The sequence below is a fragment of the Myxocyprinus asiaticus genome, chromosome 18 (assembly GCF_019703515.2).
Source record: "Myxocyprinus asiaticus isolate MX2 ecotype Aquarium Trade chromosome 18, UBuf_Myxa_2, whole genome shotgun sequence".
Taxonomy (NCBI): Eukaryota; Metazoa; Chordata; class Actinopteri; order Cypriniformes; family Catostomidae; genus Myxocyprinus; species Myxocyprinus asiaticus.
Genome location: NC_059361.1, coordinates 32,981,860 through 33,270,217, shown reverse-complemented (window position 1 = coordinate 33,270,217; position 288,358 = coordinate 32,981,860). Strand labels below are relative to the sequence as shown.

At 40.1% G+C, this 288,358-nt stretch overlaps 5 protein-coding genes across 9 annotated transcripts in view; 2 read left to right on the top strand and 3 right to left on the bottom strand.

The window, feature by feature from the left end:
- The window catches only part of myef2 (myelin expression factor 2), a 15,037-nt gene extending 9,865 nt beyond the window's left edge, over nt 1-5,172 (bottom strand). Inside the window, exons 1-4 of the mRNA XM_051723938.1 lie at nt 5,031-5,172; nt 2,204-2,406; nt 1,623-1,675; nt 956-963 (exon numbers count right to left, since the gene is read on the bottom strand). Coding sequence (XP_051579898.1) covers nt 956-963; nt 1,623-1,675; nt 2,204-2,406; nt 5,031-5,149 — 383 coding nt within the window. The 5' untranslated portion in view covers nt 5,150-5,172. The remainder of the gene's footprint in view (nt 1-955; nt 964-1,622; nt 1,676-2,203; nt 2,407-5,030) is intronic.
- Nucleotides 5,173-23,865: 18,693 nt separating this feature from the next.
- On the top strand, nt 23,866-46,126 carry LOC127455795 (solute carrier family 12 member 1-like). The gene is made up of 26 exons (XM_051723930.1): nt 23,866-24,114; nt 25,514-25,651; nt 25,784-25,859; nt 28,885-28,980; nt 29,071-29,210; nt 30,399-30,509; nt 30,603-30,714; nt 31,880-32,007; nt 32,092-32,176; nt 32,388-32,539; nt 32,625-32,732; nt 33,569-33,692; nt 33,798-33,899; nt 35,292-35,447; nt 35,622-35,721; nt 35,839-35,950; nt 36,266-36,406; nt 36,761-36,867; nt 36,950-37,032; nt 39,054-39,182; nt 42,001-42,129; nt 42,582-42,693; nt 43,970-44,056; nt 44,157-44,292; nt 44,544-44,611; nt 45,318-46,126. The coding sequence occupies exons 1-26, from the start codon at nt 23,866-23,868 to the stop codon at nt 45,451-45,453; spliced, it is 3,117 nt and encodes a 1,038-aa protein (XP_051579890.1). The 3' UTR covers nt 45,454-46,126.
- Nucleotides 46,127-50,116: 3,990 nt separating this feature from the next.
- Nucleotides 50,117-55,952, top strand: dut (deoxyuridine triphosphatase). The gene is made up of 6 exons (XM_051723937.1): nt 50,117-50,434; nt 53,129-53,220; nt 54,747-54,791; nt 54,880-54,954; nt 55,575-55,645; nt 55,785-55,952. The coding sequence occupies exons 1-6, from the start codon at nt 50,268-50,270 to the stop codon at nt 55,839-55,841; spliced, it is 507 nt and encodes a 168-aa protein (XP_051579897.1). The 5' UTR covers nt 50,117-50,267; the 3' UTR covers nt 55,842-55,952.
- A 6,410-nt stretch (nt 55,953-62,362) lies between these two features.
- LOC127455817 (fibrillin-1-like) lies at nt 62,363-197,706 on the bottom strand. 2 transcript variants are annotated; one of them, XM_051723968.1, is made up of 66 exons: nt 197,514-197,698; nt 197,119-197,322; nt 195,447-195,529; nt 188,356-188,454; nt 185,179-185,274; nt 184,972-185,067; nt 173,322-173,519; nt 167,399-167,524; nt 165,161-165,286; nt 163,705-163,857; nt 162,707-162,958; nt 155,669-155,815; nt 155,458-155,577; nt 154,844-154,969; nt 154,438-154,560; nt 153,623-153,745; nt 147,005-147,157; nt 139,552-139,605; nt 138,654-138,779; nt 138,445-138,570; nt 137,893-138,012; nt 137,550-137,687; nt 137,063-137,113; nt 136,800-136,925; nt 136,436-136,663; nt 132,940-133,065; nt 132,564-132,692; nt 132,351-132,476; nt 131,973-132,098; nt 131,358-131,480; nt 129,128-129,253; nt 128,652-128,777; nt 118,878-119,000; nt 118,589-118,711; nt 118,189-118,314; nt 116,301-116,423; nt 116,083-116,205; nt 109,907-110,074; nt 108,834-108,902; nt 108,602-108,727; nt 101,841-101,963; nt 101,545-101,703; nt 98,790-98,861; nt 98,541-98,666; nt 92,564-92,686; nt 92,358-92,477; nt 92,153-92,269; nt 91,890-92,015; nt 91,512-91,631; nt 90,944-91,069; nt 88,845-88,997; nt 88,677-88,739; nt 88,466-88,591; nt 88,108-88,227; nt 86,863-86,985; nt 86,613-86,744; nt 86,401-86,526; nt 85,478-85,684; nt 85,219-85,344; nt 84,425-84,547; nt 84,011-84,127; nt 68,597-68,725; nt 68,008-68,127; nt 67,303-67,534; nt 66,875-67,055; nt 62,363-64,116 (listed from the first exon to the last, which is right to left on the bottom strand). In XM_051723968.1, the coding sequence occupies exons 2-66, from the start codon at nt 197,304-197,306 to the stop codon at nt 63,736-63,738; spliced, it is 8,712 nt and encodes a 2,903-aa protein (XP_051579928.1). In that variant the 5' UTR covers nt 197,307-197,322; nt 197,514-197,698; the 3' UTR covers nt 62,363-63,735. The 2 variants fall into 2 exon arrangements, with proteins under 2 accessions (XP_051579928.1, XP_051579929.1); XM_051723969.1 differs by lacking the exons at nt 62,363-64,116; nt 66,875-67,055; nt 67,303-67,534; ... (31 more) ...; nt 128,652-128,777; nt 129,128-129,253 and adding an exon at nt 130,393-131,143 and having other exon boundaries at nt 197,514-197,706.
- Nucleotides 197,707-228,791: 31,085 nt separating this feature from the next.
- secisbp2l (SECIS binding protein 2-like) lies at nt 228,792-273,062 on the bottom strand. Of its 4 annotated transcripts, none has more exons than XM_051723974.1 (19): nt 272,934-273,037; nt 271,914-271,981; nt 254,865-255,028; nt 250,991-251,306; nt 250,456-250,588; nt 249,486-249,706; nt 249,349-249,373; nt 248,817-248,926; nt 248,604-248,702; nt 248,436-248,528; nt 248,169-248,336; nt 242,366-242,507; nt 241,472-241,626; nt 241,245-241,365; nt 240,978-241,140; nt 237,455-237,675; nt 234,018-234,172; nt 233,711-233,930; nt 228,792-231,558 (listed from the first exon to the last, which is right to left on the bottom strand). In XM_051723974.1, exons 2-19 carry the CDS (start codon nt 271,926-271,928, stop codon nt 230,984-230,986), a joined length of 3,096 nt encoding a protein of 1,031 aa, XP_051579934.1. In that variant the 5' UTR covers nt 271,929-271,981; nt 272,934-273,037; the 3' UTR covers nt 228,792-230,983. The 4 variants fall into 4 exon arrangements, with proteins under 4 accessions (XP_051579934.1, XP_051579931.1, XP_051579930.1 ...); XM_051723971.1 differs by lacking the exons at nt 271,914-271,981; nt 272,934-273,037 and adding exons at nt 260,067-260,108; nt 260,803-260,829; XM_051723970.1 differs by lacking the exon at nt 271,914-271,981 and having other exon boundaries at nt 272,934-273,062.
- Nucleotides 273,063-288,358: the final 15,296 nt, after the last annotated feature.

Sequence of the window (288,358 nt, the reverse complement as noted above, 5' to 3'; positions counted from 1 at the left end):
AGGGTGCTGCTGGAGCAAACAGTTTAATATATTCAGATGAAATGTGTTGGATGTGGGTTATATGTTAATCCTGAAGTTTTATAAATGTTGTGGTCTTACGGAGTTTATTCATTTTCTTCGGATTGCATTTCAAATATGGCTCTATTGGCTGCATGATGTTAGCCAATCACAACAGTTGCTGTTTAAACTGAAGTCTTAAAGGGCCAGACATCTTAAAATCAGCTCTGTCAGAGACAGGGTGGAAAATTATTATATATGAATAAATCATGACTGTTTTTGTGCAAAAAAAAATCTACACTAACATAAGTGGACCTCATGGTAGATAAAAAAAAAAATTAAAAAAAAGAATAATAAAAAAAAAAAAGAATGTCATGACCCCTTTAAACACTTTTTTTGTGTGGATTTTCTCCCCTTTTTTCCCCAATTTGGCATGCCCAATTCCCAATGCACTGTAGGTCCTCATGGTGGCGTAGTGACTCGCCTCAATCCAGGTGGCGGAGGACGAATTTCAGTTGTCTCCATGTCTGAGACTGTCAATCCGCGCATCTTATCACGTGGCTTGTTGAGCGCGTTACCGCGGAGACCTAGTGCATGTGGAGGCTCACGCTATTCTCTGCGGCATCCACGCACAACTCGCCACGTGCCCCACCGAGAGCGAGAACCACATTATAGTGACCACGAGGAGGTTAACCTAATGTGACTCTACCCACCCTAGCAACCGGGCCAATTGGTTGCTTAGGAAGCCTGACTGGAGTCACTCAGCACGTCCTGGATTCAAACTTGCAACTCCAGGTGTGGTTGTCAACATCTTTACCTGCTGAGCTACCCAGGCCCCCCTTTAAATACTTCTTAAATAAAGGAGTGTTCAACATCATATTAGTTTTTGCTGTGAAATCAAAATCTCACTGGTACTGGTTTCGTGACAACCATAGTGTGAATAGTTAATGGTTCTTACCCACAACCCTGCAGGAGCACGGCCCAGACAGATGCAGAGGATGACAAGATAGAACAAAATAATCAGAACAACACACAATCATGCAAACAGGTGAAACATGAGAAAAACAAGTGAATGAGATTCATATCATTAGTGCTTCAAAAAGATCAAAACACATGCTTCTGAATATATATTTTGTTTTGAATTAGAAACCAGCTTGTGCTTAACATTTCATTTGGACGTTACTATGGTGAGATGGACAAATGAAAGAAAATTAACCCAGGGCAAATGAAACAGTTTAAAACTGAATCTTATTGGACAGTTGTTACGGGAAAGAACCAATCAAACAGACGGATGCATGAAGGGGGTTTGGGAAAAGACAGCTGACAGATGGCGTCTCATAGGTCAGTTTGCATGATCTTAATTTCAAATCAAAATACACCTGAGCAGTCATCAAATGTGTCGATGGAGATAAATTGACTCAGCCAAACGTGTCACCACCAATTTAAAGTACATCCAAATAATGGTCTTTACTGAGGTAAACATCAACACACCATCCAAAGGTCAAAGGTCAACAGTATCGGGTCTACCAGCAGAAACCCGGGTCACATGTATCACCCTGAACACATGAGAGTGATGCTGCGGAAGGGATTTCAACCTCGCACAGCGCAGATTCACCAACACTTACCCTTGACTTTCCTTCTCCATCCTTAAAGAGCTCCACGTATGTAACCTCACCAACTACATGAGACATACAAAAGGGAAAATACCAGAGAACAAGGCATTTAAATCACCAGTGGTCTCATCACAAGGTTGACACCTGGTTGCAACACTACACACCTGAAACCTCAAGGCAACTCCTCCAACACCACAATTCCATTTATTTACTGACACCAGGCAGCTATACAACTACATTCAACTAGAGAAGTGCAAAGAATTCTACACATTTACACAGGTTTAAAAATCACTGAACCACCCACCTGTGCCATCCTTCAAAATCAGTGAAATAAACCACATTCCAGAAGTTCAGATTTACTACAGTAAATACAGCAAATGATCTGAGAGACATTTTAACAAATACCAGAGTAAACCTGAAATAACCTAGAGTCAAAATATTCAAACCAGAACAGCATTAAACTCCCCTGAGAGGAACAGACTCTGTCCAACATACATCCATCCTTCTTTAAACTCACTAAATGAGAGATACGAGCTAGAAACTGAGAGAGGGAGCTGACGTATTGGTGATGCTGCGGTCTCTGTGTGGGTTACCTTTCTCGCGCATTAGATCTTTAATTGATTGCCACTTCATATCATACGGGATATTGCTAATGAACACTCGGTTTCTGTGGCCGCTCTTCTTGTCCCCTGAACTGCCATGTCTGTCTTTATAGGGATGGTAGCGGTTTGATTTCCGGGACCCAGAACTTTTCTCTTTGGGCTCTGGCTTCTCTTTTGGGGCCTCTTCTGCATCCCTGCAAACAGACAGAGAAAATAAAGTGAGTGTAACCACAGACTATTTAGCAGAGACGGGCCACTTCTATAAAAAAGGGAGAAATTGGAACGCCCAACGGATGTAGAAAAGTCACGCCTTACAGGTAAAAGAGCCAATCACCTTTTAGACACAGACATCGCCTGTCAATCAACTCGAGAACGCGCGTGAGCATTAGCTATACAAGCTATTTTTTATTTTTGTTGCGTAATCTGAGGTAAAGAAGCACCATTTATGATACCATCTGTTGTCAGATTTTACTGATGATTTGAAATATGTTCTTTGATCGTAATCTTGACCAACCGTTTTGGAGATTTCAGTCTTTCTCCATTCAAGTAGATAGGAGCTGCACTTGTATGCCGCTTGTATACATAGAGAAATAGCTGCCTGAGAGACTTTCAAAAGATGGCCGCCGAGTGGACTGACTTGCTAGAAAGACTTTTGCGTTAACACTTTCACAAAAAAAAAAAAAAACTTTTTTCACCAGATATTAAGCACTAATAACCCACAGATTGTTCAAAGTAATTAAACAATGCCAGCTTCTGCCTAAAATGAATTTTCAAGGCAGTTTACACTCTGAAATGAATCATAGCCACAATTTGATTCTGAAAATATTTGAATCTCCTAAAAACACAAAAGTATTTGACATATTTTTTTCTCGATTCCTAACATGTTTAATAATCAGGGATGCAAGCTCATGAGCGGTGAAAAAGGTGAGAAAGCTATAAAGCAGGTGTTCCAGATGTACAATTTCTGTTGATTTGTCTGTTGCATAAAAAATAAAAAAAATAAAAATTATAAGCTTAAATTAACCCTTTCAAGTGGTTTTAATAAGAACACAAAAAAAATTCACTAAACATTTTGGGCAATTTAGCTTCAGAAAAGGTGACTTTAGCTGAAAGGTGAGTTTGCATCCCTAAATAAAAAAGAAAACTGACATTTCCCAAAATATGATCATACTAAAATTAGAAAATTGTTGCTGAATGTTGCAAAATCATTGGCCTCAGTGGTCGACACTTTTTTATATTATTCACAATCCATTCGGTAGGCTTTATATTAGAAAAACTATTCCAAATTATTTATTATTTATACTAGTTCATATCCCAATTACAGTTTAATGTTTTCCTGAAAATACTTTGTAGGATAAGGCTGGGAATCGATTCCAAAAAGAATCGATTCCTTGATTCTGAGGCGTTGGGAATCGAGAATCGATTCGAAACGTTGGAATCGACTCCAAAGCTGGAGTCGATTCCTTCCGGGGAAACCGGTTGATATTTTCGGACTGTGTTTATTTCCTATACCACTGAACTACTACACATTTTAGAATCCTAACAGCACTAATACAATTTATCTTAACGATCATCAATCTGACTCCATGTCAAATCCTCTGTTTGTTCATCTGTATGAAGTAATCCCACAAGCCCTTCAACACATCTGCTTTCCAGACCTGGATAGTCTGCAGGTATTTTACTTTGGATTAAACTAATACTCAAGTAACATGCCAAATCTGTGACAGTAAATTGGCATACAGTAATAACTTCCCCGATGTTACAACACAAGTCTGCAACAAGAGGATGGCAGAGTTGAGTTCACATCAATAAATCTGTATGTTAAAGTTTAAATGATCATTGTGCTGCACTTCTCTACTCGTTCTCGATATTTTACAGTGTTTAAAACCTTTTGCATATATAAATTTTTTTTATTAGCCTACATTTTACAGAATTTTACATTAAAATTATATAAAAAAGAATAATTCAAAAACAAAAATTTTAAATACTCGTTCAAATGTATCAATATTATTTTTATATTGTATAAACCAGTACAACAATGGATTTTTTTTAATAAAACTGAAATGTATTGTTTGAACATTTTATTCAGTGTACAAAAGGTAGTGGACAATTACTGTACATTATCATATAAACCTCTTTCTAAACAAGAACTCATGAGTGCTAACAGACAATTTCAATGGTGCTTTTAAGATTATTTGCGGTAGTTCTTGGAAATACAGGCGCATCTACACAAACTTCCCTCAAATTTCTCTCATGGGATTGAAGCATCGCGCTTTGGGATGTACATACATGACCCGATTTAATTAGATATTATCAACAGTGCAAAGAATGCTTAGTAGTGAGACGTTTATTATGAGATTTAACTTTGCCTCCCGTTTTTTTCGAAATCAAAAAAGAAACGATTAAATGGGTCTGGAATCGATTCTAACGATTCCAAAACCAGGAATCAGTGTCGATTCCCAAATTTCTGGGACAGCCCTACAGTACGATAATCTCGGAGCGGTTGCTATGGGTTACCACTATGATTGGCACGCACCGCTAATGACCACAGCGCCACAAACGACTAGAAACACTCGAAAGAAAGGAAATAAATATGAGGATATATACAGGTTGAAATATAAGTTAACGAGGTGTATCTTAAAATTCACGCCGACAATGATAGAAACAAAAAAATGCTTAAATGAAATTAACACGTTTGTTGTTGTTGTTGTTGTTGTTGTTAATGAACGCGCTCCGCTCGCGCACAGGCCGCGCCAACGCCACAGACGTCATAAAAACAATATATGCGAGATTTGTGTTCTACAATAGCTTTAATTACGTTTTATCGCCATTGGTGTTTTCTTGTTGCTCCGTTTCTCCTTCTCCGGTCGGAGAATCTTCTGAATCCTCCTGTTTGATGTCTTTAATAAGATCCACCGTCAGCTCCGCGTCCGCCATCTCTGCTGCTCCCGGGCCGTGTCTAAAAGGGATCCCTCTCTCGTCAATCTCGCGAGATTCTTACACGGCGTTCATTTGAAGTCGCACAGCAACGAGGAGCGCTCATTAAAGATTATTTTAAATTGTCTGTTTTGATGAACAGTAAGTTTTGATGATCAATTCAAGCTCTAAAATAAATATTTCACATAGTAAATTTGATAACTTTAGCTCTACGTGTGCTACTTTCGGTCATGAGATGTTATTGGTCAGTGGAGAAATACATCAACCAGCTCAATTCACGACCAGCTGTCTAGGTGGTCTAGTGGTCAAAAAAAACAAAAAAAACAATTACCTCTTTTATAAGAAGAACCGCGTACTAAACCACTCAGATGCAACATTATATTTTCATAAACAAAGATTGCGTCCGCACTTCAGTGGGCGTATATCTTGAGTGGGGACACATTTGTTTGCATTTTTCTTTGTGATTCGACTGGAAAGGAGCTGCGGAACACAAACAAAATCTCCACAACATTTGTTTTACATTTTTCACTTCTAAAAGAGATAAACGTATTTTAGCAGCAGCTAGTTTTTTTTTTTTTTTTTTTTTTATTATTTATTTTTTTTTTAAACACAAACACTTTTGAATTCAAGAATTATTATTAATGTCAGTTAAGTAACTAAAACAGAATCTAAGATTTAAAGTAATATGTGCCTTAGCATGAACTTTTGTCAAAATATTACTGTATCCAAGAAACGTTGGATGCTATATGAAATTTAAAGAAGACAACAGGATTTCTTAATAATAATAAAGCAGAGGCTATTTGCACTAAGTATAAATAGCAACATCTTTGCACTAAGTGCAAATAGTGTTAGACTGATAATATTTGCACCCCTAATTAAATACTAAGAGGGTATCACTGCAGTGTGTTTATTTAGAGTCCCACAGACACCCTACACCAACCTATCACTGCGAGGAAATCAACCTTTATATTCATTTTATTTATTATTATAGCCTAAGTAGTATTAAAGAAAAATATTAAGAGTGGAGACGGAAAACTGGGTCAAAAGGAGTATTAGAGCCCAGATCATCCGCATAGAAAAGCAAATTTACACCTTATCACACTAAGCCATTGCAGCAGTTTGTCTTTAATTTTTTTTGTTTCCACCAGACTACTTCAGGGCAAATAACCGCACTATGGTATTTACACTTAGTGGAAACAGTCACTCTATGATAATGATAATAATAATAAATTATCATAATAAAATATTAAATATATTATTGATATTACTGAAGTTTCTAATTTTCCTACGCTGAGATGCGAGCAAAAAAAAAAGCACAGGCGAAAGCATCATAACAGAATGCGCATGCGCGAGAAGTTGACGTGAGAGGGATCCCTTCTAGACACGATCCTGCTCCCGCTCACGCAAATACCGCGAGAACTAAGAGACGAAAGTTGAGCGACTGTGAGATTCAACGACAGACAGACAGATAGATAGATAGCATGCAACAATTTACAAGCACAATCTATACAGTACAATGACATCAATTATGGATTAATTGCTCATCCCCTTTACACATTTTAAATTACACACTAGTTGGAAACAGCAGTTATAAACTGAACAGCCATAAACACATGTAAACAGAAACACTAGCTGTGAAAAACTGAATAGAGGTTTTAGTCCCAAAGAACATCAGTGCCACACATATATTACAGGATAGTAGATTATAATACAGCTGATAATAAAAATAGATAGATGCATTTTATTGATCCCTAAAAAGACATTCTAAGCTTTTCCTGGAAATTCCTGTGACATTAAATATAAAATGCATATAAAACATCAAAGTCTTTTAACAAGAGTTCAGAGGTCATGCTATGGCTTTATACCGTCTGATTTATTCACCTTATTTTTGCAACAAATGAGCTCTCTCGAATCATTTAGATTGAAACCCATGAATAAATGAGTTACTGGTGTAAGTCATAAGTTGTTAGTGAAGAGCAAAACCTTTAATTTTGTAATATTATCATTTAAATGACACCAGACTAGATATTGTCAATATTCAGTTAGTTCTGTTGGCTGTCCACACTGCTGTAAGTGAACACAATGCAGATTATTATTTTTTTGTTTGGCAGCAATTTAGGCCACATACTGTACAGCTGAGTGAACGAGTTTGAATCTCCCCTTTGTTTCATAAGTTTACACAACCCTTTCAGTGTTTAGACAAATATAAGAGGTAAAAGATTATTTTTATGTATTTATTTATTTTAATTAAATTTTTTGAAGATAATAATTTGTGTAAATTCTGTTATTATTGTTGTGGAAGATATGTAAATATCTGATATGTCAAATAGCTTCATCAGGGCAGTACTAAATAAGAAACTAAATGCAATTTATATGATCCCTCTTATTTTTTTAAAAATAAATATCTTTCAGATTCTGCAAGAGAGATGCAAACTTATGCACTCAACTGTATAAACTCTTTGTGATATCACAGTGGTCGTTGACATCTTATCAGGCTCCACAAAAACTCTGGCCTTCACCTTTGCAACAAGAAAAAATGTGTCATTGACTGGTGATTAGGGATGGGCGATACCACTTATTTTCTTTTCAATCCGATACCAGAAATTTCAAGTCCAGTATCGTCGATATCGATACCAATACCGATACTTCTATTAAAGTGATTTTTTTTTTTTTTTGTTCGATTTCTTGGGATATAATGGGTAATTTAAAATATTAGTTTTAGTCATAATTGAAGTCATTATTATTATTTTATTATAATAATAATAATAATAATAATTATTATTATTATATATATATATATATTTTTTACATTTGTGAGCCTAAACAGAAAATTATTAGACTTCTGTTTTGTTTACCCCTACAAAAATTAACCAAGGTTCACTACAGTAAGTATAGTTTAACTATGGGATTTAGTTAAACCATAGTTACTACTACAATATTACTGTAGTAAAACCATGGTTTCAGCTCAAAAAAAAAAAAAAAAACATGGTTGCTACAATATTAATTTAGTAAAACCATGGTTAACTATTTTAATTATTTATTAACAACAATTACCCACAAACACATTATAAGAAATGTCACCTTTAGTTATGTTGTTTTTTTAGTGTGAATTTACTCCAGTAGCTGTTTGTCTATCATTATGTCTACAAAGCACTGATCCCTTTTGTTTGAACGAGCCTTGTGACAGCGCAAGTGCTTGTCTGCTTGTGTCTAAAAGCATTTATGCATGTTAAGATGAGCGGGAGAAAAAATGAGTTCCCATCCTACACAAATATTTGCTAATATAGCCTAATCCTTTTTATTTCACTTTGAAGCACTTTGAAGATTATTGTTCTTGTTCAGGGTAACCAAATAATATAAAAATAAAAAAACAAAAAAACATTTTTAGAATCGCTATTTTTGTGTGAGGATCGATATTTTTGATACAACATCAGTATCGGAAGTATCGATACTTTAGGATCGATTCACCCATCCCTACTGGTGATTGATTGTGTGTAATGAGGCAAGAGGCCCATAAGAGTATAAAGATTCTGCCTGCTCTTTGATAACTTTTTGATTAATCTTGCTTGATCGATCGATCAGGGAGACATTTAAATACAGATGATAGGGGCCAGCAGACACACTAATCAAGATTACACTCTGTCTAGATCCATTATACCCCTACAAAACATTCCTCTAATGCTTTCCTGGGACAAACTCCAGCACGACGTTCATAGATTTATTAGCAAACACACCAGGTCACAAAATAAGGTAATTTAGCCTTGTTTTAAGTCACAGTGTAGTCCCTTGTTGAGCGCAATTCTATTTGGTAGGGTCGGGACATACCTGTTTAAAAAAAAAATAGCCATTAGGCTTTAGTTTACAGCCACACACATACACACACACACACACACATACACACATAACCCTTTCCACCATGTTGCTCATGTCAGCGCTTGTGTTGTGCCGAAATCTGACTCCCCACCAGATTCTTACTCCCCACTACCTGATTGGTCCCTCTACCTGCACCCAACCCTAACCCTAACAATAGTAATGAACTTAAAAGTTATTGACTTAATTGAAAGTCAGTAACTGTAATGTGAAAAAAATGATTGTTTTGGGAGGATGGTTGGCCATTTCTGTGGTTACTATGGTGTTCCGTGTGCCCATCCCATAAAATTCTGCACTCAAGTCATGGCTCAGGTCACTCTTTTAATATAAGTCTATGGGATTTTTTTATCAAAATTTGATAAATTGCTCTTTACTGACTGACTCTTCTTTGCTGACATGTGCAAGGCTGTGTGGCAGTTAAGCCATTAGTCAAAAGTTTTTAGTCAGTTTTAAGAGCCTGTCATGACATGAACACAAACCTGCCACAGAGATGCTAAACAGGTGTTTTTTGGCTGTTTCCCTCACAAAACCCTGTTTCATTCCCCAAACCTCTTCAGTTATGGGCATGCTGGACTGAATTTTTACATTTTGAAGAAGGAGGAATAACAGCAAATTCGCTGTTGTGTTCGAAGCATTGCACGCCATAATACTTACAGTAGATCATATGCATCAGTCGGATTCAGAGAAAGTGTCTGGATTTGATTCATATTTTTTAATGCAGGTATTTTGGAGGTATCTTGGGATGTATAATATGAGTAAGTGCTCTTTATTCTTTATATTTAGTGTATTATGATTAAAAACATTGAAATATTGTGATCTTTTACTTGCTTGTTTCTCATTCTTCTGCATTCAGTGGCTCCATCCTCGTCGTAAGCAAAGACTATGATGTGGTGTGTGCATTTATAGGCTGGTTATGTTATTATTGTTATTATTATCATCGTTCGGTTCTTAAGTCAGTGGAAAAGTAGGCCGGTATTGAGATTGGTTCCCATTGTCCCTGGTAACCGATGTCATGCGGATTTCTGACACCAAAGTATGGCTTTGTTTAGGCCTAGGTGTATGGGTGGCCTTTAAGGATAGAGACCAATGACTCACTACTTGGGTTACACATAAAATAATAATGCACAGAATACATTTAAAACATGATTTATGTTCATATATGTACGTCTGTTTGTGTTTCTGTGACATGCTAAACGTGATGCTTTGTATGACTTGTGTGCAACAATGAACAAAGAAGAAATATAGACATTAGTTTAAATTCACTCATAGGAAAAACGAAAACTTCACTATGTCAATTGTTTCGAAAGTAACTTAAAAGTAAAGTGTTAGTATCATGATTACTTTTGATTAAATAATGATTAGTGTAATCTGATAAATTTTTTTTAGAGAAGTAATTTGTAATGGATTATTTTTTTGAATAACTTACCCAACACTGAAAACAACCACTCATAACACCTTAGCAAACGCATAGCAACACCCTGGCAACCACCAACCTAGCAACCACAGAGCAATACCGTAGCAACCACCCAATCCACTCTAGCAACTGCATACAGTAGCAACACTCAGAACTAGAGGTTGACAGATAGTGTTTTTTTCAATACCGATAACTAAAGTGGTGGGAAAGGCTGATAATCGATTAAGCGGCCGATAGTTTTTAAACTGATTTATAGAATGTCAATTTTTTTCCTTATTTTTTTCCTTTATTATGGTGGGCAAAGACAAAGAGTCCAAAATTAATAAAATCCCAGTTGCAGTTTTTTGTTCAACCAAAATCCCAATAATAACCAGAATTTGTTTTGATTTGGTGAAAGATTTTGCATAACGCAGGACCTTTAAATATAAACAAGCCTGAAACACACCGGTGACTATTATTTTGAAATGACTAAATGATTAAAAAACTATCGGCAACTATCGACAGATTTTTTTGCAGATAACCGATAGCAACTATCGGCAACGATTAATTGGTTAAACCTATATATCAGCCTACCTCTACTCAGAACATTGTATAGTAACGACCTGGCAATCACCTACAACACCATAGGACAGTGGCCTGTGTTTTGCACGGGCAAAGACCACTCATATTTTCCTCAGAAAATGTAAAAATCAAGTATAATAATTTTGTGGTTTTTGGGTTAAAGGGTGTGAAAAAAGTGGTTTTGTTGGGTTAAAGGGTGTGACTGTGCATTTAAAAGCACACTGAGATGCATCAGTTATGCTGGAGCATCTAATGATGCTTTAAGCACACAGGCTAATTGAGTTACATGCTGAGCTACTGGAGTTGATGACACACAGACACACTGAAGCAGCCAATGCAGCAGTCTATCGCTGCACTGTAATGTCTCCAGGGAAAGCCATAGTATGCCAAATACCGTAAACAAGAGCTGGTGAGAACAGGGCACAAGAAGATGTGCAGCGAGGAGATTCAAGAAAGAGCGTTTCAAATGAATTAAAAGACAAACCAGCAGAGACTAACAAGTGGGTGCCAAGCTAAGGTGCAAAGAGAGAAAGGCAGAGAGAGGAAGAGAGACAGAGAGGTAGACAGTGTGTCAGCGTGGTTGAATACTCAGGCTGCGCAGGCGATAGCAGACAGGAGGACTGTGCGAGCATTCTAGTCGCAGACTGACTGAGCGTGTCTGCTCATCACTGCCTGTCTCCCCCCGCTCTGCCTGTGTTCTTCAGGAGCAGCGAAGCCGAGCATGTGGAACTCCCACTGGCCATGCGCAGGGCTCAGATACACTCTCCTGCAGCAATGAGGGGGTGGCAGCGATTGCAGGAATCACAGACTCACCAGCTGCAACAGGTCTGACAGAATGAGGCCAAAATGAAGGTTAGATGCATGTTTGTCTCACTGCTGCATCTGTCGCTCTGCAGCCACCTGCTGCTCATCCACACCCACCTCTCCTCTCTTTCTCTCTCTCTTAAAAACTGTTCATGCTGTATGAAACATGCAATCATTTCTCATTGCCATCACACTATTCTGGCCATGTGACTGCGAGCTGTTCTCGCTTGTTGAAAATTATTTATCAGTCGGGTCATGGCTGGAATGCAACAGGTTCTAATGTCGATAGTCTACGTGTGCTTACTTAAGTGTCCACTCCGATTAAAAATGTCGCCCATGTGCTGAAATCTCTGACACTGCAAATGCGATCTGCCATGAGATTCCTGAACAACAGATGTTTGCTGCTCCGCAGTCTGCATGTTTTCTGAGGGAATGCGTTTTTCTACATTGCTGCTGATGTTGTTGACATCTGTTGCATGCTGTAGGTTATTAATCGGCAGCTATCACAATTGATAACACGTAACTATTGCTTAAAAATTTGTCCTTATGTGATGTCTGATCACAAAAGAATTCTTAGGATCTGTTTTCTCTGCAGGCAACGATTTATCCATGCTGATCCACAATCTGTCTACGTATGCAGGATAATGGGGCTCATCTGGGAACATGTGTAGTGTTCACTATAACCACAGCCTTACGGCCATGAGCAGCAGTGACATCATGGCCTATTCTCTGAGCCTAGAACAGAAAACAGCGTTTGCATTTGTGGGGATGTTGCTGGTATTTCTCGGGTTATTGATCGTAAGGTGTTTCAGGATCCTGTTGGACCCTTACAGCAGAATGCCCTCATCCAGTTGGGGTGACAGGCTGGAGGGGCTTGAGAAAGGGACATTTGAATATGCCCTGACCTGAGACCACGCCCCTTCCTGGAGATCATGCCCCAATGGAAGCCACACCCTACAGAGACCACACCCCCAGTCCATGGCTTAACTCTAGAATCCCCAAACCATATAAACCTTAAATACGGACCCCTTTGCACCATAAGAGGTTGTGCACACAGGATGCATTCTTGCAATTAAAAACGGCTCCATGGAAAGGAACAGAATGCAGGGGTCACGAGATGTAAAAAGTTGGACTGTTTTTAGCTTGATATGTTGTTATAAAACATGACGTCATGCTGTTTAAAAACATTATGTTGCAACGCAATGGCCAAATATGTCTGTCTGATTTACTGTATGTGTGCATTGACCAACAAAGTACAAGAAAGCATCCTGTGTCAACGACCCCTAGAGGTGTGAGAATTCATCAAAACAACACACTGTGAACATGGCCTGCTGTTATGACATCATATGTTGCTGTGGTGCAAGATTGCCTGTTTTGGAGTATGATGTCACGCAATTAGACAATGGGAATCTCAGGGAAGAAGACAACGACTTGAACTAACAGAAAACAAGATGGCACCCATTTGTGGAATGACATCAGGATGTAAACAGGGTAATTTCACCTGTTCATTTGTGTATTCTGTATGTGTTTGCTTTACTATATTTACAGGTTTAGAGCAGGCCTAAAACATACTCTACACCAGTATGTGAATTATGAAATGTGTCAGACTGCAATTCGTAGCCCAATGAAAATGTGCGTTGGTTTCTTAACGTTTCCACAAGGGGACGTTATAGCGGGTACTAGTGAAAAGGGTCCTCTTCTACTGTCACTTTTCTCTTTAAGGTCAACTACTGTCATGGTGGAGCTAAAGTTTGTAAAGAATGTTGTTGAGCAAGTTAAAGTGAGCTATCTGAAGAATAATGAAACAGACATTTGAAAGTGTGTAGGTTTGTTACCTCCAGAGCAATGCAAGGATGCACATTTGAGGAATGTCCTGGGTTTAATGCTAGTTAAAGGATAGTTAACCCAAAAATGAAAATTCTCTCATCATTTACTCACCCTTATGCCATCCCGTATGTGTATGGGTATTTTTTTCTTCAGCAGACAACAATTTAACATTTTTAGAAGAATTTCTCAGCTCTTTTGGTCCATACAATACAAGTGAATTGGTGGCAAAATTTTGAAGCTCCAAAAATCACATAGGTCAGCATAAAAGTAATCCATAAGACTCTTCAGAAGTGATATGATAGGTGCGGGTGAGAAACAGATCAATATTTTAGTCAGTTTGTACTATAAATTCTCCTCTATATGCAGTCAATCTCCACTTTGCTAATAAAGTTTTAATTAGTGATTCGTTTTTCACACAAATGTATCGATTCACTTCAGAAGACATTACTTGATTGGCGGGAGTCGTGTGGATTACTTTGATGCTGACTAAGTGTGCTTTTATGGACCATCAAAAATTGGTGTCCATTCACTTGCATTGGATGAAGCTAAAAACCTGGGATACTTTCCTAAAAATCTTAAATACTGTTCTGATGAAGAAAGAAGATCATATACATCTTGGATGGCCTGAGGGTGAGTAAATTATCACCAACATTTTTGGGTGAACTATTCCTTTAAGACTTGCCAGTAAACGCCCACTGTTCTGATTGGCTCTCTGCTCTTGACTGACCTGCTCTCTCTACTTGCCATCTCACTGCTCACCGCAACCGGGCAGGCTAAGGAAGTGATTAAAGGTAGAGGAAGCGTTGATGTGTTGCTGTGGAGGCAGTCAGATGGAAATGTCTACCACAGTGTGACATCACAATGAGGAGGAAGTAGAAAACGTGTCGTTTTGGCAGCGTGGTTTCAACAAATGCTCTTTTTGCAGTCATGAGGAAGTTTTGAGTTCTGAAACTTACAGTATGTTTTTATAGTACAATAACACTCTTATATGTCAAAGATTAAGAAAAATGTGATTCTTCATGTCATGACCCCTTTAAATAAAAACAAGGTACAAGTCGAAATATAATGTCATATAAAAAAATATAGTGTTAATTAACATTATGCCACAAATGCTTTTGATTAAGCTTAACTTGTTATGAATCCGGAGCATTCCTCGAAGTATGTACAATGAGACTGCTCACTTTTATGCATATGTCTGCATACTTGGGTAAAGTATGTTTCTGGACTATCTATCCAGTTTACTGTGATGTGAGGCACTCAAAACTAAAATACTGTGCTGGCAGGGGTGTAGATTCTGGGGGGGGGGGTGTAACCCCCATTACTCAAAACAAGCAAGTACAGCCCCCCCCAATATATATACCATGATCAATGGAAACATGTAAATGCTTCACGTTGCAAATCTATGCCCTTGTGTGCTGGTATACTTTTCTGAGAAATATGGAGCTGTGAAGTCTTAAAGCAGTGAAAACATCTCCATAGACACATGTCTGTTTTTCTGTACACATGCTGGATTATGTTTCCTGCAAATACTTCAATCAGTTTATCTTCACTAACTGCCTATTACAATATCTGCACACAGTTAGAAAAACTACAGAGACTTTGCAGGACAATGAAGATTCCTGGGTCCGTGTGCTTTTGCGTCCATTCGTTTTTCTTTTTTTAACCCAAAAATGAAAAACTAACAATGTGTTTTTTTCTTTATTGGTTTTAACACTGATTAATAAAATAAGCTAGCAGATACAAACTCATTTCCTGTTGACCATTTCATTTTCTATTTAAAAAAGGAATAAAGAGATTGGGGGGGGGGGAGGGCTCAATTGTTTTCCTTCAGTGTTTAAAAAATTTGTTTACGGGGGGCCTGGGTAGCTCAGCGAGTAAAGACGCTGACTACCATCCCTGGAGTCGCAAGTTCGAATCCAGGGTGTGCTGAGTGACTCCAGCCAGGTCTCTTAAGCAACCAAATTGGCCTGGTTGCTTGTGAGGGTAGAGTCACATGGGGTAACCTCCTCATGGTCGCTATAATGTGGCTCTCGCTTTCAGTGGGGCACATGGTGAGTTGTGCATGGATGCCACGGAGAATAGCATGAAGCCTCCACACGTGCTACATCTCCGCTGTAACGCGCTCAACAAGCCACGTTATAAGATGCACGGATTGACGGTCTCAGACGCGGAGGCAAATGAGATTTGTCCTCTGCCACCCGGATTGAGGCGAGTCACTATGCCACCATGAGGACTTAGAGCGCATTGGGCATTCCGAAAAGGGGAGAAAAAAAAAACTAGTTTACGCCTTGAATATTTGATACACACATGTGAGTGGCACTGAAACACCCCTTTCATCTCATTGGTCAACTTACCCCATCATCATTGTGTGATTTTGTAGTGACTGTAGTGCCGTATCCCATTGATAAATGTAATTTAAAAAAAAGTTGTGACACTTTGTATAAAAGCCCCATGAGTCAATATGAGTTAACACAAGTTTATTTATGACATTTAATAATATATTTACTAAATGTTCATCCAGGCTGAGGCAACTGTGTCGGCAGCACACTCTATCAACAATCTACGGCTTGCAGAAATTAACATTGCACTTATGGAGATAGGGTGACAAGACGTCCCAATAACAGACATACTTACAGTCGGGACAGCTTGTGTCTGAATCTTAGTTATTAGAATTTTTTGTCCACTCCAATCCATGTTCATGATGCTTAAACATTAATTTAGCATTCGCTTTTATCCAAAGCAACAGAACTCTTTTTCATTGCATTTATCAATGGGACACAAATACACAGGTACTACAAAATCATACAATGTTATTAAAAATAAAAATAATATATAACAGACCAACTCCCAGTCAGCATATGGCCAAGTGATGTGGCTTGCGATCTCTCACGCGTCGTCCATTAAAGACAACACCTTGCAACAACACCATGATGTGCCAAGCAGCAAGATTCTAATACGTATGGCATGCATAGTTAACAGTTAGTGGTGGTTCGGCAAAATATTTAATGAAAATTGAGACAAATTTGCAGAGCAATCCCAACTCTAATTCTGGTTGATAGGATTAAGGCAGTACAGAAGACAGGGCGAGTTCATCAATCAGATAAAAGGGGCATTTCAGTGCCGCTCACTTGTGCATATCAAATATTCAAGCCGTAAATCAATTTTTTAAACAATTAAAAAACAAACAAAAAAACACAAATTGAGCCATTTCCCCCAATCTCATTATTCCTTTTTAAATAGAAAATGTAGTCAACCAAAAGTGAATTTGTATCTGCATCAGTGTTAAAACCAATAGGCCTAAAGAAGAAACTGTATTTTTCGTTTTTAATTTTTGGGTTTAAAAAGTAAAAAAGAATGTATGCAAAAGTACACGGACCTTCCTAAATGCCATGTTTGAAATTGTGAGACATTCTATCACCTTCTTGTAGTTTCAACTCTTTGTTTGTTTGTGTGACTGAGGAAGGGTGTGTCACCATGACAACAGCAGGAAAATGTAAGCTGGATACAAGTGAAACACCAATGAAAGTGTAGCTCATCTCTAGTGTTTTTGCCTTACTGTAACTCGACTGGATTCTGTGCCTTCATATAGTGACGGTAGCGAATCTCCTACTGACTATCTGTATTTGTGTGTGTATGTGTGGTGGATTCATGTGAGGATGATGACAATGAAAAAGACTGAAGCTGTCTGATGCTAAAAAGAGCAGAACGATCCTCACAGTGATGGTCTGTGTTCACCTGCTGGAATAAAACAATTCTTGACCTCGTCTGTCCACTGTCCATTTCTCTTTTCTTAAAGGGATAGCTCACCCAAAAATGAAAATTCTCGCATCATTTACTCACCCATGCCATCCCAGATGTGTATGACTTTCTTTCTTCTGCTGAGCACAAAGATTTTTAGAAGAATATTTCCGCTCTGAACAAAATAATACAAGTACATTTTTTTATGTCAAATTCACAACAGCGCAGCATACTGTAGCACTTACTGTCATGAATTAAAGGGATAGTTCAACCAAAAATGACACCCTCATGCCATCCCAGATGTGTATGACTTTATTTCTTCTGCTGACCACAAACAAAGATTTTTAGATGAATATTTCAGCTCCATACAATGCAAGTGAATGGTGACCAAAACTTTGAAGCTCCAAAAATCACATAAAGGTAGCATAAAAGTAATACATATGACTCCAGTGGTTTAATATGTCTTTTTAAACAATATAATAGGTGTGGTTGAGAAACAGATACATATTTAAGTCCTCTTTTAATATAAATCTCCCTTATCTGATCACTTACTATAAATTTCCACTTTCACTTAGTAAAAAAAAAAAGGATTTAAATATTGATCTTTTTGCCACCCACACCTATCATATCTCTTCTGAACATATGGATCTTTGGAGCTTCAATGTTCTGGTCACCATTCATTTGCATTGTATGGACCTACAGAGCTGAAATATTCTTCTAAAAATCTTTGTTTATGTTCTGCAGAAGAAAGAAAGTCATACATATCTGAGATGGCATGAGGGTGAGTAAATTTTAGGGTAAACAATTTTTGGGATAGTTCACCGCTATGTCAGAATACAATTTCAGGTTTCATTCACTCTGAATGAAAACATCAGGACTGACTTCATGTCACATCACAGGGTGAAACTATTAGAGTAAACAGAAGAACACCAGCTGCTGGACTTAATTCTGGCTTTACTCATTTTCAGGATAGGATACATCCACAGCACTCGGCCTGAGTGTGGCCGGTAACCATAGTGACTACTTTATGCTTGTGCCTGCTGCCATACTAATGGTCCATTGGATGTGTCTGTAACTATGGCTATGACTATTTACAATCATATTGATTGCAAACTTCCAGTGTGCAGGCTAATAACAACTATTCCTTTAGCTACAAACACAAACACACACACACACACACACACACACACACACACACACACACACACACACACACATGAATATGAGAGTCAGCCCTGCTTTTCATTGCATAATTGCCCTGAAATGGCATCCAAAGCAAATAGGGTGGCAATGCCCATCAAATGGAGCCCTGCTGGGGCAGAGGTCAAATGACCACACCCAAATCACTTTAGACCAATCAGAGGAAAGACAGAGAACAACATCACCTACCACTCACTCAGTGACCTTTCCTATTAACGGCACTTAAGGGAAACTTCTCCAAGGTCAGCCAGACTCCTGCAATTTTCACGCCGATGTGACAACATTACACATCAATGAGTTCACCGAGTGTTCCAGGTAATAAGGAAGTATTTTTGTAATGTGTCAGAACTGCCGTGAGCGAGTTCCCATTTCAGCTGGCTTTTCATTAACTCCATCGTCAGAGAAATAACTCACATGACTGTTCAATTTAGCCGGCAATCACACCTCCATGTGCACATGTTTATAATTTAAAAAGAAACAGATCGCATTTGCACTACACAAAAAGTTTCTTCAAAATGTAATTCCATCTTTTTCAATTCTGTTGTCATCTATGGACATAACTGAAACAAACAAACAAACAAAAAACTAGCAAAACATTACTTATAACAATGTTGGGAAGAAATATGCAAGTGCTTGTTATGGCTTCTTAAGTAGTCATCATAAATAGGCAGGGTTGGGAGGGTTACTTTTGAAATGTATTCCACTACAGATTACAGAATACATGCTGTAAAATGTAATTTGTAATGTATTCCATTAGATTACTCAAGGTCAGTAACGTAATCTAAATACTTTGGATTACTTCTTCAGCACTGGAAGATTTTTTCACTTATTTTGACTATAAAAACTCTGCCAGTACAGTAAGACAAAATACACATGTTAAAAATACATTCTCTGAAAAACCTAAATATCTTATGCAGTGTTGTTTCTAAAACAAGATAAATCTAATTGATCTTGTTTTAATGATTTTTAGATATTTTTACAGGAAAACAATACAAAAATTATTATCAAGAATATGATTTTTGCCCTAATATCAAAGGTCTTACTAGAAAAAAACTATTTCTTTTATTTATTCATTTTGAAAAAACAGCACAAAAGCATTCATTTCTGGTGATTTTAGGAGAATAATTTGAACATTTACTTTAGTAGCCTATATATAGTGTAGCATTAATGAATGGACTAACACATACTGACACCTTTTCACATTACACAGCACAAGATGAAGTTTATCAAAGTTACTTTTCTCAAAAGCCTGCTGTGGCAGTATCATGGTACAGTTATGGTACAATATGGTAAAACCTTGGTATTTTTATTATATAAAGTAGGCCTATATCATGGTATTTGGTGGCTCAGCGTTTAAGGCTCTGGGTTACTGATCAGAAGGTCGGGGGTTCAAGCCCCAGCACTGCCAAGATGCCACTGTTGGGCCCTTGAGCAAGGCCCTTGAACCTATCTGCTCCAGGGGCGCCGTATCATGGCTGACCCTGCACTCTGACCCCAGCCTAGCTGGGATATGTGAAAAAGAAGAATTTCACTGTATATGTGCAAATGTATAATGTGTGATAAATAAAGAAAATTATTATTAATTATTATTTACACCAATCAGCCACAACATTAAAACCACCTGCCTAATATTGTATAGGTACCCCTCGTGCCGCCAAATTCTGCATCTCAGAATAGCATTCTGAGATGATATTCTTCTCACTACAATTGTACAGAGCAGTTATCTGAGTTACTGTAGCCTTTCTGTCAGCTCGAACCAGTCTGGCCATTCTCCATTGACCTCTCTCATCAACAAGGCATTTCCATCCGCAGAACTGCCGCTCACTGGATGTTTTTTGTTTTTGGCACCATTCTGAGTAAATTCTAGAGACTGTTGTGTGCTATTCTGAGATGTGGGCTGGCGCTGTTTTGGCAGCACGAGGGGGACCTAAACATAGGGTTGCCACTTTGAAATTTTAAAATAAGGGACACTTAAATAAGATATTTTATATCTTTTAAAAGAAAATCATTAAAATATATTTATTTTAATTTTTTCGATTATTTGTCTACTTTATCTTATGTATTCATTTTGGATGGTTTATAGATATTTTTTCTTTTTTTAATAATTTTTATTTATTTTATTTGTTTTATTTTATTTGTTATTTTATTTTTCCTTCACCTGTACTTGTCTTTATGATTGTATTCATACATTGTTTGATCTTACTGAACATTTATATAGAAAATAACTCCACAGTTTTACCACCATTTGTGGACTTTTCAGACAGTCCCTTCCACTCCCTCCACAGTATTAGCACGTTTTAGCACAATGTGTGGACTTTTCAGACGGTCCCTTACCCACCGTAGGCAAATTTTCCAACTTATATCAATGTTAAATTGGCGATCTGGAACGATTTCACCGTGACGCCATCTGACCAGCTTAAATACGGGACAATCAATACGGGACGCATCATTTTATCTTTAAATACGGGACGATCCCGTATATTTTACGGGACGGGTGGCAACCCTACCTACACAATATTAGGCAGGTGATTTTAATGTTGTGGCTGATCGATTTATATGGAAGGCTCCAAAAAACATGGTATTGGTTTGGTTTTGCTACTTTTAAGCGCTTTCATGTAAGTGGTTTGATACACTTTTATTTAGAAAGTATCCTTACCTGCAGTAGACAATTGTTCACAGGCTGCACTTGCCACTCACTCACTGCGGTAAAGTTGTTTTTATATTGGACATTCGTTAGACATTCGGCAGGCAAAGTTAGGGACTGTCTCTAACGTGTGAAATGGACAAAGGCTGGTGAAAAACAGATTACTCTGTGGCTATAAAAACATGTGTAGCTTTATCCAGTTGTAACTTAATATTGTCAAACATGTTAAGTAGAAATATATGGTTAAAAAAACAAATATTTAAAGCCATAAATGGCTTATTCCCTAGGATATGTAATGATGTTATTAAACAATGTTAAGTAAATTAAATTGCATTTAACTTATAGCTAACAGAAATTAGACCACCTGCTATATATTTACAAACACCTATAACACACCATACTCGACTTGGATTTTGGAAATATGATTTTGTGTATTTTTTTATTAATTTTTTTAATTTTCAAATCCATATAACTTCCTGGTCATGTGACCTAGTGATGTCAGACCACTTGTAATGTATTCACACACGCCTGACACATATCTTAGATGACTTGGATTTTGGAAATATGATTTTGTGTATTTATTTATTAATTTTTGAAATTTTCAAATCCATATAACTTGCTGGTCGTGTGACCTGATGATGTCACACCACCTGTAATATATTTAAAAACACCTATAACACATCATACACGACTTGGATTTTGGAAATATGATTTTGTGTGTTTTTAATGAATTTTTGAAATTTTCAAATCCATATAACTTCCTGGTCATGTGACCTAGTGATGTCAGACCATCCGCTGGTGGAGTGTTTCTTGACGGTGAAGCAGAGATGAGAGGGCTTGTCAAGACGAGAGATGAACTCGCTGTCTTGAAGGAGAAGAATTATGAGGAAATGGTGGTTTTGCACCCGATTATATAGGCCAACTGCACACCTAAAGGGGCGGGGCTCAAACAATATTGCCCATTTTAGAATTGGCGTTATTGTACAAAGGGCTACAACTAGGTTGTTGAGAAAGGAATTTCCCATAGCGTCAGCGACGCAATGTTGAGAGACCATAATTGAAAGGGAACAATTGATACTCATGTGAATGAGACCATTTTAAACATAGGGAAACTTTTTTTCATTGGGTTTTCAATTAATTACAACCTAAATTTGGATCAGTTCCTCACTCAACTGTATATACTGTATGTATTATAAAGGCTTTAGTGACTTTAGTGACTTTAGCACAAGTTATAAGGACAATTGAATATTACTCTTTTGCTTCCTGTTTGGTGCATGACATCCACCAGCATCTGCTTTCATTGTATGGAAAACATCTGCTTGGATATTCAGCTGAATAACTTGATTGCAAGTAACTTTTGTGTAACATGGAACAAGAACAATATTAAGGGTTTCTCGTGAGTATACAATGGTATTAATGACAGACGTTTTAATTGTGGGTAAACTGTCCTTTGAGTTAGTTATCCAAATGTCATATAAGCTTTCCAAGTTATTTGGAGTAAGTCTTGTAGCTCAATTGATAGAGCAGGGTCTTGGTGACCCCAAGAGCATGGGTTCAAATTCCATGTCAGGCATTATCCAATCTAAAAGTTATGGGCACTTATTAAAATTATTAATTGTTGCAGGCTGAGATGTGGCCTAGTGTTTAGTGCAAGCGCTTTGCCATGATTCATTAAGGTAGGCATGCTGGTAACATAAGTTGAAGTCTGGCATGTGTCAAAGGAGGTTGATTGTTTTTTTAAAAATATTTCAGAAATTAAAATTCATTAAAAATACCCATTTTAAACCAAAATCCAAGTCATGTATGATGTGAATATATTACAGGTGGTGTGACATCATCAGGTCACATGATCAGGAAGTTATATGGATTTGAAAATTTCAGAAATTCATAAAAATACACAATAAATATTTCTAAAATCCAAGTCATGTAAGATGTGTCAGATGTGTGTGAATGCATTACAGGTGGTCTGACATCACTAGGTCACATGACCAAGAAGTTATATAGATTTTAAAATGTCAAAAATTCATTTGTCAATAAGAAAAATAATTTGTCAATATAAATGCAAAAAACAAATGATTAGTATCCTGCTGAACAAACTTCAATGTGGTTTCAGAATGAAGTATATGTATCTTGTTTGAGAATGTTAAGATATGTTTTACTGAAAAACAAGACAAAAATACTGATTAAGACATTTATGTTCAGTTCGTCATGAAATAATAAACATCATAAATCATAACACCAGCCAAATCTGAACAACATATGCTGTTCCTGTTAATGCAACTGAAATATTAATAATCATAACCTTTCAGGAGTCATCAGGGTCTTTATCTGCTATTGGTGTTTATTACCTGTTAATTTTTAAACACTTTGGCGTCACCTTTGATGGAGCAAGGACATATTTACCCCCACAACAACAACACCACAGGTGTATTTAGGTGCATCCACAGCCAATGGGCTTCTACCTGTGAACTCCACACAGGTGCAGCAGAGTATATAAAGAGTCACATAAACACATAAACTAAACGCAGTGTGCATACGGGGTCTGATTCTACAGTACCAGGTCTATCTGAGAACTAAAGAAAGACAGAATCAATCTGGAAGTGGCTCAAACGCTTTCAGTGTTTGACTAAATCCACTCAGAGTGAGTTAAAGTTCCTAATGGAGAACCCAGGGTTTGAGGAATCTAAAGATGATCCTCCACAGTACGAGGAGACGTCTTTCTCCAGCAACGGTTTCAAAAACGGCGAGCATCGGGCCGTCCGGCCGTCTGTGCTCAGCGCTTTTGGCCACAACACTCTGGACCGTGTGCCAAATATCAACTTCTATCGTAACCCTGCGAGCATCAGTGGACACCGATTGGTGAGACCCTCGCTACAGCAGCTGCACGATGTTTTTCAGAGGGTGAGTGTCAGACTTATACAAAAGTGTGAAATATCTGTTACTAAAACTACAGTGAGATACAAACTTAAGACATGGAACTTCAAAATTCTCACTTGCATTCAGGCATTTTACTGCAGTGAGGCCTTTATGTTAAACTTTTCCCACACAGTATGAATCATTGTACAGTACTATGATGTGTCAAGAAAAATAACACATAATCAATTTATCTTAACAAAATACACTGTTAGACAAAAGCTGAGAGACACTAGACTGAAGTTATGTTTGTCATGATGTTGTTAACACTGAACAATACTTTTATAGCATTTATTTACTTGGTTAATATTAACTTCAACCTATACTAATACATTTGTAAAATCAAAAGTTGTATATGTTAACATTAGTTAATGCACTATGTACTAACATGAACTTACAATGAACAATTACATTTTTATTCACTAACTTTAACAAAGATTATAAATGCTGTAAAAATATATTGTTCATTGTTAGTTCATGTTACCTAATGCATTAACTAATGTTAACAAATGGAACCTTATTGTAAAAGGTTACCACAAAATCAAATGCATGAGTCATGCCTCAGGCTTTTGGGGATAGTGGTTTTGTTATAAGGCAATTTCCACTAATTACAGTGGCGGGTGTCGTAATGGTAGCCCAGCTGTGACCCAGCACAAGCAAAGATCAATATGCAACCTAATGAGAAAGCCAGAGAGAGAAGCACTTGGTTTATGAGTAACGATGTTCTGCGGCTAATGCATTGATCTGCTGGCCATAAACGGGGTAATTCATGCAAACAAGGGCTAAAAAGTTTGCGCTGATCCAGAAAGAATGCATTCACAGATCAGTGACGTGGGAGAAGCTCGTTTGCAGAATGTGTCCAATCTATTAGTTCACATTTTCTACTGCAAGAAATAATATGACTAAAGGAAAACGGCAAACTCATCATCAAAAGACAGCATCAAAAACAGGTTGTTTGAGTCACGGTTTGAGCGCCTGCATGCAAAATGCTTCTATAAGACACAACAGCACAGAATGCACATTTCAAATGTATATTACCTTCAGAACTAATAAAAACATTCTATCTTTTCCTATATGAGATGATTCATGTTTAGATGCATAGTTAACGTGTCCATGGACATTTATCAAGATTAAGATTTTAGGTAAAATATATACAGTATATGAATGTAGAAGGGAAAGTGTATATTTTGGGTCACCAGTTTTTCAGTTGTTAATCACTTTTTGCCTTCACTACTTTTGTTTTTTTATACTTCTAAAAATACAAATATTGCATGTAGTCTTTCATACAAGCTGCATGCATAATAATAAAAATGAGCAAAATGCCCTTTAAAATAGTTTTAGATGGAGTACAGCATGTAAAACTATTTAATGTCAACTGCCCATTTATCATCAGAACGAAGATCTTCAGAGCACTTCTGAGGACAGAGAAGCGGGTGACACCTCAACACTGGGCGATGTGGAGTCTATTATACCACTGGAGGGCAAGGATGAAGGAGGGGTGGTTAAATTCGGTTGGATCAAAGGAGTTCTAGTGAGTTAGAGAAAAGATACAACCGCCCATCAGAAAGTTTATAGTAGCATGTCTACTGTGAAGATTTCAACATGCTTTTATAACATGCTGTACACATGCACTGGGTGTGGTTTGACTGCTATGTGTTTGCAGGTCAGATGCATGCTGAATATCTGGGGTGTAATGCTCTTCATACGGCTCTCATGGGTGTTTGGACAAGCAGGAATAGGTGAGAAGTTCACCCCTGTGACCTTCATAAACTTCGAGTTTACACACACAAACCCATCTACATTCAACTTAGTAAACTGAATTCCCTCATATGTGCACAAAGACACAATCTGATCTCAGAACACTCTAACAACCATTTTGCAACCACTCAGAACACCTTAGCATAGTGTGGTGGTGAGTTTACATGGGCAAACACCATTTGCAGTATCTTCAGAGAATGTAAACATCTAGTTTGGTCTTGGAAGAAGTTGATGAGAAATGTAGGATCTCTGACTTTTGAAATTCAAATCTAAGCAGTTTGAGACATCGTTGAGATGTGAGATTACAGGGCTCTTCTTCTCAGGAGGTTTAGTTCAGTAACTCCCTGCTGCTCTCGGTCTCTGGTGGTGTGAAACGCTCCGAAGGTTATAGGTGATGTTTATGGTGTGTAACTAATAGCGCATCAGACGTTTAAGTTTCTGTGAAAGTTTCTGAGGTTCCGGGAAGTTCAGTGCCATTCAGACACCTTGAGCTGGAGGCAGAACACATTACAGACTATCAGACTCACACTGCATTATGCTAGGTTTTATGAGGTGTGAGTGACTGCAGGTGATAAGAGCTTTAATTCCTCAACAATCTCATCATAAAACTGAACAAACACAGCAGCTACAGCACACACACACACTGATAACACACAATATAACTACACTAGCACACTCACTCAATTACTGAAGTATTTTGGATTTATCTCTAGTGTGCTGAGATTTGAGTGTGTTTTATTGTACTGAGAATTATATTTATGAGCGTGTGTGGGTCGGTTTATGTACTGTAAAAAGTGAAAATGTAAGTTACCTTAAAGGGATAGTTCACACACACACACACACACACACACAAAAATTTCTGTCATCATTTACTCACCCTTCTGTTGTTCGAAACTCATATGACTTTCTTTTTTCCATGGAGATGTTAGAATGTCAGGCAGAATGACAGCCTCGGTCACCATTCACTTTCATTTTATAAAAGGAAAGATGCAATGATTGTGATTGGTGACTGAGGCTAACAGTCTGCTTAACATCTTTTGAGATTTACAGAAGAAAGTATACAGGTTTGTAACAACATGAGAGTAAGTAAATTACAGAAATTAAATTTTTGGGTGAACTATCCCTTTAAGGTATTTATTAAGTCTAAATTTGTAAGTTTATTCGAGTTAACTCCTGTCAAGTAGGGATGCAAAGATATGCAAATCTTTGACCGATAACGATTTTAACAAAATCGTTGTTAACAATACCAATACCGATATTTTGCAACTTACCTTATTTTGTCATCAGATCACTGTTTTACTTAGGAATGTTTAAAAAATTTACAAAGAGGTACAAAAGCTTTTTCAAAATTCTAACAATAAATAATTTCCATTGAACATGGATTGGATCTGCTGAACACATGACAGGCCAAATTTTATAGTGAAAGATACATTCAAGATAAAAAGTTACAAAAATGACTTAATATTATAAAATGATGATTGATATGAAAAAAGGTTATTTTGTACTTCTAAAACATATTTGCAGTTTAAAACGCAGCCTTTTAAGGATTAGTAATCGCACAAAGCCATATTGCAATTTCAGTCAGTCGTGCAGCATTAATGGATATCATACCGATATCACAGAAGTAAAAATCTGTTGGATTCAAAGTGTTTTGGATAGTTGCCCTCATCATGTAGCTTATAGGTTATTACCGCTTTCACAATCGTCATGTCCATTTATGGCGATTTTTCTGCATTAATGTGAGAACGAAACCAAATAAACATTAAATATTACATTCTTACGAGTGCCAACCCTTCTACATATTGTGGCTATTATTATTTCTGGATTGTGCATTTAAAAAGTTTTTTAAAATGTGTTACTAATTAATTATAAATAGACGATCAGTTTTTCATATCTGCGTTGTCATGCTTATTACCGATATGCCGATGGTGCATCCCTACTGTCAACCTAATTGAGAGCCTTATTGTTTTTTGTGCCAGATAAATACTGCTCTAATTGTAAAAATATATTATGTAATTTGCTAAAAGGATTGTTTTATATATATATATACACACACACACACACACGTACAGTATATACTGTATTTAAAAAGATATTTCCCTCTTTATTACATTCAATGTAAGCTATATTTGTCAGTGCCTTGTAGTGTAGCTAACTACTTAAAAAGAGTGGCTTGACTGTAGTGTAGCTACATTAAATTATGCAAAGCTTCACAATATAGGGGAGACCGGGGCAAGTTGTCTCACAGGAAAGTTGTCACAAACACGTATCTCAGTAATGATAAGATTAGGAGCCAAAAGTCTAGAAGATTTGTATTTTGGGTTCAGTCGCTTAGTTCAAAACCTTCTTAAATGAGAATAATTTTTGTTTCTAATTAGAAAGTAAATTTTCATTATCATCATTTTTTTCTTATAGCTCTTGGGTAAACAAGCAAACATTATCAAACCACACTGGCATACATTATGGCATGGGTCAACAACTATATTATGAAGGCAGTTGTTTGCCAAAATGTTTAATTGTGTACATAGGACATTTTTCATGAAAGTCAAGTTGGGGCAAGTTGTCACATTTTTAATGGGGGGGAAATATACAATTTATTCAATGTATTAATTACAATATATTAATATATCAATATGTTTTATATTGTATTTTATATATGTTTTTTTTTTATTTTTTTAAGCCTATTATAGGCTGTTTAATACAGGCATAGATTTAAAAAGGCACATAGATTTTGTTTTGGTGGTGGCGATGATGGGGTGATTGGGAAATGTATCCCCGCTATTGAGGCATGTTATCACAAAAGGTCAACGTGTGGTACTTCAAGGTATGTGGCTATTCAGAAAATCACTTTCAAAATTTAACCTGTCCTGAGAAATATTCACTGGAGTGAAAAGTATGACAACTAGCCCTGGTCTCCCATAAATTGTTTCAAAGCATGTTGTCTCTGGTATTGTATGTGTGCAATTCTTTTCCTGAAGGTTGTCTTTGTGTGTGTCTATGCTTCAGGTTTGGGGATAGTGGTTGTCTTATTGAGTATGGTGGTCACCAGTGTCACCTGTCTGTCAATGTCTGCTATATGTACCAATGGTGTAGTACGAGGAGGTAAAAATATACAAGTTTAATAGATATCAACAGTAGCCACACACACAGGTCCTGATACTGTACTCATGTGAGTGTTTGTGTATTCTTTAGGTGGAGCGTATTACCTCATATCCCGCAGTCTGGGCCCGGAATTTGGTGGCTCCATCGGTCTGATCTTTGCGTTCGCTAACGCTGTGGCTGTGGCCATGTATGTGGTGGGATTTGCCGAAACAGTGGTGGATCTGCTCAAGGTACGACAAGCCATGTGATGTTGCCAACTCAGATTAATGTTTGATGCTCTACTGAACTCCAAAACCACAAACATGATTATTGTTTATAGAGGTAGTTAGTTTGCCTACAGGGTAATAAAAGTCTTATTAACTTAATACAAGATTCTCTGAAAGCAAGTGTAAATGTTTTACACAATTTTGTTTCTCAAGTACATTTATTTAGTTTTAAGGATGTTTAGATATTTTTAGAGGAAATTAAGAAAATTATTTTCACATTTGGTTATGCTGGATGCATGATTGAAGTCTCACAAGCCATGGCCTAAAACATTACAGCTCATAAGAGTCACACATTCGGGAATCGGACTACACTGATAGCACTGAATGTTACGTGCTGTAGAATTAGCGATGAACGGATCAAGCTGATTCTTTTTTAATGATTCGAGTGAACTGATTCGCAAAGCTTTGGTAGATCACCCAACTGTAAGGAATGACTTTGTTTAAGAGTAAAACTGGCAGCAGCGTTATTGTTAGTGATGTTCTGAATGTTGTAAACCATAATGTAGGAATAATAAACATTTGACGGAATATAACCTAATAGTAAAAATACTGTAAATACTGTTTTACTACAAAAATGAAACATAAAATGGTGTGCGTGCACTTCGAGCCGTCTGAATGAACTAATTAGGTGAAATTAATTTGACTTTCTAACTCCTGCTTTTGATTCAAAAGAACCGACTCATTAGAGTCATTTGCTCGGGAATCAGACTACACTGGTATGTTTCTGGCTATAGATTCAGTAGAGGGGCAGCGCTGCCACAGAATAGCATTACAGAAAACACTGTCAGAGTATTTTAGTAAGGTGTTCCGTCCACATTGGTGGAAAATTGCACATTCGGGAACTGTTAACAGAACCTAAAGTAATGAAAATCATACGGTTAATGTATTTAAAAATAAAAATAAAAAAAAAACACTTTTCTGAACAAGAACTGATTCCAGGTTCACAACCCTACTGGTGACCCACCATGATACTTTACTAGTCAGCCAACTTCACCAGAAAGACCATGCTGGTTGATAGCATGGCTATGCTGGTATACCAGTCCTACCAACATCAAAGCAGCACAAACAAGCCTGGACCAACATGCAAATTTCGTAAAGTCGGGTGTAACATTCATTATTTTGTATATGTTATATTCTGTCTGGACTTTGCAGGAAAATAACGCCATCATAGTGGATCCAACGAATGACATCAGAATTGTCGGCTGTATTACTGTAGTTCTGCTGCTGGGCATCACTGCTGCAGGAATGGAATGGGAGGCAAAGGTGGGATCAGGCATTGAGGCATGCTGGGGTTGGTCTGATAGCAGTGTTAGCAGTTTCTCGTGGTGACCTTTCACCTGCTCTCTCTCTCTGTAGGCTCAGATCGTTTTGTTGGTAATCTTGCTGGTGGCAATCGTCAATGTGTTTGTGGGAACCGTGATTCCATCGACGCAAGACAAACGTTCCAAAGGCTTCTTCAACTATCGAGGTGAGAAAAGCTGTAAATGGAATCAAACATAATGAAAATCATTTGGTTCCAGTCTAAAAATGTTTTTACATGGAACATGTTCAGAACAAGAATTGGTTTTGATTTCCAACCCTATTGCTCAACTTTCAAGAAATTCTATTTTCCCACCAATGTGTGGGAAAATAAAGACTGTGATCACCATAGACACTTAGAGACCAGGGTCCCAACAACAACAAAAATATCTTAAACCATTCTTAGCTTGGGCTTAGCTGGCTTAAATTGGTCACCAAGCATGACTAGCTAAAAAAGTGGCCAAAAAATCCAGCCGACTGACCTGGGCTGTGTTTCCCAAAAGTATCGCAAGCTTAAGATGATCGCAGACACCATTGGCGCCAATGATTTCTACGATCTACTTAGGCTTACGATGCTTTTGGGAAAAGCTGCCAGCCCGATTAGGCTAAGAGACTAGCTAAGACTAGATAACCACCTTAGGCTGATTTTTTTCTGGGTTTTTCCAGCAGGGATAGGAGGATCCTAAATATGTGGTTACTAATAATGGTTACTAATTTTTACGAGATGGCGAAATCACACATTAAAACAAATTACTTTAACACCAACCGATCTTATATGCTTCCCCTTGTCTTCTCTAAACCCTCATATTTCGTTTTATTCGTGGTATACAAAACATTTTCCTATTTCAAACATGGTAAGAGGTTCCACTTTATGGTTAGGTTTAGGTATGGGGTTTGGGTAAGTGCTTAAAATAAGTAAAAAGCTTGTGTGTTCGAAATGCTGATGTTTCTTACTTTCATGCTGCAAAACATGGCTTTTTGGATATTTGGGTTGTGGGTAATGTGTTACAATTTATTCTTAGGTTTGCTTCAATACGTTTTCTGTAACACTGAACAAAGGAAATATCTGTATTTACAGCGACACAAGGAAAGTGCTTCTCATTAGTTGGTCTAAAAGTCGTACGTTTTTGTGTGAGAACTTTTGCCAAATCATATGAATTAGTACAGCTTTTAATGAGGTCGTGTTGAAATTATTTCATCCCATTAAATTGGCACACACATAGACACAAGGCACAATTTCCTGCCATACTGACTCAAAAACTGAATGGAAAATAAATCAAGCAAAAATTCTGTTGTAGACTGCACCAAACATTTCTCATCTCTTTTTGCGACAGAATCCATCGCAAAGGAAAACTTTGTTCCGGAGTTCCGTGGTGGAGAAAATTTCTTCTCTGTTTTTGCCATATTTTTCCCAGCAGCCACTGGAATTCTGGCCGGAGCAAACATTTCTGGAGATCTGGAGGTAAGAGCAACTGCCTGGTTTATTTCTAAATTGACTGTTCTTATAAATAAAATGCTGTTTTAAGTTGTGGCCCTGATTGTGTAGGACCCTCAAGATGCCATTCCCAAAGGCACACTGCTCGCCATCTTCATAACAGGAATTACGTATCTGGGCATCGCACTGTGTGTTTGTGAGTCCTCAAAGCACCAGCATAAGTTTATTCTAGTCTAGTCAAAAGTAAGAAATGCACTCTAAGAAACTTTCCAAGAGCTGTTCAGAGTTTTACTCACAGATCAAAAAATATAAACATTCACTCCTGTCATAATCATGACGTGAGCCACAGAAAAAGACAGGAAATGAAACAGACGTTATTCGAATGTTTATGTTGATTCTCTGTGCAGCTGTCACAGTCGTTCGAGATGCGACTGGTCACCGTAACCACACGATTGCACCAGGAGCGAGTTGTAACTTCTCCTCAGCCTGTGACTTTGGTTACGACTTCTCTATCTGTCAAACCACCGAATGCAACTACGGCCTGATGAACAACTTTCAGGTGGGAGCCTCAAACATACATGAACCTACAAGACTACAGGACTAAATCAGCAATAAAGTGAAAGTGTGTGTGTGCGTTTGTATAGGTCATGACCCTGGTGTCTGGATTCGGTCCTCTCATTACAGCAGGAACATTTTCAGCCACTCTCTCCTCGGCTCTTGCGTCTCTCGTGAGTGCGCCCAAAGTCTTCCAGGTAAAACATCTGAGGGATAATGTTTAATACTACCTCCCTCAGTTATTAAAATACAAGCAAAAATCATGTTTACAATCATGCACCTATAATAGAAATCTATGGGGCAAGACATTGCAGAGGATTTAAAGGTAGAAATTTGAAGCCTACTGTATATTTTTGTTAAAGCTCCCTGTAAAAATGTACTATCTGAGCATTAAAGTGTCTAAATCATCCTTTAAAACTTCAGTTTATATGTTATTGATTTAATTCCTCCAGGCGGAGTTTGCTCCATGTCAACAGCATATTCATTGTAGGTGGAATATATAATCCATATTCAACTTTACATGGTAATGACAGAAGTGGAAATATTGCATATAAATTTGTATAGACAAGATTTGTAAGCGATCACACTAGACTTGTTAACATGTATAGTGTTTAGGTCTTGTGGCTACACTTATTGTGTATTTACCATTCAGTGCCAGGCTTCCCCATAGACTTCCACTGTAATTCTGAGTTGAATTTATTTTGTTGAATTGAAATTATTTTGTGGTATTCAAAAAACACTGTCGAGAGAGAGTAGGTTGTATTAAACCCAGAACATTCCTTTTACCATACTTTACTGCTTGCAAAGACAGTCAATCTTAAAAACCCAATAAATACCTGATCAGCTTCAGACGTTTGCAAGATCATGTTAAAATACAATATGATCTAAAATACAATGTACAATAAAAGATTAAACGTTAAGTCATGCGAGTTGTATGATGAGGACATTGTAAAGAAGCTCTTAAAAGTCTTTTTTACTGGATTTTAGGTGCATGATCTGAATTTTACTTGCAAATCTTTAATTGACTCCATAGGCTCTGTGTAAAGACAACATCTACAAAGGTCTGCATTTCTTTGCCAAAGGTCACGGGAAAAACAACGAGCCAATCAGAGGCTACTTCCTGACCTTCATCATCGCAGTGGCGTTCATCCTCATTGGTTAATATAACAGTGATTATATGATTTAATATAACGTTTTTCAATAAAGAACGGATTATGTCTCTTTAAACATTAACTGATGGAGCTGTTTTTACTCCTTCTCAGCTGAGCTCAACACTATCGCTCCAATCATTTCCAACTTCTTCCTGGCCTCATATGCACTCATCAACTTCTCCTGCTTCCATGCGTCATACGCTAAATCACCAGGTACACACACACAAACAATCTCTGTTCCAAAATCTAGTGTACTGTTTTGCTATCTACTGTCTACATAGGCAGCTACCTTCTAAAACAGCATCCTAACTAAAATGGAACCTCTTAAGTGACTAAGCTCTACATACAGTAGGCAGCAATTTTGTGTGCTACACACATTAAGCACACGAGAGACTCGACTCACAATTGATTTATATAGAGTTTGACATTAGCATGTTGTCAGTCTATTGACACAATACTCTAATAAGCATGAAAATAGACACAGTTATTGGGTGAAATAGTCCAATTTAATTAGATTTAACTAATTTCTATCAATATGTTTCAATATCTGATTAAATATAATCCTAGTCAACATTTCAGTTGACTTGATGAATTTTTTCACTAAGTTCATTGGAATGCAGTTTGATATTGCCTTATCTGCATGATGCTTAAAATGCTGTCTAGGAAGGCAGCTCACAACATTTTGGAACAGAGCTCCATTACAGGCCCAGTGTACTCCCATTGCCGAGCAAATGTCTCTAATAAGATGTTGTTGTTGTTGTTGTTTTTTATCTACAGCAGGGTTAGGAAGTCAGATTCATTTCAGCAAATCAGTTCATTCAGGCGGTTCTTTTCATTAAAACAGTTCAAAAATGAAATTCTCTCATCATTTGCTCACTCTCATGCCATCCCAGATGTGTATGACTTTCTTTCTTCTTTTGAACACAGATTAAGATTTTTGAAGAATATCTCAGCTCTTTAGGTTCATAAAATGCAAGTGAATGGTGACCAAAACCTTGAAGCTCCAGAAAGCACATAAAGGCAGCATAAAAATAATCCACATGACTCCAGTGGTTAATTCTATATCTTCAGAAGCCATATGATAGGTGTGGGTGAGAAACAGATCAAATGTAAGTCCTGTTTTACTATAAATTCCCCTCCCTGCCCAGTAGGGTGCGGTATGCACAAAGAATGTGAATCGGCAAAAACAAAATAAAAAGAAAGTGAAAGTGGAGATTTATAGTAAAATGGACTTAAGTATTGATCTGTTTCTCACCCACACCTATCATATTGCTTCTGGAGATATGAATTTAACCAATGGAGTCATATGGATTATTTTTATGCAGCCTTTATGTACTTTTGGAGCTTCAAAATTATCGTACCCATTCACTTGCATTGTATGGATCTACACAGCTGAGATATTCTTCTAAAAATCTTTGTTTGTGTTCAGCAGATGAAAGAAAGTCATACACAGTTGGGATGTCATGAGGGTGAGTAAATAATGAGAGAATTTTAATTTTGGGGTGAACTATCCCTTTAAGCAAAGCTTGCAACAAAAATGTCCACTATGGGTATGTATGGGTATGAGTCATGTGATGATATTATAATGTGTGTTTCTGTGCTTAGGTTGGAGGCCAGCATATAAATACTATAACATGTGGCTATCTCTGTTCGGTGCTGTGCTTTGCTGTGGTGTGATGTTTGTGATAAACTGGTGGGCGGCTCTGCTCACTTACGGCATTGAGTTCTTCCTCTATATCTACGTTACCGTAAAGAAACCAGGTAAGAAAGCAAAGATACTTTAACACAAACCATCCTTCAGACTTCAAACAGGGTCAAAACGGCATATTATAGAAGAAACAAAAATGAAACGCATACATGAACAAAATAAAAATGCAGTTTTTAAAAGGTAAATGAGTTGGACAGACATTTGAAGCGTCCTTCTGTGTGTCTCAGATGTCAACTGGGGTTCGTCCACTCAAGCGGTGACATTCATAAACGCTGTGAACAACGCCTTGACTTTATCAGGCGTAGATGATCACATCAAGAACTTCAGGTGAGCACAAGACAAATCAAACAACGATCTTGTCATTCGAAAAATTGCATTTCATAACAATGAGTGTTTATGAAATGTAAATAATATTCTTGTTTTGCTCTTTCTGTCCTGATGTAGACCACAGTGTCTGGTGCTGACAGGATCTCCAAGAACCAGACCAGCACTGCTGGACATCGCACATTCATTCACGAAGAATTATGGGCTGTGTCTAACCTGTGAGGTGTTTGTGGTGAGTGGATGTTATCATGAACATTTTGAAGACTCATCACTGTCAAACTAACAGCAGAATTTCTTTTAATTTTGGGGTGAAAAGGTGAATCAAAAATATAGGTGACAGGTTTCATTAGATTCTTCCCTTTTCATTTTCTCATGTATTCGACACATACACACATATCTAACAACCAGACATATTTAGCATGTTCTTCTAACACATCCATCTAATGCCACTGTAGGGTGATATTAATATTTTTCAGATTATGATATCATCAAGAGCCTGTAAACCTGCTGCCTGCTGATACGACTTAACTGTGTATTTGTGTTTTAGGGTCAGCGCGATAAGCATCTGCAGGAAATCAGTGATGCTGTTGAACAGAATCAGCTGTGGCTAAATAAACACAAGCGGAAAGCTTTCTATACGGCTGTCGCCAGCGACAACCTGCGAGACGGAGCAGAAACGCTGCTGCAGGTCAATCCAAACACAAACACAGAGCCACATAAACACCAATAACACACGACACAATCGCTGCACATCGAATCAAACTAAATAATTTATAATTATTATATAATTCAAAAAATACAACAAGTGATCTTTTTAGGGGTGGGGTTTGGGTTAGGATTAGTCTATAGTCATTAGTAGTCTATAGGATTCGTCTATAGTAATTATAAAACTGAATGTCAAATGACTGTCAAGAACATGTCCGAACTATTTTTTCACCCATAATTAGCTTTATATAAAAACAATAGAAGTCTAAGGTACAGAATGTCCTCATTTAGATAGATTTAAGTAAATGTGTGTGTGCATGTGTGTGTGTGAGTGTAGGCGTCAGGTCTTGGCAGAATGAAGCCTAACACAGTAATGGTGGGATTTAAGCGTGACTGGAGAACAGCCAATCCACAGGACATTCAGAGCTACGTGGGAATTCTACAGTGAGTCCTCAAACTGTCTGTTTCTCTCCACACACACCACTGTCTGTCTGTCCTCTAACACAATGTTTGTCATCCCCTGCAGTGATGCATTTGATTTTGAGCAGGGGACAGTAATATTGAGGATCAGTCAAGGGATGGACATCTCACACATACTCAAAGCAGAAGGTAAATGGACGCAACAAAACCAACATGCCAGTTGCCAGTCTAAGGCCATACTTTACTCAAGAACACAAACATGTATGTTGTGTGCTCAAGTATAACACAATCACAATCAATTTGTCAGACATGTTTAATAGCCAGTGGATTAAAGGAATATTCCGGGTTCAGTCAAGAGCATTTGTGGCATAATGTTGAGTACCACAAAATACTCACTGTTTCAAAAGTATAGCCACAAGACACAAACAAAATGTGTGTTAACATGATTTTAGTGTAATAAAATGGCTTGCTTACCTTTTCTGTGTAAAGTTATACCAAATTTTACAATTTGCCATTATGTTGCCATGACAACGTAACACCATAAACCCAAAAATGACTGTAAATAAATTTAACCTCTTCAACTCTGGGGCATTTTTAGGCTTCCATCTACAATTTTTCACAAGCTCACCATTTACACATACTGTGGACTAATTGCCAAAAATTGGTCACATTTTTTTCAGAAATCCCCCAAATAAAAAAAAAAGACTCCATTTATTCATAAATAATATTGTATAAGTTTACAATCTTATGATGAGTAGATTTTTTTTTTTATCTTTTTTTTTTTTTTTTTCTAAATTTGTAAGCATGTAATTCTGGTTCTGTTCACTCCGTCTCTGCAAATAATCTTATTTTATTCAACTAGATGGCAGCAAGTACTAGAAAAAAATAATTTTTCCTCTATCACTTTCCGTCACAAAATGCCGATCTGAAATGTAGGTGGCGCTCTAACGCATTTTAGCCCTCACAGATGTGCTCAACCATAGACATTCAGTCTAATTTTCAGTTCACGCACCATCCCCAATGTTTCATCAAAAATCTCGGCCTCTGAGTGGACTAGAAACTCAATCTAGGTGTCATTAGAAAGCTGAGATCCTCCCATTTTATAATGAATAGTGGAAAACATACTGTATATTTCCAATGATTTGTTTAGCATGTTTTTTTCCTGCTGGGCCGCATAATTTGTTCTGGACATCTAAGATATAACATTGGATTATCCACACAAGCAAGCTCACAGACAAGTAAAAAATGGCAAATTTTTTGAAAAGCAGAAGGTAAAAGCAGAAAAACAGTTTTTAGCTATTTGGGGCTTACAACAGTGATCGGCGCATAAAAGAGATGAATTTTAATTTGATGTCTTACAAATATCATATTTCACTTTGTGATTCTTTTGAAAATCTTTCCGATTGTGGTGTTTGTGCAACATAATAAAATGCACAGTTGCATTCCTGAGAAAGAGAGCTTTAATTTGATATATGGTTTGTCTATTTAAGTGCTATTTTAAAGACTTTTATATTCATACTACATGACCTCTAGGTGGCGCTGATTTGAGACGTGAATATTTTCAGGCCTTATTTTGTCATTTTATGTAACATAGATGCAGAAGTGATGTATAAAAAGTTCAGATTCTAAGCTTTACCACATATATGTTCGGTGACTTGAGCATTTTAAGCATAAACTTTTTTTTGTGACATAGCACCCCTTTTTGGACCTGCCGGCGGGTCCGCAGAGTTAAAGAGGTTAAACAACTTTACAGCTCAAATAATTCACAAGTTTTAATAGAAGAATGCTTTTATAAAATTATAAGCTTTACATTTCTGCCTTTAAGCCCTCCAAACATTGGCCCCATTTACTTCCATTGTAAGTGCCTCACTGTAACCTCCATTTGAGCTTTTGTTTTTAAAGAAAAGAGGTACGAGTCAAAATAATTTTTTGTGGTAATAAACATTATGCAATAAATGCTGTTGATTGAGCTCTACTTGTATTGAAACCGGAATATTCCTTTTATTCTTCATTCTATTAATAAATCACAGCTGATAACGAGTCAACTCTGGACCTCTGTTAGGCTTCTTTGATAACAGCATTATATTAGGCTTCAGGAAACTGATTATTTGCACATGATTCTGAAATCATGTTCATGATAACATTTTCAACACACTGAAAGATTCCAACATTTACATCATACAGATGAATGTGATTTTTGTGATTGTCAGAGGAAATGGAGCATCTGATCATGGAGCAGCAAGTACTGGAGATGGAGGAGAATGAATTTCAGGCACAGGGAGTAAAAGGGTTCTTCAAGAGGCCAAAAAAAACCTCCGAAAAAGAGCTGACTAGCAGAGGTACTGCTCTCCTCTTGGTCTGACCAATGATATTTTGATTCAGAATGTTGCTATGGTGTCAAGACCAGAAGTTTCCAAGAACCAGAGTCATATCAACTCTAGAACCTAAAACCCATGGACACTGTGATTTTGCCAAGTACAACATGTTCTTGGATCTAAATCTTTTGTTGATCTACATCTGACTGGTTGATAGCAATGTTGTTCCAGCACCAAAAAGGATGTTTATCCAGGAACACATCCTACTTGGCAAAACCACATTCACCAAGACCAAGACCTTTAATGAACTCAGATATAGAAACTAGTACCAGTTCAGAGCCATGCAATTCATGCAGATTCCTTGTAAAGGTGAAGATACCTTGGCGACCTGTATAATACTTTGGTATAGATTGTGGTCTTCTCTGAGACCATGAGCCAAGACTTAAGCTGAGACCCAGATCCAGACCAAGACTTTAAGTTTTGAGACCAAGACCATTTTTATGTGGTCTTGAGAGGTCTCAAGAAAAATCCCCCAAATCTGTTGTCTGAAAGTTCAGAGTTGGAGTCAAGACCAGATCGAGACTAGTTCCAAGACATGTCAATCCATGAAACAGGTTCACTCTGACTCTGGAACAGTCTTTTCAGTGTTTTTGGCCTTAATATAAACCCTTCTGGTGGATTCATTGAATCTTGTGATCTTGAAGAGGTTTTTAAGCGTATCCCTCACGAAGGAGATCGACCGCTGCAGTAAAACCTGATTAAATGCTTCTCTGTAAAACTGTCTGAGCAGCAATAATCTAATAGTCTCTACGATCTCACTGAGCACAGTGTCCTAAAATCTAAAATAATCTGTCTCGCCTGCATTTCATTTCACAATACACACTCATATGTGAATGTTTAATAGGACAGAGCAATCTTAACCCTTATGCCTTGTTCATTATGGAATCACATTACCGGAAACATTAAGAATGTCATTTTTTTAATTGCTATGAAGTGTAACAACTCTAACTTCAGTCATGCAAAAGGACTAGAGTTGTGCATTTTGAGTGAGTTTTGGGGTATTTAGACCTTATTATCTAATCCTCATAAATCATATACCGTTTGAAAACTTAAAGTCAAACTGTGGTGTCCATTTAAAAAAATATAAAAATAGATGAAAACCAGATGAAATTCCAAGTATAAACACTAGGTGGCTGCAGAGAGCTACTTATTCATCCCTGGTTGAAGAGATGGTTTCTAGATTTTGTCAAGTTCTGCATTTAGATATAAATTTAAACATTATCAGAGACTACTTTTGTCAAAGTTTATCATTTTGTTTGGTTTGTTTGAGGTTATTTTTGTCAGTTTTTGCAATAATGGCACATTATTATTACAGTCAACCCTGAGCATGGTGTTACAAAGAGTGTAAACTTTCCCTTTGATCTGTATATCTTTGATCGGTATATGTCTTAGATCTCTGTGTGTGTTTGTGTGTGCGCGCGCACATGTGTGTGTTGGTGAGTGTGTATGCGTGTGCAGACTGCTTCCAAAAATTACCAGATATAAACAAGTAATAACCTTATTTATCCCTGGTTGTAGCAAGATGAATGTGTGTGTGTGTGTGTGTGTGTGTGTGTGCGCACACGCGCACATGTGTTCAGCATTGTAGATGTGTTTTGGTCTCACCAGTTCATTTTGGTGTGTGTGTGTTCTGCATTGTGGCTGATTGTTTTTTTTTTTGACAAATTTCAAAATAATTGTTTTGTTTTATAGTCTGACCAGTTAGGCTTTGTATGTGTGTATGTGTGTGTGTGTGTGTGTGTGTTTTGCACTCTTGATGTTTGGTAGTCTCAAACCTTCATGTCTGTGTGTTTTTCTGCATTGTGGCTGTTTTTTTTTTTAGATTTTATATAATTAATTATGCAAAAAAAAAAAAAAATCTGATTTTTTGTGTTTCCCATTCATTTCCTATTGCAGGCACTTTTGACTGGAACAGTACAAGTGTGACTTTTTTTTCCTACCACTTAGAATGATCAAATCAACTCTTTTTTGTGTGTGTTCAGATATGAAATGGAAAAAAGTCACCAAGTCTCGTGCCCGTCAGATAAAGGAAACCAGTTTTATTGAAGAAAAAATATCGATTTCGGTCAAAAATGACCGAATAGTGCATGTTTTAAACACTGCAGACTCAGGTCTCTTTGCATTTACTAATATCACCACTTATGATGAGTTTTATCTTTATTACCTCTCTTGAAAGATAAATTCAATAATTCAGCTGGTTGCATGTCATTAAGCAGGCGCTCTAATTCCAAACGACTCATTGAACACTAATTGCATGTCTACTGGAATAATCTGCCTTGATTTTGAGAGTCTTCTTTTGTGCTGATTTCTGTAATCACTGAACTACCAACACGGCAGTCTTATAAACCACATATGAGTATATGAATACAGTGCATACATTGAGCAAATTAACATCTCTTGCAAGCCTGTAGAGTGACATTCACATAATGCCATATTTTGATTCATATCAATATTACTGTAATTAAAGCTGCAGTGTGTAACTTCTGTGCCACTAGCGTCACCAGTTGGAATTATAACACTTTTCAAGTAGGCTTCCTAACCCATTCCCCCATCTTCCACTGGTCGAACAAACAGGAAGTCCCGCCCCAAACTCGTACTATTGGTTGAGCCAGTTTTTTGCTATTGAACAAACAGAGTGTCACAGTTTTTACACTGTTCGGGGGAATACAATGCAAGATACTCATCGGTCCTTAGTACTTAATCCATCTCACAACTATTATTCTTATCACTGTACATTTAATATTCTCCCTTTGTTTTTCACTCCCTCTCATTCACTCATCAGTTTCTCTGGATATTCCACAAGCATCAGATCTGGCTAAGATGAACCAGCGTTTGGTGGAGGCCAGCAGCCAGTTTAAAAAGAAACAGGACAAAGGGACGATTGACGTTTGGTGGCTATTTGATGACGGAGGTGAAACTAAACAAATTTATGCTGATGCCACAGTCACACTGTGTTTTCTTGTTAAAAAATATAACTTAAAACAAGAGAAATTTACAAAATTGTATAAGATAATAAGACTTGTTTTCAGAGAATATATCTAGAATTAAGTTTAGTTACCCCATTGACAAATATTTTTTTCTTGATTTAAGCATAAATCTAACAGGAGGTTTACATGTATAATTAAAACAATAACAAATGCAAACAATTTGTCAATGAGGCTGTAAGAAAAATCAACTTAATTCAGTGTATTCCCTGAAACAAGTCTTTTTATATCTTACGCAGTTCTACTTGACAAGTAGATATATGTTGTTTTAAGGATGTTTAGAAAATTTTACTGGAAAACAAGATAAAAAATGAATATTTTTTTTTTTGTTATATTTTGTGCTGTATAAAGTTTAAAACATCATGTTGTCATTGTTCAGGTTTAACGCTGTTGCTGCCTCACATTCTGACCACACGCAAGAAATGGAAGGATTGCAAACTGCGAATCTTCTTCCCTGGGCAGTCTGAACGAATTGAGCAGGACAAAGAGGAGTACATTAAAATAACACACACAAACACAGGCCACGGACACACTGCAAAGTTTTGGAAGTGACAACCACATTTAAATATAAATTGTTCTACGTGTGTATGGAATACTCCTACTCCGAAAAAAATGGTTTGACATAGTGATGTTTTTGGCATCTGTTTGTTTTGGCATTCTCTCTTTAGGGTGTAATGTATCCATTAAATAGGAGAAACTAAGCTGAAGAGAGATAATGTGAATGAGTCAATACACAAACCTCTGTTTGTGTGATTTACTAGCACCTCAAATGAGCTGTCAGTGTCCAAAAGAAAGTGACGTCAATGCATTAACTACTAGTTGTTCAGTTCGGCTCCATACACACCTGTGGATTTAATGTAAATTCGGTTATCACTATGTGAGTGTTTTAGGAATGAATTGTTTGAGACTCCAGTAAATAACTGTGTGAACAGAACTAGATAAGAACATTAAAGGGATAGTTCACCCAAAAAGGAAAATTCTCTCATCATTTACTCACCCTCATGCCATCCCAGATGTGTATGACTTACTTTCTTCTGCTGAACACAAACAAATATTTTTAGATGAATATTTCAGCTCTGTAGGTCCATACAATGAAAGATAATGATTCAAAGTAAAGCTTTGAAACTCCAAAAAGCACATAAAGGAACCATAAAAGTAAAACACACAACACCAGTGTTTTAATCAATGTCTTCTGAAGAAATCCAATCAGTTTTGGGTGAGAACAGACCAAAATATAATCCTATGTTGTGCTAGATGGTGCTAGGAAGTGTAATCGAATGAAATGAATGATCATGATCGCCAAGGAAAAAGGAGTTACATTTTGGTTTGTTCTTACCCAAAACTGATTGGATCACTTCAGAAGACATTGATTAAACCACTGGAGTCTTATGGATTACTTTTAAGCTGCCTTAATGTGCTTTTTTGCAGCTTCAAAGTTTTTGTCACCATTCACTTGCATTGTATGAAGCTACAGAGCTGAAATATTCTTCTAAAAGTCTTAATTCGTGTTCAGCAGAAGAAAGAAAGTCATACACTGGGATGGCATGAGGGTGAGTAAATAATGAGAGAATAAAACATTTTGGGTGAATGATTCCTTAAAGAAGAGTAATGACTGGTGTATGTATCTGCATTGTAAACATACCCGTGTAGACACTAAAGCAACAGACCTACAGCAAAACTCGTGTCTCTCAGAGCTGCTTCTAATAAAACAGCTACAGAAAGATGCTGACAACTAACCAATATATATGAACTGTTACTGTCTATCAGAATGCAGTCCCTTCTGAAGAAATTCAGGATCAAATGTGACGACATCAAAGTTTTTGCAGACATCAATGTCAGGCCCAGTGCCGAGAGGTATTTATGAAAAACACACCAATTAATCCTCATTTAATTCACTGACACACTCTGCGTGCTGTGAATGCATTTCCTTACTGTGTGTGTGTGTGTGTGTCAGCTGGAAAGCATTTAAGGACATGATCGAGCCATTCCGTATGCACGAGGGATCAAAGGAGACGACTCAAGCCGAAGCTCTGAAAAAAGAATATCCCTGGAAAATCACTGATGCTGAACTTGATGCCTTTGAAGATAAGGTAGAGTCCAAGAGAAGATTATGCTTCATCCCAATTTGCATACTATTTAAGATTAGGATTAGTGTGTCCTAAAATATAGTACGTTGAAAGTAGTTTGCCACAGGTGCCTTCAAAGAGTGCATCCCTGCATGCTTTATTGCCTAATATTGCCCACAACATACTTGTAGCATTAAGTATAAGTATGCAAATTAGGATTACTCACGTGTGAATAAATCTGTCTGATAACTTTTCCTGCTTCTGTGTCTCTTCAGACAAACCTGCAGGTGCGTTTGAACGAGCTTCTTCAGGAGAGCTCTCGAGCAGCTAAACTCATCGTGGTGTAAGTTACACCCACTTTACTGCAGCCTGTTGTTTACATGTGTGTTCAGTGCTGGGTAGTAACGGATTACATGTGATCTGGAATATGTAATCAGATTACAAAATCAAGTACTTGTAATTAAATTAAATTACATTTTAAAATAATCATAATCAGATTACAGTTACTTTGTTATGGATTACATGATTACATATTATTTAGGAAAAAACAGAACATTTTTATTAATTTATTGATTCCTTTTGGGGTTTGTGACATTGATTCACAAATATAACTGGTCTAATCTGTTACGACACATGGATAACGTTTGTAATGGCAAAATGTCTGGAGTAAGAACATTTTAAGTGCCTTTTTATTTCACTCAGAATCAGAAAATAGCGGGTAAAACATATTTTGATCTATTAAATACATTTTCTTTAATGCATTTAAGCAACATTACGTCAGAATGGTACAATCATATCCTACTCAAATGCATGAGACATCAAATAAACAAGAATTAGGTCAGAAGTAATCCCAAAGTAATCCAAAAGCAATCAGATTAGATTACCTTAAAAAATGATCCAATAGATGACATTACTGACTAGAATTTTATGTAGTCATGTCATTTGTAATCAGTACCAGATTACAATTCAGAAGTAATCTACTCAGCACTGTGTGTGTCAGTACACTGATCGTGAATGTAACAATGTATGTACGTGTGTGTGTGTTGCAGGAGTATGCCCATCGCCCGTAAAGGCTCCGTGTCTGATCATCTGTATATGGCCTGGCTGGACGCACTCACGAAGAATCTACCGCCGACTGTCCTGATACGGGGAAACCACAAGAGTGTGCTGACCTTCTATTCATGAACAGCACACAAACCCAACACTCTATAATAAACACCAACTCTCAGTGCACAGACACTGTCAACACACACGCACACAGAACACATTGGCTATGTTAAGAACAGCATACCACAAAACTGTTTCTGCAGTATGCATATTGTGTGCAATTGTGTGACAAATGAATTGGCTGAATATAAACTGAATGAATTTCAGCTGCAAATTTTCTTGACTTATTATTTGAAATACATTTTTAAACAAATTTAAAGATGAAAAAAAAAAACAATTCTGAGATCACTGGTTGTCACACACTGAACTAAGTATACAACATAATTAGGTCATGTGACAAATGCAGCATACTACTGTTTATTATCGAAAAAAAATAGTACACAATATACAATGGATACTATACGGTAGTATTGCATTCTGAGCATAGCCATTTTAAACACTCAAGCATCCATAATAGAACGGATGTACTGCCCTCTATTGGAAAAATGTAGCTATAGCAACCATTGAAATAGATGTGAGTTCACAGTATCAACGCACTATATTGTCAAATTATTCAAAACAATCAATGAACATGTCATATTTTTGTCACATATAGCCATTCTTTTGTACATATGTTCACTAATGGTCCATTATGATATTATATTGTCAATCCTATTTATATTTATGCAATAAAGACTGTGAAATTATTGAATGTTGTATTCATATTCATTCATTTAAAACATGTTCTCAATAATTAATAAATCCATTTTGAAAACACATCTGAGAGTCTAAAAAAGGTAAATTTCCTTTCAAAGTAAAAGGTGCACTACCCAAATGAGGAGACCTTCACCCTTACAAATAGTTCCTAACCATCATTTCTTAATAGAATCCATAATTAGTTCAGCTATTGTACTTATAAAACTGATATCTGAAGATTCTGAAAACTTCTCTGTTAGAAAGGGATCCAATAATAATTAACTATGATTTTAGAGTACAAACAATGACTGAATTTTTTTCTGAAACTATGGTTACCTTTTTATCATTTTTGTAAAGGCCTACAGTATTTAAATTAAGAGCAAACATGCACCGTGAAAAATAAATTCTCCTCCCTGCCATTAGGTGGCGATATACACAAAGAATGTGAATTACCAAAAAACAAAAGAAGAATGTAAAAGTGAAGTGGAGATTTATAGTAAAAAGGACTTAAATATTGATCTGTTTCTCACACACACCTAACATATTGATTCAGAAGACAGAAAGTCATACACATTTGGGATGGCATGAGGGTGAGTAAATGATGAGACCATTTTCATTTTTGGGTGAACTATTCCTTTAAGAACGTATGGTGAATCCGGTCCCTGGTTCCGATTCCGATTACAAAGGCATGGAAGCGCGTACATGCACACACACGCACACAAACGGTTTGCATGTCAAACCGTTTCGGGTTCACAACTCGCTGACTCACTGAACAGAATCGTTTTTGGACATGACTGACTTGAGAAAATGTGCCGAGTTAAAGGCATGTTCCGGGTTCATTATAAGTTAAGCTCAATCGACAGTATTTGTGGCACAATGTTGATTACCACAAAAAATTTTTATTTCGAATCATTTAAAAAAAAAAAAAAGCACAAATCTGAGTTACAGTGAGGCACTTACAATGGAAGTGAATGGGGACCATTTGTAAACGTAAAAATACTCACTGTTACAAAAGTATAATCGTTAACAAGATGTGAACAATATGCATGTTAACATGATTTTACTGTGATAAAATCACTTACTAACCTTTTCTGTGTAAAGTTATAGCCAATTTTACAACTTTGTTGCCATGACGATGTAATATCAACAAACCCTATAACAACTGTAAAAATGACAATTTAAACAAATTACAGCTCAAATAATGCACAAGTTTTAACAGAAGAACTAGTGTAAATGCTTTTATAAAATTATAAACTTCACATTTCTCTCTTTATATCCTCCAAAAATTGGCCCCATTCACTTACATTGTAAGTGCCTCACTGTACCATTTTCTCTTTCTTTGGGGGAGGGGGGGTTAAAGAAAAGTAGGGACAAGTCGAAATAATTTTTGGTGCTAATCAACATTATGCAATAAAAGCTTAACTTGTATTGAACCCAGAATATCCCTTTAACTCAGACCAAAAACTGTTGCTATGTTCGAAATGGCGACTAATCTTTATTATTTCTGCTTTATATTCCGAACATAGCTTGCATCTTAAGGACTCGTCCGACTCGTAATGAGCTAGTGAGTGAGCTGGCTGATTCGAACATGAAACTCTGTTCGAAAGAACCGATTCCCGGAAATCAGACGGACCTCTCCGCACTAAAAGATACAGCTCAAGATGCTCGGTGTTCAATAGGGGAAAAACTACACATCCCAGAATGCAACTAAAATACCAAAAATGTCTGGTGTTGTGTAAATGCTAAAGATGTTGAGTCGCAGTTGTGTGTCTCTAGCACGTGTTTGCGGTGTAAACGGGATTGTGAGCGGACGCTGCGCTCGAGCAGGTCAGATCTATATAAACCTAAAACCTGTGGCCCATCTACGACCTCTGAACTTAAAGATATCCGTAAAGAATATCTACAAGTGAATAACAACTTATTTAATGAATGATGGGCTTTAATAAAGGCACACTGTTATTATTTATGTATTTTAATTTATTTAAAATCCAACGTGGCCATTCGTAGAAATCGATTAACATGATAGAATGCAACTGGCTTCAAACAGAGGTTCCTGAAAATGGGTGGCAGACACAGAATACGGCATTGTTTGACTGTTTTACATAAGAATGCGAACAGCGTATATTAAAATATTCAATGAAATATACAATAAAATGATTAAGATAAAATATCTAAAAAATAACATCTGGAAATAAGAATGATAAAAATCATAGAGCATAAAGGGTAAATTGTAAGAACTGCACAATTTCTTTTTATCGGCCAAGTTTGTCAGTTTCATTATTAGGTATAAATTAATTTGCAGAAAAGTGCTAAAGCGGCACAAAACGCCGTCACGTGGTATCTGATACTTTTCTGAGCGCTGGTGAGGATGAACCAATCACACTCGATAGTGATGGCTGAATGTAGCTGTTTAAAAAAGAGAATTTTGTATAGAGAGTGTAGGGACACATTTAAGTTCGTATGTCAAGATTAGTAGATGAAAATGATTATACTTGTTAGTGTAGATATGTCTCCAATAAGACGTGAGAGGAAGAAACAGTTAGCGTCTCATTAAAGAGCAGCAAGTAAAATCAGGGCGGGAATACAGTACCGGATGCGCGGGATTTCTTCAAGGGTTGCCAAGTCCGCGGAACTTTTAAACTGTTAACTGTTTTTTCCACCTGCAGTTTGAATGTTTGACATTGAATTTGAAATAAAATATTTTGCATTTATTACATGTTTTATTTTACCAATAAAGTCTTTCTAGCAAGTGAGTCCACTGTCGGCCATCTTTGGAACGCTCTCCGGAGGCTATTTCCAGTCATGCCAGTGCAGCTTCTATCTACTTGAATGGAGAAAGACCAAAATCTCAAAAACGGTTGGTCAAGATTACGATCCAAGAACATATTTCAAATCAGCAATAAAATGTGATAATATTGGAATCATAAATTGTGATTCTTTACCTCATATTACCCTAAAAAACACAATTTCCCCGGCTTGTACAGCAATTGCGCATGCGTGTTTGATCGTTGATTGACAGGTGATGTCTGTATCTAAAAGGTGATTGGCTCTTTTACCTGTAAGGAGGGACTTACTTTCTACATCCATTGATCACTCAGAGCTCCTTGGTTGAGTGTTCTAGTGATGGGAAGATCGGATCATTTTACTGATTTGAATCTTTGAGTCTTGTTTAGCAAAATGAACGAATCTTTATTCAAGTCATTTCGTTCATTTGAGCAGAATTAAATTAAAATGTTACATTTTCAATAGCCAACCCCCCCCCCCGACAACAGGTCTATTTATGCAAACTTTGATTATAGTCCCAATAAGGAAAAATTGATAATACAGCCAAGGACAAATTATGAGAAACAGAAATGATTAGTTCACCTCTGAAATCTTCTCGTCTGAATCGTTCGTTCTTTTGTCACGTGACAGCCGTATGTGCATAGCGTATACGCGTGACAAAAGAACGAATGACTCGGATCAGAAGACTCGAGAGGTGAACTAATCATTTCTGTTTCCTGTGTGAGCAATGCATAGCTGAATACGGCTGTCACGTGACAAAAGAACGAACGACTCGGACTATTGAAATGGTAATAGTTCAGTTTATAGAAATGATCATGCATAATGGGGAATGTAAAAATTTTACTTTAGGTATGGAAGTGGTACAGTTTAGGTATTGGGGTATATTTGGGCTGGTTTTATTGGTCATTAGGGTGATTTTGGGATTATTTTGATTGCTTTTTGGGCTGCCTTTGTTCATGGATGCAAACCAGTCTCCTTTAATCTAAAGTCTCCTATTCTGAAGCTAATTCTGCTAAATTGTTTGTTATAAGTTTATACATTTTCCTTAAATTACTTGAAAGTGTTACTTTAAGCCTACACACATAAAAAATGCTTTTAATACAACAAAAGATTTAAATACAACCAATGAATCTACTGAAAACATACATTTTGAACACCTACTATGACTTATTCACAACGAGTTTGCATCCTGGTTTGTTACGCAGACCTGGCAACCCTGACATGTTCTAAAGCGCCAATTTCAGTGCGCGCGAGACAAGTTATAGTCACAAAAGGGTTTGCATCCTAGAGAGACACGCTTGCACATTTGTTCTCCTTTAGAAACTTTCTTTACCTGCAGATATTATTACAGCAGTAGTTTTTGGTTAGTGAAAATGCCCTGCTCTGAAGTTGCAGAAGCGGTTTCTCCACAGAAGAGATGCAAGAGTGATGCAGTGAATGGACATGAAGCGCACATGGTGCTGAAATTCGCCAAACTCAGCGAGCACGCGACAACACCGAGCCGAGGATCGAACCGAGCCGCGGGCTTCGACCTGTACAGGTGAGAAACTATGAAGGTGAAATAGTGCCTAAACGATTTGCATGTGCAATGCAAGATTTGTAAAAGCGTAAATCAAGTTACAAGCGTAAGAAAAAAATATTAGCAATACTTTAATGCTTAAGTGTAATTCATGTGTTGTGAATCTGTAACTTAATATTAACACAAAATAAATGCGATTTGTATTCTTATGACTGACACTTTTGGCACAAATTTCTCACCGAAAAGAGTTCTGCTACCGTGAGGGTGGAGGCGGGTCTACCTGCTTCTATTAACCAATCAAATGAGGTTTTCCTTGACCAGTGTACTCTGACCTGATTGGTTTAATAACATGACATAAGCTCAGCATCGTTCCTCTGGGCATCTCTCCTCTCTTAAATATTAATACATACACATTTTTTATTTGTGAGAGTAAAGTTGAGCCAACACCTTTTATTGATATAAATATGATTCTCAATCTGGTGTTAAAATGTTTCTTGTTGTTGCTGTTCTTTAGGCTATTTTTATTATATTTACTTTTAATTATCATTGGCAATTGCGCTTACCGCAACAACCGCTCCACTGATGATGCCATTGCATCTACAATACACACTGCTCTCTCCCACCTGGAAAAAAGAACACTTATGTGAGAATGTTGTTTGTAGACTACAGCTCAGCATTCAACCCCATAGTGCCCTCCAAGCTTTATGTGAAACTCTGGGCTCTGGGCTTAAACAGCTCGCTGTGCAGCTGGATCCTGGACTTCCTGTCAAGCAGATGCCAGGTGGTTAGAATAGGCAGCAACATCTCCTCATCACTGACCCTCAACACTGGAGCCCCGCAGGGCTGTGTTCTCAGCCCACTCCTGTATTCCCTGCACACACATGACTGTGTGGCAACACATAGCTCCAATGCCATCATTAAGTTTGCTGATGACACGACGGTGGTAGGTCTGATCACTGACAATGATGAAACAGCCTACAGAGAGGAGGTGCACACTCTGACACACTGGTGTCAGGAGCACAACCTCTCCCTCAACGTCAGTAAGACAAAGGAGCTTGTGGTGGACTTCAGAAGAAAAGACAGAGAACACAGTCCCATCACCATCAATGGAGCACCAGTGGAGAGAGTCAGCAGCTTCAAGTTCCTGGGTGTCCACATCACTGAGGAACTCACATGGTCCATCCACACTGAAGTCGTTGTGAAGAAGGCTCATCAGCGGCTCTTCTTCCTGAGACGGCTGAGGAAGTTTGGAATGAACCGCCACATCCTCACACGGTTCTACACCTGCACTGTGGAGAGCATCCTGACTGGCTGTATCTCCGCCTGGTACGGCAATAGCACCGCCCACAACCGCAAAGCCCTGCAAAGGGTGGTGCGAACTGCCAGACACGTCATCGGAGGTGAGCTTCCCTCCCTCCAGGAAATATATACAAGGCGGTGTGTGAAAAAAGCTCGGAGGATCATCAGAGACTCCAGCCACCCAAGCCATGGGCTGTTCTCACTGCTACTATCAGGTAGGCGGTATCGCAGCATCAGGACCCGCACCAGCCGTCTCCATGATAGCTTCTTCCCCCAAGCAATCAGACTTCTGAACTCTTGATCTCCCACAATCAAAATACATCAGCACTGCACTTTATTACCCTTACTCTATCTCACACCGGACTGTCATAAATTATATTATTATTATATTATATTCTCTCTTAACAACTGACTATCAACCGACAGCCTGAATGTCAATACAGTACAATACAACCTACTGTACATTCTATATATATACTACTATATATACTTTTTTATTTTTTATTTTTATTGAATAATGTGTATCTATATTGTGCGTATTGTATACTGTACAGTGTATGTTATTATTTGTATATTGTGTTGTGTGTAATTATGTGTATATTAGACTTTAAATTGTGTTGTGTTAATTTGATGTTATTGTAAATTGGTATATGTCTCATCACTGTCACGACTGCTATGTTGATCGGAACTGCACCCAAGAATTTCACACACCAGTGCACTTGTGTATAGTTGCTGTGTGACAATAAATGTGATTTGATTTGATTTGCTCCTTCACGGCACAGCCATACCCTCCTCCTCGTCACAGCCACAAACACAAATCATTTACACGTTTACAGTAGTTTATTTTACACATACAGACTGATTCTACGCAGTCCATCCGTTTTGCTGTTCATGACACCCTTTCTTTGCTTGCATATCGCTGATTGCAGGTTTGCAATGTTTTCGGCCATGTTTAGGTGGAAAAACAGTGCCAAAAGTGTAAGTGCGAAAAAAAGGAAGTCGGACCACATTTTACTTTGTGTTAATATGAAATTACAGATTCACAACACATGAATTACACTTAAACATTAAATTATTGCTAATATTTTTTCTTACACTTGCAATTTGATTTACACCTTTACAAAATGTTCTGTGCACATGCAAAACAAATTTGCTTGCAATTTGATTTACGCTTTCCTGTGCATGCAAATCATTTAGGCACTATTTTACCTTCATAAGACACAGAAACAGGTTCTGACATGCAAACTTTTTGTTCCTTCCCCTGTAAGTGTTTAAATAACTCCGGGGAAACTGGAGCTGCAGAGGTCAAATTTCATTGGTTGCAGTTACTGCTGTGTTGTGGATTTGAGATGAAACTCATAGCTTCATGCAATGAAGGTTAATGTCAGCACTGTTTTGAACTGGTGTGTGTTGCAGTGCATATGATTACAGCATCGGACCGATGGACAAATCTCTGGTCAAGACTGACATCCAGATCGCGGTTCCACATGGATACTACGGAAGAGTAGGTGAGCAAGAACTACAGAACCCAGAAAACCAGAATCTTGATATCATGACCATCTCAAAGATCTCTGAATTATTCATTTTTGAAGTCCCCATAAAATCAAACTTTGTTTATTTTAATACACTTTACTGGTCTTATTGTGCACAGTTCATCAGTGCATGTAACAGAATAGCATCAATGCTGAAGAAAAATAGTTTTTTCTTTGTATTCTTTTATCAAAGTGTGATGACTTGCTCTGCCTCTGAAACCCTTTGCTGTCACTTGTAGACGTCACCAAGCCCTCCCCTCCAACCGTCATATAGACCCCCCCCCCAATTGAATATCATGATTCACTCAGAAATGTGTCACATTATAGAACTTAAATGGGTTGCAAACTAGGGCTGGGCGGTATTCTAGAAATATTTTCACAGTATTTTTATTTAAAACAAATCGCTATATCTGATTACATCGTCAACCCCTCGTCCGAGGGATCAGTGAATATTCTTGCTTTATTGGTTTTGCTTTAAGTTTATTGAAATACAAACTCAAACCAAAGATATTTCTAAATTCAAATCGAACTTTAAAAGAAATGAAAAAAATGTAAATAACGAAGTGGTCAAAAAAAATCTTATATAACCACCCTTTTATTTGCAGTCACACAAGTATCTATCTGCAACAGGTGGAAAATTACTAATACAAATTAAGATCTAAAGACAATTAAATGTAAACCTAATAATAATGATGATGATAATTGAAATATAAATACATTTTAGGTTCAGTGTGAACTTTAGTTTGTATACAAACGTATAGGCTATAAAGGGAACCTGCAGAGTTGCGTTCACAATGCGTGTTAAGCACGAACTGCTGCGTGGAAATAAAGCAAACTAAATTTTGAGCACCTCCTGAGATGGTCTGAGATTATTTTCAGCATTCTCATACATGACACTATTCTTACAAATCATTTTCATTCGACTGGAAAAAAAAAGTGAGAACTCTTTACAGGCACATGTTCCACGAGACACACGCCTCTGAACAAACAGTGCATCAACAACAGCTTTTCTTTCATCTGATCTTCTATATATAATAAAGTGTGTTTCTTCAAGTGCGTGTCTTTGTGTCTAATGGCATTAATTGTCATGTCATGAGACGTCTTGCAGTTAGTCTACCACAGTGGTGGGTAAATGAGCAAAATTACCCGCATTTGGCGGGTGCTAATTTCAAACCCTGTGCTGCTATTTAATATATTTGGTTTTCAAAACAGCTTTCCGAATACGCCCCTCATCTGCGGTTGTTCAGGTAGTCCCGTCCCCTAACTCACACCATTGGTTTAGTAATGTTATTGGGGTGGGTCTAAGTGTATTGTTCAAAAAACAAACACATGAAATTTTAACAGACACAGTTTACTGTTTTTGAGAAAATTAACCCATGAATGGCTTACTTAGAGTTGTCTCTGCATATTAAGCTGGGATAGGAGAAGGTATTTTAACACTGAAAAAGTTACATACTTCAGCTTTAATGTTTCAATCTGTTTTTTTGTTGTTGTTTTTTCAGCTCCTCGCTCTGGTCTTGCTGTGAAAAATTTCATCGATGTGGGTGGTACGTAACTAGTGAATAACTTAACTCACATTCTCATTTCAGTTTAAGTGTTTTATTCTAATATCAAGTGTTTCATATGTTTTTATAGCTGGTGTGGTTGATGAGGACTACAGGGGGAATTTGGGAGTCGTGTTGTTTAACTTTAGCAAAGAGCCTTTTGAAGGTGAGCCTTCAGAACCACTGTGCTTATGTTTCAGGTTCTATTCCAAGTTAAGCTCCATTGATGCCATTTGTGTCAATGTCTATAACCACAGAAAATAATTTCGACTTGTCCCTCTGTTACATACTTTCAGTGGAAGTATACAAGGGCGTGCAATGAACATTTCAAAGTTTAAATATTAAATGTGCTGGAATGAGTCTAGTGTGAGCTAGACAAGTGAGAGTCACTTACTAACCTTGTCTCTGTAAAGTTACATCCGATCCTTTGACTTAAAATTAAATGTCCATGTAATGCATGATGTATGCAAGAATACCAGATAGAGACTATATAGGTGGTGCAAACTGAATAATCTTGGCCCCACAGACTTACATTTTTAGCACTTTACTGTAACTGCTTCTTTTTTTTTTCTCTCGAATTAGAGTCAAATTATTTTCTGTGGGGAAGAGGTATCACAGCTGTGTGTTTGCCATTTTTCATACCATGATGTGACAAGCTATGCATGTGATTTACAAAAACTGCATTTGTACATAATGGGATATTGCAAGTACAAATTACACAAACGCTGTAAACACAACACATGAGAGAAGATGACAAAGATGAAACTAGTGACTGTCTCTTTACAGTGAAAAAAGGTGATCGCATTGCTCAACTCATCTGTGAGAGAATCTGTTACCCTGATCTTTTGGAGTTACAGGTAATGTGCACCTTATGCTTTAAACATCTATGTAATTCATCCTTTTACTTGTCACTTTGTACGAGCATCTGCCAATGATTTTAAGTGTAAGATCATTGTAGAGTTCAGCAGAATTTGCATTTCGTTTTTCTCCTTTCAGACGTTGGATGAGACTGAGCGAGGTGCAGGTGGATTCGGCTCTACTGGCACTAACTGAAACTGTCTTGTGTGTTTGAATTATTTGTATTAAGTAATGATAAAATAATGTGTTGCTTTTGTAGAGTTGTTTTGCTAACTAGCATTTATTAAAAGTGTTTTGTTTAATGGGCCATTGCTCCGCTTGGTTAATTACTGAATGAGTCAAACTGGTCACCTTTCAGAGTCCAGAATGTGTGACTTGTATATGATTTATGTGTAGACCTCCTCCAAAGAGATTTATATTAAATGAGTTATATATTCTACATGTAAATGTCAAATTGTATATAATTGTTTTGCAAATTATGTTGAAAACATTCAATTATACAGTTTAGCATCATTATACAAAAATGTTTGACTGCAGAATACTAAATGCCGATTGCCATTGACCAATCACAATCCAATAATAATTATCCATAAAATGCAGAAATACTTTACACACAAAATTGTTTTATATTTCAATATAGGAGCAAATGCAAAGAGGTACAAAAAGTGAGTAGATCTGAAAAGGTGTACAAAGTTATGAAAATTTTAGGACCCCACTGCCTTATGGGTTTCTTTGCTTTCCTCTTCCATGACATCATTAAAGTTGAGTTCTCTCACCATTTTGCAGTTTTTAGCCATTGAAGGGGACAGGACAAACAGTGACATCAGCTAAATATGTCCAGAAAAACAGCACCATACATGTTCAACTGTTAACCTCTCAATCAATGATACATTACTCCATAAGTAATAGGAAAAGCACTTAATGTATTGATATCAATGCACCATTCAATGATTTGATACAATAAATAATGCTACTTTCTGCATGGTAGCAACACATAGAAGTCTTATCTTACATTTAAAATATATACAAATAAAACTGCATTCTTGCACTCAAGAGTGATGCTGTATAAATGTGTTAAAGTGTACTCAAATGGTGAAGGTAAAAAATAAATAAAAAATTGTCAAGTACAAATGCAAAGGATTGTGCACCAATGCATTAAATTAAAGATATAAAACTATTTTTGTATTGTGCCCCACATGCCCTCAGTGTATGTGCATGTTTTGTGCAATAGTGTGTGTTTGTGTGTGTGTGTGTGTGTGTGTGTGCGTGCATGTTTGTATGTGCAATTGTATACCAGGTAGACTAATATAATGCACTTATATGTTAAAGCTGTATTTACGTAAAATAAATTTGTTTGTCTAGAGAAATTAGGTAACTAAGAAGAGGAAGGAGAGCTCAGTCACAGATGAAGAAGAGTATCCATACAGTTTGGTCATCTTGAATGAGTTGATACAAATCAAGGAAGCCTCCATGTCAACACTGTTCAGCACTTGATTCAGACTTGATTCAGACAGTTTGTTGGAGTGATGATAAATAAATTATCAAATAAAATAAGACTTACCTGACGCTTTTCCATTTTGTTTGTATTGTGCACACAAAAGACTATCTATTTGTTGTTTAATGCATTTATATATTTAATATTTTAATATACTGTATATAATGTTATTGTTAGGATTAATCGAACTCTATATTTTATTGTTTATGCCCTCTTGTTGAATAATTTTTTTTTTTTTTAATGTCTACAATTAATGTTAACTGTTCTTGTTACGCCATTTATAATAATAAGTAAAGACTTTTGTTTTTACTTATTATTGCATTATATTTGTAAAGCACATGGCGCTTAGGGGCCACCGGGTGGCGCTACAAGACAGGAGTTGAAGCCATGATGTTTGGACACGATTGAATTTATGTTTTTCGTGTCTAAAGTCTTATGCTTATATGCTTGAATACACGTACATTGGAGTGTCCAATATTTCTATTGTATAGTTTAGATGACAACTATTATTCTGAAATGTGGATAATAGCAACAATGAAGATGAGTTGGCGTGTCCAAACGTTTGTCACTTTAAGGCTACAAAACAATGAAAGCAGTCAAATTTAAGTAAACAGCAGATTCTTCATCATTTTTATCATCAGTATGAAGCTGTACTGTACTTGAATTTAGCCTTAACACTACAAATGCAACACGACTTTGGTTCACTGGATTTAAAGACAAAAGGGCAAAGCAAAGTTACATCAACTGAAGATATTTTGCTCATTGCTCAGTTTTATACTAAAAGTACTATGATGGTACAATGGCATCAGATGCTAACCACAGTATTTGATATACACCATGGTACTGAATGATTACCATTACTATTATATAATATTACTCATTTACCATGATATTTACATGGTACCCCAAGGTACATTAAAGAACCCCATGGTACTGCCAACAGATGTCTAAAAAACATGGTATAACCATGGCACCATGGTGGCTTTCATGTGTCTGGATAGTCAATCTTTATAATCTCTCCTCTAAATACAGCTGCTCAGTTCTAAAGGGGTCATGACATGAGGAATAAAATGTTCCATAATCTTTTGACATGTAAGAGCATTTATTTAATCCAAGCTGCAAAAACAGCTCATTTGGATTTTTTATACTTTGTGATGTCACACAGACGAATACATCAGCATATGACTGCCTCTACAGCAACACGTCAAGGCCTACTTCTACTCCTCCTTCTACTTCTGACACAGCAGATCTACTGAGGAACACTTGACAAGATGGCGCCAGTGTGTCTGTCAGCAAGCCGTCGTGCAGTGTTTGTGTTGCATTTTTTACCCATCATTGTCCTGCTTTTATGTTTGCTTGCACCCCGATGCACTTCATTTCGTATTTATGAGCGCAATTTCCTACTCAGCCTTCGAAATACTGCTGTGAATATTTCCAGTTGGAATTCGGGCAGGAAGAAATCATCCGATCCTCCTTTCATCGCATTCTTACCGGTGGACATCCGTGGCTTTCCGGACTGCTCTTTTCCCTGAAGGAAACGCAACAGGAGACGGGGCAAGCGAGGCGGGGTGAACCTTGGGGGGTGTCGTTAAAATACCCATTAACACAATGGTACTCTAGAAAGAGAGGAGTTAATCCCAGTAATCTCCGACCGCTGGATCATGTTCTGCTTTTAAAGACATGAACTGATACCACAGTTTTTACCACCTTGAAGATGGCCTTATTAAATATAAGACCCATCACTTATAAGACATTCTTGATAAATGATTTTATTTCTTCACGTGATCTGGACTTCCTTTTTCTGACTGAGACCTGGCTTAATGCAGGTGAATTGGATGCTCTCTCTGAAGCATCTCCAGGTGATCGTAATTTTCTGAACTCTTCAAGGACAGTGTGCCAGGGTGGGGGGTTTGCCACAATTTTCAAGAACTGTTTTAAATGCCGATCATTATTGGTAAAAAATTTAGCTAGTTTTGAGGTGCAGTTATTTAAGATAGATATGTAGGCCTACAGTTCTGTCCTTTGTGCACTTACATACAGACCTCCTAATTATTTTAAGTATGCCGTGGTGCAACCCCTTCTTAAAAAGTCTAGTCTGAACACTTCTGTTTTAGATAATTACAGGCCGATTTTTCGAAATTACCTTTTTATCGAAAATTCTGGAGAAAGTTGTGTATAATCAGTTTTCTTTTCTTTTTCCCCCATTTTCACCCAATTTGGAATGCCCAATTTCCAGTGCGCTTTTTTAAGTCCTCGTGGTCGCGTAGTGATTCGCCTCAATCCGGGTGGCGGAGGATGAATCCCAGTTGCCTCCGCGTCTGAGACCGTCAACCCACGCATCTTATCACGTGGCTTGTTGAGCGCGTTGCCATGGAGACATGTGGAGGCTTCAGGCCATCCACCGCTGCAACCACGCTCAACTCACCACGAGCCCCACTGAGAGCGAACCACATTATAGCAACCAGAGGAGTTTACCCCATGTGACTCTACCCTCCCTAGCAACCGGGCCAATTTGGTTGCTTAGGAGACCTGGCTGGAGTCACTCAGCATGCCCTGGGATTCGAACTAGCGAACTCCAGGGGTGGTAGCCAGTGTCTTTTACCACTGAACTACCCAGGCCCTGTAAAAAGTATAATTAGATTTCTACATTTTTAAATGACAATAAGATCTTTGATCAATTTCAGTCAGGTTTTAGACCAAAACATAGTACTGAATCTGCACTTCTTAAAGTATCAAATTACTTGTAATGGCTGAACATTCAGGAAACTGTACTGTTTTAGTGCTCCTTGATCTTAATAGGAGAGAACATTTGCTGTTGAAATAGGAAATTACACCTCCCTGTCTGTCTGCTCTCATCTCCTCTGGTGTCAAAAACACAATACTGCATATCACTGCTACGCTGATGACACAGCTGTATCTCCCTCTAAAGCCTTATGATAATTCTTCTCTAACTTCTCTGTTTGACTGTCTGAGTGATATCAAAAGATGGATGGCTGTTAACTTTTACAGAAGCTCTGAAACGCAAGGTGAAATAAAAAAAAATAAAAAATAAAAAAATAACGGTGAAATTAAAAAAAAAAAAAAAAAAAGTGTCTCAGTTCCTTCCTGAGCCTAAGTCTTATTTTTTTCCCTCTCTTCCTACATTTTTTTCGTTTCTTAAAAAAACCAAAAAAAAAACCATTTCTTTCAAAAAAAAACATTTTTTCTAAAAAAAAATTTTAGGAAGAGAGAAAAAAAAATTAGGAAGAGAGAAAAAAACTATTTTAGGACGATAGAACATTTTTTAACAAAGGCTCAGGAAGGAACCGAGACACTATTTTTTTTTTCCACCTTGCGGTTCAGAGCTTCCATAAACAATTTGATAAGCAAATTAATTCAGTGGTAAAAGGTAGCTTTTTTCAACTCAGGGCCATTGCTAAAATGAAACATCTTCTTACATTCAGAGATCTGGAGATTGTTATTCATGCATTTATTGCATCTAGACTGGACTATTGTAATTCTTTATATTTGGGAATATCAAATACTTCACTATCACGTTTACAGTTAGTGCAAAATGCAGCGGCTAGACTCCTGACTGGCACCAGGAAATATACTAGTATCTCTCCAGTTTTAGCCTCTTTGCATTGGCTTCCAGTCAAATACAGAGTTCAATTCAAGGTACTTTTAACGGTTTTTAAGGGTTTAAATAGAACTGCACCAGATTATATTTCAGACCTCTTACATCAACATCAAACTGCTAGACCTTTAAGATCTTCACAGAGCCTGCTTTTAAGTGTCCCTAAATCCCGTTTGAAAACCAAAGGGGATCGTGCCTTCTCTGTTGCAACCCCTCGCCTTTGGAATAGTCTGCCAATTCATATTAGATCATGTGATAGCACTGAGTTTTTTAAGTCTCAGTTTAAGACTCATCTTTACTCTATTGCTTATTTCTGTTCTTAGATTTACTTTTATTGTTTTGGCTTATATTGTGCACGTTTTAAATTGTGACTGTATTTAATTTTTTTTTAGTGTAAAGCACTTTGGTCAACGTGTTGTTTTTAAATGTGCTATACAAATAAATATGATTGACTGATTGATTGTACATGATCACACCCTTGGCCCGCCCACTGATGCTCAGTCAGAAAGGTGAAGAGGAGAGAACAAGACAGATGGGCCTAATATTCCTGCACACAAAACGGGACTTTCACAGTACAACTTGTGCCCATCTGGACTATTTTTAAACTATTTCTACATAAACATGCAATAGACAAACTGCTTTGACAGTTATCATGCATCTTGCGTCACTTTTAAAAGATGCAATGTCAAGTTATAATGTTGCGTCTTTCTGTTTGAAAATAAACGCGTCCTGAACACGTTTAACTCCCATCTGCGCTATTTTTAATTTTTGGACTATGTAAATATGCACTAGATGGACGTCTTTGACCCTTTAGATGCGTTTCCGGTGATGTGAGTCGCGTTTTAAGAGAGCTACAAACTCAACTTTTAAAAACACGTTTGTTCTACTCCATTTCATAGCTGCCACTGACTGGGAGAACTGCAGAATGTCCTGTATATAAACAGACACAGGAGATTGGAGATGTCATGCCTGTGAAGACCAGTGTCTCTGCTTTTGCCACTGTTGAAGCATTTCAACACCAGGAAATACTGACTGAAGTTTAACAGAGTTCCTGATCACATCAGTGCAGAATGATATGTGTGTGCATCATGTTTCACCGTGGATTGTATTATGTGTGTTCAGCGTATTTCAGCGTGGATTGCTTGTGAACCAGTCACAATATGAAAAGGAACTGTTATTGAAGAATGAGGCAGTTAAAAACACTATTGGACCTGACCGCAAAACCATAAGTAACCAATTCAATTAATGAATGTTTCATGTCATGACTGTTTGATATTTTATTTTATGGTGCTGTTGTGCTTGAGTGAAAGAGCACAGCACATTCTAAATCAATGTGTTAAGTGTGTGTTATGTATAAACCGTGAAATTTAGTTATTTATTGTTGTGGAGCTTGTTCATTCTCTTCCGATTGAGTATCAAATATGGCTGTATTTGAGGGGCTGCACGACCTTAGCCAATCAGAACAGTCGGCCTTAATATTGAAGTTTAAAGGAGCCGCTGAGGCCAAAACCGAGCGTTTCAGTCAGAAGGCAAGAGACAGGGTAGAAAATTATCATATATTACTAAATTGACACTAATGTATTTTGTTTTGGTACAAAAAACTTAAATAACATTATAAGTGGACCTAGGAGAAAAAAGACAGAAAAAAAAAGAATATGTCATGACCCCTTTAAGAATATGTCATGACCCCAACACTCTTGGATTAAGAGTTATTCAACATATGGATTCCCACCTAAAGACCATTCTCTCTCTCTTTTACAGTAAATGTGTTTATATTCAGCAAGAAACTGATCAACCAACATTGGAGAGACTGTGGGAATATCATTCCTGATCTCGATTTGAGAAGAAGGAAAACCGTCAAGTCCCTGTAAAACCCCAAAAAAATGTTTTATTGTGAATTTACATCTAAACCCCTCAAAGAATGTTGTACTGGTGTTTTCAAAGGCCACACGACTGATGACGCAGGTAAGTGTGTGTGTGTGTGTGTGTGTTTGTGGCCATAAGACCTCAGTGCAGATTTCAAATCACAGAACGATGTACAAACACAGTTTAAAGTAGTTGGTCATTATAATAAGCACCATTCCAAACCTGTCCGTTCCAGGGTTCCTCTAGTTTACAAATGCTTTTGGAGAGTAACAAAGTGACACGGTTACAGTATAGACACTTAAATTACATGTAGTATAGCTGCAGGAGAGAACAGAAAGGCTAGCGCGCTGACGTCGGTCAGGTGGGCCGCGGTACGAGAGCAGTATTGCAGCTCCTGCATTTGATGATTATTACAGTGCATTAATCTAAGCTGTCACATAACTAGCACCAGTAAAATATGATAAACTGAGCTGGAGAAGAGCTGACCATCTGGAAACTGTTTCCATCAAAACTGAAACTAAAACAGGGTTCCCACAGGCACAGAAAACCTGGAAGAATCAGGGAACAATTGTGCTTTCCAGGCCTGAAAATGTCTTGGAAATGTATCAAATCTGAAATGTATCAAATCTTTAAAGTCAAGGACATTTCTATAGTGAATCATAATTTTTCTAGTTATTCTCAGCACTAAATTATTTCAGTTTGAAATAGCTGTTTGTAAGTGCAATCAGTATAAAATATTTTAAAAAAAAATCCTTATCCAGTAATCACAAATGACAGGAATGACATGGAAATTCATTGGTCAAAGGTGTGTGAGGGAACCCTGCTAAAAGCTCATCCTTCGCTAAAGCGATTCAGAGTCCTTGCTGTGGTGTTTCCTCATGCAAGAGAGTGCAACGACCCATCAATGTATCACAGACATGAACCCACTTTAAAACACAAGCAGTTTTCTGTCCATTCTTCCACAGTGGTTGCTTTCAGTAGGAATTTTTCAGTTATATTTTCGGAGCTTGAAAGCGTTGAGTTTATGTTGAACTCTAAGCGTGTAAGGGTGATATGTGCTTGTCTTTGGGCTTAGCTGTTGGAGTCTGTGTGTTTGCTGTCAGCGAGTGCAGTCAGTGTAGGAGAATCTGTACATTCATGTGTAGAGCGTCTCCTCGCTGCTCGCTGAGGTAGTCTCTATCTTGCTCGTCCAGCGCGCTCACTTCTTTCCAACCGTACACGGGCACACTGCGGATTTGTAAATAATATGCTCCGGGCTGCAGAGCTTTCTTCCTGGATATGTGCAGGTAGCTTATGCCATCTTTCTGGTTGATTTTAAACAGGCTGTCGTCGTTGCCGTATTCGATGGTGTAACGGACGTTGTTAGTGAGTGTGGACAGCGCTGGGATGAAGTCGATGATGTGATCTTTACTCTTTAGTGTGCTGATGTTAAAGTTAAACTGAAGAGTGTCGTCAATATCGACACTGTCCAGACTGATCGAGTCTAGATCATTCTGTCAAAACACACAGCAAAATATTCTGTTAAACAACAAGCACAGTTGGTGTCTTTAGCAAACATGGAACATCTCAGGGCTTCAAGAGGAATACTGTAGTGATTAATTCTTTATTATAAAATGGATAGTTCTGATGGATAGAATTGTTCATAACTGTTGTAAAATAGTTGCTATAAACAGACCTGTGTGAGTTTAATTCTTTATTAAAGGTGCGCTCAGTAAAATTTGTGTTTAGGTTGCGCTGACACCTAGCAGCGTAGATGCAGCATAATGCAAAAACAGAAGCTTTAAGTTACCAAATCCATTATATAAATGCACTATTCACAGTCAGCCATGATTAATTTACAATGTGAATGAAAGGGTCAGATTACAGGGGATTATTCAGATAAAGCTAGAAATATTCAGCTGGTCATATGATCTCAATGTGGCAGCGCTCATAAATGTGTGCCCAGCACCATATACTGTATATAGTAAAGCATCTGTTTCTCTTAGACATGACTGATATAATTGGAGTTTTCAGCATCATTTTAGATATTTTTTAAAATGCTATTCTACTGTTACTATTTCCTTTTGTTTAAAATATTAACAATTTGCTAAAAAAAAAAAAAAAAAAAATTATATATATATCAGGGTTATTATAGTTTTGAAAATGTTACTAGTTTTTATTTAGTTTTGTGTTTTGGTTTTAAATTTCAGTTTAGATTTAGTTAGTTTTAATGGCACATAACTATTTTAGTTTCATTTGTATTTTTTTGTAAATGGGTATTGTTTTAAATTTATTTATTTTATTTCGTTTAGTATAGTTTTAGTTTTTTATCCGTTAACAGTAAACAACGCTTAAACCACTTATTAATCTTGGTTAATGTTAATTCTATACTAGTAGATTTTAAACATTAAAAGTTATATATGTTTCAATGTTAACATTAGCTAATGTTTTAATAACTAACGTGAACTAGAATGACCAATTGTAGATTTATAAATGAATATTGACCAAGATTAATAAATGCTTTAAAATAAACTGTTCCTTGTTAAATCATGATGCATTGTTAATTGGTACAACATTATTGTAAAGTGTTAGCCTATCATGTTATCTGCCTGTGATGACACTTGATCCAACAACACAGCATAATGTAGCACTTACTGACATGAATTAAAAGGAATAGTTCACCCTAAAATTACACCCTCATGCCATCCCAGATGTGTATGACTTTTTTCTTCTGCTTAACACTTTTTTAGAAGAATATTTCAGCTCTGTAGGTCCATACAATGCAAGTGAATAGTGACCAGATCTTTGAAGCTCCAAAATGCACATAAATGCAGCATAAAAGTAATCCATATGACTCCAGTGTTTTAATCCATGTCTTCAAGCAATATGATAGGTGTGGGTGAGAAACAGATCAATATTTAAGTCCTTTTTTCACTATAAATTCTTCTCTCTGCCCAGAAGGTGGCGATATGCACGAAGAATGCTAATCGCCAAAAACAAAAGAAAAATGTGAAAGTGAAAGTCAAGATCAATAGAAAAAGAACTTAAATATTGATCTGTTTCTCATCCACACCTATCACCACACCTACGCTTCTGAAGATATGGATTAAACCACTGGAGTATTATGGATTACTTTTATTCTACCTTTATGTGCATTTTTAGCTTCAAAGCTCTGGTCACCATTCACTTGCATTGTATGGACCTACAAAGCTGAAAATTTTTTCTATTATTCTTCGTTTGGATTTTGCAGAAGAAAGAAAGTCACACATCTGGGATGGCATGAGGGTAAGTAAATGATGAGAGAAATTTTATTTTGGGGTGAACTATCCATTTACATGTATAATGTGCCAGTACTGTAGTGCACATTTAGTTTCAGTTTAGTTTTTTTTTTTTCAAAACTCCCATATTTATTTTTATTTTAGTAAACAAAAATATTTTTTCACTGCTAGTTTTCGTCTTAGTAATCGATTTAGTTCACGATATTAACCTTGATATACAAACATATGCATCTTTTTAAAAAAAAAAAATTCTCCCCAATTTGGCATGCCCAATTCCCACTACTCACTAGGTCCTTGTGGTGGCGCGGTTACTCACCTCAATCCGGGTGGCGGAGGACAAGTCTCAGTTGCCTCCACTTCTGAGACAGTCAATCCACGCATCTTATCATGTGGCTCATTGTGCATGCCACTGCAGAGACTCACAGCATGTGGAGACATGATCCTCCGTGATCCATGCACAACTTACCACGCGCCCCATTGAGAGCGAGAACCACTAATCGCGACCACGAGGAGGTTACCCCATGTGACTCTACCCTCCCTAGCAACTGGGCCAATTTGGTTGCTTAGGAGACCTGGCTGGAGTCACTCAGCACACCCTGGATTCGAACTCGTGACTCCAGGGGTGGTAGTCAGCATCAATACTCGCTGAGCTACTCAGGCCCCAACATATGCATCTTTAATTTGCAGTTGGACTAATTAATTATTTTACTTGGAAATATTGTTTACTCTGATTATAAGGCCTAATATTAATATTTTTTTATACTTTTTATTTTGGAGATGCAATCTGGAAAACCATGGTAATCACTGTAATACACGGACTCACAAGGCTTATTGCTTTATTTTGGCAATTTTTTGGACTGTTTTATGGGTTGAATGGTCAACATAATGATACACACAACAATACAACCCATTAAAACAGACTGTACATTCCATTCACGTCAAATTAAATATTGTGTCTACCCTGACCAAGGTCTGTGAATAAAGTTGTTTTTACCTGAGAATGCTGCAGGTGCTCCTCTGTTCCATTCATACTCCTTCGTTTCCTTCCCTTCTTTGGGAATCCATTTATCTTGCACTCATAACATGCTTCAGGAGAGAGTGCATTCTCATCTGCATCAGTGTCTGGAGTCAGAGGAGAACTACCACCACCCAAACCAACACCAGATACACAGTGCCTGCAGCACACACACACACACACACACACACACACACACACACACACACACACACACACACACACAATACACACTAATTTAACTCATTTTAACTTAACTTGCTCTGCAGGATTCTCTTCAAACTGCTACTCTCCCATGACAGTAGTTGGTCTAAATGAGAAAGCTGATTGTAGTTTACACCAGTTCCTGCTATAGTGGCCCTGGTGTCAACACTGAGCTGCTTTATAAATTGTGGTGTGTGTCTCACCCCTGTCCTGCTCTGAGGTATCCCGGTGGGCAGCCACACAGGTAACCTCCATCAGTGTTGGAGCAGCCATATGAGCAGGGGTTCTGCGAAGAACTGCATTCATTCACATCCTGACAGCCACCCATGAGCTGCTCGAAGCTGAAGCCCGTCGGACACAGACACCGGTAACTGCCCAGAGTATTGTGACACGACGCACCACCACAGATCTGACTGTTCTGACACTCATTCTCATCTGGACATACATACACACACACAGTCAAAAGTCAGGTTGGTTCCCACAGTGCTGGGTCACTGACCCACTTTAGAGGCTAGAATTGCTGCCAAGGTTTGCAATCTCTCCGCAGGCAGACCTTGCGTCTGACCACATGAGGACGAGCAGGAATTAATTTAAAAGGTCACAATATTTTTACCAGCACAGGAAGGGCTGAGCTTCCACAAATAGGAAGTTAAGACTGTTAAGACTGTCTTCTGTAGAACACAAAAGAAGATGTTAGGCAGTGGTCTCAGTCACCATTCACTTTCATTGCATCCTTTTTCCATACAATGAAAGTGAATGGTGACTGAGACTAACATTCTGCCTAATAACATCTTCTTTTGTGTTGTTCAGAAGAAAAACAGTCATTTGGGTTTGGAACAACATAAAGGAGAATAAATTATGACAGAATTTTCATTTTTGGGTGAACTATCCCTGTAAATGTGTCTTACCTACGCACTGGTTCCACTGGTAATGCTGCAGGTATCCCTGGGGGCAGCTGCATCTGTACCCGCCCACTAGATTCTGACAGCCATGTTGACAGCGATGGTTCCCCACACACTCGTCCATATCTGACACACACACACACACACACACACACACACACACACACACACACACACTCACGCACATTGGTGTGGCTATCCTTATGAGGACTCTCCATAGATATAATAATTTTTTTACTGTACAACTATAGAGTCTATCCCCTAACCCTAAACCTAACCCTCACAAAAAACTTTCTGCATTTTTACATTTTCAAAAAAACATAGATTAGTATGTTTTTTTAAGTGATCTGAATTATGGGGACACTAGAAATGTCCTCATAAACCACATTTATAGCATTATACCCTTGTATTTACCAGTTTGTAACCTAAAAAAATGTCTTCTTAAACCACCCAAACCAGCCCCCCCCCCCCTCCAAATTGGAACTGACCATTTTCAGCCAGCTCTAGTCTTGTGTGTATAGTCATCAGGACAGTAAATAAACTGTGGGTGGTCCCAGACTTTATCTTTTTTGTGTATGTGTGTGCGTGTATTGACCTTCACACTGTTGTCCGTTGGGGTCAAGGCTGAAGCCCCGCTGACATTCACAGTTGAAGCTTCCAGCACTGTTCTGACACACTCCATTTGGTCCACACAGACCCGGTTCAGTCGCGCACTCATTGTTATCTGTCATAGAGAGAGTGAATCATCATGTTTGATTATTTATTGTCAGTGACAGGAAATACAGTTGAGGTAAGAACAGTTTTATTTTTTTATTTTTAGTGGGTTTGTGTTTAAGAGTTTACTTGATGTTGAAACACCCACCACATCTAAACACTGACTTCTGTATCCATGGCTAAAGAGCTGTTAAATAGGCAAGGCAAGGCAAGGCAAGTTTATTTATACAGCACATTTAACACACAATGATAATTCACATACCATTTCAACTGATAGCGGGGTCCCCATGACAAAACATAGGTCAGAGGCTTTGTTCTGAATATACTACTAGTGTACAGCTTACTAATATCTATACAACAGTTAGTTCTGGTCCTCGAATTTGATTGGATTGCAGCCGTTCCAAGAGTGCTGATGTCTCACAACAGCTTACACTGTTTGCATCACTCCGCTTGTGTTCGTGGTGTTCTAAACTAAAGTGTAATAGCAGTGCATATTTGTAAAAGAGCAGCCAAATGTGGGGATTTTCATTCATACCTGTGACATTAAAGATTTTGCCAGCAGGTGGCGGCAAAAGAAAATTTTTATGTGTTATGAGTCATTTCAGTTAACGCTTGTAGGTTGAGTCAGCGCTGTCAGTCAGCGGACGGTTTCTTTGAAGTAATCGGAATTGTCTCTCACTCCATGATCGCTCGAATAACTACTACACTACAGCTGGGAAATAGAGTTAAATTAACAGCTTCAGCATTAAGGCTTATCACAGCTGAGAGAAACAACAGACGAAGTCACACATACTCAAGGTGCTTACCTACTGGAGTTTCTGCGTTGGGCGGGGATGTAATCATTCAACATGGCGGAGGAGAAAACGAACCAGTGTAGAGATTAATTTTGACTCCCTAGTATCCTTATGTTTAGGTGTAGGGATGGGCTTTATGGTTAGGGACCAATAAGGTTGGGTTAGAGGTGGGTATAGGGTTGGGCTTTAGGGATAAGGGCCAATCAGGTAGCGGGAAGTCAGGATCTGGCTGGCAGTCAGATTTCGGCACAACACTGACTACCAAAAGTACTCAGGATGGACCCCACTCATACGGCTATATTTACAGAGAAAATAGAATGTATTTGATCAAAAATTCCATAATCTTCAGTAAGCTGACAAACACTACACTACAGCTGAGAAATAGAGTTAAACAGCTATAGCTTTACTGTTCATCTCTGCTTGGGAGTTGCGACAGATGTAGTGTGCAATTCACACACACTCAATTGCGCTCTCTCTCTCTCTCTCTCTCAAAAACACACACACACAGATTCTTGTTTCTCCAATAACTTGTAAGAAACAGCCGAAGCATCGTTACTAGTTCTAAAGTTACATTTTTTAATTAGTAACGGAGGCTTGTGCTCATCTTTTGAACTAGCAATGGCAGATCCTGATCTGTGGTGTAAGTACTTCCATAAACAAATGGTTACAGTGGCGCGTTTGTAAAATTCAAAACAATTAATTATTTTCTACAAAGGTACATATGCCAACGCTCAGCGTCAAAATTCTGAAGTGCCATGGAGCTCATCTTGCATAGTTTTCCATTTAATTCGACCCAAATCATTTTTAAAGGACAAAGATTATTTACTCTAGCCATCACTGGATGATCTATTGAGAACATGTATCTTTCATATAGCTTACACAATGTATTTTCAGTTACAAGTAAGTTGTTTTGTGGTTTGACAGCTTTAATGAAAAACCTACAACTTCATACAGAGAAATTCCATAATAAACATCACCATTTCTAATCGTTTCACTAACCCCATCATGCAAACTCATCAATGTCACTTTGTTCATTCTTGAAGAAGTACCAAAACATAAGGTTATATATGTAACCCCGGTTCTCTGATAACAGGAGTGAGGTATCTCTCTATGGGAAAAACGCCTCATGCATGAAAACCGTGGAAGACAAGTCACAGCAGTGACCAGGAAGCCCCACCTTCCTGATATAATCTGCTGTCACCTGCCTTTACATCATTCTCAGCATATCTCTTCCCTGTGCTGCTGCAAGGAGGGAAGTGTGGTGAGATACCTCACTCCTGTTATCAGAGAACCGGGGTTACATACGTAACCCTACGTTCTCTTTCAAACATTCGTTCAGTATCTCACTATGGGATATGGACAACTCCTGAATTGCAGATATGCTGTCTGAAACAGACTGACTCAAATATTATATTAAACATCTCCAAACTATTCTGCCATAAAGGAATTGTTATTAAATGAGATCATTTAACGTATTAAAACTGAGCCTGTATGAGTGTGCTTATACATCAGTATCAGACCTATTCACGCTAAGGACCGTGTGAGCCAGTGTAGGCTGTAAGATGTAACGTTCAGCCTGGAAGATCTCACAAATGTGTGAGGCGATGGCCAGCTCGCCACAGCACAAATGTCCTGGACTGAAATGCCCTTAAACAGCGCCCACGAGGTGGCCATGCCTCTTGTGGAATGAGCTCTCAGGCCCTCCGGAAGCTGCATACCGGCACTATTATAACTTAATATAATAGCCTCCACCACCCAATGAGACAAACGCTGTTGAGATATACGCTTGCCCTTATTAGAGTCTGCCCAGGATATAAAGAGCTGATTACTCTTTCTCAGCGTCCGCATCCTTTCCACATACACAGGCAGGGAGCAAACTGGGCACAAACAATGAAGTTTTCATCCTCTGACGAGGAAAACGATGATGGGTGAAAAGTCAACAAGTCCACTGATTGACCATTAAATGGTGATTTGCTCACCTTTGGTAAAAATGCGGGGTTTGTCTTAAGAATTACTCTCGAAAACCCCGGAGCAAAGCGCATACAAGATTTATGAACTGAAAAAGCTTGAAGTTCACTTACATACTTTGCAGTAGCAAGAGCTAACAATAAAGTAGTCTTTAGCGAAAGATGCTTGATGCTAATACTCTCTATGGGTTCAAATGGGGGCTGAGAGAGTGCGCTCAGGACCAGCGACAGATCTCACAGTGGAATCAGCAGTTTTGAGACTGGATGTAATCTCCGTGCACCCTTTATAAACGTACACACCAGTGGGTGTTGACCCATTGTTCTGGAGTCCACTCCAAAATGGTATGCCGATATCGCTTAACAGTAGAGAATGCTCTACCCTTATCCAAAAGGCCTTGCAGAAAGCTCAGTACATCCGCTACAGAACATAAAAAGGGAATATGTCTGTGTGCGCACCGATGTTCAAACACACCCCACTTCAAATCATAAAGCGATCGAGTCGAGGCCCCTCTCACACTCTGAATTGTTTCAATTACCCTTGGAGGCAACTCAGTGGCATTTTGATTCAACCTCTCACGGACCAGGCCCAAAGAGCTACTTGGTCCGTGTGTGGGTGAAACATTTCCTCGTGCGCTTGAGATAGGAGATCCCTGTGCAGCGGAAGAGGCCAAGGCTGGTTGCAAAGGAGCTGACCAACCAAAGTTTTCCCGTCCAGGGCGGGGCAATCAGTATTATTGAGTGACCGTGCTCCCTTACTCTTTTCAAAGTTGGGCCGATCAGACTCAGAGGGGGGAACGCATATAACAGATAGTTTGGCCATGGGTGCGCCAGCGCATCCAAACCGATAGGTGCATCTTCACTCACTAGAGAGAAGAACAGAGCACTATTATTGTTTTTTTGCAATGCGAAGAGATCTACGGTAGCCTGCCCGAATCTCTCCCACAGCTGACTCACCACCTGTGGGATGATTGCCATGAAGTAACTGTACAAAGAGCTTCAATACTAGAAACACTGTCAGTAACTCCAGAAAGTTTATGTGTGAGTTTCGTAGTGACACAGGACAAACCCCATTCACTATTCTGCCTTCGCACACCTGTGAGTGACACGTCTGATGTCACCACTTTCCTCAAAGAGAGTGCCCCCAAAGGGATTCCCCCATGCAGGAAAGTGGGAATTCTCCAGTGATGGAGAGCGTGTATCCCGTGATGTCACTCTCACTCTTCGGTTTAGGTGACATTGGGGACACAAGTGCTGCGCTGCTATCCAGTGCTGAAACTCTCTCATTCGCAATAGTCTCAAAGGAATAACCGAAACTGTTGAGGCCATTAACACCAACAGACGCAGACACATCCTGAAAGGGGCCATTCTCCCCCTCTGAAAAAGGGATAAGCAACTGCGAAACAGATCTGAGTTCAATCTGAGACCCAGGTAATTTATTTCCCAAGATGGCACCAGACAGCTCTTTTTGAGGTTTATCTCGAAACACAAATTCTCCATATGAGACACTAACATGTTCATGTCTGTCTCTGCCTGTTGCCGTGACGACGCACAGAGCAGACTGTCCAAATATGCGGACACTCTGAGACCCGCTCTCCTCAAGGGAGTCAGAGCCGCCTCCACACATTTGCTGATGCTAATGAAAGCTAATGAAAGTCCAAACGGGATTTTCAAAAATTCATAGGCTATGCCCTGATAGGCAAACCTCAGGAATTTCCTGTGAGCTGGGTAAATATCTATATGGAAATATGCAACATTTTTATTGATTCCATTCATAAAAAACCAATAGACACAACATAAAATACGGAATCAGATATATAAATTAAACCTTTCCCCCTGAACATCCCCCCCACCTGATACAAACACGCATTACAGTGGTCTCTTACAATTCTAGCAAAAAATTAGAAACAAACTAAAAAAAAAATACTTTCAAAAAGCAAGAGTGCACATACACATCAAACTAAAAATTAAAAATTAAAAATCCCTCTCCACTGCCCCTCCCCGAGAACCCTCCAAAAAATCCAAATATCCACCCCACTTCCTATTACACAAATCCCACTTCCCTAACCTTCTGAAGATTGCCTCCTCAAATGCCGCAACCTCGCTCATCTTCACGCACCACTCCCGAAACGAGGGTGCATCAGCCGTCTTCCACCCCCTGAGTATTATTCGCCTGGCCACCATGACTCCGGCCAGGACCCAACCTCTCAAGTGGCTATCCCCAAAATGTATGACTTCCCCATCACCCAAAATGCAGAGTCTGGGGCAAAATGAAAACCTTGTGTCCAATACATCACACATAAATTCCTGTATTTTAACACATCCCCAAAAAACATGGGTTGTGTCCCCGTCTTCTGATTGGCATCGCCAGCAGGTGGGTGTGTCTTTAAGACCAAGTCTATACAATCTAGAGGGGGTCCAATATAATCGATTCAAAATCTTAAATTGCATCAGACGCACCCTCGAATTTCTAGATGTAGACTTGATGTTTTTTTAGAATCTTAGCCCACACTCCCTCCTCCAATACCAAATTTAAATCTCTCTCACATAATCTCTTGAGAGAAGTTGAAGCTCCATCCCCCAGACCCTGAATTAACAGGAGTAATACACTGATGCCTCATGACCTTTTCCAAAAGCAGTAATCACCACTTCGAGAGTATCTGCCCTTTTAGGGGGGTGATTGCTACTCCCAAAAATAGTACAAAGCAGGTGGTGCAGCTGTAAGTACCTGAAGAACTGAGATCTAGGAATCCTAAAATGTTGGACCAAATTTTCAAACGATCTCAACCCACCACTCTCATATAGGTTGAGTGTATTAACACCCCTCTCAATCCACTCCAACCAACAGAAAGGGGACTCACCAATATGCAACTTTGGGTTTAGCCATATGCTTGAGGCAACATTTAAATAAATGTCTGAATTAAACACTCTGGACACTTTTGTCCATAGCGCGTGCAGATGCGAGATAATGGGGTGTGACTTAACTTCTCCAATTAGTTTAATAGAAAGGCTTTGTAATAGTAAAATATGGGCAATAACTTTCTGTTCAATTCCAAACCAGGGAGGGGCTCTCTCAGGTGGAAGTGACCAATAAGCTAAATGTCTGAGACCGAACGCATAATAATAAAACAAAATCTTGGGTAGGCCTATCCCACCTTTGTCAATCAGCCTATGTAACTTGTTGCAATGTAACCTGGGACGCTTTCCATTCCAAATGAAGGAATTCGCTATACTATCAAATTGCTTAAAATAAGAGAGGTGGACATCTACAGGGAGAGATTGTAGTAGGTAGTTGAATTTTGGAATACAATTCATTTAAATAACTTTAACCTTCCCAATCATCGATATATGTAATATATGTAATATGTAACATAAATGTAATGAAGCCCACCTGTCCACATCATTTGAAAACCTTTTTATTAAGGGGTCAAAATTAACTCTAAATCAGACAAATTTGCTGGGAATAAAATTCCCAAATACTTAATTCCCTGTTTGGGCCACTGGAAGGCGCCCTGCTGAAAAGCCGTTATTGGGCAGTACACTGTCAAAGCCAAAGCTTCGGATTTAGACCAGTTGACTTTGTATCCTGAGAACTTGGAAAAGGAATTAATAATTCTGTGGAGGCAAGGCATAGATCTAGTAGGGTCAGAGACGAATAATAAAATATCATCTGTGTAAAGCAAAAGCTTATGCGCCATACCTCCCGCAATCACCCCTGGAAAATCATCCTCCTTTCTTATCGTGGCTGCTAATGGTTCCAGGGCAAGACAGAACAATAATGGGGAAAGAGGGCAACCCTGCCGGGTGCCCCTATCCAGAGTAAAATAATCTGAAATAAGTCCATTTGTTTGTACCGCCGCTACAGGGTGTCTATAAAGTAGCTTAATCCAACCAATAAAAGTACTCCCGAACCCATACATTTCCAAAATCTTAAAAAGATAATCCCATTCTACCATATCAAATGCCTTTTCGGCATCAAGTGAGATGGCAGCGACCAGAGATTGTTCATTCGCTACTGACCACATGATATTGATGAGACGCCTAATGTTATCAGAAGAGCTACGGCCTCGAATAAACCCCACCTGATCTATATGTATAAGAGATGTTATAACTTTACTTAATCGATTAGCCAGAATTTTTGACAAAATATTTACATCTAACTGGATCAGGGAAATTGGATGGTAACTTTTACATTCACTTGGATCTTTGTCCTTTTTAAGAATCAGACTGATCCGGGCTTGTGTCATGGTTGGTGGGAGCTTTCCATTCTTTAATGATTCAGTATAAACTTCTAGCAAAAGTGGAGCCAGTTCTGTAGCATAAGATTTGAAAAACTCAGTGGCAAAGCCGTCAGGCCCCGTAGCCTTGCCTGTAGGTAAGGCCTTAATAACCTCGCCAAGCTCCTCCAAGGTTATCTCAGAATCAAGAGAAGTTTTTTGCTCAGTCGTCAGTTTAGGGAGATCTAATGGTTCCACAAAGTTTCTAATATCTTCATCAGTAGACGAAGACGTGGAACTATAGAGATCAGAGTAGAATTCTTTAAAAGCATTATTAATATCAATGGCCGGTTTCACTGAGGGAATGATAGAAAAAGACTCTCTCTGCTTTATATATCTAGCCAAAAGTTTTCCTGCTTTGTCCCCCGACTCAAAGTATGACTGTCTTACCCTGAATAGCCAAAACTCCACTTTCCGCGACAAAATAGCATTATATCTGTGTTTCAATCGGGTCAATTCTCTGAGGCCATCAGATGACAAACGGCGCTTCAGCTCTGTCTCTGCATTTTTAATATTTCCTTCCAAATCCACAAGATCTCGTGCTTTGGATTTTCTGGTGAATGAGGCATACTGTATGATCCGATCCCTAAGAACCGCCTTAAGTGCCTCCCAAGCCATGCCCACAGAGGATACTGAGGACCAGTTGGTCTCCATATAAACATTGATTTCAGTCTTTAACATTTGTTGGAAATCAGGATTTTGCAAAAGGGACACATTAAGGCGCCAACTATATGATTTTTTTATCTCTGTATATGGCAACACCTCTAAACTCACCAGGGCATGATCTGAGACTAAGATATTTCCAATTGAGCAATCAACAACAGATGAAATGAGGGATTTGGATATATATAAAAAAAATCTATTCTAGAATAAATTTTATGGACTGATGAAAAACAAATGTATAGTCCCTACCAGATGGGTTCAAAAGTCTCCAAATATCCGTAAGACCAAGATTTTTACACATCCTGTGAAGCGTCAATGTTGCTCTAGGGGGTTTACACACTTTTGCTTCACTGTGATCAAGGACTGAGTGCATCAAAAGATTAAAGTCTCCTCCCAATATTATATCATGAGGGGTGCCAGCGGTTTGCAACATCCCTTCAAGATCTATAAAAAAGCCCTGATCATCAGCGTAAGGTGCGTAAATATTAGCCAAAATCAACCTTTTCCCTTGAATTTCAGCTAAAACAATAATGACTCTCCCTAATTTATCTTTAGTCTGTTTGAGACATTTGAATTGTAGATGTTTATTAATCAATATCATGACTCCCTTGCTCTTATTTGAGCAGGCACTAAAAAAAACATGTCCACCCCATATCTTCCCACATTTTTCAGCTTTTTGCGGGGAGAGATGTGTTTCTTGAAGAAACACTATATCATATTTCTTACATTTAAGAAAAGTAATAACCTTCCTTCTTTTTATGGGGTGCCCAACCCATTTGCATTCCATGTGGAGAGAGATAGTACACTCATATTAACATTTGACATTTTGATATAGTAGAAAAAATAAATTGTGTGTCAAAAACAAAATTATACAGACCACATTCCACATTAGTGAAACAATCAAACCCCGAACTTCCCCCCGAACAAAACAGAAAAAAGAAAAACGTGCGCATTAACCCCGCGCACGAAAGCGCCGACCGGCAACAATCCCTCTAAACTCAAAAAGGTCCATGAATGCCCATGAGACCCCACGACAACTTTGCCATTGGATTGCTCAATTTTGCCTCACAAATTTGTGAGTAATCCAGCACTCAGGATTAGCCAAAGCTACCTGTGCATGTTTTACCCCCAGGCAAGTGATACACAGGGGGTGCGAGTCCTTGGCCGAAATCATGGCCCCGCAAGCACACATGCGAGAAGGTTTCACTTCTGCTCCACTTGATGCTGCAGTGTCCATGATCCAGTGATTATCCTCCCGACTCACTGCAACTCTTTCTCTCTATTATTTACCGGAACTAAATTCGATAAATAACACCTTGACGGTGTCGTAATATCACCAATTATGACCGTCGGTAACGTGCAGAGAGACGATAGGGAGATTACCCACCGTAACGTGCTGTTAAATCTCTGACAATTACAGTTTTGAAAATTATAGCCGTGTTTGGTGACGTACCTCGACAGCTCGTCCTTGAAAACAGTTAAACGGCAATAATCCCAAAACTCTGCTGAAGGATAGCTCACAACTCGATCATCATGGGGAAGAGAACGAGAATGACCATACAAACAGAACACCTGGATGTTTGCCCAGTACACCCACTGCAGAAATAGTATGATTAGTATGCAAGGTTTTTCCGGCATTGAGAATTATGAGGCGGCCACCTCCGTCAAGTTTTGTGCCGCCTCCGACTGTCGACGAAACTCAGGCAGGCAGTCACGTGCACAGATAGACCCCAAGTGGTGCTCAAGCACCCGTTCTCTTTCACTAGATAAGTGCCCTTTTTGCAAGTCATTTCTTATTTTTTAATTTATATTTTAGTTTTTATTTAAATTTGGCCCTTGGCATCAATTCTCAATTAAACGTGTGCCCGACATCTGCATTTGACCACACGAGCCCCTGCCCCTCCCCCTCTTTGACATTCTTTGTCACAGCCTCCACACAACATCGAAGTCTACCTGACCAGCCTTCATTTGTGACAGCCAGGTAAGGATAATGTTTGCCCTAAACTTCGACATTGTTTGCCAATACTGTGAAATTAAACCACTATAAAAAAATCTCCATAGAACCAGCAGAATTTAGGCAATAGCCCTCCATTAAGCTTAACAACAAGCAAGCTAATCAGGCGTCAAAATAGCGTCATGCAGGGTTGGAAATGCCCCCAAAATTTAATATTTGAATTCTCCTGTTTGAGTTGTTTTTTTATATTGATAACATAACATAGTCAATCCTCTGTAGTCACCAGAGGCGCCGGCACGATCACCGGACTTTTTCCCTGTTAACAGCAGAAAGAATTACTCCGTCATTTTTGGTCATACAGATAAGAGTAAGACATTTTTCGAAACTATAAAGGGTTTACTTTTATTTGTGCACATTCACAATAACAGCAAAACCTTGTGGTTTTGTAAAATAAAGAAATCATACAGGATGCGCTTTCTGCTGTCTCGGTCTCCGTGAACTTCTGTCTGGAGCGCGTCACGAAAATAAACCGAAACTCAGCATATACTTGCCTCGAAGACATGAGAAATATGTCTATATAAAGCTTGAATTGTCTACTTGAACCAATTTAAATTGAAAACAAATATTCTCTGATTGTGTAATCTATATGAAACCAACGAGAGGTACAGTCTTTCCCGTTTGAGCTCATTATCGTTTTTTGGAAGAAGACACCCTGTGAATTTACCTCAGAAGAAGAGCATGATCCGATACGGGCTTTCTAACACAAAAAGTGTCCCACAAAAGTTAATTTTGTGAGTGAAAACTGGAGTCTACAAAATCTATTATGTGTTTCATGGCCTTATTTCAGTGACTTAAAAATTACTAACCACGCATAATCTTGATTTTCTCAAAAATGCAAACATGTTCATCTCATGTTTGGAGGCTCTTATGTTACAACCCTGTTGAGAAAGTGATGCAGTTTATTTATTCATTTTGTTAATTATTCATGCTTGACATGATGACTACAATCATGTCAACTGTACCTGGGCAAAATTTTGTATTATCTCAAAGCAAGTTATGGCATTTGGAACCAAGGTAGCCTTTTTGATCAAAAGTCCAAAAAACTCTCCAAACGTGATCTGAGGGTTTTACTAAACCTAAGAACTACTTGCATTTGTAAATGCCACAATAAACCAGAAACATAATTACATAGAATAAGTAACAAGTAATAAGGTCCAGCATTGTTTAAATTGTGCGCATGGTAAATCAAGACCTGTCAATCTAAGCGATCAGTCCAATCCAAGCTGTAAAACAGTGGCCGATTGGTCTTTACACATTGTCCCTTACCACCATACCCACCCACATACCTGAGATCAGAGATGATCTTATTATTGGTATAAGAGGTTAATCAAGTTTGCTGTTTGTTAACTATCAATGAACACATTAGCTGTTATGTTGTATTTAATTAATTTAATGTTGAACAGGTTAGCTTTTTTAATTATGTTGGCATGACAAAGCCAACATACTGATCTACTACATAAGCTTATTATTATTATTATGTTGGGTTGAGAAAGCCAACATATTGAATCCTATTTAACTTATTTATTATTATTAGTGGTGCTTGCGGAGCAAAGCATCACTATTGTAATCTCACATACTTATTATTATTATTCTTATTCCGTACAAAACTTCGGCACCTAACTCGTCCTGCACCGTTTGTAGTAGACCCATGAATTAGGTGTCAAATCGTCCGGCCTATTGACGACACCTGTGCTATGACTTTTCTAAGGGATTGGGGGTACGGTGCAACCCTGGGGGGCAAAAAACGTCCCAAAAATTTCACATAGGCATACTATGGTGAGGGTCTCACCCATGAAAACTTATTTTTTCCCTACTATGGCAGTCAATGCAAGAAAGTTGTCAAATCATATCTCCCAATCAGAATGACAAAGAGACATGGGGGTGGGCTCATTTCAATCGGGCTACCAATCAGTCTTTAAGGATCATCTTGGAAATGGTGGAGCCACGCCCTAGCAACCATTTACGGCACCCTAGCAACCGCCCCCATAGACTTCCATTCAAAATGGCTCAGAAGGATATCTTCAGAACAGAATGTCGTAGACACTTGGGGATTGGCTCTTTTCAGTCAGATTAGTAATCAGCCAATAAGAATCTCTCTGGTCACTGGCTAGCCACACCCTAGCAACAATTTAGAGCACCCTAGCAACCAGTCCTATTGACTTCCATTAAAAATGGCTGAGAGGGATATCTTTGGATCAGAACATACTACAGACATGGCAGTTGTCTTATTTCACGTAGGTGAGCAATCAGTCTTCATGTATCCATTTGAAAAACTACTTAGCCACACCCTAACAACCATTTAGAGCACCCTAGCAACCATCCCCACTGACTTCCATTCAAAATGGCTGAGTGTGATATCTTCTGATCAAAATGTCCTAGCAAGCCGTGTTCGAACATACCCTGTGTTTGGGGGTAAAATGTACCCCAGGGGGTAAAAAGGGGGGCAAAAAACCGTACCAAAAAGTCCCATAGGGTACTATGGGAAGAGAATTTTGTTCCTACTATGGCAGTCAATGCAAGAAAGTTGCCAGATCATATCTCTCAATCACAATGACATAGATACATGGGGGTGGGCTCATTTCAATCGGGATACCAATCACTCTTTAAGTATCACCTTGGAAATGGCATAGCCACGCCCTAACATCAATTTATGGGACCCTAGCAATCACCCCCCATTAACTTCCATTCAAACTGTCTCAGAAGGATATCTTCAGAACAGAATGTTGTAAACATTTGGGGATTGGCTCTTATGAGTCAGGTTAGTAAGCAGCCAATAAGAATCTCTCTGTTCACTGGCTAGCCATGCCCTGGCAACCATTTAGAGCACCCTAGCAACCAACACTATTGCTTTAACTTAGAGTGTGATATCTTCGGATCAGAATGTCCTAGAGACATGACATTTGGCTTGTTTTAATTGGGTGAGCAATAAGTCTACAACTATCATCATAGGAACTACTTAGCCACGCCCTAGCAACCATTTAGAGCACCCTAGCAACCAAACACAATTGACTTCCATTCAAAATCACTAAGAAGGGTATCTCAGTATCAGAATGCCGTAGAGACTTCCGGATTGACTTATTTCACTCAGGATAGCAAGGAGCCATGTTAAGTATCACCTAGGTAACTGCCTAGCAACCACATGGGCTTACCCTAGCAACCAAGTAACGAAACACATATCTCTGCACTAGAATATCGTAGACACTTCCGGGTTGACTTATTTCACTCAGGATGGCAAGGAGCCTTGATAAGTATCACCCTGGTAACTGCCTAGCAACCAGATGGGGTTACCCTAGCAACCAAGAAACAAATTACATATCTCTGCACCAGAAAATCGTAGAGGCTTCCGGGTTGACTTATTTCACTCATGATGGCAAGTAGCCATGTTAAGTATCACCTTGGTAACTACCAAGCAACCAGATGGGGTTACCCTAGCAACCATTGAACAACACCAATATCTTTGCATCAGAATATCCTACTGTCATGGGGGTGGCCCCTTTCAACTTGGGGCAGTTGGTGGGACGTTGTGGTGACGTATTTTGCCACGGCAAGCACTGCTTACATTTTCTTCAGGAAATGTACCTATCTAGTTATAGTTATTCTTCCGAGACTAACAATTCTGACTCTAACTCCTCCTAGAGCTTTTAAACTACATGCACCAAACTCGGCACAGACCTTCAGACTAATCCTGAATAGTGTGCTATATCTTTTCTATCTGATTGGAATTACAGTATTCAGTATCAGACTTCCGAAAAGGCCTCATGTCACTTTGACAATTTTTTCCTCTAATAACTCCTTTAGAGGATTCAAGCTACATCCTATAACTCCACCACTCATACTTTCTATCTATCACTCCATCACTTTCTTTTTCTATCTTTACATCACTCTTTTTATTGTTTCTTTCACTCTATCACTTTAACACCCTAGCAACTGCATACAACCTAGCAACTATTTAGTGCACCCTAGCAACCAAAACCCATTGAATGCCATTCAAATGGCTTAGATGGATATCTCCTGATCAGAATGTCCTATAGACATGAGAGTTGGCTTGTTTGAATTGGATGAGCAATCAGTCTTCAAGTATCATCATGGAAACTACTTAGCCACGCCCTAGCAACCATTTAGAGCACCCTAGCAACCAAACCCCTTTGACTTCCATTCAAAAAGGCTGAGTGTGATATCTTCAGATCATAATGTCCTACAGAAATGAGAGTTGGCTTGTTTGAATTGGGTGAGCAATCAGTCTTCAAGTATCATCATGGAAACTACTTAGCCACGCACTAGCAACCATTTAGAGCACCCTAGCAACCAAACCCCATTGACTTCCATATAAAATCGCTTAGATGGGTATCTCAGGATCAGAATGTCGTAGAGACTTCAATGTTGGCTTGTATGACTCAGAACAGCAAGCAGCCTTCTTGGTATCACACTGGCAACTGCCTAGCAACCACATGGGGTTACCCTAGCAACCAAGTAACAAATCACATATCTCTGCACCAGAAAATCGTAGAGACTTCCGGGTTGACATATTTCACTCAGGATGGAAAGGAGGCTTGATAAGTATCACCTTGGTAACTGCCTAGCAACCAGATGGGGTTACCCTAGCAACCAAGTAACAAATCACATATCTCTGCACCAGAACATCGTAGAGACTTCCAGGTTGACTTATTTCACTCAGGATAGCAAGGAGCCTTGATAAATATCACCCTGGTAACTGCTTAGCAACCAGATGGGGTTAACCTAGCAACAAAGTAACAAATCACATATCTCTGCACCAGAATATCGTAGAGACTTCCGGGTTGACTTATTTCACTCAGGATGGAAAGAAGGCTTGATAAGTATCACCCTTGTAACTGCATAGCAACCAGATGGGGTTACCCTAGCAACCAAGTAACAAATCACATATCTCAGCACAAGAACATCGTAGAGTCTTCCAGTTGACTTATTTCACTCAGGATGCAAGGAGCCATGTTAAGTATCACCTTGGTAACTGCCTAGCAACCAGATGAGGTTACCCTAGCAACCATGTAACAAATCACATATCTCTGCACCAGAACATCATGGAGACTTCTGGTTTCATTCATTTGACTCAGGGAAGCAAGGAGCCTTTTCAGTATCACCTTGGTAACTGCCTAGCAACCAAACAAGCAAGGGGAAGGGTTGCATAGGACTTCTTGCAGCTGGCTGTCTATCTGTATGGTGTTCCTTCTGTCTGACTGTAAGACCTTCAAACTTCCAACTCTTCAAACTATTTTAAACTTTCAGACAAGGCTTTGTCAAGCCAACATAAAGTTTGTCCTCAAACTTTACTAACTAGTTAAATATGCTATACATTAATAATTGTCATTTTCTTCAATCATCTAATTATTAGAACACCTAAAATACGTAGCTTGTAAGTGTTTGCTTCAGCCAGTGGAAGGCATGGTACAAGTGTATGTGTGCACATGATCAGGATGGTACCACCTCTGCCTCATTTTGAGCCAGGAAAAACCCTGGTATGGTATTGTGCTCTTCTGAACACAGCCAGAGTCCAGGGAATAAAAGGGATGCAAGTGTGTGAGCGAGTGTGCGTATGTGTGTACTCACCGATACAGGCTGTGTGGTGTTGTGTGAATCCAGGAGGGCATTTGCAGGTGAATCCTCCGATTGTGTTCACACACAGGAACTGACAGTTGTGCTGTTTAGTGGAGCATTCATCCAGATCTGAGACAGTGACACAGTATCAGACTGAACAACACTGTAATCTGAACTACAGTACACATACACTCACACACTCTGTCCCGCCAGTGAACCTGACTTCTGAAACTTGAGCGTAACATTACATTGGTGTAAATAATGAGCTGTGTGTTTGGAGTTTAATGTCTTTAATGCAATGTGTGCATTTAATCAGGCTTGCATTTGTGTATGTTAATCTCTTATTTGAGATCTCTAATCTGGGGCAAAAGGAAGTTTAGACTAGACTCACTAACTGCTGTGTGTATGTGTTTGTGTGTATTTTACCCCTGCAGCTCTTGGCATCGTCCTGCAGCACGTATCCTCGCGGGCACGAGCACAGGTACCCCCCTTCTGTATTCTTACAGATGAAGTTACAGGGTTTGGGAGACTGAACACACTCGTCCACATCTACAGACCACACAAGTATTCAGTTCACACTGATGTTCAAGGAATATTCTGGATACAAGCTAAGCTCTTTGTACAGCATATTTGACATGCAGTCAATTACCACAGAAAATAATGTAGATTGTGTGTGTGTGTGTGTGTGTGTGTGTGGGGGGAGGGGGGGGGCTGCTGTCTAAATGTAGTCCCTCAGTATGAATAAAATAGTGAAAAAAAGAAAAAAAATGTTTTTACAGTAATACACTTATAAATGTAAGTCTATGGGGCAAGTGTACCACAGGGTTTCAAAGCAGAAATTAGAATTGTATTTTTGTTAAAGCACTTTTTTTTTTAGCTCTAAAGTTGTCTAAATTGTTCTTTTGAGGTGGGACTACTTTTCTAGGTGGATGAACTTGTTGATGTGTTACTGATGTAGTTTGCTCCATGTAAACAGTGCTTTACTGATAGTTACATGATGGCACATCCCTATCTGGTGTTCTTGTGCAGATATCGAGTGAAAATAAACATATTTTAAATGGCTTTTTGCTGTGCTGTGGACTTGCCCATTATATGTGCATTACTGTAAACACAAGTTTTATTAATTTTTTATAGAGTTAAAATTATTGGGTGTGATATCGTGCATAACCTATATTGAACACAGAATATTTCTTTGAACTATCACTGTGTTTGTGACTCACCAATGCATACAGTCCCTGAGATGTCAGTCGTGTATCCTGGTTTGCAGATGCAGCTGAATGAGCCCAACGTGTTCAAACACTGACCATTCTTGCACAGATTTCCCATCACCTTACACTCATCGATATCTTCACGTATACACAAACACATTCATTAACACAGATTCCTTCATAGATATCTACACAACACACAATTGTTAAAATGTACACAAACACACACTCATGAGTTTGCACATATTTTGGGGTGTGTGTGTGTGTGTACCCTGGCCATCAGTGCTGTATCCTGGTCCGAGCGGGCACATCTTCTTATATTGAGTGGTCCCAGGCAGCGGGCACAACTCACAGTTGGGCCCCCAGCCGCGGCCCCTGTCGCAACAGCATTCTGACTTTCTGACGCTCACACGACTGCTTGAACTCATCTGACACATCGTCTGAAGAACCTCCAGGAAACAGAAGCCCTGACGATTATCTGGCAAACACACACAGGTAGTTATGACTTTGTTAGTCAAACAACATTGACATTCTTGTCGGTCTGTTCAGCACAGAGATCACTTGGCAATCTAAAAAAAACAGATGCATACACACGTAGGAAAAACAATCACAAATTAGATCTTTTTAATAGCTCGACTGTTTCTCTTAGACAGCAATGAGACTAAATGGAGAGCAAATGAAGACCTTTGCTTCTAATTTTTTTTCCCCTGAGAAAAGTAGTCTCACATGTGTCTCCTTTAGAGTTTCAGAAGAGATCTCAACAATGTCTCAAACATTTGCATTAAATCAAAAGTTTAACATTTCTCAAATTCTTTCAAGGGCAATTGATCTGAGGTACGCTATCCACATTCATTTTATAGCTCTACACTCTTACTGTATGTCAACAATTGACTCATTTGTGTCTATTTTAATTTCTTCAAAGGAATTTTAGGACAAACATATGAGGAAGATACTTCAGTGAAACATAACCAATTTCTCCATTAAGTATCCTGAGCTATGAAAGAGAAACCTTGGAGCCAAAAAAGTTTCCTGTGGGTTCATTGGAGAGAATGTGTTGGTTGTATGTGAGGTTAGAGATTAACCTACTATGATTAACCATTAGCTACTGCTTGGAAAATCTGACGAGACGCTGTGATTCCATTTCTGTTTGAAAAGAACATATTCATTTGTGATAACACACACCAAAACTCTTACCAATACACTCTGTTCTGCTGGGGCTGGAGCTGAACCCTTGATCACAGATACAGCGGTAACTGCCAACAGTGTTCTCACAGCGGCCGTTCTCACAGATGCCTGGTTTCACCGTGCATTCATTCAGATCTGTGCGCAAACATACACACGTGTTATGACTCAGTTACTGGGTCTGGATCTGAAGTATCTTTATTAAACATAAGAATGTTTCTGACCCACGCAGCTCTCTCCGTTGGGCTGTCTTGTGTATCCCGGTGAGCAGATGCACATGTAAGTGCCAATCAGATTCTTACAGGTCATTCCTCTGGACGCACAGTCATCCAAACCCTCCTCACACTCATTTTGATCTGAGAAACACAAGCATTATGTGCGTATGCAGTCACTCTTTAATTAAAACATGATGGTGTTTATGACTGTGATGTAAACAGTAACAGATGTCTTGCTCTCTTTCTCGTGTGTTTATACCTTTGCACATCCTGCGGTCTTCTCTCAGCACATATCCTGCTGGACATTTGCATTCATACGATCCCACCGTGTTGATGCAACGGAACGCACAGAGCAAAGGATTCTGGGAGCACTCATTCACATCTGCATAAACATCGTCACGTGTATAATAAAACTCAAATGCACTTAGTTCAAACCAATAAAATCAGTTTCACACTAGAGCTTTTGGTGTGCACCTAATTCTATTTGATGTCAGAGTTCAGAGTTTGGTTAATCCTTTAAGCTTGGACTGGCCCACCAACAATTTTTTTTTTTTTTTAATAACTACAGTAATTAATACAGCACACAGCACATAATGTGCTATCTGGCTAAAAACACCAGCTTTCCTGGATCAGATGAGTTCATCTGAAATGATGTAGTATGTGGTCCAGTGTCATTGAACACTAAACCAATCATATTAGGATTCAGATCTCTGCAACCAGAGGTGGAAGTCATCCAAATATGGGCAGAGAGAATCGTTTACTCTAATTACATATGGCCACCAGGAGATGGCACCAAGTACATGACAGAGACTCACTGATGGCTAAAATGAGACAGAATGGAACTGCATGCTTTGGAGAGAGAACTTTAGTCATTGTTGTATTTGCATGTGTAATCAGTTCTGCACAATTATTGTTTTTTGTTTGTTTGGAGGCTTTTGGTCAATTAGATAAATAATATTTTTAATGCTATAACTTTTGATTGCTTTGTCGTATCAACACAAAATTGTACTCAGATACAGCTGACATGATAGGGAACAAAACAAAAGCTTTTTTTGTTTTTCGGAGTTACCTTATTTACACCCTGAGATATATAATGTTAAATCAGAAAAATTAGAAAAAAAGCCTGAGAGTCATATCATTTATCATAATCTATATCATTAAAAAATTTGAAAAGTTTAAAATGATACTAAACAATTGAACCTCTTTGTTTTTTGTAGAGTTAGAAGCCTTTAATGTTGGGCATGCCACTGAAACAGGAAATCTTTAAAAACACATTCAGAGCTTAATCTGAAAGCTGTTTCTTTTTTTTTTTTTAAACTAAGCGCAATAGCAATAGCATTCGCGTTTGCTTTACAACGGTGATGTGTGGTGTGCTTCATGTGGATGATTTACAGTAGGTGTAGAATTGATCTGTTCTGTGCATGTAATGTTTTGGTAGTACAATGTAAATAAAAAAGCAGCACAATATTGACTCAAACAATAACATCACTGTCTGCTTCTGCACCTTCACAGGTCATCATGGGTCCGGGCTCGAATCCCTCATCACAACTGCATTCAAATGCTCCCTCCACATTTGTGCAGGTGCCGTTACCACACGGGTTACCCAGCTCACACTCGTTTGTGTCTGAAGAGAGAGTCCAGTAAAGACAGATTCATTACACACACAAACTGTGTTTAAAAACTTCAAGTCAGTATTTACACTCCTTATGTTGACTCCAAATAATCCCAGTGACATCACCGCTGATCATCTAATAAACTAATAGGATTGTAAAAATGATTCATAGACACTTCACACTGAAGTAGTTTGATTAAATTTGCTCATGTTTGGCAGATCAGTTTAAATGTTAAAAATCAACCCTGACCTTCACAGTTTATCCCTGTGAAATCGAGTCTGTAGCCGAATGGACACTCGCAGCGGAACGTTCCGTCTGTGTTGATGCAGTGTCCGTTTTTACAGATGCCAGGATTTTCTGTGCACTCGTCGACATCTGAAACCCACAATTCATTAGTCTGTGTGAACGAATGCACTAACACACACAGACTCTTTGATTTCATCAGGTTAGCGTCACTCACCCAATGCAGTGTCGTCTATAGTGAAACTTTTTCCAGGAGCAAAACATAATGCTGTGTACGCCTCTGAAACACACACAAACACACTCATAATGACTGGAGTGTAAAAAACAAAACAAAACAAACAAAAAAAAAACACTGAGTGTGTGTGTTTTTGTGTCAAACATTTACCTTCATCTTTGCCAGGGCAGATTTCACAGGGGTCGCCCCAGCCCTGACCCGGCATGGCGCTGCAGCAACAAACTCCTTTAGTCGTGTTCAGAGGCTTCGGCACCAGACAGCGTCCATTCTCAAACTTTGTGTAACAATAATTTACACGAATATCTGAGGGTAAGAAAGAATCCTGTATAAATTCAAACAGCTTCTTTTAGGGAGTGGGTGATACACTGGTTAAAATGAGAAATAAGTCAGCCAGTGTTCATAATCAAGTATTGTTTTTACTGTGTTTGCGCAAAACACCACCGCATGGTTAGGAATGTGTGTTCTTTGCATTCAGTGAGAAAATGAGGAAGATGCTTTTTTCATGACGTGAAACTGACATCCACTAGGCCCCGCCCCCTTAGTTACTGTTGCTAATGCTGACATTCTTTACTGCTAGTGCTTTAATTATTTTACTATAAAAAAAATGTAAAATGATGTATATTTTGATATCAAACAAACATTTTAAGAATAGAGTGATAAATGAATAAACACCACTTCCACACCTTTTTTACAATGGGAAAAATAGCAAAAGTACAGTTTCTGCAGGTTTTATGAAGCTAAATTTAAGACTTTTTAAGACCAACTAAAGAAAATTTAAAGAATCAATTGAAGGGAACACAATACGTCAATATGTTCTCTAAAAGTAAATGTCTAGGGATCACATGAAGAGTCATCATTATAGTAACACTTCAAAGTTTAAAATACAACTTTCAGTAGATCTCCATTACTTTTTAACTCATTTTACAAAAAGTATATTAAGGCTTTAAAACCTCTGCTCCACCAGAATGTGCAAATAACATTTACCTTCTGATCAGACCTTCAGCAGATTTGCAGAAAGACTAGAATTAAAGTATCACCAAATCAACGTGCGACACATCGAAATTGCTTCTCTTCACTGCAAACGATTCCGAAGACAACAGCGAGAAGGACAATGATTATATTAAATGTAATAAGAAAAAATCAGTGAGCCTACCAGCTGAAACCGGGACATAATTCAGGCTATCTGCAGGTTCATAAGAACGAAATTTAAGATTTTTAAGGCCAAATAAAATAAATGTTTTACCAATTTCACAATGAAAAAAAAAATTTGGCTACTTGGGTGTCTCTGGACATGTTTATTATATTATTTTGTGCATTTATGTGTTTTCTTTTTTAAACAATATAATAATAATATAAACTCTAAATGAATTCAAGTGAAGTTTAGTATAGCGCTTTTCACAACATCGACTGTTTCAAAGCAGCTTTCCAGAAAATTATGCTTTAACAGAAAATAAAGCTTTAATATCTTGAATGTCTTAAGAGTCATCATTGTGCGGTTTGATTAAAACATGATTGTAAATTGTGCCTTAAAATGAATAAAACGGTACGTCTGGTGACCCTACTTAAACGCAACAAGAAAACAATCCCTCATAACATTTAATGTCATGACCTTATGAATTTAAGACTTTTTGCTCTGATTTAATACCTTTTTAAGGCCTTAATTTGTGGAAGGACGAATTAAGACTTTTTAATACTTTTTTAAGACCCGCGGAAACCCTGTACATACTGTCATAAAACTTACAGATTTTTATTAAATAACATAATATAAAGGGCACAGACCTTTGTCAAACATTTATTCTATTTCAATAATATAACGATAAAAATGTTTGCATATACGACCCACACCTAGTTTTAATGATGTCTGCGTGTATGTGTGAGCTCTTGAGAAAGAGTTGGGCGGCTCTGTTGCTCTTATTCCCTGAAGCCTGTTTTTCATTCACAGAAGCCTTTCCACCCTTTTGCACACATACACACACACACACACACACACACACACACAGCTAGGAAACACTCTGTTCTGTTCTCCAGGTCAGACAGACAGAGTGACTGATGGAAAGTGTGAGACAGTTAACGAATAAGTGAAAAAATATGACGAGCTTCACTCATTAAATACGACGAGCTTCATAACTGACATTCTACACGATGCTTTTAATATTTAATTAAGCCATGTAAACTGGTGTGTATGGGATTCTGTAATAAAGACTCTATTGTACATGAACAGTGACAGGAAGCTGTCTGGAAAAACTCACCCACACATCTCTTTCCGGATGAGGAGAGCTGGAATCCCTCCGGACAGTCGCACCTGAAGCTGCCCGGTGTGTTTACACACTTACCGAAGATACATATCTCTGGAGTGTGACTGCATTCATCAATATCTGACCAAAAACAGAGAGAGATTGCAGTGTTTTATTTGGCCTGGTCAGATTTGCTCATGTTTCATGTAATCAGACTTTTAACTAGCATAAAGTCTGGTCCACTTTGCAGATTATTCTGGCCAAGAATACCCCACTTAGGAAAAGATGTGTAGAGTGATTAACCACAGTTTGCTTTTCTTTATGTGCCATTTAGGGGCAGATTTATCTCCACCATGGAAAAAAATAAATCGAATAATGGTGCAACTGTTTCAATGAACAGTTTCAGAAGTGCTTTCCAGTGTTGTGCATAATATCAGACAGTGAACTGATTGTCGTGTGGTGTCTGACGCTGAGACTCATCTCTGAATCTATTTCCTGTTCAAGCTTCATGCAATTATATGGTTACTTTATATATTCAGACACCAATAAAACTTACTGATGATAATTTTAAAGTGTCACTGACCTTCACACCTCTCGTTCTGGAGGTAATATCCTAGAGGACAGATGCACCTGTAAGAACCGTCTAGATTCTGACATGTTCCAGGACCGCATGTGCCAGGATTGATCAAACACTCATTGATGTCTGTACGGAAGGAGTCAAGTTTCAAGTCAAGTTGGATAATTTGTCATTTGCACAGCTTACACTGAGTTTGTTGGGCATTGAAATGCTTAGACAGAACAAATAATTGTGCAAACACAACAAAGAAACAGTCGATGTAAACATAAAGGAAATTATCTACATTTAGCAATATAAAAATAATCTAAAAGTAAACTGTAAATAGATAGTAAATGAAAACACAGAAAATGGAGTTAGATGCTGTAAATAAGGTTCGTGTCTCACCTACACAAGTCCTGCCATCGGGAGAGAGTTTATATCCATCCAGACACACACACACAAATGAACCCACAGTGTTGAAGCAGTTGCCGTTTCTACACAAGCCCCTGAGAGACGCACACTCGTCTGTGTCTGAACAACACACACAAATACACTTAAAGGAGGAAATCATGCAGCCATAAACACAACTGTCTACATTAGAAACCACAGCTGAGAACTGTATCAGTCGTAAAACAACAATATGAGTTGATCTTAGTGGTGTGTTGTACCAATGCAGTCATTGTTGTGTGACAGCTGGAATCCTGGGTAACACAGGCAGTTGTAGGAGCCAACAGTGTTCTTACAAGTTCCATTACCGCACGGCTGCCGCTCACACTCATCAACATCTGAACACAGAGAGAATATTCTGTACAGTTAACATCATGTCTAACTTAACTAATAAAACAGAGAGACAGCTGTGTGTTGATCTCTCACCGATACACAGATCTGGAGTGGATTTGAAGCCGTTGGGACAGATACAGCGATAACTGCCAACCATGTCAATACACTGACCCGGACTGCAGATGTTTGGATTCTCAGCACACTCATTACGATCTGAGAGTACAAGAAACACCATCATTATCATCATCAACATCATCATCATTATCCACACACTGATGTCATGTGATACACACACTCACCTACACACTGCTGTGTGGGTGTCTGCCGGTATCCAGGTTTACACTCACAGCGGTAACTTCCAGGAACATTCAAACAGACAGCGTGCTGCTGACACACCGGTCCATTTTGACACTCATCAATATCTACACGCAAACACATTACATGGTCAATAGAGGGCATGTACACACTAGAAGGTTTTGAGAGTGTGAACTGAATATATAGTATTTGCAGGAGTGAAGCCCATAAATTATGTTAAATGTGTGTACAAAATACATGGTGTGACATAGTCAGGGTTAATCTAAAATGGTCTTTGGTGGTGACTGACATACACTGATCAGCCACAACATTAAATCCACAGGTGAAATTGCTGAAAAACATAATGCTGGCCATGATAGAAAGGTGTCAGAACACACAGTGCACTGCAGCTTGCTGCGTATGGGGCTGCGTAGCCACAGACCGGTCAGAGTGCCTATGCTGAACCCTGTCCACTGCCAAAAGCGCCTACAATGGGCACATGAGCATCAGAACTGGACCATAGAGCAATGGAAGAAGGTGGCCTGGTCTGATGAATCACGTTTTCTTTTAGATCATGTGGGCTAGATGGCAGTAGGATGCACCATGGGAAGAAGGCAGGCCGGCAGAGGCAGTGTGATGATCTGGGCTATGTTCTGCTGGGAAACCTTGGGTCCTGGCATTCATGTGGATGTTACTCTGACACGTACCACCTACCTAAAGATTGTTACAGACCACATGCACCCCTTCATGGCAACGGTATTCACTGATGGCAGTGGCCTCTTTCAGCAGGATAATGTCCCCTGCCACTGCAAAAATAGTTCAGGAATGGTTTGAGGAACATGACAAAGAGTTCAAGGTGTTGATATGGCCTCCAAATTCCCCAGATCTCAGTCCGATTGAGCATCTGTGGGATGTGCTTGACCAAGTCTTATCTATGGAGGCCCCACCTCGCAACTTACAGGACTTAAAGGATCTGCTGCTAACGTCTTTAGACGTGAGGTCTTGTAGAATCCATGCCTCGATGGGTCAAAGCTGTTTTGGCTGCACGATGGGGACCTACACGATATTAGGCAGGTGGTTTTAATGTTGTGGCTGATCGGTGTATACCGTCATCCACATGCTCAAAGTTTGTTTATTAAATAATTGCATTTAATTTTATATATAAGCAATATCACACGAGCAAGAGTGCGATAGGGCCCTACATCAGCACTGCTATGATTCGGCCACAGGTAGAGTGCCGTAGCTAATCACAGCAGTGCTGATTTAGGGCCATATAGCATGATTGTGAGTGTGATGTTGCTTATATACAACAGTTCAATGAACAAGTAAATGTAAAAAAATTAGGAAACACTGAGAACGGTCATAAAAAACGCATTTGTGCTTGGAACTACTTTCTTACGCGACGGATCAGAATCTGCCATTGCTGTTCAAACCAAATGATGCATCCAAGCCTTCGTTAGTAATTCAAAAAAGTCACTTCAGAAATAGTATCACGGCTTGTGCTGTTTCTAACAAGTTATTCGATAAACAATAAACAATCAGATTCGAGGACCAAAACTAACTGTTGTATATATATATATATATATATATATATATATATATATATATATATATATATATATATATATATATATATATACACACTAAATTGCCAAAAGTATTCGCTCACCCATCCAAATAATTGAATTCAGGTGTTCCAATCACTTCCATGGCCACAGGTGTGTAAAATGAAGCACCTAGGCATGCAGACTGCTTCTACAAATATTTGTGAAAGAATGGACCGCTCTCAGGAGCTCAGTGAATTCCAGCGTGGTATTGTGATAGGATGCCACCTGTGCAACAAGTCCAGTCGTGAAATTTCCTCGCTACTAAATATTCCACAGTCAACTGTCAGTAGTATTATAACAAAGTGGAAGCGATTGGGAATGACAGCAACTCAGCCACGAAGTGGTAGGCCACGTAAAATGACAGAGCGGGGTCAGCGGATGCTGAGGCGCATAGTGTGCTGAGGTCGCCAACTTTCTGCAGAGTCAATCACTACAGACCTCCAAAGTTCATGTGGCCTTCAGATTAGCTCAAGAACAGTGCGTAGAGAGCTTCATGGAATGGGTTTCCATGGCCGAGCAGCTGCATCCAAGCCATACATCGCCAAGTGCAATGCAAAGCGTCGGATGCAGTGGTGTAAAGCACGCCGCCACTGGACTCTAGAGCAGTGGAGACGCGTTCTCTGGAGTGACGAATCATGCTTCTCCATCTGGCAATCTGATGGACGAGTCTGGGTTTGGCGGTTGCCAGGAGAACGGTACTTGTCTGACTGCATTGTGCCAACTGTGAAGCTTGGTGGAGGGGGGATTATGGTGTGGGGTTGTTTTTCAGGAGCTGGGCTTGGCCCCTTAGTTCCAGTGAAAGGAACTCTGAATGCTTCAGCATACCAAGAGATTTTGGACAATTCCAAGCTCCCAACTTTGTGGGAACAGTTTGGGGATGGCCCCTTCCTGTTCTAACATGACTGCGCACCAGTGCACAAAGCAAGGTCCATAAAGACATGGATGAGCGAGTTTGGTGTGGAAGAACTTGACTGGCCTGCACAGAGTCCTGACCTCAACCCGATAGAGCACCTTTGGGATGAATTAGAGCGAAGACTGCGAGCCAGGCCTTCTCGTCCAACATCAGTGTCTGACCTCACAAATGCGCTTCTGGAAGAATGGTAAAAAATTCCCATAAACACACTCCTAAACCTTGTGGAAAGCCTTCCCAGAAGAGTTGAAGCTGTTATAGCTGCAAAGGGTGGGCCGACGTCATATTAAACCCTATGGATTAAGAATGGGATGTCACTTGAGTTCATATGCGTCTAAAGGCAGATGAGCGAATACTTTTGGCAATATAGTGTATATATATATATATATATATTTTCACACTGGCAGCCAAAAGTTTGGAATAATGTACAGATTTTGCTCTTATGGAAAGAAATTGGTACTTTTATTCACCAAAATGACATTCAACTGATCACAATGTGTAGTCAGGACATTAATAACGTGAAAAATTACTAATACAATTTGAAAACAATGTTCAGAACTTCTTAAACTACTTCAAAGAGTTCTCATCAAAAAATCTCCACATGCAGCAATGATAGCTATGCAGATCCTTGCCATTCTATCTGTCAGTTTGTCCAGATACTCAGGTGACATTTCACCCCACACTTTCTGTAGCACTTGTCGGGCACTTCTCACGCACCCTACAGTCTAGCTGATCCCACAAAAGCTCAATGGGGTTAAGATCCATAACACTCTTTTCCAATTATCTGTTGTCCAATGTCTGTGTTTCTTTGCCCACTCTAACCTTTTCTTTTTGTTTTTCTGTTTCATAAGTGGCTTTTTCTTTGCAATTCTTCCCATAAGGCCTGCACCCCTGAGTCTTCTCTTTACTGTTGTACATGAAACTGGTGTTGAGCAGGTAGAATTCAATGAAGCTGTCAGCTGAGGACATGTGAGGCGTCTATTTCTCAAAATAGAGACTCTGATGTGCTTATCCTCTTGTTTAGTTGTACATCTGGCCTTCCACATCTCTTTCTGTCCTTGTTAGAGCCAGTTGTCCTTTGTCTTTGAAGACTGTAGTGTACACTTTTGTATGAAATCTTCAGTTTTTTGGCAATTTCAAGCATTGTATAGCCTTCATTCTTCAAAACAATGATTGACTGACGAGTTTCTAGAGAAAGCTGTTTATTTTTTGCCATTTTTGACCTAATATTGACCTTAAGACATGCCAGTCTATTGCATACTGTGACAACTCAAAAACAAACACAAAGACAATGTTAAGCTTCATTTAATGAACCAAATAGCTTGCAGCTGTGCTTGATATAATGGCAAGTGATTTTCTAGTACCAAATTAGCAGTTTAGCATGATTACTCAAGGATAAGGTGTTGGAGTGATGGCTGCTGGAAATGGGGCCTGTGTAGATTTGATCAAAAATGACTTTTTTCAAATAGTGATGGTGCTGTTTTTTACATCAGTAATGTCCTGACTATACTTTGTGATCATTTGAATTGGTGAATGAAAGTACCAATTTCCTTTCGAAACAGCAAAATCTGTACATTATTCCAAACTTTTGGCTGCCAGTATATATATATATATATATATATATATATATATATATATATATATATATATATATATATATATATATATATATATATATATAAAACATAATTACTTATGTATAATTGCATAACTGGAGTTATTTATCACCATCTAAGTATATGAAACCTTTTGAATTCAATGCAGAATTTTTTATCTTTAATCGGATAGTTCATCCAAAAATTAAAATTCTCTCATCAATTACTCACCCTCATGCCATTCCAGATGTGTAGAACTTTCTTTCATTTGTTTTTACTATAAATTCTCCTCCCTGCCCAGTATGAGGCGATATGCACAAAGAATGAAAATTGCCAAAAACAAAAGAAGAATGTGAAAGTGAATATTTATAGTAAAAAATGCTACAGAGCTGAAATATTCTTCTAAAAATCTTTGTGTTCGGGGGCCTGGGTAAAGACAAGTAAAGACGCTGATTACCACACCTGGAATCGCAAGTTCGAATCCAGGGCGTGCTGAGTGACTCCAGTCAGGCTTCCTAAACAACCAACTGGCCTGGTTGCTAAGGTGGGTAGATTCACGTTGGGTTAACCTCCTTGTGTCGCTATAATGTGGTTTGCTCTCGGTGGGGCGCATGGTGAGTTGAGCATGGATGCCGTGGAGAATAGTGTGAAGCCTCCACACGCACTAGGTCTCCGCAGTAACGTGCTCAACAAGCCATGTGATAAGATGCGTAGATTGACGGTCTCAGACGCTGAGGCAACTGAGATTCGTCCTCCGCCACCCAGACTGAGGCGAGTCACTACACCACCACAAGGACTTAGAGCACATTGGGAATTGGGCATTCCAAATTGGGGAGAAAAAAAAAATATATATATTTGTGTTCTGAAGAAGAATGAAAGTCATACACTTCTGGGATGGCATGAGGGTGAGTAAATGATGAGAGAATTTTCATTTTTGGGTAAACTAACCCTTTAAACTGCTATGTGAAATCAACTAAATGAACTATGAACTAAATGAACTAAACTCAATCAAAATTAATTAACACCTTATTTCTATAATCCTTTTTGTTTTTATTTACCTAACCACAGAAATAAGGAGCCATCCATGGCCTTACCTGTGCTTAAAGGGCTTTAAAGTCTGGAACTCCAAGACTATTGACAAATTAAGGACAAAGTTTTCCTCTTGTCTAAAAAATGTTCTGTTCAAATGATGTTTGATATTAGGAAATAAACTGGCCTTGTTTGCCTTCAGATATTCCTAAAGATTACTTCAATTAGTAGGAGCATGATGAAAATATCTGTTATGGATAGGAGACAATTTTCACTAGCACAGTCCTAAGTAAAGTGTTCAACATATTGGAACAGTCAGCATATTATAACTGGTCTTGCTGAGTTTATTTATAAAACATAAATTTATGAAAATATTAATTTTGCTGAAAATTAAGTTTGAAAAGTTTGCCGTATAGCAGCAGCAAACTAGAAACATAGATGCCAACAGTTTAACAACCAAAAATAATATTTTACATTTATAGCTACTTTTTAGTAAGCTGCCATCGACAAATGCACCGTGTTTTGTTTATGTTCTTTGAACTGTGGCTTTTAAAAAGCCTGCACTCTTTGGACTGTATTGCATGTATTATCCTGAAACCACAGGGCTGACAAAGAGAGACTCTCTCAAGTCTGATGTTTCTAATTACGCCACTCCTTTAACAAGTTCTTCAGTTCGGTTCTGTACACACTACACAGATTTAAAGTAAATGTGGTACCTGAATTTTACAGGAGTGAATTGTATAGTAGAATGCAGAGTCACTCCTGTAAATAACTAAGTTGTGTACATTTTCACACTTTAACACACACACACACACACACACACACACACACAAGCTCTTACCCTCACAGATGATCAGCTTGTCGTTATAGACGAAACCCATCGGACATTCACAGCGGAAACTGCCGATCATGTTGATACACACTCCGTTCTCACACACACCTGGAATCTCCCGGCACTCGTCGATGTCTGTGGATCACAAACACACACGCAACTGAAGCCAGAGAGGAATCTACAGACAGAATTGTGTGTGTGTTTCTGTGTTTATACTTGTATATCTTTGTGTGTGTGTGTTTGGGGGGTGGCATTTACCAACAACTTGTCCGGTGTAGATATCAATGAAATATCCAGGTCTCTCACTTCCACACAGCACAGCAAACTCATCTACAACAGAGAACAACTGTTACTTACTGTCACGTTCATGTGTTTTGTTCATGTTTTGATTCATGTTCTTATGTTCATGTCTTTTATTTTGAAGTTTAGCTTTCAATTTCTTGCTCCTTGCTCCTGTTCATGTCATGTGACTTCATGTTCCCCTCATGTGATCCTGTTTTATCTAGTCATGTGACCCTCATGTTTCATGTGTTTTGTTCTCATTGGTTTATTGTCTATTGTTGGGTTTCAATCCAAAATGTTTAGCATTTTTTAAGCACATTTCTAAAAATTTGACTTGTGAAAATACGCGTTGTTGTGTGTTTCCACCCACTATGTAATGCATATTATTATGAGGGAGTCGCCTCGTCATGATGGAGCAGCTGAATGACTTCTCCCTGCTTTGGGGACACTTTTATTTGCAAGATTGGAGCATGTATCTCATTTTATTAAATACATCCACGAGACACTGCAGAATAAGTGTAATATCTGATATAATGTGGGCTGAAATAGTCTCCGCATACCTGGGAGCACCGCTCTTAAAACTGTTCTGGCGGATTGTGAGGACCCACTTTATCGACCAGCTGTGGGTTAAACGCTTCTGAATGACAAGCGCTATGTTCAAAGAATTGTGTGCCACGGTCAGACCTTTCGGTAGGCTAGTTACATCAAGCTATCGCACACTCATAACACATGCACGAATGGTCAAAACACGTCACTGTTTTGTGAATAAACCGTTTCCATCACCTTAATGCGCATTTTAAATAATGCGAAACTATAGAAAATCCACCTCCTCCTAGTGCATTAAATTGTAAGCGAATTTAGAAAGTGTATTCGCATATCAAGCATTACCATTCAGGATTTCTTATGCGCAATTTCAAAATGCACATAAAAATAGTTGGATGGACACCCAATAATTGTCTCGTTATTATGTTCATTAGTCATGTCTTGTCATTGGTTCTCGTTTGATTCGTCTTGTTATCTTGTTAACCCCTGTCTCTGTATTTTAGCCCTCATGTTTGCCAGTGTCCTTGGGCGAGTATTGTAAATGTAATGTTGTAGCTAGTCTAAGTCTTAGTCTAGTCATAGTTTATTCAAGTAATAGTTTATTCCAGTCAAGTCTGTATGGCTCAAGTTTCTGTTCATGTTTGTGTGCCACCTTGTTTTGATACTTTCACGTTAGGATTTCACGTTTGGGTTCTTTCCTCTTCATCATCGTCTTTGTTTGTTCCTGTGCCTGTTCTGCCTTGCCTGCCCTTCGATGTTACACTTACATGACTGTGTGCAGTAGCGGTTTTAACCACCATGCAAACCATGCAATTGCGTGAGGCCCTGGACGTCGGGGTGCCCCCCGCCCCGGTAGGAAATCTCAGCAAAAACCGCTTGAGGGGTGACATGTTGCACACGCAGATACGTTGTTGTCTGCGATCTCAGAGCAGTTCACGAAGCTGCTGGGTTCAGGTCAGTAGGACTTTGGGTTCAGGTTTTTAATTTATGAAAAAATATATAGGCCTTCCGAACTTGTTTCGCCCATGCGCTTTCACTCACACAGATATGAGCGAACGGATGAGTTAGAGGCCGTTTACACCGAAAGTGTTTTTGCGTGCATCTGTTCTGTTTTCCATTGTTTTTCTATGTAAACGCCCTGGCCGAACATCCTTGATGTTTCTTCAGTGTCTCAGGCAGGACCGGAACAGTTTTAGACACTGTGTCAAGTTAAAAAGAACTTCAGATTTCAAAAATGCACGTTGAGACACCTGCGTTCTGTTTCATTCGTTGAGCTGCGTCTAGATTGTTTTTAGCGAAGGTGTCACAAATATTTCTGAACAAGTTCAAGTTGCAAAGAGGTGAGTGTTACAATGTTTAACATTATTCCAGATTGTTCTGCACCAAACACAGTTTAAGCGCTTGATAAACGGCATTGTTTTTTACTTTCTGCTATAGTGAGCTGAGGGGCTGCCGTGTCTTGTATGTTTACTTTTACGAATGTTGCCTACGATGCTTACATAAAATACAGCCTTTTGCAATATGGTGAACAATACACTGCAGCGCCAGAATATTAGCTCCAGGTGAAAGTAAAGTAAATAAGACAGAAATATATTACTATTGTATACAACAAGTCAAATTAATAATAATATTACTGTATTATATTATAATGTCAAACTGGACAACAATAAATAATTGTTGGGTTATAATATTAATATATACTGTAACAACGGAATTTCAAAATATTACTGGGTAAAGTAGTTTTGCACACCCTGTTCACAAAAAAAATAAATAAATAAATAAAGGAAAAAAAGTGTTTTGTAAAATATATGTAGGTAAATATTGCTTGTTATCACTGTATTGTGAAAAAACAGAAAAAAAATACATTCATTATCTTTAACTAGATTTTTATTTCATTAAACATTTTGAATGTACTTGGCTACAGTGGCTGATAGGATTAATTTAAAATTATGATTTAAAATCAATTTTATGTCATTTTTTCAAGCACAATTTTTCAAAATGGGGCCCCGGGTTGGTCAGTTGCTTGGGGCCTCAGAAATCGTAACCCACCCCAGACTGTGTGTGAGTAGGTGTTTCTGTGTAAATGGGTTTACATAGCCATTCTATGGGTACCAGACTGAGCAAAATAAGCCAAAAGCCAAAATAAATCCATGATAGGTTCTCATTTAAATCTCTGTGTGTGTCTTACTGGTGCTGGGTATGGGACACTGTTCACAGGGTTTGTTCCAGGCACGACCGATGTTGTAGGAGCAGCAGCAGAATTTCTTGGTCACGTTGAAGGTGAGTTCTCCATCACATGTGGCATTATCAGAGTAGTAGTTCCTGTAACACAAACTCTTCCGCATGTCTGAACACACACAAAACACACAACTCACATTACAATCTGAATTAAATGACATTACCAAAAGTGTAACTGTGTGTTGTATATGTAGTATGTGAATGCATGTGTGTGTGTGATGTGTGTTTGTGTAGACTCATGCAGACCCATGCAGTTGTTTCCTCCGTTAATCTGCATGTACTCAGGTGGGCAGATGCAGGTGTAGTTTCCAATGGTGTTATAACACTGGCCTGGACCGCAGATACCTGGCCTCTCACACTCGTTTACATCTAAACACACATACCAATATTAGTCATATTCTGATGTAAAGGCATTTACATTTTTGTCACATTTAAACTTTGGTCAACTTGACTTAATCAGTTAATAATAGGGAACATTTCATCTCAGCAACATCATGTCCTAACTAGGGGTGCACCGATCGATCGGCCACCGATCTAAATCAGCCAATCTTCATCTTAAGTCTGTGATCAGCGATCGGCAGATTGTGCCAACAATCACGGCCGATCTTTTTTGCAGCACGCAGGGAATCACACATACACTGCTACTCTAATGAATGAGCGCTTTCTCAGCCCTTGATGCATGACAGTGTGGCCTCTGGAGGTATTCACGAATTTAAACTTTCAGACATGCTGTTATTCAGATGAATATGCAGGTTTGTTTTGAAAAATGAATTGAATTACATGTGTATGAATATTAAGTTGCCCATTTTCTTGAGTCATTATGGTAGTAATTCTGACTCACTGCACTGTGAGCACAGAGAGTTTAAAGAGACTGCAAATGGGTATAAAAACAAATTAAACAACAAATAAACATGCGTATACAAATCTGAGCATACGTGATGTAACGTGAGTTGTGACAATCAGACGTTGTGTTGAGCGATAGAGACTGTTTGGGTAATTTCAAATTCACTCCCTTCAATATGCCAATCAAACATGCATGCTCTCCAGGTTCTCTTAACATCTCATCAGTCCATCAGCTCAGCGCTATTCTGTGAGGATCCCAATTTAAATCAGATTAATGTTGGTCACATTACCACTAATCGCAGCAATTATATTTGAACCATAACGGCACCGCGTCTTCACGCATTTGCTTAATAATTAGTGATTTGTGTTACAGCAAAACGCCAAAGACAGTAAACAAATCATAGATATGAATGATTTCTCACTGGAACAGTTTTAGAGCTTGTAATGGATATATTTTTCTTATTTTTGAATGTATCTCTGCAGTGTGTGATGCTCACATGGTTTTTACTGCTTACCAGTATGTCATAATGACCTTTTGATATTGACAACAGAATTATTCATAACTGTTTCAAAACAAATAAATGTTAGCAATTCACAATCGTATGACTTCAGAAGACTTGAAGAAACGGTGTGTGTGGCATGCCGTCTACCGGGAGCTGTTTGTCCTTGTACTTTTTGTTCCTTTTAACTCACAGCTTTTTGACATTCAATAAACCTTCGAAAGACTATCTAACAACACTCTAAGAGGAACATGCTCCTGTCCTCCCCCCTTTCTAGCAAACATACCTGCGCCACCTCCCCTATGATATTCCCTGGAGGAAACGTCGCAGTCAAAGAAGACGCAGAAAGCGAGGAGGTATTGCTCTCAAGCTGAAGTAATATCTGGCATCTCGGTCGGCGACTCAATCTTGCCTGTTTTCTGTTGCCTTACCCTTGGGCTATGATCGATTCATTTCCTGGTGCTCTTGGAGGAGCCATACCATTGGATTCTACCTGTTGCCTCAGATTCTACCATCAAATCCTCTTTGGGTGTATGGCCCCGGATTTGACATGGAGGAGTAAATCCCTGCAATCTTCGCCCACTATGTCATGAAACACAGCCGGCTTACGACGTGGTGTTGACCAGGATGGCACTGATAAAACACTCGATCGCTGGTAAATAAGACATTCATACTGAATGATTTTATTACATCAAGCACATTAGATTTTCTATTTGTGACTGAAACTTGGCTAAAAGTAGGAGACCAAACCCCTTCGGAACTCACACCTCAGGACTATACGTTTATTAACTCCCCTCGGACCACGAGACGGGGTGGAGGACTAGCATCTGTTTTATAAAACAAATTTCAGTGTCGGTCCCTACCAACAGATGCTTTCCATAGTTTCGAATTACAATTGTATCAAATTAACTCTGTAAAGCCGGTTGTGGTCGCACTGGTTTACCAACCTCCAAAACCTAACAAGGATTTTCTCTATGAATTTGCGGACATTCTAGGTGGAATTATCACAAATCACGATAGACATTTAATTCTTGGGGACATCAACATTCATGTTTGCTGTGTAACTGATTTTTTATCTAAGGAACTTTTAAATCTTATTGATTCATTTGATCTTACCCAGTGGGTGAATGGCCCTACTCATACTCAGGGCCACATGTTAGACCTGGTTTTATCATACAGTTTACATGTCTCTGATACTAATATTTGTGCTAATCATTTCTCTGATCATAAGTCTTTTATTTTTAATGCCGCTCTTGTTGTTCAAAAGGAAAAACCACCTGCCACTGTCCGATAATCCTGAACATTTAGCCCCACTACCAGTGAAGATTTCCCTCTGATGTATAAAGTAGTCAGCGATTCTCAAATGATCCTTTTAAATTAATTCCACTTGTTTAATTATTTTAGATTCTGTTGCACCATTAAAACCTAAACACCCTAAACCTAAAGTTGAGCCATGTTTAAATGTCACCATACGTTCTCTTAGACGGTTGTGCTGACAAGCTGAGCTAAACTGGAAAAAGTACAAACTACAGGTGTACTAGGAAGCTCTAAGGGACTCTCTGTCTAACTTTCAGAAACCAGTAAAGGCTGCAAAGATTAAATATTATTCTGATATTATTGCAATGAACTGTCATAAACCGAGAATTATTTTTTCTACAATAAACTCTATAATTAATCCATCCGGTAAAGCTCACCAACAGTCATCTACTACAATCTGTGAGAATTTTCGCAGATTTCTTGTTGATAAGATTGCTGGTCAGAGATCACAGATTCTGCCAGCTGCCTATGATCCATCTGAACCCCCTGTTTGTACTGCTGGTTGGAGTGAGTTTGAGTCCATCTCTCTTTCCACTCTTCAGGAAATTATTGCTCAACTTAAGCCTACGTCTTGTTTTCATGATACTATCCTTTCATGTCTTATCAAGCAGCTCTTTGACACTGTGGGGCACAGTCTTCTTTCCATAATAAATAAATGTCTTAACACGGGTACCCTACCTGATCACTTTAAGCATGCTATAGTGATACCATCCCTTAACAGACCGAACCTTGATCCTGTTGACTTAACAAATTATAGACCTATTTCGAATTTGCCCTTCATCTCAAAAGTTTTGGAAAAAGCAGTTCTATTACAATTACAATCTTTCTTGAATGCAAATTCTATATTTGAGATATTTCAGTCGGGTATCAGAGCATTTCATAGTACAGAGTCTGCTTTGTTAAAAGTTTTAAATGATTTTGTATTAACTGTTGACTCTGGTGATAATGCAATCCTTGTTCTTTTAGATCTCAGTGCAGCTTTTGATAAGGTCGACCATAACATCCTCATTTCTCATCTCAAGCACTGTGTGGGTATGTTCTCAAATGTTTTCATTCTTATATGACAGATAGAAGGTTTTCAATCAGCCTAGGTAACTTCAAGTCCTCTGTAGCACATCTTCCGTGGGGGGTTCCATTCTCGACCCTGTTCTTTTTTCCTTATACATGCTTCCAATCGGATCTATTTTTATGAAACATGGTGTATCCTTCCATTGTTATGCTGACGATACCCAGATTTATTTGCCTCTGAGACGCACAGTAAAAAAAATTCTTGATCCTTTATTGGTCTGCCTAAAGGACATAAAATTATGGATGTCCTCAAACTTGTTTAATTTAAATGAAAATAAAATTGAGATTATCTTGTTTGGTCCCACTGACTGCTACATGTAATTTTAATTTAAGCCACCTTGCCTCCCAAGCTAAAACGTGTGTAAGAATTTGGGATTTTTATTTGACAGTGATCTTAAATTAGACAAACAGATAAATTCAGTTGTTAGATGTAGTTTTTTTCATTTACATCTTTTAGCTAATGTTAAGCCATTTCTTTCTACAAGAGACTTTGAAAGAGTGATCCATACGTTTGTTACGTCCCGTTTAGACTACTGTAATTCCCTGTATTATGGAATAAACTCATCATCTCTGGTCCGTCTATAAATGTTCCAGAATTACACCTATCTTAGCCTCAATACACTGGCAACCAGTCCGCTTCAGAGTTGATTTTAAAATTCTCTTATATGTTTATAAGTCCTTAAACAACTTAGCTCCATCTTATCTCTCTGATCTACTTAGTATATACAGTGCATCCGGAAAGTATTCACAGCGCTTCACTTTTTCCACATTTTGTTATGTTACAGCCTTATTCCAAAATGTATTAAATTAATTATTTTCCTCAAAATTCTACAAACAATACCCCATAATGACAACTTGAAAGAAGTTGTTTGAAATCTTTGCAAATTTATTAAAAATAAAAAACTGAAAAAAATAATCACATGTACATAAGTATTCACAGCCTTTGCTCAATACTTTGTTGAAGCACCTTTGGCACCAATTACAGCCTCAAGTCTTTTTGAGTATGATGCTACAAGCTTGGCACACCTATTTTTGGGTAGTTTCTCCCATTCTTCTTTGCAGGACCTCTCAAGCTCCATCAGGTTGGATGGGGAGCGTTGGTGCACAGCCATTTTCAGATCTCTCCAGAGATGTTCAATCGGGTTCAAGTCTGGGCTCTGGCTGGGCCACTCAAGGACATTCACAGAGTTGTCCCATAGCCACTCCTTTGTTATCTTGACTGTGTGCTTAGGGTCGTTGTCCTGTTGGAAGATGAACCTTCGCCCCAGTCTGAGGTCCAGAGCGCTCTGGAGCAGGTTTTCATCAAGGATGTCTCTGTATATTGCTGCATTCATTTTTCCCTCGATCCTGACTAGTCTCCCAGTTCCTGCCGCTGAAAAACATCCCCACAGCATGATGCTGCCACCACCATGCTTCACTGTAGGGATGGTATTGGCCAGGTGATGAGCGGTGCCTGGTTTCCTCCAGACATGACGCTTGCCATTCAGGCCAAAGAGACCAGAGAATTTTGTTTCTCATGGTCTGAGAGTCCTTCAGGTGCCTTTTGGCAAACTCCAGGCGGGCTGTCATGTGCCTTTTACTGAGGAGTGGCTTCCGTCTGGCCACTGTACCATACAGGCCTGACTGGTGGAGTGCTGCAGAGATGGTTGTTCTTCTGGAAGGTTCTCCTCTCTCCACAGAGAAACGCTGGAGCTCTGTCAGAGTGACCATCGGGTTCTTGGTCACCTCCCCGACTAAGGCCCTTCTCCCCTGATCGCTCAGTTTGGCCGGGCGGCCAGCTCTAGGAAGAGTCCTGGTGGTTCCAAACCTCTTCCATTTACGGATGATGGAGGCCACTTTTTCTGTACCCTTCCACAGATCTGTGCCTCGATACAATCCTGTCTCGGAGGTCTACAGACAATTCCTTGGACTTCATGGCTTGGTTTGTGCTCTGACATGCACTGTTAACTGTGGGACCTTATATAGACAGGTGTGTGCCTTTCCAAATCATGTCCAATCAACTGAATTTACCACAGGTGGACTCCAATCAAGTTGTAGAAACATCTCAAGGATGATCAGTGGAAACAGGATGCACCTGAGCTCAATTTTGAGTGTCATGGCAAAGGCTGTGAATACTTATGTACCTGTGATTTTTTTTCGTTTTTTATTTTTAATACATTTGCAAAGATTTCAAACAAACTTCTTTCACATTGTCATTATGGGGTATTGTTTGTAGAATTTTGAGGAAAATAATGAATTTAATCCATTTTGGAATAAGGCTGTAACATAACAAAATGTGGAAAAAGTGAAGCGCTGTGAATACTTTCCGGATGCACTGTATAATCCCTCCAGAGCTCTTAGATCAAGGACTCAAAGACTGCTTATTGAACCTAGGTCTAGACTGAAGCAAAGCAGTGAATGTGCTTTTGCCATAACTGGACCCAAGCTATGGAACAATTTGCCAATACACATAAACTCTGCTCCGACATAGTCGGTTTTTAAATCTTTGCTAAAAACTATTTTTTCTTACTGTTTTATTTGTTTTTTTAAGTCTTATTCTACTGTAGAATTGTGTTTTATAGATTTTGTTGTAAAGCACATTGGTCAACGTCTGTTGTATAAATTGTGCTCTATAAATAAATTTTGACATTGACAATGTAATTTTAATGTAATTTTGGTAACTTGATAAAAAGGTTCCATTCGTTAACATTAGTTAATGCATTAGGTATCATGAACAAACAATGAACAATATATTTTTACAGCCTTTATTAATTGTAATGTTAGTTAATACAATTACAGTTGTTCATTGTTAGTTTATGTTAGTTCATAGTGCATTAACTAATGTTAACTAATACAACTTTTGATTTAAAAAATGTAATAGTATATGTTGTAGCTAACATTAAGTTCATGTTAACTACAGTAATGTTGTTAAATAATGTTAACAAATGGAACATTTTTGTAAAGTGTTACCGTAATTTTACTGTGTGGGGCATAAACATATAACTGCACAATTTAACTTGCAAAAGTGTGGCAAAAAGCAATTTTGATCTTAGTGTTAAAAAAAAAAAAAATCGGAGATCGTATCGGCCTCAAATTTCCTGATCGGTGCACCACTAGTCCTAACCAAGCACAACGTTTTGTCAGTCACTTGTTTTCTATTTCTGTGGTGTTGTGCTGGGTAGCTCCAAAAATTATGCTCCACATAGCAAAATATTAAGCATCAAAAATGTTCTGATTGGCTGTAATTTTTGTCTCTTTATGCTAAATTTGTGTGTGTGTGAAGGAATGTGTTTGACTGACCTTCACAGATTCTGGTATCTTCATTGAGTGCAAAACCTTTTGGACATTCACACTGAAAACTGCCAAACGTGTTGATGCAGTCTCCACCCTGACACAAACCCGGCAGCTCCTGACACTCATTGATATCTGTCACAGCAAAAAGAAGACATTTTACAAAATGTTCCAAGGCATGTGGAGGCCAGATGTGTTACATAAGGAGTATATTTTAATGTGTGAGTGTGTGTTCATCTACCCTCCAGTATCACTGTGATTGGATTGGGTCGGAATCCTTCTCCTCCAGGACACAGAATCCGGTATTCCGCTGGAGTAAAAACAATCAACAAACCAGTTTATGAAGCAAAAGATTGAACGTGTGCTCAGTGTTCTGGTTAGCTGTCTGTGTATCACTTACAAAAGCGATAGAGAAGAGGAAAACTACCAGTGAAAAAATATTTTTGTTCACTAAAAATTAAAAGGAGAGTTTGCAAAAAAAAAACTTAAACTATAAATTTGCACTACAACACACAAACTAAATTGAATCAAATAGGAAAGTACTTTAGTTTTCGTATTTTCAATCAATGTGGGATTATCTGATTTAATGAATCTCCCAGTCCTGATTTCTGACTATTGGTGCATTTGGTTGTGGCCATCTGATTGACATGTAATACAATTAACCACAGTTCGTGGGCACATAAATCTGAGGTAGGGGTTCTGGACGACACCACAATAATAAACAAACATGCAGCAATGGCGCTGCCATCTCCATGAAACATCGCAAAGAGTCTTGCTTAAATGAACTAAACGGCCTCAAATTACAGGGTTGCAGTTAGGAATTCTTGGGCCCGGTACGAAATGCGTTGAGTGGGCTACCCTCCAGTCAGTGCGGACAGTTATCACGTCAACGTGCACTACCCAGACGGATTTCGCAGTTGAACACTATCTCTGTTTTTATATTCGCGTCTCCCACTGAACGCGTTTAGATGCGCTATACAATATGGAACAGCCTTTCTGTGGACCCCCTCTCTACTCCGGGCACCCTCAAGCCCGGGCCTGGGACAAAAGGTCCAGTTGTACTCCCCTATCGGCAGCCCTGTAATGTTACAATGGAAGAAAACTAAAACTATGCTAAAACTAAGTACAAACTAAATACAGCCATTTTCAAAAGATACAAATTAAATACAAACCGTTGCTGCACCATTAAAACTAACTAAAACTAAAGTGAAATTAAAAACCAGAAAACACAAAACTTAAAAATAACAACCAGTGACATTTTCAAAACTTTAATAACCCTGCAGTGTACTTGTCACTTGTGTGTGAGTGACTCACTGGAGTTGCGGGGTGGACAGGCCTCACAGGGTGACCCCCATGCAAGACCTTCAGAACAACAGCAGGATGCTTTGGAAACCCCCACACCAATCTCATTGGAGCAGTCCAGACTATCAGAGGAATCGCCACGGTAACGGACATCCCGGTAGCAATTTCCAGAGCGAGTATCTGAAAGATTACAAGGATGCACACAGAGTAATGTCAGTTGCCTACACTGCAAAATTATATTCTTAATGAGGATCTTTGTCTTGATTTTCAGTAAAAACATCTGAACATCCTTAAAAAAAAAAAGATCCATTCACCTGACAAGTAAAACTGTGGAAGATATTTAGACTTGTTGTCATAGAATGTATCTTGAATATAATTTTGTTTTGTGATTTTTTTGGTGTGTGTTTACGGTCATTGTCTGAAAGGTGTATTTCTGGCTCTTTGGTAAAAGTGTGTTTATGTTTGCTGGCTAAAGAATGTTTACAGTTGTTGGGTGCTATGTCGTGGAAAAAGTTTACCCTTAAAATGTTCAAGTCTCCGAATACATAAGTCAGGCATATCGAGTATCATTTTAATTGTTAGAATCTGAACTTTTCAAAGATTACCATCACTTCTGCATTTATGTTACATAAAATAACAAAATAAGGCCTGAAAACATTCATGTGGCAAATCAGCGCCACCTAGAGGTCATGTGGTAGAAATATTGATATGAATATAAAAGTCTTTTAAATAGCACTTAAATAGAAAAATCATATATCAAATGAAAGCTCTCCTTGTCAGAAATGCTACTGTAAAGTGTTTGTTGCCCTAATACCACAGTTTGAAAGATGTTCAAAAGAATCACAAAGTGAAATATGATATCTGTAAGACATCAAATACAAATGTTTATTTTATGCGCTGATCACTGCTGTAAGCCCCAAATAGCTAAAAATAATATAATAATTCTGCTTTTACCTTAGGCAGTTTTCTAAAAATTGAGCCATTTTTTACTTTTTACATCTGTGAGCTTGCTTGTGTGAATAATCCAATGTTATTGCTTAGATGTCCAGAACAAAATAGGCAGCCCAGCAGGAAAAGCATGCTACACAAATAATCAGAAATATGTCTGTTAGCAACTATTGCTTATCAATTTTCTAAAGACACATAGAATGAGCTTCTATTCTACTCAGAGGCTGAGATATTTGATGAAACATTGGGAGTGGTGCGTGAACTGAAAATTAGACAATGTCTATGGACGAGCACATCTGTGAGGGCTAAAATGCGTTAGAGTGCCACCTACATTTCAGATGGAATTGTGTGTTGGAAGGTTATAGAGGGAAAATATTTTTCCCTATCTGTCACTCACTCGACGTTGTGTCTATGTAGTGACACTAGAGGTCACTCTTGGGAGCCCCAAACACCTCTGCTTTTCTGAAAAAAGGTCAATGAGAATTGGCGAGTGGAATTTGCATGCCACTCCCCTGGACATACAGGTATAAAAGGAGCTGGTATGAACCACTCATTCAGATTTTCTCTTCGGAGCTGAGCGGTTCTATTCATTGAAGCTGACTTCATCCGCAAAGTTCATTCACCTCATCTGCTGGATTCTTCGGTGCATTTCAGCAGCTTCTCCCCCTCTGCACCCGTGGAGTGCAGAGAACGCCCCTGGGCACTTCGGCAGAACAACTAAAAGAGTATATTCTAAAAAGAGTATATTTTCTTTCTAAAAGAGCGGCACACACGAAAAGTCTGCCTTTTCATTTGTGTGTTATTCCTGGTTGCGGTCGATATCTCTCCGCTTCTGACGGCCACGTTCGCTGTCTTACGTGTCTGGGCACCGCCCACGTGGAGACATCTTTCGTGGATGAGTCGTCCTCATTGCGAGAACATGACCATGGCAACGTTGTGGTCGCGGCTCCCCACACTGGTCCTTCTACCTACGGGTTTGAGGCCGTGTTGGTTAGCACTGGGGGTGATTTGGGGACATCAATGGGACCACCTCCGCCGGGTATCCCCCCACGGACCTCCCATTCCCCAGCACGCTCACTTGCCCCGATCGGGCTCTCGCCGGCTCGTCTCAGTGCGAGTTCGACTTCTCGTCCGGAGCTCCGGAAGACGATGAGTTATCGAGCGCACTTTCCAACCCGTCGCGATAGCTGACCTGGACCGTCCGACTCGGCTATGCGATTCAGTTTGCCAGGCGCCCGCCCAGGTTCAGCGGCGCTACCTTGCGTGCAGAGATCGCTACCCTTCTGCGCAAGGGCGCAATAGCGCCTGTCCCTCCAGCCGAGATAAAGAAAGGGTTCTACAGCCCTTACTTCATCGTACCGAAGAAAGGCGGTGGGTTGCGACCAATCCTGGACCCGCGAGTACTGAACCGGGCTTTGCACAGACTCCCGTTCAAGATGCTGACGCAAAAACGCATTCTAGCGAGCGTCCGGCATCAAGATTGGTTCGCGGCGGTAGACCTGAAGGATGTGTACTTTCACGTCTCGGTCTTACCACGACACAGAACCTTCCTGCGGTTTGCCAGTACAAGGTCCTCCCCCTCGGCCTGTCCCTGTCCCCTTGCGTCTTCACAAAGTTCGCAGAGGCTGCCCTTGCCCCGCTAAGGGAAGTGGGTATCCGCATCCTAAACTATCTCGACGACTGGCTAATCCTAGCTCACTCGAGAGTTGCTGTGAGCACACAGGGACCTCGTGCTCTGGCACCTCAGCCGACTGGGGCTTCAGGTCAACTGGGAAAAGAGCAAGCTCTCCCCGGTTCAGAGCATCTCTTTTCTTGGTCTCGAGTTGGACTCAGTCTCGATGACAGCGCGCCTCACCAACGAGTGTGCACAGTCGGTGCTGAACTATCTCAAGGCGTTCAGATGGAGAACAGCGGTTCCACTGAAACTTTTCAGAGGCTCCTGGGGTATATGGCATCCTCAGTGGTGGCCTCACCGCTTGGGTTGATGCATATGAGACCGCTTCAGCACTGGCTTCAGACTCGAGTCCTGACGGGACACATCGCGTGGCCATCATGCCGATCTGTCGCCGCCTCTTCAGCCCTTGGACCGATCTTGCATTTCTACGGGCAGGGGTTCCCCTAGAGCATGTCTCCAGGTGCGTCGTGGTTACAACAGATGCCTCCAAGACAGGCTGGGGCGCCGTATGCAACGGGCACACAGCCGCCTGCTCCTGGACTGGCCCGCGGCTGTGTTGGCACATCAACTGCCTAGAGTAGTTGGCAGTACTGCTCGCCCTGTGGAGGTTTTGGCCGTTGATCCAGGGCAAGCAGGTGTTGGTCCGGACGGACAACACAGCATCGGTAGCATACACCAACCACCAAGATGGTCTACGCTCCCACTGCATGTCACAACTCGCCCGCCGTCTCCTCCTTTGAAGTCAGCAGCGCCTCAAGTCACTACGAGCCGGGCGACCTCAACACCGCAGTGGACGCGCTGTCATGTCAGGTTACCCTCAGGGGAGAGTGGAGACTCCACCCTCAGGTGGTCCAGCTGATTTGGAGTTGATTCGGTCGAGCATAGGTAGACCTGTTTGCTTCCCGGGAATCCTCCCACTGCCCGATTTGGTACGCCCTGACCAAGGCACCCCTCGGTATAGATGCGCTGGCACACAGCTGGCCCCCTGGACTACACAAATACGTGTTTTCCCCAGTGAGCCTACTTGCACAGACCCTGTGCAAGGTCAGGGAGGACGAGGAGCAGATCATCCTAGTAGCACCCTACTGGCCCACCCAGATGTGGTTGTCGGATCTCAAGCTCCTCGCGACATTGTGCCTGGAGTTCAGTCCGGGTTACTCTCACGTGATCCTGAGACCCTGACCAGGCTATGTGCCCAAGGTTCCCATGACTCCTTTTATGGATCAGGTGGTGAACCTGCAAGCGCTGCCCCAGGAGGAGGTAGACCCAGCCTTGGCGATACTGTGTCCGGTGCGAGCTTTACGCATCTATTTGGATCGCACGCAGAGCCTTAGAAGCTCCGAGCAGCTTTTTGTTTGCTTTGGTGGACAGCGGAAAGGAAGCGCTGTCTCCAAACAGAGGATCGCCCACTGGGTCATCGACACCATCACGATGGCATATCAGGCTCAAGACGTGCCACCCCCTGCGGGGTTACGAGCCCACTCCACCAGGAGTGTGGCGGCCTCCTGGGCCCTGGCCAGTGGCGCCTCTTTGGCAGACATCTGCAGAGCAGCGGGCTGGGCAACACCCAACACCTTTGCGAGGTACTACAATCTCCGGGTTGAGCCAGTCTCATCCCGTGTAGTGGCAGGCACGAGCAGGTAAGTTCCGGGAAACTGGCCGGGTGTACCGCTTGCGCATAGCGCCTTTCCCCTCCCTTGAGGTGAAGACGTGCGCTCTTGACTCCCAGTCATGTTTACAGACTGTGATCCCTGGATGACTTTCCTCCTTAGCCCTCTGGCAGCTGAGATTGTGGAGAAACTCGCTGACCAGCCCAGTACGTGTGCTAATGAGCCCCTGTACTGAGGTAGATGCCCCACATGTGCTGGCTCCCCGAAGGCGACCCCATGTGATATCTTCCGCAAAATTTTTCCCTGTCGGCAGAGGCCCCTCTGCCCCCGGTCGCCATGCTCTGTAGAAACTCCTCCCCCTTTGGGTAGGACCTACCATGAGACCTCTCCACATGACATACTTCCGACAAGACTTGGTAAGACCATATGACGTATTCCACTCAAAATACCCCCCCCCCTTTTTGGGCAGGGTGTGGTCTCCGCTGTGTCTTCCCCTTGGGAGGGACACCCCCTAATGCAGACACTTATGGTTCCCAGTCAGTTAACAAATTCCACTCTTTTTGGGGAGAAAAGAGAGGGAAAAGAGGCCTCGGCTGGGCTAGCCTTTCCCTATAGTTGGGCAGTCGACTTGTTCCTGATGGACCGTTCGACGCTCATAAGAGCGTTGGGGGAGGTTACATGACGGCCTGGTGCGCTGGCTACGAGGCACACAGCAGTCTGCCTGTCACACACTGCCAGTTCACGCAACACAGTTCAGTTAGTTCTGGCGTTTTGTATAGGGACCCCTAGTGTCACTACATCGACACAACGTCGAGTGAGTGACAGATAGGGAACGTCCTGTTCACTTTCATAACCTCCGTTCCCTGATGGAGGGAACAAGATGTTGTGTCCCTCTTGCCACAACGCTGAACTACCCGCTGAAATGGCCGGGACCTGGTCTCGGCTCCTCGGCACAAAACCTGAATGAGTGGTTGCATACCAGCTCCTTTTATACCCGTATGTCCGGGGGAGTGGCATGCAAATTCCACTCGCCAATTCTCATTGGCCTTTTTTAAAAAAAGCAGAGGTGTTTGGGGCTCCCAAGAGTGACCCCTAGTGTCGACACAACGTCTTGTTCCCTCCATCAGGGAACGGAGGTTACGAAAGTAACCAGGACATTTTCTAGTAACTGGAGGGAGATGGCATGAACAGAACCAGAATTACATGCTTACAAAGTTAGGACAACAACAAAACAGGGTGGTTCTGAAAACAGCATTAGACCAATTTTTGGCAATTAGTCCACAGTACGTCTGAATGGTGAGCTTTTAAATTGAGTGTGAAAAATTGAAGAGTTGAAGAGATTAAACACTTTTCCTGCACCTGGAATACACGTTAGGTGTACTTAACTTAATCATTCATTTAAAAAAAGTTTTAAAACCTTTTTATTTTTATTTAACACATATCATGAATTTTTGAGTATCGAATATCAAGATGTTTTCTTAGGGTTAATCCATATGACCTGAACAAATGTGCCTTTTTATAAAAATTAAAAACTTAACACACATACAGTCATGAGGGTCTAAAGGGGTCTTCTTTGTTTTATGTATTTTTTTTTTCTGCATGCTGGTTACACCACATGACTGTGATTCGGGCCACTGCTTTTTTAATTTGAATAATAATATTTTGAAAATGTTTTTCACTGCTTATTTTTTAAGAATAATATTAAAAGACTTATTATGCCTTTTCAAGAATTTCAGCTTTTAATGAGACTTTTTTTATTATTATTTAATGCCTCTGGACCGTTACACCATCAAACGACTTTAACCTCTGAAACTGAAGTAATTGTATTGGGTGAATTGCATTTTCTATGTATTTTTGAATAACTTAATAGGTCCAGACAAAAAAAATAGCATCACATTATTTACCCATTAACAAGTTTTTTAAACGTTTTTTTTATTTTTTTTTTATTGTCTCACCCACACAGCCGACTCCAGTGGGGTTGAGCTCAAAGTCTGGAGGACAGTTGCAGATGTAGCTGCCGGGTGTGTTGACGCACAATCCACTAATACAGGTGGTGGGGTCGGCACACTCGTTCACGTCTGTCACAGAATGGAGAGAGAAGAGAGGGATGAGAGGAGAGCAGGGCTCAGCAAATACAAACGAATAACTGAGATGGTCAGAGAGGTTCTAATACCTGTGCAGTTTCCTCCACTGCGGTCCAGCTCATATCCAGGGTTACAGACACACCTAAAGAGCCCCGGAATATTCCGACACCGACCGTTCACACAGATATCAGCAAACGTGCACTCATCTATGTCTGTGAAGAGAGAGACAGACAGTGAGAGAGAGAGGGGGACAGAAACAGAAAGACAGAGAAAGCATCAAGCATCATATACTGTATGTGGACAAATTTACACACATAAACAATCATTACAGAACATGACAAAATTCAAATTAAACTTGGAGAGGGACATATAGCAGCAATGACTGCTAGATATGTTCTTACAAAGGATAAACGTATATTATCCCAGTGTGTTATCTATACCCTAATGTTCACCACAAAGACCCTCAGTAAGTCTGTGTGTGTACAGTATGTAGGCAAGTTATTTAATGTTAATGGTCTTCAGTGTTATGTAAACACTGTGGTCTTCAGCTGGATTTGTGTTTAACTTAAGTTGAATTATCTATCAATATATTGTTCAATTTGTACATACATTCTCAGCTTTGTTAATATTGTATTGCCATATTTTTTAAACCCATTTTGAATTGAACTGAACAGAAAGCAGCTGTAACAGATTATGTCTCTAAATGAGGAGGAACTGGACTCACAGGAAGTGTCAGAACAACAGCGACCTCACAGCTCTGAGGCACAAACACACACAGATCTAAACACACACACACGGCGTATCAAGACACACTCACACAGCACGCACATGTGGAGAAGAAAACAGCTCAACTGGATCATAAAGGCATTTTAACAGTTCACTGTCCACATACCATACCCCGAAAATGACTGAAAGACAACATGAAATGGCATTCGCAACGAATTTAATTTTAGGAATGTGACATATTTCCGAGTGAAACAGAATATGGATAGTTGTCAAATATATATACATAAAAATATTGTCATAAATAGTTTTAAATGAAGTATAGCATGTCATGCTGCAGGACACTGACTGACATGTCATGTCAAATATATAGTGGAACTATAAGGCAGAGGCTATTTGCACTAAGTGTAAATAAATAAAAACAAAAAACATCTTCTTTGCACTAACTACAAATAGTGTTAGATACTATTTACACCTAAATAAATACTAACATACAGTATCGGGCATCACTGCAGCATGTTTCTTTAGAGTCCCACAGACATCCTACACTGACCCCTACACCTAAACCTAACCCTAACCTTCCCTTACAAAAATTAACCATGGTTTTACTACAGTAACCACAGTATTACCATTGTATTTTGTAGTAAAATCATAGTAACCACAAAATTAAACATGGTTACTATAATTTTACTTTAGTAAAACCATAGTTAATTTGACCTGGATCAATCCTTTCTCTCAGTTCCCTGACTTTCACCGTGACCAAATCACTGTGAGGAAATCAAACATTATATTATTTTTTGTTGTCATAAAGTTATTATTTATTTATTCTGAAATATTACGAGAAAAAGTGGGACAAAAGGAGGAATTGAACCCGGGTCGTCCTCACAAAAAAAGCACATCCACACCGTCATTACACCCCACGCCATTGCAGCGACATTAGGGTTTGTCTAGTTTGTCTTCAATTTCAGTGTTTCTACCAGACTATTGGAGCACTGCACTGTGTGGCAGCTGCATTTATACATAGTGCAAATAGTCACTCCGGAACTATAATGGGATCATCCAATGGGATTTTAATGGATCATGGAAATTACTATGCTATGATATTGTTTGATATTATGTTTCCCTGGCTACTCGACCTTTATTATGTCAGCAGAAAGGAAAAGTTCAGAGGTTGAGAAAGTTATTACATTTTCATTATGAAAATTCATTATGAGAGAGAGAGACAGAAATAGGGAGATAGATGAGTGGTCTTACCTTCACAAGCTTTGCCATCTGCAGTGGGAACGAAGCCCATGTCACATTCACAGCGATATCCACCAGCACTATTCAGACAGTGTCCACTCTCACATAGATTCACATTGTCAGCACACTCATCAGTGTCTGCAGGACAAGTACATAAACAATAAACGAGTTAGTATGTAGTGTGTGTTATTGTGTGCTAGTGATTATTGTGTGCCAGTTTATGACTTTTGATAAGTTGTCAATTCTGTCTAGTTTCAAAATCGACAGCCTTGTCCATGAATAGCGTGCAATATTCCTTAGTCAGGGCTCAACAATAAAGACGGCCTGCAGGCCAATGCTGCATTGTCACTTAATGTTACTTTTGTTGATCTTGTAAATGTGGTTGACCACTATTGTGCGTTTGTATGTGTACCTGTGCAGTAGAAGCCATCTCCAGTAAAGCCCTCTTTGCACAGGCAGCGGTAGGAGCCCATGGTGTTCATACAGTCTGCACTGGGACTGCACATGTGTGTTCCATTAGAACATTCATCAAGATCTGAAACAGGACACACACACACCATCAAACACTCACAAACTTTACGCAACTATACAAACTTTATGTAACTATACAGTTTATTTCATCCAAAAACATAAACCAGCACATTTAATGTCAGATCAACATGAACTGCTCAATGCAGTGTCATTTCTGTGTTTGTATGTACCTGTGCATTTGATTCCGTCCCCGATCCAGCCTGGAGCGCAGCTGCATTTAAAGCTGCCAGCCGTGTTTGTACAGGCCGCATGACGGTCGCAGTTATGAGCACCAATCTCACACTCGTCAATGTCTGAAATACATGATGTGAAGACAAGGTCAGAATTTCATAGCTTTTACAGCTCTGTTGGAGGTGTTTTTACAGTGAATAATGACATACATTTAGGTCTGTTCCTCACACAAAGCTATCATATGACTTCAAAAGACTTGGAATATAGTGCATGAGTCATTTGGAATACTTCTAGGATACTTTTATGTTGCTTTTTTGTCATATTTGAAGCTATACAGTGTCTGTCCCAGTTCACATTCATTGTATTTTCATTTTGTGTCATTTTAATTTCTGGGCAAACTATCCCTTTAAACACAAGATGCTATGAGCCAGTCAGTATTTCGCTCTGTCTGTCCCTATAATGTGTGTGTGTTTACTGACTGTGTCATTAGTTATGTTGATTAAGTGCAGTTCAGTTGTGAGATCTTCACATTCTGTTCCTGTCATCAGTGAGTCTCATTAGAACAGACAGACTGTCTGTCCCTAAATAACCCAGAGCAGAGCAACCTCTCTCTCTCTCTGTTTTGTGTCTTCCATCCTGTTAGTTCAACTGCATGTCTATTAGAACAAATCTAATCCACAAAAATGCACAAACACATGTCCAACTGACAATAAATCAATGTGATAAAAAGAGCGAGAGGAAATAACTGTTTTAGAGTTAATTTGCCTGACGGGAATTATATCAGATAAACAAACTCATCAATTACATCACTAATGTGATCACAAACACACACAAAAAAGTTGAAAAGAAATGCAGTTTAGGACATAAACTGAAGGATGTGCTAATGAAGACAATGTCCAAATGAAGCAAAGCACTGTGACCATGCACTACGTCTTATTAGATTTTTGTGAGAGTGTTAATTCTAAGTGTATTTTTCATGCCAGCGCAAAGCGCAAGTGGGCAGGAGTGTTTGCACTATCTGTGGGTGTAAGCGCGCAAACTGTAGGTGTATTGTATGTAAATGAAGTGCCGCAAAGTGCAATTTGCTATTTTCCTGAGAAATAGTCAATGCGCCAAGACGTTTCAATACCACGCCTTTTTTCAGCGCAAAGTCTTAATTCAGTTCTCGCATTGCAGTTTGGAGATTACACCTGCAGGTGGTAAAAAAGTTAATGTCCAAACTCCAAAAATATGGTGGAACATCAAATTATGTCCCTGACAATTGCAATTTATGAAACTAAAATTTATTAGATTTGTGTTAAACGATCATGGTAATTTTCTTAATTATTATTATTGTAATGTTTATATTTACAATGTATGTATGATCTCATTTGTATTAGCACTTTCCCACCTGTTGTTGTAGAATGATTTTTAAGTCGCAAAAGAGGCCAGTGGAAGAAGTTGGAATAAGTAAAATGTTTGGATTTGGTATGATTTATTTTTTTACCACTTCGAAATTTTTATTATATTTTTGTTTCATTTGAATTTAGAAATACTTTTTGTTTAATTGTTTCGTAGATAGAAGTGCGTTTCGATACGGTTAATACTACCTTGATTTGTGTGTCAGTAGATTGAAATAATTAATAATACTTACATTCTCTATAATTTACTGGAGCCTACATCCATAGCCTGAACCACATTTTCCAATATGTATAAAAGGAGCATGTCACATTTAACAAAGACGCAGTTAATGCACAAAATGTTACAGTTTGTAAGGAAGGACCCAAACGCAGGTGGCAGTTTTGCTAAGTTTATTTGCAAACCAAACAAAAACTGACAAAGGAGATAAACAAGAACAGAGAACTGAAAACTCAAAGAAACAAACCAACTAAAAGCCAACCGAGCAAAACAGGGAACTGACCAACAGGAATTTATACAAAATAATCTGACACAAGACTGAACACAAGAGGAGTTTAAATAGGCAGACTAATGAGGGAGAACAGGTGAAACAGATATCAAGGTAACGAGGCAAACGAGAGGGCGGGGTATCACTCAAGACAGAAAAGCATGTGGCAATGAGGACACCAAACAAAGCGATGCACTAACACACAGACAATTGACATGAGCACATGCCACCAGGAAAACACAAGCAACATGCACTCATGTCATCAGACAGGACAAAAGAATACATGACAATGCCAATAAATGCACAAACACCGGACTAGATAAAACCTGAGCACCCATTGCAAAGTAAACAACCAATGCAACACCCAGCCACAAACTAATACACAAAACGTGTCAGAGCTCAACCACCCGATAATAAACACAACCAACAGAAGTGGCATAACTGGACAATCAGGGAGAGGAGACGGTCACGATCCTGCCACAACATGAAAAACCAAGACTAAAGTGGCAGGTCCATGACAGTACCCCTCCACAAAAGAGGACAGATGGCTCCAGGATGGGAGCAAGGACAGACGGCTCTAGGAAGGGAGTGAGGATAGATGGCTCTAGGACAGGATCAAAATCAACCAGGGAAACGAATTCCTCGGCCATGAGCACTGGCAGTGATGGGGGAATGGCCTCCGTGGTCGTGAGCACAGGCTGTGACAGGGGAATGACCTCCATGGTCATGAGCACTGGCTGTGACAGGGGAATGACCTCCATGGTCATGAGCACAAGCTATGACAGGGGATCAGATAAAACAGATAACAAGATAACGAGGCAAATGAGAGGGAGGGGTATCACTCAAGACAATAAAGCATGTGGCAATGAGGAAACCAAACAAAGCCACGCACTAAAACATGTCCTACACAGACAATTGACACGAGCACATGCCGCCAGGAAAACACAAGCAACATGCACTCATGTCAACAGACAATAACAGGACAAGAGAATACATGACAGTGCCAATAAAGCAATGCCATGCATTCTCACACAAACACAGGACTAGACTAAACCTGAGTTCCCACTGCAAAGTAAACAAACAATCCAACGCACACCCAGCCACAAAATAATACACGAAACGTATCAGAGCTCGACCACCCTATAATAAACACTACTAATAGAATTGGCCAAACCCTGACACAACATAGAACAAGGCAAAACAATCAGAGACAGCACTGGACAATCAGGGAGAGGAGACGGCCATGATCTCGCCATGAATGAAAAACCAAGAACAAAGTAGCAGGACCGTGACACAAAAGAATGTAAGTCCATATTTCTATTCTTCTAATTTATTGCATACAGTCCATTTACACTACTAAATTCTTATGAATGTGCTGTCTTTGTTTATATCGCTAGTGCTTGAGGGAATGGACTATGTAATAGGATGCGGACACTTCAATAACTGGAACAGAACCTCTGAATTAAACTACACTTGACCCAGCTGCAGCTCATAACGCCTTTTGCATGCAATTTCGCCAAACCCACTTGCGCCTAGACTTAGCGCGTACTTGCAAGAAATTACCAAAACTTCCTGGCCATGCCCATTAACTTTGCATGTAAGACGTATAGCATAGTGCTGTGCTTAGAGCTTGCACTCTTACAATAGGGCCCAAAATGTTGTATGTTCACTGAGTGTGTGTTCACACGTGACCCCTGACCTCAGCCACTCAAACTATAAGAGAGCATGGATGTGATGTCACTCTTATTTACATGTGCTAGCAAGGGCCTATTAAAACACAATTGATACTGAACGTGGACGACTTTTAGAAACACACAAATTTGGGATTATGTTTTTGTTACAGTCATTAATCACTGACTGCACTACTGCCAGATTAATCATTCCAGAATCCAACAGTGAAACGAATAGAACTCAAAATAAACAATCTTCAGTTCATTAAGATGAAACTTGAATCCTAATAAGAAAACTACATCATCTACATATCACTGAAACATTATAATAAATGACGATCGGCTCTTAAAATTCAAGTCTAATTCACAGAAGGACATTTACATATGAGAAACTTTCAAAAACGTCACTAATAAAACTACACAGAAATAAACGCTGTGAAACCGATGCAGATGTACATAACTCACCGCCACAATGTTAGGGTGTTGCCAGGGTGTTGCTATGAAATTGCTATGGTATTTTTGGTGGTTTCTAGGGCATTGCTTACTGGCTTAAGTCTAAAGAGTCTGAAAGGTGAAAAATGTTTAAAAAAGAGTTTAATACTTAAGGTTATAATCAGAGACTAAAAACGGTTCAAGGAACAAAAACGAACAAAATTTTGGGTAGAACGTAACCCAAAATGGGAACAAAGTCCCTTTCAATTGTTCCTTAGTGAAAACGTTATTTAAAAAAACGATTCATTTCATTCCCATAATTTTTTCATGAAACCAAAGAGCAAAGGGCTAATCACAGTAAATTTTCGGAATTACACCATTTCCTGTTGCCCAAAAAAATGGGCTTCACTCTTTTTAGTAGAATATGATAAGCATGTGCTTTGATTCTGAAGGAAACCGCTGCACCACACATTTCTTTGCCTAATTGCACATTGTGGATGTAGACTTCTGTGACATGCTGAAGACATTTTTGGCAAGGAAAAATACTAAGGTAAATTTCTCAGTTGTTTCCAAGTCTTCAATTAATTAATGTTAGATATGATGCATTAATACAGATTTGATGCTGTTAGCACAGAAACAGATCTGTAATAAAAAAATAAATAAAAAAAGAATAAGTATAATTACACAATTATTAAATAATTAAAATAAAATACAGTAATTCGCATAAGATTAAGTTAAGTCCAAACGTGCCCACGCAGTGTGTGCAGTGTGTATTAACTGTTTACCAATCAGAAAAGAAGGCAGCGGAATGCCGGAACAAGGATGAAAAAATACAATTTCTGCTCAGAATGAACCGAAATGAAAAATGTTTGTTTTCAGTTGCTGGTTATAATACTTTTTTTAGTGGTGCTTAAAAATTCATTGAAATGTTTGTGATGGAAATGTAAGAAAAAATAAAATGGACAAATTTTAAATCAGATAATTCAAATGGATGATGATATCCATGTCAAGGGAACATGTGCAAGACACGCAGATATGAGTGATGCAGACATGATGCGTCGCTCGTCAAGACTGCAGCACTCTGCAGAATACTGCTTAACGGACTGAGCCGGAAACAAGCCAAAGCATTCAGTCATGACTTCATGAGGCAAAAATGTGTATAAAAAAAACTAAATGAGTTTCAGAAATATAGATACTGAGGACCTGCTGCTGCCTGTGTGCTATAACTGTGGGGCTGAGATTCATTAGCAACTGATCAGCGTTCAGGAATCTGGAGAGAAAATCTCTTAATGTTAAACTGTGCCGGGAAAGCTCTCCCTCACGTGGAAATATCCCGAGCTGGAAGCGTCCAGAGAACATGTGCCGTCTTTTTCTTGGCAGCAGAATTCCAGAGCTGTGACTCACCTCAGATGCTGTTCTTTCCTTCAGGAAAACATGCACTAAAAACATGGAAAATATGACCTCCTGTGAGTGAGTGCTGTGAGGGGCTGGTCCGTCCTTCAGCGTGAGCATAAGTCAGATATGTGTAAAAATTATTGCTCATGCTCCCTGAACCACTCTTTCACAATTTGAGCTCGATGAATATTGATACGGTCATCCTGGAATATGCCTGTGCCATCAGGGAAAAAAAGATCCATTGATGGGATAACCTGGTCATTCAGTACATCCAGGTAGTCAGCTGACTTAATTTTATTGCCCCATAATGTTGCTGAGCCTAGACCTGACCAGTTGAAGCAACCCCAGATCATAACACTGCCTCTAGAGGCTTGTAGAGTGGGCACTATGCATGACGGGTGCATCGCTTCATGAGCATCCCTTCTTAACCTGACACGCCCATCGCTTTGGAATAAGATAAATCTGGACTCATAAGACCACATGACCTTTTTCCATTGCTCCACAGTCCAATCTTTATGATCCCTAGCAAACTGAAGTCGTTTTTTCCGATTAGCCTCACTAACAAGTGGCTTTCTTGTGGCCAGACAGCTGTTTAGTCCCAATCCTGTAAGTTCTGAGGAAATGCTCTTACTTACACTATTAAACATAGCCGTGAGTTCTACTGTCGATTTTCTTCTGACCACATTTCTTCCACGAAGCTGATGGTTTACCACTAATATACTGAATTGGCAACTTTAAAACCCTTCTACTGTCTCTATGCCTTCACTAAAATACAGGGAAAAAATTTTATTTATTTATTTTGAGGAATTTTATAATTTTCCATTGCACACCTGACAATCTTTCATGGCACACTAGTGGGCATAGTGGTTGGGAAACACTGGTTTAGGTAGCCAAATAGTATTACAGAAGATTTGGCTGACATCTCTCGGACAGCCACAGTTTCTTCTCCTGTCTTCCGCATTCACTTTCTTGTAGTGCATGTGAAGTAGGGCGGGGAGGGGTGACAGCCGTTAACAGTAACAAAAATTTCAAATTAGAAATTACATCCAATCACAGTAATGATGTTAACAAATAAATCAGACAATGCATAGGCAATTTAGGGATATCCCCACAGTTGTGGTCTTGACCAGTCTTGAAATAAAATCTTGAATCCTCTTTGTCTGAGACCGAGACAAGACCGAGTAAAAATGCAGTCGATTCCGAGACGAGACCTTCAAAAAGTGGTCTCAAGACCAAGACCGATCTCGAGTACTAAGTATTTTCTTTCTCCCCAATTTGGAATGCCCAATTCCCAATGCGCTCTAGGTCCTCATGGTGACTCACCTCAATCCGGGTGGCAGAGAACGAATCTCAGTTGCCTCCGCGTCCGAGACCGTCAATACGCATATCTTATCATGTGGCTTGTTGAGTGTGTTACTGGAGACATAGCGCATGTGGAGGCTTCACGCTATTCTCTGTGGCATCCACGCACAACTCACCACGTGCCCCACTGAGAGCGAGAACCACATTATGGCAACCACAAGGAGGTTACCCCATGTGACTCTACCCTCCCTAGCAACCGGGCCAATTTGTTTGCTAAAGAGACCTGGCTGGAGTCACTCAGCATGCCCTGGATTCAAACTTGTGACTCCAGGGGTGGTAGTCTGCGTCTTTACTCGCTGAGCTACCCAGGCCCCCCCAACACTAAGTATTAAACTTCAGCATGTAACTCGTCCTGCACTGTAGTTCACCCAAAAATGAAAATTCACTCATCATTTACTCACCCTCATGCCATCCCAGATGTGTATGATATTGTGTATGTAAGATTTTTAGAAGAATATCTTAGCTCTTTAAGTCCATACAATGTAAGTGAATAGTGGCCAGATTAACATTTAAGTCCTTTTTTTACTATAAATTCTCCTCCCTCCCCAGCAGGTGGCAATATGCACAAAGAATGCAAATCGGCCAAAAAAAATAAAAAAAAATAAAAAGTAGTATGTGAAAGTGGAGATTTATAGTTAAAAAAGGACTTAAATATTTATCTGTTTCTCACCCACACCTATCATATCACTTCAGAAGATATAGATTTAACCACTGGAGTCATATGGATTACTTTTATGCTGCCTTTATGTGCTTTCTGGACCTTTAAAGTTTTGGTCACCATTCACTTGCATTGTATGGACCTACAAAGCTGAGATATTCTTCAAAAATCTTTGTTTGTGTGCAGCAGAAGAAAGAAAGTCATACACACCTGGGATGGCATGAGGGTGAGTAAACGATGAGAGAAATTTCATTTTTGGGTGAATTATCCCTTTAAATCATGCAATGCTTGTTGAGGAGAGGTGTGCTGTTTCTTGAAAAAGATTTCAGGTGAAAAAAATCCTATAGATTTACATTGAAGGAGGGACCAGAGCCATATACACTGATGAGCCAAAATATTATGACCACCTGCCTAATGTGCTGTTGGTCCTCCACCTGCACCCAAAACAGCATGGACCGCTGAGGCATGGACTCTACAAGACACGTGAAGGTGTCCTGTGGTATCTGGCATCAAGACATTAGCAGCAGATCCTTCAAGTCCTGTAATTGCGAGGTGGAGCCACCGTGGATCAGACTTTTGGTCCAGCACATCCCACAGATGCTTAATCGGATTGAGATCTGGGAAATTTGGAGGGCAGGGCAACACCTTGAACTCTTCCTCATGTTCCTCAAACCATTCCCGAACTATGTGTGCAGTGTGGCAGGGCGCATTATCCTGCTGCAAGAGGCCACTGCCATCAGGCAATACCATTGCCATGAAGGGGTGTACCTGGTCTGCAATGAAGTTTAGGTAGGTGGCACGTGTCAAATTGACGTGCACATGAATGTCTGGTCCCAGGGTTTCCCAGCAGAACATTGCCCAGAGCACCACACTCCCTCCACCGGCTTGATGTCTTTGCACAGTGTATCCTGGTGCCATTACTTCCCCAGGTAAATGGTGCACACGTACACAGCCGTCCACGGGATGTAAAAGAAAATGGGACTCGTCGGAACAGGCAACCTTCTTCCACTGCTCCAAGGTCCAGTTCTAACGCTTGTGTGCCCATTGTGGGCATTTTCGGCAGTGGACGGGGTCATCATGGACACTCGCGTTAGCCATATGCAGCCCCATATGCAGCAGGGTGCTATGCACTGTGTGTTGTGACACGTTCCTCCCGTAACCATTATTAAAACTTTCTGTGACTTGTGCCACAGTAGACCTTCTGTCAGTTCTGACCAGATGGGATAGCCTTTGTTGCCCTTGTGCATCGATGAACCTTGGGCATCCAACACCCTGTTGCCGGTTTGTGGTTTGTCCCTCCTCAGACCACTGTCGGTAGGTACTCACCACTGCTGACCAGGAGCACCCCACAAGCCTTGCTGTTACAGAGATGCTCTGACCCAGTCATCTGGCCATAACAATTTGACCCTTGTCAAAGTTGCTCAGGTCTTTACTCCTGCCCATTTCTCCTGCATTCAACACACTGACTACGAGAACTGACTGTTCGCTTACCATCTAATCTACCCAGACCTTGACATGTGGCCTTGTTAAGAGATTATCAAGCTTCACCTGTGAGTGGTCATAATGTTTTGGCTCAATGGTGTATAGAGACCAGAATATCATAGAAACTTAGGGATGGACTTGGTCAAGTAAGCAACCACCTAGCAACGCGAAAAAACACACTCCAAACACTTATGCATTGTGGCAGTGAGTTTTGCATGGGCAAACACCACTCACATTTTATTCAGGAAAAACAGTCTAACACTAACAGTTAGAATAAACTGACGCTGGACATGTATACATACACACTTCCATACAGTACCATCTGGCAGAGGGTATGTGTATGTGTTTCTTGACTCTCTTCAGTGATGTAATGTTATAATGTGATCAACTAGCAAGCAGTGTCTGACAGCGCATTGTAAACTCTCGACAAGAGTGTTTGAGTTTATTTATGGGTTGGCTTGTGCTGATTTGACTAGTATTAGTCAAATAGCATTTGATTAGTATCTCAAATGCACACTTGTACACTAGGGCACACCCTCCAACAATTAATTCTCTTTTCTCCCTAATTGTTTTTATTTCTAATACTTTGTGTTTTATGCATTTTATTTTCTATTTATTTTAGTTCTATTTTATTCTCTTATTTAATTTTTACTGTTTATTTTATTCTATGTATGTGACATTTATTTGTTTTTATATATTTTATGTAAAGCATTTTGTAAACTGTTTTAAAAGGTACTATATAAATACTAACTTGCTTTTTACATGCTTTAGTCAGTCTCAGCTCTAAGGTTCAGTGTATTTGAGCTGAGCTCTATATTACAAACACAGCCTGACAGCACACAGCTGTGAAACATGAGTGTGTGTGTGTGTGTGTGTGTCTGTGTCTCACCTGTACAGCCGGTGGTCCCCTTCCTAACAGAGAATCCCAGGTCACAGTGACAGATGAAGGAACCCTTCGTGTTCTCACACTTCCCACTCAGACATATGTTTGGATTCAACTCACACTCATTGACATCTAACGCAGAGAGAGAGAGACAGAGAGATTAAAGACTTCAGCAGCATTTTCAAGACAGAATTCTTTCCTTCTGGATGTTTACTTACTGAAAAGTACTGCAGTGGTACCATGATCCACTGAATGTATAAAAAGGTAACACCATGCTACTTTGACAAATACCATGTTACTGAAGGATTACCATATTCATGTACCATGATATTTACATGGCACTACTACCATGGTACTCTGGGTGACTAAATGTTGTTTTTGTTACATACAGCATGATTGGCATTTCTCATCTTTCTGTATCTATGTCTCATTAACAGCTTTACAAAACGAGAGTGTAAACAAATAAATGTGTTCATATTTACCCAGACATGATTTCATATCCTCAGATGACATGAAGCCGTCAAAACACAGACACTGAAATTCTCCCGGGATGTTTGTACACTGGCCACCATCACAAATATCAGGACCGTCTTCACACTCATCGATATCTGCACAAAAACACACACAGCATATATGAGTTTAGTTGTGTGTCTGTGTATTAGTCGGTGTTGGGCACTAGTGTCGCTACAAATCGCAAATCTATTAGTTTAATTCCATTTCTTAGTAGGGAGATGGCAGCATTGCTGTTTTTAATATAAAAAGTGAAGCTATTTCGTGGATTAAGTAGTGGAGGCGTGTTGTCAAATTCTACAATGTTTAATTTTCCTCAACAATACTAAAAGTAATTTTGTCTATTGTGTCACCTCGTGCGACCCTGTGTACACATGCATGGACATTGCATTTTGGCTTTGCTATTCGCAAGGCATAATTTCATTTCATTTAAACTGACTGATCTCAGTTCAGAAGAACCTGGGCTGTCAGTAAAGGACTAAACTTTCAATGTATGGAGTCATGTGACCAAACAACATGGCACCGATCACAGGGGAGTGTGTCTTTGGGAGAAATGCCAACAAAACTACATCTGTTAAGAAACCTTATTCAGCTTTTACATTGAAGCCTGTTTGAGTCAAAAGATTAGAGTCTCTAGATTCATCCGATATGCCATTTTTAAAGTTTGAGCAACTTATCATGAAACGCCACACTGGTAAACACAATGTACACTAATATTTACAACAGGACAAGTTTTCATTAGAAATCCTGTATTTACTGTGCATTTTCACACTGAGAAAAAAAATTTTCTTTCAGAGGCTTTATATGGAGTTAGGATGAAAATACGGTGCATTTCGAACTGTTCTGTGACCAGTGAAGACAGATAGCACACTGGAGGTTAAATCATTCACTAAACAGGGAGAAAGGGAGCATCCTTTAACTTACCTATGAAACCAAGTGCATTCAATCCAAACTTCCGATCAAAAGTTCAGTTTCAGGCATGGTTGGCAGACATGGGACAATGATAATCAATACACAGATTCAGAATTTATAATGTTTAAATTGTGATTGGATGATGTTGGCCATTACTTATATCAGAATTACTTATGCTAATTTCTGATTGGTAACATGCTTCAGCACTTGTTATCACTTGCTTGTTTGATAATGCAAAGAGAGAACATTGAGATTATGTTGCCAAAGTAGAAAAAACATTGTAACATAAAAGTCAAATCATGTCAAATAATTTTTATTTGTATAGTTTTATTTGTGCTTTTCCCAGTACAGATTGTTCCAAAGCAGCTTTACACAAAATCAGCTGTAATGTCTGTAACATCTCAAAAACATAAATAATCAACACTCCTGGAAACATAATAAACAATTTGATAAAAAACAAAAAAAAATCCTATAGCTTGGTAACATCTTAGTCCCACTGTCCATATATGTGGACATACATTTTTGAGGATTTTTTATGTTTGTTGCATGTTTATAAGGTGCTAGTTGCAAATCAAAAAAGTAAATGGAAAATGCACACAGCAGTCCTGCTCAGGTCTCAGGAGGATAATTTGGACTAGCGACAATGCTCTTTTGAGACGTTGCTTATCAATGGGTGAAACAGTCTTAAAAGTGAATCATTAAGGTTCTTTGATTTCAAATAAACATGCATTTTTGTAATATTTAACACATATCACAGCATGATAGGTTTTTTCTTAATTAGCGATTCCTATTATTTTTTATAGCAATATGCTATACCTATATATTGAATATGTACCCTCTCTTTTTTTTTTTTTTTTTTTTTTTTATATGTAAATTGTAGACTCCAACAGACATAAAGGTGACCTGGACACAAAGGTCAACTCAGTGTAACATGCTGCAGAAGCTGAATATGCAGAAGTGTCACTGACTGAATGTCCTAAAAGTTCTGCTGCCATCTGCCAGCACTTATTTGTGTGAAGCAGGATTCAGCGCTCTTGTTTACATTAAGACCCAATACAGATTCAAGATTTTGGAACCTAAAAAATGGGTTACAAACCAAAAAGATTGAGAATTCCTGCTCTAAATGATAATAGTAGCAAAGTACTACAGATTAGCTCATTTTGCTTGAGAGTATTTGGTAGTTTAACTTGCTATATTTTTTGAGTAGATTTCCCAACACTGGTAGTGTGTGTATAAGTGTTGTGCGTAGTTTTGTATATTATTGGGTCTGTGCCTGTGTGTGCTTCTCACCAGTACAGCTCCTGAGGTCAGGCATAAGGGCATAACCACGACGACAGCTGCACTCGTAACTTCCCTCTGAGTTTGTGCAGAAAGTCTCACAGCCACCATTCTCGATAGTGCACTCATCAATATCTGAAACACACACTCATGTCACTATATTCACTCAAAGCTGCTGAAATACTACATAACACATCATAATACACAGGAAAATGTTATTGTTCAGAGGTTGCTCTTTCATAGTTCAGGACAATTAATGGATTTTTGAATGGAGTTATGTTTCATTTAAGTATCAACTTTGTCTCATATGTTTCTCCTAAATTTCCTTTTAGGAGAAATAAAAATAGACACAAATGAGTAATTTGTTGATTTATAGTAAGAGTATAGAGCTATAAAATGTATGTGGATAGCATAGCTCAGATCATTTTTTGTCTTGTAAGAATTTGATGAAAAATGTTTGATTTCATATTGAGATCTTATACTTCTGATTGCAGACTTTGGTCTCTTGTGAAATCTCTATGTGCTCTCAATTTAATCTCATTGCTATGTAGGAGAAACAACTGAAATATTAAAGAGATCTCTGGAGATCTTTGCGTGCGTGTGTGTGTGTGTGTGTGTGTGTCTTACCCACACAAGAGAGTCTGTCTTCAGTGGATTTGTATCCGGTATTACAGGAGCACTGATAGCGTCCGATCATGTTCACACACTGACCATTCTTACATAGTTTGTCACTCAGTTCACACTCATTAATATCTGCAGAAGAAACATAAAAACACCATTATCCTTTACTAGCACAATTAACATGATGTAAGAGGCATGTCTGTGACCTTAGTGACATGTCTCGCTGCTTTTTCTGTGACTCAGGCCATCAGCAAATTTAAAAACAGATCTATTTTTTAAAACCTGACTTGAGACACCTGCCTCCAGTTTGGAAAAGAGCTAGAATGTAAGACATCATAACAGAAACCATTAACACTAACCACATACAGACACTCACACACTGACCTAAACACGCGGATCCATCTGGAGCAATATCATGGCCGACTGGACACTCACACCGGAAGCTGCCCTCTGTGTTAATGCATTCACCACCTCTACACAACAGAGGGTTGCGTTCACATTCATCAATGTCTGAAACACAAAGACACCAACACTAAAATAATTTCTTTACAATACAGGTTTTACTGTAGATGCTTGTGTAGAGTGTGTGAGTCTCACCCATGCAGTTCTTCATCATCATGACACCGCTCTCGTATCCAGGGTAACACTCACACTGAAAATCACCTGCTGTATTCACACACGTGCCGTGACCACACAGGTCAGGAGAGATGCGACACTCATCGATATCTGCACACACACGTAAAAAACAAAACGCACTCTTCGCTGTGACTGAAAAAAATGAAGTCATTGTGTCTATAATTTAGACAAGTGATGTCTCATTCGCAAATGAGAATAAGGCTCTTTTGAGGTATTGCTTGTCTCTATTATTGAGACAAGGTCTCAGAATAAGTGAACATAGAATAGTCTGTAACCCTGGAATAAATCTGATCTAATTTAGTCATGGTAAAGAGATCTCGACTGAGTGTAAACTAACCTGTGCAGTTTCTCTCATCAAAATCCAGAGCGAAGCCACCGTCACACCTGCAGCGAAAGCTTCCGATGGTGTTCCTGCACCGACCGTTGGTGCACAAACTGTGAATCATTTTACACTCATTTATATCTGCAGAGAAACAAGATTATTGATGAGTCAACATGATTGAATGAGTGAGTGAGAGAGTAAGCGAGTGTTATGTCACTCAGGCCACATCCACACTGCATGAGCAGTGTATACTCTTGTTTATTCATTCATTCAGTTCTTTACTGGAGTGACAACCACATTCTACAACCCAATTTGCTGATGAGAAAGTCTGGTAATGACAACTGAATTTACATAAAATCTGCCTAGTCTGTACAGAACCAAAAATGTAGGTGTTTATTAGACCTGGCAGAATTAACGTGTTAACGCGTGATTCATTTGAAAAGATTCATGTTTAAATTTTTCTTAAAAGCAATTAACGCATTTATACATTAATTACCGTTAATACAACATAAACCAGCATAAACACTGGTTGGAAGGTCGGAACCTTTGTAATGTGTCCGCCTGGAGTCATTACACTGATGCACACTTCACAACACATACACACAGCAGCGCTTCCCTGTCAGTGATAAAATGATGGAGAAAGAACCTCTTAATGCTATTTGATGTACAAAACAAGCCCAGATGGGACCTATGTAAGGCGCAGAGTGGCGTTCAAAGTGGCGTTTGATGCTTGCGTTGACGCTCTGACGCAAATCATGAACGACTTCATGATTGCTGTAACAAACCAGATAGCCACAGTCTACCGGCAGATTAATATTGTGGATATGAGAGTTTAAGAGATTTCATGCTCATGAATATGCAACCTATGGGGAAATTAGTTCTTTCAAAAAGTCAACTTAGACTTTGGGAAATGTTTAATATTACTTGAATTGGTGATAATTTAAGTATTATCAAAATCTGCAATTAATTGTGATTAACTAAAAAATCCTGCGATTAACTGTGATAAAAAAAACTTTTATCGACTGACAGCACTGGTATTAATACATTGGACTAGTTCACAAATTTTGATACGGTCAGTAGGTCTTGTCCTGTGTTCGTGTGTGTGTGAGATATCGTGACCGGCTTCAGTAAATGGTATATTGCTCTCTTGTGGCCTCCAATGTATTATGCCAGACTGTTAAACAGAAGCCCAACTGAGTGAATTGGAAAGCACGCAAATTGGGCTTCTAATTTAAATGTCAGCTAATTTTAATATATCGATGCCTCAAAATATATAAATAAAATAACATGCTGATCAATAATCAATATATCGATATTTTATAACATCCCTACTGTCAACTGCTCTTTACCTAAAACGGCTGAATGTTAATACATCTCCGGTCACAAAGGTTAGTTTGGTCGAAAATAGCGAACAGTAAAAGAGTCGGCATCCATATTTCTTGTTTACAGTTGCGAGACACAAAAATATTGCTATGGTTATTATCACTATGTTAAGTACTGGGGCCAGATACACAAAAAAATTTTAAGGCGCAGCCACATTTATCTTTGCATGGTGAAATTCTGTGGGCGAAATACAGTCATATCAATGGGAATCCGTGCGATCAAGTATTTCGCATGATGGACTTCTGGTGGCGAAGATTTTCCCTCACGGATTTCACGTGGAGTTCAAATTTAGTGAACTTTAACAGGTGAATTTGCCGTGTTGACTAATAGGAAGTTGCTTGGTTTGACAGTGACTTTTGTGTGGGTGGTGCTTCATGCACAGCTACACTGAATATTCACAATGGACACGGATAACATTTTAGCAGTGAGTTTCTTTATAACTTTGTGACAAGGAGGAAGGCGTGGCCGGGCCGTGAGGATGGACGACTGGTGCTGAGTTACCCCAATCAGCCAGGAGGGGGATAAAGAGGAGCCGGAGACACCAGTGAGAGAGAGAGAGAGTTGTACACAGCTCACAAACGTGTGCATTCTATGTTGGGCCAGGACAGCCAACAGTGTGAGCATCACATGGAGCTGTGTGTGTGTGCCGGTGTTTATTGAAAAGCATTCTTATGTTGTGTTTAAGTTGATCATTAAAGTCCTATGTGAAGTGTTCACCCGGTTCCCGCTTCCTTCTTCAATAGGGAAGGCAGTGAATCTGCCACAAACTTCACTCTCCTAAAGTTTAAAGCGCAGCATTAAAAAGACTGCTTGGCAATTAGTTTTTGCTTGTTTCACACGCTCAATTTTCGCCCACACTTTCTTCGCCTGCGGAATTTCACAAGGCAAAGGTAAAAGTTAGGAATAAAATCCTTCTTATCTACTACTTTGTTCTTAATTTCTAACTTAAAGAAAAAGTAATTAATATCTTGTATTCCCGACAAGACTTCTTAAGAATGTTCTTATGAATGCTCTTTATTAATTGCACTTCTTATAATATATCCTAAGAACTAGGGCTGGTTGATATAAAGATATATATCGTGGCAATGATATAAAGTGTCAGTCAACAGAGAATTTGCTATATCGTGTATATTGCGGTATGTAAATATCCATGTGTGTGCAGCGTGGGCAGGGCTTCACGTAGAGAAATTAAGAAACATGGACAGGGTTTTTATGGCATTAAAATTTTTCCACCCAAGCAAATTCAATGACATCCATCTTGTGTTCGGCAAATCACAAGCGCTTAATATTCTTCTCATCTGACACGTTCACTTGTGTTTCATGTCTGCCCTTTCTCTCTTGAGCACAGAAGTGTGTGCGAGTCCAGCAGGCTTCCCGTTCACAAAAGCTGACATAGAGCAGAAAAATTTAATCTGCAAATGGTGTCGCACGGCAATAATCACTTGTAATACAAGCAACGTGTTTTACCTCCTCAAAATGAAGCACGCAAAAGAATGAAAGCATTAATTTGGTCATATACTGTATGTTTATTTTGCAAGAAGTGTTTATTTTCGCTGGATTTTTTTATGTTTTATTTTCTTTGTTGCATTGCTTTGGAAAGATCTTGAGTTTCTTGAGGAAAGTTTATAATAATAACAATATTGGTCAACAACATATCAGACTGTGAACATAATCAGAAATGTGGCATAATGTGAAATTTATCATTATGGTAAGAATGATTTAAAACCACATTGATTGTTTTTTTAGCTGTTTTTTTTTACTTTGACTCATATAAACATTTATATGAGAGGAAGTATATGGAAGTATTTAATTCATTTAAGGCAGTACTATATGTTTTTTTTAATATATAACCAATTTTTATTGATTTCCCCCCAAAACAATTACTATATCGTGACATACTGTACATTGTTATCATTATATTAAATTACTCATATCATGATTTAAGATTTTGGTCATATCGCCCTCCCCTACTAAGAACTTTCTAAATGTTTTTCTTAAGATTTTTGTTAATCCAGCCCTTGGTTTACATACACACATGGAACAAACATTTAAAGGATTAACTGCATTCAATTGAGCTTGTCACTCCCAAAACTTTGCAGTGGTTACGCAGTCTCTCTGTCTCTCGTACCTTTAAGGAACGGTTTTCCGTTGATAAAGTCTCCACGGTGGGCAAATCCTGGACCCCGTGGGCAGAGCTGAGTGTATTCTGGTGATCCTTTCCCTGGACACTCGTCACATTCCGGGCCCCAAGCTAAGCCTACCGAACAGCAGCACGCATCCACGCGATGCCTTCCAGGAATCGGAGCACCACAGCGCTCGTCGAAGTGTGTGAGGTAACACAGCTCAGTGCGCAGGTCTGCAACACAAACAAACACACACATCAAATACGCAATACACTAATACTTCCATAGAAATAAAACACAATCAAAAAGCATGCAGCATGCTTCTTCAAACAGAAGCAGCTGGTTTGATGTACTCCCTGGTCTACGTACCGACACAAGTTCTTCCAGAGGCGTCTAAAGTCATGCCGCTGGGACACTGACACACAAACGAGCCGTCCGTGTTCACACACTTTCCATTAATACACACACCAGCAAACACCTCACACTCATTCACATCTGGACAGAAGCAAACATACACATATAAAGCATGTGAAAATAAGACTTTTGATTCTGAGTTTTACTGAAAGCTCAATTTGAGAGTTAATTCATGAAAACTCAGTGAATACTTAATGTAGTTTAGCATGAGCTCTCACCCTCACAGATTGTTCCCTTGGTCCGTGCATATCCTTTAGAACAGAATGCATCTGAAATCACACATTTACACTTTAGATCAAAAATGCTGAGTGCAGTCTTTTTTCAGATCACAAACACATTCTCAGCATCAAAGCTATATAATCCACATCACTGGTTAGGGGTTAAGGGTGTTTTACATGGTCTGCAAGTAACTGCAAGTTGTCAATTAATTTTCAAAAGTAGAGATGCAGCAGAATGGAGGCGGCACTGAGAGCAACACCGCTTGTCAAGCTCATTCACGAGAATTCTGACGCTTCGTGAAATCTGGTGGTTACATAGAGCAGATGCTCCAGATTAAAAAGAAACCAAATATAATGTGATGTGATGTATAGATTTTTATTTACATTCTTTTTCATATATATCAACTGAATTAATGGCAAATAATCGATGACTGATTAATCATTAACAACCCTAATGTGCAGAGAGATTTCCATTTGTTCATCTTACCTGGTTCACACTTGGCACATGGAGATCCCCACGCTGCCCCCATTGATGCACAACAGTGAGACTTCAGTGTTGCTCCATTGATATTGATTTCACACTGTCCATTTACCACCTTCAACCAACACGTACCCTTAGTGGTCTCTGAAACACACACAAAAACACAGCACATACAAACACAAACACATGTAAGACCCTTATAACACACAGATCTACATACACTAGGAATCAAAACTAAACTTTATCATTATGACACGTTATCATACAAAAAGATGAATCTGTAAAATGCTGTGTGACAGAAACAGAGAGAGAGAGAGAGAGAGAGAGAGAGCAGTTGAGCATTACTCACCTACACACAGAGTTCCTGAGCTGTCCAATGAGCTTCCAGTAGAACACAAACATACAAACGACCCTGGACTGTTCTTACACTCGCCGTTAACACAAGGATTGGTCAAACACTCATCAATATCTAAACAAACACACACAAGAACATCAGGAGTGACAGAAAGACTCAATTATCCCAGTCTGACATCTGTGATTATTACATGTCTCTCTGGAATACTTGATTATGATTGGTCAATGGCAGATGTCTGTAGTTAAGTATTTACGTATAATAATGCTAAACTGTATAATCATCTGTTGTCCCATGCAAGTGATTTCCTGCACAGCTGTGCTGGCTTCATGTCTCTCATATCACTCCACACCCTCTTTCTCCTCACATATTAAAGAAATTTACACTCAAATAAAGTTTTCATGTCCATTTTTTTTTTTTTTGGTAAGTAGCTGGGTCATGTTCAGTTAGGGTTCATTTCCTGATAATGACTGACTGACTGTATATCATCCCTTACTTACATCATGTAAAGTTCACTGTAGTGAAATGTGCACTTGTGATGTGACCCACCTTCACACACCTCTGTTTCGGGCTGAAAGGTGTAGCCCTTGGGACAGTGACATGTGAAACTGCCTGGCGTGTTTCTACACAAACCATTTTCACACAGATGTCTGTTCATCATACACTCATCCACATCTGAAACACACACATACACACTCATCAGGGGAAACATCTCTTTTTGTCTGAGATAATAATATCTACATATATAATTCACTGACCGATGCAGGTTTTGCCAGTGATGTCCACCTCAAAGCCAAGATTACAGTTACATTTGTATGTTCTCAACATGTTCTCACAAACACCGTTCTGACAGATGTCAGGATCCAGCGCACACTCGTTTATATCTGACACAGAGAGAGAGAGAGAGAGAGAGAGAGACAGAGAGAGGGACAGTTCAGCACTGAGCCACAAACAGATATAACACAAATATATGTACAATACCTGTCTGAATGTCCATTTCACATTTAACCTCAAAATTATAACAAATGAAAAATGCAAATTGTGACAATGCAAAAAAATGTTATGGTACAAAAAATACATTTCATTTTCTTTAGGGAAAATATATATATTTTTATATAAATGTTTATATTTATCTTTCTTAATTATATACTGTACATTTTATTATAGATTTTTTATCATGTACAATTACATACAATATAATAATTGATATTAATATAAAAAGGTTTATACATTTTTCAAAATGTTAGAATATTTGGTTAAGGTTTGGTTTGACAGTTTTTTTAATTTTGCATTTTGTCAACAAAATTTTTTTTGGGCTGACTAAAATTATATTCCATTTTATTCAAAGTAAAAAGGACTCAAATTAATATCACATGATGAAATATTGATTAAATTTAAAGGATATTTTCTTCAAAAGAGTAAAACTATGACAACAATTTTATGACGAAGTATGTAAAATGTTGCAACAAAACCTAAATATGATATTGGGCTTCTATTTAATATATTTCGTAACTTCCGGCTTCATGTTTGTTATTTCCCGACTTTGTCAATCATCATCTGTCGCAAACAGTATCAGTAACATCGTTGATATCTGATTTCATCGTCTTATCGCCCAGCCCTAGTGTATGTGTGGATGCGATGTGTGTGTGCCTGTACCTCTGCCATCGGTTGTAGTTCCAAGGCCATGGCTGCACAGAGCTGAAAATTCGGCTGGAGAACATGGACAAACATACATATACACAGTTTTAGCAAATGTTTTGCTTGAAAAGTTTAAAGTTTGTGCTATCTTTGTTTCAAATAAATCACACTTAATCCCTGTTCACACCGGCAGCAACATGCAGTGACAAAGAGCCATGATCTCATTAATTTATTTTTAATGAGAGCAGAGTGATTTCCGGCGACAGCGTGACGACAAGATGTTGCCGTGGTATTAGACACCACAAAGTTGGAAGTTTAATTTGATGCAAATGACAAGTGATATTCAGTAATGAATGTGAGATACTAGTGTCGAGTGCAGGTAAAACGGAGGAGAAGTAATAATGTTGTGAGGGATTTCACTGTTCTATATAATTTGTCTGTAACCACATGCACTTGTGGCCAAAAGTTTGAAATAATGTACAGATTTTGCTCTTATGGAAAGAAATTGGTACTTTTATTCACCAAAGTGGCATTCAGTGTGGTGATCACACTGTATAGTCAGGACATTAATAACATGAAAAATTACTATTGCAATTTGAAAAAACTCAATTTAAACTTCTTCAAAGAGTTCTCATCAAAAAAATCAACCATGTGCAGAAATGACAGCTTTGCAGATCCTTGGCATTCTAGCTGTCATTTTGTCCAGATACTCAGGTGAAATTTCATCCCACGCTTCCTGTAGCACTTGCCATAGATGTGGCTGTCTTGTCAGGCACTTCTCACGCACCTTACAGTCTAGCTGATCCCACAAAAGCTCAACTGGGTTAAGATCCATAACACTCTTTTCCAATTATCTGTTGTTCAGTGTCTTTGTTTCTTTGCCCATTCTAACCTTTTCTTTTTGTTTTTCTGTTTCAAAAGTGGCTTTTCCTTTGCAATTCTTCCCATAAGTCCTGCACCCCTGAGTCTTCTCTTTACTGTTGTACATGAAACTGGTGTTGAGCAGGTAGAATTCAAAGCTGTCAGCTGAGGACATGTGAGGCATCTATTTCTCAAAATAGAGACTCTGATGTACTTATCCTCTTGTTTAGTTGTACATCTGGCCTTCCACATCTCTTTCTGTCCTTGTTAGAGCCAGTTGTCCTTTGTCTTTGAAGACTATAGTGTACACTTTTGTATGACATTTTTTTTTTTTGGCAATTTCAAGCATTGTAAAGCCTTCATTCCTCAAAACAATGATTGACTGACGAGTTTCTAGAGAAAGCTGTTTCTTTTTTGCCATTTCTGACCTAATATTGACCTTAAGACATGCCAGTCTATTGCATACTGTGGCAACTCAAAAACAAACACAAAGACAATGTTAAGCTTCATTTAACAAACCAAATAGCTTTCAGCTGTGTTTGATATAATGGCAAGTGATTTTCAGGTACCAAATAAGCAGTTTAGCATGATTACTCAAGGATAAGGTGTTGAAGTGGTGGCTGCAGGAAATGGAGCCTGTCTAGATTTGAGCAAAAATGACTTTTTTCAAATAGTGATAGTGCTGTTTTTTACATCAGTAATGGCCTGACTATACTTTGTGGTCAGTTGAATGCCACTTTGGAGAATTAAAGTACCAATTTCCTTCCAAACCAGCTAAATCTGTACATTATTCCAAACTTTTGGCCGCTGGTGTAATTAAAAAAAGAATACAGGTGCATCTCAATAAATTAGAATGTTGTGGAAAAGTTCATTGATTTCAGTAATTCAACTCAAATTGTGAAACTCGTGTATTAAATAAATTCAATGCACACAGACTGAAGTAGTTTAAGTCTTTGGTTCTTTTAATTGTGATGATTTTGGCTCACATTTAACAAAAACCCACCAATTCACTATCTCAAAAAATTAGAATATGGTGACATGCCAATCAGCTAATCAGCTCAAAACACCTGCAAAGGTTTCCTGAGCCTTCAAAATGGTCTCTCAGTTTGGTTCACTAGGCTACACAATCATGGGGAAGACTGTTGCTCTGACAGTTGTCCAGAAGACAATCACTGACACCCTTCACAAGGAGGGTAAGCCACAAACATTCATTGCCAAAGAAGCTGGCTGTTCACAGAGTGCTGTATCCAAGCATGTTAGCAGAAAGTTGAGTGGAAGGAAAAAGTGTGGAAGAAAAAGATGCACAACCAACTGAGAGAACTGCAGCCTTATGAGGATTGTCAAGCAAAATCGATTCAAGAATTTGGGTGAACTTCACAAGGAATGGACTGAGGCTGGGGTCAAGGCATCAAGAACCACCACACACAGACGTGTCAAGGAATTTGGCTACAGTTGTCGTATTCCTCTTGTTAAGCCACTCCTGAACCACAGACAACGTCAGAGGCGTCTTACCTGGGCTAAGGAGTAGAAGAACTGGACTGTTGCCCAGTGGTCCAAAGTCCTCTTTTCAGATGAGAGCAAGTTTTGTATTTCATTTGGAAACCAAGGTCCTAGAGTCTGGAGGAAGGGTGGAGAAGCTCATAGCCCAAGTTGCTTGAAGTCCAGTGTTAAGTTTCCACAGTCTGTGACGATTTGGGGTGCAATGTCATCTGCTGGTGTTGGTCCATTGTGTTTTTTGAAAACCAAAGTCACTGCACTCGTTTACCAAGAAATTTTGGAGCACTTCATTCTTCCTTCTGCTGAAAGATGCTGATTTCATTTTCCAGCAGGATTTGGCACCTGCCCACACTGCCAAAAGCACCAAAAGTTGGTTAAATGACCATGGTGTTGGTGTGCTTGTCTGGCCAGCAAACTCACCAGACCTGAACCCCATAGAGAATCTATGGGGTATTGTCAAGAGGAAAATGAGAAACAAGAGACCAAAAAATGCAGATGAGCTGAAGGCCACTGTCAAAGAAACCTGGGCTTCCATACCACCTCAGCAGTGCCACAAACTGATCACATCCATGCCATGCCAAATTGAGGCAGTAATTAAAGCAAAAGGAGCCCCTACCAAGTATTGAGTACATATACAGTAAATGAACATACTTTCCAGAAGGCCAACAATTCACTAAAAATGTTTTTTTTATTGGTCTTATGATGTATTCTAATTTTTTGAGATAGTGAATTGGTGGGTTTTTGTTAAATGTGAGCCAAAATCATCACAATTAAAAGAACCAAAGACTTAAACTACTTCAGTCTGTGTGCATTGAATTTATTTAATACATGAGTTTCACAATTTGAGTTGAATTACTGAAATAAATGAACTTTTCCACGACATTCTAATTTATTGAGATGCACCTGTATGCATGGAAAACCATGTCAGAAACTGTTGGCATTCTGTTTATAAATAAAGCACTTTCCCCTCCAAAATCTTCAGTTTTAGCAGCAAGAAAACATCTTGGTTACTGTTGTAACCTCTGTTCCCTGATGGAGGGAACGAGACGTTGTGTCGATGTTGTGACACTAGGGGTCGAACTTGGGAGCCCCAATCACCTCTGATATTTGAGAAAAGGCCAATGAAAATTGGTGAGTGGAATTTGCATGCCACTCCCCCAGACATACGGGTATAAAAAGAGATCGCTTGCATTCACTCATTCAGGTTTGTGCTGAGATGCTGAGACAGTGTCCCGGCCATTTCAGCAGGTAGTTCAGTGTTGTGGCAGGAGGGACACAACGTCTCGTTCACTCCATCAAAGAACGGAGGTTACAACAGTAACCAAGACGTTCCCTATCTGTCACTCACTCGACGTTGTGTCGATGTAGTGACACTAGGGGTCCCTATACAAAATGCCACAACCAGCTGAACTGTGTTACTTGGATCGGCGGTGCAGATGCAGGCAGGCTACCGCGTGCCTAGTAACAAGTACACACAGCCCCATCGTAACCTTCCCAACGCCCCACATAAGTCGCATAGTCCCTCGTACCCCCAAGGGGCATACTTACAATGGGAATAGGTCGCATCAGCTGTTTTGACCTTTTCTCTTTTTTCCTCTTTGAAAATGAAAAGTCACTTAGCTGGGACCATAGATATATTCTCACCGGGGAAGGTGTTCTTTTCCCCCATGGAGAAAGGACACCGCAGAGACCACATCCTGCCCGAAAGGAGGTTAACATGTGGAGAGCACATCACATGGACTTACCAACCAGGAAGTACCACACATGGAAAGGAGTCCCTGCGGTAGGTCCTTCCTGGAAGGGAGGAGCTCTACATGCAAAGCAACTGGTGGCAGAGCAGAGCTCTGCCCAGGGGAAGACATGGGTTTACCGTCAGGGAAACCGTACCATGGAAAACACCTCATATGGGATTACCGACAGGGAACCACTACATATAGAGCACTTATCCCAAGTACAGGGGCTGACCTGACAGGGCATACTTCACGATTATTGGGCCTGGCATCGAATTCCTCCACCGAATTCGCCTGCCGCAGGGTACTGGGGGAGGAAAGACATCCAGGGTTCGCCAGTCACGGGAACTCACGTGGACAAAAAAGTGCACGTTATCCCCTCAGGGAGGGGAAAAGCGCTGTGTGCAAGCGGTACACCCAGCCAGCTGCCCACATATTTACCTTTTCGTACCTGCTAACACATTGGATGAAACTGGCTCAACCCGGAGATTGTAAAATCTCGCAAAGGTATTGGGTGTCACCCAGCCCGCTGCTCTACAGATGTCTGTTAGAGAGGCGTCATTTTTCAGAGCCCAGGAGGATGCCACACTCCTAGTGGAGTGTGCTCATACTCCCAGGGGGCACAGCGCGCCCTGGGCCTGGGGGTGGAGTCTCCACTCTCCTCTGAGCGTCACCTGTCGTGACAGCACATCCGCCAAGCGATTGAGTTCACCTGGGATGTGAGTGGCCCGCAATAATTTCAGTCGCTGCTGACTCCAAAGGAGGAGATGGCGGGCGAGTTGCGACATGCGACGTGAGCATAAACTGCCTTGGTGATTTATATATGCTACCGTTGCCATGTTGTCCATGCGGACTAACACGTGCTTGCCCTGGATCAACGGCCGAAACCTCCTCAGAGCCACCAATACCGCCAGCAACTCGAGGCAGTTGATATGCCAATGCAGTCGAGATCCTGTCCATGAGCCCGAGGCTGCTTGCCCATTGCAAACGGCGCCCCAGCCTGACTTGGATGCGTCTGTTGTGATGACATGACTGGACACTTGTTCTAGGGGAACTCCTGCCCATAGAAATGCAAGGTCCATCCAAGGGCTGAACGTGCGGCGACAGATCGGTGTGATAGCTACGTGATGTGTACCGTGGCACCATGCCCATCTCGGGACATGAGTCTGCAACCAGTGCTGAACCGGTCTCATATGCATCAACCCGAGTGGTGTAACCGCTGCTGAGGATGCCATATACCCCAGGAGCCTCTGAAATTGTTTCAGTGGGACTGCTTTTCTTCCCCTGAATGACTTCAGGCAATTCAGCACCGACTGAGCACGCTCGCTCGTCAGGCACGCCATCATGGTGACTGAGTCCAACTCCATCCCAAGAAAAGAGATGCTCTGCACCGGGGAGAGCTTGCTCTTTTCCAAGTTGACCTGAAGCCCCAATCGGCTGAGGTGTCTGAGCACCAGGTCCCTGTGCGCACACAATAAATCTCGAGAGTGAGCTAGAATCAGCCAGTCGTCGAGATAATTGAGGATGCGGATGCCCACTTCCCTTAGCGGGGCAAGGGCTGCCTCTGCGACTTTCATAAAGACTCGAGGTGACAGGGACAGACCGAAAGGGATGACCTTGTACTGGTATATCTGACCCTCGAAGGCAAACCGAAGGAACGGTCTGTGTCGAGGAAAAATCGAGACATGAAAGTATGCGTTCTTCAGGTCTACTGCTGCGAACTAATCTTGATGCCAGACGCATGACATAATGCGCTTCTGCGTCAGCATTTTGAATGGGAGCTTGTGCAGGGCCCAATTCAAAGCTCGCAGGTCTAAGATTGGCTGCAACCCACCGCCTTTTTTTGGTACGATGAAGTAGGGGCTGTAAAACCCCTTCTTCATCTCGACTGGAGGGACAGGCTCTATCGTGTCCTTCTCTAGAAGGACTGCGATTTCCGCATGCAGAACAGTGGTGTCCTTGCCTGCTACTGAGGTAAAACTGATGCCATTGAACCTGGGCAGGCGCCTGGCGAACTGAATCGCATAGCCGAGTCAGATCATCCTAACGAGCCAGCACGATGGGTTGGAGAGCGCTAACCACGCCTCCAGACTCCGTGCGAGGGGCACCAATGGGACAATCGCTTTTGACATACCTGCAGATGGGGCCTCGTGGTAGGGCAGAACAGGAGCTGCCACGTCAAGAGGCCTTGTGTCCCGAACTCATGGCTGTGCTGAGAGAGATGTTAGAGCACTTACCTCACTCCGTGTACCCACCACTGGACCGGTCTGCGACGGGAGAGGAGACCGGGTGTCCTCGTGGCGCATCACATACATCTGATCATGGGTATGTGTGTGTCGCAGCTGGGTGTGCGAAGGCGGAGGACTCGTGTCCGCAGCACCCCTGCTGTGAGTGTTCGATGTATGGCTGTCATGACAACGATGGCCATAGACACCACGTGTGTGACCCAGAGAATGAGGAAACTGCTCTTTTTTAAAAAAATGAAAGTGCCGGTGCCCCATGGGCATGTGGCGAAATCATAAAAACGAAAGATTCTCCTCCCGGCCCTCCACCAGGGGATGGAGTGGTCTGTGTACCACCTTCTGGTTGACAGCGGGTCTCCTCACCCCTGGGTCGCCCATCTCATCTTTAAAAAGACGCTCTCCATCAGTGCTTACTCTTTTAGAGAAAATAAACTCTTTAAGTGTGGCTGCTGAAGCACCGAGGGGAGAACCCGCTGTAATGCGCCATATATACAACAGCCTTTTTATACACTGCTAGAGGTGAATGGAACGCCAGTGGATTAGTCAACACTGATCGGCTCCGAAGAACAAATCTGAATGAGTGGATGCAAGCCGTCTCCTTTTATACCCGTATGTCCAGGGGAGTGGCATGCAAATTCCACTCGCCAGTTCTCACTGGCCTTTTCTCAAATATCAGAGGTGATTGGGGCTCCCAAGTTCGACCCCTAGTGTCAATACATCGACACAACTTAGAGTAAGTGACAGATAGGGAAAGGATTCCTTATCAAATTACAATGACATATCAGAAATTGTTTGATTCATACATTATATTATGATGCATCGAGCAATGCTGCAGTATACAATATATAAAAACACTCTCCCCTACAGAATGTTAATTTTTAGAGGCCAGAGAATAAACTGATATCTTAGTTTTACCAGCAGTAAATCTCATCTGTGAATTTCAAAAGCTATGTCCAGTTGTTAAGTCCACCAATAACGTTACAGCAACAGCAGTAGGAATGCCTACTAGTGACATACAGTACAAGGACTAGCAACGTCAAGCGACAAAGTTGCTGGCGGTGTGAACTTGGCTTTACTCTGAAATTGTATTATCTAATATAATGACATTTAGACATTTTTAAGTGTGGGGTGTGTGTGTACCTGAGTTCAGGGGTGGGCACGGTTGGCATGGTTCTCCAAATGCATACTCCACGTTGGCACAGCAGCATTCTGATTTGGTGACAGCGCCAAAGAATGGTCGCACACACTGACCCCGTTTATAACCTCCGTAGCACGTGCTGCGCATGTGTGTGTCTGCCAGAGACAAAAACCCACAAAACAGAAAACTTCCTCACCATCACAGTCAACAACAACAACAGTCGAGGGAAATTAAAATAATTTGTTGTGATAAACAGCAATTGACTAAACAGTGCAGGGCAACATTTCAACACTCACAACAAAAGCAAAGTCGTAAAGAATCTGAATTAGGACAATGTGCAGAAGAAATTAAACCAGAGACTATGAACAAATAAAAAAAGCATGTGTGTACGTTTGGAGAGCGAAATCTTATAGAATTTCCCTTTAGGGACATTTAGGAGGTCCTCATTTGTAAAATGCCACTGAAATGGACAAAAGTGCTCTCGAAATTCAAAATAAGGGGACAAAAAATGCTTCTGCAACAAGTTCCTGTTTTTTATTTTTTATTCATAACATCTAATATAGTTACAAATATACAGTACAGGCTACATCACGATCTTCATTTGATTTTTTGCTAAACATTATTTGTAGTGCATCGTACAGATGTTGCCAAGTCAATGGCGGATACTTGTAACATCGATCCGCATAAACGAGCACTCTGCTTTTCTTGCTCTGCATCAGTTCGGGTCGCGCTAAATTCCGTGAGTGTTCGCTCCTCTCATTGAAAATAAAATGTCCTAGTGACTATCGCTCTCTGTGCTCACAGCCCAACTCACTTTTGCTGCTATAGTATCTGTCTGTCTGAAAAGCCTCCTCAATCGCTAGAGGCAGAAAGCATTGGAGGGATGGATGTTATACATTTAGTAAAATAATCCGGTATGAGAAATTACAAAATATAATGTAACCAAATGCTACAATTTACTTATTAATAATATTAATATGTTAATTAATCTGGGAGTCACGTGACACCATGCGAGGTTCGGACACGTGAATGGCGAGCTCTGCGCACTTTGCTTGTTTTAACACTATTAATGTCATAAACCGGTGAGATTTGATACACTCTGTTCCATAACTGTTCTAGGAGGACAGTATGTCAAAGAATTACAAATCCTCGGGCTCTGGAGACATTAAAAGACACTTACATGCTCAAGCTGCAGCTCCTGAAGCCCCGAGCTGGGGGCCGATTTGGTCAGAGAGGTGAGGGAGGTTCAGCAAGAAATTTTGAACATGTCGGCAATGCTGACAAAGGTCGTTGCTGAACTGGAAGATCATAATACGTCGATCGATCACTGCCATGGAGACGGAATTCACTGAGGTGGTTACAAGAGTGGGGGATGTCAAGAAACGGATTGATTATCTGGAATCATCAGAGAGGGAATTATCTGCTAATCCGCTAGCGGATTTGGAGCGCGTCTGGGAGAAGTTGGAGGATATGGAGAACCGTAGCCGGCGGAATAACGTCCATATTGTTGGAAATCTTTTGATGGACTTAATCCTTGATCACAGTGAAGCAAAAGTGTGTAAGCCACCTAGAGCAACATTCACGCTTCAAAGAATGTGTCAAAGTCTTACAGATATTTGGAGACTTTTGAACCCATGTGGTAGGGATTATAATTTTTTTCATCAGTCCATAAAATTTATTCTAGAATAGATTATTTTTTTATATCCAAGTCCCTCATTTCATCTGTTGTTGATTGCTAAATTGGAAACATTTTAGTCTCAGATCATACCATGGTGAGTTTAGAGGTGTTGCCACATATGGAGAAAAGGAAATCATATAGTTGTATTTAAAGTATCCCTTATGCAAAATCCTGAATTCCAACAAATGTTAAAGGCTGAAATCAATGTTTATATGGAGACCAACTGGTCCTCAGTATCCTCTGTGGGCGTGGCTTGAGAGGCACTTAAGGCGGTTCTTAGGGGCTGGATCATACAGTATGACTCCTTCACCAAAAAATCCAAAGCACGAGAACTCGTGGAGTGGAAAGGGAATATTAAAAGTGCCGAGGTAGACCTGAAGCACCGAATGTCGACTGATGGCCTCAGAGAATTGGCCCGATTGAAATACAGGTATAATACTATTTTGTCACGGAAGGTGGAGTTTTGGCTATTCAGGGCAAGACAGTCATACTTTGAGTCGCGGGACAAGGTAGGAAAACTTCTGGCTAGATATACAAAACAGAGAGATTCTTTTTCTACCATTCCCTCTGTGAAATCTGAATTCTATCTTGATCTCTATAGTTCCACGTCTTTGTCTACTGATGAGGATATTATAAATTTGTGGAACAATTAGAACTTCCTAAACTGACAGCTAAGCAAATTCTCTTGATTCTGAGATAACCTTGGAGGAGCTTGGCAAGGTAATTAAGGCCTTGCCTACAGGCAAGGCTCTGGGGCCAGATGGCTTTGCTGCTGAGTTTTTTAGATCTTATGCTAAAGAACTGGCTCCACTTTTGCTATAAGTTTATAAGGAATAATTAAAGAAAGCTTCCGCCAACCATGATGCAAGCCAGGATCAGTCTGATTCTTCAAAAGGACAAAGATCCAAGTGAGTGTAAGAGTTACCGTCCAATTTCCCTGATCCAGTTAGATGTTAAAATATTGTAAAACATTTTGGCCAACCGATTAAGTAAAGTTATGACATCTCACATATAGATCAGGTGGGGTTTATTCGGGGCTGTAGCGGCGTTTCATCAATATCACGTGGTCAGTGGTGAATGATCAGACTCTGGTCACTGCCATCTCATTTGACGCCGAAAAGGCATTTGATATGGTAGAATGGGATTATCTTTTTAAGATTTTGGAAATGTACAGGTTAGGGAATACTTTTATTGGTTGGATTAAGTTACATTATAGACACCCGGCAGAGGCGGGACAAACGAATGGATTAATTTCAGATTATTTTACTCTGGATAGGGGCACTCGGCAGGGTTGCCCTCTTTCCCCATTATTGTTCTGTCTTGCCCTGGAACCATTAGCAGCCGCAATAAGAAAGGAAGGTGGTTTTCCAGGGCTGGTGGCGGGAGGAATGGCGCATAAGCTTTTGCTTAACGCAGATGATATTTTATTATTCGTCCCTGACCCCACTAGATCTATGCCTTGCCTCCACAGAATTATTAATTCCTTTTCTAAGTTCTCAGGATACAGAGTCAACTGGTCTAAATCCAAAGCTTTAGCTCTGACAGCGTACTGCCCAGTAACAGGTTTTCAGTCGGGTGCCTTCCAGTGGCCAAGACAGGGCATTAAGTATTTGAGTATTTTATTCCCAGCAAAAGTTAATTTTGACCCCTTCATAAAAAGTTTTTTTGTGCGATGTGGGCAGGTGGGCTTCATTACATTTATCTATGATTGGGAAGGTTAATGTTATTAAAATGAACTGTAATCCAAAATTCAACTGCTACAATCTCTCCCTGTAGATGTCCCCCTCTCTTATTTCAAGCAATTTGATAGCATAGCGAAGTCCTTCATTTGGAATGGTAAGTGTCCCAGATTACATTTCAATAAGTTACATAGGCCGATTGACAAAGGTGGGTTAGGCCTACCCAAGATTTTGTTTTATTATTATGCATTCGGTCCCAGACATTTGGCTCATTGGTCACTTCCACCTGAGAGAGCCCCTCCCTGGTTTTGTATTGAACAGCAAGTTCTTGCCCCATTTTTGCCATTGCAAAGCCTTTCTATTAAACTAACCGGAGAAGTTAAGTTACACCCGTTATCTCGCATTTGCACACGGTATGGACAAAAGTACCCAGTGTTTAATTCGGACATTTATTTAAATGTTGCCTCGAGCATATGGCTGAACCTAAAATTATGTATTAATAAGTCCCATTTCTGCAGGTCAGAGTGGATTGTGAGGGAGGTTAATATGCTCGGTGACCTATATGAGAGTGTTGAGATCCTTTGAAAATATGGTTCAAAATTTTAGGATTCCCAGATCTCAGTTCTTTAGGTATTTACAGCTGCGCCACCTGCTCTGTACTATTTATGAGCGTAGCATACACCCCCCTAAAGCGGCAGATCCTCTGGAAGTGGTGATTACTGCTTTTGGAAAAGGTCATGAGGCATCAGTGTATTACTCCCAGCTAATTTAGAGTCTGGGGGACAGAGCTTTAACTTCTCTCAGGAGATTATGGGAGAAAGATTTAAACTTGGTATTGGAAGAGGGAGTGTGGGCTTGGATTCTAAAAAAACGTCAAGTCTACATCTATTGATGCCCACTAGATGCCCACACAATGTAAATTGTCTGATGCAATATAAGATTTTACATAGAGTCCATTGGACCCCCTCTAGATTGTATAGGCTTGGTCTTAAAGACACACCCACCTGCTGGTGATGTCAATCAGAAGACGGGGACACAACCCATGTTTTTTGGGGATGTGTTAAGATCCAAGAAGTTTGGTTGAGGGTTCAAAGATTTATGTGTCACGTTTTGGGCACTCCATTTTCATTTTGCCCCAGACTCTGTACCTTAGACGATGGGGCGGTCATTAATATTGGGGATAGACATTTAAAAAGTTGGATCCTAGCTGGAGTTATGATCGGCAGATGGCCCATTTTTGTTTGTTTTTTTGTGCTGGTTCCACTAGCGGCTGGTGCTTGTTTTGTGGAGGAACACACCTTCGAGACAATTAAGTGGATGAATCTACATGTTTTTTGTTTATTCCGCTTATGGGCTGGAGTTTGTTTTTTAGATTATCTTCTGTTGTGTAATTCTGTCATACAAATTTTTGTATAGAATCACCGGACTCGAGCAATCCGATGGCAAAGTTGTCGCAGGGAATCTAGTAGGCGTACAAGGACTGTTTGAGTTTAGAGGGATGAATATCGGTTGGCGCTACCGTGCGTGGGGTTAATGCGCACGTTTTTCTTTTTTCTGTTTGTTTTGTTCTGGGGAAAGTTCTGGGGCTGATTGTTGTACTAATGTTGAAATGTGGTCTTTATAATATTATTTTTGACACATAATCTATTCTTTCTTATACAGTATGTCAAGATGTCAAATGTTAATATGGGTGGGTTGTCTCTCTCCACGTGGAATGTGAATGGGTTGGGGCCCCCCATAAAAAGATGGAAGGTTATTTATTTTCTTAAACGTAGGAAATATGTTCAGTGAGCCAGTCCACTCGGCTGCCACAATGTGGGCAAGAAAATGACTTACTCACTCCAATGACTTTGCAAGAAATACTCCACAAAACAAACTCCAGCTGCTAGGCGGAACCAGCACAAAAAAAGTGTGCCGATTCCCCCAAACAGTCAAGCGAATGGTCAGTGAGCCGGTCCACTCGGCTACAACGTGAGTACAACAAGATGACTTACTCACTCCAATGACTTTATGAAGGACATCGCTTGCTGTGGGCATGTGAATGTTCCACGGCCATTCCCAGCATCCACCCACAACTTGGCTGGGAACATCAGTGCAAAAGTGACCCTCCGCTGATGGAAAAGTCCCTTGCATTCCCCGAATCGACCACGTTTCTCTCCTGTCGAGTTTGCAAAGTCTGGGAACAAGAAAATGCTGCGGTTCTTCCAAGAAAGCCCTCCCCTAGCCTCACGTAACACAAGATCATCATCAGATGTTCTCAGACATTTTGCCAGAATTGATCGGGGCCTGTCTCCCTCTGTGGATCGCCAAGAAGGAACCCCATGAGCTCGCTCGACCCGCCATGTCGAGCAGACCCGGAAAGAGCCCATCCAGGAACCCCACCGCATCCCATCCTTCCACTACCTCCGGGACTCCAACGATACAGACGTCACTCCGCTACGGTTCTCCATGTCCTCCAACCTCTCCCAGACATGCTCTAAATCCACCCCAGTTGCCAATGGACCAGCAGACAACTGCCTCTCCGATAATCCCAGGCAATCAATCCATTTCTCGACAACCCCCACTCCTGCAACCACATCAGCGAACCTCACCTCCATGGCAGCGATCGATCAACGCATCACAGCAAGATCCTCCAAGTCAGCAACGACCCTCGTCAGCATCACCGACATGTTCAGCATCCCTCGCTGCACTTCCCGCATGACTCCCAGGCCCGCGGCCTTCTCGGGGGTGTCAGCTTAAGCACGTAAGTGTCTTTAAATGTCTCCAGAGCCAGAGGATTTTTAATTCTTTGACATATTGTCCTCCTAGAACAGTTATGGAACAAAGTGTATTGAATCTCACCAGTTTATGTCATAAAAAGTATTAAAACTAGCAAAGTGCACAGAGCTTGCCATTCACACGTCTGATCCTCATATGGCATCACGTGACTCTCCAATGAATTGATATTTAATCAATTCTAATTAACTCATTACCAGCCTTACAAATATTAGTTGATGCTGATTTAATTTTATTGGTAATAGCCTACAGCATCTCATTTTTCAGATTTTATTAATTTATTACATTTAAGTATTTGACACAAATGGAGTCATTTTATATGGTTAGAAAACATTGCTCTTACAAAGGAAAAAAATGCCCCTAATCCCCTAAATATTGCCCATCTACGGAAGAGTACATTTCTGACCATGCTCTAAAGTCATTTGAATTACCTGTATAATCCAAGTCTGTTGTATTTATGTATTTAAACGTGTGTGTGTCACACTCACCTACACAGACGCGTCCGTCCAGCCCCACAGCGAGTCCCGGCATACACTCACACCTAAACGAGCCCTCCGTGTTCACACAGTGACCATTCATACACATACCAGTAACCTCACACTCATCCACATCTGAGACACACACGGTTTAGAAAATTTAAATAAACAAAACATTTGACAATTGAAATGGAAAACTCAATAGAAAAAAAAATCACCTACAACTTAAAGGAACAGTTCACCCAAAAATGACAATTCTGTCATCATATAGTCACTCTCTTTAGTCACCCTCTTCAAGACTTTTTTTTTCTTCTGTGGAACACAAAAGTCCCAGGTCACTGTATGCTCAGTGTATAGAAAAAAGCAGCGTGAAAATTCTACTAAAAATCTTCTTTTGTGTTCCACAGAAGAAAGAACGTCGTATAAGTTTAGAACAAAGGTAATTAAATGGTGACAGACTTTTTTATTTTGGATGTACAATTATTTTACCATAAGATCCAAAATATAATCCATAATCCATCTAGCCTCAGACACAAACTCTCTTTCTTTCCCAGAGCTCCAGTGCTATCAGTGTGATCAACTCCAAACAGTGTGTGTTGGTGTGTGTGTGTGTGTGTGTGTGTAGAGAGAGAGAGAGAGAGAGAGAGAGAGAGAGAGAGAGAGAGAGAGAGAGAGAGAGTGTGGTTTCCTGTGTTCTAGACTCATTCCTCTTGAGACTATACAAATCATTATTGAGCAAATATATCATATGCATGATTTCAGTGCCTCAACAAGAGTCTGTATGTGTGTGTAGTGTGTAGGGTGTGTGTGTGTGTGACCTCACTCACCCACACAGAATCGTCCAGTACCGTCCAGTAAGTATCCTGGTTTACAGATGCATTTGAAGCTGCCATCTTCATTAATACACATCCCATTCAAACAGATGTTCCTAATCAAACACTCATCAGTGTCTGAAACAAACACAACAAACCAACACATTTAAAACATTTCCTCTCTATCCACTCAGACTCTGCCCTTGGAATCAACCCAATTTTTACTTTTTAAGGGGGTAATATTTGCCCCCTGGAAATTGACTTTTTAGGGTATATTAATAATATACAGAATATAACGAAAATATGATGATCATTTCTGACCATTGTTCCACCCAGTCTGTCATGTCAGTTCATCTATTGGTGGAAATATTTATCATCTTTGAATCAGTTTAACTGAAGTGTTATGTGCTGCATGTCTCACCTTGGCAGTTTCTGCCATCAAGCGAGATCTCAAAGCCAGCGTTACACACACAGTGGAAACTGCCTTCTGTATTCACACACCTGCCGTTGTTACAGATGCGACCATTGGCCACACACTCATCCATATCTAAAGACGACATACAGAAGACATCCTAGTTTAGGTTTGTTCTAAACCTCTGATATTAAGTATTAAATCAGACTCCATTTAAACTCCAAATCCATCTTTATTCTATTTATAAACGTTATACTTAAAAAAATGTAGGATTAAAGTTTGAAAATCTCCCATTAACTTACAGTACATTGATGGAACGTGCATTCAAACTGTATCTGACTATGACAATGTCATGGTAATTTTAACGTAATGAACTGCGATCAGTTTACTTTCATACAGTACACCTATTTGCATACTGAATTGTGATTAGTCTCATATTCCTGCGACATATTTAACCATTTATACCTGCATTTACACTACACAGTGACTATATGTTGATTCTTGCATGCAGCTGAGGGAAAACAAGACCAAAACTTATCTAAAACGTAAACAGAATTCCACTGCTGCCTTACAAGCACTGCAGTTTTCTTTCAGGAAATGTAAATCTAGTTGTGTTTTGTTACCTCTACACTCGGTTCTGGTTGCAGTGCTCTGGAATCCAGCGGGACACTGGCAGTAATAGGAGCCGGGTGTGTTCACACACTCTCCATTCACACACGGGCTGCGCTCACACTCATTATCATCTGAACACACATAGAACAAATATTAACATATTAATTCGAAACACACACAGCAGGAGTCTTTGACATGACTGTGACTGAATGACACACTGACCGATGCATTGCCTGCGACCATCCAGTTTGAAACCCATGTTACACTCGCAGCGGTAACTGCCTGGTATCGACACGCAGCGCCCATTAATACACAGATTAGGAAACAGCTCACACATTCTTATCATACTGACATTCTGAGGCAAGAAAACTGACAGAGAGAGAGAGCGAGAGAGAGAAAGAGAGAGAGAAATAAAATGAGTGAAAGAACCATGGCAGCCTCTAACTAGAACAGTGTTAGCAACTAACTAGAACAGTGTTTCCCCTAGGATTTTTTTTTTTTTTCAGCAGCAGTGCTGTTGTGCGTCGGCGGTGGAATAGCTTAAAATGACCTTAGAATCATTACATATGGGTTATTCATGTTCGCCTTGTCATGTGTGTGATAATTTACTGGGAGCTTTTGACACTTGAAGGGCTCTGGAAGCCCAGATAGCTGTAGTAATAACTGTCATATAATGAAATGCCTCAACGCAGAAAGTTACTTGCAACATTTTTATTAAACATAAATACAAAGAGTTAATATAACCTTGTGACAGGTCACTAACTGTCTTTATGAAGGAGGAAGCAGGAGCCAGATAAACAATCCATGTAGTCTTTTATTTACAATCATTTTCAGTAACACACAAATGGGTAGCTTTTCAGCTCAACATAAACACACACAGTGAGGTTCGTGTCTCGCTCTCTCACTTTCCTCTCCGGCGGTCTGGATTGCCCTTTTTATCCCTCTCCAGCTCTCACTGTAACACAAAACAGCTGTTAAGAGATAATTTCCCACAGGTGTCAATCCTTACCGCTCTTCTTCTCCCGGCCTCGCTCCTCGTGGTCCGAACAGAGGGTGAAAGCATGCCCCAATAGATAGTACTGGAGGGTGAGGACCGCCCACTTGATGGCCAAACACTCCTTCTTGACTATGCTGTACTTAGTCTCTCTCAACGAGAGCTTTTTTCTAATGTACAGCACAGTACATTCCTTCCCCTCCACTATCCGGGACAGTACCGCTCCCACCCCTCTGTCCAATAAGTCCGTCTGCAAGATAAAAGGGAGAGTGAAGTCAGGAGAGTGCAATAACGGCCCGCCGCAAAGTGCAGCCTTCACTCGTGTGAACACCTGCTGACACGGCTCCGTCCACTGGACCGGATCTGGTGCACCCTTTTTAGTCAGATCAGTCAGTGGGCTGGTGACGGTCGAATAGTTAGGCACAAACCTACGCTAATAGCCAGCCAGCCCCAGGAACTGTCTCACCACCTTTTTGGTCTTAGGTCTCGGGCAGGCTGCAATCGCTGCGGTTTTATGAATTTGGGGACGCACCTGTACGTGACCCAAGTGGAAGCCCAGATACCGTAATTCTACATGCTAAATTGTGCACTTTTTTGGGTTTGCCATGAGTCCCACCCATCTCAATGACCTCAGGACAGCCCTCAGATGCTGAAGGTGCCACTGTAAATCATTACTGTAAATAATGATGTTGTCCAGATAGGCAGCAGTGTAAGCAGCATGCAGTCTGAGGATTCGGTCCATGAACAAACCGAATGGAAGAGTCACGAATTGGTGTAATCTGAACGGTGTGGAAAACACCGTCTTTTCATGGGACATGGGAGTTAAGGGGATCTGCCAATATCCCTTCGTCAAATCCAGTGTCAAATAAAAGCAAGCCGTACCTAACCAATTGAGCAGTTCATCAATCTGTTGCATCAGATACGCATCAAATTTAGACACCGCATTGACTTTTCTATAAACCACACAGAACCGGGCAGCACTGTCGCTCTAAAAAACCAAAACCACCTGGCTGGCCCAGTCATTGTGGGATTCTTCTATTACCTCCATATCCAGCATGGCCCTTTAATTCTTCCCGAACCACTATTTTTTGTGCTCGGGTAATCGGTAGGGACGACTACGTACCACTACCCCTGGAGTCGTCTCGATATGTGCTCTATGAGATTCCTACGACCGGGAAGAGGCGAGAACACATCAGAGAATTCTCCTTACAACCTGGCAATCTCCATGACTTGGGATGGTGAGAAGTGGTCTCCACAAGGGACCAGGGTGACTCGATCGTGGCTTTTAAGTTCACCTCCGGTCTGAGCTACTCCCTCTCTGGAACCACCATTGCCAAAGTCATGGGGACTGCCTCTCTCCATGGTTTTAGAAGGCTGAGGTGGTAAATCTGACGTGCTCCACCTCTATCCATTAGTTTCACCTCATAATTGATTTCCCCAACTCGCCGTGTGACCTCAAAGGTTCCTTGCCACTTAGCAAGTAATTTAGAGCTTGATGTGGGAAGCAATACAAGGACTTTATCTCCTGGTGTAAATTCCCATAACCAAGTACCCCTATTATACAGCCGGCTTTGACATTCTTGAGCCTGGAGCAAATTCTCCTGTGATAATTGCCCCAGTGTGTGGAGGTTTGCTCTCAGGTCAAGAACGTTTTGAATTTAATTTTTGCTGTTTGAAGGTCCCTCCTCCCAATTCCGCCCATTCAGTAATTCGAATGTGGAGAACCCCGTGGAGGCTTGTGGGACCTCTTGCACTGCAAATAATAGGGTCTCAAGCCACTTGTCCCAATTTCGAGCATCTTCGTGCACAAACTTACGAATCATATTCTTTAGGGTCTGATTAAATAATTCGACCAAGCCGTCTGTTTGGGGGTGGTAAACGCTGGTCTGAATTGACTTAATCCCCAACAATTCATACAGTTTGTGTAGTGTACGTGACATGAACGTAGTGCCCTGATCAGTGAGGATTTCTTTCAGAATCCCCACTCGGGAGATTATTCTAAAGAGTGCCTCCGCAACACTTCACGCTGAAATGTTGCGCAGAGGCACTGCTTCCGGATCAGTGTTGGGTGTAACGCTTTACAAATTAACGTGTTACTGTAATCTGATTACATTTTGCGGTAATGCAGTAATGTAATGTGTTACTTAACAAAATTAAGTAATCTGATTACAGTTTCAGACATAAATGAAATAAAGCTACGTGGATTACACATTTATTGCTAAAACAATAATATTAAGTAGAATGCATTTTAAAATGTATTACATTCCTATGTTGGTACTTTTATGTGTGTTGCTGTGTCAGCTAAAGAGCATGCACTCTAACAAACCACCATGGCATTGAGGACACGTATCGAGGCGATGGCAGATGAGTGAGTTGTGTTACTATGGACGCAGCGGAGTGTAGTTGTTTATTCAAATTGAAAACGAAAGTGAAGCATTTCAAGTGTTCATGCGCTCACAATCAATCTCAGCGAGCTCTGTGTCAGCATGCTCCCAGCCCTGGATGAGGCATGCAAGGCTGGGCTGCTGACATATCCTCCTTAAATATCCGCGCTCCACCAACATCCTTGCACGTCTCCCTCGGGTGTCCCGCCATTGGATTAAAATGAGCTGTCTGGAATAACATTTCTCGATGGCTCTGCGGTATTAACAATTGGGTTGTATCATCCTTTGTCTGAGTGTTGTGTGTCACTCGATACAGCCGATCCTTAATGATTGAAAAATACAGATATGCAAGTGCAATGTCTGGCTGGAGATTTTGGCCATCAATCACTTTCACTTGGTCAAACGCATGCCTAAGGGTCTCATCTCGGGTCTGCTCCAGAGGGAAATCCCCTGCAGGGAATCCTCTAAGGGTTGGAGAAGCTGAGACTTCCCCTCTCTTACATCCTTCTGACATGGAGTTGACGTAGACAGTCCTGGCACCGCCTCCCCAGCCAGCGAATCTCACATCACACACCAATACACTTTGTTGCAGGACCCATCCAAACATATTCCCCTTAATAAAAGTAGTAAATGCCAGCCAATTCGTAACCAAGATTAGTGGATGAGAGAGGCAGGGACTAACCACAGCCTCAACACTATTCTTTTGTCCCCGAAATTGAATGATGACTGTCACTAAAAGGTAATTTTGGATTACATCCTGAATCCACCAAGGCTTGGTGTGTACCCCCCTTAATCCTCACAGGTACCCGGTACGGTCCTGCTCGATGGGGGCGGCCTGTGGTGTGACGGGGATCCGGACCAATGTCTCCACCTCCATCACAGGGCATCGATGCTGGAAATGCCCAGGTTCCCCGCATCTCCAGCAGACCGGCCCAGACTTCAAGCCCACACCCACGGCAGCAGATTCACCAGCCTGTACGGGAGAGCGGAGAAGGTTGGGGAAAACCGGCAGGTTGAACGGCCCACAGCACCGGGGAACCGATTTTGGGGTCAGAATTCCCCGTTTGTGGGGAATAGGAACAGGACGAGGTGAAGGAGAGGGGGAGGGAGGAGAGAGAGGGAGAGAGAAGAAGGGGGCTCACCGGCCCCCGAATACACCACCATATGGTCCTCAGCCAGCTGGACCACCCCATCCAGCGATGCCGGTCTGTGGCACTGGACTCAATCTGCTGTCCCTTTCGGTAGCCGAACGATGAAATGTTCCAATACCACCAGATCGAGTATCTCCTTGGAGTCACAATCTTCAGCCAGCAGACACCTTCGGCAGGTGTCACGGAGTTGTCAAGCTAATGCGAACTGGTGACCGAGCTCGCCAAGCATCAGTGAGCGGAAGTGTTGCCGTTGTAGCTCTGGGCTTCGGCCGACCCATTGCAGGATGGCTTTCTTCCTTTTCACATTGGTGGGCCATGTGTTGGGCTTCCCTGGACAACAGTGGCACGAGGCGGGCCACCCACTGAGTGCTGGGCCAGTTCCATGCTCCCGCCGTCCACTCGAAGAGCTCAAGGAACACCTCTGGGTCATCTTGAGGTCCCATCTTCGTCAGTGTGACGTGCAGTATGGCTGTAGGTGGGTCCAGGGTCATGGCTGAAGACCCCTCCTGGTGTAACAAGCTCCGTAGCACCTACCGGTCCTCCGCTTGAGCCTGGAAGAGCGCATAGAACCGTTGCGCCTGTTCCAGACGCAGCTCAAGCAGAGACTGATGTTGGGCTTGGTGGATACTGGCGAGGGTCTTGAATATTTCGGCCAGTGGCAAGGACTCCATGACAAAGTTTTCTTCCTCCTAATTCCTGGGTTTCGGCACCACTGTGACAGGTCACTAACTCTCTTTATGAAGGAGGAAGCAGGAGCCGGATAAACAATCCACGTAGTCTTTTATTTACAATACTTTTCAGTAACACACAAACAGGTCGCTTTTCAGCTCAACATAAACACACACACTGAGGTTTGTGTCTCACTCTCTCTCTCTCCCCTCCGGCAGTCTGAATTGCCCTTTTTATCTCTCTCCAGCTCTCACTGTAACACAAAACAGCTGTTAGAGATAATTTCTCACAGGTGTCAATCCTTACCGCTCTTCCTTTCCGGGCCTCGCTCTCTACAGATGTCGCTCAGCTATGCCCCCATCACGACAAACCTATTCAACAGAACAAACTCATATAACAACTATCAACACTACTGAATCACTACACCAGTGGTTCTCAACTGGTTTTGCTTTGGGAACCAGATTTTACATTGGACATCAAGTCACGACCCAACATAGTAAAAACGTAACCTGTATTTAATGTAGCCTGCAGTGGCATTTTCTTTTATCTTGCATAGTTTTGTTCATGGTTTTCAAGTATAAGGGCATGTATCAAGTGACATTTTTTATGTTGATGTCATCAACAAAAGATAAAGGAAGTTTTCTCTCCCAATTTTTAAAAGTGGATGAGCCTATTTATTTATATGAGCCTATTATATTTTTTATCCAGTTTATTTCCTAATATCAAACATCATTCAAACAGGAAAAATATTACAAAGGAGGAAAACTTTGTCCATAATTTGTCCATAAGTCTTGGAAGTCCAGACTTTTATGAACTTGTCTTTATATTTAAAATGCAATGCCTCATATCAGCACAGGTAAGACCATGGATGGGTCCTCATTCCTGTGGTTTGTACATTGTAGCTAGTCTTTCTTAAAGAATAATAATAACAATAATAAATTGAATTATTTGTTATGAAAAAATAGTAGTCTAAACACATTTAGAAATTGTAACAATTACAACAGTTATAATAAAAAATTAGGTCTAATAGATTCTACCTAATAGATTATTTAATATGTAACAATAAGATTTGTCAAAATATCAGTTACAGTTACTACTGTAAAACTGTAATACATTTTAGTAAGGATGATGATGTGTATTTGAAAAACACTTTATTTTGGCACATACCACATTGTTGCCTATTGCTTCCTCATTAGTGCTTTTTAGCATTTCTACTGTTTGAGAGGTTTGACTTCTTCCAGAGACTTTATTCACAGTAGCGCAATCTTTGATTTTTGACAGGAATGAAAACAAGGTTGTAGACTTATCGTCTCTCTCCAATTAAATGCACTGTATAAAGCTATCAAAAAGCTTCTAGATCACATCTAATTTTCCACAACTACTGTTGTCTGGAGTTTTTTGTCTACAGGAATTTCTTATTTGAAAATGTTTTTTCATGTTTCGTCAATGGAACGAACCCAAAACACTTTAAACAACTGTACAACTCACTGAAGAGACTGTACTTCCATCCCTCACAGCCTCATTGTCATTTCATCAAAAATCAAAGATGGATCTGCTGTTAATAAGGTCTATAGTGCTTTAAACTACAAAATTCTCATTAGAATTCAAATGGGTAGCATCAGTTTTGTGGTCTGTGCCACAATATCAACGGAAGCTCGTGCAACTGATGCAGGCCCTTCAGAGACAGAGTAGATTAGAGCAGAGCAGATAATTTTTGCGAGTGGTTCCGTGATGGCTGGCGCCAAACTCGCGTCAGATGAGAACCATATTTAGTATTAAGCGGCGAACTCGAGATTATCATTACATTTTTCAATGGAGGGAGAGCAATGGCAACTTTTTTTTTCAGCTGTACACAATCCTTTTTAAATAGACCTAGCAAGTTTTACATTACGTCAAGAATATTAATGAACCATGTGAAATAATATATATAGGGGAAACACTGTAGAAGTAGTGACACTACTAATTTAACTAAATTTTTCTGTAGCATGACAGTGTATTTGTGTGTGTGTGTGTGTGTGTGTGTGTGTGTGTGTGTGTGTGTGTGTGTGTGTGTGTGTATTACTAGGCTTGAAGGTGATTGCCACAGCTGTGGGTGATCCAGGTAAAGGGTCACGTGGGTATGGCTCTGGTGGGTATGGTTCACGTGGATGCGGCTCGCGTGGGTATGGCTCTCGTGGGTACGGCTCACGTGGGTAAGGGTCTCGTGGGTCTTCTGGATAAAACGGGCCTGGACCGGGACCTGGACCGGGCCCTGGACGCGGACGGTCTGGATCAGGCACCGTGTGACCAGTCAGACAGAGTCTTTGGTACTCCTCTATAAAAAGAACACAGTTCTGACATTACTCAATACTCTTCATTTATGAGAAACAACCTTTATCACCAGCAGGACTGATGCTCTTATACTTTAAAGGGGTCATATCATACATTGTTTTATAATTAATTTTCCCCTCTGAGGTCCACTTAAAATGTTAGTAAGGTGTTTTGTGCCTTAATCAGTAATATTTTAGTTTTTTAATTATATTTTTTACCCTCTCTCTCTCTCTGCCCCTTAGAATTCAACAGGCCATTTTTGCTGTTGTGCTTTTAGGACTTCTATGTAAATGTTCTATTCACATGTGAAATGATAAACAGAGTTTTGCTGGGCTCACAAATGAACAATCAGTGCTGAAATGTGCTATTCAAACTGATAAGATGATCAGACTGAAATGGTCAGGGATCTTGTTAAAAAATAAACTTCAGCCCCTTGTTTCTAAGGATATGCAGAGCAGCAGGTGCTACACTAGGAGTCATGACGTGTAAATGTGGACGGTCTTGTCCACATCTGACATCAGTAAGTTATGGAAGTTCAGAAAGTATTTGAGTAATTTTTGAGATTTATTTTCAATAAATGCTCTTGGTGGACTGGGGAGGAAATTTTGAGTTCTGAAATCTACAGTATGTTTTTATAGTACAATGAACTTTTTTATCTCCAAAGATCAAGGAAAACCTATGAAAAAAATTAGGAGCCTTTAAAACTGGCAGTTTCTCTACAGGACAGTAAAGTTGGTTGGGATGTGATACCTGTTTCGCGAATTGGACACATCTCCGGGACTGAATTACCGGACCAGCAGCCTCTGTTTTCACAGCAACACTGACTCTTAGACATGCGTTGGGACAGCAGGTTGGCACAACGCCCGTTGACAATGTTTGCATAGCAGAACCCCGTTCGGGCATCTACAGTAGATAAGAAACACACACACCCATTACCTTACAGCTCAGTAACTTATGATGATAATGCCTCTACAGTCTCGGAAAACGTGAGGGAGAGAGAGAGGGCTGAGCGATGAGGAGGATGTTTGGCTCAGGAAGAGTTTGGAGTGGATAGAGTCATAGCACACATTCCTTCCACAAAAACACCCTCCTAAAGCACTGACTAAAGCCAAGAGACATCAGCTGAAGACCACTGACCCACTTTTCACAGACAGAGAGAGAGTACTTCCTTCTCTAAAGGCGTGAGAAAGTAGATCTACTTATTTTATTTTCTCAGTTTTGTCAGTTTCAGTTTAAAGTGTTTGAATGGCATGACAAATTTACATATGTGTGACCATAGAGTTGCTTAAAGTTAACATGAAAAGACATACACAACCCCTTTCACTTCCATAATGTGAAATACTTCTGAGTGAAACAAGATATTTAAGATGAACAAATGTAGGGCAGGACTTGACTTTATCCATCAGGAATTGATTGGATGGAAAAAAAACAAAGTGGGTGTTCCATACCAGAATGGAGTCAGAGCTGAATTTGAGTTTGCAGTGGATTGTGGAGGACTACTCCCCTCCTGAAACACTGCCAGCACCCACATTTGAGAAGGATGTTTGAACAGGACATTGAGGCTGAAGGTCAAATTCAATCTCCAAAGCATCTCCACCATGTAACCCAATGGTAGTGCATCTATTTAATTATATCATTAATTGCTAATATTGGAGTAACCTTTATTTCAATAATGTTAGCTTGCATTAAATTACAATTTTAACTACTGGCAAGAGTTTTGAAATGCTGCATTGCCTACAAAACTAGCGTAAAACAATGACTAAACAGCTATCTGACTGTTCACTCTTGGCTAAGATTAAACAATAGCCTGCATAGCCTAGGTGACATCAGCTGGAAAATCATTTCAGAGAAAATTCAGAAAGATTACAAAGACAAACTTTGTTTTCCTTTGGAATAACGTGCACAGATGAATTGTTCACAATAAGACCAGTTACGTGTATTGAGAAGGTACATAAGGTCAATTTTGATTTAATGTTGACTTAACAGTGAACAATGAAAAAAGTACAAAGTGAATTTAAAAAATAGTTTTTTCAATCTGCTCAGAAAAAGAGAGTTTCTGTGTGTAACACACACCTCGCTCACACTCAGAGGAAAGTCACTCATACCAAAGAGGAAACACATCCTCTACAACAGGAAACAGACAGGAAGACAGTTTCTATGAGACAGGAAACAGCTTGGAAAAGGATGTATTGATATCCACACTCACCAATGCAGTGTGATCCATCAGGCGATGTGTCAAACCCAACGGGACACCTACAAAAGTAGCTGCCAATAGTGTTGGAGCACTGACCTCCATTACAGAGTCCCCGGATGACAGAGCACTCATCAATGTCTGAGAGAGAAGAATCCATCAAACAACATCAGCTTTACCACAAAAACGTTGTATATACTTGCTTAGAAGACCAGCTTACGCCAGCAAAAACTTCCAAGTTGGTCTATCCTGTTTTTGTGCTGGTTTGCTGCTGGTGTTGCTAGAGGACAAATACAACGTTCTCTGGCAAATCTTAGCTGGAAGAGCAGGCTGTCCAAATTAAAGGGATGGTTGAGCCAATAATGAAACTTCTGTCAACATCTACTCACCTTTATGTCTTTTGAAACCCATTTGATTATTTAGCTATTGTATGGCCTTAAATTTGGGGCAGGATTGTGGGTATTGACTACTCATTCCCGCAAGTTCCACAATTCATAATGTGGGGAATTCTTGCACACTTTTATTCACTTTAACAAGTAGACTAGTTATCAATTAGTAAACCAATCCATTCTGATGAACAAATCAAATCAATAATATTGTTTTTGAATCAAACTGTAATCTGTGCATGTAAATCAGCTATACTACGTCCCTAACTCTATCTCTCTTGCAGCTTTCAGCAGTAAAAATGGGAAGATGTGATCATTTTTTTTAACATGGATCTTTGAATCTCATTCAGCAAAATTAACGAATATTTATTTATAAGAATATTTATAAGTAATTTTGTTTATTTGTCACGTGACAGTGGCACAGGCTCTACTGAGTCTGTACAAATAACTGACAGCAGTCTGCAGCTTGGCTCTAGATCGGGTGCTTTCCAGAGTTCCAGTCCGTTGTTTCTGGGCCTGGGGCTGATATAGAATCCACACTCACACTACACACAAATCAATCTTCACACACACAAAACTGAGCGTCTGATCACACACTTCTGCTTTAAAGAGTCTCACTCAACTCAACAACCTGTCTAATCAAACACGACTACAAATAAACCCCTTCTGCCCTGCTGTAAACACACTCAAACTATCTGTCTCTGACTTTGTCCATTCTGTCCTGTAAACATATCTGAAGTCGCTATGTCTCTCTGTCAGTTCTGAGCTAATGGCAGCCCTGCAGCTAAACTGAATGAGACTCAGACACACTGTCTAAACAAACTTGCACACTTTACTGTCTTATTGACATCTGGACAGTTTAAAGGTTTTCTTCTGCTGAAGACACAGAACTGAGTCTGAGCTGAATCTGTACTAATTTGGAAATTAGTTAAGACCAGGGGTCAGGGGTCACTCACAAGACCACAACACCATGTTCTAACTAGGCACTACATGACAAGTTCCCAGCTTCAATTAATTTTTCAGTCCTCAATGAATGCAAAATGCTGCACAAAGCAACAAAATCACAGCCAATCTTAAGATATTTGATGTTTATTATACAGCTATGTGGAGTGGGATTTTGAACCAATGGGGCTACCCAGCACAGTGCCCTAGAACTAGAAACTAGAATGTGATTTTTTGCATTTTACTTCATCATGTTGCACCCTGTTAGAACACAAGCTTCCATGAGTACAGTTCATTCAGTGATCTGTGCTTGACCTCACCGATCAGACTCAACAAGATGTTAATCAGAATGTAAGCTTCATTCACCATTCACTTTCATTGTATGAAAAAAAAAATGCAATCTAAGTGAATGGTGACTGAGACTAACATTCTGCTAAACATGTCCTTTTGTGTTTCACAGAAAAAAGAATGTCATATGGGTTTGGAACAACAAGAGGGTAAGTAAATGATGACAGAATTCAATTTTTTTGAGTCAATTACTCCTGTAATAGAAATGTTTGTTATGTCTCATTTAAGGATCAGCTTTGACAGCTTGGAAGAATTTCTGAGAAATGTTTGAGTTCATATTGAGATATCTGACTTTTGATAGCAGATTGGTATCTTGACAAGTCTGAACACAGTATAAGTCATTCTTGAGATCTCAGAGGGGGTATACTGGGGTATTTTTCTTAGGAGAAACATCTGAGAAGCAGGAGACCTCAGCAAAAGTCTCAATGTGCTCCATTTAATCTTACTGCCAAGAAGAACTACTGAGATATTAATTTTTCTTTCCAAAGGGTAACAGATGACGCATACTACAGCTGCACTTTGCAGAGGTGAGCATTCCGTGTCTTCTGATTGTTTGTGTGTGTGTGTGTGTTCTTACCTTCACATTTCTGTGTGATTTCATTGAACTTGTGTCCAGCGGGGCATTTGCACTCAAATGAGCCCACAGTATTAACACAGTTTCCCCCCTGACAGAGCCCAGGAATGGCCTGGCACTCATCCACATCTACAAAACAGAGAGAGAGAGAAAGAGGAAATGCTTTAACTACACACACAACAGATGTATTGAAATCAGTGTGCATAATTTAAAACAGAACATCGATGTCAAAAGGAAATATCAGCATTACAGCACCACGAAGCATGAGTGTGTTCCAATGTAAGATCATCATGATCTTATATTATATATCCACTTTGAGATGACACTAAACAACACACACACTCATACATACACTCTTCTCTAACAGTAATCCACTCTCACAGCACATGAGATATGACAGAGTGTTAGATTCCAATGCAATTACACACAAGAATGTAGCATTGAGTCACATGTGCACTCACACTAGGAGACTGCAGTGGAGAATAGACTGAGAGACATTAGAAAGATTATACTGTATCAGAGGTGGGGGGGAGACATGGAAGAAATATCTAAAGTTGAGATAAACAGATTAATCTGAAGAGAAAGTGCGAGACAGAAAAGAGAAAGAAAGAGACTACTGTAGAGACAAAAGCTAGAAAAGGCCGAGCTCACCCTCCCCAGTGTGGCTCAGACAGCCAGACGATAAAATAATTTACCCAGCTTGAGGAATTACATTCACACACACACACACACACACACACACACACTATGTTTTTATATCATTGTGGGGACTCTCCATAGACTTCCATGCATTTTTAGGATTTTATACAGATCTAACGATACTTTCTAGCCCCTAACCCTAACCCTAACCCTACCCCTAAACCTAACCCTCATAGAAACCTTTTGCATTTTTACATTTTCAAAAAAACATCGTTTAGTATGTTTAATAAGCCATTTCCCTCGTGGGGACCGCTGGCTGGTCCCCACAATGTAGGTGATCACAGGTTTTACTATCCTTGTGGGGACATTTGGTCCCCACAATGTAGTATAAACATGTCACACACACACACACACACACACACACACACACACACACACACACACACACACACACACACACACATACTTAAACAGATCCAAAGAGAATTAGAGAAACTAACCCTAACACACTGCAGCAATTCTCTGAAAAACCTCTGAGCCTGAAGCCCCTCATAACACAGCACAGCTCACGTCAATACAGTTCACCCCAGCTAACACCAGCCTTTGTTACTGCAGCACAGCCCAGCTCATGTCAGCCTTTCTTACCACAGCACAGCTCACATCAGCCCAGCACAGCTCACGTCAACATAGTTTACCCCAGCTCACACAAGCCTTTGTTACCACAGCCCAGCACAGCTCACATCCGCCCAGCACAGCTCTCATCAGCCTTTTTTAATCCAAGCACAGCTCACACCAACACAGCACAGCTCATGTCAGCCTTTCTTACCACAGCACAGCTCACACCAGTCATTCACCCCAGCACAGCTCACATCAGCTCAGCACAGTTTACACCAACACAGCCCATCACACCCCTGCCGAAATCATTCCAGTACATCCCATCCCAGCACATTTAAACAGAGATCACTCCACCAAAGCCCAACTCACACCAACACAGGCCAGCACAGCTCACCCAAACCCATAACTTCCCCAAACACACTGCAGCCTTTCTCTGAAACACCTCTGAGCCTGAAGCCCCTCTTACCACAGCACAGCTCACATCAGCCCAACGCAGCTCACGTCAACACAGTGCACCCCAGCTAACACCAGCTTTTGTTACATCAGCCCAGCACAGCTCACATCAACACAGCTCATGTCAGCCTTTCTTACCACAGCACTTCTTTCATCAACACAGCACAGTAGGGGTCGACCTTGCCGATTAATCGGCACCGATAACAGATTTCTGGAACTATTGGTTATCGGCAAAAATCCACACAGATGGTTTATCCCCATTGTGTTCAGGAGTGGCTGGGAAGGGTCCTTTTTTGTTATACAGTGTGAGAGCAGCCTCTATCACTTCACTGATGCCTTGTGGTGTTTGTTTTGACACATGAGACTACACACTGCATGGAGAGGAACACTTCAGATGCGGATTTAAAACATCAACAATGAAAAGGTATGTATACAGTACACTACAGTACACATTGTCATATCATTATAAAGTAATTAATTTGTTGACTAGATGCTGCATTAGTAGAGAACAGCAGTATGTTTGCCAATAAGACTGAGAGGACGCTAACATTAAAGCTAACCTCAAGTGGTTAGAACAATGTGACATAAATACACACAAGTCCTAACCAAATGTTTAAATGTAATGATTGTTACCATCTATTACCATCTATTTGCATTAATTTATATCCAGCTGGTCATGTTTATGCATTCGTTAGCCAGCTAAGTTGCATATTTAAAGCTAGAGACATGAGAAAGCAAATTAATATCTTCATGCAGGTGAGAGAAATGTATAAACATATCAGAAACGCATCTGATTTCAATTTAAAAAAATGTATCCTCACTGTAATACGATTACTTCAGATCAACCACATTCTTGCGCTAAAAAAGGCTAGACACAGTGCAACAAATACAGTTTAACAGAAAGCAGGTGTCTCAATATGCTTTTAAAGTTCTTTTTAATTAGATACATCATCTAAAAAACAGCGCTCCTGCACAAGACGCTGAATAAGCAAAAACAAAGGGAAACAAAGACATTTGTCTAGCACGTGTTTACATAGAAAAACAAATGAATGGTTGCAAAAGTGTTCGGTGTGAACAGCCCCTTACTGTCGGTGGAGGTCTCTGGCCATTGCGTCTTGCTCTCTTATAAGCGTTTCTCAGATTAAGCAATGAGTTGTTTAAATGCTTTGTCAGGAAAGATGTTCAGCCTGGAAATGTGTGTCTCGAGATCCTTGCGTTCGATTCCAATCTGTTGTGTTCTGTCTGTTTGAACAACCCCTATTATATTCTGAGCCGCTTCACCACAGGGTTCAGCCGAATACCACTGCTATCTGTGAATATTGCTACTCTACATACAGCTGTACTAAATAACAATGTGGTATTTCGCTGTTATTATGAATCAAGTATCAATTTTAAAAACTATCGGTTGATTAATCGGTTATCAGCAGGTACTGCCCAACTTAGTTATCGGTATTGGTAAAATCCATTATCGGTCAACCTCTACAGCACAACTCATTTCAGCCTTTCTTACCACAGCACAGCTCACATCAGCCCAGCACAGCTCACATCAACACAGTTCACCCCAGCTCACACCAGCCTTTGTTACTAAAGCCCAGCACAGCTCTCATCAGCCTTTTTTAACCCCAGCCCAGCACAGCTCACATCAGCCCAGCACAGCTCACAAAAGTGCTGCTGGGCACATCTTACCCTGACACTGAAAACATCATAACAGCTCAAACTAGCAAAGCTCACACCAGCCATTCACCCAGCAAAGCTCAACCCAAGCCATCTTACCCCAGCACAGCTCACATCAGCTCAGCACCATTTAAACCAACACAGCCCATCACACCCCTGCCCGACTCATTCCAGTACAACCCATCCCAGCACACTTAAACATAGATTATTCCACCATAGCCCAACTCACACCTGCACAGCTCTCCCAAACCCATCATACCCCAACACAGCACAGTTCACACCAGCACAGCTCACATCTCACATTAGCACAGCTCATACCAGCACAGCTCACTTTAGAAAAGCTCACACCTGCACAGCCCATCATAGCTCTCCCAAACCCATCATACCCCAACACAGCACAGTTCACACCAGCACAGCTCACATCAGCATATCTCATATTAGTACATCTCACACCAGCACAGCTCACTTTAGAACAGCTCACACCAGCACAGCTCACTTTAAAACAGCTCACTTTAAACAGGGCTCCAGACTGTGACTAAAATGGTCGCAAATGCGACCAAAAATAACTTAATGCGACTATAATTTAAAATCTAATCGCCATTGGCGACAGTCAGGTTGTGTGCATTCATATGCGGTTTCATCAGATATCATCTTGTGAGTTACTGAATACACCTTTAGAGCGTGCATCAGTGTGTCTCACGATGCTTTTCACTCGTTCTGTTTCTGACGAGCTTGCTGCACCACACGCAATAATAAACCCAGCGCAAGAGAGTCGTGACCAAATGATTCTTTTAAACAGGATCTTTTTCATGAATCACCTGAGAAGCACTGAGGGTTTGAACTCAGGAGCTCAGGTTAGCAGTTTGAATCAGATTCAATTTCTCAGCGAATCAGCCGTCAGTGAGCTAACAATTGGGAGTGCAGACATTTCAAAATAAGAGTCCCATGTGTATTTCAGGCTTCTTTATAATTAAAAGTCCCGTATTGTGTATGTTTTTTCTTCTGGTAATTATTGATTGGGATTGAAGTAGCACAATAAACTGCATCTGGGATTTCATTCAATTTGCACACTTGTAGTCTCTGTGTCTGGGCCATCCGGAAAAAGTAAAAGACTAAGGCAATATTGTAAAACAATTTATTTACTATATATATATATATATATATATATATATATATATGAGATGAAGCTTTTGAAACTTGGGACAATTGAGGGACTTGTTCACAACTATTACACAAGTTGCAAACATTCACTGATGCTCAAGAAGACAACAAACTACTATATGCATACTATATTTTATGTAATTATCTGTAATGTAGATTGTGAAGAGCAGTATTAAATAAAAAAAATATTTTATCTCTTATATTTGTATAAATTATGAAGGGGGTGTGAACATTTATGAGACAAAAGGGAATGCAAACTTATCTAATCAACTATATACTGTATACTGTTTATTAAACCTCTGATTAATGAGTTATCAGCTGTCTTCCTTCTGCTTTCTATCTTGTTACTGAACAGCAATCTAAATCAAGCAATTCCGTGATTTGGCGACTAAAAACAGCCATTTGGCTCCTTAATGTTTCAGTTTAGGAGCCAATGGCCCCTAAGTCATTTTTTTAGTCTGGAGCCCTGCTTTAGAACAGCTCACATCAGCACAGCTCACATTAGTAATAACTAAGCTTGTGGAAGGCAGATAACCAATTAATTGGCCAGTAGTTTTTAAAAAACTATTCATTGAATGTTGAAAAAAACGTCTTATTCTTTATGTCCAGTGACAGGCACAGAGAGTGAAGCAGTTTATTGTACAACCAAAATCCCAATAAAAACAAGAAATAAAGGCTAATATTTGGTGCATAATGCGTGACTTTTAACTATAAACAAGCTTGTTCGTAGTTCATTAAAACATAAATGTTTAAAATGAAAAGTATGAGGAAAAAATATTTAAACGACTATGTCCAGTGCCAATCAGCAGCAGCAGTACCGTTTAGACGACTAGTCTCATATGTCCCTAATTAGAACAGCTCACCTAAACCCATCATACCCTAATACAGCACAGTTCTTAAGAGCACAGCTCACATCAGCATGGCTCACATCAGCGCAGCCCACATCAGCACAGTTCACACCAGCACAGCTCACACAAGCAGAGCTCACATCAGAACAGCACACACCAGCACAGCTCAATTGGTGGATCACCTGAGAGATATTCTCCAGCACAGCTCAATTGGTGGATCACCTGAAAGATATTTCAAGCAATCTATCCACCAGTAATTGCTTGGTGTGTCTCTTTTGACAATATTATATTGTGTTGAAGGAACTCCCAATGAAAGCTTATCTGCGTGTGTAGACTGTGTATAGGTGCTTTAAGAGGTTTAATGAGCACTGTGTTTGTGTGTTTCTGCAGTGAGTATTGCAGAATAGTCTGGATCGTTGAGGCGTGTTGCAATGTGTTCCGACAGTGTGCCCTTGTTTGCATGACTGCTAGCATTCCATTAGAACCAAACCTGACTCAATTAGAGCTGACCTCTGTATGTGTGTGTGTATGCTCACCCTGGCAGGCTCCTGAGCGATGATTAGGGATGAACCCCCTGCGGCAGGGGTGTGGTTGTGCGGGACACTGCTCACACGGGTGACCCCAGGCACGACCCACTGTCGCACAACACAATGTCTTGGTGCACACGATTCCTGTGAGCTGCCCCTGACACATCTGATTACTGACAGATGCAAAACAGGGCCCGGTTCTGTAATCTATAAAACACAAACAGAACATATTACAGACACACTGAAAAAATAATTTTCTTAATCAGTATTTTTGTCTTGTTTTCCAGTAAAAAATATCTAAACATCCTTAAAACAAGACACATTTACTTGAGAAGCAAAATGGTATAAGATATTAGGTTTTATTTTCAATGAAACTGAATCAAATTAAGTGAGGTTTATGCAGTATTTGCCAATGGGGTATGAAAAGTAAGCTTGCTTTTCCTATTGAAGTTTATTTTTGTTGATTTAAGCTTAAACCTCACTAAATTCTGTTTGATTTCTTTAACAAAATTCTATAAAGCAAAAATATTGAGTAGGTAAATAATTTTTTTCAGTGCACAATGTAAGCACAGTACACAAGACACTGAGCATTGACTGGGAAAGATTTAAATCATGTTTAACTGAGGGTGATTTAGAAAAGGCAGTGTGTGAGTATTTTAAACAGGGATACTGTTGCTTTAGAAGACTTCAAAGGAACCAGACTAAAGAACCACAATTAACAAACTAACGTACAAACGCTTTGTTTGCATAAAATTGTACATTTTCAGGAAATTTGATCATAGCAAAACTGTCTAAACACACTAAAGTCACATTCCAAATGAAAACAGAGACACAATGATCTATAATCATAAACAGACCTGCTCTACTATTGGTCACTTTTCAGTGTGTAATAATGCAGCATGCATTATGTCAGATATTAGGGAATTGCAGCTCTGTGCTGAGGGAAACACTCAAGAAATGAAAAGTTTATTCATGCTGCATTGTGTATAAATGAAGAACTGCAGTATGATCTCATGATAATCATCATTCGGCTGTTTTGGACAAAAATATGAACAACAGTTAACTTCACCATGTAGCAAATTTTAAAATCAATGACAGATCATTCAAAATGCTTTCCCTGATTCTAACAGATACAAAAATAAGGTATCTGATCTATTGCATTTCTATTTATAAACATTCCCAAAGTAAAGGATGCTAATACAGATTAGAAGTGGAAAAAAGGAGAGAAAATAAAGTTTTAAACACCCCCACAAAAACTGCCCATGAGAGAGTACTAAAAAGCCCTTGTCACAGATGTTCTTGTGATACCAATATTACTTTAAAATTAAATACACACACACATACACACACACACACACACACACACACACACACACACACAAAACATTACTATATTTTTAATGATGGATTCAAATAGACCGTTATGGAAAATGTACAACCCAGCACGTCAAAGTGATGGATAACAATTACAGTAATTTTACCATTGGTAAAGGTAAGCAAAGTGAGCAAAGTGACTGAAACCTCCATTTACCAGTAACGCACAGTCTCAAGTGGCTTATTACTTTTATAAAAACTGAGGCAAAAGCAATATGTTAACAGACACCAATGTACAATAAATAACAATCAAAATAGAATCACGTGACACCATGCGAGGAGCGGATGTGTAAACAGCGAGCTCTGTGCACTTTGCTAGTTTTTAATTATTTTTATGTCATAAACCGGTGAGATTCGATACACCCTGCAACATATCTGTTCTTTGAAGTCAACATGGCAAAGAATTCAAAATCCTCGGGCTCTGGAGATATTAAAATACACTTACGTGCTCAAGCTGGTGCCTCGGATGGGCCCGCAGACCAGGAACTCGGTTTGGACGGTGTGGTGGGAGAAATTCAACGGCAACTGGCGAACATGTCTGTGATGCTGACGAAAGTTGTTGCTGACTTAGAGGATCTTGCTGTGATACGTCGATCGATTACTGCGATGGAGTTGGTTACAAGAATCGGGGACGTCGAGAGACGGAGTGATTATCTGGAGTCATGGGAAAGGGAATTAGCTTCTAATCTGCAAGCGACCAAGATAGACTTGGAACACGTTTTGGAAAAACTGGAGGATTTGGAGAATTGTAGCCGGCGAAACAACATCCGAATTGTTGGAATTCCTGAGCATGAAGAAGGCCGAGATATGGTGAAATTCCTAGACAAGCTCTTCCCAAGCCTGCTTGACATAACAGGCCACAAGCTGGAAATCAAGCATGCTTACAGAGTCCCGGCTCGGAGATCCGCTGAGGGAGACAGGCCCCGATCAATTCTGGCCAAATTTCTAAGATCATCCGATAAAGATCTCATGTCGCGCAAGGCGAGGAGCAAAGGAAAGCTTTCTTTGAAGAATCACAGCATTTTCTTGTTCCCAGATTTTGCGAATTCAACAAGAGAGAAACGTGATCGATTCAAGGAATACAAGAAACTCTTACATCAACGGAAGATTGCTTTTGCTCTGATGTTTCCAGCCAAACTAAGAATAGATACTAAGGATGGCCGCAAAATAGCTTGGCGCCTGTCTTGCTTCTTTTTGTGCTGGTTCTGTCTAGTGGATGGAGTTTGTTTTGTGGAATAACACTCCTTCGGGACAGTTGTGGATGAATCTGCTCATTCTTTGTGCTTATGCCTCCTATTGGATGGAGTTTTTTTTTCGTATAGTATTTTTTGCAGGACATTGGAATGATTAGGTCATCTCCAGAACTCATGAAACAGTCGGCTCACATTCGTTTGACTGTCCGAGGAAACTGAACGGCTTTATTTAAAAAAAAAAAATTGTGTGCTGGTCCCACTAGCAGCTGCAATTTGTTTTGTGGAGGAACAAACCTTCAAGACAGTTTTGTGAAAGAATCTACATGTTCTTTGTGCTTATTCTGCCTATTGGCTGGAGTTTGTTTTATAGATTATTTTCTGTTATGTAATTCTGTCACACAAAATTTGTGCAGAAGCACCAGACAAACACCAGACGGCAAAGTTGTCGCGGGGACTCTGGTAGGCGTACAGTGCATCCGGAAAGTATTCACAGCGCTTCACTTTTTCCACATTTTGTTATGTTACAGCCTTATTCCAAAATTTATTAAATTCATTATTTTCCTCAAAATTCTACTAACAATACCCCATAATGACAACGTGAAAGAAGTTTGTTTGAAATCTTTGCAAATTTATTAAAAATAAAAAATGAAAATAATCACAGGTACATAAGTATTTCTCAGCCTTTGCCATGACACTTAAAATTGAGCTCAGGTACATCCTGTTTCCACTGATCATCCTTGAGATGTTTCTACAACTTGATTGGAGTCCACCTGTGGTAAATTCAGTTGATTGGACATGATTTGGAAAGGCACACACCTGTCTATATAAGGTCCTACAGTTAACAGTGCATGTCAGAGCACAAACCAAGCCATGACATCCAAGGAATTGTCTGTAGACCTCCGAGACAGGATTGTATCGAGGCACAGATCTGGGGAAGGGTACAGAAAATTTTCTGCAGCATTGAAGGTCCCAATGAGCACAGTGGCCTCCATCATCCGTAAATGGAAGAAGTTTGGAACCACTAGGACTCTTCCTAGAGCTGGCCGCCTGGCCAAACTGAGTGATCAGGGGAGAAGGGCCTTAGTCAGGGAGGTGACCAAGAACACAATGGTCACTCTGACAGAGCTCCAGCATTTCTCTGTGGAGAGAGGAGAACCTTCCAGAAGAACAACCATCTCTGCAGCACTCCACCAATCAGGTCTGTATGGTAGAGTGGCCAGACGGAAGCCACTCCTCAGTAAAAGGCACATGATAGCCCGTCTGGAGTTTGCCAAAAGGCACTTGAAGGACTCTCAGAACATGAGAAACAAAGATTGAACTCTTTGGCCTGAATGGCAAGCGTCATGTCTGGAGGAAACCAGGCACCGCTCATCCCCTGGCCAATGCCATCCATACAGTGAAGCGTGGTGGCAGCATCATGCTATGGAGATGTTTTTCAGCGGCAGGAACTGAGAGACTAGTCAGGATCAAGGGAAAGATGAATGCAGCAATGTACAGAGACATCCTTGATGAAAACCTGCTCTACAGCGCTCTGGACCTCAGACTGGGGCGAATGTTCATCTTCCAACAGGACAACGATTCTAAGCACACAGCCAAGATAACAAAGGAGTGGCTACGGGACAACTCTGTGAATGTCCTTGAGTGGCCCAGCCAGAGCCCATACTTGAACCCGATTAAACATCTCTGGAGAAATCTGAAAATGGCTGTGCACCGACGCTCCCCATCCAACCTGATGGAGCTTGAGAGGTCCTGCAAAGAAGAATGGGAGAAACTGCCCAAAAATAGGTGTGCCAAGCTTGTAGCATCATACTCAAAAATACTTGAGGCTGTAATTGGTGCCAAAGGTGCTTCAACAAAGTATTGAGCAAAGGCTGTGAATACTTGTGTGCATGTGATTTTTTTTTTTTTTTTCGTTTTTTATTTTTAATAAATTTGCAAAGATTTCAAACAAACTTCTTTCACATTGTCATTATGGGGAATTGTTTGTAGAATTTTGAGGAAAATAATGAATTTAATCCATTTTGGAATAAGGCTGTAACATAACAAAATGTGGAAAAAGTGAAGAGATGTGAATACTTTCCAGATGCACTGTACATGGACTGTTTGAGTTTAGAGGGATGGACGCCAATTGTCGTGTGCGGGGTTAATGTGCACATTTTTCTTTTTTCTGTTTGTTTGGTTCTGGGGGAAGTTCGGGGTTTGACTGTGGCACTAATGTTGGAATGTGGTCTTTATAATTTTACTTTTGACACACAATCTATTTTTTCTAATATGTCAAAATGTAAAATGTTAATATGAGTGGATTGTCTCTCTCCACGTGGAATGTGAATGGGTTGGGGCACCCCATAAAAAGAAGGAAGGTTATTTCTTTTCTTAAACATAAGAAATATGATATAGTGTTTCTTCAAGAAACACATCTTTCCCCGCAGGAAGCTGAAAAATTTGGGAAGATATGGGGTAGACATGCTTTCCTTCGTGCTGTCTCAAGTAAGAGCAGGGGAGTCATTACGCTGATAAGTAAACATCTACAATTCAAATGTCTCAAACAGAGTAAAAATAAATTAGGAAGAGTCATTATTGTTTTAGCTGAACAGCAGACTTAGGGTCAAAGTCTTATTTTGGCTAATATTTATGCACCTAATGTTGATGATCAGGGCTTTTTTATAGATCTTGAAGGGATGATGCAAGCCGCTGGCACCCCTCATAATATAATATAGGGAGGAGACTTTAATCTTTTGATGACTCAGTCCTTGATCATAGTGAAGCAAAACTGTGCAAGCCCCCTACAGCAACACTGACACTTCACAGGATGTGTAAAAAGCTTGGTCTTACAGATATTTGGAGACTTTTGAACCCATCTGGTAGGGACTAAAAAAAAATTTCACCAGTCCATAAGATTTACTCTAGAATAGATTTATTTTTTTATATCTAAGTCCCTCATTTCATCTGTTGTTGATTGCTCAATTGGAAACATTTTAGTCTCAGATTATGCCCTGGTGTGTTTAGAGGTGCTGCCACATATAAAGAAAAGGAAATCATATAGTTGGCGCTTTAATGTATCCCTCTTGCAAAATCCTGAATTTCAACAAATCCTAAAGGCTGAAATCAGTGTCTATATGGAGACCAACTGGTCCTCAATATTCTCTGTGGGCGTGGTTTGGGAAGCACTTAAGGTGGTTCTTAGGGGCCGGATCATACAGTATGCCGCATTCACCAAAAAATCCAAAGCACAAGAACTCGTGGAATTGGAAGGGAATATTAAAAGTGCCAAGGCAGAGCTGAAGCGGCGAATGTCGTCTAATGGCCTCAGAGAATTGACCCGATTGAAATACAGATATAATACTATTTTGTCACGGAAGATGGAGTTTTGGCTATTCAGGGCAAGACAGTCATACTTTGAGTCGGGGGACAAAGCAGGCAAGCTTCTGGCTAGATATATAAAACAGAGTTTTTTCTACCATTCCCTCTGCTGGTGGTGAAATATTTACCTTGGCCACTGATATTTATAATGCTTTTAAAGAATTCTATCTTGATCTTTATAGATCTTCGTCTACTGAAAAGGATATTAGAAACTTTGTGGAACCATTAGAACTTCCTAAACTGTCAGCTGAGCAAACAATTCTCCTGATTCTGAGATAACTTTGGAGGAGCTTGGTGAGGTAATTAAGGCCTTGCCTACAGGCAAGGCTCCGGGGCCAGATAGTTTGCTGCTGAATTTTTTAGATCCTATACTACAGAACTGACTCCACTTTTGCTAGAAGTTTATACGGAATCATTAAAGAATGGAAAGCTTCCGCCAACCACGACACAAGCCCGGATCAGTCTGATTCTTAAAAAGGACAAAGATCCAAGCAAGTGTAAGAGTTACCATCCAATTTCCATGATCCAGCTAGACGTTAAAATGTTGTCAAAATTTTGGCTAACCGATTAAGTAAAGTTAAGACATCTAATATACATATAGATCAGGTGGGGTTATTCAGGGCCGTAGCTCTTCTGATAACATTAGGCATTTCATCAATATCATGTGGTCAGTGGCGAATGATCAGACTCCGATCGCTGCCATATCACTTGACGCCGGAAAGAAGTTTGATATGATAGAATGGGATTAACTTTTTAAGATTTTGGAAATGTACGGGTTCGGGAATACTTTTATTGGATGGATTAAGTTACTTTATAGACACCCGGTAGCAGTGGTACAAACAAATGGATTGATTTCAGATTATTTTACCCTGGATAGGGGCACCCGGCAGGGTTGCTCTCTTTCCCCATTATATTTCTGTCTTGTCCTGGAACCTTTAGCAGCCACGATAAGAAAGGAGGATGATTTTCCAGGTGTGATGGCGGGAGGTGTGGCACATAAGCTTTTGCTTTACGCAGATGATATTTTATTTTTCGTCTCCAACCCCATTAGATCTATGCCTTGCCTCCATAGAATTATTCATTCCTTTTCTAAGTTCTCAGGATACAGAGTTAATTGGTCTAAATCCGAAGCTTTAGCTCTGACAGCGTACTGCCCGGTAACAGCTTTTCAGCCAGGTGCCTTCCAGTGGTCCAAACAGGGCATTAGGTATTTGGGTATTTTATTCCCAGCAAATTTGTCTGATTTAGTTAGAGTTCAGTTTGACCCTTTAACAAAAAGGGTCACAATGTTTCGAGTGATGTTGGCAGGTGGGCTTCATTGCATTTATCTATGATTGGGAAGGTTAATGTTATTAAAATGAATTGTATTCCAAAATTCAACTACCTGGTACAATCTCTCCCTATAGATATCCCACTCTCTTATTTCAAGCAATTTGATAGCATAGCGAAGTCCTTCATTTGGAATGGTAAACGTCCCAGATTACATTTCAGTAAATTGCATAGGCTGATTGACATAGGTGGGCTAGGCCTACCCAAGATTTTGTTTTATTATTATGCATTCGGTCTCAGACATTTGGCTCGTTGGTCGCTTCCACCTGAGAGAGCCCCTCCATGGTTTTGTACTGAACAGGAAGTTCTTGCCCCTATTTCGCCATTGCAAAGCCTTTCTATCAAACTAACTGGAGAAGTTGTTACACACCGTTATTTTGCATTTGCACTCGGTATGGACAAAAGTGTCCAGAGTGTTTAATTCAGACATTTATTTAAATGTAGCCTCAAGCATATGGCTGAACCCAAAATTATGTATTAATAAGTCCCCTTTCTGCTGGACAGAGTGGATTGAGAGGGAGGTTAATATGCTCGGTGACCTATATGAGAGTGGAGAGTTGAGATCCTTTGAAAATATGGTTCAACATTTTGGGATTCCCAGATCTCAGTTCTTTAGGTATTTACAGCTGTGCCACCTGCTCTGTACTAAAGCAGCAGATACTCTGGGAGTGGTGATTACTGCTTTTGGAAAAGGTCATGAGACATCAGTGTATTACTCCCTGCTAATTCAGAGTCTGGGGGACGGAACTTCGGCTTCTCTCAAAAGATTATGGGAGAAAGATCTAAACTTGGTATTGGAGGAGGGAGTGTGGGCTAGGATTCTAAAAAAACGTCAAGTCTACATCTAGAGATGCAAGGGTGCGACTTAGCAATTCAAGATTTTACATAGATTCTACTGGACCCCCTCTAGATTGAATAGGCTTGGTCTTAAAGACACACCCACCTGCTGACGATGACAATCAGGATGGGGACACAACCCATGTTTTTTGTTGGTGTGTTAAGATCCAAGAATTTTGGTTGAGGGTTCAGATCAGAGTTTTATGTGTGACGTATTGGGCACTCAAATTTCCTTTTGCCCCAGGCTCTGTATTTAGGCGATGGGGAGGTCATTAATATAGGAGATAAATACATAAAAATTGGGTCCTAGCCAGTGTTATGATCGGCAGACAGATTGTTCTAAGGGGATGGAAGTCGGCTGGAGTGCCCTCATTTCAAGAGTGGTTCACAGAGATGGAGAGGGTGGCAGCATTCGAGGAGATGTGACAAATCTCCTAGAAGGCTAGGCAACTTAGATTCATTTAATAAAAAATGGGGCATCTATTTGGCCTTCTTGGAGGGCTCTCGGGGAGGGGCAGTGGAGAGAGAAGTGTAGTTATGAATGTGTGTGATTATTTTTTTATTTCTTTATTTTTTTGTGTGTGTGTATAATCAAATGTGATAACAGGGATGTTTGTTGAGGGTCAGGGTGGAGTTGGAGATTGGGAGGGGGAAAGGGAATAATTGTGTGAATCAGTAAATGTGTTAATCAGAAAAAAGAATGTTCAGTCAGATCAAATGTTCTGAGCTATACCAAAGACCCTTACAAGGCAAGTCAGTCCACCTGGCAGCCACCCTGGTTCAGCTAATGCGCATATATATTCTCGAGTTAACTGACAGGCAATGTCTGTATCTAAAAGGTTTTACTTGTAAGACGGGACTTCCTTTTCTACATCCGCCATATTGGTAGTTCCAATTTCTCCCATTCATTTAAAAAAAAGTGCTCCATCTTGTGCTAAATAGTCTCTGGCTATACTATCCACATTAATTTTATAGTTCTATACTCTTACTGTTAGCAATTGTCTCAATTGTCTCAATTGTGTCTTTAAGGAGTGATGTTTTCCAGTGCTCAACTCAAAGCAGCGTCATGTGAACAGGACAACACCCTGCACGTGTGTGTGTGTGTGTGTGTGTGTGTGTGTGTGTGTGTGTGTGTGTGTGTGTGTGAGTGATGTGATGTCATGTGTGTGTTTGTCCGAAGGGGACACTCCCTGCACTGCCTAACATCTGGGAGCGATAAAGCGTGTGCACAAATACACACACACACACCCACACATACACACACACTCAGCCAGGCAGTATTACTCGTGGTTGATTCATAATGGAATTCATGATCTCCTGCAGTTCATCAGCTGAATAAATCTCTGGGAATCTCAGTGTGTTCACTGCACTCTCTGTGTGCCTGATTCCTGCACAAATCCAATTTAACAATCATTTATAGAAATGTGACTTGAGCACAGACAGAGCTCATTCAGAGCCCAGACACACACTTGCTTTATTTCATTAACCCTCGACATACACGTACACAAAAACACAACCACACTTTTCAAGCAAAACATTTGATAAAAATAATTCAGTTGGATTTGAAATGATAAAACAATAGTTTCGAAAAAGAAGACAAAAAGTATTGTGACACTTTGTGGTTGTCAAAAGGTAGTAAAAGGTAGTAAAACATGTCCATAGTTAATGTGATAAACTACACCAGTAATTATTCTGCTAGAAAACCTGTGTGAACGTATGGGTAACTGACTTTATACAGTACGTCCACTAAAATCACTAAAATCTCCTTGGTGCAATCATGATTTGATCATCTCTGCGCATGCGTCAAGCGCAAAAAGTGTAATTGAGCTTCAAATCATGGTCACACCAAGGAGACTACAGATGTTTATAGTGAAAAAGGAGTTACATTTTGGTCTGTTCTCACCCAAAACTATTCATATTTCTTCAGAAGAAATGGATTAAACCACTCAAATCTTATGGATTACCTTTATGCTGCCTTTATGTCTTTTTTGGAGCTTGAAAGTTTGGACCCCATTGACTTGCATTGTATGGTTATATTCACATCATTTCTCCATAAAAAAAACATCTTAGTTTGTGTCCCGCAGAAGAAAGAAAGTCATGTGAGTTTGAGACTGCATAAGGGTGAGCAAATGATAAGAGAATTGTAATTTTTATGTGAACTATTCCTGTCTTAAATGTCATTCAAGAAAAGGCTTAGAAAATTCTGAGGAAAGCTCTAGCAGCATTTGTTTGCAGATACCACCTGCTTTTGATATCTATTGTAATGACATTCACGCATTTGTAATTGTTAAGGATGTCATAAAATATAGATATATCGATTATTGATCAGCACGTTATTTTATTGATATATTTTTGAGGAATCGATATATTCAAATTAGCCGACATTTAAATTAGAAGCCTAATTTGCATGCTTTCCAATTCACTCAATTGGCCTTCTGTTTAATAGTGTTGCGTAATAACGTTGGGAGACCACAAGAGGGTGATATAACATTTACTGAAGCCGGTCATGATCACAAACACACACACACACACAAGATGAGCTGAAGCGGTGCAGCAGATGGCAGTCCAGAGTTCAAAGGTTTTTGCACTTCAAGAATGAACAAAGTAATGTTGATGAGTTTGCAGGTTAGTGTATGAAACTGGTTTAACTGTGCAAACTGAACGCAATATTATGCAATACATATAAACAATATATCATCCAGTAATAGCTAAATAATCTTTGTCCTTTGATAATGATTTGGGTCTAATTTAATGGAAAAATGTTGTGCTCCGTGGCACTGCAGAATATTGTTGTTTGCGGTGTGTGCGTACCTTTCTAGAAAATAATTGTTACAAATGTTTGAACGCGCCATGTCGTCTGCCAGATGCACCCGGTGCACATCCCCCTTTAATTTACCCTGTTGCTAACACTTTACCAATGTTGTGTTAAGAAATATATTTATAAAGACAAAAACTATTGTGCAACTAGCAGCCTAAAAAATCCTGCATGAAAAAGGCATCGATCCCAAGCCTAGTAATTGGCTTTTTCGTGCCATTGAATGTCTTCAGAACTCATGAGGTGAGAAGTGTCCTGCAGCACCTCTGGTGCGAGCCAGCGTGGCCACACGCACACTGTGGTGCATTTAGAGAAACTTTACTTTAAATTGTGCTCAAGCATCATCAGCTTTTAAATCTTTAAATCCTTCTTAAAAGGGTTTTCTTTGTCCATTTTCATCAGGCTGTTGTGTCATCTGTTGCTTTGATGCAGCAGGGAACAGCATGTTTGCTCTCAGGATGAGAATGTGTCATAAGGAGATGTTTCCACATGCTGTTTGTACATAAATATGTATTCAAAAGAGAAAAGGCCAGCATCAAACAAATGGAACCCTCTGTCCCTTCACAAACACACAATTCCAGCACATCTGCAGCTAATAAAATCCACAATACAGAGAGTCTAGAGAGCAGGTTTTCAAAAGACAAACACACACACACACCTCAATGACTTTTTCCACTGAGAGAAAACAGCTCTGCAAAACTCAAAAAGTAACTGTCTTCAGTATGTAGAAACTTATGTGTGCATGTCTCACCTCTTTCGCACTGAGCACCAGTGAAGCCGTAATTACACAGACAACGGTTAGGAGCGACACACCGACCGCCGTTCACACAGCCGGATTCACACACCGCTAGAGAGAGACAGACAGGAAGAGAGACATATTTAATGACATGACACTGATATATATATGTCCATACATATAGATGATATATGTGTGTTGTAGTATTATGGGATGTCTTACGTTGGCCGCAGTGAGGTCCGGTGTATCCCTTCTGACACAAACACTGATCCTCTACACACGTGCCTCCATTCATACAGCGAATGTTACAGTTCTGGACTGAACACAAACATTACACAACCATTATGTATACCACCTATTGTATACAACTACACACATACAATATATACGCTACCTATAGTACTACACACATATATTTTATAAACAACAGACACACATCTAATTGAGGACCATACATTTTTGTTTCTTTTATTTATCCTCGTGCTATCTCGCATACACATGCGTGGACGTTGTATTTTGTCTTTCCTATATGCAACGCATAATTAAATTAATTTAAACCAACTGATCTCAGTTCAGAAGACTCTGGGCTGTCAGTAAAAGGTTAAACTTTCGGCATATGGAGTCATGTGACAAAACAACATGGTGCCTATCACAGCAGAGTTTATCTTTGAGAGAAACGCCAACATAACTACATCAGGTAAGAAACCTAATTAAGCTTTTACATTGACACCTGTTTGAGTCAAAAGACTAGAGTCTCTAGTTTCATCCGATATGCCATTTTTTAAATTTGACTTTTTTACTAATGTGTATTTTACACATTAAAATACTTTTTATTTCTAAGGCATTTTTCCCTTAGAATATATTTATAATCCTATATTTATATTCATCCAAATGTTGAAAAATGTTGCTTTCAGAGGAGTTAGCAGTGTTGGGTGTATCCAATTACAAAGTAATTAGTTACTGTAATCTAATTACTTTTTAGTCAAAAAAGTAATAAAATGCATCACATTTTAAATTCTTGTAATCTGATTAACTGTAATCAGATTACAAGAATTTAAAATGTGATGCATTTTATTACTTTTTGTAAGTAATTACTTGTGCTTAAGTAATATGTATTATACATTTAAAATATGAATTCATATGTACGTCTGTTAGCGTTTCTGTGACAGCTGAAGGGTGTGCGACATGAATGAGGAGGAAATTTAGACCCGTTTCCACCTGGTATTAAGATGCGTTTCGGGTGATCCGATCACATGTGGTCAGCCCTAAATACAGGTCTAAATGGGGTCTAAAACGATTTGTGATCAGATCACAAAAACCACATACGAATGTGATCAAAAACATGTGACTGCATCACATTTGAGGTGTAAATGCTAATCCGTCCTGTATTTGTCCCGGCAGCAGTGAAGCACCACCCCTCACCTGTCAATCAACCGCTGCACTAATACAAGAGTTTAAACTTTGCTGTTTATTAGCAGCTTTAAAAGGAAATAACCGTCTGATTGGAAATTTTTAAACAGCGTATACAGACACAATCACGAGCGCTTCAAGGATCTTCTTTGGTGTGTCTGATATCAACACAGATGACAGAACGAACACCTGAAGCTCCTTTAATACAGGTAATCCACTAAAATAACGGATAATTCTGCTTGACATGTTGCGTTTGTGCTTAGATTAAATTTCAACCGCATACCATTTTTTTACGCTTTCTTTGTCTTTTCTGACTTTGTTGGGCTTTATTATCATGCAGTAACACAATTACAGAGTGACTGATGTATGTCGTCATGAAACAGAGACCCTCCCCTCCAAATCCAAATACAAGCGGTCACAGGAGACGCATTTAAGTGACCAGGTTTAAACATCCATGTGTCTCACGTGTGATCAGATCACCTGAAATGCATCGTAATACTAGGTGGAAACAGGGCCATAGACATTTTGAATTTGATCGGAAAACCAAAAGATTTCTAGGAAAAGTGATTTAGAAAGTAACGTAAAAGTAAAATAATAAGTAATGTAATTACTTTTTAGATGAAGTAATCTGTAAAGTAATCTTATTACATTTTTAAGAGAAGTACTTAGTAATTTGTAGTGGATTACTTATTTTGAGTAACTTACCCAACACTGGGAGTTGGGAAGTAAAATCCTAACCCTAACCGTAAAATAAAACCTTTTTTTAGAACATAAAAATATATTATAGATTTTATGTATGAATTGTATTTCCAAATGAGGATGTCCCCAAACAATCCCAATGGCAGGTTTTGACAAATTTAGTTCAGTTTTGGGGACAGTTTTGTCCTGAAACTTCAGCTAAGTAAGCCCACCGACCCACACACACGAGAGTATCTCCTCCCAGTGGAGTTGTAGCACTGATCCAGTGAGGAGCGCTTGAGTGGTGGATGACGCCTGTTGACTGTGGACGAACTCCAAATCGCACACACCCATCACACACACACATCAGCTCCCATCAAACACACATACACCTACACACTCATATACACACAGGGAAATTAATTGTCTCGGAGTGACATTTGACCAAAAAAAAATACAAATGCTGTTGATTAAACACAAAGACAAGAATGATGTCATGACAGAAATTATGAAGTGGAACAAGAGCTGAAAAAAAAGTGACTTGATCCAATACACAGAAGTACCAAATATTATAACACTTTTAGATGTTTTTAATGTTTTGAGATATAATTATATTTTAAAGTGGTTTACTTTGCTCGAGTGCAGAGCAAAGGAAAGTAATTGTAGTTGTCTATGCAAATAATGACTTTAAGACTAAGCAGACACCTCTGCCAACTGGTTGCTATTGGCAGTGGGATGAACAAATGTGCCACTGGGAAATGGTAATCTCATTATGGTTAACTAGTCATTTCAAGCCATCACACATTTGTATAGAGGCTGATGAGATTTATAATGTGTCCCTCCTCACTTTTCCTCTGATTAACACTATGTTCCAAATGGCAGAAACGATGCCTTCGCAGGGCACTATGAAGGAAGAACAATCATGGTAGCCCAGCTTAGGGTTGATCCAAAAAGAATAAAAATAAAACAAAGACAAATTTTATATTCTTAAAATTTTTTAAAATTCAAAATTGAATTACTTTTGACCCCCACACATCTCAGAGTGGTAGGTAAAGTCTTAGACGGGAATATTTTATAGGGATGATCACTTCTGAATGGAAAAAATATACATAACATCACATCTCACTCTTACTGAGTAACTGACATTGGATTAATCAAGCCAGTGGAGACAGAGGCCGAGTTCGGAATGGCATGCTACCATACTATTCTTACTATTTCTGCCATAGATAGATATGGCAAAAATAGTAGGATTATTATGGGTAGTGTACCATTCTGAACTCAGCCAGACACACACAGACAGAACTCTGGTACCTGATTTGGATCCGCAGGTGGGCGCGATCTGACCAGTAAGGCAGGTGCACATATTAGGTCTGGAGCAGAACCCGTCCCCACAGGAGCTGCGGCAAATCGCTGATAATGGAAACAAGCATTGAAAAACAATAATTTGTTGCATTAATTGACCACTGGACCTTTCAAAACTGCCTGAATCATGAAGCACCCAGAGGAACTGTTGATTGGACATGAATGGATAAATATTCAGTTGCAGTGGTCATTCTGAATAAGCAGGTCCAAACGAAATCTGTGTCTGCAGAACCACATAAAAAGCCCCACAGATTTCCACAGAATTTAAACAAGTGTCACTCACAAAGTTCTATGCACACCCAGCACTTTGGATGCTTGTTTATTAAAATTAATCTAATATGATGATGCTTTCAGCTACAAATAAGATTATAGTACAACCCCAATTCCAAAAAACTTGGGACAGTATGAAAAATGCTAATAAAAACAAAAAGTGGTGATTTGTAAATTATATTCACACTTTGCTAAATTGAAAACACTACAACTACACATTATATGATGTTTTACCTTGTACAGTAATTTCAAAGGGTGAATATAATTTAAAAATCAGTTTTTAGTTTTATTAGCATTTTTCATACTGTCCCAACTTTTTCAGAATTGGGGTTGTAACTCTCAGCTCCATTTGACACATTTTTACTATGTTTGGATACATTCATTCTACAGAATATGACAGATTTTACCCCAAATTCACCACAGGAAATGCACAATAAGTCTGCAGATTCAGTCTGGGACTGTGAATAATGTATATTATTTGTTTAAATGACTGAGAATTTTAATGAACCCTTTAAGCTCTGAAGGTGTGTGGTGGCGAGGTCGTGATTGAGCATTCGTCCGGAGGGAGAGAAAGTGGTAAGGATTCACACTTGAGGGGAATAATGTCTAACAGCTGTTTCTTGTTGCAGTAACTCTGGGGTGAGCATTAAAAGGAGAGCCATGCCAGAGGACAAGGAGAGAGACGCAGAGCAGTGTTATGTGTTTATGTTCTGAGCAAGTTGCTGACCATTTTGCGTTCTGTTAAAAATAAAAGAGTTTGAAGGAACAGTCCGCTATCACATTGATCAGACGTGTTACAGTGGTGCTGAAACCCGGGACCTTGGAGGAAGACAATATACCGTCATGGAGTCCTCACCGTTGGCCAAAATCATACAGTCCCTCGCCAGCATGCATCAGACCCAGCACCAGGCCCTACTCGAGCTACACCGAGACAGGATCAGCGTTTCCAGGCAATCCTCAAGGCTCAAGTGGAGGAACGGCAGGCATTCCGGAGCTTCCTACACCAGGAGAAATCCACGACCCCGGACTCAGCATCTTCTATGCCCCCGATCACCTCATGAAAATAGGCCTGCAGGACAAACCGGAAGCGTTCACTGAACTTTTTGAGCAGACCGCAGAGGTGTGAAAATGGACCAAGTCCCAGTGCGCAGCACGAGTTCTTCTGCTGTTGTCCGGGGAAGGCCAACTCGTGGCACAACATCTGCTGGCAGCTAATCTCTTGGTGTACAAGGACTCAAAGAAAGCCATCCTGCAACGGGTCGGCCGCAGCCCAGAGCAACATGGCAACATTTCCGCTCACTAGTGCTTGGTGCCCATTTGAGTTCCCCAACAGCTCCGCTTTGCCTGCCAGAAGTGGCTGCTGCGACGCCAAGGAAGTCATCGATCTGGTGGTACTGGAGCAGTTCATCCTTCGTCTGCCGACGGGAATGGTGGAATGGGTCCAGTGCCACTGCCTGGCGTTGCTGGAGTAGGCCGTCCAGCTGGCTGAGGACCATTTGGTGGCGTATCTGGGTGCAGAAGAGCCCCATCCTCTCTCTCTCACACTCTCTCTTGTTCCCTTCCTTCCCCCTCTTCCCCTTCTCCTGGCCCTTGTCCCACCCCTTCCCCGTAAACGGGGGACAGCTAACCCCAAACCAGCTCCCCGGCATGAAGGGTTTGTCAAGCCACTGGTTCCCTCTGTCTCTTCTCGCTCTTTCCCCCAGGCTGATGAATCCGCTGCTGCAGGTGCGGGCATAGTGTCTGGGATGGCTTGCTGGAGTTGCGGGGAGCCAGGGCATTTCCAGGACCAATGCCCTGTGATGGAATTGAGAATGTTGTTCTGGGTCCCTGACACCCCATGGGCTGCCCCCGATCCAGCTGGAACGTACCTGATACCTGTGAGTATCAGGGGGAGTACATATCAAACCTTGGTGGATACCAGTTGTAATCAAACAACTATCCAGCCATTTTTGATTCAAGATGAGGCTTTGGGCATGGGTCGGAGGGTGAAGGTGAGGTGTGTGCACGGGATATTCATGATTGTCCATTAATGGGGGACAATAGCATAGTGCCGAGGTTGCGGTTAGTCCCCACCTCACCCATCCACTAATCCTGGGTACGAATTGGCTGTCATTTACTAAATTTCAGAAGTTTTAGCTTCCCCAGCCCTTAGAGGATTCCTTGCAGGAGATTTCCCTCTGGAGCAGACATGTGACGAGACTCTTATGCATGCTTTTGACCAAGTGAAAGTGATTGATGGTCTATGCCTCCCGCCATATGTTGCACTCGCATATACGTATTTTTCAATTATCAAGGATCGGTTGTATTGAGTGACACAGGACGCTCAGACAAAGGAAGATACTACTCAATTACTAGTATCCATGAGCCTTCGGGAAATTTTATTCCATATGGCTCATTATAATCTGATGGCGGGTCACTTAGGGCAGGAAAAAACACTGAACTGTATAATGGCCAGTTTCTATTAACCGGGCATTCACGGGGATGTCCGCAGGTGGTGTGCGGCATGCCTTGAATGTCAGCTGGTGAATCCGCCGGCCACCCCAAAAGCGCCATTGTGCCCCCTTCCATTGATCGAGGTTCCCTTTGAATGAATTGGGATGGATCTCATCTGGCCATTAGAGCAGATGTCATGCAAGCATCGCTTTGTGTTAGTTCTGGTGGATTACACAATGCGATACCCGGAAGCAGTGCCTCTGCACAACATTTCAGCACGTAGTGTTACGGAGGCACTCTTCAGAATTATCTCCCGAGTGGGGATTCCGAAAGAAATCCTCACTGACCAAGGCCCTACCTTTATGCCATGCACACTTCGCGAACTATGCAAATTATTTGGGATTAAATTGGTCCATACCGGCATTTACCATCCACAAATTGATGGGCTGGTCAAACTATTTAATAAGACACTGAAAAATATGATTTGTAAGTTTGTACACGAGGATGCAAAAAATTGGGATACGTGGCTCGAACCCCTATTATTCGCAGTTTGAGAGGTCCCACAAGCCTCCAACGGGTATTCCCCATTCGAGCTTGTGTATGGCCGTCAAACGTGTGGCATGCTCGACGTCCTACAAGAAGCTTGGGAGGAGTGGCCTTCAAACAGTAAAAATTATATTCAGTATGTTCTTGATCTTAGAGCAAAGCTCAACACTTTGGGTTAACTCACACAAAATAATTTGCTCCAGGCTCAAGAACGCCAAAGCCGACTGTACAATAGGGGCACAAGACTACAGGAATTTGCACCCGGAGATTAAGTGCTTGAATTACTCCCAACATCAAGCTCTAAATTACTTGCCAAGTGGCAAAGGCCCTTTGAGGTCTCACGTCAAGTAGGAGATCTTGATTATGAGGTGAAGTGAATGGATAGAGCTGATGCCTGTCAGATATACCATCAAATCCTCCTGAAAGCATAGAGGGAGGCGGTCCCTGTGATTTTGGCGATGATAGTCCCGGAGAAGGAGGAGCTTGGGCTGGAGGTGAATTCCAAAATCACTAGTCAAATCACCCCGGTCCCTTGTGGAGACCACCTCTCGCCGTCTCAAATCACGGAGGTAGCCAAGTTGCAAAAAGAGTTTTCATACGTGTTCTCACCTCAACCCAGTCATACGAATCTCATACGAGCACCACATCGAGACCACCTACCGACTTCCTGAACACAAAAAATGTGGTACGGGATGAACTGGATGCTATGCTCGAGATGGGGGTAATAGAAGAATCCCACAGTGAATGGTCCAGCCCGGTTGTGCTGGTTCCTTAGAGTGACGGGTCGTTTCAGTTCTGTGTGGATTATCAGAAAGTAAACACAGTCTAAATTTGATGCATACCCAATGCCTTTGTATTGATGAACTGCTTGATTGGTTAGGCACAGCTCAATTTTACTCTTTACTGGATTTGACGAAGGGATATTGGCAGATCCCCTTAATGCCATTGTCCTGTGAAAAACAGTCTTCTCCACTCTGTTTGGATTACACCAATTTGTGGCGCTCCCGATTGGTTTGTTCGAGGCCCCGGCTACGTTCCAGCAGCTTATGGACAGAATCCTCAGACCGCACACTGCTTACGCCGCTGCCTACCTGGATGATATAATTATTTACAGTAATGATTGGCAACTGCATCTGCAGCACCCGAGGGCTGTCCCGAGGTCATTGAGATGAGCGGGACTCATGGAAAACTCAAAGAAGTGCACAATTGGGCGGGTGGAGGTACGGTATCTGGGCTTCCACTTGGGTCACGGGCAGGTGCAACCCCAAATTGATAAAACCGCAGCGACTGTAGCCTGCCTGAGACCTAAGACCAAAAAGGAGGTGAGACAGTTCCTGGGGCTGGTTGGCTACTATCATAGGTTTGTGCCTAATTATTCGGCCGTCACCAGCTCGCTGACTGATCTTACTTAAAAGGCAGCACCAGATCCGGTCCATTTGACGCAGCAGTGTCAACAGGGATTTATGAAGGTGAAAGCTACACTTTGTGGCGGACCGCTTTTACATACACCTGACTTCTCCCTCCCTTTTATTTTACAGACAGACACATCAGACAGGGGGCTGGGGCAGTGCTCTCGCAGGTGGTGGAGGGGGAGGAACAACCAGTGAACATTTGTCAGGAGCTCTCTCTGAGAGAGACTAAGTACAGCACTATTGAGAAGGAGTGCTTGGCCATCAAATGGGCCATCCTCACTCTCCGATACTACCTGTTGGGGCAGGCCTTCACCCTCTGTTCAGATCACGCCCCACTCCAGTGGCTCCACCGCATGAATGATACGAATGCCCAGATCACCCGTTGGTATAGCACATTACACTTTTTGCGGTGTAGTGGGAGTTGTTGCATGGCCCAAGAGATGCCAAAGTTATGGTGCTTGGATAGCACATTGCGCTGTTTGCAGTGTAGTGGGAGGTTTAGTCGTACGGCCCGAAAGACACCCCATTTGCGGCACTTGGACAGCGTGTTTGCACTGTTTGCATTGTAGTGGGAGGTTTATTTGCACGGCCTGAAAGTCATCATGGTTGTGGCACCTGGATGGTACATTGTGTTGTTTAGGGATGTATGACAATAGTAAACATGGTAACATGGTAAACGTAGCATCTGCGGATGCCAGAACATAACTGCTTGCTAGATTAAGTGTTGGGAACATATGTTAAGCAATGTCGGGCAATGAGCTTGCGTGTGCGTATGTACAACGTCATTTAAGTTGGTTTGTTGTGAAATTAAAAGGCACCTAAAACTACGTATCCAGATAAATACCATAGTCTGGTGTTTATTTAACTTAGATGTATGGTTGGAGTTTTGTCGATTGTTTTCCAACATAATGCGAGTAATTTTGTTAACTCGTGGGGTGACTCGTCTTGTTTGGACATATGAATCGTTCAGAGTTTGTACCTGAGGGATGGATTTAATAGATGCTGTCTGGGCACCGTTTGCAGTAGTGAGGTGAATAAAATGACTAGTTTATATTGATAACCTGTAATAATTTCTACAGAAAACTGAAATATTAAAGTATAAGCGAAGAGCCAAGCCAAAGCAGCTTCATGCGAACGGACCACTCCGGGTTGAAAGAATAGATTAGGAGGTACTTAAGTGGTAGCAGTCGATACTGTGAAACGAATGAGCTGCTGTGGCAGCTTCTGTAGAAATTAGATGATTTAGATGGAAGAGCTGTTCTGATGAAGTTGAATGCTTTGCAGAGGAGTTTGCAGTCCGACGATCTGAGATTAGAGTGAACGATCCTCTCTGCCCATATTTGGATGACTTCCACCTCTGGTTGCAGCAATCTGAATCCTAATACGATTTGTTTAGCATTCCATGACGCTGGACATCATACTACATAATTTCCGATGAAGTCATCTGATCCAGGAAAACTACAGTAACATGTTTTTAGCCAGATAGCACATTATGTGCTGTGTGCACATTGTGTTTTTTGTGGATTATCTAACGATCTATGCATCCGATTATGTTGTGTGTGGGCTCGTTTTAAAGATAATCACCTCCTCTAAGTAATGATATGTGATATTTTATGTTATGTTTTTTCTGTGAAGTTATAAGTGAAAACATGTCATAAAAGCAACACCTGTAACATGTAACATGTTTGTCAAAGTCATATACTTAGCTATTACCTGCTATATTTTTGTCTGCGAGTACAATAAACGGTGGTTGAGAGCATTCCATCAACATATGACACATGGCTATCTGATCAGTTTGATGTTTTTACCAATTACAATAATATGTACAGTGCAAAATTATTCATAAATTATCAAAATGGAACACTTCTGATTTGTCTGAAATTACAAAGCACTTGTTCAGTTTTGGTCAAAATGCCTGCATGCATTGAAAGCAGAGCTAGGCTTTAAAATGATACCTATGTTGTGTTGGTCAAGACTGTATTTACTGATAGTTTTATTTAAAAAAAATCTCTGTGGTCCCCGTTGGCGGGCCAATCTGAGCTTAAAGGGTTAATATACAGGTCTCAAATTTCTAAAATAAAAAAAAAAAACAGAATATTGGTTTAATTAGGTTTTGGCAATCAGGTCAAAACGTTTACATGACTCATACTGTATATAATCAGAATATGACCAAATTCAGATTATTATCAAAATGTTCCTGAGCATGTAAACTTTGTCATTAAGAGGTCAGATTTTGGGCCACTGTGACTCAGCTGGCACCACTAAGATCTGTTAGTGTGACTGACCTCCACATGTAAACAATTTCACTGATAGCATGTGTAAGGCAGTTTACTTTTGCTGGACCACCACACATCAAACAGGAAGGGGATGAGGACTTACGAACGATGCACTGGTTCCCTCCAGTCAAGGTCTTCCAGCCAGGACAGCAGTACGCATGATGACGCGATCCACACACATTTGGCCTGTATAAAAGAGGATGTTACACTCCAGTTCACAAAATCAGAACCATTAGACTAACTTACCAACAGAAAAAGGGTTAGGCTTTACTCTTGGGCCCAGAGTAATCGTAAAAAAAAATTATATGACAATATAAAACATTTGTTGTTTCTCTTTAAAAACATCTTGAAAAAATTTCGCGTTCAGTTCAGTGACAGAATGGAGTTGTCTTTCCAGTAAATCAGAATGCTTGAAATTTCAATCTAGATCATGTCATTATTAAATGTTTTATTGGGATCAGCAGTGTGTAACACCCTATGTAAACATGCATCATCATTTCAAACACAGACTTGTTGAGAGGTTTGAAACAACACAAACATCCAACAAAAGTACAACAACAGCACTTCCTGCAGGTCACTGCAATTTTCACAATTAAAAAATATTGTTATTGTTGAGTTATGACTGTAGTTTGAGGGTAGTTTGTGTACAATAAACTGGGTTCCCACACCTTTTGACCAATGAATTTCCATGACTTCCACAACCTTTCATGATTAATGGACAAAGATTTTAAAGGGCTCACGAAGAGCAATTTCTAGCATAAGAAATATTTTAGTGCTGAGTATAACAAGAAACAATTTTACACAGTATGGAAAAGTATATGACTTTCTGTGACTTTTAAAGATTTTATAAATTTTCATGACTTTTCCTGGCCTGGAAATGACAATTCCAAATATTTCTGATATTTTCAGGTTTTCCTTTATTAGGGGGAACTCAGCATAGAAACTGTGTGAACAGAGAACTGGTCTACATTCAGTAGAGTGACCTAACTTAAAGGTATAGTTCACCCAGAAATGATAATTCTCTCATCATATACAGAACACAAAGATATTTAGAAGAATATCTCAGCTCTGTAGGTCCAAATAATGCAACTGAATGGTGACAAGAACTCAGAAGGTCCAAAAATCATATAAAAGTAATCCATAAATCTCCAGTGGTTTAATCCATGTCTTCAGAAGTGATATGATAGGTGTGGGCGAGAAACAGATCAATATTTTTTTTAACCTAAATCTCCACGTTCACTTTCACTTTTACATCTGAAAATCACATGTGTGCCTGTTTAGTTTAGAGTAAAAAAGGACTAAACATTGATCTGTTTCTCACCCACATTTATCATTTTGCTTCTGAAGACATGGATTTAATCACTGGAGATTTATGGATTGCTTTTATGCTGACTTTATGTGCTTTTTGGAGCTTCAAAGTTCTTGCCACCATTCACTTGCATTGTATGGACCTACAGAGCTAAAAATATTCTTCTAAAAATCTTCATTTGTGTTCAGCAGAAAAAAGAAATGATACACATCTGGAATGGCATGAGGGTAAATAAATGATGAGAATTTCTATTTTTGAGCGAACTATCCCTTTAATTCAGTCTACCTCACAAAAATTATTACACTTTACCTAATATTCCTGAAATGACTGAGTAATTATTGCAAAAAGTCCAATTGCAACATGATCCGCGTCATTTAAACTGTTAACAAAAACAGCTTTACCATGGTGTTAAGAGTAAATGTAGTGGTTTATTGGCTGTGTTGGAGTGATTCATGTGATTAATTACCCCTTCAGCACGTCCTGCCCGCCGCCCCGCCGCTTCGCTCTGTTTGATCTCTGCTGCTCCGCGGGTGTGTCTGCGCTCACGTCGAGCTTCTGCGCAGCTCTGTCTGTGCCTGCGTCCAGCGTCTGCGCAGACACACACAGCGACAAGAGCGCTGAAAATCCCGCCGCGAGCACGAGCAGCTGCCTCATTCTGCGCGCGCTCCCGCTGCACGACCAACAACTCACATTAATAACAAAACTCAAAAGAAACGTATTAAACATACAGAACAAAGATTACTTCTATATGTGTTTATACATGTTAGTTATGTGTGTTTATGTGGAATATGAAGAAGTCTCACACACCAGAAAAACGTACAACACAGAGAATAAAATAAAACTGAGGGAAAGTTTCTGTACCTCCAGCAGATGAGGATGATGAAGAAGATGATGATGATGTGTCTCCAATAACTGTACAAAAATATAGACTTTAAAGTGCCGGATAAATGTTGTCAAGATTAAAATACAGTAAAGAAAATGCAGAGCTGCAACACAAAACGCTGCAGGCTGCAGTATGTGACTGCGTTACTGCATCAGCAATGATCTGCGCTCATTCTGCCGCTGCACTCAAATCTCGTCCAGTCGCAACTGAAAACACTCACTCTCCTCTGATCTCGCGAGAACCGACGTGAATGAAGAGCGGTGGGTTCGCAAATCATAGCGTTGACATTTAGCCATTTCATATATTAATTTCAAAACATTTGAATCCAAAGAAACTTACAAGTGAGACATAATAACGACAGTTCTGCTATATAATGTTTTAAGCTAGTGCAGAGTTGTTAATGTAATAAAGCAGAGTGTGGCTTATAGGGTTTAGATTTAATTGGAAAAAAGAAAGAAAAAAAAACAACTGCGATTACACATTAATTCATTATTTAAGGAGGCATGTTATATTTTCCTTCCTTTGGATTTCAACTGCACTAACAAAAAATGTCAAATGTGTCCGTTTTGAAAAGCACCTTGAAATAAACTACAGGAATATGAGTAACCATTCAGTGCCATAGGTGCTGCGAGTGTTTAAAACTTGTCCAGAAAATCAAACTTTTAGGCCAATTTGTCATATTTACAACACAGCAAAAGTAATACTGGTTGGCAATGAAATGTGTTATTCTACAAGTGCACCACTGAAAGTTTTGGATAAATAAAATAAATAAACAGTGAACAAGTTAAATAATAAAGTATGAGATATTCATATAAAGTGGTATGCATAAATCATTAGGTATAATCATTTATAATCTTAAAGTAGAAATAAGCAGGTACGTGCAGAAAAAGTGACTCTAGGGGCTCGAGCCTTTGCCCTTTTGCTGAGACAAGTAGGTATAGCTGCAGGCTGGAGACCTCCAAATGGGGGCGGGATCTCCGAAAGAGGGCGGAGTTACTCCATAAGGGGCGTCACTTCCACTCACAGTTAAGTTTAGAGAAAGGGTTAGGTGCTGAGGTGCCCCTCTGACAGAGCAGTGGCATAGCTACGGGTGTTCCAGGGTGTGCAAATGCCACACAAATGTAAGCTTGCACACCCAAATGTTGTTTTTTCTTTTTTTTTTTGCACTTAATAATATTATGGAGGGTAGGGGTGTGAAAATGCATCAATATTATAAAGAAACTTTGCTGCATTGATTGTGGAATTAAATAATCAATTATAATGACTATAATAATACCCAATGCCTTACAGAGGCCGTATCAGATTAAATGCACATACTCGCAGCAGACTCATGGCATGTGAGTAAGGAAACAAAGGTGCACTTTAAATTAATAAAGTTAAATTCGGATTTCTGCCTCATTGTTCATAATTGCGTGCATCTATTGAAGCAAAATAAGTTCATGGTCTTTTCTTCCTCAATTACGATGTATTACACATATTGTAGAATATTTGTAGAATACACTTGGAAAGGTAGGCGAAACTGTACTGCCCCTTTACTATCATTATTTGTCCACGCCATTAAGTTTTTAATTCTGTGAGCCTGCTTGGGTTAAAGATCAGACTGATCTGCCTGTACAGAAGACAGATTTCATTTATATTTAAATTACAGGTTCAGTAAATGTTCCCAATGATATGTAAGCCTGATATGTATGTAATAACGCATAATCACCAGTTTATTAACCGTTTGTTTGTGTTAGTTTGCAAAAAAGTTAGATATGATATTATCCTATATATATATATATATATATATATATATATATATATATTTTTTTTTTATTTTTTTTATTTTTTTATTATTATTATTTTTCACCCAATTTGGAATGCCAAATGCTTTTAAGTCCTCGTGGTCGCGTAGTGATTTGCCTCAATCTGGGTGGTGGAGGATGAAGTTGCCTCTGTGTCTGAGACCATCAGACACGTGCATCTTATAAGGATGAGCATGTTGCCACAGAGACAGTGTGGAGGCTTCACACCATCCACCATGGCATCCACACTCAACTCTCCACACACCCCACTGAGAATGAACCACATTATAGTGACCACAAGAAGGTTACCCTATGTGACTCTACCCTCCCTAGCAACCAGGCCAATTTGGTTGCTTAGGAGACCTGGCTGGAGTCACTCAGCATGCCCTGGATTTGAACTTGCGACTCCAGGGGTGGTAGCCAGCGTCTTTTACCACTGAGCTACCCAGGCCCCTCTTTTGAATCTTCTTACAGTTGTGCATTCTTCTGTTCATCACAATTAATTATGCATCTTATCCACAATTATTCTTTTTAATCAGTGAATGTAACCTAAATCATTGTTTGTTTGTTTAATTTATTTATTTTTTATTTTATTTTTCTGTATAGTGCATATTATTCCACCATTTATACGACTAATTATTTAGCCTAATATTTAGATGCATTAACAGGCCTACCTACTCCATTGATAAAAGTGTGATCAATTTGTTTAACAATAATTATAGCAAAAAATAAATTGAGGTTGCGCAATTTATCTGGTTTGGTTTCATTGAAAGTACAGAATATGTACTGCAACACCTGGGAAATGACACTTTGACTTGGCCTACTTTCACTTTTTGTCAATTTTGGATCTTAAGCAGTGACTAACTGAATTGTGTGGAACACTGATTCATCAGGATACTGGGAAGGTTTTTAGAATCAGTTACCTCAGTCAGGAAGCGTTTTTTTAGCTGTTCAACTGTTTCAGCTTGATTCACTTTATAACAGTCTGTCAGACTCAGAGTCGCTGGAGCGCGCCTCATATTTCTGCGGCAGCATCATCTCTTGTCCGCGTTCCCAGACACGTTTGGCGCGGGAGCGCGCGCTCTGGCAGCTCCTTTACATATGTAATGAGGAAACACGAACAATGCACAATGAAAGAGTGGGCATTGAGAAACAATTTATGAGTTTTCCCCTTCAAACATGCTCCACAATACACCATTCAAAATGGATATTATATTCAAGTGCTGCTTTTGAGGGAAAAGTGGTATGTGGTTTACTTTCAAAAAGTAATATTATTATTATTATTATTATTATTATTACATAGTACCACGTTTTTGGACATGTACCATGGTAAAACCATGATACTGTAAGTACTTTGGTGTACCATGTAAATACTCTGGTATATGAATATGACAGCTAATAGTTCAGTACCATGGTAGGCTATTTATTTCAATGTACCATGGTATTACTGTATTGGTTGTCTGCTTGCATTGTCGATGGGGTGCCACACTTATTAAACAACCTAGTGCCCAGTCAGAGAGTTGAGGACAGAGGAATGGACAGTCCTTCAGCTGAAAAAAAAGCATATTAAATGTCCTGCATCCTCCTTAACACCCAGTCACACTAAGACTGATGCAGGTCTAGTGACACAGGGAGGATTGAGAAACAGACAGTGGGTGGATTACTTGTTAATTGTAATCAGGTACTGATTACAAATTACATGACAAAAAATGCAATCAGTAACATAATCTCATAGATTACATTTTGGGGTAATCTAATCCGATTACTATTGGATTACTTTCAACCTAATTCTGTTTTATTTTATGTGACATGCATTTGAGTAGAATAATAATTTTAACATAAAAGTACAAAGAGGAAGAAAATGTATTACATTCTTTATTACTAACAAAAAGAGCCTCACAAAAAGAGCTCCTTATGACATAAAAAGAGGCATTAAACATTACATTAATGAAATAAACATTAAATCTAACAGCAAGTTTATAATTCAAAACATTGAGACATCAAGTTCACTTCATCTGCACTATTCTACATATCTACCTCATTCACAACTGCACTTTACCTGTATTTATTTTTTATAATATATTACTATTTGCACTACTGGTTGGATGCTAACTGCATTTCACTGGCTCTGTACTTGTACTGTGCACAATAACAATAAAGTTGAATCTGATCTAATCTAAATGCCCACTGTTCTGATTGGCTCTCTGCTCTTGACTCATCTGCTCTCTCTACTTGCTCACCACTACTGGGCAGGCTACGGAAGTGATTAAAGGTAAAGTAGGCATTGATGTGTTGTAGAGGCGGTCAGATGCAAATGTCTATCACTGTGTGATATTACAATAAGGAGGAAGTAGAAAATGAATCGTGTTGGCAGATTGGTTACAACAAATGCTCTTTTTGTAGTGAGGAGGAAGTTTTGAGTTCTGAAACGTACAATATGTTTTTATAGTACAATGACCAAAAGATCAAGGAAAGTTTGATTCCTTATGTCATGACCCCTTTAACCTAACCAGTTGGCAATGCCCAAAACCTCTTTTAATCCATCAAAATAGATCCAGTTTGGCCAGGCTGGAAGACCAGCTGGCCAACTAGCTAAACCAGTTTAACACCAATTTTACCAGCTAAAACCAGCGAAGACCAGCAAGCCACCATTTATCAGGAGCTGTAGAGGTGTGCTGTAGGTTGATAGGTGTCAAAACATCGTTCTCTTAGCAGCAGTTCATGTGGCCAGCAATTTGCCTCAGGGTCCTGTAGCGCATCCGGTTCGAGGTTAATAAATGCTTGCAGTATTTCTGCTCATTCTTCTGTGTGTTTACTTTTTCTAAAGCTGCATGTGCACTATGGCTAAAACAGATGCTTCAGTATACTGACCTACTTTCCAGAGGAATTCGCTCTTCTCTCTCTCTCTCTCTCTCTCTCTCTCTCTCTCTCTCTCTCTCTCTCTCTCTCGCTGCACGTGACCCAATAATGGCGTCCCATTGTTCCTGTTCCCGGCCTCGTGTGGATCGCAGACGGATGGGGGGGGTGCGAAAGGTTCTTACTCAAACTTTCTCACACTGTTTATTTTCGTTGGCTCTAGCACAAGTGTGTCTCCTTTCATTTCCCCTGGACCGCAGCAGAGTTGAGCAGTTCGACTCCTAGACATTCATGGAAGAAAGCGAGCGGCATCCGACATGTCACAGATTAATCATTATTAATCACCTTCAGATTCCTTTGATGTCACTGAATATTCAGGTTATAACATCACCTGTGCCTGTGTAATGGTAGCTGTGCAGTGTGTAAACCTTATTCTCCTGGCCTTATGAGACGCACTAGCAACCAAGGCTAGAGGCCATGGCTTTTATAGCCTCCTTGCTAGCGTGTCCAACTCCAATGCTGGGGATCGTCGCTTTGAATCCCGCTTGGGACGGGTTGAGTTGGACCGGTTACACTGGTGCCGTGACCTGGATGGGAGTGAGGTTTAGGGGGGTGAGTGTAACGGTAGCCAGCTGGTACGTGATAGTTGTACAGTGTGTAAACCTCACTCTCCTGGCCTTATGAGACGTATTAGAGACTGAGGCTAGAGGCCATGGCTTTTATAGCCTCTTGCTAGCACGTCCGACTCCCATTCTGGGAATCGCTGGTTCAAATCCCGCTCGGGGCGGGTTGAGTAGGACCAGTGACACCTGAGCAGAATTGCCACTGAAGACTTCCGTTGGGCCTTTCAGACTTGAAATAGTTTACCCAGGGTAATTTCGTAATCCTGTTAAGTCATATTTCACACTGTATTTGTAAACCCTGGGTTAACATTGTTATTTGCAGATTTATGAGGTTAATAACATTAGGAGTAGGTAAAAATATCGATTTTCCGATGCATCGCGATCTTCATTAGAAAAATCTCGATATCATTTCTTAAATCCCAATATTTATCTTTTACTCTATACGCAAACCTCTACTACAATGAGAGAAAATTACTCGCATAACGTGCTAATTTACAGACCTTCTTTACAGAAATGCCGTATTTGTTAAAGAGACAGTACCGGTTTTAGCACGTTCAACAAATGTAAATACTTATAAATAGTAAAAATTATGCAATTAGGGCCTGGGTAGCTCAGTGGTAAAATACGCTGGTTACCACCCCTGGTGTTCGCTAGCTCGCTAGTTCGAATCCCAGGGCGTACTGAGTGACTCCAGCCAGGTCTCCTAAGCAACCAAATTGGCCCGGTTGCTAGGGAGGGTAGAGTCACATGGGGTAAACTCCTTGTGGCCGCTATAATGTGGTTAGTTCTCAGTGGGGCGCGTGGTGAGTTGAGCGTGGTTGCCGCGGTGGATGGCGTGAAGCCTCCACACGCGCTATATCTCCGTGGCAACGCGCTCAACAAGCCACGTGATAAGATGCGTGGGTTGACGGTCTCAGACACGGAGGCAACTGGGATTCGTCCTCCACCACCCAGACTGAGGCGAATCACTACGTGACCACGAGGACTTAAAAAGCACAGTGGGAATTGGTTATTCCAAATTGGGAGAAAAAGGGGAAAAATAAAAAAAAAATAAAAAAAATTATGCAATTAAACAATAAACATGTAACAAAAATAATATATAAAATATCTTATTTATTGATTGAATACATGGATTTGTTCATTTTTAAAAAGCCAAAATGATAACTAATAAAATATAATTGGTAAAATTAATATTTTTCATAATGTACCTAGTTAGAATGTCCCCTGTATAATAAAAAGCATTAGCTGGGAGATCATTTCTTTCATATTTAAGCAAAAGGGACATTATAACTGAAATATACGAATCGATATTGAATCAAAATCTGAATCAAATCAAATCAGGAAATCTGTATCAATACCCAGCTCTAAATAACATTGATTGGACAAATATAGGGGTTTAATAACTGCTAGTCCATGTGTAAGAAATGTTTTATTGTTTCCCTCAGAAACTAAACATATGAAAGTTTCTGCAACTATTTAAAGCTGAAGTGTGTAACTTGTTTGTGTTCAAAAAAGACTTTCTACAATCCAAGCTTAATATGCAGAGACAACTATAAGTAAGCCATTTGTAGGTTAAGCTTTTAGAAGACTGGAAACACTGTGTCTCTATGGCACTATTAAAAATTTTGAGCAACCCATCGAGCCAGACTCAACTACATTGACTCGACCAATGGTGTGAGTTAAGTCAATGACTCTCAGTTGTTTGATCAATGGCAGATGGGGGGCGTATTCAGAAAGATGTTTGAAAACAATGTTTACTGTTGCAATTCTGTTCAGGTGGCGCTAATGAAACAGAAATTACACACATTAGCTTTAACAAGGCAAGCATTACTTTCTAGCACCACATCATAATGTTATTCTTAATCCTGTTTTAACGCCCCTTTTAGCAGCCATTCTCATGTGAATTTGCTTTGGTGTTTTGCATTGTCCAACTTGCCACATCTGCAGCTCATGGATGGATGCATGACTGCATGTTCACCTTCAACATTTCAAGTGTGGAATTGTGTGTTTGGTTTATGCCAGGTATAATGAAACCCACCTCACCGAGAATGATCCACTTTTGGTTAATTTGTCAGTAGAAAATTCTCCTAAAACACTTGGAATCATCTGGGTGCTTCTTGGCAGATGAGAAACGAGCGTTTATGTTCTTCTCAGTTGGTGATGGTTTCCGTCTTGCAACTCTTCTATGAAGACCAGTTCTGCTCAATCTCTTTCTGAATGTACAATCACAAACGCTTGACCTGAGCCAAGGAGAGAGCCGCCCGCAGTTCTCTGGATGTTTTTTAGGATTCTTTGCGATGGCCTGGATGATTTTATGGTGCACCCTTGGAGAAACCTTGGCAGGTCAGATGCTGCTGGAGAGGTTCACTAGAGCTCCAAGTGTTCCTCATTTAGACACTTCTCGCTGTTGGTGTGTACCGATTTTGGAAATGCCTTTTTAACCTTTTCCAGAATGATAGATGTAGATAGATATGAACTTGTTTTATCTTGTTAGAACTTTTCTTTGATCATGGGAAATTGTGCTTTTTAAATCTCTGCACCGGTCAAAATTAGCAATGTCAAAATTGCACATGACTGGCTTTAATCAATAGATTGATTTTAATATCCATTTAATATCCTTACACATGAATGTTGGATACCACATAATTGTAGTATCAGTGCACACAGAATCAAACAAGCCATTTTGTGTCCTTGTGAACTCTTTGGCGCTCATCGCTGTGGATAATCAACATCAGAGACAAATAGCTGCAAATAAACCAAACTGAGATGAGAATGCCTTTAATAATGAGTTATGGGCCAATACAAGCTGTTTTGTGTTAAAGAAAACATCCATGATATTTCAGTGTGCTGGTCTTGTTTTTTATGTCTCTGTGGATGTTTAGGCCCCTGAGGTCCATTTCTTTTTCTTTTTGACACAGCTGGACAGCTTGCAAGGAAATACTGACAACATCCCCTCACATTTTTGACCATCTATGGCTTGGAAAACAGTCTGTTGTGGGTCGACCCAGAGTGCTGTGTCCAGTCCAGCACACACACATAAACATGTATACATGCATTTACATGCACTCTTACACATGCCAGTAATGGATGTGTGAGTCAAACAGTGCTCAGAGATTCCCCCAATAGACTCAGCAAACTCATACAGGACAATATTCCGGAATATTCGGGGTTCAATTCAAGTTAAGCTCAATCAACAACATTTATAGCATAAAAATGATTACCACATTTAAAAAAAAAAAAAAAAAAAAAAAAAAAAATCTGTGTTCTAGTGAGGCCCTTGCAATGAAAGTGAATGGAGTCAATCCGTAAACATTAACATACTCACTGTTTCACAAGACGTAAACAATATGAGTGCTAACATGATTTTACTGTGATAAAATCGCTTACTAACCTTTTCTGTGTAAAGTTATAGCCAATTTTACAACTTCGTTGCCATGATGATGTAATGTAACAAACCCTAAAACTCTAAAACAACAATTTAAACAACTTTACAGCTCAAATAGTTTTACCAGAAAAATGTAAGCGCATTTATAAAATTATAATCTTCACATTCCTGCCATTAAACCCTCCAAAAATTGGCCCCATTCACTTCCATTGTAAGTGTCTCACTGTTACCTCGATTTTTGCTTTTTTTATAGAATAGTCGGGACAAGTTTATTTTTTTTATTTTTTTATGGTAATCAATATTGTGCAACAAATGCTGTCGATTGAGCTTAACTTGATTTGAATCCAGAATATCCCTTTAGAGTCAACAAGAAAACAATATTAACTCCATTTACTGTGTCAAAGGCCTGGTGAGCTTGGAGACTCTTGAAATGCATGTTTCAATATTGCAACAATATTGACTCCATTTACTGTGTCAAAGTCCTGGTGAGCTTGGAGACTCTTGAAATGCATGTTTCAATATTGCAACAATATTGACTCCATTTACTGTGTCAAAGTCCTGGTGAGCTTGGAGACTCTTGAAATGCATGTTTCTGGTCTTATTGTGCACGATTCGTCAATGCATGTCATTGATTTCAAAAAAAGATAATAATCTGCACAGCCTCTGAAACATCTGATTTCACCTAGAGAAGAGCTGGCTACTGGTTAATGTTGACTAACAGCCAAAAAGCTATGTAGACATGGTTTTAGGCTACTGTTGTAGGAAATTTCTAAAATCTTATCAATAGTTAATGCAGTAGTTTATTGCCAGTTAATGTTAATGTAACATAGGATACACAATAATAGTAAATAACGATAGATGTGTTAAAGCATTACCACTGGGATATTTAGAGATGCTATGGAGGGTGTACTTGATTAAGGTTGAATGCCTTAACATCCCTGTCAAAAGCCATAATTTACTCCAGTCCTGTTGGCTGAATTCAACACAACTGCAGTGGACAGTCACTCATGTTAACGCTTAGCCTAATAAAGCAGCCAAAAGTGTTATAAAAGTAGTCCATGCATCATATTCCAAGTCCTCTGAAGGAATATGATCACTTTGTAATGACTTGAGGGTGAGTCATTTTTATTTTTGGGTGAACTCCCCCTTTAGGGAGAAAATCCAAGTTGTAACTACTTTTGTAAAATTTCTGGAGAAAGTATGCTTGTTGTTTGCTTATGCAAAACTTCCAGTTTCCTGGAGGAACAACATTCAATACAGGTGATGAACTAACAGCGCTCTTCATAATTCACTTGGTGAATTAGTGTGTAGAGTCTCATGGAGTCAAGGGCGTAGCAGCCTCGAAGGACGTGGGGGACACATCCCATGCACTCTTTAAAAAGGTGATATTTGTCCCCCACACTTTTCCAAGCTAAACCCATACCGAGTCCAAATGGTGGATTTGTATACAGTATTCTTTGCATTTTGTTACTTTGGGCTGATTGAGCAACCATCCAGCCAATTGCAGGTGAGTTTCATGAGCCAAAACAACTCTTACATAATAGGCCGTCAGTCAGACAGTCTAATACAGTCAGACAAACTTCTACAAAGTTGCTTTCAACAATGCTTATTTATCCATGTTTTTTATTGGTATTGATGTTGATCTAAATTAATAATCTAGAGATGAGGAACATACAAACGAGAGTTATTTATCGGTATATCGTTCTTGATTGACAGCATTATGTGAAATGCACTGCAATAAAAAAACAAAGGACAATCTTTCTTTTAAACACACATTCTAAGTGGAGTTTATATAAGCACGAGTCTTCATTAAGTTATGCTTTTTACATTATGTTTGTGAGGTAACAGTTTGATCGGTTGTTTTTGCCAATTTAAGCAGATTACTAGATCTGTGTTAAATAAAGCTATTTTTAATACCAGCTCCTGTTTTTTTAACTATATGTTGGTGTGCAGTCGACAAACTGTTGGAAAATAGATCTGCTGTGTTCTTAAAACACTTTTGCATTTTATTGAAGTGAAAAGATATGTAGACACACGTATTATTTTTTATTTTTTTTATTTTTTGTGATTAACATTTTTTATTGATTCATCCAGTAAATAAAGAAAAGCAAAACATATAGACATAGAATCAACATTTAACCCCACCATTACCCCTCCCCCTCCCAATCCCCAACCCCGCCCTGACCATCAACAAACATCCCTGTGCTCACACATGAGTATATACACAACAAAACAAACAAACTAATATATATATATATATATATATATATATATATAAAAAATCACACACATTTATACCTATACCTCTCTTTCCACTGCCCTTCCCCAAGGACACACTTTTTTATACATGAAAACATACAGATGTTATTGAAACTTATTATAATTATTATAAGACTATTATTGTTGTCTTGTCAAACTGTAGGGAAATGATAGATTTGATTTGTTCTTATAATGCTGAAAACCTCTACTAAAGTCTCTTTATAGGTCTGTAGACATACAAATTTTAAAGGATTAAAATTTTCTTTTAATCGTTGATTCAGTGACTAACTAATTTTACACAAGACGCTCATTTGTTACAACCTTCTGACATCACCAGAAATGGTCGCTGAACATGCCCTGGAACCATTAGCAGCCATGATGAGAAAGGGAAATGATTTTCCAGGGGTGATGGCAGGAGGTCTGGCGCATAAGCTTTTGCTTTATGCGGATGATATTTTATTATTCGTCTCCGACCGCATTAGATCTATGCCTTGCCTTAATAGAATTATAAATTCCTTTTCTAAATTCTCGGGATACAGAGTTAATTGGTCTAAATCCGAAGCTTTGGCTCTGACAGCGTACTGCCCGGTAACGGCTTTTCAGCCAGGCGCCTTCCAGTGGCCCAAACAGGGCATTAAGTATTTGGGCATTTTATTCCCAGCAAATTTATGTGATTTAGTCAGAGTTAATTTTGACCCTTTAATAAAAAGTTTTTCGAGCAATGTGGGCAGGTGGGCTTCATTACATTTATCTATGATTGGGAAGGTTAATGTTATTAAAATGAATTGTATTTCAAAATTTAACTACCTATTACAGTCTCTCCCCATTGAAGTTCCCCTCCTTTATTTTAAACAATTTGATAGTATAGCTAAATCCTTTATCTGGAATGGTAAACATCCTCAGATGCATTCTAACAAGTTACACAGGCCAATTGACAAAGGTGGGTTAGGTCTCCCCAAGATTTTGTTTTACTATTATGCTTTTGGTTTCAGACATTTGGCGCATTGGTCGCTTTCGCCTGAGAGAGCCCCTCCCTGGCTCTTTATTGAACAGGAGGTCCTTGCCCCTATATTGCCATTGCAGAGTCTTTCTACCAAGCTGTCCGGTGAAGTAAAGTCACATCCCATTATCTCGCACATGCATTTAGTGTGGACAAAAGTTTCCCGCGTGTTCAATTTACCTGAACGTTGCCGCAAGTACTTGGTTAAACCCTAAATTGTGCATTAAAAAGTCCCCTTTCTGCTGGACAGAATGGATTGAGAAGGGTGTTACTACGCTGGGTGACCTGTATGAAAATGGAGTGTTGAGATCTTTTGAAAATATTATACAGCGTTTTGAGATTCCCAGATCTCAATTTCTTCAGATACTTACAGCTGCGCCATCTACTTTGTACCACCTTTGGGTGTAGTGTGCAGCCCCCTAAAGCAGCGGACACTCTTGAGATGGTGCTTGCTGTTTCAGCGTACTATTCCTGGCTAGTTCAGATTCTAGGGGACGGGGTTTTAACATGTTATTGGAGAGAGACTTGAATTTAGTACTGGAAGTCTATGTCTAGGGATGCAAGGGTGCGCCTCATTCAGTTTAAGATTCAGCATCATTTTTATTGGACTCCCTCTAGACTGTATAGGCTTGGCCTTAAAGACACACCTACTTGCTGGCGATGCCAGTTGGAAGATGGTAACATAGCCCATGGTTTTTTGGTTCTGTACTAAGATTCAAGAGTTTTGGTCAAGGGTTCAGAGTTATGTCTGCGAGGTCTTGGGCACTCAAATTTGATTCTGCCCCAGGCTTTGTGTTTTGAGTGATGGGGCGGGTATTAACGTAGGAGACAATACATGAAAAACTGGGTCCTTACCAGTGTGATGATCAGTAGGAGGGTGATTCTTGGGGTATGGAAGTCGGCTGGTGGACCGAGTTGGGCAAAGTGGCGGCTTACGAGGAGATGTCAGATAGACGGCTGGGCAGCTTGGATACATATAGCAGGAAGTGGGGCACTTATTTGCCGGGGAGGAACAGTGGAGAGGGACAGTTTAGATTAAGTATATATAATTAATTGATATGTGGATTTATTTTTCTTTTTTGTTGGTTGATTTTTCATGTTATCGAGTGTTTTCTTTGAACTGTCTGTTTATATGTGTGTCTGTTGTTTAGTGATTGACCACTGGGATGTATGTTGGGTGAAGGGAGGGGGCATATGTTGATAAAAGGTTGATTCCGTGTTTCCATGTGTTGTTTGTGTAAATGTGAGTTTGGAATCAATAAAAACTGTTAATGACAGAAATGGATCTGAACGAATTTTGGTGAATGTAGACAAAACACTTGAGCCACTTGGATACATTTAAATCCCACAATGCACAAGCACAGAGTAAAAAATTAAATTGTGCACATGCACAATTGTCATTATTGTATTGATTAAATAATTTATTCAGGACCAGCTTGTGCTCAGTCTTTTATTGTCATGTGTAAAACAGAAGCAAGTGCTCCACAAGATGCCTTTTATTTTTGCAGCAAATTTTCCAAAATGTACAATTATTTTGCAATATTTGAATCTGTAAAATACTACAAATATTAAAAGTAAATAATATGTATATATTAATATAATACTTATTACATACTTATATATTAATATATACTGTAATATATTAATATTACACTGTAAGTTGTGGGTCTGTGTGAGCCACCTTCTGACAGCTGTGTCCCCCCCACTTTCAAAATGACTGCTACACCCCTGCATGGAGTAGCTCTGCGATTAATTCACTGACACACCCATCACACATTACCCAACACAAATAACTACCACAAGATGATGTCATCCAATCAAACACACACACTCTTGAAAGACTTCACATCTGTGTGTTGAGGGGCATCTGCTTCATCAACAGCAGACAGACAAATAGACAGACAGACAGATGAAAAGAGCAACAGACAGAAAATGTTGTACAGCTGCAAAAATGTTGTTGTCCTGTCATCTATAATGGCCCTGACAAAAGCTTGATTGATGCTCCACCACCCCACCAAACACAGTAAACAAACAAAACAGCCATGGGCAGCATATTTCTCGGCCTGTGTCACTGTTGGCTGCGTTTATAGATGTATCACATACACATTTTCCCTCCTGTTGGACTGACAGCATTAAATGGACCACTGGAGCCCGACAGCCATCACAGCAACGACGCGTTACACCCAATTACACCAAAGCAGCAATTACAAAGCCAACCAAAGTGCAAAAAAGTGATCGAATATAGTATTCCCTCAATGATTTTAGGCAAAATTTCTTATAATGTAATACAATTGCTTATAATTGACAAATAGGCAACACTGTCGACAAACTGACTTATTGACATAAATATACATAATACATATATAAACATATGTCAAAGCATTGCCGAGATCCTTTCTGGCATCTTGCCAACAAATTTGTTAATACGTACACCAGAACGGTTTGGCATATCAATAGCTTTTAATTACTTTTGACCATTATTTTCTGAAGATGATCTGACACTGAAATCCTATGGATGCTGTTGGAGGAGTTCAAAAATCAAAATCTGAGATGATGGACAATGAAGTGGGTGGGGCTTGAAATGAGTGGGTCTGTTAAACGGAGCCTTTTCAGATTTCCATGTTTGGAACACGGAAGTAAATTATTGTGGGGTAAACTTCCATAGCAGTGAGTGGGAGGCTGCAGGACATAGTATTTTTTGCATTCCTATTTGCTGCATTAGCAAAAGAAAATATCCACTATTACGTTTCCACACCTTTCCAAAAGATAATTGTTTTTTTTTTTTAGAGAGATGGATTACGGCAGTGAGAAGAGAGAAAGATGACAAATGTACTGTTACTCTCTCAGCAGCTGTGTTTGAAACTAACCCCATCGCAGCAGGGGTGACTATTTTTTTTATTTCATTTTTTTTTTTCATTAGTGCCAAGGTTATAAAACACAAAGAAATTTTATACGTTTACATGAAACAATCAAAAATATAAAACATTGGTGCCTGGGTAGCTCAGTGGTAAAGACGCTGGCTACCACCCCTGGAGTTCGCTAGTTCGAATCCCAGGGCATGCTGAGTGACTCCAGCCAGGTCTCCTAAGCAACCAAATTGTCCCGGTTGCTAGGGAGGGTAGTCACATGGGGTAACCTCCTCGTTATTGCTATTACGTGATTTGTTCTCGGTGGGGTGAGTTGAGAGTGGATGCCACGGTGGGTGGCGTGAAGCCTCCACATGCACTATATCTCCACTCAATAAGCCACCGTGATAAGATGCGCAGGTTGACGATCTCAGACGCTGAGGCAACTGGGATTTGTCCTCCACCACCCGGACTGAGGCAAATCACTACGTGACCACGAGGACTTAAAAGCACATTGGGAATTGGCCATTCCAAATTGGGGAAAAATAAATAAATATATATATATATATATATATATATATATATATATATATATATATATATATATATATATATATATATATATAAAACGCTTGCTAGATTTACGATGCTAACACAGTTTGTAAAATGGGTCCATAGGTCATGAGCAGAAAAGTTAAATTTGATCTGTTGGTGGCGCTATAGAGTTTAAGTGACACACTCCAAACTTGGTCAGGGGAATTTTCAGTTCTAGGGGTTGCCATAGACTCCCAGCCAGATAAATAATAATAATAAAAATTTAAATTTTACTCGACTCTTAAAAGTGAGCAGATTTTGGACTCTGAATAAAACAGAGGATGGTAAAACTCATCCACAGACATGCTTCAGCTCTGATAATCAAAAACATGAACTTCAAACCCGTTACCGCCCTCGGGCAGTGCATGCTGGGAAATAATGGCTCTTCTCAGCATTTTGAATGTGCTGAAATTTCTTGATTTTCAAGAAGCTTCAGGTAAAAATCAAACATTTCAAGAGTCTTCAAGCTCACCAGGCCTTTGACACAGATTGTGAAACATATTTGATTTGGAAAACAGAGCAGCAAATGGAGCCAAGTGTCTGTGCAGGAATTGGGGTGGCGACATTCCAGTGTATTTGTAATAAATGAGCTGTAACATTTTCAAACGCAGTTTTAATTCTGTGCTGTGTGACTAAACTACGAGCGCTTCATCACGCTGTCTGCTGTAAGCTGCTTGTATCTCTTGGATGCTCTCAGTATGAAATATTGGTCTGACTCACTCAAACTCTTCTCCAGAAACCTATACAGTCCACTTCTGCATTTATCAAAGTGTTTATTACTGGTGTCTGTCAAGTAAAGCATCACTATTACTATTTCAGATAATTATTTTAACAAACCCCTCACACTGTGTCCTAACAAGGCAAACAATAAATGCTCTCTTCTACGTACAGTAAATGAGAGTTTTTGTCCTAACCAGTCATGACTGTGACAAGCAGTGAGAAACAGGACATTTTGTCAATCGTTTGGTGGATAGCCCCACCCACCACAAAATGTCATTGGTCCAAATTTCCCGCTCTACATAGCTATACATTAAATCAAATGTCTTTTGATTCGGACACCATGTGTGCCCAATTTGGACACCATGCAAGTATTAACATTTTAATTTGTGAATAATACCTTTATTTTTTTATACCTAAAAATTATTTTTTATCTTTTGTGCAAAAAAGAAAATGTGAGTTTAACACAAAAAAAACAACAACAAAAAACAAAAAAACAAAAAAAAAAACAAATAGATTCAAAAATTAAGTTAACTTCAACCAAAGGTTAAAAAGCAAAAGTTCAAATTTTTGCTAAATGTTTCATTTCCCCTCACACGTTAAAATGTATTAAGTAAAATTAAAATGTAAGTATATGATTCTGTAAATCATCATTGATTATTTTAAAGGAATAGTTCACCCAAAAATGAAAATTCTCTCATCATTTACACACCCTCATGCCATCCCAGATGTGTGTGACTTTCTTCTGCAGAACACAAAGATTTTTAGAAGAATATTTCAGCTCTGTAGGTCCACACAATGCAAGTGAATGGGTAATAACAATTTTGACGCTCCAAAAAGCACATAAAGTCAGCATAAAAGTAATCCATAAGATGCCAGTGGTTAGATCTATGTCTTCAGAGGAGATATGATAGGTGTGGGTGAGAAACAGATCAATATTTAAGTTATTTTTACTATAAATTCTCCTCCCTGCCCAGTAGGTGGAGATATGCAGTAAGAATGCGAATCACCAAAAACAAAAGAAGAAGAATGTGAAAGTGAAAGTGGAACTTGATAGTGAAAAAGGTCTTAAATAAATCTGTTTCTCACCCACACCTTTCATATCTCTTCTGAAGACATGGATCTAACCAGTGGAGTCTTATGGATTACTTTTATGCTATTTTCATGTCTTTTTGGAGTTTAAACATGTTGGTACCCATTCACTTGCATTGTATGGACCTACAGAGCTGAAATAATCTTCTTAAATTCTTTGTTTGTGTTCATCAGAAGAAAGTAAGTTATACACATCTGGGATGGCATGAGGGTGAGTAAATGATAGCTTTCCAATCTAAGCATTAGGCTATAAAGTATGTAACCAAAATGTTTAGTAGCCTACTATATGCGTGTTATAGCTCAGGCTTAAAAGCAACACTCAATTTTACACAATATGTAAAAGAGGATCCTTGCTCCATTTTCTTTCACAAAGGGGTCATTGGCCTAAAAGGTTGAAGACCCCTGCCTTAAATCATTGAGCTTGTTGATAAGTGGTGTGCTGTGTTACTTTCTTTTTTGTAATTAACATTTTTATTAAATCATACAATAACAATGAAATGTACAACATATTTTTATACATAAAATCAACATTTAAACCCTACAACCCCTCGCCCCCCTCCCAAAAAAAACAACCCTGTGGTCAAACATAAGAAAATATATAAAAATCAAAATCAAACCGACACACACACACACACACACACACACATAAAAAGTATATATATATATATATATATATACACATAAATACATACAGTACATACACACATAATAATCATACTAACTATAATACACTACTCTCTCCACACCCCACCCGAGAGCCCTCCAAAAACTCCAAATACCTGCCCCATTTCCAAAAAAATTTATCCAAGCCACCCCGTCTTCCCGATGACATCTCCTCATAAGCTGCCACCCTCCCCACCTCCGTGCACCACTCCGGATATGGGGGCGCACCAGCTGACCTCCAACCCCTCAAAATAACCTACCTGGCGATCATCACACATGTCAGAACCCAGTTCTCTATAAGGCCATCCCCCACATCGATGACCGCCCCATCGCCCAGAACACAAAGTCTGGGGCAAAACGAAACCTGAATGCTCACCACGTCGCACACAAAATCCTGAACCTTCGACCAGAATTTCTGGATCTTGACACACCACCAAAAAACATGGGCCATGTCTCCATCCTCTGATCGGCATCTCCAGCAGGTTGGGTGTGTCTTTAAGACCAAGTCTATACAGTCTAGAGGGGGTCCAATAAAATCTGTGCAAAATTTTGAAATGTATAAGACGCACCCTTGCATCACTAGATGCAGACTTAATGTTTTTAAGAATCTTAGCCCACACTCCTTCCTCCAATGCCAAGTTGAAATCTTTCTCCCATACTCTCTTGAGAGAAGTTAAGGCTCCGTCCCCCATACTCTGAATTAACAGGAAGTAATACACTGATGCCTCATGACCTTTTCCAAAAGCCGCAATCACCTCTCCCAAAGCATCTGCCTCCTTAGGGGGATGTGTGCTACTCCCAAAAATAGTACAAAGCAGGTTGCACAGTTGTAAATACCTATAAAACTGAGGTCTGGGGATCCCAAAATGTTGGACCAAGTTTTCAAACGATCTCAACACACCACTTTCATATAGGTCACCGAGTGTAGCAACCCCCCTCACAATCCACTCCGGCCAGCAGAAAGGAGACTTGCCAATACACAGTCTTGGGTTCTGCCATATGCTCGAGGCAACATTTAAATAAGTGTCCAATTTAAACAATCTGGACACTTGGGTCCATACCGAGTGTAAATGAGAAATAACGGGGTGTAACTTAACTTTTCCGATTAGTTTGATAGAGATGCTTTGTAATGGCGAAATAGGGGCAAGAACTGCCTGTTCAATAACAAACCAGGGAGGGGCTCTCTCAGGTGGAAGTGACCAATGAGCCAAATGTCTGAGACTGAACGCATAGTAATAAAACAAAATCTTGGGTAGGCCTAGCCCTCCTTTGTCTATCGGCCTATGTAACTTATTAAAATCCAATCTGGGACGTTTACCATTCCAAATAAAGGACTTCGCTATGCTATCAAATTCCTTGAAATAAGAGAGGGGGACATCTACGGGGAGAGATTGTAGCAGGTAGTTAAATTTTGGAATACAATTCTGTAGAGCCGGGGAGGGCGGGGCCGGGCTGGAATGACGCACGCCTGATCCCCAATCAGCCTGATGGGGCGCGTGAGGGATAAAGGCGGCCGGGGACGACAGTTCGAGAGAGAGAGAATGACAGGCAGCTCTACTGTGTGTTTATAGTTGTGTGTTTTGTTTAAGTTGTTTATTAAATTATTATTTATATTCTTAAGCCGGTTCTCACCTCCTCCTTTCCACTGAACCCCCTTACAAATTCATTTTAATAACATTAACCTTCCCAATCTTCGATAAATGTAATGAAGCACATCTGCTCACACCGCTCGAAAACCTTTTTATTAAAGAGTCAAAATTAACACTAACTAAATCAGACAAATTTGCTGGGAATAAAATCCCCAAATACTTAATGCCCTGTTTGGGACATTGGAAGGCGCCCTGCTAAAAAGCCATTACTGGGCAGTACGCTGTCAGAGCCAAAGCTTCGGATTTAGCCCAATTGACTTTGTATCCTGAGAACTTGGAAAAGGAATTAATAATTCTGTGGAGGTAAGGCATAGATCTAGTAGGTTCAGAGACAAATAATAAAATATCATCTGCGTAAAGCAGAAGCTTATGTGCCACACCTCCCGCCTCCACCCCTGGAAAATCATCCTCCTTTCTTATCGTGGCTGCTAATGGTTCCAGGGCAAGACAGAACAATAATGGGGAAAGAGGGCAGCCCTCGAGTGCCCCTATCCAGAGTAAAATGAAATTAATCCATTTGTTTGAACCGCTGCTACAGGGTGTCTATAAAGTAACTTAATCCAACCAATAAATGTACTCCCGAACCCATACATTTCCAAAATCTTAAAAAGATAATCCCATTCTACCATATCAAACGCCATTTCAGCATCAAGTGAGATGGCAGCGATCGGAGATTGATCATTCGCTACTGACCACATGATATTGATGAGACGCCTGATGTTATCAGAAGAGCTGCGGCCCCGAATAAATCCCACCTGATCTATATGTATAAGTGATGTCATAACTTTACTTAATTGATTAGCCAAAATTTTTGACAATATTTTTACATCTAGTTGGATCAGGGAAATTGGACGGTACCTTTTACACTCGCTTGGATCTTTAACTTTTTTAAGAATCAGACTGATCCGGGCTTGTGTCATGGTTGGAGGAAGCTTTCCATTCTTTAATGATTCCATATAACCTTCTAACAAAAGTGGAGCCAGTTCTGTAGCATAGGATCTAAAAAAGTCTGCGGCAAAACCATCTGGCCCTGGAGCTTTGCCAGTAGGTTGGGACTTAATTACCTCGTCAAGTTCCTCCAGGATTATCTCAGAATCAAGAGAGTTTTTTTGCTCATTCGTCAGTTTAGGAAGATCTAATGGTTCCACAAAGTTTCTAATATCTTCATCAGTAGACGAAGATGTGGAACTATAGAGATCAAGATAGAATTCTTTAAAAGCATTATTAATATCAATGGCTGAGGTAAATATTTCACTATCAGCAGATTTCACTGAGGGAATGGTAAAAAAAGACTCTCTCTGCTTTTTATATCTAGCCAAAAGCTTCCCTGCTTTGTCACCCGACTCAAAGTATGACTGTCTTGCCTTGAATAACCAAAACTCCACTTTCCGCGACAAAATAGTATTATATCTGTATTTCAATCGGGTCAGTTCTCTGAGGCCATCAGCTGACATACGGCGCTTCAGCTTTGCCTCGGCACTTTTAATATTTCCTTCCAACTCCATAAGTTCTTGTGCTTTGGATTTTTTGATGAATGAGGCACACTGTATGATCCGACCCCTAAGAACCACCTTAAGTGCCTCCCAAGCCACGCCCACAGAGGATACTGAGGACCAGTTGGTCTCCATATAAATATTGATTTCAGTCTTTAACATTTGTTGGAAATCAGGATTTTGCAGAAGGGATACATTAAGGCGCTAGCTATATGATTTATTTTTCTCTATATGTGGCATCACCTCTAAACTCACCAGGGCATGATCCGAGACTAAAATGTTTCCAATTGAGCAATCAACAACAGATGAAATGAGGGATTTGGATATAAAAAAAAAAATCTATTCTAGAATAAATCTTATGGACTGATGAAAAAAATGTATAGTCCCTACCAGATGGGTTCAAAAGTCTCCAAATATCTGTAAGACCAAGATTTTTACACATCCTGTGAAGCGTGAATGTTGCTCTAGGGGGCTTGCACACTTTTGCTTCACTATGATCAAGGACTGAGTTCATCAAAAGATTAAAGTCTCCTCCCAATATTATATCATGAGGGGTGCCAGTGGTTTGCAACATCCCTTCAAGATCTATAAAAAAGCCCTGATCATCAGCGTTATGTGCATAAATATTAGCCAAAATCAACCTTTGTCCTTGAATTTCAGCTAAAACAATAATGACTCTTCCTAATTGATCTTTAATCTGTTTGAGACATTTGAATTGTAGATGTTTATTTACCAATATAATGACTCCCTTGCTCTTACTTGAGCCAGCACTAAAAAACACATGTCCACCCCATATCTTCCCAAATTTTTCAGCTTCCTGCGGGGAGAGATGTGTTTCTTGAAGAAACACTGTATCATATTTCTTACGTTTAGGAAAAGTAATAACTTTCCTTCTTTTTATGGGGTGCCCCAACCCATTTACATTCCATGTGGAGAGAGATAGTACACTCATATTAACAACTGACATATTGATATAGTAATAAAAAATAAATTGTGTCAAAAACAAAATTATACAGACCACATTCCCCATTAGTGAAACAATCAAACCCCGAACTTCCCCCCGAACAAAACAAACAGAAAAAAGAAAAATGTGCCCATTAACCCCACGAACGACAGCGCCAACCGGCGACAATCCCTCTAAACTCAAAAGGTCCATGAACGCCCACGAGCCCCCATGACAATTTTGCCTCACAAATTACATAACAGAAAATACTTTGTAAAATAAACCCAGTAAATAGGAAGAATGAACACAAAGAATGTGTAGATTCATTCACAGAATTGTTTTAAAAGTGTGATCTTCCACAAAACAAATTCCAGCTGATATAAGACCATTCAGATTCCTCGGACAGACAAACGAATATTCAGTGAGCCAGCTGTTATGAGTTCAACGGATGACGTAATCATTCCAATGTCCCGTAAAAAAAAAAAAACTCAACAAAACAAACTCCAGCCAGCAGGAGGAATAAGCACGAAGAACGAACAGAGTGTTATTCAATAGAACAAGCTCCAGCCACTAAGCGGAACCAATACAAAAAGAAACAAAACCGGCATACCTGTTCCCCGGATGGTCGAGTCAATTCACTCGGAGGCTGTATAAAAGTATATACCATGACATAAACTGTCAACTTCATAAAAGACATCCTTTGTGTAAGCATGTAGATATTTTGCGGTCATCCGTAGTGTCCACTCTCAAACTGGCTGGGAACTTCAATGCAAAAGTTTCTTTAAGGAAAAGTGTTATTCACAAAACAAGCTTCGGCCGCTCGGTGGAGCCAACGCAAAAAGAAAAAAGAAACCAAAATGACGCCCAGCTTTCTCAAGAGTAAGTACAGCGAGTCAACCCACTCACATGAGAAACATCCAATTACTCAGACATTGATTCTATAAAAGACATTGCCTGATTTGGACATGTAAATACTTTGCGACAGTTTTTCGTTTCTATTCTCAGTTTGGCCGGAAACATCAGAGCAAACGAGATCTTTTTCTGATGTAAGAGTTTCTTACATTCCTTGAACCGATCGCGTTTCTCTCTTGTCAAACTCGCAAAGTCCGGGAACAAGAAAACATTATGGTTCTTCCAAGAGATCTTCCCTTTGCTCCGCGTCTGGCGCAACACAAGATCTTTATCGGATGATCTCAGAAATTTGGCCAGAATCGATCGGGGACTTTCTCCCTCAGCAGATCTGTGAGCTGGGACCCTGTGAGCTCGCTCGATTTCCAGCTTGTGGCCTGTTATGTCAAGCAGACTCGGGAAAAGCTCCTCAAGGAATTTCACAATATCTCTGCCCTCCTCATGCTCAGGAATTCCAACAATTCGAACATTATTCCTGCAGCTTCTATTCTCAAGATCTTCAAGCTTTTCAAGGAGATGTTCCAAATCAACTTTGGTCGTGGACGGATTAGCGGTTAATTCCCTCTCCGAAGATTCCAGAAAGTCGATTCGTTTTTCAACATCAGTCACTCTTGTAGCTAACTTAGAGAATTATGTTTCCATCGCTGTAATCGATCGACAAATTACAGCGAGATCCTCCAAGTCAGCAAGAATCTTTGTCAACATCACCGACATGTTGGACAACTGACGCTGGATTCCTTCTCCCACCGTGCCATCCAAATCGAGTCCCCGGTCTGTAGGTCTGTCGGGGCTTGCATCCTGAACACGTAAGTGTCTTATAATGTCTCCAGAGCCCGATGATTTTGACTTCTTTGCCATGTTTTGCATCAAAGAGCAAATGTGTAGCTGGGTGTATCAAAATTTACCAGATTATAACATGAAAATAATTAAAAACTTAGCAAAGTGCGCAGAACTCGTTGCTCACACGTCTGCCTCTTGCATGGAGTCACGTGACCCAGCTGTGTTACTTTCTTAAATGGTCAGACTTAGGATTTGGACCTGGCTGACAATAAAACAGGAGAAAAAATCCCATAGACTTACATTGAAGTAGGGACCAGAGCTGGTTACAAGAAAATGTCTCGGTTACGTACGTAACCTCGGTTCCCTGAGATGAAGGGAATGAGACATTGCGTAGTAACGCATATGGGGAGTGCCTTCTTACACGACCTAGTTCCAACCTCTCTACAATAATGCCAATATTCTAATATTGGCTATGGTGTTTGAGCCCTGTCTGTTTTGGCATGAAACTGTCTGCTATAAAAACAGGTGCACAAACACCATTTCCTCAGAATTTCTCACTGAGCACAAGGAGCGCATCGCTCGTGCCTCAAGAACTCTTGTAGTGCGGCTAGCGTTCGCAATGTCTCGTTCCCTTCGTCTCAGGGAACCGAGGTTACGTTCGTAACCGAGACGTTCCCTTATGACTCAGTACACTTGACATTGTGTAGTACCACATATGGGGAACAGAATCCCATCACGCCGCACTACACGACATAACTTCCCAGAGAGGAAACATGGCGCCGCAGTCTTGTGGGACGGCGACTGACATGAGTATGCTGCAGTAAGGGATCCTCATGTTGGCCAGGAAGGGAGTACTCATAATGAATATATGGACTATAGTCATATAGTTTGAGTTAACTCCTTATGAACCCAGTCGGGAAGGGAGTTTATTTATAAATGAAAGTGCTTGTGACTTTATGGTAAATTATAACGGCCTGAATGGAGGCAGTTGTGTAAATGATGGGGAGCTCATACTTAAAGGGAAGGGCATAAGTATATATATTTTGCCAATGAATAGCAAGTGCTCTTAACAGAGAGGACATGTGAAGATAGAGACATTACGTCTAGTTTGTAAAACCTTGCAAATGTGTTTTGAGAGGACCATCCTGCTGCAAAACATAATTTTTTTGTAAAGACACACTGTTCATCCATTCCCATGAGGAGGCCATGCCTCTAGTTGAGTGTGCTTTAACACCAATTGGGCAAGTCTTACCCTGCGAATCATAAGCCAGGGCAATTGCATCGACAATCCAGTGAGAGAGTCTTTGCTTGGAGATGGACATTCCTTTTGTGCATCCTCCATAGCACATAAAGTGCTGATCAGACATTCTGAACTGGCAGGTACGCTCAACATATGTATGTAGTGCCTGCACAGGACATAACAAATGCAATTATTGTTCCTCATCCGAATTAAATGGAGGAGGGAAGAAGGCCTGAAGGTGAACCACCTGCGGTTTGAAGGGCATAGTTAGGACCTTGGCTACATAGCCTTTCCTGGGTTTGACAGTGGCTCTTGAAAGACCGGGGACAAAATCCAGACATGAATTGTCGACTGATAGTGCATGCAGGTAACCTACCCATTTTATTGAGGCCAGAGCAAGCAGTAGTGCGGACTTAACGGAGAGCATGCGCAAATCAACAGAGTCCACAGGCTTGAAGGGAGGCCCTGCGAGTGCTTTTAGGGCTAAAGTTAAGTCCCAAGTCGGGACTGTAGCCGGCTGAGGTGGGTTTAATCGCCTTGCTCCCCTTAAGGAACTTTATGATTAAATCATAAAAAATCCGCCATCATTCTTTGGAACAAGAAAATAATGGTGGTAAAACCCTTTTTGTGCTTGACAATTTGGCACAATCTCTATTGCATTTTTCACGATGAGATTGTGTATTTCGGCTCGTAACACTGGCGTGTCTTCGGGTGAAACCATGGAAGACAGAACGCCATTGAAACGGGGTGGCCGGTGTGCAAATTGGATCGTATAACCATGATCGGTCATTTTTTGCACCCATTCTGAAATACTCATTAGGGCTTGCCACGTGTCCGCATATTGGGACACAGGGCAATTTGGTTTGCTCACTGTATTATATGACACAACTCTCACTATAGGGAAGCGGTTGCGTATAATGTTTGTGCTTTGAAGAGGAAAAGGGCTCTTTTTTGAGAATGTGTGAGCATCTCGTGCATTTGCAACGTGTGCTATATTCTTTTTTGCACTTATTGCATTTTTTATTGCATTATTTGAGTGCAAGACACAGAAACAACATTTTGAACAATATTGTGAACAACAACATTCCTTTCCCGACAACCAGTAGTGGGGAGATGGGGAACAGTGTTTTGTGTCTCCAATTGAGCCTTTTTTGGAGCAGACCCAGAGGGAACCGCGGGCTCTGCTTTCCGCTTCAAAGGGTTGTGCCCGTCAGGAGCGCTTTTGCTGCATGTTCTGATACGCAGGTTCCGGTGAGGCAGCAGGTATGGGGCTTTTAGTCTGGCACTGGCTTGAAACAGAGCAAGGGTGAACCGGCTGTGATATACTCTGTTTAGGCATAAAGTGTCTCATAGCCTGTGACTGCTGCTAAGTCACGATGTAACACTCAGCAAACTTATTCACAGAGCTGCCAAAGAGGCCGGCTGGAGACACTGGAGCAACCAAAAGAGTGGCTTTTTCCATATCACTCATTTCTGTGAGGATCAGCCATATATGTTGATCCATAACTGCCAGGTTGCCCATGGACTTGCCGATGGCTTGCGCAGTGACTTGAGTCTGTAGGGGTGCAGAGCTCTTTGAATGTCTCTGGATCGAAGCCATGCTCATCCATTTGCCTGAGGAGCTTGGCTTGAAATACCTGGAGCACCACCATTGCGTGGAGTGCTGATCCAGCTTGTCGTGCTGCTGAGTAAGCTTTTCCCGCCAGTGCATTTTGGAAGGATGTTTGGGGTGTGATTTCCACGGCCTGTTACTTGCTGGGCAGAGGTGTGCCGCTACCGCCTCCTCCACAGGGGGTAAATGGGCATAACCGTTTTCTTCCCTGTGATCCATGTTAAAGAGGATGGCGTCACTGCGCAAACACTTCGAGAAGGGCGTGCGCCAGGACTTAAGATAGTTCGTTATGAACTTCAGGGAAGAATGGGGCAGATTTGCAGGACACTGCCGTTTGACGGCGCCCGGACTGCCGAAACCATTCATCATGGCGAGACTGTTCAGGTTCCTCTGGGGGAGACCACTCAAGGTGAAGATCTTCGACCGCCCTTGTAAGCAGAGCATCTTCCTGTCAGTGGTGCGTACACGTTCCTCTCCCTCGTCTGATGCAGCGAGAGACATGACTTCGTCATTATCATTCCCAGCATCAGAACTGCTGCACGAGACGAGTCCGCACACTCTTTCAGAAGGTCGGAGCTCGTCTCGCACATAGCGTATCATAAAACATGGGCTTCGGAGAGATTGAGGGGCTCGCGGGGTGTATGCCGCCACGAGGACCACCTCAAAGTCATCCTGCTCGAACTCGCGGCCCCACCGTGCCTCCTCGTGTGAATCCTCAGGTATCACAGAAGAGGCAGGTGGGAGGGCGCGTGAGGCTGAATCGTCTCGCAGCTCTTATGCTGATCTGATGGCGGCCTCTCGCACATGGAACACTTACAGAACGACATCTTTAAAAAGATGCGAACACGTAAGTTATTCTTTTAGATATATAAATATATAAATTAATATACACACAATATACAGTACACAATACACAATATACGGCGAAGGTAGAGGGCTTCTAGACAAGAGATGATCGCTGTCTTGAAGGAAGTAATTCTGAGGAAATGGTGTTTGTGCACCTTTTTTTATAGCAGACAGTTTCGTGCTAAAACAGGCCGGTCTCAATCACCATAGCCAATATTAGAATATTGCCGTTATTGTAGAGAGGTTTCAACTAGGTCATGTAAGAAAGCACTCCCCATATGTGTTACTACACAATGTCAAGTGTACTGAGTCATAAGGGAATCTTTAGTGACAACAGTCTTACAAATAAAGGGTTTTCTTACCTAAGGGGCTTCTTAAAACGGGGTTCAGAATATCATTGAGGCTTAGTGGTGGACTCTTTTGAATTGAGCCAGTAAACAACCACCTAGCAACCACCATAACACCACTGAATTGTGGCAGGTCACCCTCTCTGTTTTCACTCTTCATGTCTCTTGTTCTGTTCTGTCCAACACAAAGTCGGTTTGAAACTGTCAGTCTCCAGCTGAGGAATTCTGGAAAGCCCCTCCACGAGAGCACTGCCAGCAGAGCAAGACCTGCCCCTGAGAGCAGAGACCCTGAGAGCAGAGAGAGATTCGAGGTGTGCTGAATGTGAGCCTGCAATTTGGCGTCACTTTAAGCTGCAGTGGCCCTCCACCCAAACTCTGACATCAACCGAGAAGATATTTAACTTGTGTTGAGCAAGAAGGAAAGATTTCTACTTTCATGGCAGTGATTTTTATTTCAAAGCAGTTTCTGTCCAACTTTAAGGAAGTGATTTCAGGTCATACTCCACATATCTGTTAGAAACAGCTGAATTGTGCTCTCAGCACGTTTCTGTTTTTTTTTTTTTTCTCCTGAGTTCACATCTGTGCCAGCTTTGTTCTCCTCTGGTTATTATATTGTATTGAGACAAGAGCGCCACCTCATGGCTGCTAGAGTTTGATACCGCCAGCTGTGATTAAACACTCTTTAAAAGAGACACACGATACTTTAACATCTGCGAGCAAATGTGATCAGAAACAAAACTAAACAGAGGATTGATTTTACATTACCATTCATAATTTGAATCATTGTCATGGCCAAACAGGGCTGATAATTTATGATCATAGTCGAGATTTGCTTTAATTCTTTAGCTCTGTGTTTAAACTTGCTTTAGATGGGGAGTATATGATTATTATTTTATTCATATGACCAGTATTTAAAGGTTGTTTGTGACATTTCTGTGCCACTAGGGGCACCAAAGCTGATAATAAAAATAATAACTGTTTCTATCATTTACAGGTTTTCCAAACACTAAACTACTAGTGATGTGCGATACCACTTGGAATGCTCTCGAGAGGCTAATTCCAGTCATGCCAGTGAAGCTCCTATCTACTTAAATGGAGAAAGACCAAAATCTCAAAAACGGTTGGTCAAGATTACGATCAAAGAACATATTTCAAATAAAACAATAAAATGTGACTACTGGAATCGTAAATTGTGATTCTTTACCACATATTACACAAAAAAATTTCCCTGGCTTGTATAGCTAATGCGCATGCGTTCGAGAGTTGATTGACAGGTGATGTCTATATCTAAAAGGTGATTGGCTCTTTTAACTGTAAGGCGGGACTTCCTTTCTACATCCGTTGACTGTAGTGGCTCAGAGTTCCTTGGTTGGGCGTTCCAATTTCTCCCATCATTTTAATAGAAGTGGCCCATCTCTGCTAAATAATCTCTGATACTACTCGCTTAATCTCAGTAAGCGTCCTGTTATTTCACACATTCACTCATTAAAGTAATCATTGCTGACTGTGAATCAGTGTATGTCCAAGATGACATAAACACAAAAGTTACTGAGTGCACCTTTAAAAGCCATTATTTCTTCTTTTTTTCTTTCTTTTTTTTTTCCATTTATAGGCCTAAATTGCAAATGATCAGACGTCTATTTTTGTTTCATTTATCATTTATTAACAACACTGAATTTTTCAATGCTTTAACCTTTTAAATGAAAATAAGTGTTTAATAAATATATAACAAACGAGCGCCGATGAATGCTGTATGTGATTGTCTTGGGTCTTTCAGAATTTTTGCGCATTTAGATGAGTGGAAGGAGAAATATATCCAGTCATATGCAACTATTTGCGTATTATTTTGATTTTAATCTTATGAAACAAATATTTTCATTTGAAACAAATAATAAAATCACTACTTTAGTCAAAACCTTAAGAATCGATATTTTTATGCGAGGATCGATCTTCTCGATACAACATCAGTCTCGGAAGAATCGATAATTTAGGATCGATTCACCCATCCCTAATTTCTACCTCTTCCTCCACCTGACATTGTTTTGACAAACTACTCAATTTCCTTTGGGTATGTTAAAAATAAATAAATAATAAAAAAAATAATAATAATAAAAACAATAATTTATATATATATATATTGTTGTTCCTGGGTAGTAAGTGTTATTTCCTAATTGCTTATGCCTCAAAAGTATAGAAAATGGCTATTATTCCCCACAAACTTTGCTTTTGTGACCAGGACAGTGATATTTAGAAATGTACCTATTTCCAATGAGAAAACGGGCGAATGTGTGTCTTTTCGTTCACAAAGTCAGAAAAAAACAACATATGAATCCAAATTATCAAGCATTTATACTAAAATAATATTCAAAGCCTTGTTGGTCCATAATGGTAACAAGTACTCGTCTCTTCCCCTGGCTCAGTCGGTGCACCTCAAAGAGGATTACAACAGCATCAAGACCTTGCTGGACGCCTTGAGCTATGATGAGTAAGGCTGGGAGGTCATAGGAGACTTCAAAATGGTGGCATTCCTGATGGGTCTCCAAGGTATTTTTACCAAGTTTCCCTGCTATCTTTGCCTTTGGGACAGCACGGACACCAAGGTGCACTACCACAATCGGGACTGGCCACAGCAGACCGAGTTCTCTGTGGGGAGGAACAACGTCAAGTGGGAGCTACTGTTGGATCCCCGGAAGGTGCTGATGCCACCACTGCACATCAAATTGGGCCTTATGAAACAATTTGTCAGAGCTCTAGATAAGGAGTCAGCAGCCTTCAAGTACCTTCAAGACTTCTTCCCTAAGCTGTCTGAGGCAAAGGTCAAAGCTGGTGTCTTCGTTGGACCACAGATAAAGAAGGATTTTGGATTCATATGTTGTTTTTTTCTGACTTTGTGAACGAAAAGACACAAATTCTCCCGTTTTCTCATTGGAAATAGGTACATTTCAAAATATCACTGTCCTGGTCACAAAAGCAAAGTTTGTGGGGAATAATAGCCATTTTCTATACTTTTGAGGCATAAGCAATTAGGAAATAACACTTACTACCCAGGAACCAAAATTGTGTTACATAGTGTTACCACTAAAACGCGTGGAGATGTTCTGGAGGGTCAAAAAGCCATCTCAAAAGTTTTTCAGGGAGAGAGTAGTCCTCCACTGCAAGCTCACATTCAGGTCTGGTTCCATTCTGGTATAGAATGCCCACTTTTCACAATCCAATCAATTTCTGATTAATAAAATCAAGCCAAGCCTTACATTTGTTTTCCCTTTGCATTTCCAAAATATAATTTCTTATATAACGGAACGCTAAAAAACGAAGCATACCTGGGCCTTTAGTCTTATGGATTACTTTTATGCTGCCTTTGCTTTTTGGAGCTTCAAAGTTTTGCTCACCATTCACTTTCATTGTATGAACCTACAGAGCTGAAATATTCTTCTAAAAATCTCTGTCTGTGTTCAGTAGAAGAAAGTAAGTCATACACATCTGGGATGGCATGAGGGTGAGTAAATGATGAGAGAATTTTCATTTTTGGGTGAACTATCAATTTAAGCCTCCAAACACACATTCGTTTTGCAAGTCTTCACGACTCATAATCACTTATCAAACACATAGTAGAGCAGGTAGTTTACTGGAAACAGTTTAATTGTATTAACAATAAGTCAACAGTTACTGCATGTACAGATGAAAAGACGCTGTGACTTAATAATAAATGCTGAAAATGACACGTCAAAGATGGGTGCTAGACTCACATTAGTTACTAAAGCATGTTCACGTTTATGTACATAGTGCAAAAGACATGCCAATGAAAGTCACTCTAAACACAGAAAGAGAAAGATACACACTGATCCATTAGCTCCACATCAACCCAAACACAGCGGTGCCAGAGTTCTGCTACAGGAAGCTTATTACACTGAGATGTTGCTCCAGAACATTTCAACTGTTTACACGAGGAAAAACAATCTCAACTGTTGCGTTTCATTGGACCTGACGGCTCTGAAACACCCGATTTACCCTCATGTTAGTCATTAATTAACCCTTTCATATAAACAGTTACCAAGAAATCATTAATGTACATTATGACAAACATATGCCGAGATAACACCATTATAATGTAATATAACCTTCATTTGGAGTTTGAAGAGGTTTATCATCAGGATTCATTTCTCAAAAACACACACCCGTTAATACTAAAGATGGAGAAAGACCAGAGGACATCAGAGGGAATAAGGGTTAGACAGAGTTTTGCACTAATACACATGCGCACAGTGGAAGTCAGGTGGATGAATCTCATGCCTGGCTCATATTTCACCCCAAAATCAAACGAAAACAATGAGAAATTATATTTTGCATAAAGAAAATGAAGCCTATTTTTAGAAATAATTACGTTTTTTTTTTTTTTTTTGGCATTGTGACATTACATCACAAACACATTCCCAAACATTCTCATTATTAAAACACTACTGTAATTTTTTAAAATATTGGTATTTGTCACTATCATTTGTTGTGCTGCTGTTGATGCTGCTGATTTAAAACCATAGTATTACAATAATCTTACTGTATTTTACAATACAGTACTGAATATAATGAGAAACACTTTTGAGAAGAATTTATGGGAAAATGTTGTGAAATTGTTGTGAAAATAATGTTACAATGCAAAAAACCTTAATGGCCCTAATGGAGTTTTTTTTTTTATTTATTTTTTTTTTACACAATATTTTTGGAGTGAACTGTTACCTGGCCATGTTTTCATGAGACTCACTCAGGTTCAGATGTTCAGTGTCTAATTGGACGGGTCGCTGCAGCAGCTGTGACTGACGATTCTGAGGTCCATCTGAACCGGGACAGTTTACCAGTTGATACTGACCTAAAACTGCTGCCGTCCAAACCAAAAGCACCAGAATACAGTACAGCAATTTACCAATATAAACTACCTGCACAAAATGATCTAACCAGTAAAACTAGTACCAGGAGAAAATAAATCCACCTACAGGTATAAGACTCAGAGACAGAACAAATTATAAACATAACAGGGAGAAACACCCTCAAAACCAGCTGATCTGATTTAATTCAAGCACGATAAATAGAAGCGAAAAAGACTGAATATTAGAAACATTTAAACATGTTATTTACAGCAGGATTCGTTCATTTGTTCATGACATTAGTTCTGCACGAATCGCTCACACATCTAGTCGTCTGTTGTTTTTGTCTGCAGGTTTTATTAATTGTTTGTGTTTGTTTAGGTCGTGTGTACTGGATTCTTACTGTCCGTTAAACCAAACACACACTCAGACAAGAAATGGTGAGCGACCTGCAGAAAGAGACGTGTGTGTGTGTATGTGGAGGGATGGATGCAGTTCTGTTCCAAACCGCTATGACTTTCTTTGTGGAACACAAAAGATGATGTTTAGGGAGCTTCAGAAGAGGAGAAGATTGAATAGTAAATACAAATTTAAATTTAGGTCTTTTCCTCAGGACTTTGAACATAGCATATAAGTCATATGGTTCTTTAACAGCGTTTTTTTGTCCTTTTTGGCAGCACCTGGTCACTGTATGCTTTCACTGTATGGAAAACAGCAGCGTGAAGAGAATAAACATCTGTTTTTGTGGTCCACAGAATAAAGTCAGTCATACAGGTTTCAAACTCCATGAAGGTGAGTAAATTATGAATTTTCATTTTGGGTGAACTATTCCTTTACAGCTGTGCGGCTACAGAGAGTCTGTGTGTGTGTTGGTCTGTCCATTTCAATTTCCTGAGTCAATGTTTGTGTTTTGTGAAACAGAGAAACTTTGGGTAATGAGGTGTGTGTGGTCGCTCAGCCCGTGTGTGTGGATGGTTCAGGTGTGTGTTTGACATCAGCCGCCGGTTCAGCGAGATCAGATGAGTCGAGCTCTTCCTCATCGCTTAGATGCCCCTCCTCATCTTCATCTTCCTCGGTGCTGCCGTCGCTCGGTCTGTGCAGCTGCAGATTCTCCAGCGTTTTGGAGACCCACGACTCAATCCTGCAGCTGAGGGGGGGCACCTGCACTGAGAGGGGCTCGGGGGTGTAGTCCTCTTCCTCCTCCTCATCCTCGTCCTCCTCCTCCAGCATGCCAGGCACCAGTGTGCTGGTGGTGCTGGTGATGGAGGAGTTGAGCAGGTCTCGGCAGCTGCCGTCCAGAGAGCCAGTCTCTGTGCTCTGCTGAGACGCCCACTCCAAACGGTCATCTGTGCGAGACTCCTCCCTCTCTGGAGCTCGAGCAGCCGCAGGGTTCAAGCTTGGGTTCTGGTTGGATGCTGGCTGTGGTGGGGGTGATGTGACCTCTCTCTCTTTATTGGTCGCTCTGATGGGTTCAAACTCCGGCGATTCTGGCGTGTCTGTGTTTTCCACCATCGTCCTCCAGTTGGTCTCTGCACACAGCAGATAATACATGTTACTCACTTGCTCACGGCTTAATAAACGCATTACTGCCACTGCGATCAAGACCTGATGAAAACTTTAAAAGTATTTCCTAATAAAAAGCAGTCGCTTTACTTAAGGAAAACTCTTTATAATGAAAGTCAACTGATATGAGCAAAAACTACAGATCTGTGAATTTCACTCAATTCAGAAAGAAAAACAATTTAAGTAGCCTAAATGAATTAAATTACAATAATGGAACTGTAATTACTATAAAAAGTGGAGTTTATTTGTAGCATCATCATCTGTGTGTAGTGACCTAGTTTTTTGTGGTAAACAGCTGCTGCTAGTACTCGCTGTGATACTCACATTAATGACTCAAATGTGGTTCGATCAAACAAACAAACCAAGCGTGAACACAAAGGTGGAGTAAGACTCTTGTACTATATACACCGATCAGCCACAACATTAAAACCACCTGCCTAATATCATGTAGGTCCCCTTCATGCTGCCAAAACAGCTCTGACCCATCAAGGCATGGACTCCACAAGACCTCTGAAGGTGTCCTGTGGTATCTGGCACAAAGACTTTTAAGTCCTATAAGTTGCGAGGTGGGGCCTCCATATATCGGACTTGTTGGTCCAGCACATCCCATAGATGCTCAATCGGATTTAGATCTGGGGAATTTGGAGGCCACCTTGAACTCGTGGTCATGTTCCTCACACCATTCCTGAACAATTTTTGCAGTGTCAGGGCACATTATCCTGCTGAAAGAGGCCACTGCCATCAGCAAATACCGTTGCCCTGAAGGGGTGTATGTGGTCTGTAGCAATCTTTAGGTAGGTAGTACGTGTCAAAGTAACACCCACATGAATGCCAGGACCCAAGGTTTCCAAGCAGAACATTACCCAGAGCATCAAACTGCCTCCACCGGCCTGCCGTCTTCCCATGGTGCATCCTGCTACCATCTCTTCCCCAGGTAAACGATGCACACGCACCTGGCTGTCCACATGATCTAAAAAAAACGTGATTCATCAGACCTGGCCACCTTCTTCCATTGCTCCATGGTTCAGTTCTGATGCTCATGTGCCCATTGTAGGCGCTTTCGGCAGTGGACAGGGGTCAGCATGTGCACTCTGACCAGTCTGTGGCTACGCAGCCCCATACGCAGCAAGCTGCAATGCACTGTGTGTTCTGACACCTTTCTATCATGGCCAGCATTAAGTTTTTCAGCAATTTGTGCTCTAGTAGCTCTTCTGTGGGATCACCAGACGGGCCAGCCTTCGATCTCCACATGTATCAATGAGCCTTGGGCACCCATGACCCTGTCGCCGGTTCACCGGTTGTCCTCCCTTGAACCATTTTTGGAAGGTACTAATCACTGCATAACAGGAACACCCCACAAGACCGGCTGTTTTGGAGATGCTCTGACCCAGTTGACTAGCCATCACAATTTGGCCCATGTCAAAGTCGCTCAGATCCTTATGCTTGCCCATTTTTCCTGCTTCCAACACATGAAATTCAAGAACTGACTTTTCACTTGCTGCCTAAATATCCCACCCCTTTACAGGTTCCATTGTAACAAGATACTAAATGTTATTCACTTCACCTGTCAGTGGTTTTCATGTTGTGGCTGATCAGTGTATATTAGGGCTGCAAAATTAATCGGAATCGCAATAAAATCACGATACGTGCACTTTTTGTTTTTACTCAGAATTCCGTGATATTTAATTTGCCATTCTGATCCATGCACATCTTGCACACAGATGGGATCTCGCTAATCAGAATGCAATGTGCAAAAAATTTACCAGTGAGAATACAAAACAGAAATCGGAAAAATAAAAAGGCATAAAGAAACAACTGATGCTATCATCTATCACTTATGCAAAGTTAATTATTTTACTCTTGAAATGTGTTTTGAATCCTTGAAATGTTTCAATGTAAAATGTATGAAGGAAAAACATTTGCCAAAATCTCTCTCTCTCTCTCTTACATATATATAAATCATATATTGAAGTCGATATGATTTTTTTGTCCATATTGCACAGCCCTAGTATGCAGACTGCTATTCCTGCAGAAAAACAATTTAAAAGCAGCACAGTCGGATGCAAAACGCGTTTGGTATGAATGGCCCCTAAAGTGTCTGTGAAGTGTATGTTTTACCGTATTCTTTCTCGTTGACCTCTGAGATGGGTTCTGATATGACGCTGCAGAAGGAGATGGCGCTGGCAGCAGAAGGGTTTCTGGAGTGGCCCATGTGATGTGTGACCTTCTTGACATTCTTCAGGGCCTCCTCTGCCTGCTCCTGCTCCAGAGCGCTTACCATGTCCTTATATGCTCTCCGTGCCTCTTCTGTCAGAGATACGACCTTATTAAACAGACCCTGAACACACAAACCACAAATACAAATTGGTTAATACAAGAGTGTGAGTGTACATATGTAATAGTGTGAGAATGTGTGTGTCTGTACCTCTGCTCCAGAGTAGTTAAATATCCCCACTACACTCACAGGAACAAGTTTATTCACACAGCGGCCCAGAGCTTTACGGCCCAGAGCAAACACAAATGGGATCTCCTGTTCCCTTGCCATGGCGATCACGTTATAAAGAGCCTCATCCAGTCCACCTGCACACACACATAGAAAAATAGTTAAACGTGATTCGCCGTGTGAATCTATGCGATTCGCTTCACCCTTTATGAAGTATGTGGAAGCTTTGGTACTTGCTGAAAAGTTCTATAAACAGCACTGACAACTGAGCAATTAATATTTGAAATTACTAGTAAAAACTAGTAAAAAGTTTGTGGATACCCCCCTTTTAATTAAAGAGATTTTAATCGAGACGTAAGCTTCATTTACATAATCGACGACAAGCAGGAGGGAGGCAGACTGACATTAGCGTCTGCCAGAGGGAGGTTGTTAATCCCCTGACTGTCGGGACTCCCTGTTGATTTAAAGGATTAGTTCACCCAAAAATTAACATTCAGCCATTGTTTACTCACCCCTGTGTTGTTATAACCCCATATTACTTTTTCTTTTCCTTAACACAAAGGGAGAAATTGTGAAAAAAAAATTCTCAGTGATGTCATACAATGACAGTTTATGGTGACCGTCTCTTCAAGCTTCAAAGGACACAAAAGTATAATTCAGAAGTCTACTAAATTATTCCATGAGACTCATGATTGTTATGAAAGCATACGATAAGGTTGGCGAAAAACAATCTGATATGTAATGTATTACTTAGTAAAAATGTTCACTGACCGTTATTCTACTGTGCGTGTTCATGAGTCTGCACGCGAGCTTTAGAGCTCTTTGCACAAGAACAACAGTAGTTACACAGCACGTGCAAGATGGGGCGTTTAAGCGAAAAATTTCGTTTCGCTTCAATAGGACCATCAGCGATATTAACAACAGAAACACAACATAAACCAGAGAACAGAACTTACAAACAGTTTGTAGTGGAATAGATGCATTTCAGTGGAGTCCTCCATCAAACAGAGAGATGGGGCTGAAGGTAGCTACAGTCACACCGTGTCCTACTCAAGACACCAAACGACACACAATAAAAGTAATCATTTCTATGTAAATCACAGTTTTTTGTCCTAAGCAGCTGCGACGAGCAACGGGACATTCTGTCGATCATTTGGTTTTATATATGCCATTGCGCACGTTAACCCTGTCCGCTATGAACTGGCACCGGTCCAAAATGCGATGTGTAGTGTGAGCGTGAGGCGACTGTCTGTGTTCCGTGACTGCTTTCGGGTCCTTGAATAAGGTATAACTTGCTACAGCCGGTGGAGTTTACGGTGCCCCCCTCGGGTAATACGGTGCCCCCCTTGGGAATTGCTGCCCTAGCAGACTGTGTAATATGCGTATAGGAAGCGGTGGTACCGGTAGCTACCTTCAGCCTCCTCCATCACACTTTTTGATTGAGGACTCCGATTCAAACAAATAAGGCTGGGCATTAAAATGCATCTGTTCTTCCACTACAAACTCTTCAGACATGTTTGTAAGTTCTGTTCTCTGTTTGTGTGCAGCTATGTTTTGGTTTCTGTTGTTAAAGGAATAGTTCACCTAAAAACGAAAATGCTCACATCATTTTCTCACCCTCATTCCATCCCAGATGTTTATGACTTACTTTCTTCTGCAGAACACAACTGAAGATTTTTAGAAGAATATCTCAGCTCTGTTGGTCCCTACAATGCAAGTGAATGGGTGCCAAAATTTTGACACTCCAAAAAGCACATAAAGGCAGCATAAAAGTAATTCATAAGACTCCAGTAGTTAAATCCATATCTTCAGAAGTGATATGATATTTAAGTCCATTTTTGCTAGAAATTCTTCTCCCTGCCCAGTAGGGGGCATATGCATGACAAATGAGAATCACCAAAAACACTAGAAGAATGTGAAAAGTGGATATTGACTGAGCAGGGAGGAGAATTTATAGTAAATATTGACTACAATATTGATCTGTTTCTCACCCACACCTATCATATCGCTTCTGAAGACATTGATTTAACCACTGGAGTCTTATGGATTACTTTTATGCTGACCTATGTGATTTTTGGAGCTTCAAAATATTGGCACCCATTCACTTGCATTGTATGGACCTACAGAGCTGAGATATTCATCTAAAAATCTTGTGTTCTGCTGAAGAAAGAAAGTCACACACATCCGGGGTGGGATAAGGGTGAGTAAATGAGATAATGAAATGATGATTCATTTTTGGGTGAACTATCCCTTTAGTATCACTGGTGGTCCTGTTGAAACGAAAACGATTTTCGCTTGAACGCCCAATCTCGCGCATGCTGAATAACCACTGTTTCTCTCGTGCAAAGAGCTCTAAAGCTCGCGTGCAGACTCATGAACATGCACAGTAGAATAACAGTCAGTGAAAATTTTTACTCAATAAAACATTTGATTTTGATTTGTTTCGCACCAAACCTTATCGTATGCTTTCATAACAATCATGAGCTCATTGAATAATTTATTAGACTTCTGAATTATACTTTTGTGTCCTTTTGAAGCTTGAAGAGGTGGTCACCATAAACTGCCATTGTATGACATCAAAACAAATTTTCACAATTTCTCACTTTGTGTTAAGAAAAAGAATGTAAGTCATATGGGGTTATAAAAACACAGGGGTGAGTTAACAATGACTGAATTGTGATATTTGGGTGAACTATCCCTTTAATAGTTCTGGCATCTGGGAAAGCACATCAAACAAGATAGAAAAAATCGTTCAGCTGCTGGGCCAGACTCTTGTTGCTTCATCAAGTGACCAATATGCTGCTTCTTTTACTGAAGAACTGACAAGACGTCATGCTGATCTGAACGTTTTCATCAGCGATCGCACTCAGATGCTAATCTTCATAAACGCTAATTGTAATCCATAGTGATTCTGTCACCAAGTGTCTTTCCTGTGTTTGTCTCCTACACTAAAATGACTAATTAAATCAGAAAGCGGAGGCACTACAGTCTGTTTTTATTGAACAATTTCTTTACTCACTGAAAGCTGCATATGGATATAGGCCTATGTGTTCTCAAGGGGATAAATACACAAGTCACACACTTTCACAAGGTAAAGTTACTCCATGAATCACACCCTTAATCACTCCTTTACAACTGTTTATGTTCAAAAGGTACTCCTGTTGATATTTTGGCAAGAGAACACCTTTCCAGAAGAGTGGAAGATGTTATAGCAGCAAAGAGTGGAATTAATCCATATTGGTTTGAAAATAAATGTTCAACAAGCACATATAAATGTTATTGTTCAGGTGTACACAAACTTCTGGCCATATAGTGTATGCATCAATAGAGAGTTATTGACTGTATCTTTGCATGTAGGAGATAATTACAAGTCATAATTGTTGTTGTATGAGGACTGAGTTTGTATGTGTCTCTCTGACCTTTGGCTTGGATCTTCTCACAGTTTGGTGAGATGATGACACACTTGATGTTGTGTAGTTTCATGTGTTTGGTGACCTCTCTGAGGCCCATCACCAGTCTGCGTTTGGCTTTGGCTTTGCTCGGCTCCTTCTGATGCACTCGCTCCTGGAAGCGCACCAACTCCTGCAGGAGCATCGTCACGCTTTCATCGATCTCCTTACTCAACACCTGATTACAGTACCTGACAGAGATACAGGACTTCAGGATACAGGTGCTTGACTCAACATAAAACCACTTTGTGTAAATACTAGTGCTGTCAGTCGATTCATAAAAAAACAAAAAAACAAAAACATTTTTTGTAGTTAATCGCAATTAATCGCATATTTTGAAAGTGCAGAAATTTGAATCTATAGAGACTTCTTTTCCTGTCAAAATACATTTATTTCCATCTAAGATAAGAAAACAATATGTAACAATAATGGTTTGCTATAGTATCCCAAATAAAGCCTTCCACAGTATAAAGACAAAAATGCACTAAAATAGCAACAATTCAAGTAACATTAAAAATTCCCCAAAGTCTAAGTGGGAGTTTGAGTAATTGAAAGAACTAGTCCCCACATAGTTTGCATATTCATTGTAATGGGCTTTAAATCTCTTAAACTCTCATCCTCCACAATATTAATCTGCTGGTAGACTGTGGCTATCCGCTTTCCTACATCATGAAGTCACGTTCATGATTCACATCACAGAGTCAATGCCAGCGTCAAGTGTCGCTTTGAACTCCACATGAAAAGCGCTTGCAGACAAAAACGTCTCATTTGCGTTTTCGTGATGGTTAAGATTTGACGTGCTTCTGTGGTAATTAAAATGTGCCTTACTTAGGCTGAAAACTAATTGATTTCTATCACAAGTTCCCCATCTCGACTTATTTTGTACATCAAATAGCATTAAGAGGTTCTTTCTCCATCATTTTATCACTGACAGGGAAGCGCTGTTGTGTGTGTGTGTGTTGTGAAGTGGGCATCAGTGTAATGACTCCGGGCTAACACATTACAAAGGTTCCACCCTTGAAACAAGTGTTTATGCTGGTTTATGTTGTATTAACGGTAAACGCGTTAATCATTAAGAAAAATAAACATTCAACTTTAATTAATCACGTGCGTTAAGGCCTTAATTCTGACAGCTCTAGTAAAAACAGACAGATGTATAAATTCCCCTTGCACACACTCCATTGAGGAGAACAGAGCTTTGTTCTGTCTCAAACCTACTGGATATGGTAGTATGGTTGGCCAAACCTACTCAGAGATTCAAGAAAGAGCAACACAAAGACTCATCTGAGATGTGACAGAAAAAGAATGTGAGCAGGAGTATCAGACAGAGAGAAATTCTCAGTTTAATCTACAATAAAGTTTTCCAACATTTTGTCTTTCTAATAGGCTCAGCCATCTGCCCACAAACACATATTTAATGTATACATGTACATACACTCACCGGCCACTTTATTATGTACATCTACTTATTCATGCAATTATCTAATCAGCCAATTATTTGGCAGCAGTGTAATGTATAAAATCATGCACATACGGATTAGGAGCTTTAGTTAATGTTCACATCAACCAACAGAATGGGAAAAAAATTTGATCTCAGTGATTTAGACCATGGCATGATTGTTGGTGCCAGACGGGCTTGTTTGAGTATTTCTGTAACTGCTGATCGACTGGGATTTTCACATGCAACAGTCTCTAGAGTGCAAAAAGAATGGTGCGAAACAAGAAATAAAAAACAACCATTGAGCGGCAGTTCTGTGGACGGAAACGCCTTGTTGATGAGAGAGGTCAACGGAGAATAACCAGACTGGTTCGAGCTGACAGAAAGGCTGCGGTAACTTATCTAACCACTCTGTACAATTGTAATGAGCACAATAGCATCTTAGAATGCACAACATGTCGAACCTTGAGGCAGATGGGCTACAACAGCAGCAGACTACGTTGGCTTCCATTTCTGTCAGCCAAGAACAGAAAACTGAGGCTGCATTGGGCCTACCATTTGTGTACCTCAGCAGAAATCGAGATTCATCAGACCAGGCGATGTTTTTCCAATCGTCTACTGTCCTGTTTTGGTGAGCCTATGCCCACTGTAGTCTCAGTTTCCTGTTCTAAGCTGACAGTAGTGGTACCCGGATGGTTCTTATGCTGCTGTAGCCCATCCACCTCAATGTCTGATGTGTTTTATGTTCAGAAATGCTTTTCTGCATAGAACTGTTGTATCGTATGGTTATTAAGGTTACTGTCACCATTCTGTCAGCTTGGACCAGTCTGGCCATTCTCCTCTGAACTCTGTCATTAACAAGCCGTTTTCGCCCACAGAACTGCCGCTCGCTGGATGTTTTTTGTTTTTCGCACCATTCTCTTTACACTCTAGAGACTGTTGTGCATGAAAATCCCAGGAGATCAGCAGTTACAGAAATACTCAAACCAGCCCGTCTGGCACCAACAATCATGCCACGGTCTGAGTCACATTTTTTTCCCCATTCTAATGGTGTTTGTGAACATTAACTGAAGCTCCTGACCCATATCTGCATGATTTTATACATTACACTGCTGCCACATGATTGGCTGATTAGATAATAGCATAAGTAGATGTACAGGTGTATCTAATAAAGTGGCCGGTGCGTGTATATATTAGAGCTGTCCGAATTAGCGCATTAACACATGCGATTAATAAAAAAAGTTTAACGCATCAATTTTTCTTAATCATGATTAAGAAAAATGTACCCTTAATAAAGCATAAACACTTGTTGGAAAGACGGAACCTTTGTGATGTGTATACTGATGCACACTGAAAGGACCTCTTAATGCTATTTGATGTACAAAACAAGCCCAGAAGGGACTTGTGATAGAAATCAAGTATTTTTCAGCCTATGTAAGGCGCATTTTAATTATCACAGAAGCACGCCAAGTCTTAATTATCACCATAACGCAGAATGGGACGTTTTTGTCTGCAAGCGCTTTTCAAAGCGGCACTGACACACAAGACGCTAATCATGAACGACTGCTGTAGGAAAGCAAATAGCCACAGTCTTCCGGCAGATTAACATCGTGGAGGATGAGTCTAAAAGATTTAATGCTCATTACAATGAAAATGCAACCTATTTGGGGACTAGTTCTTTCAATTAGTCAACCTCCTACTTAGACTTTGGTAAACGTTTGATGTTAGTTGAATTGGTGCTATTTTAGTGCATTTCTATCTTTACACTGTGGAAAGCTTTGTTCGGGAAATTGTAATAAAGCGTTATATTGTTACAAATTGTTTTCTTTCCTAAGATGGAAATAAATGCATTTTGACAGGAAAATAAGTATATACTGTATAGTGTCATATTTCAGCACTTTCAAAATTTGCGATTAATCGCAATTAACTACAAAATATTATGCAATTAATCGCGATTAACATTTTTAATCAACTGAAAGCACAAATATGTACATATTACAATTAAATCGATGCCCTCACTAATAAAGGGAAACCAACAAGTGTGTGTACACTTACTCTCTAAACCTACGGCTGTGTATTTTGGTGATGGCAGTTGCAGCCATGGGACTACCGATCCCCGAGCTCACCGGAGACCCCTGAGATACGGGCGTGATGCTGTATGGAGAATTCTGACTCGCTGGAGAGAGAGATGCATCACTGGGAACACTGAGACCATTCTCTACAACACACACAAAAGAGAGATGAGAACCGCCGCTCTCTTCTTAATTTTTGAGCTGGAACTATCTTTTATAGGTTTGTGTGTGTATGTGCTTGTGAGCGTACCATCTTGCTCCTGTGTGAGTGTGTCAGAGAAGTTCAGACTGTCTCTCTGCTCATCAGCTCCAGATGCAGTGACATCTGCAGAACTCTTGCCTTTCTTCACCTCACGCTCCTGCAGAATGATCTAAACACACACAGAGCTAGTTAATGTTGTGTGATATCATATAGTTTCATGCTCATTGTTGAGTTGTGTGATGTCATATCCTGTCACGTCTTGTGATCTAGAGCACCTTCTTCATAGCGGTGGTCTTCTTGACTCTGGGAATCTCTCGTTCCTTTCCTCTCTTGATGCGGGGGGCGCTGGAGTCCAAGATGTTGTGTGGGGGGGTGTATGGCACTCGACTGCTGGTGCTGTCTTTACTGTGTAGAGCGCTCATTGTACCAACTGACCAATACACAGACAAAATCATAAACATCTCATATTACATATACTATATACATTTGACTGTGTGTACCTTTGTGAAAGCTCTATTCACACCAAACACAAATTTTCAACTGCAACAAGAATTTTGCAACAATAACCTGAAGACCCCTTCATACCAAATATGAAAGTTTGTCCTGCAAATAACGTAGGTATATTCTTTTTACTTTCTCAGCGGAAAAAAAAAACACTTGCAGTTTTCATTGGCGATAATGTTTGGCCAACACATTGCAAGCGTCAGTCCTGTTGTGCATACTTAACAGGCATTCTTGTGTTACTGTGGCGGTAACAATACTTAGTACTCAAGGGGGAGATAGAGTTTCCTTCAAATGTCTGTGTCATTAAACCAGAAGTGTTGTTCTTATTAAGGCAGATAGCAATAAACATGTCATGTTTAACTAACTTGCTCAAGATTCTCTTCTGTTGATCCACCAGGACTGTAGTTTAACAGAAACAGAAAACTGACTGTAGAAGACGATGCCAACACCTGCTATAGTGCACCTTGTGGCAATGCAGAGAATGCAAAGTGTTCTTGTGTTACAGGTTAAGATGAATTAATTCAGACACATTAAAAAAAAGAGCAACACATGAAATCAAGTTTATAGCTAGAAGCATTTGCATTTTGTACTTGCGTAGTTTGATTTGGGCTTTAGTGTCAATAGGTCTTTAGACAATGGTTTAGTTTATGTGCACGCATGTGTACCTGTATAAGTCAGTGGTTTGGTGTTATTGAGTTGTCGAGCTCTCATGGCCTGCTGCTGTTTCTCTAGTGCTGCCAACATGTCACCCAGATCCAACTGTACTGGGGTCCGGCTCTTCTTACCTGCTGCTTTAGAAAGAGCCTCCTACACACACACACACACACACACACACACACACACACACACACACACACACACACACACACACAGGTATCAATACATTAGTGAGGACATTTCATATAGGCAATGGTTTACAGTGGTAAGAAAAAGAATGTGAACCCTTTGGAATTAGCTGGTTTTCTGCATTAATTGGTGATAAAATGTGAACTCAAATTAGAGTCAGAAGTTGGCAAACCTGGCATCCAATTAATGAAACGAGATTGGAGGTGTGGGTTGGAGATAATCTGACTTATAAAAAGCACTCAAACATTTTGAGTTTGCCATTTACAAGAAGCATCTGCTGACATGGACCATGCCTCACAAAAAAGAGATTTCAGAACCTATGATCAAGAAGTTTTGCTTTGCACTAAACTAGAAAGGGTTACAAAGTTATCTCGAAGAGCTTAGATATTCATCTGTCCACAGTTAGACAAACTGGCTATAAATGGATACGATTTAGTACTGTGGCTACATTCCCTAGAAGTGGATGTCCAGCTAAGAAAAATCCAAAGGGAACACCAAAGACTGCTCAGTGAGGTAAAAAAAGAACCCTAGACTGAGAGCTTATGACTTGAAGGAATCATTAGAACTGGTTAACATTACTGTTCATGAGTCTCTGTTCATCTGAGTCTCTCAATTACTGAGGAGCACTTAAAATGCCCTCAAATCACTTTTTGCAACATGTTTCACTATATTTTCAAACATTTGGCTCTCAAAAGTATAGCCAAACCAGCACACATACACAAACGTTTGTTTTTCTATCATGGTTGGGACTTTCCATCGATACCTATTGTTTTTATTACAGGTCTACCGATTGTGGATTTTGCCAATATCGCTAACTAAGGTGGTAGAAAAGGCCGATAACACAGGGTTTCTGCAGGTTTTATGAAGCTAAATTTAAGACTTTTTTAAAGAACTTTTTAAGACCAACAAAAGGAAATTTAAGGATTAAATTTAAGAGAAAATGTTGTCACATCTCTCTCTAAATGTAAATTCCTAGGGAGCACAAGAACAGTCATACAGTATATACTGTATACAGTAGTAATACTTCAAAGTTTAAAAACGGAACTTAACAGATCTCCATTACTTTTTAAATCATTTTACAACTTGAGCAGGAGCAACTTGTAAAAGGCTTGAATACCTCTGCCCCTAACCACCAGAATGTGGAAATAACTTTTTTTTTTTTTTTTTTGGAATCTAAATCCCTTATCCTAGCCAAAAATATAGAAATGTTCAGAAATGTACACACTGTGTCACTCAGTGGACATGATTCACGAATGGCAAAAAGACATGCCAAGGTTGGAGTCAGCACAAAAATGTGGATTATCTTTTGATCTATAGGTGGTGCTGTCTCCAAACTGGTTCAGGACATGATGTCAATGATGCATATCAAATTTCTTATAAATCCGACAATGCATTCAAAAGATATTTAACTTTTTGATTAAAATAAATGTGCCAGAGAGGCTGTATGGCAGATATGGGTATCCTTGAAATCCTCATGACCCAAGGAATCCATATAGGACTGGACGATATGTACAAATTATTTTATCGATAATTGCCTTAAAAAATAGGGTCGTGAATATTTTTGCTTTAAAAATTTTATTCATTTATTGAAACACGAAAAACAAAAGACATTTCTAAATTCAAATTGCACTTTAAACTAAACAAAAAAGCACTAAAATAATGAAATGATAAAAAGAATCTTATTTAACCACCTCCCCAAATCCAAACATTTACCATCTCCAACAGCCCCATTTGCCAGCACGCAAGTATTCGTAAATGACACCAGGTGGAAAATTACTAATAGCCTACAGATTAAGAACTAAAGACAATCATAAATGAAAAGACAATAATAATCATAATAAATAAGCCTATAAATTCCCTTGTGCTCCCAAAATAATGCCGCAAAATGTGTGTTCTTATTGAATTTGTGTTTGTATTGCATTTTGGTAATACAAAATGCTGCCTAAAGAAATGAAAATCGAACTCAATTTTAGGTTCAAGGTGAACGTGTCCTTTATTACTTTATGATTTAATCACTATCGTCTTTGTTTCTTTAATATATAATTTGATATATATTATTGAACCTGCAGAATTGCATTCACAATGCATGCTAACCGCGTGGATATAAACTAAATTCACAGCACCTCCTGAGATGATTGGAGATAATTTGCAGCATTCTCTTAGATGACATTATTCTTGGAAACAGTTCTCAGACAAATGAAACAGAGAAATAAAGAGTGAAAACTCTTTACATGCGCTTGTTACACGAGACAGACTTGTGCTGCATGCCGACATGCGTGTGTTCCACATGACAGGCCTCTGAACAAACAGTGAATCAGACACATGCACTGATGGCTTTTCTTTTGTCTGTTCTTAAAATATAATAAAGAGTGTTTCTTCAAGCGCATGTCTTTGTGACTAACAGCATTTCTTGTTCTTGTAAGGCTGCCCGCCTGTTGCTGGTAGATGAGCACATGAAATACACTTGGACGAGGAACTTGAGAACTGGATTCAGCCTCGTCTGATTTTGCATGTAGCGGGTGCTAGTTTCACACCCTGGACTACTGTTTAATATATTTGGCGACTTCCCAGATCCATGGAATTGCCATTTCTCAATATTATCGATCATCGTCTGTCAATGAGTGTCGCAATCGGCCTCGGGAACTTTGAAAGACATTGTTGATATCCGATAACATCGTCCTATCGCCCAGCCCTAAATCCATAGACAGCAAACGTATGATTTTAGGACATTATGTGCATCAAAACTTATGGTGGCTCAGCGGTTAAGGCTCTGGGTTACTGACCAGAAGGTCGGGGGTTCAAGCCCAAGCCTAAGATGCCATTGTTGGGCCCTTGAGCAAGGCCCTTGACCCAATCTGCTCCAGGGGCACCGTATCATGGCTGGCCCTGTGCTCTGACCCCAGTTTAGCTGGGATATGCGAAAAAAAGAATTTCACTGTATATGTTAAAAAATTTATAATGTGTGACAAAAAATAAAGGCTTCTTCTGATGAAGCATACCAAGTGTAGTTTCAATATGACAAACCATTGGCAAGATATAGCCTCACTTCCTGTTTTATGTCAACCTCGTTAAATTTGTGTTAACGTAACTTCAAAATACAATTTTGGTTAATTCATTCTGTGCGTATCAGTCTGGAGATTATTTTGAGATACTGTTTAGGCAAATCGGGCAAAGTTTGCAGGAATAAGTAGCAAATAAACTATAAACATCAATTCAAGATGGTGGACACTGTAATGGGATGAGTTTCAATTTAAGTGGTCCATTTGTATCTTCAGGAGGAGTGTAATTACATGCAAAAATTATTTCCACAAATCTGGTATGGGACTATTCATACTCAAAAATTACTCTACACTTTAAAACGACTTAAACGTAACAAGAAACCAATCCTTCATGCAACATTTATTATGACCTCATGAATTATGAATTTAAGACTTCTTGTTCTGATTTAAGACCTTTAAGGCCTTAATTTGCGAAAGGGCAATGTAAGACTTTTTAAGACTTTTTTCAGACCTGCAGAAACCCTGTAACAGATTAATTGGCCAATAGTTTTTAAAATTGATTCATAGAATGTTACAACATTTTCTTAGTTGGCTCAGATACAGAGGCCAGAGTACAAAATTAGTAAAATCCCAGATGTAGTTCATTTTTCAACCAAAATCTCAATAATAATCAGAAAAAAAGAAGACTGGGTGCATAACATGGGACTTTTTATTTTTTATCCCCTTTTCTACCCAATTTGGAATGCCCAATGCCCACTACTTATTAGGTCCTCGTGGTGGTGTGGTTACTCGCCTAAATCCGGGTGGTGGAGGACAAATATTAGTTGCCTCTGCTTCGGAGTCAATCCGTGCATCTTATCATGTGGCTTGCTGTGCATGACACCTCGGAGACTCACAGCATGTGGAGGCTCATGCTATTCTCCACGATCCACACACAACTTACCACGTGCCCCATTGAGAGCGAGAACCACTAATCGCGACCACGAGGAGGTTACCCCATGTGACTCTACCCTCCCTAGCAACCGGGCCAATTTGGTTGCTTAGGAGACCTGGACATACACTATATTGCCAAAAGTATTTGCTCACCCATCCAAATAATTGAATTCAGGTGTTCCAATCACTTCCATGGCCACAGGTGTATAAAATGAAGCACCTAGGCATGCAGACTGCTTCTACAAACATTTGTGAAAGAATGGGCCACTCTCAGGAGCTCAGTGAATTCCAGCGTGGTACTGTGATAGGATGCCACCTGTGCAACAAGTCCAGTCGTGAAATTTCTCGCTACTAAATATTCCACAGTCAACTGTCAGTGGTATTATAACAAAGTGGAAGCGATTGGGAATGACAGCAACTCAGCCACGAAGTGGTAGGCCATGTAAAATGACAGAGCGGGGTCAGCGGATGCTGAGGTGCATAGTGTGCAGAGATCGCCAACTTTCTGCAGAATCAATCGCTACAGACCTCCAAAGTTCATGTGGCCTTCAGATTAGCTCAAGAACAGTGCGTAGAGAGCTTCATGGAATGGGTTTCCATGGCCAAGCAGCTGCATCCAAGCCATACATCACCAAGTGCAATGCAAAGCGTCGGATGCAGTGGTGTAAAGCACGCCACCACTGGACTCTAGAGCAGTGGAGACGCGTTCTCTGGAGTGACGAATCATGCTTCTCCATCTGGCAATCTGATGGACGAGTCTGGGTTTGGCGGTTGCCAGGAGAACGGTACTTGTCTGACTGCATTGTGCCAACTGTGAAATTTGGTGGAGGGGGGATTATGGTGTGGGGTTGTTTTTCAGGAGCTGGGCTTGGCCCCTTAGTTCCAGTGAAAGGAACTCTGAATGCTTCAGCATACCAAGAGATTTTGGACAATTCCATGCTCCCAACTTTGTGGGAACAGTTTGGGGATGGCCCCTTCCTGTTCCAACATGACTGTGCACCAGTGCACAAAGCAAGGTCCATAAAGACATGGATGAGCAAGTTTGGTGTGGAAGAACTTGACTGGCCTGCACAGAGTCCTGACCTCAACCCGATAGAGCACCTTTGGGATGAATTAGAGCGAAGACTGCGAGCCAGGCCTTCTCGTCCAACATCAGTGTCTGACCTCACAAATGCGCTTCTGGAAGAATGGTCAAAAATTCCCATAAACACACTCCTAAACCTTGTGGAAAGCCTTCCCAGAAGAGTTGAAGCTGTTATAGCTGCAAAGGGTGGGCTGACATCATATTAAACCCTATGGATTAAGAATGGGATGTCACTTAAGTTCATATGCGTCTAAAGGCAGATGAGCGAATACTTTTGGCAATATAGTGTATGTGCTGACGAGGGACATTTCCATATAGTTGCATTTTTCTTAGCATGTCCTTGATTCAATTTAAAAAACTTTATTATCAGATGAATAATAAAAAAAATTAAAAAAATACCTGCAACTATCGGCAAAGATTTTCACAGATAACTGACAGTTCCAAAAAGCAACTGATTAATTTTACCGATTAATCGGTAAAACCAATATATACTACCTCTAGTTTTCATACTGGGCTAATTATGTTTTTTATCCCCTAAATGTAACCCTCACACAAACCTCTCTGTGTTTGTACATTTTACAAGCATTTTTGTTTCTTTGTGTGTACCTGTAGTTTCTTCTGCTCCATACTAATCTCTGAATACTCCTGTGCTGTGGCGAGGGCGGCGGCGAGAGCTTTCTTCCTTTGACTCTTGGCTCTTTTCGGCACAGAGCTGGTGATGGGGATTGGTGTCTGAACGATACTAATCGGAGAATTCTCTGGAAGTTTATCCAGCTAAAAACACACACAAAAACACAACACACACAGGCTTAGAGTGGGGTCTCGGTATTTGGTTCTGATTTGATTTTCTCTCTGGTTCTGTGAAACACTGACCAGGTTTTTGGGCAGTTTGGCCTGTGCTGCAGGTTCTGGTTTACTCCGCTGAGCAACGCCACCTGTGGCCAGATCAGGAAACTCTTCCTCATCCTACATAGCAGGAAGCACTCCATTAGACAGACAGACATACATACAGATAGATACATATTATCAGTGTCTGTGTACCTGAAAGTACAGTGGTTCAGGTGTGAGATGTGTGTTGGGGGTCTGTGATGACATAGGCTGTGATGTCCTCTGTCCTCCTCCACGACCTCCAAAACTCATCTGGATGCAGGATGAGATGATATAGAATAATAGACATTAATGACATACAATATTACACAATTGTTACATGAATGCAGTGATGTCACATATGTGTAAACATGGCGAGTGTGTTACCTGTGAGTAGTTCCTCTGCTCAGGTGTTTTACTGCCTCTGTGGTACAACACAGATCTGTCTGTCCATGCTTTCTGAGTGACATGTGATCCAAAATTCCCCCAGCTAACAGCTGTACTCACACACACGCGCGCGCGCGCGCGCACACACACACACACACACACACACACACACACACACACACACACACACACACACACACACACACACACACACACACACACACACACACGTGTTTAAAATAGTGGTTGGCCGATGTATAATATAATTTATTCACAGCAAATTGTTCACAAAATGTGTTAATTTACATGAACATTTTTTACATAATCATAATTCACTAATAAATATTTAAAAATAATAAATGTGCACTATGACAAGGCTGTTTGTAGATTTTGGAACTGGTTCTGAGCACTTTAAGCACATTTATCAGCCGATGCCAATGATCTCAAAATGGACATATATCAGCAGATTATGGCTGATATATCATTATCATGCTACGGTCACACATGAGAGTTCAGTTGCGAGATATCTTACCTGTCATGACGCCTGTGTCCACATTCTGCAGACAGACACAAGCACACACGAGATTAGAAAACCTACATACACTGCAGTAATTAAAATCTGAAACAGACACGTGTCTCCGGCCAGAGCTGCACAGGAGCTGCGCATACCGTTGAAGCTGTATGTTGATTGGTTGAGGTGGTGGCGGCTGTCTGGTTGTGTTTGGGGCTGCAGTAGCCGCTGTCACTGTCAATGTCGGCCTCACTGGCTCCCTGCTCACTGGACGACTCCTGCTGTGATGTGCGTCTATGAAGAGCTTTAGTCTTCCACTGCAGAACACTCGTCTGATCAGATGAACATCTGCCGTTGTTGCACGTCTCACCTGGGAAATCTGAACAAACAGACAGACAGACAGACACACACACACACACACACCAGGGTTATTATAGTCTTCAGTTTATAATTCAGTTTTATTTCCATTTTAATTTCAATTCATCCTTACAATTTATGTTTCACACTTTGACGTCTCTCATCATACAGTATTTCGTTTTTATATTAGTATCAGTATTTAGGGCTGCCAAAGTTAAGGTGATGTCATTTAAATATTTTTAATGAAGTTAGTTTTCTAACTCTTCAAACTCTTAAATCCCCTTATGAAAAAAAAAAAGCTGTTCCATGTACATCTGAAAAACAATTCTCCTCGTGTTCTGTCACCGGACAGCAATTACAAGTAATCTTTCCGTCGCCTTCAAAGGAATGCAATGTGAAGGTTGTAAAAAGAAACATTTATCTTTAACAACACTATCAAAGTGGATAGCAGACACAAAAATGCCACTACAACATGGGCCACTATCTTGATTGTTTTGGGTTGAATGAATTACATGACTGCGTCACATATGTCATAGTTTTCAGATTGCCAAAATGTCAAGAAAAAGATGTGTTGTCAAACGAAAACTTAGTGTAGACGTGGCCTTACTTTTTGTTAGCGAAAACACACTGATACAAACACACATACAGTCTCTTTTGGTCCTGAAACATTGTCAACATTCCAGTGTGAGGTGTTTAGTTTATGTTTTTCAGGCCCTCTGCATGGGTTAAAGGTCAAGGGTCAGTTAAGGATTAAAAGAGTCAGTTTTGTACCTGTCTGCTGTGCTGCATCCACCAGCAGCACCGTCTTGGATCTTCCATCAGGTCCGGCTGCGCCCACCTCCTTCTGCACCGCCACACTACGCATCACAGGGCGCTTGCCTCTCATTGGCTGAGAGATTGGCTGCTGTAAACAAAGGCAAATGACACAGCAGCATTTGTTTAGAATATTTGAATTTGTTTCCTAGAAAACTCAATGGAGGCATGCATCTTTTAATTCTTGTGTTTGGAGATCTCTTTATGTGTTCAGAATAGAACTAGCATACTGCATACTATATACTGTATTCTGTCCATCTTTTAAAAAGCTGTGACATGACTACTAGTTATCAATTTGGAAATACAATTATTTAGCATTTTGAAATCCACCTTTATGTAAAAATATCGTAACTATTATTTTACAGTCCGATCAAATTTGTACAAATGTAGAAAGCATACCTACTGGGCACAGAATACATAATGCATGCAATAGAGTAGGATTTTATTCCAAACACAGCTCTAGTGTATACGGGTTCAAGGAATGGTCTTGTACCTTGTGCATGACAGGAGATCGTGATATGCCCCTCCCTCTCTGCGTCTGGCCCTGTGGGGGTGCTCTCTCACCGCAGTCCGAAACGGGGTTTAACACGCCAGCCTGCAGCGGCCCTGCAAATGGCCCAGGGAATGGCTGGTAGAAGCCCATCACAGGAGGGCAGGGCGTAGGCATGATGGCGTGATAGTATGTGGCATAATCGCTGGTGACAGGGGGCTGAGGTGAGGAGAGGATGGGGTACGCCAGGTATGGCCCACCGGGACCCGGGTTCAACTGCTGCCAGCGTTGGTCTCCGTTATACATGGGAAGCTGCCGACTAAACAAGTGGCACAATGATTACTGACTAAGTCTAGTGAGAATATCATAGAATCTCATAACAGGCACTGACTAGGCAATATAATTAAACAGCAGTAGATTCACTTTATCAGTCACCAGAGGCTGTTTATTTGCTACCTAAAGTATCAATACTGAGGTACCAAAGGTTGGTAAAGTACATATTTTTGGTAATATACATGAAAAATGCCATGAGGAGGGTTGTGCCAATAGACGATGAACTCGGGGATTGACGATGGTCAGAGTGATCGCCAATAGCCGATGCCTTTGACGATGTCAAGACGATATTTGGCTCGTTTTCACATTAATGTATTAAATTATTTTTATTATTATTATTATTAGGCTATTATTATAATCAAATTAATATTTAAAATAATTTAACCCATGGCACACAGACTCGCGCTTGAAGAAACACTTTATTATAGTATTAAGAACAGATGACATAAAAGCCGTCTATGCGCATGTATGACACACTGTTTGTTCGGAGGCGTGCAGTCTCGTGGAACACATGCATGTAAAAGGTTCTCACTCTTTCTTTGTTTCTGTCTTCTGAATTTATTTTTTGCAAGAACAGTATTGTCTATGAGTGCTGCAGATGACCTCAGACATCTCAGCTCTGGAGGTGCTTTGAGTTCAGTTCACTTTATTTCCACAGAGCAGTTCATTGTGAACACAACTCTGCAGCCTATACATCTGTGATTAAAACATAAAATAATACAACAACACATTCACCTCAAACCATGATTTATATTTCAGTGATTATTATCATCATTATTATTATTATTCTTACATTTATAATTGTTTGTATGTCTTCATTTATGTAATTCATTTTCCGTGGACACTTGTCTGACGGTAAATGGAAAGGTGGTAACTTATATATATTTTATTCTTTTATCACTTTATTATTTATTTATTTGCTTTTTCGTTTCGTTTGGAGTGCAATTTGGATTTAGAAATGTATTTGAATTAAGTTTTTCATTTTTTTAAAGAAATTAATTTTCAATGCAAAATCACTAAAGCAAGAATATTCACCGATCCCTCAGCCCAGGGGTTGCCAATGTAATTGGATATTGCAATATACAGGTGCATCTCAATATATTAGAATGTCATGGAAAAGTTCATTTATTTCAGTAATTCAACTCAAACTGTGAAACTCGTGTATTAAATAAATTCAGTGCACACAGACTGAAGTAGTTTAAGTCTTTGGTTCTTTTAATTGTGATGATTTTGGCTCACATTTAACAAAAACCCACCAATTCACTATCTCAAAAAATTAGAATATGGTGACATGCCAATCAGCTAATCAACTCAAAACACCTGCAAAGGTTTCCTGAGCCTTCAAAATGGTCTCTCAGTTTGGTTCACTAGGCTACACAATCATGGGGAAGACTGCTGATCTGACAGTTGTCCAGAAGACAATCATTGACACCCTTCACAAGGAGGGTAAGCCACAAACATTCATTGCCAAAGAAGCTGGCTGTTCACAGAGTGCTGTATCCAAGCATGTTAACAGAAAGTTGAGTGGAAGGAAAAAGTGTGGAAGAAAAAGATGCACAACCAACCGAGAGAACCGCAGCCTTATGAGGATTGTCAAGCAAAATTGATTCAAGAATTTGGGTGAACTTCACAAGGAATGGACTGAGGCTGGGGTCAAGGCATCAAGAGCCACCACACACAGATGTGTCAAGGAATTTGGCTACAGTTGTCGTATTCCTCTTGTTAAGCCACTCCTGAACCACAGACAACGTCAGAGGCGTCTTACCTGGGCTAAGGAGAAGAAGAACTGGACTGTTGTCCAGTGGTCCAAAGTCCTCTTTTCAGATGAGAGCAAGTTTTGTATTTCATTTGGAACCAAGGTCCTAGAGTCTGGAGGAAGGGTGGAGAAGCTCATAGCCCAAGTTGCTTGAAGTCCAGTGTTAAGTTTCCACAGTCTGTGATGATTTGGGGTGCAATGTCATCTGCTGGTGTTGGTCCATTGTGTTTTTTGAAAACCAAAGTCACTGCACCCATTTACCAAGAAATTTTGGAGCACTTCATGCTTCCTTCTGCTGACCAGCTTTTTAAAGATGCTGATTTCATTTTCCAGCAGGATTTGGCACCTGCCCACACTGCCAAAAGCACCAAAAGTTGGTTAAATGACCATGGTGTTGGTATGCTTGACTGGCCAGCAAACTCACCAGACCTGAACCCCATAGAGAATCAATGGGGTATTGTCAAGAGGAAAATGAGAAACAAGAGACCAAAAAATGCAGATGAGCTGAAGGCCACTGTCAAAGAAACCTGGGCTCCCATACCACCTCAGCAGTGCCACAAACTGATCACCTCCATGCCACGCCGAAGTAGGCAGTAATTAAAGCAAAAAGGAGCCCCTACCAAGTATTGAGTACATATACAGTAAATGAACATACTTTCCAGAAGGCCAACAATTCACTAAAAATGTTTTTTTTATTGGTCTTATGATGTATTCTAATTTTTTGAGATAGTGAATTGGTGGGTTTTTGTTAAATGTGAGCCAAAATCATCACAATTAAAAGAACCAAAGACTTAAACTACTTCAGTCTGTGTGCATTGAATTTATTTAATACACGAGTTTCACAATTTGAGTTGAATTACTGAAATAAATGAACTTTTCCACGACATTCTAATTTATTGAGATGCACCTGTATATATATCATGAAGGAGGGAACAAAACATGATATATTTTCCCAGACAATGAAATACCCAACCGGTAGAGAATGCACAGATGAGGTTCTTTGCCAGAGAGATGTTGCCCTTCACAACTGTTGTAAAGCCATCTTTCAAAAACAACACACATTTTAATTGCACTTATTTTTTTCCAGTTTCATTTTAAGTTTTTGTTAAAATAAATAAAAAATAAAAGTTCAAAGTTTGAAATCAAGTTTTCCTGCTTTATTGTGTAGGCTTAACTCTAACCCTGCTTAACGAAAATTATCCCATAGCATCCAACCAGTGGTAATACTGGTGTTGGTCGGTTTGAACCTGCACCCCCCCAAATGTGATCATATGGGGTATTGGCAATCTCACAGCCTGACAATAGGACGATCTGACTATGGAGAAGATCGCCCAACCCTAATGCGGAGACTTCAGTGAACATTTTTAGTGATTATGCAAATTTGTCGTTGAATCAGAGTTCTGAACTGATTCACTAAAAAAACAAAGTTTGAAATGGTTCACAAATAAATAAAACTTACCAACTGTTATGGTTACAAGTTTAGAGGTGAATTATTATTTTTTTAAATATTACTTTCTCCTATCCCAGCTTAATATGCAAAGTCAACTGTCAGTCATATTGGCAGGTTGATTCCCCCAAAAGTGTAAATACTGTGATTCTGTGGTGCAAATATTCAGTATTTCACCCAGCCCTAGTTTTGGGGTAAATAAAATAGCACCCAATCTGTCTCTCTATTTAACTCTCTCATATAAACATGCAGTGGCCCAATTCATACACTTCCTCCAATTCAAAGTGAACAGGAAGGAAAAGAGGCAGAATCCAGTGGGGACAAAGTGTGAGTGTATGTACCTGTTGTTCTGGTTCTCCTGTACAAATGGATAGCATGTGATAAGGTAAGAGGGGATTTGTGTGGGCTCAGCTCCGCCGTCACCGCACAGACTCATGGGTAATAAAGCATCAACACCTTTCTTCTGCGGAATAAATGGCTCAACTTCAGCTGAGAGCTTCACATCCTGACAACACACACAAACACACACATTTATGTATTTAAACACACGTTCCTTGTCTTAATGTACAGTGGCAAGAAAAAGTATGTGAACCCTTTGGAAATACCTGCATTTATGTATAAATTTGTCTAAAAATCTGGTTTGATCATCTAAGCTACAATAATGAACAAACGTAAATCTATTTTAACTAATAACACACAAATTATTGTATTGTTCTTGTACATACTGAATAAGAGAAACGAGATTGAAGGTGTGGGTTAGAGCTACTTTGACTTATAAAAAAAAGCACTCAAATTTTAAGTTTGCTATTCACAAGAGGCATCTGCTGACGTGGACCAACATTTAATCCTAATCACACATAACATAGCTGCTGTAAAGTAGCCATTCGACCAAACAAACACTATTGTCAAAGTCCCTGCCACAGGTCTTAAAGAGACAGTTCCAATTTAGCACTTGTTCTACATATCCAAGTAAATACTTGTAAATAGTACAAATTAGCCATGTAAGCAACAAAAATGTAACAATACACTGATGGCCACAAGTTTGGAATAATGTACAGGTTTTGCAGTTTAGAAATCTTCAGTTTTTTTTGCAATTTCAAGCATTGTATAGCCTTCATTCCTCAAAACAATGATTGACTTATGAGTTTCTCGAGAAACCTGTTTCTTTTTTGCCATTTTTGGTGTCACTCATGTTTATCACATCTGTTTGCTATTAGCCAGCTATATTTTGTCAGTGCAGTCAGTAACGTAGCAGATTGAAAGGTAAAGGGCATCTTTTTGCAGCTCAGCAGACAACGGTGCGGTGGTGGATTATGTGTGTTGAGTGTTGATTTCACGCTACGCTGTTACCTAGATGGTGAGACGCAATGCTGGAAAGTAAATAAACAACATCCATCTTTTACTCTCCATGACAAATAGCTTATAGCTAACTAGCAAGCCACGTAGGTACTTTCATACCTTGTCAGCAGAGTGGAAGCTAACGTGTAAACATGTATTCACCAAACTGTTTTTTTCAGGCTTCGCAGTTTGGTACCCCCTTCAACTGAACAATTCCAGTCATTTAAATATTACATTTTGTAAATGCAAAGTCTGGTTTTCTACTGGAATACGGTGTAACACTGCTGCCGCTGTTTATCTCTTGACTCGGCAGCAGCGAACCATGAGTTATTGTTTGTGACTGTTTTGTTATACATTAACAGCGAAATATTGCTGATGATGTTTTGATAAGCAAGAAAACTGTACTTAAGTACAATTTAGAGTTACTTGTAGTTTACTTGAGTATTACCATGTCATTTTCTATTACTTTATGCTTCCACTCCACTACATTTCAGAAGAAAATATTGTACTTTTTCCAATGTTGACAATGTATATGTATGTATAATAATAATAATGTCAAATATTCTTTGATAAAAATATTTAAGAAAGCAGCCTTTTGAGTACCTTTTTATAGTCATATCGGTGCAAAATCGGTGCACATTCCACATAGAAAAGGTCTGTTTTCATTCCAGCTCAAAAATTAACTATATCGGCCACCATATCAGTGAATTATCCCCCTCTCACATCAGTATCAGTCTCAAAAATCCCATATCGGTCGGGCTCTAAACAGCATTAGCTGAAAGATCATTTCTTTCATACTGTATGCAAGCAAAATGGACATTACAACTTAATTTCAATTAATTTGGGTATAGTTCAAAGTGAAATCGAACCATAATATCGTGATGTATCACAATATTTTGAATCGTGACATGTGTATTGCAATACGTATCGTACTGCAAAACATTTTTGTCTTCATAATCTTTCATCATAATGAAACATCTTGCTCTACCTCTGAAAAATTATTTTCCTTTTTGTCTTATCACCTGTCATGTAAAGACCACTTTACACCAATCAATTCCTGATGGATAAAATACAGTTTTATTCATAAATATGTTACATTAAGGACAGTGTCAGGTGTAATCAAATTACAAAGTAATTAGTTACTGTAATCTAATTACTTGAGTAAAAAATATTAGTGTAATACATTACATTTTAAATTCTTATAATCAGATTACTGTTGTTGACTTTTAATAAAATGTAATAACTTAAGTACAGTACTGTGCAAAAGTTATAGGCACTTGTGAAAAATGTTGCATAGTCTTCAAAAATAATGACAAAGTTTTCATTTATCACTTAGTGTCATACAAAGTCCAGTAAACAAAAAAGCTAAATCAATATTCGGTTTGACCACCTCTGCTTTTAAAACAGCACCAATTCTCCTAGGTACACCTGGACACAGTTTTTCTTGGTTGTTGGCAAATAGGATGTTCCAAGCTTCTTGGAGAATTCACCACAGTTCTTCTATCTATTTAGGCTCTTTCAATTGCTTCTGTCTCTTTATGTAATCTCAGACTGACAGGATGTTCAGTTGGGGGCTTTGTGGGGGCCATGACATCTGTTGCAGGGCTCCCTGTTCTTCTATTCTAATCTTTTCTATTTGCTATAAGTAATGTTTGGGAGTATAACATTTATATTTCCTATTGACATACTAAAGCTGAAGATATAAAACACCATTTTAAGACAAATGCTTTTGTGAATCATCTTATGTGCCAAAGACTTTTGCACAACACTGTACATTATAGGGTTATGCTTATTTCTAATATATTATGTAGAATACATGAATTATAGCCCCGTAATGAGTCATTGGATAGGAGAAATGTGAGGTGCTAGGTGTATGACTTGTATGTAACAATGATCAATATAGACATTATTTTGAATTTGTTAGTGGAAAAGTGTTTTAGAAATTAACAAATGTAAAGTAATTAGCAATGTAATTACTTTTTTAAGTTAAATCAGTAAGTAAAATTAAGTTAAAAATCTGATTATAATTTTAGAGAAATAATTATTAATTTGTAGTGGATTACTGTTATATGTAACATACCCAACACTGATTGTGAAAGTAAAATTGGTTGTGAATGTTGTATCATTTTGACTAAGACATATCAGACAGAGGTGTTTGTTATAGCAGGAAATACGCATTTTCTCCTCAAAATACCCAAACCACAGCAATTTTGTCACTTTTACTGAATGGCACATTTAAAAAGCACTAGAAGCCAGCTTCATCACTGGTCATTCTAACTCTTGTTCTGCATTGACGGTAACAGTCACTTGAGTTATAAAGGTGGTGTCGCCACATGAGAGCATGTAAAAGACAGAATTTTCATTTTTGGGCTAACTATTCTTTAGCTCATTCTATGGCAACATCAAGTTTGTTTGGCAGTGTACAGTAATTTTTACAAACAAATAATTAAAGGCCTTGATTGTAACTGAGAGAACATAACCAACAAGTCTTCTGTCAACAGCATGAAGAAATGAGTGCGTGAATGCTGGTCATGTGATCATGATGTCATCTTATTTCTCAGATTCCTGAGCAACTAAGGTGAAACCTTGAAAACAAGTCCTGCAGTTTACCAGCACCATTCCAATAATTACATAACCAAACAGGAAGCGTTCATGACTACACAGCAGCAGGACATCTGAGCATGCACACATCAAGCAATTTTACATGAGATGCACACAACTTGCAAATATCATGCATTAGGTTAGAAACACCATCAGTATGTTTACAAACATCACAACAATCATTTATAACCAATTGATTGACAGTGGAATGCCTGCAATATTATACCTCACAACACTGTATCGATATTCTCACGCCAAGATTCTGTACATAATTAAAACCTTCACAGTAACATTTTTGGAACAAATTATATTGACCACCACTCAAACAATGTCTGTGAGAAGGTGAATTGTATTGTGCCATTAGGTCAATGCACACTCGATTATATTCCACTAAAATGCACACCCCTAACGAGCTAAAAACATTAGTCCCTAATGTATTTAATTTGTAGTCATCTCTGCCCATATAGCACAGGAGATTGCAAGTAAGGAGATAATAGAAGAACAATGGAACATAATTAAAAGAAATACATTACATCACAAGGTATACATTTCCCAGCCCAGTCAAACCAGTTGATTGAAAATAATTATAATGTAATTCCTGTAAATACATTTATGTCACCTCTAGTCAACACAACTAAAAAGTCTGAGTAATTCAGTTTTTGTGGTATTTATACAGCTGGGGGTGTGAAAATTGACGGCTCTGGATGAGCATTAGGTGGCGAGTCATATCCACATCGGAAAGTGGTAGACCATGCAGGTCTGTTGACGAACAGCGGTTATAAACAACAAATATAGCTGCAAGCAGCGACGACGGGCCCAAGCACCATGGGTCCATTTCCACCCAGTGGCTTTCAGAAAACAATGCAAAGTGGACACATGCATTTGGAAGCAATTTGGGTAAAATAAGAGGACTATTTTGAAGTCTGTTGAAAGAGCCACACTTCCTGCTGCCAGTTGGTGGCGCTATGATTATGACCCATAATAGCCACATCAATGTGGTCAGCCCCCATTACCAAACATACAGCTGAATTTTCATCAAAATCACACAATGCACACAGAAGATATAAGGCACTTCCTTGGATTGATGAGAACTAATTTGTACCAATTTTGGTGACTGTAGGTGAAAATGGGAGTGCTACAGAAGTCCAATGATGATACGAGACACTGTCAAGAAATTAGTAAACTATTGCGATGGACTCGTCACATTTCCGGGTTTGGAATGCGGAAGTTAAAGATAGCAGTGTAAACTTGTATAGAGGTGAATGGGAGACCACAGTAAATATAATTTTTGCTTATCCGTTTGCTCCAACAGCAAAAGAAAAAACCACTAATAAAGCAGTCAAAAGAAAAAAAAGATGTCAAATTTACCGTTACTCCCATCGCAGCTGTTAACTCCTTTTTAAAACTGATTCCAAGGTAATATAATACAAAGTATATTGTTTTAAATTTACACCAAATCATTTAAAATTGCAAATGTAAAAAAGTTTGCTAGATTAATGCTGCTAAATAAGGTGGAAATGCATTAAAGTCTGTGAAAAGGGTTCATATCACAGTTTTGAATCACAACACACTAAATATAAAGAAACACATTATTGTATCCTTACCCAGCTATTGAATGACATAGTATCCCTGTTCAACCCTAGTAACTACAGCAAAGAAAAGAACAAAACAACCAATTTAAAGGAATATTCTAGGTTCAAAACAAGTTATCAACAGCAAATAACTGCTGTCTATTAACCCAGAAAATTATTTCGACTTATCCCTCAGTGTATATACACAAGCAAAAAAATCATATTTACAGTAATTAGGGGTGTAACGGGTCTCACAATTCTGTTCGGTTCACGATACTGAACAAACGGTTCAGTTCACGATTTTTTAAACTAAGCCTGAATCAAGTTTTTTTCTATTATTATTACTTTAAAGACATATGCAAAACAGTTCATTTCATTTAAAATTTTGTTAAAATACTGTTCTTAAAAGTGCATGCTTTTCCAGTTAAATAATAACAATTTACTGATTACCTACGGCACTCGGCCGTCACAGCCGTGCTGATGTAGGGCCATATAGCACTCTTGCAAGTGTGATATTGCTTAATTATACCTGATATATGCTGAGGGTCGTTAAATATTTTTGCTTTATTGTTTTTGCTTTAAAAATGTATTGAAACACAAGAACCTTAAAAGATATTTCTAAATTCAAACTGCACTTTAAACTAAATGAAAAAAACGTAAGGCTGGCACCAGAATGTCTACAACCAAAAGGCGCCATTTCCGGTAAAAGTCAAAGAACTCTGCGAGAATCAACGTCATAGAACTCTTTCACGAAAGCTGAAATCTACACCTGAATATCACCACAGTGTGATAAATTGCAAATCGCCTTTGCATTGTTTTACAAAGCTGAAATCTTCACCTGAATATCACCACAGTGTGATAAATTGCAAATCACCTTGCTGCCCCCTCTTCTCTCTCCCCCTTCTCCCCTTCAACAGCTCTGGACCAACACAAAGACACAAGATTTATATGTGAAAATATAATAAATACCATGAAAACAAAGAATGCAACTGTATGTGTTTGATATCATTTAAGAGGTCTCTGTGCGACTGGTATAGTGGTCTCTTTCCCATGTTGATAAAACTAATGGTAACAAAGTTATAAGGTCTTTGCCAAATACTGCATAATTCTGGAGGTCTATCCCCCTCCTTGACCTACAATTTAAATGATCTCCTGTATGTTAACATGGTTAAACCCCAGGAAGTCAAGAACCCATTCACCCCCAAATTCTTTGTTTAAAGGATAATACCATTTGGTACACTGTCTGGGTATTTAAGGAAAGTTGGCAAGAAGCTCCGGGAATCTGTAAGCAGATATCCCGCACAATTGATGTGTGTAGTTGTTTTCACCAGGAATCTGTAAGCAGATCTCCCATGCTGTACCGCTGCACGTAGTTTTGTCAGGTATGTTTCTTTGACTTGTCTTTTATTTTTAGAAATGTTTATTTATTCTGATCATGTGTGAAATTGGCTTTGATTGATTTTGTAACTTACGTTTTAAATCCCACCTGGCAAATAAACTGTTACTTTTTGATTTATTCTGTATTCATCCGAAATCATTTATCACCGGTAGATTCGAGGGATGCTTTTTGTTACCGCAAACTTATGTCCAGGATAATGATCATTACTGGAGCTTATGAATAGGAGAAAACCACGTAAGACTACCAGTCACTGCTTATCACCGTCTTAGCAAGTTGTATGAAACGTGACTAAATAAAAATATCTTCTGGTTATGAGCAAGCAGTAGGCGGTCGAACCAGATGATATTAGTAAACCCTGCAACCGCTGACTATGAATGGGCTGGCTATTTTGTGTCCGTGAGATCTATGCAATTAATCGGCCGGCATATGACTCTAAGTGACAATTGGGACCCAAATGAAAGGATAATGAAAATTAAGATGATTCAGAGTAATCAATAACTTAAAAAGATCAAATTAAAAGAATGATCAGAAGTTAAATAGAGCTGTAATCTAAATTAGAGGGTCAACTTAAATTGGAGTCAGATTAATATAAAATTGGAGTCAGATAAAATGAATAACAGAATCAAAAGTGTGAATTAACAATAACTGCTTTACTTCAGCACTCAGAAAAGACAGAACAATGCAGAGACATTCAAGGGCAATTTATTGAAGTTCCACTCCGGAACGGATAGAAAATTATCCCTTTTTACATTACTTTTCTTAAACGTAAGAAATATGATATAGTGTTTCTTCAAGAAACACATCTCTCCCCGCAGGAAGCTGAAAAATTTGGGAAGATATGGGGTGGACATGTTTTCTTTAGTGCTGGCTCAAGTAAGAGCAAGGGAGTCATTATATTGGTAAATAAACATCTACAATTCAAATGTCTCAAACAGACTAAAGATAAATTAGGAAGAGTCATTATTGTTTTAGCTGAAATTCAAGGGCAAAGGTTGATTTTGGCTAATATTTACACACCTAACGCTGATGATCAGGGCTTTTTTATAGATCTTGAAGGGATGCTGCAAACCGCTGGCACCCCTCATGATAATATTGGGAGGAGACTTTAATCTATTGATGGACTCAATCCTTGATCATAGTGAAGCAAAAGTGTGTAAGCCCTCAAGAGCAACACTGATGCTTCACAGGATGAGTAAAAATCTTGGTCTTGTAGATATTTGGAGACTTTTGAACCCATCTGGTAGGGACTATATATTTTTTTCATCAGTCCAAAAGATTTATTCTAGAATAGATTTTTTTTTTATATATCCAAATCCCTCATTTCATCTGTTGTCGATTGCTCAATTGGACATATCTTAGTCTCAGATCACGCCCTGGTGAGTTTAGAGGTGTTGCCACATACAGAGAAAAAGAAATCATATAGTTGGTGCCTTAATGTGTCCCTTTTGCAAAATCCTGATTTTCAACAAATGTTAAAGGCTGAAATCAATGTTTATATGGAGACCAACTGGTCCTCAGTATCCTCTGTGGGCGTGGCTTGGGAGGCACTTAAGGCTGTTCTTAGGGGCCGGATCATACAGTATGCCTCATTCATCAAAAAATCCAAGGCATGAGAACTCGTGGATTTGGAAGGAAATATTAAAAGTGCAGAGGCAGAGCTGAAGCACCGGATGTCATCTGATGGCCTCAGAGAATTGACTCGATTGAAATACAGATATAATACTCTTTTTTTCACGAAAAGTGGAGTATTGGTTATTCAGGGCAAGACAGTCATACTTTGAGTTGGGTGACAAAGCAGGGAAGCTTTTGGCTAGATATAAAAAGCAGAGAGTCTTTTTCTACCATTCCCTCAGTGAAATCTGCTGGTGGTGAAATTTTTACCTCAGCCACTGATATTAATAATGCCTTTAAAGAGTTCTACCTTGATCTTTACAGTTCCACATCTTCGTCTACTGATGAAGATATTAGAAACTTTGTGGAACCATTAGATCTTCCTAAACTGACGACTGAGCAAAAAAACCCTCTTGATTCTGAGATAACCTTGGAGGAGCATGACAAGGTAATTAAGTCCCTACCTACTAGCAAGGCTCCGGGGCCAGATGGTTTTGCTGCTGAATTTTTTAGATCTTATGCTACAGAACTGGCTCCACTTCTGTTAGAAGTTTATACTGAATCATTAAAGAATGGAAAGCTTCCTCCAACCATGACACAAGCCCGGATCAGTCTGATTCTTAAAAAGGACAAAGATCCAAGCGAGTGTAAAAGTTACTGTCCAACCTCCCTGATCCAACTAGATGTAAAAATTTTGTCAAAAATTTTGGCTAACCGATTAAGTTATGACATCTCTTATACATATAGATCAGGTGGGGTTTATTCGGGGCCGCAGCTCTTCTAATGACATCAGGCATCTCATCAATATTATGTGGTCAGTAGTGAATGATCAGACTCCGGTCGCTGCCATCTCACTTGACGCCAAAAAGGCATTTGATATGGTAGAATGGGATTATCTTTTTAAGATTTTGGAAATGTACTGGTTCGGGAGTACATTTATTGTTGGATTAAGTTACTTTATAGACACCCTGTAGCAGCGGTACAAATAGGGGCATTCGGCAGGTTTGCCCTCTTTCCACTTTATTGTTCTGTCTTGCCCTGGAACCATTAGCAGCCACGATAAGAAAGGAGGATGATTTTCCAGGGGTGGTGGCGGGAGGTGTGGTGCATAAGCTTCTGCTTTACGCAGATGATATTTTATTATTTGTCTCCAACCCCACTAGATCTATGCCTTGCCTCCACAGAATTATTAATTCCTTTTCCAAGTTCTCAGGGTACAAAGTCAATTGGTCTAAATCCGAAGCTTTGGCTTTGACAGCGTTCTGTCCAGTAACGGCCTTCCAGCCGGGCGCCTTCCAGTGGCCCAAACAGGGCATTAAGTATTTGGGAATTTTATTACCAGCAAATCTGTCTGATTTAGTCAGAGTTAATTTTGATCCCTTAATAAAAATGTTTTCGAATGATGTGGACAGGTGGGCTTCATTACACTTATCGGTGATTGGGAAGGTTAATGTTATTAAAATTAATTTAACAATCTGCTACAATCTCTCCCTGTAGATGTCCCCCTCTCTTATTTCAAGCAATTTGATAGCATAGTGAAGTCCTTCATTTGGAATGGTAAGCGTCCCAGGTTAAATTTCAGTAAATTACATAGGCCGATTGACAAAGGTGGGTTAGGCCTACCCAAGATTTTATTTTATTATTATGCATTCAGTCTTAGACATTTGGTTCATTGGTCGCTTCCACCTGAGAGAGCTCCTCCCTGGTTTTGTATTGAAAAGGAAGTTCTTGCCCCTATCTCGCCACTGCAAAGCCTTTCGATTAAACTAGCTGGAGAGGTTAAGTCGCACCCCGTTATTTTGCATTTACACTCGATATGGACAAAGTGTCCAGAGTACTTAATTCTGATATTTATTTAAATGTTGCCTCGAGCATATGGCAGAACCCTAAACTATGCATTAATAAGTCCCCTTTCTGTTGGTCAGATTGGATTGTGAGGGGGGTTAATGCACTTGGTGACCTATATGAGGGTGGAGTATTGAGATCTTTTGAAAATTTGGTTCAACATTTTGGGATTCCCAGATCTCAGTTTTATAAGTATTTACAGCTGCGCCACCTGCTCTGCTCTGTTTTTGGGAGTAGCATACACCCCCCTAGAGCGGCAGATACTCTGGAAGTGGTGATTGCTGCTTTTGGGAAGGGTCATGAGGCATCAGTGTATTACTCCTTGTTAATTCAGAGTCTGGGGGACCGAGCTTTAAATTCTCTTAAAAGATTATGGGAGAAAGATTTAAACTTGGTATTGGAGGAGGGAGTGTGGGCAAGGATTCTAAAAAACATAAAGTCTGCATCTAGAGATGCAAGGGTTCGCCTTATGCAATTTAAGATTTTACATAGATTTTATTGGACCCCCTCTAGATTGTATAGGCTTGGTCTTAAGGACACACCCATCTGCTGGCGATGCCATACTGAAGATGGAGACACCATCCATGTTTTTTGGGGGTGTCTTAAGATCCAAGAATTTTGGCTGAAGGTGCAAAGTTTTGTGTGTGATGTGTTGGGCACTCAGGTCTTGTTCTGCCCCAGACTCTGTATTTTGGGTGATAGGGAGGTCATGGATTTGGTAGATAAGCACATGAAGGACTGGGTTTTGACCAGTGTGATGATTGGTAGACAGGTTATTTTGAGGAGTTGGAAGTCGGATGGAGCACCCTCGTTCCCGGAGTGGTGCGCGGAGATGGGGAGGGAGGCTGCCTTTGAGGAGGGGTCGAGTATTAGGATGGGGGTTAGGGAAACTTACAATAAGAAATGGGGCAATTATTTAGCATTTTTGAGGGAATCTCGAGGTGGGGCGGTGGAGGGAGTAATTTAAAGTTGTTTTTTTTTTATTATTTTTTTTATTATTATACTTGATTATTGTATGTTATTTTATGTTGTTGTTTTAGTTTTCTGTGTGTGTGTGTCTATATTCTATTGACCATAGGGGTGTTCGTGGGGTTGTCAGGGTGGTTTGAGAGTTTGGTAGGGGGAGGGGATATAGTGGGGGTTTAATGTTAAAAGTTTTTGATTCATTATATAGATGTTGTTGTATTTCTTGTGTTAATTTATGAATCACTAAAAAAATTTAATAACAAAAACATCAAGTCTGCATCTTGAGATGCAAGGGTGCGCCTTATGCAATTTAAGATTCTACATAGATTTTATTGGACCCCTTCTAAATTGTATAGGCTTTGTCTTAAGGACACTCCCACCTGCTGGCGATGCCATTCAGAAGATGGAGACACCACCCATGTTTTTTGGGGGTGTCGTAAGATACAGGAGTTCTGGTTGAGGGTCCAGATTTTTATGGGTGACGTATTGGGTACTCGGATCTCCTTTTGCCCCAGGCTCTGTATTTTAGGTGACGGGGCAGTCATTGATGTAGGAGGTAAGTACATGAAGAATTGGATCCTGGCCGGTGTTATGATGGGCAGACAGGTTATCCTCAGTGGATGGAAGTCAGCTGGAGCCCCCTCGTTTCGTGAGTGGTGCGAGGAGATGGGTAGGGTGGCAGCTTGGGAAGAGTTGTCATATAGAAGGCTAGGCAACATGGATATGTTCATAAGGAGGTGGGGCAGCTACTTGGCCTTTTTGGAGGGCTCTCGGGGAGGGGCAGTGGAGGGAGATGTGTTGTTTTAAATGTGTATGTTGTTGCCTTTTTTTTTTGAACATATACTTTTTTATAATGTATTTCTAAATATTTTCTTCTGTTTTATTGTCTGTTTGTGTGTCTTTGTCAATTGTATTTGACCACTGGGGTATCTGTTTGTGTTGGGTGGTGGGGTGGGGTGGTTAATGTTCGGAAGGAAAGGTTGCAAATAATATAATGTGATTCCAAATATTCTGTTATTTATTATTATTATTATTTATTTATTTATATATATATATATGGAATCAATAAAAACTTTTGTCTTTGTTTCTTTAATACAAAGATATATTTGAGTGAACGTGCAGAGTTGCGTTCACAATGCATGTTAAGCATGAACTCAACTTCGAGCACCTTCCGAGATGGTCTGAGATTATTTGCAGCATTCTCATAGAAAACACTATTCTTGCAAACAGTTTTCAGACGAATGAAACAGAAAAAAAGAGTGAGAACTCTTCACATGCATGTGTTCCACGAGACACACTCGCCTTGAGAAGTAGTCCAACCTCTAAAAAGATCATAGACACTTCAATAGCTCAAATAACAAATTTTTGTATGTCTTCACATTTCTGCTTCTAAACTCTCTGTAATGCCTTGCCAAATTAAATACACAAATAAATACACAGAATCTAAAAAAAAAAAAAACCTGATCCGAAACAAAGCCGCATCTGACACTGAGACCCCGAGCAAAATTTGTGTGTGTGAGAGAGAGAGAGACAGAGAGAGAGAGAATGGAGTGTGTGTTATAATGTATAGCTGCAATTGTTCGGCAGTAGGTGGTGGGCGTTCTGTACTCTCTTCCGATTATGAGATCACTCACAGCCGAGCAGATCTGCACCATCTGCCCTCTCGTCCAATCAGATCACTGAAAACATTGTCAGTCCATCCAGCGATCATAATCTGAACATAATTCATAACTTCACCAGTCACACTTATCTAATAACACATGAACACAGATTCATAAACGCACTGAACGTGTGTTAAATAAATCGCCTTCATACAGTTTGATATGAATTATTCTTTCTTTGCTAAACCAAAAAGGTGATTAAAAGAAATGGTCACCTAAAATCGCTTTCCTCATACATTAATCTAACTTTTAACCTAAAATAAAAAAATAAAAAAAGAAGCTCATGGCCATGTTATGAGTTGACTACAGAGACGCTTTTATCCAAAGTGACTTACAGTGCATCGAAGGTATACATTTTGCCAGTATGTGTGTACCTTTACCTGTTTATTTCTAACAGCACACACTCCTGGAAGTGCCTCAACTAAACACTATATAAACTCATTTCGTGAATCACTGAAAGCACTGTGTTAAAATAGAGACGACCAATGAGAGATTAAAGTGAGGACAGCTAATTACGTAAACAGCATGTATGGACAGATTAGTGTCCATTTACAATACACCACACGACCCTCACTGCACAAATATACATCTAGAACATCAAACTACTACAACAGCGTGGACAAAATTGTTAATGACACACCATGATTTACACTGTAATGCTCACTTACTTTTTTTGTAAGTAGATTAGCCTTACACTGACACGCAACAAGATGCGGCACAGCTAGATTGCTCCAATTATAAACGACTCAATTATTTATAATCGATTCATCATTAAAACTGGTGTAGTTTCCAAGCATATCGCGTGCTGGAAAGCTGTATTATAACGGGCGCGTCCTTGTTTTGACGCTTCGCACTCAGTATCGCCTCAGCTCTGGTCCAAACACATAACAAATTTGCAGTCCTGGCTGCTGATTGGTTAGCATTCCAGTCATGCTAAAATATACAATATAGCAACAATTATGTTTAGAGTTTAACTGATATGGGTTTTTTAATGGCTGATATCCAGAGAACAGGGTTGGCCAATGGGCTGATATAATGCCTATATATGACACAATTTAATATAATAGTAAATGACAGATATATAAATAATTGAAAAGATTAATGAAATTTTATATTGGAATGCTTTATAAATGTAATGCTTTATATTCACTAAAACTTTCAAACAAAACTTTAACTGTGAAAATAATCATAAAAAAATAATATTTTGTGTTTTAAATGGTAGATAACAGTTTCTCCTAGTTTCTGTTTAGTCTTCCCATTTTAGTAATTGTTTGCATAAAGAAATTGTAATATATTAGGAAGAAGGAAATAACAGTGCACACAGGAGGCCTGTCCAGCAACCACAGACAGTATGAGCACATTATCAATTGCATTTTCTCAAAAAAGACTAAATCAAACTAACTGTACATACAGTGCATAGTGAACATGAAGCGCTTTTACTTTGAAGTTGCTCTATTGCTTTTGTTTAGATCCAGCGAAAGCAGCAATCTACTGACCACTTCCAGCCTAGATCGCCTGCTTGAAGTGTCACGGCCTGACCGTCATGCATCTTTCATGAGTCAGAGGGACACAGTTTTGATCCAGGCTATTATAAAATGTTAAAGAGCACATATTATGTTTTTTAAATGTGCCTAATTTTGTTTTAAAGGTCTCATACAATAGATTTACATGCATCCAAGGTCAAAAAACACTTTAACACATAATTTAAATTGCAGCATTACCTTTTTTTCCCAGTGTCAAAAACGACTCGTTCAATGATCCGTTCTAAAGAATTCATTATAAACTCCTCCTTTCAGAGAGCCTACTCTGCTCTGATAGGTCAGATGTCCCAGTTTGTTGTGATTGGTCTACCGCTTAGTGTAGTGTTTGAGGGCATGTCAAAGCTGTTCGCAAGCAGCCAATGAAGACCAGAGACAGGTTTTTTGTTACCAAATTACATAGGTTAGTACAGGAAGTAAGTCTGGAATTACTAACGACCCATTTCAGGTGTTCAGAATAGGTTCTTTCTTTTGGAAGTCAATAACTCCATTTGTCGTGCACTTTGATTTTTGAAACTTTGCAGACTTTTTTACATTCACAAACAGCTATATAACACACTACATGAAAGGCAATATTTGAAAAACCATAATAGGTGCTCTTTAAAGGAATATTCCGGGTTCAAAACAAGTTAAGTTCAATTGACAGCATTTGTGGCATATTGTTGATTACCAAAAAAATATTTATTTTGACTCACCCCTCCTTTTCTTAAAAAAGGCTTCAGTGAGACACTTATAATGGAAGTGAATGGCGTCAATCCATAAATGTTAAAATACACGCTATTTCAAAAGTATAGCCACAACACATAAACAATATGAGTGTTAACATGATTTTAGTGTGATAAAATTGCTTACTAATCTTTTCTGTGTAAAGTTAGAGACAATTTTACAGCTTCACTGCCATGACAATGTAATTTCAACAAACCCTGAAACTCTAAAATGACTGTAAAAATGACCATTTAAATAACTTTACAGCTCAAATAATACATGAATTTTAACAGAATTAATGTGTGCTTTTATAAATTTATAAGCTTCATATTTCTGCCTTTAAACCCTCCAAAAATTGCCCCATTCACTTCCATTGTAAGTGCCTCACTGTAACTTGATTTTTGCTTTGTTTTGTTTTTTTAAAAGAAAGGAGGGTCGAGTCTAAATACATTTTTGTGGTAATCAACATTATGCCACAAATTCTATTGAGTAAGCTTAACTTGTTTTGAACCCAGAACATGAGCGCTTGACAGTGAGAAAACGGATTTTGCGAAAGTTTTGTGAGGTTTGTGAATTAAATTGGTTTAAACGAGATATCCATATATTTGCAGATGATATGTGATAGAAGTTTTAATAATGTTTGCCTTTTTATCATTGCGGCTTAAGAAACTAATTGGCCAAACAGTGAAATGTATTGGCAGATGGCGATCATTCAAAAAAACAAATATCGTCTGATTTATTGGCCTCGGCGATTTATCGGTTGAGCACTAATTATGATGTGGCCTCTTCACCTTATCACTGCACAGCACCCAACTATAAACCTTAGTTTACATGTCAGGAACTACATCTTCAAGTGGAACGATGACACTTCATAGTGAGGTAAAATTAAGAAATAATCACTCCGAAAGAGTCACTCCACTGTGTGTACATTTACAATATGGACTGAAAACATGGTCTAACGTGCAGCACCAACAAAAGTATTTCAAAACTAAAACAAAGCAGGATCAACCGTTGTGTCATCAAGTAATGCACAAACTGACAGTCTGTCTGGAACACTGCAAACACAAACAAACGAAGTGATACAAAAAGTAAAGCATCTCAAATATCACGACCGATATCAAAAAATCCTTAATTATAATTTTAAGGCTATTATCACTAAGGGTTTTCTTAACTTATGAGGTTTCCACCAGATACAGCATTTTGGGAATGCAGTTTGGAACTAGCCTAAAGGTTGTATAATTATTAAATGAATATTCTGGGTTCAGTAAAAGTTTAGCTCAATCGAGAGCATTTGTGGTATAATGGCGATTACCACAAAAAAAATCATTTCGAACATCCTTAAATAATAAAAAAAAAAAAAGGGTTTATAGAAGCACTTACATTAATTCTTCTGTTAAAACTTGTGCATTATTTGAGCTGTAAAGTTGTTTCAACTGTCGCTTTTACGGTCGTTTTAGGGTTTGCGGCATAATGTCATACAATGAATTTGTAAAATGGTCTCCAACTTTACTCAGAAAAGGTTAGTAAGCGATTTTATCACACTAAAATCATGTTAATACGTATATAGTTTATTTATTTATTTATTTTTTTTCCAGAAAAGGAGGGCCAAGTCAAAAGTATTTTTTGTGATTAACACTGTACCACAAATGCTGTTGATTGACCTTAACTTGTATTGAACCTGGAATATTCCTTTAATAAATGAACATATGGGGTAGAACTTTGTGAATGACAGACATTCCAATTCAGTTCTACAGCAGAGATTCCATGTGGGACTGAACATGAGAGCTGACAGTAAGAGAGAGAGAGAGAGAATTGGTAGTACTGTGTTCTGCTGGATGTGGGCTTATACACACACACACACACACACACACACACACACGCGCGTGCTAATGAGTGAGAGGAGGGACACTTTTGTCTTTTCAGCATTTCTGTTTCAAGATTGTTTGTGTAAAACAGAGGGTTTGTTGTGCTTAAGAAAGACAAGACAGAAAAGAGAGACAGACAGACAGAGAGAGAGAGAGACAAAGAGAGTGAAAGACAGTAATTGTATAAGAAAATATTCATACCTAATTTGAGCATTTAAAACTGCACACACAATAACAATTTGTGGAATACAACAACACACAAAACACAATTCAGAGGAAATGTCACTTACATCAGAAGGTTTCATGTGACAGAATCAAACATGAACACCTGAAGCAGGAAAGAGAGACAGAACCGAGTCTGACAGACACAAACACACAGAGACTTGTGAGGAATGTTATCAATGCAGAAAAACTGGACTGTTCAGATGCGATCTGGCCTTGCAGAAACCAGCATCACACACACACTGACCAGCAATAACCCAATAAACTCAACTCATCTAACATGTAATAACACAGTAAACCATTATCTAATTCAGTGTTCAGCTCTGTCGTCATGATTGTTATTCTGATAAATCATTACATGTCATCACACTCAGCAGTGAACTGTTATTATTTCTAACTGCGTCAATAATCCACTGATCAATAAGCATCATAAAGTAGCTCTCTGTCTGTGACTGATGAGTAAATATGTTTCATTTGATGTTTCTGTGTTTATAATGTTTCCTGGGTGAGATCCATATACAGGAGTACTCTACCATGGAACAATGATGTATCAAATGGTAATACTATGGTACTTTAATGTATAACACGGCGTTGAATGATTACCATGTTCATATACCATGATACTTCAAAGAATACCATGATACTACTATGGTGTTTATGTCCAGAAACCATGGTATTACCATGGTGATTTATTTGTAAATAGATTAGCCTTACACTGACACGCAACAAGACGCGGAGCAGGTAGATTGCTCCAATTATAAACGACTCAATTATTTATAATCGATTCATCATTAAAACTGGTATAGTTTCCAAGCATATCGCGCGCTGGACAGCTGTATTATAACGGGCGCGTCCTTGTTTTGACGCGTCGCTCTCAGTATCGCCTCAGCTCTGGTCCAAACACATAACAAGCATATATGATACATAAGCAAGTCACATAGCACACATATTTGAGTGTTTTAAGACAATAATCATCATTAATGTTGTGCTTTGGACTTTAACTGAGCACCCACGGCTAATGCTAATGCTAATGCTAATGTGACGCGAGCGGGCGTTTCACGCGTCCGTGTGTTGTGACATTGCGTTACCTTCCTCTCGCCGCCGTCCATGTCGCCCGCTGACACTGGAACCGAGCCGCATGCAGCTGTCAGGACGCCGTGGATACGCGCATGATCCAGTGCTGCTCTGGTTCTGATGTACGTCACTCGCTCACCGACTGACTGACACTCATCTGTGACGGAGGCCGCGGAGGCTCATAACGGAAACGCGTTCCTGTCATTGCGTCATGCTGCCGTTAGGGGGCGCCTCAGACCAGACAAGATAAATGAGAACGTTTCACACGCTCACACAAAACTCATCTACAGTACAGTCATTTTGAAGGTTCAGCGAGCAAAGTTACGGCGCTTAGACCATAAATACTGTTACACTGTTTTTATTGTTAGAGACAGCTATGTTTGGAATAGTATACTACCATGCTTCTTGTACTACTGCAGTATACCTATTGTGCACAGTATGCAAATTTTCTGTATTCATGGAATACCCAGAGACCTAGTACACTGGCCAAAATGTGCAGTATACAACAGAGTACACTGCACTGGTTACTGTACACGATGCAATGCGCTGGACTTAATATTCCATTTCCAGTGTGAAAAAAGAACTGAAAACGTCTCCGGTTACTCATGTAACCTTGGTTCCCTGAGATGAAGGGAATGAGACATTGCATTTGAACACTATGGGGAAAATCCCTTTTCCACGACCTAGTTGAAGCCCATATATCATAACAGCAATCTTGTGATTGGCAATGATGTTTGAGCCCCGCCCTTTTACACACCATTTCTTCAGAATTTTCTGACTGAAGGACAAGAACGCATCACTTGTACCTCAAAACTCTGAAGTAGTAGTGCGGCCAATTTTTGCAATATCTCCTTCCCTTCATCTCAGGGAACTGAGGTTACATGAGTAACTGGACACATTCCCTATCGATTCTTTTCACGAGACATTGCAGTGAATGCTTTAGGGAACAGAGTCCCATCACGCCGCACTTCGTAACGTCATACCCTGAGATGCACCAGGGTAGAAACACTTAGAAGGGAGGTCACGTGATGTCATGCAAGGATTGGATATGTGAATGGCAAGCTCTGCACACTTTGCTAGTTTTAATATATTTTATGACATAAACTGGTGAGATTCGATACACTCTGTTCCATAACTGTTCTAGGAGGACAATATGTCAAAGAATCAAAATCCTTGGGCTCTGGAGACATTAAAAGACACTTACGTGCTCAAGCTGACACCCCTGAGCAGGCCCCGAGCCTGGGAGTCGATTTGGTCAGAGAGATGTGGGAAATGCGGTGTGAGATGTTGAACATGTCGGCAATGTTGACGAAGGTTGTAGAAAGTGTCCCCCTTTGATAGATGGACTCTCCCAGTCACCCTTTTTATTCAGCGCGAAATGGACTATTCCCAAACTTTCCACCGGAGTTCGCAAAGTGACGGAGAAAAGAGCAGCAGATGATAACAGGAAAAGGAGATTGGCTGATTATTGTAGATAGTTTGTAGAGTAAAGTACACTGTATTAGTCCAAATCGGAGGAGTTTTATCGATTGTGCGTGTGCGTGCATTACACTGTAAGTAATCACATAATTATTGAATATTCTCGGCAAATGTAAAGACAAATGCTATTCCGCCTGTATCCGTGTTTACATCTAATGTTGTTAACAAGATTATATTCCTCTGCTATGACATTACTGCCATTCCATATTTATTTGTCTTTCGCTGTCAGTATTAGGTATATTTATTCCTTATAAGCATCAACACATGGTTGCATCTCAGGAAGCGCGCATGCGCTCAAAGTTGTTTACATCTTAGTTTGAACGCCCGTGTAGCAGCAGCCATGCTCACGTGCACAGCTCCTGCACAGCGTTAGCGCATACATGATGAGATGAGATGTCTCAACCTGAGAGAGAAGCGTCTGTTGTTCGTCCACGAAGACGGATCAACCCACCAACTCATTTAGTGGATTACGAGCTTGGTGAGCCATTGCCGCATTGACAGCCACTCCCAGACTTCAGCCAAAGCATAGTCCAGTCACCAAGTATGGTAGGACACACCAGATCAACTTCTCCTGATAGTCAAGAGTCAGATTATGATAAGTGGACACTGAGAGATGAATGGCAAAGTGAGAAATCCAATGGGCAAGGAGAAGAGGATGTAGAGTTTACAGCCAAGCTGCAGGTGATGAAACAAGAGAACAACAACTTGCGGCTACAAACCAGCCAGCTTCCAGAGATTATTTCAGCATTGCAGGAGATGCGACAACAGAATGCCATGTTACATCAGGAACTTCAAATTCTTAAGGAAGAAAGGGGAGCCCCCTCCAGGCCAGTGACTTCACCAGTACTGTCTCCAGGTCCCTTTACTCCAGTGGTGAGTTCCATCTGACTCCAGCCCTCCGGACAAAGCCACCAACGCCGCCTACTGCCATGAGAGAACTGCGTCCAGCTATGATGAATGAGTGCCCTGGATTAGCTGAGGATTTCAGAAACATGGACATTTCCTCCTCAATGCATGAGAGAGTACCACCACAAGTGCGTTACAGCGACCCACCTCAACACAGGTGCTCTCGTTCCTCCCAGCACATTCCATCTCATCAGTCAGAGTTTGAGACCCCAGCATATGAGCGGATTCCACCTTCTCATCCAGATAACAGACAAGCTTATTACCAGCCTCCATCAAGCCAGGAGAGAACGTACAGAGGCCCTGCTTCAACCATTCCCTTCCTAACATCCCCTGATCCTAGAGAGTTCTCTAGACTGAGGATAGCATTGGAGAACATTTTGCCTGATGATGCAACAGAGCGATTCAAGTATCAGATCCTCACTGACCATCTTAAGTTGGAGGAAGCACTACTTATGGCGGACTCATATAGTAGCTCAAGCTTCCCTTTCACAAACACCATGAGAGCCCTCAATAAAATGTATGGCCAGCCCCATCAGCTAGCCTTACAATGCATTGCAGAACTGATGGATGGACCGAACATTCGTAGTGGAGATGTGAAAGCTTTTCGCATGTTCGGACTCCAAGTGTGTTCCCTGGTTAGTATGTTGGAACAGCTGGGCCAGAAAGGCAATGTTGAACTGGAGTGTGGGTCACATGTATCCAGACTGATGAGCAAATTGCCACATGACTTCAGGTCCAGTTTCAAGAGGTATACTCATCCTCTTTATGTCACCATCCACACATTGTTGGACTTTGCGGACTGGCTCGAGTACGAGCTTCAAGTTCAGGAGGACCACACTGACTATACCAGTCAGTCTAAAGTTTCATCAGTGCAGAGAAGGGAGATGAGGAGAGACTCTAGGCAACCCTGCAAACCCACTACCATCCTCCCAATTCAGCTGCTGCTAAGAGAGAAGGGGTGAATGCTTACTGTCCATACTGCAACAACAACAGACATTTCCTGAACAGCTGTGAGAACTTCAAGTTACTCAACAAGGAGCAGAAGGTGACTTGGATTAAAGGCCAAAATAGATGCTGGCGCTGTGGGCGTGGTCATCACGCTGCCAATTGCACACTGAAAGCCCTCTGTTCATCTTTTAACAGCAAGCACTTGCTGGCCCTACATGATGTAAATGACCAAAGTAGAGCCACAGAAGAAGTAGTTCCAGCCAGTGCAGTCTTGTATGTGGATCATTCAACTTGTGACAACAAAATTCTGCTGAAGGTGACTAAAATTCTGCTCCAAAATGGCAACAAATCCATGGAGGCATATGCAATTCTGCATGATGGGTTAGAGCGGACCATTATCCTACACGAAGTAGTGCAGAAGTTGAATCTGAAGGGACAGCCAGAGGACTTGGTTCTTTGTATAGTCAGGCAAGATACACAGACCATTCATGGGGCGGCTGTGACCTTCACTGTGTCTTCAGTGACTAACCCTCGTAAGGCTTTCAGGATACGGAGTGCCTTCACAACCAACAGTCTGGGTTTAGCAGAGCACACGCATCCCATCAAGGTACTCCAGAAGAAGTACAAGCACCTTGCAGGCCTGCCACAACAGCATCTTCACAAAGTTAAACCAGTAGTCCTCATTGGCTCTGACTGCCCACACCTCATCACACCCATAAAACCAGTCAGACTGGGTCCACCTGGTGGCCCTGCTGCCATGAGAATATGCCTAGGATGGACACTACAGGGCCCAGCACAAGAACTAACCAGCAGACTTTCCCCACAGCAATGTCTCTTCACCAGCTTAAGGCCCAGTAACGACCATTATGCTAATGTGGGAAACTGTGGAAAATGGACACTCTTCCATATCGGAACGAGAAGGTACTGACAAGGTCAAGACAAGACCAAGAGTCCATCCAGCTTCTCCAGGACAAAACCATGAGAGTGGATGTTAACGGAATCCAGCGCTATGCTACTACTCTTCTACGTGCCAAAGATATGCCATGTCTATATGCACCCAAAGAAGCTGTCCTGCCACAATTAAGGGGAATAGAGAATCAGCTGAACAAGAATCCTGATCAAGCAGCAGTCTACCAAGAGGAGATAGTCAGGTTACAGCAAGCTGGCTACATCACAAAACTCACTCCTGAACAAGTGGACTGTTCCAGAGGGAGCTGGTACATTCCACATCATCTAGTGGAGCATAATGGAAAGAAAAGGGTTGTCTTCAACTGTTCATTTGCTTATCAAGGCCACAACCTAAACGAGTACTTGCTCCCAGGTCCACCACTCAGTCCTTTTCTTCTGGCAGTTCTTCTGCGATTTTGAGAACATTCTATCACCGTTAGTAGTGATATTCGTGGGATGTTCCACCAGGTACGCCTTTTGCCTGAAGACCACTGCTACTGAGATTCATTTGGAGAAATCTTCAGAAAGACAAGGCACCAGACATGTACGAATGGCAAGTACTTCCATTCGGAACAACGTGTAGTCCTTGCTGTGCAACATTCACTTTACAGAAGCACATCTTGGATTACAGTGAATCTGAATACACACAGTTCTCAGTAGAGGAATCTTTCTACATTGGCAACTGCCTTCAGAGCTTTGCCTCAAGTGAAACAGCTAAAGATCTAGTAGACAGACTCCGCAGCCTCTTAAATTCGGGAGGCTTTGACATAAGACAGTGGGCGAGCAATGATCCGTCAGTCATCAGCTACCTGCCAGCTGATGCTTGATCTCAAAGCAGCATCCAGTGGCTCAGCGAAGGTCATCAAGATGCACAGGAGTCAACTCTTGGGTTACATTGGCATTGCTCATCAGACACCTTCTTCTATAAGCAGTGTCGGACAGACCACCCATTTCCAACTATGCTGAGCATATACCATATCCTCGCTAGACAGTATGACCCCATTGGCTATATTGTGCCATTCACAGCACGAGCCAAGGTGATAGTACAGAGGTTATGGGACAAGAAAAGAGAGTGGGACGATCCCTGGCTGCCTGAGGAACTGTTGAAATTGTGGAAAACTTGGGAGAGTGAACTGGATGGTTTACAGCATGTTGTTTTTTCGAGGTGTTACTGCAGTGAAGAACTGGATCACCCTACCAGCATGAGGCAGATCCACATTTTCTGCAATGCTTCAGAGCGAGCCTACGGTTCTGTGACCTACTTACGAACTGAAAACCATGAAGTTAGAGTGGAGGTAGCCTTTGTAGCTGCTAGATCTCGGGTAGCCCCGAAAAAGCAGCAAAACATTTTACGGTTGGAATTATGTGCAGCACTCACAGGTGCACAACTCGTGGAAGTTCTGAAGACAGAGCTAACTTTGCCCATACACAGTGTCACTCTGTGGTCTGATTCCACAAGTGTACTTACCTGGCAGCCACTGATATCCCAACAGCAGATTACTACAAAGAGGCAGAACTTGCAGTCCTTCGTCAAAGCCAAACTGACTCATTTCCAGAGGAACTGTCCTACCTCAGAGCAGGTAAATCTTTACCAAAAAGTAGTCGCTTGCTGTGCTTAGCCCCTGAATTTGATGAGGACACCAAACTCATACGCGTTGGTGGTCATCTCCGTCAGAACAGCCAGCTAGAGGAATATGTTATGCATCCCATTGTCCTCGACTCACGTCATCCGATCACCAAACTGATAATCAAGGACCATGATGATCGGTTACATCACCCAGGACCAGATAGGGTGTTTGCTGAACTTCGGAGGAAATACTGGGTGATACGGGGACGAGCCGTAGTCAGAAACCACCAAAGACAATGTACAGAGTGTCAGAGATGGCGAGAACAGCCACATCCACCAAGAATGGCGGACCTCCCACCTGCCAGATTGAGGACGATCGCCCTTCATCCTAAGCTCCAAGCCCAACTCGCCAGCCAACAGATAAGATTAATCTTTAATCCACCTATTTCACCCCATTTCAGTGGATGTTGGGAAAGAGAAATTCGTTTTTTAAAGGCTGCACTTCACGTCACCATTGGCACCCAGATGGTTACAGAAGAAGTGCTGAGAACTGTCTTCAAAGAGATAGAAGGAATTCTCAACTCCAAACCCATTGGCTATACCTCTTCGGACATTGCAGATCCAGATCCAGTGACTCCTAACATCTTGTTGATGGGGTGGCGAGATGCTTCATTACCACAAGTGATATACCAAGACTCTGAGCTGTAGGAGATGGAGACATAGCCAGCTCTTGGCTGACCACTTTTGGAGGCACTTTATTTGGCACTACCTACCCAACCTCCAGATTAGACAGAAATGGAAGATGGAAGAAGCTGACCTGCAGGTCTGTAACTCAGTCATGATCGTGGACCAGCAACTGCCCTGTGCTCTTTGGCCTGTAGGGAAAATTGTTCAGGTCTTTCCCGGGTTGGACAAGAGAGTCAGATCTGCGGAAATACAGGTTAAAGACAAAATTTACACCCGACCTGTAACCAAAATTATTTGTCTACCCCCTCTTCCTGACTAACCCCAAACTCCCATTTATGCCTAATGTAGCAAAGACATCTTAAGTGATCAAATTCACACTGTGAATTTGGGGGCGGCTGTAGAAAGTGTTCCCCTTTGATAGATTGACTCTCCCAGTCACCCCTGTCATTCAGCGCAAAATGGACTGTTCCCAAACTTTCCACCAGAGTTCGCAAAGTGATGGAGAAGAGAGCAGCGGATGATAATGGGAAAAGGAGATCAGCTGAATATTGTAGATAGTTTGTAGAGTAAAGTACACTGTATTTGTCATGAATCCCGCCTTTGTTGTTCCTCCCGCTCACCACCAGAGGGCTCCATCACCTGGTGATTGACTTTAACTCTCTGGACTCCATTTCCCATAATCCCTGTACCTGTCAATGATTACCTGTTCACCTGTTTCCAATTCATGCAGCTATTTATGTCTCGAAGTCTTGTTTTGCCCTGGCTGACATTTCTGAGCATTCTCTTAGTTTATTGTATTTCCTGTGTTTGATCCTGGACTGTTTACCTTGTTTTGACCCGTTGGTGCCTGCCTACTATTACTGCCTTGTTTACCTGGATATAACCTGTGATTGTCTGCCGCCTGTCCTGACGTCTTGCCTGTTTATTGACAAGCTCTTTGGATTACCTTAGATATTACTGTTGCTGGTGATTGACCCCTGCCTATCTGTAATACTACGTTTATTGTTATTAAAGCTGCACATGGATCTCAACTCCGTTGACTCATCATTACAGAAGACTTCACCAAAAACCGATCCAGCGGCTTTCTTCAACAACTACTGAGGTCTCAGCTCCTTCATCAAACCCAGCAGCACATCTGGCCTCATCAAGAACTATTCACTGCACCATGGATCTAGCAGCATTCTTTGTTCAATTAAGCTGGCGGATTTATCAATAAGGGAATACTCCCATTTATTTTCTACTATTGCCATCCACACTGGTTTTGATGATGCCACTCTAAAATCCATATACAGAATTGGACTCACCACATGCCAGTGGATGGAATTGCCGGAGACAGGAGATTACACGTGGGAGGAATATGTGAGGCTGATATTAGAAACACTCGCTACAGAGGATCCTCCTCTCTCAATCCCGGTTCCAGCTTTTGAGTCAACCACTTCTGAGTCTGCTCCATGGCATGTCACAGCAACGTCTCAGCCTGCTCCATACCATGTCACAGTCAAACCTCAGCCTGCTCCATGCCATGTCACAGCCAAACCTCAGCCTGCTCATGTCATGTCACAGCCACATCTGAGTCTGCTCCATGCCATGTCACAGCCATGCCTCAGCCTGCTTCATGCCATATCACAGCCACGTCTGAGTCTGCTCCATGCCATGTCACAGCCATGCCTCAGCCTGCTCCATGCCATGTCACAGCCACGCCTCAGCCTGCTCCATGCTAAGTCACAGCAACGCCTCAGCCTGCTCCATGCCATGTCACAGCCACGTCTGAGTCTGCTCCACGTCATGTCACAGCCCATGCCTGCCACGGTCAATGAGCTGGAAGCCTCATCTGTCCCTGAGTCAGCGTTGCCAGTCTCGTCTGTCCCAGAGCCAGCATTGCCAGTCTCGTCCATCCCAGAGCCAGCGTTGCCTGCTTCCTCTGTCCGGAGGAGGAGGAGGAGAGGAAAGGCTTTTGTTTCCAAGTCTCTGCCAGTGTTCGTGACCACAGAGGCTGTCTCTCAGTCTCAGCCTATGTTCACAACCACAGAGGTTGTTTCCAAGTCTCTGCCTATGTTCACGACCACGGAGGTCATTTCCAAGTCTCTGCCCATGTTCACGACCACAGAGGTTGTTTCCAAGTCTCAGCCCATGTTCACGACCATGGAGGTCATTTCCAAGTCTCTGTTCATGTACACGACCACAGAGGTCGCTTCCAAATCTCAGCACATGTTCACGACAACAGAGGTCGTCTCCGAGTCTCTGCCCATGTACATGACCACGGAGGTCGTTTCCAAGTCTCTGTCCATGTTCACGACCACAGAGGTTGTCTCCGAGTCTCTGACCATGTACACGACCACGGAGGTCGTTTCCAAGTCTCAGCCCATGTTCAGGACCACAGAGGTCTTTTCCGAGTCTCTGACTATGCCCATGACCACAGAGGTCATTCCCGAGTCTCAGTCCATGCCCATGACCACAGAGGTTGTTCCCGAGTCTCTGTCCATATCCACAACCACAGAGGTTGCTCCCGAGACTCTGCTCATGTTCACAACCACTGAGGTCATTTCCCAGTCATCCTGGACTCTTAGCCTCGAGCCTGACATGGCTCCGCCTTCTATGGCTTCTTCCCTTGAACCTGCCATGGCTCCGCATTCCACGACTTTGCCCCTCGAGCCTCCCATGGCTCTGCCTTCCATGGCTCCACCCCTCGAGCCTCCCATGGCTACACCTTCCACGGCTTCACCCTTAGAACCTGCCATGGCTCCACCTTCCACAGCTCTGCCTCTCGAGCCTTCCATGGCTCTGCCTTCCACAAGTCTGCCCCTTGAGCCTCCCAAGGCTCCGCCTTCCACGGCTTCACCCTTTGAGCCTGCTACGGCTCTGCCTTCAGAGACTTCTACAGCTCCAGTCTCTAGTCTGTGGCCACCTCCCAGGCCTCCTCACCCTATCTCGACCCTGTGGTCACCACCCAGGCATCCTGATCCTGTTTCAGCCCTGTGGTTGCCAACCAGGTCTCCTGATCCAGTCCCTACCCTGAGGTGGTCTCATAAGCCCCAATGCTTTTTTAAACAGCTTCAGTGGAAGTGTTCTCTCTAGTTTGAACTGACACAGACACTGGAGAATGGTCTGAACGCACTCGCTTGTGAGATGTGCACGTTTGTCAGCAATAAGTCCCTGTGCTGGCATAACAGGACTGCTGATTGGGCCAGTAATAGCAGATCGTTGAGGCAGTTCAAAATGCGCACGGTGCTCAGTTTCAGAGGGGCATGGATGCGCATCGATGAACTTTGTGAACGTGCGATGAGCCAGGGATAACTCGAATGTGAATCTCAAAAACATCCTGTGATGTGGTACAATTTGTAAATGAAAGTACACGTCTTTCAGATCTATCAATGCAAACCAATCGTGTGGGCGGGTGTGTGATGAGATCTGTTTTTGAGTAATCATTTTGAATGGGTGCTTCGCAAGTGCACAATTCAAATTATCTAAAATTGGCATTCTTTGCCATAAGAGCTTGCAATGCATCCACACAACAGGACAGAGGGTGATTTGATTTGTTCATTATATGATATAACGCACCGTGAGTGCTTTTGTTGCGTGGGGAGGTTTTCCCCATCACCACGGGGCTCGCGCTGAGGTTGCTACCTATGTTTGGACTACGGCTTGTGCGGCTTTACCGGCAGCTTTAACGGCGACTATTGGTGGCGCTGAGGCAGCAGGCATGGGGTTTTTAGCTGGGCGCTGGCCCGAGACAGAGCGGGAGCGAGCTGGTTGTGATGAAGTACTGCTCCGTTTGGCATAGAATGTCTCATAGCCTGCGAGTGTTGATGAGTCGTGACATAGCACTCAGCAAACCTATCCACAGAACTGCCGGCTGGAGACACCGGAGCATCAAACAGAACGTCTTTTTCCACGTCATGCATTTCCATGAGGGTCAGCCAGATGTGATGATCCAAAACCACCAGGTTGCTCATTGATTTGCCAATGGCCTGTGCAGTGACTTTTGTGGCTCGCAGCGCTAAGTCCATAGTGGTGCGGAGCTCTTTGAACATCTCTGGATCGTAGCCTTGCTCGTCCATTTGCTTGTGGAGCTTAGCTTGGAAAACTTGGATCACCACCATCTCGTGGAGTACTGAACCAGCTTGGCCCGCTGCTGAGTATGCTTCTTCCAGCCAGTGCGGACTTCAGTCGACATGACTTGGAAGATTGAACGGAGCATGATTTCCACACCCTGCTACTCGCTGGGCAGAGATGTGCCGCTACCGCCTCTTCCACAGGGGGTAGTTGGGCATAACCTTTGTCTTCCCCATGGTCCACTTTAGTGAGGAGAGTGAAATCGCTGCAGGAACCACTCATCAAGGTGAGATTTTTCAGGTTCCTCTTGAGGAGACCACTCGAGACCGAGCTCTTCGACAGCCCTTGAAAGGACATGAAGCATTTCCTTGTCAGTGGCACATGCACGCTACTTGCCCTCGCTGGGGGAAGGGAAGGCAACGTCCTTCATTGACCACTCGCCAGATGCAGTGAGAGACATGATATCATCCCCAGCGTTAGAACCGCCGAACTTGATGAGACCGTGCGCTCCTGCAGAGGGCTGAAGCTCGTCACTCAAATACTGTACCTGCAAAGATGCAGTACATGGAAATTGAAGGGCTCACAGGGCGTGTGCCGGCACGAGGTCCACCTCAAATTCATCCTGCCTGATCTCGCAGCCCCGCCGTGCTTCCTCATGTGGTCTCTTGAGACTTAACACAGAGGAAGTGGTCAGGAGGGTGTGGGAGGCGGAATCGTCCCTCAGAACGAGGGTGACCCTAGAGCGGAGCGTCTTGAGACTCATGTCCTCACAGTGCAATACGACATCTTTAAAAAGACACGTACATACAAGCGGCTCTTTTATGAGTTTTTTACATCACTTGTACGGAATATTACAATATATATAAGGATACAGCTCCTGCCTGGATGCTGCGGGAAGTGGGTAGATGTCTCGCTGAGCAAAGAACCCGATCCAGCTGTGAGGCAGAGATACTCTTCACCGGAACACTAGAGGGGGCCGGTGAATCTTTTGATGCAGGCGCTGTGAGTCAGGTGAAAAACATCCTGATGCGTCTGCAGGGAATCCTGTCCACTGATGGGTGTCCGTTGATGGCAAAGAGAGGGCTGATCCAGATGCGTAGTCAAGACGAGACGATGGCTGTGTCTCGTTTCGAAGGCTGCATGCTAGGTAGGATGCGTCCTTTGAAAGCTGCAGTATACCGAGCGTCCTCCTTTAAACAAATCTCGTTTAAACGAGATGGCCATCGTAGGACAAATGGAAACGGAATGTAACATGGTTGCTATGACAGCACGCCACTCTTTAACAAGTGCGAGCGCTTCGAGTGAGACGGTAACAAAGTCCCTTTAGAAGGGAATGTATGAGGTAAATTTTAGGAGAGATATAAAGATGTAAAGAGAAAAGAAAACAGATTTTACAGGTGTGTACTTTTCATCTAATACTTTATTTTAATTATATATTAATATAATAATACATATTATATACTCTGCACCCATCTACTGAGGTACTTCAACTTTATTAACATTACTTGCATTTGAACATCATATTTACGGGCAAATTGGCGTTATTTTTTTTAGACATCTCCGTTGAAGCAAAGAATTGTGGGTTGTGAGTGCCCACGAAGGATACACCTCATGCATCCTCCAAATTCCTGTGAAAGAGGGTTGCATTTGAAGGCTGCATTCGAAGTGTCCTACTCTCTTTTATGAAACGAGACAGCCTCGATGACGTATGCGGCCGAGAAATGCGACCTCCGGAGGACGCAGTCTTCCAAATGAGACACAGCCGATGTCAGTCTTGAAGGAAGAAAATTCTGAAGAAATGGTGTGTGAGCACCCACTCGTATAGGGCAAATGCGTGCCTAAAAGGGTGGGGCTCAAACACCATTGCCAATCATAAGATTGGCGTTATGAAACAAGGGCTTCAACTAGGTCGTGGAAAAGGAATTCCCCAAAGCGTTCACTGCAATGTCTCGTGAACTGAATCAATAGGGAACAATATTAACCACTGTTTTTAACATCTTGACTAGAAATGACAAAAATACATTAAATTGTCTTAGAAATGCAAAAGAAGCGTTTTTTCTTTTCAAGATAACTGAATGCCACTTGCTGAATTAAACATGTAACATAATGAGGCCATGTGACAATGTAGCATACTACTGTTTGAAATGTTTATCGGTGAATAATGTGTACTATTTCATATATAGTGTGTAGTAAGCAGTAAGCAAGTGTTCCATTTTGAACATAGCCAGTATGAAAGGGCATTCACAATTCATTTTAATTCCATTTTAGACCTACTCTCCATTTTATTTGACTGGAGAATGAAAACATGAAGGAAATTTTATTAATAAAGTAATTAGAGTTAATTTTGATTTCATAGTCACTTATAAAGTCTCTCTGTTACTAGCAGTGTTATCTGCATAAAAGCAAAGAATTATGGGGATGTCTGAGTTATTAGATCCACAATTCCTTCATTAGCACCAACGTGCACACACACATTTATTGTGCCCTATGATATCAGGCTTATGTGACACCCAGTGTTGTAAAGCTGAGATTTGTTTTGTGCATTTTTTCAAAATGATGTCATTTAATTCTGAGAATATTTCAAACAAACCGTATTTTTAACCCAACCCATCACACAAAACAATAGTGTTCTCACTATGCTTTTATTCTCCCTAATAATACTGGCACAGAGAATGTAAACCATCTATTGAGTGCACAGATGTTTATATTGAGAAACTATTGAAAATCTGTTTTAGAAGTATTATCAGACAGCCTGTGACAGATTCTTGAGCACTGGAACAAAACAGTCTCCAGAAGTGAAAAGAGAGCAAAAAGAGCGACAGAAAGAGACACTGAGGAAGTAATCATACAAGAAAATAAAACCATATTGGAGAATTTAAAACTGTTCACGCAATAATCTGGAGAATACAACAACAACACACAAAACCCAATTCAGAGGAAATGTCACTTACATCAGGTTTCATGTGACAGAATCAGACATGAACACTTGAAGCAGGAAACAGAGACAGAACGGAGTCTGACAGACAAACACATAAAACTTTATGGAACAAAGATTTATTTTAGCTTAATCTGTTAAAATGTTCAGAGTTATTCATTTACAACCTCCTGCTTCCACCTCTTCCTCACAAAATGTGGCATGTCAAACATTTATTATAAGTACAGTAATGTGAAAAAGTATTTGTATAAAACATCACATGTATAAAAGTATCCTGATTTCTTCTATTTGTGTATTTTTCATACTAAATTGTTTTAGAACTTCAAACGAGATATAACATAAAACAAAGACCTGAGTAAACACAAAATAGTTTTCAAATATATTTATTATTTTTATTGAAGCAAAAAAAAAAAAAAAAAATCCAACACCTATATCACCCATGTTAAAAACTAACTGCCCTGTTAAACTTAATAGCGGATTGTGCCAGCTTTAGCAGCAACAACTGCAAGCAAACATTTCTGATAACTGGAGATCAGACTCTCAACACAGTGGTGGAATTTTGGCCCACTCTTCTTTGCAGAACTGATTTAGTTCAGCCACATTGGAGGGTTTTCGAGTTTGAACTAACCGTTTAAGGTCCTGCTTGGGTTCAAGTCAGGACTTTGACTAGGCCACTCCAAAACTTAAAACCAAAACTTTGAGCCGTTCAGAGGTGGATTTACTCCAATGCTTTGGATCATTGTCTTGCTGCATAATCCAGTTGCGCTTGAGCTTCAACTCACGGACTGATGACCGGATGTTCTCCTTTAGGATTTTCTGGTAGAGAGCAGAATTCATGTTTTCCTCAATTATTGCAAGTCGCCCTGGCCCTGAAGCAGCAAAGCATCCCCACACCATCACACTACCACCACCATGCTTGACCGTAGGTATGATGTTCTTTTTGTGAAATTCTGTTTGATTTATGCCAGATGTAACGGGACCCCTGTCTTCCAAACAGTTCCACTTTCAACTCATCAGTTCACAGAACATTCTCCCAAAAGGTTTGAGGATCATCAAGGTGCGTTTTGGCAAAATTCAGATGAGCCTTAATGTCCTTGTGGGTTAGCAGTGGTTTTCGACTCACCACACTTCCATGAATGCCATTTTTGTCCAGTGTCTTTCTGATAGTGGAGTCATGAACAGTGACCTTTATTGATGCGAGAGAAGCCTGCAGTTCCTTGGATGTTGTCCTTGGCTTTTTTGTGACTTGGATGGGTCATCACTGTGCTCTTGAAGGAATTTTGGAAGGTCGGCCACTGCCGGGAAGGTTCACTACTGTGCTAAGTCTTCTTAATTTGGAGATAATGGCTCTCACTCTGGTTCTTAGGAGTCCCAGGGCCTTAGAAATAGCTTTGTAGCCCTTCCCAGACTGATGTATTTCAATCACCTTTTTCCTCATCATTTCTGGAATTTCTTTCGACCTCGGCACAGTGTGCTACTGGGTGAGACCTTTTAGCCAACTTCATGCTGCTGAAAAACTTCTATTTATGTGTTGATTTGATTGAACAGGGCTGGCAGTAATCAGGCCTGGGTGTGTCTAGTCCAGCTGAAACCCATTATGAATGCAGTTTCATAGATTTGGGGCAAATACTTTTTCACACAGGCCCAGTTGGTACTGAATAACTTTTTTTGCTTCAATAAATAACATTACCATTCAAAAACTGTATTTTGTGTTTACTCAGATTGCCTTTGTTTTATGTTACATTTTGTTTTAATTTTTGAAACAATTTAGTATGAGAAATAAACAAAAACAGAAGAAATCAGGATGGGGGCAAATACTTTTTCCACAGCACTGCATTGACAAATCAGCATTCACATTGATGAATGAATGAAATGAGACTATAGCATGGTCATGTTGCTCAAACTGATTTTTAGCT

Excerpts from the sequence above, each read along its gene's own strand:
- LOC127455817 (XM_051723968.1), bottom strand. The coding sequence starts at position 197,306 with ATGAGGCAGCTGCTCGTGCTCGCGGCGGGATTTTCAGCGCTCTTGTCG. Across the intron at positions 137,688-137,892 it reads CTCAGGAACTCTGTGTGTAG|AGACCACTAAGGGTACGTGT; the intron begins GTGAGTAATGCT and ends TGTGTGTTTCAG. Across the intron at positions 92,270-92,357 it reads CACTCCAGATCTGTGTATCG|ATGTTGATGAGTGTGAGCGG; the intron begins GTGAGAGATCAA and ends CTCTGTGTTCAG.
- LOC127455795 (XM_051723930.1), top strand. The coding sequence starts at position 23,866 with ATGGAGAACCCAGGGTTTGAGGAATCTAAAGATGATCCTCCACAGTAC. Across the intron at positions 29,211-30,398 it reads CAGTGGTGGATCTGCTCAAG|GAAAATAACGCCATCATAGT; the intron begins GTACGACAAGCC and ends TGGACTTTGCAG. Across the intron at positions 44,293-44,543 it reads TTGATGCCTTTGAAGATAAG|ACAAACCTGCAGGTGCGTTT; the intron begins GTAGAGTCCAAG and ends GTGTCTCTTCAG.
- secisbp2l (XM_051723970.1), bottom strand. The coding sequence starts at position 272,954 with ATGGACGGCGGCGAGAGGAAG. Across the intron at positions 241,141-241,244 it reads ACTCACACAGGAGCAAGATG|AGAATGGTCTCAGTGTTCCC; the intron begins GTACGCTCACAA and ends TGTGTGTTGTAG. Across the intron at positions 234,173-237,454 it reads TGAGAAGATCCAAGCCAAAG|GTGGACTGGATGAGGCTCTT; the intron begins GTCAGAGAGACA and ends GTGTGTGTGCAG.
- dut (XM_051723937.1), top strand. The coding sequence starts at position 50,268 with ATGCCCTGCTCTGAAGTTGCAGAAGCGGTTTCTCCACAGAAGAGATGC. Across the intron at positions 53,221-54,746 it reads TGGATACTACGGAAGAGTAG|CTCCTCGCTCTGGTCTTGCT; the intron begins GTGAGCAAGAAC and ends TTGTTTTTTCAG. Across the intron at positions 55,646-55,784 it reads CTGATCTTTTGGAGTTACAG|ACGTTGGATGAGACTGAGCG; the intron begins GTAATGTGCACC and ends TTCTCCTTTCAG.